The sequence below is a fragment of the Pimephales promelas genome, chromosome 15 (genome assembly GCF_988280905.1).
Source record: "Pimephales promelas chromosome 15, fPimPro1.hap1.1, whole genome shotgun sequence".
Lineage (NCBI taxonomy): Eukaryota > Metazoa > Chordata > Actinopteri > Cypriniformes > Leuciscidae > Pimephales > Pimephales promelas.
The window spans coordinates 16,493,272-16,700,673 of NC_142783.1; the positions used below are offsets into that span (position 1 = coordinate 16,493,272).

At 38.1% G+C, this 207,402-nt stretch overlaps 4 protein-coding genes and 1 non-coding gene across 16 annotated transcripts; 1 reads left to right on the top strand and 4 right to left on the bottom strand.

Moving 5' to 3' along the window:
• Positions 1-72,301: 72,301 nt before the first annotated feature.
• hmbox1a (homeobox containing 1a) lies at positions 72,302-83,707 on the bottom strand. Of its 11 annotated transcripts, none has more exons than XM_089120239.1 (9): positions 83,457-83,707; positions 79,092-79,637; positions 77,198-77,283; positions 76,586-76,696; positions 75,674-75,830; positions 74,478-74,560; positions 74,276-74,371; positions 73,906-74,024; positions 72,302-73,609 (listed from the first exon to the last, which is right to left on the bottom strand). In XM_089120239.1, the coding sequence occupies exons 2-9, from the start codon at positions 79,634-79,636 to the stop codon at positions 73,517-73,519; spliced, it is 1,290 nt and encodes a 429-aa protein (XP_088976365.1). In that variant the 5' UTR covers position 79,637; positions 83,457-83,707; the 3' UTR covers positions 72,302-73,516. The 11 variants fall into 11 exon arrangements, with proteins under 11 accessions (XP_088976365.1, XP_039527331.1, XP_039527330.1 ...); XM_039671397.2 differs by having other exon boundaries at positions 72,302-73,597; positions 73,906-74,027; XM_039671396.2 differs by having other exon boundaries at positions 73,906-74,027.
• Positions 83,708-88,861: 5,154 nt separating this feature from the next.
• kcnk13a (potassium channel, subfamily K, member 13a) lies at positions 88,862-92,931 on the bottom strand. Its single transcript, XM_039671367.2, has 2 exons — positions 92,151-92,931; positions 88,862-90,512 (listed from the first exon to the last, which is right to left on the bottom strand). The coding sequence occupies exons 1-2, from the start codon at positions 92,479-92,481 to the stop codon at positions 89,611-89,613; spliced, it is 1,233 nt and encodes a 410-aa protein (XP_039527301.2). The 5' UTR covers positions 92,482-92,931; the 3' UTR covers positions 88,862-89,610.
• Positions 92,932-95,418: 2,487 nt separating this feature from the next.
• tdp1 (tyrosyl-DNA phosphodiesterase 1) lies at positions 95,419-137,776 on the bottom strand. 2 transcript variants are annotated; one of them, XM_089120246.1, is made up of 16 exons: positions 137,576-137,776; positions 134,212-134,783; positions 133,956-133,999; positions 133,798-133,853; positions 133,593-133,689; positions 132,250-132,284; positions 131,232-131,324; positions 123,894-124,064; positions 122,222-122,300; positions 118,362-118,547; positions 117,077-117,125; positions 116,909-116,975; positions 116,208-116,315; positions 113,050-113,152; positions 108,012-108,117; positions 95,419-96,512 (listed from the first exon to the last, which is right to left on the bottom strand). In XM_089120246.1, exons 2-16 carry the CDS (start codon positions 134,771-134,773, stop codon positions 96,439-96,441), a joined length of 1,830 nt encoding a protein of 609 aa, XP_088976372.1. In that variant the 5' UTR covers positions 134,774-134,783; positions 137,576-137,776; the 3' UTR covers positions 95,419-96,438. The 2 variants fall into 2 exon arrangements, with proteins under 2 accessions (XP_088976372.1, XP_039527291.2); XM_039671357.2 differs by lacking the exon at positions 137,576-137,776 and adding an exon at positions 135,021-135,243.
• On the top strand, positions 135,513-196,054 carry efcab11 (EF-hand calcium binding domain 11). Its single transcript, XM_089120247.1, is given in 7 exon segments — positions 135,513-135,695; positions 138,726-138,821; positions 139,663-139,711; positions 144,626-144,727; positions 150,444-150,534; positions 194,805-194,878; positions 194,881-196,054. Coding segments are annotated over 7 exon segments (519 nt in total). The 5' UTR covers positions 135,513-135,617; the 3' UTR covers positions 194,910-196,054.
• Positions 136,020-136,092, bottom strand: trnak-uuu (transfer RNA lysine (anticodon UUU)). Its single transcript has one exon. It is a non-coding gene; the product is annotated as a tRNA-Lys (tRNA).
• Positions 196,055-207,402: the final 11,348 nt, after the last annotated feature.

Genomic DNA, 207,402 nt, shown 5'->3' on the forward strand with positions numbered 1-207,402 from the left:
CTGGATTATGATAGAGGGCTGTGAGACTTTGACCTGAGTGCAAAAATGGAGGCTCTAGACCCTTCCAGAGCTGAGATATCAAAATTCAAAATTTCGACCCGAAAAAAAAAAACGACAGTGTTACCCCTTTCGTTTTTTTTCATTTTCGGGCGAAAAATTAAGTTTCTCCAATCTTCTCAAAACTCTGGATTATGATAGAGGGCTGTGAGACTTTGACCTGAGTGCAAAAATGGAGGCTCTAGACCCTTCCAGAGCTGAGATATCAAAATTCAAAATTTCGACCCGAAAAAAAACGACAGTGTTACCCCTTTCGTTTTATTTCATTTTCGGGCGAAAAATTAAGTTTCTCCAATCTTCTCAAAACTCTGGATTATGATAGAGGGCTGTGAGACTTTGACCTGAGTGCAAAAATGGAGGCTCTAGACCTTTCCAGAGCTGAGATATCAAAATTCAAAATTTCGACCCGAAAAAAAAAACGACAGTGTTACCCCTTTCGTTTTTTTTCATTTTCGGGCGAAAAATTAAGTTTCTCCAATCTTCTCAAAACTCTGGATTATGATAGAGGGCTGCGAGACTTTGACCTGAGTGCAAAAATGGAGGCTCTAGACCCTTCCAGAGCTGAGATATCAAAATTCAAAATTTCGACCCGAAAAAAAAAAACGACAGTGTTACCCCTTTGGTTTTTTTTCATTTTCGGGCGAAAAATTAAGTTTCTCCAATCTTCTCAAAACTCTGGATTATGATAGAGGGCTGTGAGACTTTGACCTGAGTGCAAAAATTGAGGCTCTAGACTCTTCCAGAGCTGAGATATCAAAATTCTAAATTTCGACCCGAAAAAAAAAACGACAGTGTTACCCCTTTCGTTTTTTTTCATTTTCGGGCGAAAAATTAAGTTTCTCCAATCTTCTCAAAACTCTGGATTATAATAGAGGGCTGTGAGACTTTGACCTGAGTGCAAAAATGGAGGCTCTAGACCCTTCCAGAGCTGAGATATCAAAGTTCAAAATTTTGACCCGAAAAAAAAACGACAGTGTTACCCCTTTCGTTTTTTTCAGTTTTTGGGCGAAAAATTAAGTTTCTCCAATCTTCTCAAAACTCTGGATTATGATAGAGGGCTGTGAGACTTTGACCTGAGTGCAAAAATTGAGGCTCTAGACCCTTCCAGAGCTGAGATATCAAAATTCAAAATTTCGACCCGAAAAAAAAACGACAGTGTTACCCCTTTCGTTTTTTTTTCATTTTCGGGCGAAAAATTAAGTTTCTCCAATCTTCTCAAAACTCTGGATTATGATAGAGGGCTGTGAGACTTTGACCTGAGTGCAAAAATGGAGGCTCTAGACCCTTCCAGAGCTGAGATATCAAAGTTTAAAATTTTGACCCGAAAAAAAAACGACAGTGTTACCCCTTTCGTTTTTTTCAGTTTTTGGGCGAAAAATTAAGTTTCTCCAATCTTCTCAAAACTCTGGATTATGATAGAGGGCTGTGAGACTTTGACCTGAGTGCAAAAATGGAGGCTCTAGACCCTTCCAGAGCTGAGATATCAAAATTCAAAATTTCGACCCGAAAAAAAAAACGACAGTGTTACCCCTTTCGTTTTTTTTCATTTTCGGGCGAAAAATTAAGTTTCTCCAATCTTCTCAAAACTCTGGATTATGATGGAGGTCTGTGAGACTTTGACCTGAGTGCAAAAATTGAGGCTCTAGACCCTTCCAGAGCTGAGATATCAAAATTCAAAATTTCGACCCGAAAAAAAAAACGACAGTGTTACCCCTTTCGTTTTTTTTTCATTTTCGGGCAAAAATTAAGTTTCTCCAATCTTCTCAAAACTCTGGATTATGATAGAGGGCCACGAGACGTTGACCTGAGTGCAAAAATGGAGGCTCTAGACCCTTCCAGAGCTGAGATATCAAAATTCAAAATTTCGACCCGAAAAAAAAAAACGACAGTGTTACCCCTTTCGTTTTTTTTCATTTTCGGGCGAAAAATTAAGTTTCTCCAATCTTCTCAAAACTCTGGATTATGATAGAGGGCTGTGAGACTTTGACCTGAGTGCAAAAATGGAGGCTCTAGACCCTTCCAGAGCTGAGATATCAAAATTCAAAATTTCGACCCGAAAAAAAAAACGACAGTGTTACCCCTTTCGTTTTTTTTCATTTTCGGGCGAAAAATTAAGTTTCTCCAATCTTCTCAAAACTCTGGATTATGATAGAGGGCTGTGAGACTTTGACCTGAGTGCAAAAATGGAGGCTCTAGACCCTGCCAGAGCTGAGATATCAAAATTCAAAATATTTCGACCCGAAAAAAAAAAAACGACAGTGTTACCCCTTTGGTTTTTTTTCATTTTCGGGCGAAAAATTAAGTTTCTCCAATCTTCTCAAAACTCTGGATTATGATAGAGGGCTGTGAGACTTTGACCTGAGTGCAAAAATTGAGGCTCTAGACCCTTCCAGAGCTGAGATATCAAAATTCAAAATTTCGACCCGAAAAAAAAAACGACAGTGTTACCCCTTTCGTTTTATTTCATTTTCGGGCGAAAAATTAAGTTTCTCCAATCTTCTCAAAACTCTGGATTATGATAGAGGGCTGTGAGACTTTGACCTGAGTGCAAAAATGGAGGCTCTAGACCCTTCCAGAGCTGAGATATCAAAATTCAAAATTTCGACCCGAAAAAAAAAACGACAGTGTTACCCCTTTCGTTTTTTTTCATTTTCGGGCGAAAAATTAAGTTTCTCCAATCTTCTCAAAACTCTGGATTATGATAGAGGGCTGTGAGACTTTGACCTGAGTGCAAAAATGGAGGCTCTAGACCCTTCCAGAGCTGAGATATCAAAGTTCAAAATTTTGACCCGAAAAAAAAACGACAGTGTTACCCCTTTCGTTTTTTTCAGTTTTTGGGCGAAAAATTAAGTTTCTCCAATCTTCTCAAAACTCTGGATTATGATAGAGGGCTGTGAGACTTTGACCTGAGTGCAAAAATGGAGGCTCTAGACCCTTCCAGAGCTGAGATATCAAAATTCAAAATTTCGACCCGAAAAAAAAACGACAGTGTTACCCCTTTCGTTTTTTTTCATTTTCGGGCGAAAAATTAAGTTTCTCCAATCTTCTCAAAACTCTGGATTATGATAGAGGGCTGTGAGACTTTGACCTGAGTGCAAAAATGGAGGCTCTAGACCCTGCCAGAGCTGAGATATCAAAATTCAAAATTTCGACCCGAAAAAAAAAACGACAGTGTTACCCCTTTCGTTTTTTTTCGTTTTCGGGCGAAAAATTAAGTTTCTCCAATCTTCTCAAAACTCTGGATTATGATAGAGGGCCATGAGACTTTGACCTGAGTGCAAAAATGGAGGCTCTAGACCCTTCCAGAGCTGAGATATCAAAATTCTAAATTTCGACCCGAAAAAAAAACGACAGTGTTACCCCTTTCGTTTTTTTCTGTTTTTGGGCGAAAAATTAAGTTTCTCCAATCTTCTCAAAACTCTGGATTATGATAGAGGGCCACGAGACTTTGACCTGGGTGCAAAAATGGAGGCTCTAGACCCTTCCAGAGCTGAGATATCAAAATTCAAAATTTCGACCCGAAAAAAAAACGACAGTGTTACCCCTTTCGTTTTTTTTTCATTTTCGGGGCGAAAAACTAAGTTTCTCCAATCTTCTCAAAACTCTGGATTATGATAGAGGGCTGTGAGACTTTGACCTGAGTGCAAAAATGGAGGCTCTAGACCCTTCCAGAGCTGAGATATCAAAATTCAAAATTTCGACCTGAAAAAAAATCCCGACAGTGTTACCCCTTTCGTTTTTTTTCGTTTTTGGGCGAAAAATTAAGTTTCTCCAATCTTCTCAAAACTCTGGATTATGATAGAGGGCTGTGAGACTTTGACCTGAGTGCAAAAATGGAGGCTCTAGACCCTTCCAGAGCTGAGATATCAAAATTCAAAATTTCGACCCGAAAAAAAAAACGACAGTGTTACCCCTTTCGTTTTATTTCATTTTCGGGCGAAAAATTAAGTTTCTCCAATCTTCTCAAAACTCTGGATTATGATAGAGGGCTGTGAGACTTTGACCTGAGTGCAAAAATGGAGGCTCTAGACCCTTCCAGAGCTGAGATATCAAAATTCAAAATTTCGACCCGAAAAAAAAAACGACAGTGTTACCCCTTTCGTTTTTTTTCATTTTCGGGCGAAAAATTAAGTTTCTCCAATCTTCTCAAAACTCTGGATTATGATAGAGGGCTGCGAGACTTTGACCTGAGTGCAAAAATGGAGGCTCTAGACCCTTCCAGAGCTGAGATATCAAAATTCAAAATTTCGACCCGAAAAAAAAAAACGACAGTGTTACCCCTTTGGTTTTTTTTCATTTTCGGGCGAAAAATTAAGTTTCTCCAATCTTCTCAAAACTCTGGATTATGATAGAGGGCTGTGAGACTTTGACCTGAGTGCAAAAATTGAGGCTCTAGACCCTTCCAGAGCTGAGATATCAAAATTCTAAATTTCGACCCAAAAAAAAAAAAACGACAGTGTTACCCCTTTCGTTTTTTTTCATTTTCGGGCGAAAAATTAAGTTTCTCCAATGGATTATGATAGAGGGCTGTGCGACTTTGACCTGAGTGCAAAAATGGAGGCTCTAGACCCTTCCAGAGCTGAGATATCAAAGTTCAAAATTTTGACCCGAAAAAAAAACGACAGTGTTACCCCTTTCGTTTTTTTCAGTTTTTGGGCGAAAAATTAAGTTTCTCCAATCTTCTCAAAACTCTAGATTATGATAGAGGGCTGTGAGACTTTGACCTGAGTGCAAAAATGGAGGCTCTAGACCCTTCCAGAGCTGAGATATCAAAATTCAAAATTTCGACCCGAAAAAAAAACGACAGTGTTACCCCTTTCGTTTTTTTTTCATTTTCGGGCGAAAAATTAAGTTTCTCCAATCTTCTCAAAACTCTGGATTATGATAGAGGGCTGTGAGACTTTGACCTGAGTGCAAAAATGGAGGCTCTAGACCCTTCCAGAGGTGAGATATCAAAGTTTAAAATTTTGACCCGAAAAAAAAACGACAGTGTTACCCCTTTCGTTTTTTTCAGTTTTTGGGCGAAAAATTAAGTTTCTCCAATCTTCTCAAAACTCTGGATTATGATAGAGGGCTGTGAGACTTTGACCTGAGTGCAAAAATGGAGGCTCTAGACCCTTCCAGAGCTGAGATATCAAAATTCAAAATTTCGACCCGAAAAAAAAAACGACAGTGTTACCCCTTTCGTTTTTTTTCATTTCCGGGCGAAAAATTAAGTTTCTCCAATCTTCTCAAAACTCTGGATTATGATGGAGGTCTGTGAGACTTTGACCTGAGTGCAAAAATTGAGGCTCTAGACCCTTCCAGAGCTGAGATATCAAAATTCTAAATTTCGACCCGAAAAAAAAAACGACAGTGTTACCCCTTTCGTTTTTTTTCATTTTCGGGCAAAAATTAAGTTTCTCCAATCTTCTCAAAACTCTGGATTATGATAGAGGGCCACGAGACGTTGACCTGAGTGCAAAAATGGAGGCTCTAGACCCTTCCAGAGCTGAGATATCAAAATTCAAAATTTCGACCCGAAAAAAAAACGACAGTGTTACCCCTTTCGTTTTTTTTCGTTTTCGGGCGAAAAATTAAGTTTCTCCAATCTTCTCAAAACTCTGGATTATGATAGAGGGCCATGAGACTTTGACCTGAGTGCAAAAATGGAGGCTCTAGACCCTTCCAGAGCTGAGATATCAAAATTCAAAATTTCGACCCGAAAAAAAAACGACAGTGTTACCCCTTTCGTTTTTTTCTGTTTTTGGGCGAAAAATTAAGTTTTTCCAATCTTCTCAAAACTCTGGATTATGATAGAGGGCCACGAGACGTTGACCTGAGTGCAAAAATGGAGGCTCTAGACCCTTCCAGAGCTGAGATATCAAAATTCAAAATTTCGACCCGAAAAAAAAACGACAGTGTTACCCCTTTCGTTTTTTTTCGTTTTCGGGCGAAAAATTAAGTTTCTCCAATCTTCTCAAAACTCTGGATTATGATAGAGGGCCATGAGACTTTGACCTGAGTGCAAAAATGGAGGCTCTAGACCCTTCCAGAGCTGAGATATCAAAATTCAAAATTTCGACCCGAAAAAAAAACGACAGTGTTACCCCTTTCGTTTTTTTCTGTTTTTGGGCGAAAAATTAAGTTTCTCCAATCTTCTCAAAACTCTGGATTATGATAGAGGGCCACGAGACTTTGACCTGGGTGCAAAAATGGAGGCTCTAGACCCTTCCAGAGCTGAGATATCAAAATTCAAAATTTCGACCCGAAAAAAAAACGACAGTGTTACCCCTTTCGTTTTTTTTTCATTTTCGGGGCGAAAAATTAAGTTTCTCCAATCTTCTCAAAACTCTGGATTATGATAGAGGGCTGTGAGACTTTGACCTGAGTGCAAAAATGGAGGCTCTAGACCCTTCCAGAGCTGAGATATCAAAATTCAAAATTTTGACCTGAAAAAAAACCCCGACAGTGTTACCCCTTTGGTTTTTTTTCGTTTTTGGGCGAAAAATTAAGTTTCTCCAATCTTCTCAAAACTCTGGATTATGATAGAGGGCTGTGAGACTTTGACCTGAGTGCAAAAATGGAGGCTCTAGACCCTTCCAGAGCTGAGATATCAAAATTCAAAATTTCGACCCGAAAAAAAAAACGACAGTGTTACCCCTTTCGTTTTTTTTCATTTTCGGGCGAAAAATTAAGTTTCTCCAATCTTCTCAAAACTCTGGATTATGATAGAGGGCTGTGAGACTTTGACCTGAGTGCAAAAATGGAGGCTCTAGACCCTTCCAGAGCTGAGATATCAAAATTCAAAATTTCGACCCGAAAAAAAAAACGACAGTGTTACCCCTTTCGTTTTATTTCATTTTCGGGCGAAAAATTAAGTTTCTCCAATCTTCTCAAAACTCTGGATTATGATAGAGGGCTGTGAGACTTTGACCTGAGTGCAAAAATGGAGGCTCTAGACCTTTCCAGAGCTGAGATATCAAAATTCAAAATTTCGACCCGAAAAAAAAAACGACAGTGTTACCCCTTTCGTTTTTTTTCATTTTCGGGCGAAAAATTAAGTTTCTCCAATCTTCTCAAAACTCTGGATTATGATAGAGGGCTGCGAGACTTTGACCTGAGTGCAAAAATGGAGGCTCTAGACCCTTCCAGAGCTGAGATATCAAAATTCAAAATTTCGACCCGAAAAAAAAAACGACAGTGTTACCCCTTTGGTTTTTTTTCATTTTCGGGCGAAAAATTAAGTTTCTCCAATCTTCTCAAAACTCTGGATTATGATAGAGGGCTGTGAGACTTTGACCTGAGTGCAAAAATTGAGGCTCTAGACTCTTCCAGAGCTGAGATATCAAAATTCTAAATTTCGACCCGAAAAAAAAAAAAAAACGACAGTGTTACCCCTTTCGTTTTTTTTCATTTTCGGGCGAAAAATTAAGTTTCTCCAATCTTCTCAAAACTCTGGATTATGATAGAGGGCTGTGAGACTTTGACCTGAGTGCAAAAATGGAGGCTCTAGACCCTTCCAGAGCTGAGATATCAAAGTTCAAAATTTTGACCCGAAAAAAAAACGACAGTGTTACCCCTTTCGTTTTTTTCAGTTTTTGGGCGAAAAATTAAGTTTCTCCAATCTTCTCAAAACTCTGGATTATGATAGAGGGCTGTGAGACTTTGACCTGAGTGCAAAAATGGAGGCTCTAGACCCTTCCAGAGCTGAGATATCAAAGTTTAAAATTTTGACCCGAAAAAAAAACCGACAGTGTTACCCCTTTCGTTTTTTTCAGTTTTTGGGCGAAAAATTAAGTTTCTCCAATCTTCTCAAAACTCTGGATTATGATAGAGGGCTGTGAGACTTTGACCTGAGTGCAAAAATGGAGGCTCTAGACCCTTCCAGAGCTGAGATATCAAAATTCAAAATTTCGACCCGAAAAAAAAAACGACAGTGTTACCCCTTTCGTTTTTTTTCATTTTCGGGCGAAAAATTAAGTTTCTCCAATCTTCTCAAAACTCTGGATTATGATGGAGGTCTGTGAGACTTTGACCTGAGTGCAAAAATTGAGGCTCTAGACCCTTCCAGAGCTGAGATATCAAAATTCAAAATTTCGACCCGAAAAAAAAAACGACAGTGTTACCCCTTTCGTTTTTTTTCATTTTCGGGCAAAAATTAAGTTTCTCCAATCTTCTCAAAACTCTGGATTATGATAGAGGGCCACGAGACGTTGACCTGAGTGCAAAAATGGAGGCTCTAGACCCTTCCAGAGCTGAGATATCAAAATTCAAAATTTCGACCCGAAAAAAAAAAACGACAGTGTTACCCCTTTCGTTTTTTTTCATTTTCGGGCGAAAAATTAAGTTTCTCCAATCTTCTCAAAACTCTGGATTATGATAGAGGGCCACGAGACTTTGACCTGAGTGCAAAAATGGAGGCTCTAGACCCTTCCAGAGCTGAGATATCAAAATTCAAAATTTCGACCCGAAAAAAAAACGACAGTGTTACCCCTTTCGTTTTTTTCTGTTTTTGGGCGAAAAATTAAGTTTCTCCAATCTTCTCAAAACTCTGGATTATGATAGAGGGCCACGAGACTTTGACCTGGGTGCAAAAATGGAGGCTCTAGACCCTTCCAGAGCTGAGATATCAAAGTTCAAAATTTCGACCCGAAAAAAAAACGACAGTGTTACCCCTTTCGTTTTTTTTCATTTTCGGGCGAAAAATTAAGTTTCTCCAATCTTCTCAAAACTCTGGATTATGATAGAGGGCCACGAGACTTTGACCTGAGTGCACAAATGGAGGCTCTAGACCCTTCCAGAGCTGAGATATCAAAATTCAAAATTTCGACCCGAAAAAAAAACGACAGTGTTACCCCTTTCGTTTTTTTCTGTTTTTGGGCGAAAAATTAAGTTTCTCCAATCTTCTCAAAACTCTGGATTATGATAGAGGGCTGTGAGACTTTGACCTGAGTGCAAAAATGGAGGCTCTAGACCCTTCCAGAGCTGAGATATCAAAATTCAAAATTTCGACCCGAAAAAAAAAACGACAGTGTTACCCCTTTCGTTTTTTTTCATTTTCGGGCAAAAATTAAGTTTCTCCAATCTTCTCAAAACTCTGGATTATGATAGAGGGCCACGAGACGTTGACCTGAGTGCAAAAATGGAGGCTCTAGACCCTTCCAGAGCTGAGATATCAAAATTCAAAATTTCGACCCGAAAAAAAAACGACAGTGTTACCCCTTTCGTTTTTTTCGTTTTCGGGCGAAAAATTAAGTTTCTCCAATCTTCTCAAAACTCTGGATTATGATAGAGGGCCATGAGACTTTGACCTGAGTGCAAAAATGGAGGCTCTAGACCCTTCCAGAGCTGAGATATCAAAATTCAAAATTTCGACCCGAAAAAAAAAACGACAGTGTTACCCCTTTCGTTTTTTTCTGTTTTTGGGCGAAAAATTAAGTTTCTCCAATCTTCTCAAAACTCTGGATTATGATAGAGGGCCACGAGACTTTGACCTGGGTGCAAAAATGGAGGCTCTAGACCCTTCCAGAGCTGAGATATCAAAATTCAAAATTTCGACCCGAAAAAAAAACGACAGTGTTACCCCTTTCGTTTTTTTTTCATTTTCGGGGCGAAAAATTAAGTTTCTCCAATCTTCTCAAAACTCTGGATTATGATAGAGGGCTGTGAGACTTTGACCTGAGTGCAAAAATGGAGGCTCTAGACCCTTCCAGAGCTGAGATATCAAAATTCAAAATTTCGACCTGAAAAAAAACCCTGACAGTGTTACCCCTTTTGTTTTTTTTCGTTTTTGGGCGAAAAATTAAGTTTCTCCAATCTTCTCAAAACTCTGGATTATGATAGAGGGCTGTGAGAATTTGACCTGAGTGCAAAAATGGAGGCTCTAGACCCTTCCAGAGCTGAGATATCAAAATTCAAAATTTCGACCCGAAAAAAAAAACGACAGTGTTACCCCTTTCGTTTTTTTTCATTTTCGGGCGAAAAATTAAGTTTCTCCAATCTTCTCAAAACTCTGGATTATGATGGAGGTCTGTGAGACTTTGACCTGAGTGCAAAAATTGAGGCTCTAGACCCTTCCAGAGCTGAGATATCAAAATTCAAAATTTCGACCCGAAAAAAAACCGACAGTGTTACCCCTTTCGTTTTTTTTATATTCGGGCGAAAAATTAAGTTTCTCCAATCTTCTCAAAACTCTGGATTATGATAGAGGGCCACGAGACTTTGACCTGAGTGCACAAATGGAGGCTCTAGACCCTTCCAGAGCTGAGATATCAAAATTCAAAATTTCGACCCGAAAAAAAAAAACGACAGTGTTACCCCTTTGGTTTTTTTTCATTTTCGGGCGAAAAATTAAGTTTCTCCAATCTTCTCAAAACTCTGGATTATGATAGAGGGCTGTGAGACTTTGACCTGAGTGCAAAAATTGAGGCTCTAGACCCTTCCAGAGCTGAGATATCAAAATTCTAAATTTCGACCCGAAAAAAAAAAACGACAGTGTTACCCCTTTCGTTTTTTTTCATTTTCGGGCGAAAAATTAAGTTTCTCCAATCTTCTCAAAACTCTGGATTATGATAGAGGGCCACGAGACTTTGACCTGAGTGCACAAATGGAGGCTCTAGACCCTTCCAGAGCTGAGATATCAAAATTCAAAATTTCGACCCGAAAAAAAAACGACAGTGTTACCCCTTTCGTTTTTTTCTGTTTTTGGGCGAAAAATTAAGTTTCTCCAATCTTCTCAAAACTCTGGATTATGATAGAGGGCTGTGAGACTTTGACCTGAGTGCAAAAATGGAGGCTCTAGACCCTTCCAGAGCTGAGATATCAAAGTTCAAAATTTTGACCCGAAAAAAAAACGACAGTGTTACCCCTTTCGTTTTTTTCAGTTTTTGGGCGAAAAATTAAGTTTCTCCAATCTTCTCAAAACTCTGGATTATGATAGAGGGCTGTGAGACTTTGACCTGAGTGCAAAAATGGAGGCTCTAGACCCTTCCAGAGCTGAGATATCAAAATTCAAAATTTTGACCCGAAAAATAAAACGACAGTGTTACCCCTTTCGTTTTTTTTCATTTTCGGGCGAAAAATTAAGTTTCTCCAATCTTCTCAAAACTCTGGATTATGATGGAGGTCTGTGAGACTTTGACCTGAGTGCAAAAATTGAGGCTCTAGACCCTTCCAGAGCTGAGATATCAAAATTCAAAATTTCGACCCGAAAAAAAAACGACAGTGTTACCCCTTTCGTTTTTTTTCATTTTCGGGCGAAAAATTAAGTTTCTCCAATCTTCTCAAAACTCTGGATTATGATAGAGGGCCACGAGACTTTGACCTGAGTGCACAAATGGAGGCTCTAGACCCTTCCAGAGCTGAGATATCAAAATTCAAAATTTCGACCCGAAAAAAAAAAACGACAGTGTTACCCCTTTGGTTTTTTTTCATTTTCGGGCGAAAAATTAAGTTTCTCCAATCTTCTCAAAACTCTGGATTATGATAGAGGGCTGTGAGACTTTGACCTGAGTGCAAAAATTGAGGCTCTAGACCCTTCCAGAGCTGAGATATCAAAATTCTAAATTTCGACCCGAAAAAAAAAACGACAGTGTTACCCCTTTGGTTTTTTTTCATTTTCGGGCGAAAAATTAAGTTTCTCCAATCTTCTCAAAACTCTGGATTATGATAGAGGGCTGTGAGACTTTGACCTGAGTGCAAAAATGGAGGCTCTAGACCCTTCCAGAGCTGAGATATCAAAATTCAAAATTTCGACCCGAAAAAAAAACGACAGTGTTACCCCTTTCGTTTTTTTTCATTTTCGGGCGAAAAATTAAGTTTCTCCAATCTTCTCAAAACTCTGGATTATGATAGAGGGCTGTGAGACTTTGACCTGAGTGCAAAAATGGAGGCTCTAGACCCTTCCAGAGCTGAGATATCAAAGTTTAAAATTTTGACCCGAAAAAAAAACGACAGTGTTACCCCTTTCGTTTTTTTCAGTTTTTGGGCGAAAAATTAAGTTTCTCCAATCTTCTCAAAACTCTGGATTATGATAGAGGGCTGTGAGACTTTGACCTGAGTGCAAAAATGGAGGCTCTAGACCCTTCCAGAGCTGAGATATCAAAATTCAAAATTTCGACCCGAAAAAAAAACCGACAGTGTTACCCCTTTCGTTTTTTTTCATTTTCGGGCGAAAAATTAAGTTTCTCCAATCTTCTCAAAACTCTGGATTATGATGGAGGTCTGTGAGACTTTGACCTGAGTGCAAAAATTGAGGCTCTAGACCCTTCCAGAGCTGAGATATCAAAATTCAAAATTTCGACCCGAAAAAAAAAAACGACAGTGTTACCCCTTTCGTTTTTTTTCATTTTCGGGCAAAAATTAAGTTTCTCCAATCTTCTCAAAACTCTGGATTATGATAGAGGGCCACGAGACGTTGACCTGAGTGCAAAAATGGAGGCTCTAGACCCTTCCAGAGCTGAGATATCAAAATTCAAAATTTCGACCCGAAAAAAAAAAAACGACAGTGTTACCCCTTTCGTTTTTTTTCATTTTCGGGCGAAAAATTAAGTTTCTCCAATCTTCTCAAAACTCTGGATTATGATAGAGGGCCACGAGACTTTGACCTGAGTGCAAAAATGGAGGCTCTAGACCCTTCCAGAGCTGAGATATCAAAATTCAAAATTTCGACCCGAAAAAAAAACGACAGTGTTACCCCTTTCGTTTTTTTCTGTTTTTGGGCGAAAAATTAAGTTTCTCCAATCTTCTCAAAACTCTGGATTATGATAGAGGGCCACGAGACTTTGACCTGGGTGCAAAAATGGAGGCTCTAGACCCTTCCAGAGCTGAGATATCAAAGTTCAAAATTTCGACCCGAAAAAAAAACGACAGTGTTACCCCTTTCGTTTTTTTTCATTTTCGGGCGAAAAAGTAAGTTTCTCCAATCTTCTCAAAACTCTGGATTATGATAGAGGGCTGTGAGACTTTGACCTGAGTGCAAAAATGGAGGCTCTAGACCCTTCCAGAGCTGAGATATCAAAGTTCAAAATTTTGACCCGAAAAAAAAACGACAGTGTTACCCCTTTCGTTTTTTTCAGTTTTTGGGCGAAAAATTAAGTTTCTCCAATCTTCTCAAAACTCTGGATTATGATAGAGGGCTGTGAGACTTTGACCTGAGTGCAAAAATGGAGGCTCTAGACCCTTCCAGAGCTGAGATATCAAAGTTCAAAATTTTGACCCAAAAAAAAAACGACAGTGTTACCCCTTTCGTTTTTTTCAGTTTTTGGGCGAAAAATTAAGTTTCTCCAATCTTCTCAAAACTCTGGATTATGATAGAGGGCTGTGAGACTTTGACCTGAGTGCAAAAATGGAGGCTCTAGACCCTTCCAGAGCTGAGATATCAAAATTCAAAATTTTGACCCGAAAAAAAAAACGACAGTGTTACCCCTTTCGTTTTTTTTCATTTTCGGGCGAAAAATTAAGTTTCTCCAATCTTCTCAAAACTCTGGATTATGATGGAGGTCTGTGAGACTTTGACCTGAGTGTAAAAATTGAGGCTCTAGACCCTTCCAGAGCTGAGATATCAAAATTCAAAATTTCGACCCGAAAAAAAAACGACAGTGTTACCCCTTTCGTTTTTTTTCATTTTCGGGCGAAAAATTAAGTTTCTCCAATCTTCTCAAAACTCTGGATTATGATAGAGGGCCACGAGACTTTGACCTGAGTGCACAAATGGAGGCTCTAGACCCTTCCAGAGCTGAGATATCAAAATTCAAAATTTCGACCCGAAAAAAAAAAACGACAGTGTTACCCCTTTGGTTTTTTTTCATTTTCGGGCGAAAAATTAAGTTTCTCCAATCTTCTCAAAACTCTGGATTATGATAGAGGGCTGTGAGACTTTGACCTGAGTGCAAAAATTGAGGCTCTAGACCCTTCCAGAGCTGAGATATCAAAATTCTAAATTTCGACCCGAAAAAAAAAAAAACGACAGTGTTACCCCTTTCGTTTTTTTTCATTTTCGGGCGAAAAATTAAGTTTCTCCAATCTTCTCAAAACTCTGGATTATGATAGAGGGCTGTGAGACTTTGACCTGAGTGCAAAAATGGAGGCTCTAGACCCTTCCAGAGCTGAGATATCAAAGTTCAAAATTTTGACCCGAAAAAAAAACGACAGTGTTACCCCTTTCGTTTTTTTCAGTTTTTGGGCGAAAAATTAAGTTTCTCCAATCTTCTCAAAACTCTGGATTATGATAGAGGGCTGTGAGACTTTGACCTGAGTGCAAAAATGGAGGCTCTAGACCCTTCCAGAGCTGAGATATCAAAATTCAAAATTTCGACCCGAAAAAAAAACGACAGTGTTACCCCTTTCGTTTTTTTTCATTTTCGGGCGAAAAATTAAGTTTCTCCAATCTTCTCAAAACTCTGGATTATGATAGAGGGCTGTGAGACTTTGACCTGAGTACAAAAATGGAGGCTCTAGACCCTTCCAGAGCTGAGATATCAAAATTCAAAATTTCGACACGAAAAAAAAAACGACAGTGTTACCCCTTTCGTTTTTTTCTGTTTTTGGGCGAAAAATTAAGTTTCTCCAATCTTCTCAAAACTCTGGATTATGATAGAGGGCTGTGAGACTTTGACCTGGGTGCAAAAATGGAGGCTCTAGACCCTTCCAGAGCTGAGATATCAAAGTTCAAAATTTCGACCCGAAAAAAAAAAACGACAGTGTTACCCCTTTCGTTTTTTCCGTTTTTAGGCGAAAAATTAAGTTTCTCCAATCTTCTCAAAACTCTGGATTATGATAGAGGGCTGTGAGACTTTGACCTGAGTGCAAAAATGGAGGCTCTAGACCCTTCCAGAGCTGAGATATCAAAATTCAAAATTTCGACCCGAAAAAAAAAACGACAGTGTTACCCCTTTCGTTTTTTTTCATTTTCGGGCGAAAAATTAAGTTTCTCCAATCTTCTCAAAACTCTGGATTATGATAGAGGGCTGTGAGACTTTGACCTGAGTGCAAAAATGGAGGCTCTAGACCCTTCCAGAGCTGAGATATCAAAATTCAAAATTTCGACCCGAAAAAAAAAAAACGACAGTGTTACCCCTTTCGTTTTATTTCATTTTCGGGCGAAAAATTAAGTTTCTCCAATCTTCTCAAAACTCTGGATTATGATAGAGGGCTGTGAGACTTTGACCTGAGTGCAAAAATGGAGGCTCTAGACCCTTCCAGAGCTGAGATATCAAAATTCAAAATTTCGACCCGAAAAAAAAAACGACAGTGTTACCCCTTTCGTTTTTTTTCATTTTCGGGCGAAAAATTAAGTTTCTCCAATCTTCTCAAAACTCTGGATTATGATAGAGGGCTGTGAGACTTTGACCTGAGTGCAAAAATGGAGGCTCTAGACCCTTCCAGAGCTGAGATATCAAAATTCAAAATTTCGACCCGAAAAAAAAACGACAGTGTTACCCCTTTCGTTTTTTTTCATTTTCGGGCGAAAAATTAAGTTTCTCCAATCTTCTCAAAACTCTGGATTATGATAGAGGGCCACAAGACTTTGACCTGAGTGCAAAAATGGAGGCTCTAGACCCTTCCAGAGCTGAGATATCAAAAATCAAAATTTCGACCCGAAAAAAAAAACGACAGTGTTACCCCTTTCGTTTTTTTTCATTTTCGGGCGAAAAAATTAAGTTTCTCCAATCTTCTCAAAACTCTGGATTATGATAGAGGGCCACGAGACTTTGACCTGAGTGCAAAAATGGAGGCTCTAGACCCTTCCAGAGCTGAGATATCAAAATTAAAAATTTCGACCCGAAAAAAAAACGACAGTGTTACCCCTTTCGTTTTTTTTCATTTTCGGGCGAAAAATTAAGTTTCTCCAATCTTCTCAAAACTCTGGATTATGATAGAGGGCCACGAGACGTTGACCTGAGTGCAAAAATGGAGAATCTAGACCCTTCCAGAGCTGAGATATCAAAATTCAAAATTTCGACCCGAAAAAAAAACCGACAGTGTTACCCCTTTGGTTTTTTTTCATTTTCGGGCGAAAAATTAAGTTTCTCCAATCTTCTCAAAACTCTGGATTATGATAGAGGGCTGTGAGACTTTGACCTTAGTGCAAAAATGGAGGCTCTAGATCCTTCCAGAGCTGAGATATCAAAATTCAAAATTTCGACCCGAAAAAAAAAACGACAGTGTTACCCCTTTCGTTTTTTTTCATTTTCGGGCAAAAATTAAGTTTCTCCAATCTTCTCAAAACTCTGGATTATGATAGAGGGCCACGAGACGTTGACCTGAGTGCAAAAATGGAGGCTCTAGACCCTTCCAGAGCTGAGATATCAAAATTCAAAATTTCGACCCGAAAGAAAAAAACGACAGTGTTACCCCTTTCGTTTTTTTTCATTTTCGGGCGAAAAATTAAGTTTCTCCAATCTTCTCAAAACTCTGGATTATGATAGAGGGCTGTGAGACTTTGACCTGAGTGCAAAAATGGAGGCTCTAGACCCTTCCAGAGCTGAGATATCAAAATTCAAAATTTTGACCCGAAAAAAAAAAAACGACAGTGTTACCCCTTTCGTTTTTTTTCATTTTCGGGCGAAAAATTAAGTTTCTCCAATCTTCTCAAAACTCTGGATTATGATAGAGGGCTGTGAGACTTTGACCTGAGTGCAAAAATGGAGGCTCTAGACCCTTCCAGAGCTGAGATATCAAAGTTCAAAATTTCGACCCGAAAAAAAAAACGACAGTGTTACCCCTCTCGTTTTTTTTCATTTTCGGGCGAAAAATTAAGTTTCTCCAATCTTCTCAAAACTCTGGATTATGATAGAGGGCCACAAGACTTTGACCTGAGTGCAAAAATGGAGGCTCTAGACCCTTCCAGAGCTGAGATATCAAAATTCAAAATTTCGACCCGAAAAAAAAACCGACAGTGTTACCCCTTTCGTTTTTTTTCATTTTCAGGCGAAAAAATTAAGTTTCTCCAATCTTCTCAAAACTCTGGATTATGATAGAGGGCCACGAGACTTTGACCTGAGTGCAAAAATGGAGGCTCTAGACCCTTCCAGAGCTGAGATATCAAAATTAAAAATTTCGACCCGAAAAAAAAAACGACAGTGTTACCCCTTTCGTTTTTTTTCATTTTCGAGCGAAAAATTAAGTTTCTCCAATCTTCTCAAAACTCTGGATTATGATAGAGGGCCACGAGACTTTGACCTGAGTGCAAAAATGGAGGCTCTAGACCTTTCCAGAGCTGAGATATCAAAATTCAAAATTTCGACCCGAAAAAAAAAACGACAGTGTTACCCCTTTCTTTTTTTTTCATTTTCGGGCGAAAAATTAAGTTTCTCCAATCTTCTCAAAACTCTGGATTATGATAGAGGGCCGTGAGACTTTCACCTGAGTGCAAAAATGGAGGCTCTAGACCCTTCCAGAGCTGAGATATCAAAATTCAAAATTTCGACCCGAAAAACAAACCGACAGTGTTACCCCTTTCGTTTTTTTTCATTTTCGGGCAAAAATTAAGTTTCTCCAATCTTCACAAAACTCTGGATTATGATAGAGGGCCACGAGACGTTGACCTGAGTGCAAAAATGGAGGCTCTAGACCCTTCCAGAGCTGAGATATCAAAATTCAAAATTTCGACCCGAAAAAAAAACGACAGTGTTACCCCTTTCGTTTTTTTTCATTTTCGGGCGAAAAATTAAGTTTCTCCAATCTTCTCAAAACTCTGGATTATGATAGAGGGCTGTGAGACTTTGACCTTAGTGCAAAAATGGAGGCTCTAGACCCTTCCAGAGCTGAGATATCAAAGTTCAAAATTTTGACCCGAAAAAAAAAACGACAGTGTTACCCCTTTCGTTTTTTTCTGTTTTTGGGCGAAAAATTAAGTTTCTCCAATCTTCTCAAAACTCTGGATTATGATAGAGGGCCACGAGACTTTGACCTGGGTGCAAAAATGGAGGCTCTAGACCCTTCCAGAGCTGAGATATCAAAGTTCAAAATTTCGACCCGAAAAAAAAACGACAGTGTTACCCCTTTCGTTTTTTTTCATTTTCGGGCGAAAAATTAAGTTTCTCCAATCTTCTCAAAACTCTGGATTATGATAGAGGGCTGTGAGACTTTGACCTGAGTGCAAAAATGGAGGCTCTAGACCCTTCCAGAGCTGAGATATCAAAATTCAAAATTTCGACCCGAAAAAAAAAAACGACAGTGTTACCCCTTTCGTTTTTTTTCATTTTCGGGCGAAAAATTAAGTTTCTCCAATCTTCTCAAAACTCTGGATTATGATAGAGGGCTGTGAGACTTTGACCTGAGTGCAAAAATGGAGGCTCTAGACCCTTCCAGAGCTGAGATATCAAAGTTCAAAATTTTGACCCGAAAAAAAAAACGACAGTGTTACCCCTTTCGTTTTTTTCAGTTTTTGGGCGAAAAATTAAGTTTCTCCAATCTTCTCAAAACTCTGGATTATGATAGAGGGCTGTGAGACTTTGACCTGAGTGCAAAAATGGAGGCTCTAGACCCTTCCAGAGCTGAGATATCAAAATTCAAAATTTCGACCCGAAAAAAAAAAACGACAGTGTTACCCCTTTCGTTTTTTTTCATTTTCGGGCGAAAAATTAAGTTTCTCCAATCTTCTCAAAACTCTGGATTATGATAGAGGGCTGTGAGACTTTGACCTGAGTGCAAAAATGGAGGCTCTAGACCCTTCCAGAGCTGAGATATCAAAGTTCAAAATTTTGACCCGAAAAAAAAACGACAGTGTTACCCCTTTCGTTTTTTTCAGTTTTTGGGCGAAAAATTAAGTTTCTCCAATCTTCTCAAAACTCTGGATTATGATAGAGGGCTGTGAGACTTTGACCTGAGTGCAAAAATGGAGGCTCTAGACCCTTCCAGAGCTGAGATATCAAAATTCAAAATTTCGACCCGAAAAAAAAAACGACAGTGTTACCCCTTTCGTTTTTTTTCATTTTCGGGCGAAAAATTAAGTTTCTCCAATCTTCTCAAAACTCTGGATTATGATGGAGGTCTGTGAGACTTTGACCTGAGTGCAAAAATGGAGGCTCTAGACCCTTCCAGAGCTGAGATATCAAAATTCAAAATTTCGACCCGAAAAAAAAAATGACAGTGTTACCCCTTTCGTTTTTTTTCATTTTCGGGCAAAAATTAAGTTTCTCCAATCTTCTCAAAACTCTGAATTATGATAGAGGGCCACGAGACGTTGACCTGAGTGCAAAAATGGAGGCTCTAGACCCTTCCAGAGCTGAGATATCAAAATTCAAAATTTCGACCCGAAAAAAAAAACGACAGTGTTACCCCTTTCGTTTTTTTTCATTTTCGGGCGAAGAATTAAGTTTCTCCAATCTTCTCAAAACTCTGGATTATGATAGAGGGCCACGAGACTTTGACCTGAGTGCAAAAATGGAGGCTCTAGACCCTTCCAGAGCTGAGATATCAAAATTCAAAATTTCGACCCGAAAAAAAAACCACAGTGTTACCCCTTTCGTTTTTTTCTGTTTTTGGGCGAAAAATTAAGTTTCTCCAATCTTCTCAAAACTCTGGATTATGATAGAGGGCCACGAGACTTTGACCTGGGTGCAAAAATGGAGGCTCTAGACCCTTCCAGAGCTGAGATATCAAAGTTCAAAATTTCGACCCGAAAAAAAAACGACAGTGTTACCCCTTTCGTTTTTTTTCATTTTCGGGCGAAAAATTAAGTTTCTCCAATCTTCTCAAAACTCTGGATTATGATGGAGGTCTGTGAGACTTTGACCTGAGTGCAAAAATTGAGGCTCTAGACCCTTCCAAAGCTGAGATATCAAAATTCAAAAATTCGACCCGAAAAAAAAACGACAGTGTTACCCCTTTCGTTTTTTTTCATTTTCGGGCGAAAAATTAAGTTTCTCCAGTCTTCTCAAAACTCTGGATTATGATAGAGGGCCACGAGACTTTGACCTGAGTGCACAAATGGAGGCTCTAGACCCTTCCAGAGCTGAGATATCAAAATTCAAAATTTCGACCCGAAAAAAAAAAACGACAGTGTTACCCCTTTCGTTTTTTTTCATTTTCGGGCGAAAAATTAAGTTTCTCCAATCTTCTCAAAACTCTGGATTATGATAGAGGGCTGTGAGACTTTGACCTGAGTGCAAAAATGGAGGCTCTAGACCCTTCCAGAGCTGAGATATCAAAGTTCAAAATTTTGACCCGAAAAAAACCGACAGTGTTACCCCTTTCGTTTTTTTCAGTTTTTGGGCGAAAAATTAAGTTTCTCCAATCTTCTCAAAACTCTGGATTATGATAGAGGGCTGTGAGACTTTGACCTGAGTGCAAAAATGGAGGCTCTAGACCCTTCCAGAGCTGAGATATCAAAATTCAAAATTTCGACCCGAAAAAAAAAACGACAGTGTTACCCCTTTTGTTTTTTTTTCATTTTCGGGCGAAAAATTAAGTTTCTCCAATCTTCTCAAAACTCTGGATTATGATAGAGGGCTGTGAGACTTTGACCTTAGTGCAAAAATGGAGGCTCTAGACCCTTCCAGAGCTGAGATATCAAAGTTCAAAATTTTGACCCGAAAAAAAAAACGACAGTGTTACCCCTTTCGTTTTTTTCAGTTTTTGGGCGAAAAATTAAGTTTCTCCAATCTTCTCAAAACTCTGGATTATGATAGAGGGCTGTGAGACTTTGACCTGAGTGCAAAAATGGAGGCTCTAGACCCTTCCAGAGCTGAGATATCAAAATTCAAAATTTCGACCCGAAAAAAAAAAACGACAGTGTTACCCCTTTCGTTTTTTTTCATTTTCGGGCGAAAAATTAAGTTTCTCCAATCTTCTCAAAACTCTGGATTATGATGGAGGTCTGTGAGACTTTGACCTGAGTGCAAAAATGGAGGCTCTAGACCCTTCCAGAGCTGAGATATCAAAATTCAAAATTTCGACCCGAAAAAAAAAACGACAGTGTTACCCCTTTCGTTTTTTTCTGTTTTTGGGCGAAAAATTAAGTTTCTCCAATCTTCTCAAAACTCTGGATTATGATAGAGGGCCACGAGACTTTGACCTGGGTGCAAAAATGGAGGCTCTAGACCCTTCCAGAGCTGAGATATCAAAGTTCAAAATTTCGACCCGAAAAAAAAACGACAGTGTTACCCCTTTTGTTTTTTTCATTTTCGGGCGAAAAATTAAGTTTCTCCAATCTTCTCAAAACTCTGGATTATGATAGAGGGCTGTGAGACTTTGACCTGAGTGCAAAAATGGAGGCTCTAGACCCTTCCAGAGCTGAGATATCAAAGTTCAAAATTTTGACCCGAAAAAAAAACGACAGTGTTACCCCTTTCGTTTTTTTCAGTTTTTGGGCGAAAAATTAAGTTTCTCCAATCTTCTCAAAACTCTGGATTATGATAGAGGGCTGTGAGACTTTGACCTGAGTGCAAAAATGGAGGCTCTAGACCCTTCCAGAGCTGAGATATCAAAATTCAAAATTTCGACCCGAAAAAAAACGACAGTGTTACCCCTTTCGTTTTTTTTTCATTTTCGGGTGAAAAATTAAGTTTCTCCAATCTTCTCAAAACTCTGGATTATGATAGAGGGCTGTGAGACTTTGACCTGAGTGCAAAAATGGAGGCTCTAGACCCTTCCAAAGCTGAGATATCAAAATTCAAAAATTCGACCCGAAAAAAAAACGACAGTGTTACCCCTTTCGTTTTTTTTCATTTTCGGGCGAAAAATTAAGTTTCTCCAGTCTTCTCAAAACTCTGGATTATGATAGAGGGCCACGAGACTTTGACCTGAGTGCACAAATGGAGGCTCTAGACCCTTCCAGAGCTGAGATATCAAAATTCAAAATTTCGACCCGAAAAAAAAAAACGACAGTGTTACCCCTTTCGTTTTTTTTCATTTTCGGGCGAAAAATTAAGTTTCTCCAATCTTCTCAAAACTCTGGATTATGATAGAGGGCTGTGAGACTTTGACCTGAGTGCAAAAATGGAGGCTCTAGACCCTTCCAGAGCTGAGATATCAAAGTTCAAAATTTTGACCCGAAAAAAACCGACAGTGTTACCCCTTTCGTTTTTTTCAGTTTTTGGGCGAAAAATTAAGTTTCTCCAATCTTCTCAAAACTCTGGATTATGATAGAGGGCTGTGAGACTTTGACCTGAGTGCAAAAATGGAGGCTCTAGACCCTTCCAGAGCTGAGATATCAAAATTCAAAATTTCGACCCGAAAAAAAAAACGACAGTGTTACCCCTTTTGTTTTTTTTTCATTTTCGGGCGAAAAATTAAGTTTCTCCAATCTTCTCAAAACTCTGGATTATGATAGAGGGCTGTGAGACTTTGACCTTAGTGCAAAAATGGAGGCTCTAGACCCTTCCAGAGCTGAGATATCAAAGTTCAAAATTTTGACCCGAAAAAAAAAACGACAGTGTTACCCCTTTCGTTTTTTTCAGTTTTTGGGCGAAAAATTAAGTTTCTCCAATCTTCTCAAAACTCTGGATTATGATAGAGGGCTGTGAGACTTTGACCTGAGTGCAAAAATGGAGGCTCTAGACCCTTCCAGAGCTGAGATATCAAAATTCAAAATTTCGACCCGAAAAAAAAAAACGACAGTGTTACCCCTTTCGTTTTTTTTCATTTTCGGGCGAAAAATTAAGTTTCTCCAATCTTCTCAAAACTCTGGATTATGATGGAGGTCTGTGAGACTTTGACCTGAGTGCAAAAATGGAGGCTCTAGACCCTTCCAGAGCTGAGATATCAAAATTCAAAATTTCGACCCGAAAAAAAAAACGACAGTGTTACCCCTTTCGTTTTTTTCTGTTTTTGGGCGAAAAATTAAGTTTCTCCAATCTTCTCAAAACTCTGGATTATGATAGAGGGCCACGAGACTTTGACCTGGGTGCAAAAATGGAGGCTCTAGACCCTTCCAGAGCTGAGATATCAAAGTTCAAAATTTCGACCCGAAAAAAAAACGACAGTGTTACCCCTTTTGTTTTTTTCATTTTCGGGCGAAAAATTAAGTTTCTCCAATCTTCTCAAAACTCTGGATTATGATAGAGGGCTGTGAGACTTTGACCTGAGTGCAAAAATGGAGGCTCTAGACCCTTCCAGAGCTGAGATATCAAAGTTCAAAATTTTGACCCGAAAAAAAAACGACAGTGTTACCCCTTTCGTTTTTTTCAGTTTTTGGGTGAAAAATTAAGTTTCTCCAATCTTCTCAAAACTCTGGATTATGATAGAGGGCTGTGAGACTTTGACCTGAGTGCAAAAATGGAGGCTCTAGACCCTTCCAGAGCTGAGATATCAAAATTCAAAATTTCGACACGAAAAAAAACGACAGTGTTACCCCTTTCGTTTTTTTTCATTTTCGGGTGAAAAATTAAGTTTCTCCAATCTTCTCAAAACTCTGGATTATGATAGAGGGCTGTGAGACTTTGACCTGAGTGCAAAAATGGAGGCTCTAGACCCTTCCAGAGTTGAGATATCAAAGTTCAAAATTTTGACCCGAAAAAAAAAAAGACAGTGTTACCCCTTTCGTTTTTTTCAGTTTTTGGGCGAAAAATTAAGTTTCTCCAATCTTCTCAAAACTCTGGATTATGATAGAGGGCTGTGAGACTTTGACCTGAGTGCAAAAATGGAGGCTCTAGACCCTTCCAGAGCTGAGATATCAAAATTCAAAATTTCGACCCGAAAAAAAAAAACGACAGTGTTACCCCTTTCGTTTTTTTTCATTTTCGGGCGAAAAATTAAGTTTCTCCAATCTTCTCAAAACTCTGGATTATGATAGAGGGCTGTGAGACTTTGACCTGAGTGCAAAAATGGAGGCTCTAGACCCTTCCAGAGCTGAGATATCAAAGTTCAAAATTTTGACCCGAAAAAAAAACGACAGTGTTACCCCTTTCGTTTTTTTCAGTTTTTGGGCGAAAAATTAAGTTTCTCCAATCTTCTCAAAACTCTGGATTATGATAGAGGGCTGTGAGACTTTGACCTGAGTGCAAAAATGGAGGCTCTAGACCCTTCCAGAGCTGAGATATCAAAATTCAAAATTTCGACCCGAAAAAAAAAACGACAGTGTTACCCCTTTCGTTTTTTTTCATTTTCGGGCGAAAAATTAAGTTTCTCCAATCTTCTCAAAACTCTGGATTATGATGGAGGTCTGTGAGACTTTGACCTGAGTGCAAAAATTGAGGCTCTAGACCCTTCCAGAGCTGAGATATCAAAATTCAAAATTTCGACCCGAAAAAAAAAAACGACAGTGTTACCCCTTTCGTTTTTTTTCATTTTCGGGCAAAAATTACGTTTCTCCAATCTTCTCAAAACTCTGAATTATGATAGAGGGCCACGAGACGTTGACCTGAGTGCAAAAATGGAGGCTCTAGACCCTTCCAGAGCTGAGATATCAAAATTCAAAATTTCAACCCGAAAAAAAAAACGACAGTGTTACCCCTTTCGTTTTTTTTCATTTTCGGGCGAAAAATTAAGTTTCTCCAATCTTCTCAAAACTCTGGATTATGATAGAGGGCCACGAGACTTTGACCTGAGTGCAAAAATGGAGGCTCTAGACCCTTCCAGAGCTGAGATATCAAAATTCAAAATTTCGACCCGAAAAAAAAAACGACAGTGTTACCCCTTTCGTTTTTTTCTGTTTTTGGGCGAAAAATTAAGTTTCTCCAATCTTCTCAAAACTCTGGATTATGATAGAGGGCCACGAGACTTGACCTGGGTGCAAAAATGGAGGCTCTAGACCCTTCCAGAGCTGAGATATCAAAGTTCAAAATTTCGACCCGAAAAAAAAAACGACAGTGTTACCCCTTTCGTTTTTTTTTCATTTTCGGGCGAAAAATTAAGTTTCTCCAATCTTCTCAAAACTCTGGATTATGATAGAGGGCAACGAGACTTTGACCTGAGTGCAAAAATGGAGGCTCTAGACCCTTCCAGAGCTGAGATATCAAAATTCAAAATTTCGACCCGAAAAAAAAAACGACAGTGTTACCCCTTTCGTTTTTTTCTGTTTTTGGGCGAAAAATTAAGTTTCTCCAATCTTCTCAAAACTCTGGATTATGATAGAGGGCTGTGAGACTTTGACCTGAGTGCAAAAATGGAGGCTCTAGACCCTTCCAGAGCTGAGATATCAAAGTTCAAAATTTTGACCCGAAAAAAAAAACGACAGTGTTACCCCTTTCGTTTTTTTCAGTTTTTGGGCGAAAAATTAAGTTTCTCCAATCTTCTCAAAACTCTGGATTATGATAGAGGGCTGTGAGACTTTGACCTGAGTGCAAAAATGGAGGCTCTAGACCCTTCCAGAGCTGAGATATCAAAATTCAAAATTTCGACCCGAAAAAAAAAAACGACAGTGTTACCCCTTTCGTTTTTTTTCATTTTCGGGCGAAAAATTAAGTTTCTCCAATCTTCTCAAAACTCTGGATTATGATGGAGGTCTGTGAGACTTTGACCTGAGTGCAAAAATTGAGGCTCTAGACCCTTCCAAAGCTGAGATATCAAAATTCAAAATTTCAACCCGAAAAAAAAACGACAGTGTTACCCCTTTCGTTTTTTTTCATTTTCGGGCGAAAAATTAAGTTTCTCCAATCTTCTCAAAACTCTGGATTATGATAGAGGGCCACGAGACTTTAACCTGAGTGCACAAATGGAGGCTCTAGACCCTTCCAGAGCTGAGATATCAAAATTCAAAATTTCGACCCGAAAAAAAAAAACGACAGTGTTACCCCTTTCGTTTTTTTTCATTTTCGGGCAAAAATTAAGTCTCTCCAATCTTCTCAAAACTCTGGATTATGATAGAGGGCCACGAGACGTTGACCTGAGTGCAAAAATGGAGGCTCTAGACGCTTCCAGAGCTGAGATATCAAAATTCAAAATTTCGACCCGAAAAAAAAAACGACAGTGTTACCCCTTTCGTTTTTTTTCATTTTCGGGCGAAAAATTAAGTTTCTCCAATCTTCTCAAAACTCTGGATTATGATAGAGGGCCATGAGACTTTGACCTGAGTGCAAAAATGGAGGCTCTAGACCCTTCCAGAGCTGAGATATCAAAATTCAAAATTTCGACACGAAAATTTCGTTTTTTTCAGTTTTTGGGCGAAAAATTAAGTTTCTCCAATCTTCTCAAAACTCTGGATTATGATAGAGGGCTGTGAGACTTTGACCTGAGTGCAAAAATGGAGGCTCTAGACCCTTCCAGAGCTGAGATATCAAAATTCAAAATTTCTACCCGAAAAAAAAAAACGACAGTGTTACCCCTTTCGTTTTTTTTCATTTTCGGGCGAAAAATTAAGTTTCTCCAATCTTCTCAAAACTCTGGATTATGATAGAGGCCTGTGAGACTTTGACCTGAGTGCAAAAATGGAGGCTCTAGACCCTTCCAGAGCTGAGATATCAAAGTTCAAAATTTTGACCCGAAAAAAAAAACGACAGTGTTACCCCTTTCGTTTTTTTCAGTTTTTGGGCGAAAAATTAAGTTTCTCCAATCTTCTCAAAACTCTGGATTATGATAGAGGGCTGTGAGACTTTGACCTGAGTGCAAAAATGGAGGCTCTAGACCCTTCCAGAGCTAAGATATCAAAATTCAAAATTTCGACCCGAAAAAAAAAAACGACAGTGTTACCCCTTTCGTTTTTTTTCATTTTCGGGCGAAAAATTAAGTTTCTCCAATCTTCTCAAAACTCTGGATTATGATAGAGGGCTGTGAGACTTTGACCTGAGTGCAAAAATGGAGGCTCTAGACCCTTCCAGAGCTGAGATATCAAAGTTCAAAATTTTGACCCGAAAAAAAAAACGACAGTGTTACCCCTTTCGTTTTTTTCAGTTTTTGGGCGAAAAATTAAGTTTCTCCAATCTTCTCAAAACTCTGGATTATGATAGAGGGCTGTGAGACTTTGACCTGAGTGCAAAAATGGAGGCTCTAGACCCTTCCAGAGCTGAGATATCAAAATTCAAAATTTCGACCCGAAAAAAAAAACGACAGTGTTACCCCTTTCGTTTTTTTTTCATTTTCGGGCGAAAAATTAAGTTTCTCCAATCTTCTCAAAACTCTGGATTATGATAGAGGGCTGTGAGACTTTGACCTGAGTGCAAAAATGGAGGCTCTAGACCCTTCCAGAGCTGAGATATCAAAGTTCAAAATTTTGACCCGAAAAAAAAACGACAGTGTTACCCCTTTCGTTTTTTTCAGTTTTTGGGCGAAAAATTAAGTTTCTCCAATCTTCTCAAAACTCTGGATTATGATAGAGGGCTGTGAGACTTTGAACTGAGTGCAAAAATGGAGGCTCTAGACCCTTCCAGAGCTGAGATATCAAAATTCAAAATTTCGACCCGAAAAAAAAACGACAGTGTTACCCCTTTCGTTTTTTTTCATTTTCGGGCGAAAAATTAAGTTTCTCCAATCTTCTCAAAACTCTGGATTATGATGGAGGTCTATGAGACTTTGACCTGAGTGCAAAAATTGAGGCTCTAGACCCTTCCAGAGCTGAGATATCAAAATTCAAAATTTCGACCCGAAAAAAAAAACGACAGTGTTACCCCTTTCGTTTTTTTTCATTTTCGAGCGAAAAATTAAGTTTCTCCAATCTTCTCAAAACTCTGGATTATGATAGAGGGCCACGAGACTTTGACCTGAGTGCAAAAATGGAGGCTCTAGACCCTTCCAGAGCTGAGATATCAAAATTCAAAATTTCGACCCGAAAAAAAAAACGACAGTGTTACCCCTTTCGTTTTTTTCTGTTTTTGGGCGAAAAATTAAGTTTCTCCAATCTTCTCAAAACTCTGGATTATGATAGAGGGCCACGAGACTTTGACCTGGGTGCAAAAATGGAGGCTCTAGACCCTTCCAGAGCTGAGATATCAAAGTTCAAAATTTCGACCCGAAAAAAAAACGACAGTGTTACCCCTTTCGTTTTTTTTCATTTTCGGGCGAAAAATTAAGTTTCTCCAATCTTCTCAAAACTCTGGATTATGATGGAGGTCTGTGAGACTTTGACCTGAGTGCAAAAATTGAGGCTCTAGACCCTTCCAAAGCTGAGATATCAAAATTCAAAAATTCGACCCGAAAAAAAAACGACAGTGTTACCCCTTTCGTTTTTTTTCATTTTCGGACGAAAAATTAAGTTTCTCCAATCTTCTCAAAACTCTGGATTATGATAGAGGGCCACGAGACTTTGACCTGAGTGCACAAATGGAGGCTCTAGACCCTTCCAGAGCTGAGATATCAAAATTCAAAATTTCGACCCGAAAAAAAAAAACGACAGTGTTACCCCTTTCGTTTTTTTTCATTTTCGGGCGAAAAATTAAGTTTCTCCAATCTTCTCAAAACTCTGGATTATGATAGAGGGCTGTGAGACTTTGACCTGAGTGCAAAAATGGAGGCTCTAGACCCTTCCAGAGCTGAGATATCAAAATTCAAAATTTCGACCCGAAAAAAAAACGACAGTGTTACCCCTTTCGTTTTTTTTCATTTTCGGGCGAAAAATTAAGTTTCTCCAATCTTCTCAAAACTCTGGATTATGATAGAGGGCTGTGAGACTTTGACCTTAGTGCAAAAATGGAGGCTCTAGACCCTTCCAGAGCTGAGATATCAAAGTTCAAAATTTTGACCCGAAAAAAAAAAACGACAGTGTTACCCCTTTCGTTTTTTTCAGTTTTTGGGCGAAAAATTAAGTTTCTCCAATCTTCTCAAAACTCTGGATTATGATAGAGGGCTGTGAGACTTTGACCTGAGTGCAAAAATGGAGGCTCTAGACCCTTCCAGAGCTGAGATATCAAAATTCAAAATTTCGACCCGAAAAAAAAAACGACAGTGTTACCCCTTTCGTTTTTTTTCATTTTCGGGCGAAAAATTAAGTTTCTCCAATCTTCTCAAAACTCTGGATTATGGTGGAGGTCTGTGAGACTTTGACCTGAGTGCAAAAATGGAGGCTCTAGACCCTTCCAGAGCTGAGATATCAAAATTCAAAATTTCGACCCGAAAAAAAAAACGACAGTGTTACCCCTTTCGTTTTTTTCTGTTTTTGGGCGAAAAATTAAGTTTCTCCAATCTTCTCAAAACTCTGGATTATGATAGAGGGCCACGAGACTTTGACCTGGGTGCAAAAATGGAGGCTCTAGACCCTTCCAGAGCTGAGATATCAAAGTTCAAAATTTCGACCCGAAAAAAAAACGACAGTGTTACCCCTTTTGTTTTTTTTCATTTTCGGGCGAAAAATTAAGTTTCTCCAATCTTCTCAAAACTCTGGATTATGATAGAGGGCTGTGAGACTTTGACCTGAGTGCAAAAATGGAGGCTCTAGACCCTTCCAGAGCTGAGATATCAAAGTTCAAAATTTTGACCCGAAAAAAAAAACGACAGTGTTACCCCTTTCGTTTTTTTCAGTTTTTGGGCGAAAAATTAAGTTTCTCCAATCTTCTCAAAACTCTGGATTATGTTTGAGGGCTGTGAGACTTTGACCTGAGTGCAAAAATGGAGGCTCTAGACCCTTCCAGAGCTGAGATATCAAAATTCAAAATTTCGACCCGAAAAAAAAACGACAGTGTTACCCCTTTCGTTTTTTTTCATTTTCGGGTGAAAAATTAAGTTTCTCCAATCTTCTCAAAACTCTGGATTATGATAGAGGGCTGTGAGACTTTGACCTGAGTGCAAAAATGGAGGCTCTAGACCCTTCCAGAGCTGAGATATCAAAGTTCAAAATTTTGACCCGAAAAAAAAAACGACAGTGTTACCCCTTTCGTTTTTTTCAGTTTTTGGGCGAAAAATTAAGTTTCTCCAATCTTCTCAAAACTCTGGATTATGATAGAGGGCTGTGAGACTTTGACCTGAGTGCAAAAATGGAGGCTCTAGACCCTTCCAGAGCTGAGATATCAAAATTCAAAATTTCGACCCGAAAAAAAAAAACGACAGTGTTACCCCTTTCGTTTTTTTTCATTTTCGGGCGAAAAATTAAGTTTCTCCAATCTTCTCAAAACTCTGGATTATGATAGAGGGCTGTGAGACTTTGACCTGAGTGCAAAAATGGAGGCTCTAGACCCTTCCAGAGCTGAGATATCAAAGTTCAAAATTTTGACCCGAAAAAAAAACGACAGTGTTACCCCTTTCGTTTTTTTCAGTTTTTGGGCGAAAAATTAAGTTTCTCCAATCTTCTCAAAACTCTGGATTATGATAGAGGGCTGTGAGACTTTGACCTGAGTGCAAAAATGGAGGCTCTAGACCCTTCCAGAGCTGAGATATCAAAATTCAAAATTTCGACCCGAAAAAAAAAACGACAGTGTTACCCCTTTCGTTTTTTTTCATTTTCGGGCGAAAAATTAAGTTTCTCCAATCTTCTCAAAACTCTGGATTATGATGGAGGTCTGTGAGACTTTGACCTGAGTGCAAAAATTGAGGCTCTAGACCCTTCCAGAGCTGAGATATCAAAATTCAAAATTTCGACCCGAAAAAAAAAACGACAGTGTTACCCCTTTCGTTTTTTTTCATTTTCGGGCAAAAATTACGTTTCTCCAATCTTCTCAAAACTCTGAATTATGATAGAGGGCCACGAGACGTTGACCTGAGTGCAAAAATGGAGGCTCTAGACCCTTCCAGAGCTGAGATATCAAAATTCAAAATTTCAACCCGAAAAAAAAAACGACAGTGTTACCCCTTTCGTTTTTTTTCATTTTCGGGCGAAAAATTAAGTTTCTCCAATCTTCTCAAAACTCTGGATTATGATAGAGGGCCACGAGACTTTGACCTGAGTGCAAAAATGGAGGCTCTAGACCCTTCCAGAGCTGAGATATCAAAATTTCGACCCGAAAAAAAAAACGACAGTGTTACCCCTTTCGTTTTTTTCTGTTTTTGGGCGAAAAATTAAGTTTCTCCAATCTTCTCAAAACTCTGGATTATGATAGAGGGCCACGAGACTTTGACCTGGGTGCAAAAATGGAGGCTCTAGACCCTTCCAGAGCTGAGATATCAAAGTTCAAAATTTCGACCCGAAAAAAAAACGACAGTGTTACCCCTTTCGTTTTTTTTCATTTTCGGGCGAAAAATTAAGTTTCTCCAATCTTCTCAAAACTCTGGATTATGATAGAGGGCCACGAGACTTTGACCTGAGTGCAAAAATGGAGGCTCTAGACCCTTCCAGAGCTGAGATATCAAAATTCAAAATTTCGACCCGAAAAAAAAAAACGACAGTGTTACCCCTTTCGTTTTTTTCTGTTTTTGGGCGAAAAATTAAGTTTCTCCAATCTTCTCAAAACTCTGGATTATGATAGAGGGCCACGAGACTTTGACCTGGGTGCAAAAATGGAGGCTCTAGACCCTTCCAGAGCTGAGATATCAAAGTTCAAAATTTCAACCCGAAAAAAAAACGACAGTGTTACCCCTTTCGTTTTTTTTCATTTTCGGGCGAAAAATTAAGTTTCTCCAATCTTCTCAAAACTCTGGATTATGATAGAGGGCCACGAGACTTTGACCGGAGTGCACAAATGGAGGCTCTAGACCCTTCCAGAGCTGAGATATCAAAATTCAAAATTTCGACCCGAAAAAAAAACGACAGTGTTACCCCTTTCGTTTTTTTCTGTTTTTGGGCGAAAAATTAAGTTTCTCCAATCTTCTCAAAACTCTGGATTATGATAGAGGGCTGTGAGACTTTGACCTGAGTGCAAAAATGGAGGCTCTAGACCCTTCCAGAGCTGAGATATCAAAATTCAAAATTTCGACCCGAAAAAAAAAAAACGACAGTGTTACCCCTTTCGTTTTATTTCATTTTCGGGCGAAAAATTAAGTTTCTCCAATCTTCTCAAAACTCTGGATTATGATAGAGGGCTGTGAGACTTTGACCTGAGTGCAAAAATGGAGGCTCTAGACCCTTCCAGAGCTGAGATATCAAAATTCAAAATTTCGACCCGAAAAAAAAAACGACAGTGTTACCCCTTTCGTTTTTTTTCATTTTCGGGCGAAAAATTAAGTTTCTCCAATCTTCTCAAAACTCTGGATTATGATAGAGGGCTGTGAGACTTTGACCTGAGTGCAAAAATGGAGGCTCTAGACCCTTCCAGAGCTGAGATATCAAAATTCAAAATTTCGACCCGAAAAAAAAACGACAGTGTTACCCCTTTCGTTTTTTTTCATTTTCGGGCGAAAAATTAAGTTTCTCCAATCTTCTCAAAACTCTGGATTATGATAGAGGGCCACAAGACTTTGACCTGAGTGCAAAAATGGAGGCTCTAGACCCTTCCAGAGCTGAGATATCAAAAATCAAAATTTCGACCCGAAAAAAAAAACGACAGTGTTACCCCTTTCGTTTTTTTTCATTTTCGGGCGAAAAAATTAAGTTTCTCCAATCTTCTCAAAACTCTGGATTATGATAGAGGGCCACGAGACTTTGACCTGAGTGCAAAAATGGAGGCTCTAGACCCTTCCAGAGCTGAGATATCAAAATTAAAAATTTCGACCCGAAAAAAAAACGACAGTGTTACCCCTTTCGTTTTTTTTCATTTTCGGGCGAAAAATTAAGTTTCTCCAATCTTCTCAAAACTCTGGATTATGATAGAGGGCCACGAGACGTTGACCTGAGTGCAAAAATGGAGAATCTAGACCCTTCCAGAGCTGAGATATCAAAATTCAAAATTTCGACCCGAAAAAAAAACCGACAGTGTTACCCCTTTGGTTTTTTTTCATTTTCGGGCGAAAAATTAAGTTTCTCCAATCTTCTCAAAACTCTGGATTATGATAGAGGGCTGTGAGACTTTGACCTTAGTGCAAAAATGGAGGCTCTAGATCCTTCCAGAGCTGAGATATCAAAATTCAAAATTTCGACCCGAAAAAAAAAACGACAGTGTTACCCCTTTCGTTTTTTTTCATTTTCGGGCAAAAATTAAGTTTCTCCAATCTTCTCAAAACTCTGGATTATGATAGAGGGCCACGAGACGTTGACCTGAGTGCAAAAATGGAGGCTCTAGACCCTTCCAGAGCTGAGATATCAAAATTCAAAATTTCGACCCGAAAGAAAAAAACGACAGTGTTACCCCTTTCGTTTTTTTTCATTTTCGGGCGAAAAATTAAGTTTCTCCAATCTTCTCAAAACTCTGGATTATGATAGAGGGCTGTGAGACTTTGACCTGAGTGCAAAAATGGAGGCTCTAGACCCTTCCAGAGCTGAGATATCAAAATTCAAAATTTTGACCCGAAAAAAAAAAAACGACAGTGTTACCCCTTTCGTTTTTTTTCATTTTCGGGCGAAAAATTAAGTTTCTCCAATCTTCTCAAAACTCTGGATTATGATAGAGGGCTGTGAGACTTTGACCTGAGTGCAAAAATGGAGGCTCTAGACCCTTCCAGAGCTGAGATATCAAAGTTCAAAATTTCGACCCGAAAAAAAAAACGACAGTGTTACCCCTCTCGTTTTTTTTCATTTTCGGGCGAAAAATTAAGTTTCTCCAATCTTCTCAAAACTCTGGATTATGATAGAGGGCCACAAGACTTTGACCTGAGTGCAAAAATGGAGGCTCTAGACCCTTCCAGAGCTGAGATATCAAAATTCAAAATTTCGACCCGAAAAAAAAACCGACAGTGTTACCCCTTTCGTTTTTTTTCATTTTCAGGCGAAAAAATTAAGTTTCTCCAATCTTCTCAAAACTCTGGATTATGATAGAGGGCCACGAGACTTTGACCTGAGTGCAAAAATGGAGGCTCTAGACCCTTCCAGAGCTGAGATATCAAAATTAAAAATTTCGACCCGAAAAAAAAAACGACAGTGTTACCCCTTTCGTTTTTTTTCATTTTCGAGCGAAAAATTAAGTTTCTCCAATCTTCTCAAAACTCTGGATTATGATAGAGGGCCACGAGACTTTGACCTGAGTGCAAAAATGGAGGCTCTAGACCTTTCCAGAGCTGAGATATCAAAATTCAAAATTTCGACCCGAAAAAAAAAACGACAGTGTTACCCCTTTCTTTTTTTTTCATTTTCGGGCGAAAAATTAAGTTTCTCCAATCTTCTCAAAACTCTGGATTATGATAGAGGGCCGTGAGACTTTCACCTGAGTGCAAAAATGGAGGCTCTAGACCCTTCCAGAGCTGAGATATCAAAATTCAAAATTTCGACCCGAAAAACAAACCGACAGTGTTACCCCTTTCGTTTTTTTTCATTTTCGGGCAAAAATTAAGTTTCTCCAATCTTCACAAAACTCTGGATTATGATAGAGGGCCACGAGACGTTGACCTGAGTGCAAAAATGGAGGCTCTAGACCCTTCCAGAGCTGAGATATCAAAATTCAAAATTTCGACCCGAAAAAAAAACGACAGTGTTACCCCTTTCGTTTTTTTTCATTTTCGGGCGAAAAATTAAGTTTCTCCAATCTTCTCAAAACTCTGGATTATGATAGAGGGCTGTGAGACTTTGACCTTAGTGCAAAAATGGAGGCTCTAGACCCTTCCAGAGCTGAGATATCAAAGTTCAAAATTTTGACCCGAAAAAAAAAACGACAGTGTTACCCCTTTCGTTTTTTTCTGTTTTTGGGCGAAAAATTAAGTTTCTCCAATCTTCTCAAAACTCTGGATTATGATAGAGGGCCACGAGACTTTGACCTGGGTGCAAAAATGGAGGCTCTAGACCCTTCCAGAGCTGAGATATCAAAGTTCAAAATTTCGACCCGAAAAAAAAACGACAGTGTTACCCCTTTCGTTTTTTTTCATTTTCGGGCGAAAAATTAAGTTTCTCCAATCTTCTCAAAACTCTGGATTATGATAGAGGGCTGTGAGACTTTGACCTGAGTGCAAAAATGGAGGCTCTAGACCCTTCCAGAGCTGAGATATCAAAATTCAAAATTTCGACCCGAAAAAAAAAAACGACAGTGTTACCCCTTTCGTTTTTTTTCATTTTCGGGCGAAAAATTAAGTTTCTCCAATCTTCTCAAAACTCTGGATTATGATAGAGGGCTGTGAGACTTTGACCTGAGTGCAAAAATGGAGGCTCTAGACCCTTCCAGAGCTGAGATATCAAAGTTCAAAATTTTGACCCGAAAAAAAAAACGACAGTGTTACCCCTTTCGTTTTTTTCAGTTTTTGGGCGAAAAATTAAGTTTCTCCAATCTTCTCAAAACTCTGGATTATGATAGAGGGCTGTGAGACTTTGACCTGAGTGCAAAAATGGAGGCTCTAGACCCTTCCAGAGCTGAGATATCAAAATTCAAAATTTCGACCCGAAAAAAAAAAACGACAGTGTTACCCCTTTCGTTTTTTTTCATTTTCGGGCGAAAAATTAAGTTTCTCCAATCTTCTCAAAACTCTGGATTATGATAGAGGGCTGTGAGACTTTGACCTGAGTGCAAAAATGGAGGCTCTAGACCCTTCCAGAGCTGAGATATCAAAGTTCAAAATTTTGACCCGAAAAAAAAACGACAGTGTTACCCCTTTCGTTTTTTTCAGTTTTTGGGCGAAAAATTAAGTTTCTCCAATCTTCTCAAAACTCTGGATTATGATAGAGGGCTGTGAGACTTTGACCTGAGTGCAAAAATGGAGGCTCTAGACCCTTCCAGAGCTGAGATATCAAAATTCAAAATTTCGACCCGAAAAAAAAAACGACAGTGTTACCCCTTTCGTTTTTTTTCATTTTCGGGCGAAAAATTAAGTTTCTCCAATCTTCTCAAAACTCTGGATTATGATGGAGGTCTGTGAGACTTTGACCTGAGTGCAAAAATGGAGGCTCTAGACCCTTCCAGAGCTGAGATATCAAAATTCAAAATTTCGACCCGAAAAAAAAAATGACAGTGTTACCCCTTTCGTTTTTTTTCATTTTCGGGCAAAAATTAAGTTTCTCCAATCTTCTCAAAACTCTGAATTATGATAGAGGGCCACGAGACGTTGACCTGAGTGCAAAAATGGAGGCTCTAGACCCTTCCAGAGCTGAGATATCAAAATTCAAAATTTCGACCCGAAAAAAAAAACGACAGTGTTACCCCTTTCGTTTTTTTTCATTTTCGGGCGAAGAATTAAGTTTCTCCAATCTTCTCAAAACTCTGGATTATGATAGAGGGCCACGAGACTTTGACCTGAGTGCAAAAATGGAGGCTCTAGACCCTTCCAGAGCTGAGATATCAAAATTCAAAATTTCGACCCGAAAAAAAAACCACAGTGTTACCCCTTTCGTTTTTTTCTGTTTTTGGGCGAAAAATTAAGTTTCTCCAATCTTCTCAAAACTCTGGATTATGATAGAGGGCCACGAGACTTTGACCTGGGTGCAAAAATGGAGGCTCTAGACCCTTCCAGAGCTGAGATATCAAAGTTCAAAATTTCGACCCGAAAAAAAAACGACAGTGTTACCCCTTTCGTTTTTTTTCATTTTCGGGCGAAAAATTAAGTTTCTCCAATCTTCTCAAAACTCTGGATTATGATGGAGGTCTGTGAGACTTTGACCTGAGTGCAAAAATTGAGGCTCTAGACCCTTCCAAAGCTGAGATATCAAAATTCAAAAATTCGACCCGAAAAAAAAACGACAGTGTTACCCCTTTCGTTTTTTTTCATTTTCGGGCGAAAAATTAAGTTTCTCCAGTCTTCTCAAAACTCTGGATTATGATAGAGGGCCACGAGACTTTGACCTGAGTGCACAAATGGAGGCTCTAGACCCTTCCAGAGCTGAGATATCAAAATTCAAAATTTCGACCCGAAAAAAAAAAACGACAGTGTTACCCCTTTCGTTTTTTTTCATTTTCGGGCGAAAAATTAAGTTTCTCCAATCTTCTCAAAACTCTGGATTATGATAGAGGGCTGTGAGACTTTGACCTGAGTGCAAAAATGGAGGCTCTAGACCCTTCCAGAGCTGAGATATCAAAGTTCAAAATTTTGACCCGAAAAAAACCGACAGTGTTACCCCTTTCGTTTTTTTCAGTTTTTGGGCGAAAAATTAAGTTTCTCCAATCTTCTCAAAACTCTGGATTATGATAGAGGGCTGTGAGACTTTGACCTGAGTGCAAAAATGGAGGCTCTAGACCCTTCCAGAGCTGAGATATCAAAATTCAAAATTTCGACCCGAAAAAAAAAACGACAGTGTTACCCCTTTTGTTTTTTTTTCATTTTCGGGCGAAAAATTAAGTTTCTCCAATCTTCTCAAAACTCTGGATTATGATAGAGGGCTGTGAGACTTTGACCTTAGTGCAAAAATGGAGGCTCTAGACCCTTCCAGAGCTGAGATATCAAAGTTCAAAATTTTGACCCGAAAAAAAAAACGACAGTGTTACCCCTTTCGTTTTTTTCAGTTTTTGGGCGAAAAATTAAGTTTCTCCAATCTTCTCAAAACTCTGGATTATGATAGAGGGCTGTGAGACTTTGACCTGAGTGCAAAAATGGAGGCTCTAGACCCTTCCAGAGCTGAGATATCAAAATTCAAAATTTCGACCCGAAAAAAAAAAACGACAGTGTTACCCCTTTCGTTTTTTTTCATTTTCGGGCGAAAAATTAAGTTTCTCCAATCTTCTCAAAACTCTGGATTATGATGGAGGTCTGTGAGACTTTGACCTGAGTGCAAAAATGGAGGCTCTAGACCCTTCCAGAGCTGAGATATCAAAATTCAAAATTTCGACCCGAAAAAAAAAACGACAGTGTTACCCCTTTCGTTTTTTTCTGTTTTTGGGCGAAAAATTAAGTTTCTCCAATCTTCTCAAAACTCTGGATTATGATAGAGGGCCACGAGACTTTGACCTGGGTGCAAAAATGGAGGCTCTAGACCCTTCCAGAGCTGAGATATCAAAGTTCAAAATTTCGACCCGAAAAAAAAACGACAGTGTTACCCCTTTTGTTTTTTTCATTTTCGGGCGAAAAATTAAGTTTCTCCAATCTTCTCAAAACTCTGGATTATGATAGAGGGCTGTGAGACTTTGACCTGAGTGCAAAAATGGAGGCTCTAGACCCTTCCAGAGCTGAGATATCAAAGTTCAAAATTTTGACCCGAAAAAAAAACGACAGTGTTACCCCTTTCGTTTTTTTCAGTTTTTGGGCGAAAAATTAAGTTTCTCCAATCTTCTCAAAACTCTGGATTATGATAGAGGGCTGTGAGACTTTGACCTGAGTGCAAAAATGGAGGCTCTAGACCCTTCCAGAGCTGAGATATCAAAATTCAAAATTTCGACCCGAAAAAAAACGACAGTGTTACCCCTTTCGTTTTTTTTTCATTTTCGGGTGAAAAATTAAGTTTCTCCAATCTTCTCAAAACTCTGGATTATGATAGAGGGCTGTGAGACTTTGACCTGAGTGCAAAAATGGAGGCTCTAGACCCTTCCAAAGCTGAGATATCAAAATTCAAAAATTCGACCCGAAAAAAAAACGACAGTGTTACCCCTTTCGTTTTTTTTCATTTTCGGGCGAAAAATTAAGTTTCTCCAGTCTTCTCAAAACTCTGGATTATGATAGAGGGCCACGAGACTTTGACCTGAGTGCACAAATGGAGGCTCTAGACCCTTCCAGAGCTGAGATATCAAAATTCAAAATTTCGACCCGAAAAAAAAAAACGACAGTGTTACCCCTTTCGTTTTTTTTCATTTTCGGGCGAAAAATTAAGTTTCTCCAATCTTCTCAAAACTCTGGATTATGATAGAGGGCTGTGAGACTTTGACCTGAGTGCAAAAATGGAGGCTCTAGACCCTTCCAGAGCTGAGATATCAAAGTTCAAAATTTTGACCCGAAAAAAACCGACAGTGTTACCCCTTTCGTTTTTTTCAGTTTTTGGGCGAAAAATTAAGTTTCTCCAATCTTCTCAAAACTCTGGATTATGATAGAGGGCTGTGAGACTTTGACCTGAGTGCAAAAATGGAGGCTCTAGACCCTTCCAGAGCTGAGATATCAAAATTCAAAATTTCGACCCGAAAAAAAAAACGACAGTGTTACCCCTTTTGTTTTTTTTTCATTTTCGGGCGAAAAATTAAGTTTCTCCAATCTTCTCAAAACTCTGGATTATGATAGAGGGCTGTGAGACTTTGACCTTAGTGCAAAAATGGAGGCTCTAGACCCTTCCAGAGCTGAGATATCAAAGTTCAAAATTTTGACCCGAAAAAAAAAACGACAGTGTTACCCCTTTCGTTTTTTTCAGTTTTTGGGCGAAAAATTAAGTTTCTCCAATCTTCTCAAAACTCTGGATTATGATAGAGGGCTGTGAGACTTTGACCTGAGTGCAAAAATGGAGGCTCTAGACCCTTCCAGAGCTGAGATATCAAAATTCAAAATTTCGACCCGAAAAAAAAAAACGACAGTGTTACCCCTTTCGTTTTTTTTCATTTTCGGGCGAAAAATTAAGTTTCTCCAATCTTCTCAAAACTCTGGATTATGATGGAGGTCTGTGAGACTTTGACCTGAGTGCAAAAATGGAGGCTCTAGACCCTTCCAGAGCTGAGATATCAAAATTCAAAATTTCGACCCGAAAAAAAAAACGACAGTGTTACCCCTTTCGTTTTTTTCTGTTTTTGGGCGAAAAATTAAGTTTCTCCAATCTTCTCAAAACTCTGGATTATGATAGAGGGCCACGAGACTTTGACCTGGGTGCAAAAATGGAGGCTCTAGACCCTTCCAGAGCTGAGATATCAAAGTTCAAAATTTCGACCCGAAAAAAAAACGACAGTGTTACCCCTTTTGTTTTTTTCATTTTCGGGCGAAAAATTAAGTTTCTCCAATCTTCTCAAAACTCTGGATTATGATAGAGGGCTGTGAGACTTTGACCTGAGTGCAAAAATGGAGGCTCTAGACCCTTCCAGAGCTGAGATATCAAAGTTCAAAATTTTGACCCGAAAAAAAAACGACAGTGTTACCCCTTTCGTTTTTTTCAGTTTTTGGGTGAAAAATTAAGTTTCTCCAATCTTCTCAAAACTCTGGATTATGATAGAGGGCTGTGAGACTTTGACCTGAGTGCAAAAATGGAGGCTCTAGACCCTTCCAGAGCTGAGATATCAAAATTCAAAATTTCGACACGAAAAAAAACGACAGTGTTACCCCTTTCGTTTTTTTTCATTTTCGGGTGAAAAATTAAGTTTCTCCAATCTTCTCAAAACTCTGGATTATGATAGAGGGCTGTGAGACTTTGACCTGAGTGCAAAAATGGAGGCTCTAGACCCTTCCAGAGTTGAGATATCAAAGTTCAAAATTTTGACCCGAAAAAAAAAAAGACAGTGTTACCCCTTTCGTTTTTTTCAGTTTTTGGGCGAAAAATTAAGTTTCTCCAATCTTCTCAAAACTCTGGATTATGATAGAGGGCTGTGAGACTTTGACCTGAGTGCAAAAATGGAGGCTCTAGACCCTTCCAGAGCTGAGATATCAAAATTCAAAATTTCGACCCGAAAAAAAAAAACGACAGTGTTACCCCTTTCGTTTTTTTTCATTTTCGGGCGAAAAATTAAGTTTCTCCAATCTTCTCAAAACTCTGGATTATGATAGAGGGCTGTGAGACTTTGACCTGAGTGCAAAAATGGAGGCTCTAGACCCTTCCAGAGCTGAGATATCAAAGTTCAAAATTTTGACCCGAAAAAAAAACGACAGTGTTACCCCTTTCGTTTTTTTCAGTTTTTGGGCGAAAAATTAAGTTTCTCCAATCTTCTCAAAACTCTGGATTATGATAGAGGGCTGTGAGACTTTGACCTGAGTGCAAAAATGGAGGCTCTAGACCCTTCCAGAGCTGAGATATCAAAATTCAAAATTTCGACCCGAAAAAAAAAACGACAGTGTTACCCCTTTCGTTTTTTTTCATTTTCGGGCGAAAAATTAAGTTTCTCCAATCTTCTCAAAACTCTGGATTATGATGGAGGTCTGTGAGACTTTGACCTGAGTGCAAAAATTGAGGCTCTAGACCCTTCCAGAGCTGAGATATCAAAATTCAAAATTTCGACCCGAAAAAAAAAAACGACAGTGTTACCCCTTTCGTTTTTTTTCATTTTCGGGCAAAAATTACGTTTCTCCAATCTTCTCAAAACTCTGAATTATGATAGAGGGCCACGAGACGTTGACCTGAGTGCAAAAATGGAGGCTCTAGACCCTTCCAGAGCTGAGATATCAAAATTCAAAATTTCAACCCGAAAAAAAAAACGACAGTGTTACCCCTTTCGTTTTTTTTCATTTTCGGGCGAAAAATTAAGTTTCTCCAATCTTCTCAAAACTCTGGATTATGATAGAGGGCCACGAGACTTTGACCTGAGTGCAAAAATGGAGGCTCTAGACCCTTCCAGAGCTGAGATATCAAAATTCAAAATTTCGACCCGAAAAAAAAAACGACAGTGTTACCCCTTTCGTTTTTTTCTGTTTTTGGGCGAAAAATTAAGTTTCTCCAATCTTCTCAAAACTCTGGATTATGATAGAGGGCCACGAGACTTGACCTGGGTGCAAAAATGGAGGCTCTAGACCCTTCCAGAGCTGAGATATCAAAGTTCAAAATTTCGACCCGAAAAAAAAAACGACAGTGTTACCCCTTTCGTTTTTTTTTCATTTTCGGGCGAAAAATTAAGTTTCTCCAATCTTCTCAAAACTCTGGATTATGATAGAGGGCAACGAGACTTTGACCTGAGTGCAAAAATGGAGGCTCTAGACCCTTCCAGAGCTGAGATATCAAAATTCAAAATTTCGACCCGAAAAAAAAAACGACAGTGTTACCCCTTTCGTTTTTTTCTGTTTTTGGGCGAAAAATTAAGTTTCTCCAATCTTCTCAAAACTCTGGATTATGATAGAGGGCTGTGAGACTTTGACCTGAGTGCAAAAATGGAGGCTCTAGACCCTTCCAGAGCTGAGATATCAAAGTTCAAAATTTTGACCCGAAAAAAAAAACGACAGTGTTACCCCTTTCGTTTTTTTCAGTTTTTGGGCGAAAAATTAAGTTTCTCCAATCTTCTCAAAACTCTGGATTATGATAGAGGGCTGTGAGACTTTGACCTGAGTGCAAAAATGGAGGCTCTAGACCCTTCCAGAGCTGAGATATCAAAATTCAAAATTTCGACCCGAAAAAAAAAAACGACAGTGTTACCCCTTTCGTTTTTTTTCATTTTCGGGCGAAAAATTAAGTTTCTCCAATCTTCTCAAAACTCTGGATTATGATGGAGGTCTGTGAGACTTTGACCTGAGTGCAAAAATTGAGGCTCTAGACCCTTCCAAAGCTGAGATATCAAAATTCAAAATTTCAACCCGAAAAAAAAACGACAGTGTTACCCCTTTCGTTTTTTTTCATTTTCGGGCGAAAAATTAAGTTTCTCCAATCTTCTCAAAACTCTGGATTATGATAGAGGGCCACGAGACTTTAACCTGAGTGCACAAATGGAGGCTCTAGACCCTTCCAGAGCTGAGATATCAAAATTCAAAATTTCGACCCGAAAAAAAAAAACGACAGTGTTACCCCTTTCGTTTTTTTTCATTTTCGGGCAAAAATTAAGTCTCTCCAATCTTCTCAAAACTCTGGATTATGATAGAGGGCCACGAGACGTTGACCTGAGTGCAAAAATGGAGGCTCTAGACGCTTCCAGAGCTGAGATATCAAAATTCAAAATTTCGACCCGAAAAAAAAAACGACAGTGTTACCCCTTTCGTTTTTTTTCATTTTCGGGCGAAAAATTAAGTTTCTCCAATCTTCTCAAAACTCTGGATTATGATAGAGGGCCATGAGACTTTGACCTGAGTGCAAAAATGGAGGCTCTAGACCCTTCCAGAGCTGAGATATCAAAATTCAAAATTTCGACACGAAAATTTCGTTTTTTTCAGTTTTTGGGCGAAAAATTAAGTTTCTCCAATCTTCTCAAAACTCTGGATTATGATAGAGGGCTGTGAGACTTTGACCTGAGTGCAAAAATGGAGGCTCTAGACCCTTCCAGAGCTGAGATATCAAAATTCAAAATTTCTACCCGAAAAAAAAAAACGACAGTGTTACCCCTTTCGTTTTTTTTCATTTTCGGGCGAAAAATTAAGTTTCTCCAATCTTCTCAAAACTCTGGATTATGATAGAGGCCTGTGAGACTTTGACCTGAGTGCAAAAATGGAGGCTCTAGACCCTTCCAGAGCTGAGATATCAAAGTTCAAAATTTTGACCCGAAAAAAAAAACGACAGTGTTACCCCTTTCGTTTTTTTCAGTTTTTGGGCGAAAAATTAAGTTTCTCCAATCTTCTCAAAACTCTGGATTATGATAGAGGGCTGTGAGACTTTGACCTGAGTGCAAAAATGGAGGCTCTAGACCCTTCCAGAGCTAAGATATCAAAATTCAAAATTTCGACCCGAAAAAAAAAAACGACAGTGTTACCCCTTTCGTTTTTTTTCATTTTCGGGCGAAAAATTAAGTTTCTCCAATCTTCTCAAAACTCTGGATTATGATAGAGGGCTGTGAGACTTTGACCTGAGTGCAAAAATGGAGGCTCTAGACCCTTCCAGAGCTGAGATATCAAAGTTCAAAATTTTGACCCGAAAAAAAAAACGACAGTGTTACCCCTTTCGTTTTTTTCAGTTTTTGGGCGAAAAATTAAGTTTCTCCAATCTTCTCAAAACTCTGGATTATGATAGAGGGCTGTGAGACTTTGACCTGAGTGCAAAAATGGAGGCTCTAGACCCTTCCAGAGCTGAGATATCAAAATTCAAAATTTCGACCCGAAAAAAAAAACGACAGTGTTACCCCTTTCGTTTTTTTTTCATTTTCGGGCGAAAAATTAAGTTTCTCCAATCTTCTCAAAACTCTGGATTATGATAGAGGGCTGTGAGACTTTGACCTGAGTGCAAAAATGGAGGCTCTAGACCCTTCCAGAGCTGAGATATCAAAGTTCAAAATTTTGACCCGAAAAAAAAACGACAGTGTTACCCCTTTCGTTTTTTTCAGTTTTTGGGCGAAAAATTAAGTTTCTCCAATCTTCTCAAAACTCTGGATTATGATAGAGGGCTGTGAGACTTTGAACTGAGTGCAAAAATGGAGGCTCTAGACCCTTCCAGAGCTGAGATATCAAAATTCAAAATTTCGACCCGAAAAAAAAACGACAGTGTTACCCCTTTCGTTTTTTTTCATTTTCGGGCGAAAAATTAAGTTTCTCCAATCTTCTCAAAACTCTGGATTATGATGGAGGTCTATGAGACTTTGACCTGAGTGCAAAAATTGAGGCTCTAGACCCTTCCAGAGCTGAGATATCAAAATTCAAAATTTCGACCCGAAAAAAAAAACGACAGTGTTACCCCTTTCGTTTTTTTTCATTTTCGAGCGAAAAATTAAGTTTCTCCAATCTTCTCAAAACTCTGGATTATGATAGAGGGCCACGAGACTTTGACCTGAGTGCAAAAATGGAGGCTCTAGACCCTTCCAGAGCTGAGATATCAAAATTCAAAATTTCGACCCGAAAAAAAAAACGACAGTGTTACCCCTTTCGTTTTTTTCTGTTTTTGGGCGAAAAATTAAGTTTCTCCAATCTTCTCAAAACTCTGGATTATGATAGAGGGCCACGAGACTTTGACCTGGGTGCAAAAATGGAGGCTCTAGACCCTTCCAGAGCTGAGATATCAAAGTTCAAAATTTCGACCCGAAAAAAAAACGACAGTGTTACCCCTTTCGTTTTTTTTCATTTTCGGGCGAAAAATTAAGTTTCTCCAATCTTCTCAAAACTCTGGATTATGATGGAGGTCTGTGAGACTTTGACCTGAGTGCAAAAATTGAGGCTCTAGACCCTTCCAAAGCTGAGATATCAAAATTCAAAAATTCGACCCGAAAAAAAAACGACAGTGTTACCCCTTTCGTTTTTTTTCATTTTCGGACGAAAAATTAAGTTTCTCCAATCTTCTCAAAACTCTGGATTATGATAGAGGGCCACGAGACTTTGACCTGAGTGCACAAATGGAGGCTCTAGACCCTTCCAGAGCTGAGATATCAAAATTCAAAATTTCGACCCGAAAAAAAAAAACGACAGTGTTACCCCTTTCGTTTTTTTTCATTTTCGGGCGAAAAATTAAGTTTCTCCAATCTTCTCAAAACTCTGGATTATGATAGAGGGCTGTGAGACTTTGACCTGAGTGCAAAAATGGAGGCTCTAGACCCTTCCAGAGCTGAGATATCAAAATTCAAAATTTCGACCCGAAAAAAAAACGACAGTGTTACCCCTTTCGTTTTTTTTCATTTTCGGGCGAAAAATTAAGTTTCTCCAATCTTCTCAAAACTCTGGATTATGATAGAGGGCTGTGAGACTTTGACCTTAGTGCAAAAATGGAGGCTCTAGACCCTTCCAGAGCTGAGATATCAAAGTTCAAAATTTTGACCCGAAAAAAAAAAACGACAGTGTTACCCCTTTCGTTTTTTTCAGTTTTTGGGCGAAAAATTAAGTTTCTCCAATCTTCTCAAAACTCTGGATTATGATAGAGGGCTGTGAGACTTTGACCTGAGTGCAAAAATGGAGGCTCTAGACCCTTCCAGAGCTGAGATATCAAAATTCAAAATTTCGACCCGAAAAAAAAAACGACAGTGTTACCCCTTTCGTTTTTTTTCATTTTCGGGCGAAAAATTAAGTTTCTCCAATCTTCTCAAAACTCTGGATTATGGTGGAGGTCTGTGAGACTTTGACCTGAGTGCAAAAATGGAGGCTCTAGACCCTTCCAGAGCTGAGATATCAAAATTCAAAATTTCGACCCGAAAAAAAAAACGACAGTGTTACCCCTTTCGTTTTTTTCTGTTTTTGGGCGAAAAATTAAGTTTCTCCAATCTTCTCAAAACTCTGGATTATGATAGAGGGCCACGAGACTTTGACCTGGGTGCAAAAATGGAGGCTCTAGACCCTTCCAGAGCTGAGATATCAAAGTTCAAAATTTCGACCCGAAAAAAAAACGACAGTGTTACCCCTTTTGTTTTTTTTCATTTTCGGGCGAAAAATTAAGTTTCTCCAATCTTCTCAAAACTCTGGATTATGATAGAGGGCTGTGAGACTTTGACCTGAGTGCAAAAATGGAGGCTCTAGACCCTTCCAGAGCTGAGATATCAAAGTTCAAAATTTTGACCCGAAAAAAAAAAACGACAGTGTTACCCCTTTCGTTTTTTTCAGTTTTTGGGCGAAAAATTAAGTTTCTCCAATCTTCTCAAAACTCTGGATTATGTTTGAGGGCTGTGAGACTTTGACCTGAGTGCAAAAATGGAGGCTCTAGACCCTTCCAGAGCTGAGATATCAAAATTCAAAATTTCGACCCGAAAAAAAAACGACAGTGTTACCCCTTTCGTTTTTTTTCATTTTCGGGTGAAAAATTAAGTTTCTCCAATCTTCTCAAAACTCTGGATTATGATAGAGGGCTGTGAGACTTTGACCTGAGTGCAAAAATGGAGGCTCTAGACCCTTCCAGAGCTGAGATATCAAAGTTCAAAATTTTGACCCGAAAAAAAAAAACGACAGTGTTACCCCTTTCGTTTTTTTCAGTTTTTGGGCGAAAAATTAAGTTTCTCCAATCTTCTCAAAACTCTGGATTATGATAGAGGGCTGTGAGACTTTGACCTGAGTGCAAAAATGGAGGCTCTAGACCCTTCCAGAGCTGAGATATCAAAATTCAAAATTTCGACCCGAAAAAAAAAAACGACAGTGTTACCCCTTTCGTTTTTTTTCATTTTCGGGCGAAAAATTAAGTTTCTCCAATCTTCTCAAAACTCTGGATTATGATAGAGGGCTGTGAGACTTTGACCTGAGTGCAAAAATGGAGGCTCTAGACCCTTCCAGAGCTGAGATATCAAAGTTCAAAATTTTGACCCGAAAAAAAAACGACAGTGTTACCCCTTTCGTTTTTTTCAGTTTTTGGGCGAAAAATTAAGTTTCTCCAATCTTCTCAAAACTCTGGATTATGATAGAGGGCTGTGAGACTTTGACCTGAGTGCAAAAATGGAGGCTCTAGACCCTTCCAGAGCTGAGATATCAAAATTCAAAATTTCGACCCGAAAAAAAAAACGACAGTGTTACCCCTTTCGTTTTTTTTCATTTTCGGGCGAAAAATTAAGTTTCTCCAATCTTCTCAAAACTCTGGATTATGATGGAGGTCTGTGAGACTTTGACCTGAGTGCAAAAATTGAGGCTCTAGACCCTTCCAGAGCTGAGATATCAAAATTCAAAATTTCGACCCGAAAAAAAAAACGACAGTGTTACCCCTTTCGTTTTTTTTCATTTTCGGGCAAAAATTACGTTTCTCCAATCTTCTCAAAACTCTGAATTATGATAGAGGGCCACGAGACGTTGACCTGAGTGCAAAAATGGAGGCTCTAGACCCTTCCAGAGCTGAGATATCAAAATTCAAAATTTCAACCCGAAAAAAAAAACGACAGTGTTACCCCTTTCGTTTTTTTTCATTTTCGGGCGAAAAATTAAGTTTCTCCAATCTTCTCAAAACTCTGGATTATGATAGAGGGCCACGAGACTTTGACCTGAGTGCAAAAATGGAGGCTCTAGACCCTTCCAGAGCTGAGATATCAAAATTTCGACCCGAAAAAAAAAACGACAGTGTTACCCCTTTCGTTTTTTTCTGTTTTTGGGCGAAAAATTAAGTTTCTCCAATCTTCTCAAAACTCTGGATTATGATAGAGGGCCACGAGACTTTGACCTGGGTGCAAAAATGGAGGCTCTAGACCCTTCCAGAGCTGAGATATCAAAGTTCAAAATTTCGACCCGAAAAAAAAACGACAGTGTTACCCCTTTCGTTTTTTTTCATTTTCGGGCGAAAAATTAAGTTTCTCCAATCTTCTCAAAACTCTGGATTATGATAGAGGGCCACGAGACTTTGACCTGAGTGCAAAAATGGAGGCTCTAGACCCTTCCAGAGCTGAGATATCAAAATTCAAAATTTCGACCCGAAAAAAAAAAACGACAGTGTTACCCCTTTCGTTTTTTTCTGTTTTTGGGCGAAAAATTAAGTTTCTCCAATCTTCTCAAAACTCTGGATTATGATAGAGGGCCACGAGACTTTGACCTGGGTGCAAAAATGGAGGCTCTAGACCCTTCCAGAGCTGAGATATCAAAGTTCAAAATTTCAACCCGAAAAAAAAACGACAGTGTTACCCCTTTCGTTTTTTTTCATTTTCGGGCGAAAAATTAAGTTTCTCCAATCTTCTCAAAACTCTGGATTATGATAGAGGGCCACGAGACTTTGACCGGAGTGCACAAATGGAGGCTCTAGACCCTTCCAGAGCTGAGATATCAAAATTCAAAATTTCGACCCGAAAAAAAAACGACAGTGTTACCCCTTTCGTTTTTTTCTGTTTTTGGGCGAAAAATTAAGTTTCTCCAATCTTCTCAAAACTCTGGATTATGATAGAGGGCTGTGAGACTTTGACCTGAGTGCAAAAATGGAGGCTCTAGACCCTTCCAGAGCTGAGATATCAAAGTTCAAAATTTTGACCCGAAAAAAAAACGACAGTGTTACCCCTTTCGTTTTTTTCAGTTTTTGGGCGAAAAATTAAGTTTCTCCAATCTTCTCAAAACTCTGGATTATGATAGAGGGCCACGAGACTTTGACCTGAGTGCAAAAATGGAGGCTCTAGACCCTTCCAGAGCTGAGATATCAAAATTCAAAATTTCGACACGAAAATTTCGTTTTTTTCTGTTTTTGGGCGAAAAATTAAGTTTCTCCAATCTTCTCAAAACTCCGGATTATGATAGAAGGCTGTGAGACTTTGACCTGAGTGCAAAAATGGAGGCTCTAGACCCTTCCAGAGCTGAGATATCAAAATTCAAAATTTCGACCCGAAAAAAAAAACGACAGTGTTACCCCTTTCGTTTTTTTTCATTTTCGGGCGAAAAATTAAGTTTCTCCAATCTTCTCAAAACTCTGGATTATGATAGAGGGCTCTGAGACTTTGACCTGAGTGCAAAAATGGAGGCTCTAGACCCTTCCAGAGCTGAGATATCAAAATTCAAAATTTCGACCCGAAAAAAAAAACGACAGTGTTACCCCTTTGGTTTTTTTTCATTTTCGGGCGAAAAATTAAGTTTCTCCAATCTTCTCAAAACTCTGGATTATGATAGAGGGCTGTGAGACTTTGACCTGAGTGCAAAAATTGAGGCTCTAGACCCTTCCAGAGCTGAGATATCAAAATTCTAAATTTCGACCCGAAAAAAAAAACGACAGTGTTACCCCTTTCGTTTTTTTTCATTTTCGGGCGAAAAATTAAGTTTCTCCAATCTTCTCAAAACTCTGGATTATGATAGAGGGCTGTGAGACTTTGACCTTAGTGCAAAAATGGAGGCTCTAGACCCTTCCAGAGCTGAGATATCAAAATTCAAAATTTCGACCCGAAAAAAAAAACGACAGTGTTACCCCTTTCGTTTTTTTTCATTTTCGGGCAAAAATTAAGTTTCTCCAATCTTCTCAAAACTCTGGATTATGATAGAGGGCTGTGAGACTTTGACCTGGGTGCAAAAATGGAGGCTCTAGACCCTTCCAGAGCTGAGATATCAAAGTTAAAAATTTCGACCCGAAAAAAAAAACGACAGTGTTACCCCTTTCGTTTTTTCCGTTTTTAGGCGAAAAATTAAGTTTCTCCAATCTTCTCAAAACTCTGGATTATGATAGAGGGCTGTGAGACTTTGACCTGAGTGCAAAAATGGAGGCTCTAGACCCTTCCAGAGCTGAGATATCAAAATTCAAAATTTCGACCCGAAAAAAAAACGACAGTGTTACCCCTTTCGTTTTTTTTCATTTTCGGGCGAAAAATTAAGTTTCTCCAATCTTCTCAAAACTCTGGATTATGATAGAGGGCTGTGAGATTTTGACCTGAGTGCAAAAATGGAGGCTCTAGACCCTTCCAGAGCTGAGATATCAAAGTTCAAAATTTCGACCCGAAAAAAAAAACGACAGTGTTACCCCTTTCGTTTTTTCCGTTTTTAGGCGAAAAATTAAGTTTCTCCAATCTTCTCAAAACTCTGGATTATGATAGAGGGCTGTGAGACTTTGACCTGAGTGCAAAAATGGAGGCTCTAGACCCTTCCAGAGCTGAGATATCAAAATTCAAAATTTCGACCCGAAAAAAAAACGACAGTGTTACCCCTTTCGTTTTTTTTTCATTTTCGGGCGAAAAATTAAGTTTCTCCAATCTTCTCAAAACTCTGGATTATGATAGAGGGCTGTGAGACTTTGACCTGAGTGCAAAAATGGAGGCTCTAGACCCTTCCAGAGCTGAGATATCAAAATTCAAAATTTTGACCTGAAAAAAAAAACGACAGTGTTACCCCTTTCGTTTTTTTTCATTTTCGGAAGAAAAATTAAGTTTCTCCAATCTTCTCAAAACTCTGGATTATGATAGAGGGCTGTGAGACTTTGACCTGAGTGCAAAAATGGAGGCTCTAGACCCTTCCAGAGCTGAGATATCAAAGTTCAAAATTTCGACCCGAAAAAAAAAAACGACAGTGTTACCCCTTTCGTTTTTTTTCATTTTCGGGCGAAAAATTAAGTTTCTCCAATCTTCTCAAAACTCTGGATTATGATAGAGGGCCACGAGACTTTGACCTGAGTGCAAAAATGGAGGCTCTAGACCCTTCCAAAGCTGAGATATCAAAATTCAAAATTTCGACCCGAAAAAAAACCCGACAGTGTTACCCCATTCGTTTTTTTTCATTTTCAGGCGAAAAAATTAAGTTTCTCCAATCTTCTCAAAACTCTGGATTATGATAGAGGGCCACGAGACTTTGACCTGAGTGCAAAAATGGAGGCTCTAGACCCTTCCAGAGCTGAGATATCAAAATTAAAAATTTCGACCCGAAAAAAAAAACGACAGTGTTACCCCTTTCGTTTTTTTTCATTTTCGGGAGAAAAATTAAGTTTCTCCAATCTTCTCAAAACTCTGGATTATGATAGAGGGCCACGAGACTTTGACCTGAGTGCAAAAATGGAGGCTCTAGACCCTTCCAGAGCTGAGATATCAAAATTCAAAATTTCGACCCGAAAAAAAAAAACGACAGTGTTACCCCTTTCGTTTTTTTTCATTTTCGGGCGAAAAATTAAGTTTCTCCAATCTTCTCAAAACTCTGGATTATGATAGAGGGCTGTGAGACTTTGACCTGAGTGCAAAAATGGAGGCTCTAGACCCTTCCAGAGCTGAGATATCAAAGTTCAAAATTTTGACCCGAAAAAAAAAAACGACAGTGTTACCCCTTTCGTTTTTTTTCATTTTCGGGAGAAAAATTAAGTTTCTCCAATCTTCTCAAAACTCTGGATTATGATAGAGGGCCACGAGACTTTGACCTGAGTGCAAAAATGGAGGCTCTAGACCCTTCCAGAGCTGAGATATCAAAATTCAAAATTTCGACCCGAAAAAAAAAAACGACAGTGTTACCCCTTTCGTTTTTTTTCATTTTCGGGCGAAAAATTAAGTTTCTCCAATCTTCTCAAAACTCTGGATTATGATAGAGGGCTGTGAGACTTTGACCTGAGTGCAAAAATGGAGGCTCTAGACCCTTCCAGAGCTGAGATATCAAAGTTCAAAATTTTGACCCGAAAAAAAAACCGACAGTGTTACCCCTTTCGTTTTTTTCAGTTTTCGGGCGAAAAATTAAGTTTCTCCAATCTTCTCAAAACTCTGGATTATGATAGAGGGCCGTGAGACTTTGACCTGAGTGCAAAAATGGAGGCTCTAGACCCTTCCAGAGCTGAGATATCAAAATTCAAAATTTCGACCCGAAAAAAAAAAACGACAGTGTTACCCCTTTCGTTTTTTTTCATTTTCGGGCGAAAAATTAAGTTTCTCCAATCTTCTCAAAACTCTGGATTATGATAGAGGGCTGTGAGACTTTGACCTGAGTGCAAAAATGGAGGCTCTAGACCCTTCCAGAGCTGAGATATCAAAGTTCAAAATTTCGACCCGAAAAAAAAAACGACAGTGTTACCCCTTTCGTTTTTTTTCATTTTCGGGCGAAAAATTAAGTTTCTCCAATCTTCTCAAAACTCTGGATTATGATAGAGGGCCACGAGATTTGACCTGAGTGCAAAAATTGAGGCTCTAGACCCTTCCAGAGCTGAGATATCAAAATTCAAAATTTTGACCCGAAAAAAAAAAAAAACGACAGTGTTACCCCTTTCGTTTTTTTTCATTTTCGGGCGAAAAATTAAGTTTCTCCAATCTTCTCAAAACTCTGGATTATGATAGAGGGCCACGAGACTTTGACCTGAGTGCAAAAATGGAGGCTCTAGACCCTTCCAGAGCTGAGATATCAAAATTCAAAATTTCGACCCGAAAAAAAAAACGACAGTGTTACCCCTTTCGTTTTTTTTCATTTTCGGGCGAAAAATTAAGTTTCTCCAATCTTCTCAAAACTCTGGATTATGATGGAGGTCTGTGAGACTTTGACCTGAGTGCAAAAATTGAGGCTCTAGACCCTTCCAGAGCTGAGATATCAAAATTCAAAATTTCGACCCGAAAAAAAAACCGACAGTGTTACCCCTTTCGTTTTTTTTTCATTTTCGGGCAAAAATTAAGTTTCTCCAATCTTCACAAAACTCTGGATTATGATAGAGGGCTGTGAGACTTTGACCTGGGTGCAAAAATGGAGGCTCTAGACCCTTCCAGAGCTGAGATATCAAAGTTCAAAATTTCGACCCGAAAAAAAAAACGACAGTGTTACCCCTTTCGTTTTTTTTCATTTTCGGGCAAAAATTAAGTTTCTCCAATCTTCTCAAAACTCTGGATTATGATAGAGGGCTGTGAGACTTTGACCTGGGTGCAAAAATGGAGGCTCTAGACCCTTCCAGAGCTGAGATATCAAAGTTAAAAATTTCGACCCGAAAAAAAAAACGACAGTGTTACCCCTTTCGTTTTTTCCGTTTTTAGGCGAAAAATTAAGTTTCTCCAATCTTCTCAAAACTCTGGATTATGATAGAGGGCTGTGAGACTTTGACCTGAGTGCAAAAATGGAGGCTCTAGACCCTTCCAGAGCTGAGATATCAAAATTCAAAATTTCGACCCGAAAAAAAAACGACAGTGTTACCCCTTTCGTTTTTTTTCATTTTCGGGCGAAAAATTAAGTTTCTCCAATCTTCTCAAAACTCTGGATTATGATAGAGGGCTGTGAGATTTTGACCTGAGTGCAAAAATGGAGGCTCTAGACCCTTCCAGAGCTGAGATATCAAAGTTCAAAATTTCGACCCGAAAAAAAAAACGACAGTGTTACCCCTTTCGTTTTTTCCGTTTTTAGGCGAAAAATTAAGTTTCTCCAATCTTCTCAAAACTCCGGATTATGATAGAGGGCTGTGAGACTTTGACCTGAGTGCAAAAATGGAGGCTCTAGACCCTTCCAGAGCTGAGATATCAAAATTCAAAATTTCGACCCGAAAAAAAAACGACAGTGTTACCCCTTTCGTTTTTTTTCATTTTCGGGCGAAAAATTAAGTTTCTCCAATCTTCTCAAAACTCTGGATTATGATAGAGGGCTGTGAGACTTTGACCTGAGTGCAAAAATGGAGGCTCTAGACCCTTCCAGAGCTGAGATATCAAAATTCAAAATTTTGACCTGAAAAAAAAAACGACAGTGTTACCCCTTTCGTTTTTTTTCATTTTCGGAAGAAAAATTAAGTTTCTCCAATCTTCTCAAAACTCTGGATTATGATAGAGGGCTGTGAGACTTTGACCTGAGTGCAAAAATGGAGGCTCTAGACCCTTCCAGAGCTGAGATATCAAAGTTCAAAATTTCGACCCGAAAAAAAAAAACGACAGTGTTACCCCTTTCGTTTTTTTTCATTTTCGGGCGAAAAATTAAGTTTCTCCAATCTTCTCAAAACTCTGGATTATGATAGAGGGCCACGAGACTTTGACCTGAGTGCAAAAATGGAGGCTCTAGACCCTTCCAAAGCTGAGATATCAAAATTCAAAATTTCGACCCGAAAAAAAACCCGACAGTGTTACCCCTTTCGTTTTTTTTCATTTTCAGGCGAAAAAATTAAGTTTCTCCAATCTTCTCAAAACTCTGGATTATGATAGAGGGCCACGAGACTTTGACCTGAGTGCAAAAATGGAGGCTCTAGACCCTTCCAGAGCTGAGATATCAAAATTAAAAATTTCGACCCGAAAAAAAAAACGACAGTGTTACCCCTTTCGTTTTTTTTCATTTTCGGGAGAAAAATTAAGTTTCTCCAATCTTCTCAAAACTCTGGATTATGATAGAGGGCCACGAGACTTTGACCTGAGTGCAAAAATGGAGGCTCTAGACCCTTCCAGAGCTGAGATATCAAAATTCAAAATTTCGACCCGAAAAAAAAAAACGACAGTGTTACCCCTTTCGTTTTTTTTCATTTTCGGGCGAAAAATTAAGTTTCTCCAATCTTCTCAAAACTCTGGATTATGATAGAGGGCTGTGAGACTTTGACCTGAGTGCAAAAATGGAGGCTCTAGACCCTTCCAGAGCTGAGATATCAAAATTCAAAATTTCGACCCGAAAAAAAAACGACAGTGTTACCCCTTTTTGTTTTTTTTCATTTTCGGGCGAAAAATTAAGTTTCTCCAATCTTCTCAAAACTCTGGATTATGATAGAGGGCCGTGAGACTTTGACCTGAGTGCAAAAATGGAGGCTCTAGACCCTTCCAGAGCTGAGATATCAAAATTCAAAATTTCGACCCGAAAAAAAAAAACGACAGTGTTACCCCTTTCGTTTTTTTTCATTTTCGGGCGAAAAATTAAGTTTCTCCAATCTTCTCAAAACTCTGGATTATGATAGAGGGCTGTGAGACTTTGACCTGAGTGCAAAAATGGAGGCTCTAGACCCTTCCAGAGCTGAGATATCAAAGTTCAAAATTTCGACCCGAAAAAAAAAACGACAGTGTTACCCCTTTCGTTTTTTTTCATTTTCGGGCGAAAAATTAAGTTTCTCCAATCTTCTCAAAACTCTGGATTATGATAGAGGGCCACGAGATTTGACCTGAGTGCAAAAATGGAGGCTCTAGACCCTTCCAGAGCTGAGATATCAAAATTCAAAATTTCGACCCGAAAAAAAAAACGACAGTGTTACCCCTTTCGTTTTTTTTCATTTTCGGGCGAAAAATTAAGTTTCTCCAATCTTTTCAAAACTCTGGATTATGATAGAGGGCTGTGAGACTTTGACCTGGGTGCAAAAATGGAGGCTCTAGACCCTTCCAGAGCTGAGATATCAAAGTTCAAAATTTCGACCCGAAAAAAAAAAACGACAGTGTTACCCCTTTCGTTTTTTCCGTTTTTAGGCGAAAAATTAAGTTTCTCCAATCTTCTCAAAACTCTGGATTATGATAGAGGGCTGTGAGACTTTGACCTGAGTGCAAAAATGGAGGCTCTAGACCCTTCCAGAGCTGAGATATCAAAATTCAAAATTTCGACCTGAAAAAAAACCGACAGTGTTACCCCTTTCGTTTTTTTTCATTTTCGGGCGAAAAATTAAGTTTCTCCAATCTTCTCAAAACTCTGGATTATGATAGAGGGCTGTGAGACTTTGACCTGAGTGCAAAAATGGAGGCTCTAGACCCTTCCAGAGCTGAGATATCAAAGTTCAAAATTTCGACCCGAAAAAAAAAAACGACAGTGTTACCCCTTTCGTTTTTTTTCATTTTCGGGCGAAAAATTAAGTTTCTCCAATCTTCTCAAAACTCTGGATTATGATAGAGGGCCACGAGATTTGACCTGAGTGCAAAAATGGAGGCTCTAGACCCTTCCAGAGCTGAGATATCAAAATTCAAAATTTCGACCCGAAAAAAAAAACGACAGTGTTACCCCTTTCGTTTTTTTTCATTTTCGGGCGAAAAATTAAGTTTCTCCAATCTTCTCAAAACTCTGGATTATGATAGAGGGCTGTGAGACTTTGACCTGGGTGCAAAAATGGAGGCTCTAGACCCTTCCAGAGCTGAGATATCAAAGTTCAAAATTTCGACCCGAAAAAAAAAACGACAGTGTTACCCCTTTCGTTTTTTCCGTTTTTAGGCGAAAAATTAAGTTTCTCCAATCTTCTCAAAACTCTGGATTATGATAGAGGGCTGTGAGACTTTGACCTGAGTGCAAAAATGGAGGCTCTAGACCCTTCCAGAGCTGAGATATCAAAATTCAAAATTTCGACCCGAAAAAAAAAACCGACAGTGTTACCCCTTTCGTTTTTTTTCATTTTCGGGCGAAAAATTAAGTTTCTCCAATCTTCTCAAAACTCTGGATTATGATAGAGGGCTGTGAGACTTTGACCTGAGTGCAAAAATGGAGGCTCTAGACCCTTCCAGAGCTGAGATATCAAAATTCAAAATTTCGACCCGAAAAAAAAAACGACAGTGTTACCCCTTTCGTTTTTTTTCATTTTCGGGCGAAAAATTAAGTTTCTCCAATCTTCTCAAAACTCTGGATTATGATAGAGGGCCTTGAGACTTTGACCTGAGTGCAAAAATGGAGGCTCTAGACCCTTCCAGAGCTGAGATATCAAAATTCAAAATTTCGACCCGAAAAAAAAACCGACAGTGTTACCCCTTTCGTTTTTTTTTCATTTTCGGGCAAAAATTAAGTTTCTCCAATCTTCACAAAACTCTGGATTATGATAGAGGGCCACGAGACGTTGACCTGAGTGCAAAAATGGAGGCTCTAGACCCTTCCAGAGCTGAGATATCAACATTCAAAATTTCGACCCGAAAAAAAAAACGACAGTGTTACCCCTTTCGTTTTTTTTCATTTTCGGGCGAAAAATTAAGTTTCTCCAATCTTCTCAAAACTCTGGATTATGATAGAGGGCTGTGAGACTTTGACCTGAGTGCAAAAATGGAGGCTCTAGACCCTTCCAGAGCTGAGATATCAAAGTTCAAAATTTTGACCCGAAAAAAAAACGACAGTGTTACCCCTTTCGTTTTTTTTCATTTTCGGGCGAAAAATTAAGTTTCTCCAATCTTCTCAAAACTCTGGATTATGATAGAGGGCTGTGAGACTTTGACCTGAGTGCAAAAATGGAGGCTCTAGACCCTTCCAGAGCTGAGATATCAAAATTCAAAATTTCGACCCGAAAAAAAAAAACGACAGTGTTACCCCTTTCGTTTTTTTTTTCATTTTCGGGCGAAAAATTAAGTTTCTCCAATCTTCTCAAAACTCTGGATTATGATGGAGGTCTGTGAGACTTTGACCAGAGTGCAAAAATGGAGGCTCTAGACCCTTCCAGAGCTGAGATATCAAAATTCAAAATTTCGACCCGAAAAAAAAACGACAGTGTTACCCCTTTCGTTTTTTTCTGTTTTTGGGCGAAAAATTAAGTTTCTCCAATCTTCTCAAAACTCTGGATTATGATAGAGGGCCACGAGACTTTGAACTGGGTGCAAAAATGGAGGCTCTAGACCCTTCCAGAGCTGAGATATCAAAGTTCAAAATTTCGACCCGAAAAAAAACCGACATTGTTACCCCTTTCGTTTTTTTTCAGTTTTTGGGCGAAAAATTAAGTTTCTCCAATCTTCTCAAAACTCTGGATTATGATAGAGGGCTGTGAGACTTTGACCTGAGTGCAAAAATGGAGGCTCTAGACCCTTCCAGAGCTGAGATATCAAAATTCAAAATTTCGACCCGAAAAAAAAAACGACAGTGTTACCCCTTTCGTTTTTTTTCATTTTCGGGCGAAAAATTAAGTTTCTCCAATCTTCTCAAAACTCTGGATTATGATGGAGGTCTGTGAGACTTTGACCTGAGTGCAAAAATTGAGGCTCTAGACCCTTCCAGAGCTGAGATATCAAAATTCAAAATTTCGACCCGAAAAAAAAAACGACAGTGTTACCCCTTTCGTTTTTTTTCATTTTCGGGCAAAAATTAAGTTTCTCCAATCTTCTCAAAACTCTGGATTATGATAGAGGGCCACGAGACGTTGACCTGAGTGCAAAAATGGAGGCTCTAGACCCTTCCAGAGCTGAGATATCAAAATTCAAAATTTCGACCCGAAAAAGAAAAACGACAGTGTTACCCCTTTCGTTTTTTTTCATTTTCGGGCGAAAAATTAAGTTTCTCCAATCTTCTCAAAACTCTGGATTATGATAGAGGGCCACGAGACTTTGACCTGAGTGCAAAAATGGAGGCTCTAGACCCTTCCAGAGCTGAGATATGAAAATTCAAAATTTCGACCCGAAAAAAAAACGACAGTGTTACCCCTTTCGTTTTTTTCTGTTTTTGGGCGAAAAATTAAGTTTCTCCAATCTTCTCAAAACTCTGGATTATGATAGAGGGCCACGAGACTTTGACCTGGGTGCAAAAATGGAGGCTCTAGACCCTTCCAGAGCTGAGATATCAAAGTTCAAAATTTCGACCCGAAAAAAAAACGACAGTGTTACCCCTTTCGTTTTTTTCATTTTCGGGCGAAAAATTAAGTTTCTCCAATCTTCTCAAAACTCTGGATTATGATAGAGGGCCACGAGACTTTGACCTGAGTGCACAAATGGAGGCTCTAGACCCTTCCAGAGCTGAGATATCAAAATTCAAAATTTCGACCCGAAAAAAAAAAGACAGTGTTACCCCTTTCGTTTTTTTCTGTTTTTGGGCGAAAAATTAAGTTTCTCCAATCTTCTCAAAACTCTGGATTATGATGGAGGTCTGTGAGACTTTGACCTGAGTGCAAAAATTGAGGCTCTAGACCCTTCCAGAGCTGAGATATCAAAATTCAAAATTTCGACCCGAAAAAAAAAACGACAGTGTTACCCCTTTCGTTTTTTTTCATTTTCGGGCGAAAAATTAAGTTTCTCCAATCTTCTCAAAACTCTGGATTATGATAGAGGGCCATGAGACTTTGACCTGAGTGCACAAATGGAGGCTCTAGACCCTTCCAGAGCTGAGATATCAAAATTCAAAATTTCGACCCGAAAAAAAAAACGACAGTGTTACCCCTTTCGTTTTTTTTTCATTTTCGGGCAAAAATTAAGTTTCTCCAATCTTCTCAAAACTCTGGATTATGATAGAGGGCCACGAGACGTTGACCTGAGTGCAAAAATGGAGGCTCTAGACGCTTCCAGAGCTGAGATATCAAAATTCAAAATTTCGACCCGAAAAAAAAAACGACAGTGTTACCCCTTTCGTTTTTTTTCATTTTCGGGCGAAAAATTAAGTTTCTCCAATCTTCTCAAAACTCTGGATTATGATAGAGGGCCACGAGACTTTGACCTGAGTGCAAAAATGGAGGCTCTAGACCCTTCCAGAGCTGAGATATCAAAATTCAAAATTTCGACCCGAAAAAAAAAACGACAGTGTTACCCCTTTCGTTTTTTTTCATTTTCGGGCGAAAAATTAAGTTTCTCCAATCTTCTCAAAACTCTGGATTATGATAGAGGGCCTTGAGACTTTGACCTGAGTGCAAAAATGGAGGCTCTAGACCCTTCCAGAGCTGAGATATCAAAATTCAAAATTTCGACCCGAAAAAAAAACCGACAGTGTTACCCCTTTCGTTTTTTTTTCATTTTCGGGCAAAAATTAAGTTTCTCCAATCTTCACAAAACTCTGGATTATGATAGAGGGCCACGAGACGTTGACCTGAGTGCAAAAATGGAGGCTCTAGACCCTTCCAGAGCTGAGATATCAACATTCAAAATTTCGACCCGAAAAAAAAAACGACAGTGTTACCCCTTTCGTTTTTTTTCATTTTCGGGCGAAAAATTAAGTTTCTCCAATCTTCTCAAAACTCTGGATTATGATAGAGGGCTGTGAGACTTTGACCTGAGTGCAAAAATGGAGGCTCTAGACCCTTCCAGAGCTGAGATATCAAAGTTCAAAATTTTGACCCGAAAAAAAAACGACAGTGTTACCCCTTTCGTTTTTTTTCATTTTCGGGCGAAAAATTAAGTTTCTCCAATCTTCTCAAAACTCTGGATTATGATAGAGGGCTGTGAGACTTTGACCTGAGTGCAAAAATGGAGGCTCTAGACCCTTCCAGAGCTGAGATATCAAAATTCAAAATTTCGACCCGAAAAAAAAAAACGACAGTGTTACCCCTTTCGTTTTTTTTTTCATTTTCGGGCGAAAAATTAAGTTTCTCCAATCTTCTCAAAACTCTGGATTATGATGGAGGTCTGTGAGACTTTGACCAGAGTGCAAAAATGGAGGCTCTAGACCCTTCCAGAGCTGAGATATCAAAATTCAAAATTTCGACCCGAAAAAAAAACGACAGTGTTACCCCTTTCGTTTTTTTCTGTTTTTGGGCGAAAAATTAAGTTTCTCCAATCTTCTCAAAACTCTGGATTATGATAGAGGGCCACGAGACTTTGAACTGGGTGCAAAAATGGAGGCTCTAGACCCTTCCAGAGCTGAGATATCAAAGTTCAAAATTTCGACCCGAAAAAAAACCGACATTGTTACCCCTTTCGTTTTTTTTCAGTTTTTGGGCGAAAAATTAAGTTTCTCCAATCTTCTCAAAACTCTGGATTATGATAGAGGGCTGTGAGACTTTGACCTGAGTGCAAAAATGGAGGCTCTAGACCCTTCCAGAGCTGAGATATCAAAATTCAAAATTTCGACCCGAAAAAAAAAACGACAGTGTTACCCCTTTCGTTTTTTTTCATTTTCGGGCGAAAAATTAAGTTTCTCCAATCTTCTCAAAACTCTGGATTATGATGGAGGTCTGTGAGACTTTGACCTGAGTGCAAAAATTGAGGCTCTAGACCCTTCCAGAGCTGAGATATCAAAATTCAAAATTTCGACCCGAAAAAAAAAACGACAGTGTTACCCCTTTCGTTTTTTTTCATTTTCGGGCAAAAATTAAGTTTCTCCAATCTTCTCAAAACTCTGGATTATGATAGAGGGCCACGAGACGTTGACCTGAGTGCAAAAATGGAGGCTCTAGACCCTTCCAGAGCTGAGATATCAAAATTCAAAATTTCGACCCGAAAAAGAAAAACGACAGTGTTACCCCTTTCGTTTTTTTTCATTTTCGGGCGAAAAATTAAGTTTCTCCAATCTTCTCAAAACTCTGGATTATGATAGAGGGCCACGAGACTTTGACCTGAGTGCAAAAATGGAGGCTCTAGACCCTTCCAGAGCTGAGATATGAAAATTCAAAATTTCGACCCGAAAAAAAAACGACAGTGTTACCCCTTTCGTTTTTTTCTGTTTTTGGGCGAAAAATTAAGTTTCTCCAATCTTCTCAAAACTCTGGATTATGATAGAGGGCCACGAGACTTTGACCTGGGTGCAAAAATGGAGGCTCTAGACCCTTCCAGAGCTGAGATATCAAAGTTCAAAATTTCGACCCGAAAAAAAAACGACAGTGTTACCCCTTTCGTTTTTTTCATTTTCGGGCGAAAAATTAAGTTTCTCCAATCTTCTCAAAACTCTGGATTATGATAGAGGGCCACGAGACTTTGACCTGAGTGCACAAATGGAGGCTCTAGACCCTTCCAGAGCTGAGATATCAAAATTCAAAATTTCGACCCGAAAAAAAAAAGACAGTGTTACCCCTTTCGTTTTTTTCTGTTTTTGGGCGAAAAATTAAGTTTCTCCAATCTTCTCAAAACTCTGGATTATGATGGAGGTCTGTGAGACTTTGACCTGAGTGCAAAAATTGAGGCTCTAGACCCTTCCAGAGCTGAGATATCAAAATTCAAAATTTCGACCCGAAAAAAAAAACGACAGTGTTACCCCTTTCGTTTTTTTTCATTTTCGGGCGAAAAATTAAGTTTCTCCAATCTTCTCAAAACTCTGGATTATGATAGAGGGCCATGAGACTTTGACCTGAGTGCACAAATGGAGGCTCTAGACCCTTCCAGAGCTGAGATATCAAAATTCAAAATTTCGACCCGAAAAAAAAAACGACAGTGTTACCCCTTTCGTTTTTTTTTCATTTTCGGGCAAAAATTAAGTTTCTCCAATCTTCTCAAAACTCTGGATTATGATAGAGGGCCACGAGACGTTGACCTGAGTGCAAAAATGGAGGCTCTAGACGCTTCCAGAGCTGAGATATCAAAATTCAAAATTTCGACCCGAAAAAAAAAACGACAGTGTTACCCCTTTCGTTTTTTTTCATTTTCGGGCGAAAAATTAAGTTTCTCCAATCTTCTCAAAACTCTGGATTATGATAGAGGGCCACGAGACTTTGACCTGAGTGCAAAAATGGAGGCTCTAGACCCTTCCAGAGCTGAGATATCAAAATTCAAAATTTCGACCCGAAAAAAAAACCGACAGTGTTACCCCTTTCGTTTTTTTTCATTTTCGGGCGAAAAATTAAGTTTCTCCAATCTTCTCAAAACTCTGGATTATGATAGAGGGCCGTGAGACTTTGACCTGAGTGCAAAAATGGAGGCTCTAGACCCTTCCAGAGCTGAGATATCCAAATTCAAAATTTCGACCCGAAAAAAAAAAAACGACAGTGTTACCCCTTTCGTTTTTTTTCATTTTCGGGCAAAAATTAAGTTTCTCCAATCTTCTCAAAACTCTGGATTATGATAGAGGGCCACGAGACGTTGACCTGAGTGCAAAAATGGAGGCTCTAGACCCTTCCAGAGCTGAGATATCAAAATTCAAAATTTCGACCCGAAAAAAAAACGACAGTGTTACCCCTTTCGTTTTTTTTCATTTTCGGGCGAAAAATTAAGTTTCTCCAATCTTCTCAAAACTCTGGATTATGATAGAGGGCCACGAGACGTTGACCTGAGTGCAAAAATGGAGGCTCTAGACCCTTCCAGAGCTGAGATATCAAAATTCAAAATTTCGACCCGAAAAAAAAACGACAGTGTTACCCCTTTCGTTTTTTTCTGTTTTTGGGCGAAAAATTAAGTTTCTCCAATCTTCTCAAAACTCTGGATTATGATAGAGGGCCACGAGACTTTGACCTGGGTGCAAAAATGGAGGCTCTAGACCCTTCCAGAGCTGAGATATCAAAGTTCAAAATTTCGACCCGAAAAAACCCGACAGTGTTACCCCTTTCGTTTTTTTTTCATTTTCGGGCGAAAAATTAAGTTTCTCCAATCTTCTCAAAACTCTGGATTATGATAGAGGGCCACGAGACTTTGACCTGAGTGCACAAATGGAGGCTCTAGACCCTTCCAGAGCTGAGATATCAAAATTCAAAATTTCGACCCGAAAAAAAAAACGACAGTGTTACCCCTTTCGTTTTTTTCTGTTTTTGGGCGAAAAATTAAGTTTCTCCAATCTTCTCAAAACTCTGGATTATGATAGAGGGCTGTGAGACTTTGACCTGAGTGCAAAAATGGAGGCTCTAGACCCTTCCAGAGCTGAGATATCAAAGTTCAAAATTTTGACCCGAAAAAAAAAAACGACAGTGTAACCCCTTTCGTTTTTTTCAGTTTTTGGGCGAAAAATTAAGTTTCTCCAATCTTCTCAAAACTCTGGATTATGATAGAGGGCTGTGAGACTTTGACCTGAGTGCAAAAATGGAGGCTCTAGACCCTTCCAGAGCTGAGATATCAAAATTCAAAATTTCGACCCGAAAAAAAAAAAGACAGTGTTACCCCTTTCGTTTTTTTTCATTTTCGGGCGAAAAATTAAGTTTCTCCAATCTTCTCAAAACTCTGGATTATGATGGAGGTCTGTGAGACTTTGACCTGAGTGCAAAAATTGAGGCTCTAGACCCTTCCAGAGCTGAGATATCAAAATTCAAAATTTCGACCCGAAAAAAAAACGACAGTGTTACCCCTTTCGTTTTTTTTCATTTTCGGGCGAAAAATTAAGTTTCTCCAATCTTCTCAAAACTCTGGATGATGATAGAGGGCCACGAGACTTTGACCTGAGTGCACAAATGGAGGCTCTAGACCCTTCCAGGGCTGAGATATCAAAATTCAAAATTTCGACCCGAAAAAAAAAAACGACAGTGTTACCCCTTTCGTTTTTTTTCATTTTCGGGCGAAAAATTAAGTTTCTCCAATCTTCTCAAAACTCTGGATTATGATAGAGGGCTGTGAGACTTTGACCTGAGTGCAAAAATGGAGGCTCTAGACCCTTCCAGAGCTGAGATATCAAAGTTCAAAATTTTGACCCGAAAAAAAAAACGACAGTGTTACCCCTTTCGTTTTTTTCAGTTTTTGGGCGAAAAATTAAGTTTCTCCAATCTTCTCAAAACTCTGGATTATGATAGAGGGCTGTGAGACTTTGACCTGAGTGCAAAAATGGAGGCTCTAGACCCTTCCAGAGCTGAGATATCAAAATTCAAAATTTCGACCCGAAAAAAAAAAAAAACGACAGTGTTACCCCTTTCATTTTTTTTCATTTTCGGGCGAAAAATTAAGTTTCTCCAATCTTCTCAAAACTCTGGATTATGATAGAGGGCCACGAGACTTTGACCTGAGTGCAAAAATGGAGGCTCTAGACCCTTCCAGAGCTGAGATATCAGAATTCAAAATTTCGACCCGAAAAAAAAACGACAGTGTTACCCCTTTCGTTTTTTTTTCATTTTCGGGCGAAAAATTAAGTTTCTCCAATCTTCTCAAAACTCTGGATTATGATAGAGGGCTGTGAGACTTTGACCTGAGTGCAAAAATGGAGGATCTAGACCCTTCCAGAGCTGAGATATCACATTTCAAAATTTTGACCCGAAAAAAAAAAAAAACGACAGTGTTACCCCTTTCGTTTTTTTTCGTTTTCGGGCGAAAAATTAAGTTTCTCCAATCTTCTCAAAACTCTGGATTCTGATAGAGGGCCACGAGACTTTGATCTGAGTGCAAAAATGGAGGCTCTAGACCCTTCCAGAGCTGAGATATCAAAATTCAAAATTTCGACCCGAAAAAAAAAACGACAGTGTTACCCCTTTCGTTTTTTTTCATTTTCGAGCGAAAAATTATGTTTCTCCAATCTTCTCAAAACTCTGGATTATGATAGAGGGCCACGAGACTTTGACCTGAGTGCAAAAATGGAGGCTCTAGACCCTTCCAGAGCTGAGATATCAAAATTCAAAATTTCGACCCAAAAAAAAAAACGACAGTGTTACCCCTTTCGTTTTTTCCGTTTTTAGGCGAAAAATTAAGTTTCTCCAATCTTCTCAAAACTCTGGATTATGATAGAGGGCCACAAGACTTTGACCTGAGTGCAAAAATGGAGGCTCTAGACCCTTCCAGAGCTGAGATATCAAAATTTCGACCCGAAAAAAAAAACGACAGTGTTACCCCTTTCGTTTTTTTTTCATTTTCGGGCGAAAAATTAAGTTTCTCCAATCTTCTCAAAACTCTGGATTATGATAGAGGGCTGTGAGACTTTGACCTGAGTGCAAAAATGGAGGCTCTAGACCCTTCCAGAGCTGAGATATCAAAATTCAAAATTTCGACCCGAAAAAAAAAACGACAGTGTTACCCCTTTCGTTTTTTTCATTTTCGGGCAAAAATTAAGTTTCTCCAATCTTCTCAAAACTCTGGATTATGATAGAGGGCCACGAGACGTTGACCTGAGTGCAAAAATGGAGGCTCTAGACCCTTCCAGAGCTGAGATATCAAAATTCAAAATTTCGACCCGAAAAAAAACCCGACAGTGTTACCCCTTTCGTTTTTTTTTTCATTTTCGGGCGAAAAATTAAGTTTCTCCAATCTTCTCAAAACTCTGGATTATGATAGAGGGCCACGAGACTTTGACCTGAGTGCAAAAATGGAGGCTCTAGACCCTTCCAGAGCTGAGATATCAAAATTCAAAATTTCGACCCGAAAAAAAAACGACAGTGTTACCCCTTTCGTTTTTTTCTGTTTTTGGGCGAAAAATTAAGTTTCTCCAATCTTCTCAAAACTCTGGATTATGATAGAGGGCCACGAGACTTTGACCTGGGTGCAAAAATGGAGGCTCTAGACCCTTCCAGAGCTGAGATATCAAAGTTCAAAATTTCGACCCGAAAAAAAAAACGACAGTGTTACCCCTTTCGTTTTTTCCGTTTTTAGGCGAAAAATTAAGTTTCTCCAATCTTCTCAAAACTCTGGATTATGATAGAGGGCTGTGAGACTTTGACCTGAGTGCAAAAATGGAGGCTCTAGACCCTTCCAGAGCTGAGATATCAAAATTCAAAATTTCGACCCGAAAAAAAACCCGACAGTGTTACCCCTTTCGTTTTTTTCCGTTTTCGGACGAAAAATTAAGTTTCTCCAATCTTCTCAAAACTCTGGATTCTGATAGAGGGCCACTTCACTTTCACCTGAGTGCAACAATGGAGGCTCTAGACCCTTCCAGAGCTGAGATATCAAAATTTCGACCCGAAAAAAAAACAAAAAAAAAACGACAGTGACAAAAAAACGACAAAATAAAAAACCACAAAAAAACCCTTTTGTTTTTTTTCATTTTCGGGCGAAAAATTAAGTTTCTCCAATCTTCTCAAAACTCTGGATTCTGATAGAGGGCCATGGGACTTAGACCTGAGTGCAAAAATGGAGGCTCTAGACACTTCCAGAGCTGAGATTTTGAGATCCCACGTAGCATTTATGCCATTATAAACATCTTAATATCTCAGCTCTGGAAGGTTCTAGAGCCTCCATTTTTGCACTCAGGTCTAAGTCCCATGGCCCTCTATCAGAATCCGGAGTTTCAAGAAGATTGGAGAAACTTATTTTTTTGCACAAAAAAAAAAAAAACGACATAGGTAAGCTGAGATATTGAGATCCCACGTAGCATTTATGCCATTATAAATATCTTAATATCTCAGCTCCCAAGTCCCATGGCCCTGTATCAGAATCCAGAGTTTCAAGAAGATCAGAGAAACTCAAAATTTCGAACCAAAAAAAAAACAAAACAAAAAACGACAGTGTTACCCCTGACGTTTTTTTTTTTTTTTTTTTTTGCGAAAAAACCTGAACTGAACTTCACCTGAACTTCACCGGTCACAACAATCGTGGCAGTGTCGACGAAGAAAATTAAGAAAGTGCGGTCGGAAGAGTCAAGGAAAAGATATGATAATAGTATTTACTACAGTAACGCCAAATACAAGTACTCCACGCCGACTCTAGGGTTCGCTGTTTGACAAAAACGTAAACTCCAAGAGATTTTTTTCTCCTGCTCCAAATTAATCAAATGAATCGATTATAAATGTATGCGCACACATTCTGACATAACACCTCATATTACTTCAAACAATCCAGTTACAACTTCAGACTATTGATGAATATAAATAATATTTTGCACAATTCAAATATAAAGTACAATTAGCCAGTGTATTTCAGCTCATTAAGTCTTTATTCTCTAGAAGGTACAGTTCTAAAATAAAAACAACTTAAAAACAAAGTTTGAAAACAAACCAAAAATAAGTGTCAAAACAAAACTTAAAAAAGTAACAAAGCATATGCATTTTATACTACATATTAATTACAGAACAGTCTACTGTCCAAAAAAGGCACTAAATTCTGTAATAAGAGATACATGATCCGACTATTTCAAGTTAATACAACAGTGATATATTTTTATTTTTTATACTCATAGAATATATTTATATATTTTTAATATATTCACATATTGAACATGGACAGATTAAAAACACAGTCAAAGTGTTCCCTCGTTCTTTCACGGCAGACTTCTGTTCCAAACACATTCCAATACTAGCTTAATAAAGACTTCTGGGTAAGTCACAGGGCACAAGTCCATCACATTGTGCCTCAATACTGTTTCTAAGAAAGCGTTTAATGAGGGACTCTGTAAGAAAGATTGGGCTGACTGTGTCCTTTAATAAAATATACAAGACTACATGACTGCTGTGTAATCTCATGATATTTCACACTAAAATTTAGGTTGGCAAAGACTTTTTCAGGGACAATTCTAAACCTTTTTTTTTTTAGCTGAATGGATGATTGGGCAGTCTGCAAAACTGTTCATTGTCTCACTATTATAGCATCTAATATTGTGATGGAGGTTCAGTGAACTGCAAGAAAGTTAAAGAACTTGAGACCAGGGTGAGTTGTCACACAGGGAAGTTATCACAACGACATTTTGAGTCAAACTTGCACAATTGCTACAGTGATGTTCCCTGCCAGATTCAAACCATCCAACCATTTCATCACATTTTTTTCAAACAGCCGCTAAACAATAAAACAACATTTGAAAGCCGATTTAAAGGTAAACTATGTAACTTTTTTTGTTAAAAATTTCAAAATTCATTGATTCACTATGGTAAGCCTATTTTTACTTTTTTGTAGTTTTTTTGTTTTTATTTTAGATCTGATGGGTCTACAAATACAAACAATATTGTTTACGGCAGGAAAATGCATTAATACGTCACTTGCCAATGCTTGTCTCATAATATCCGTAAATATGAAAGAGGTGTGTTCGACTTGAGCGAACGTCTCTGCTCTTTAATCGCTCTCGCGGTACTTTGGTGTCTTACTCCGATCAGTCTGCACAGTGCCGCACCGCATCAAGTCGGACATACCTTAAATCTGCTTGACGTGTATATGGTGTGGGAGTGGCATGGGTTAGATGTCACAACGAGAGAAAAAGGTTGACATGGAGCACGCTGAATATCGAATCACCAGTTTTAAAAAAACGATGAACAGAGGAGAGTCTGCTGAGGGAGCTCGTAATAAAACAAGAATCAACATTGGCGAGGCTTTTCGGAGATGGCGAGTATTTGAAATACTGTAAAAGCAATGCGGAGATGGCATTTTATTACTCAATAGGGGAGCAAGGCATTTTATTGAACAGATAAATTGCCATATGTGAGCCTCATTATAACCAAGGGTTATTTCATTATGGTGGTTGTAATGAGGCGTTTGAATTTATTTTAAAGTACCCATGCCTATTAATGTGTTTAGCTACAGTAACGTCATCCGCAAAAAAAAAAAATATGCAGACGTGTCTTAAAAAATGACAGTGTACCTTCAGAATTTAGATTGGGGCAAGTTGTCACGAGATTTATAGGTTGGAAGTCATTACCAAAACAATTTGACTTTTTACAGATTTTTTATTTTTATGAAAAGCCTTTAAACTTAAAGGGGTGGTAAAATGCCATTTTCACAAGATGTAAAATAAATCTAAAGAGTAAAGAGTGTGTGTGCGAAGTTTTAGCACAAAATACCCCACAGATATTTTTATATAGTTTATATGTTGTTGTCACTTTTTGAGGGTTTGCAAAAACGCACTGTTTTGTGCCTGGCCCTTTAAATGCAAATGAGCTGCTGCAGAGGGCGGGGTTTCAAGAGCTTGTGTGCGTTAGCAGCTGAGATTTCCTCACGCAGACACACTAATATGACAGAAACTGTTCTCTTTTAATGTTAATACGGAGTCAGTCAAAGATGGAGAGACTCAAGAAGAAGTGACAACAGGTAGAATGCAACAGAATGGTTAGTTAATGAATTTATGATGCTGATGTGTTAACTATCTTCAATTACGATATTCTGTCATGTCATCTATAAATTACTCATATAGGAACTGTTGTGAGACGTTTGACCATTGTAACTTTGATCAGGGCCAGCCCGTGGCATAGGCGGTATAGGCAAATGCTAAGGGCGCAACCACTCAAGGGGCGCCAAAATGAGTGAACGAGTGAATTATTATTTGTTTTTTACTAATACTATTTTAAAACCATTAATTCGAAATACTACAAAATTTCAAGCAAAACTCCACAAAAACGCAACTAAATCCCCCAGCGAGTGCTTGAAGTGCACCAGAAACAAAGCGCACGATCAGTTTACTGTTGGTAATTTGTTGTTTAGCGCCGCCCCTCGCTGCATCCAATGTAGACAACATTGCTTTCGTTTGAGGGCGCTTACACTCTTTGATAATGTTGTTTAAGCTCAAACAGCAACATTTCACACTAACTAAAGTTAGAAAAGTGAAATCATACTTTACCACCCCTTTAATAATATAATACTTGCTCTAATATAAACAAAATATGCTGTGGTAGTTATAATACACAGCAGGTTGCCACTGTGACAACTTACCCCATATAGTGTTTGTCTGCAAGGTCCATGCAGAAATTACCTTTCAACAATAATTTCACGCTGACAAATATTCACTGTAGTAAAAAGTGTGTCAACTAGCCCCGGTCACCCCTATAAAGGAAAACATAGTAACATATCAACCAATTTACAAGACATAGAACTAGAATAACAGTCTCATTTGATGAGTTTTTTTTCTGCTTGGCAGTATTATCGTAAGAAAGAAATTTAATTTCCAATTAATATTCTCTCCTAACATACAACATTTTTTGATACATATTTTAGCAAATAGACTTGGTACATTTATGATAAGCTTATGTAGATTTATGGAATTAATGCATTTAGGAACTTTAAATTAAACGACATCACCCACCGTTAGTTTTCACAGAAATTACATGTTGACATATTTTACATATTCTGTAATTTAAGTGCTTAGAAATACTTGCATCAAGGCCGAAACCCAATTTCAGTGTTCAAAATTCATGTTCGGCTGCAACTGACGTTTAAATTACGAGTTAGCTAGTGGCAATCTCATCGACATAAATCTGTAGTCCTTACGCTCAATAGAAACAAAGGTGGGTTTATGAGTTGAAATGGTTTTTCAGACATTCTGAGAGAACTTTTGAAGCAGCTGATACTTTTCACAGGTTTGTCATCTGATAGCTATTTAAAGTCTTAAAAAAGCTTATTTGTGACTGCAATGATATGCATTACACACAGAAAGCAGCTTCCTAAAAGGCAAAGAAGAAAGACAGTAAAAGGAAGGAAAGGGCCTGTGGTTAGTATCTCCTTTCCTTTTTTTTTTTTTTTAAACAAGCACCATAATTCTGAAGCACAAATGAAAATAACCTGAAGTAGTCCATCCCTCTTATCTTTCTTTGAAACAGTACCAGATAAAAGGGGGGGGGGGAAATGTATGTTGGGGGTAAAGAACCCAAAGCACCGTAACCCTCCCCCTTAAAGTGACATTTTATGATTATTAAAAAAGAAAAACAAGCAATTACATGGGATTTTTATTAGAGTGGTCAAATCCACTTTCATTTCGGGAACTAACTCTTATCAATCCCCATGGAGAGGAGTAATCATCACTTTCCAGAGAAACCCCATATTTGGACACGGGGGCAAACACCAACAGGTTTTTGTGTTGGAACGTTGTCATCCTGATTGTCAAGTGTTTTCCCATTCGCTGAGACAAAAAAAATTCCCAATGCTACAACATTTTCCAGCCGTGCGCCGCTGAAACGTTTGCACAGTTATTGGCCGAGTAGAACACTTTGAGGTTATATACGTTCAAATAAACGGCTGTTGTCTGATTGCTTTTAGAGAGGCCTGCAGAAGAGCCCAACTGATTTTCTAGTCTGCTAATGCTGAAATATAAATGGCACAATCTTCACGAGAAGGCTTCAGTTTCCAGGCGGCCCTCGATGCCTCCCTGCAGAGATGCACAGTTGTGTAGCGGCAGAAACATAAACAAGCTGCCGCCAGTAATTAAAAGTGCAATACATAATCGCTGAAGCCAGCAGGCCGGTTATGGTATGCAACTATAGCCTACAGTCCTATGCAGTTTCTAATGTGACAACCAGGGTCCAGAATTAACGTTTCGCCAAATTTCATGGAAATAAATATTTAATTCTGAATTCTCAGTTATAGTTCAATAATTTAGTTCTTTTTCTGCATATTAGTGACAAACAGCGCGCAAATAGCAACAGAAAAATAGTCGTTGACCGAAAAAGCTTAACGCTTAGCACTTAAGACATGTAATATGTTTAGATATGAGTTTTGTTTGTTTGTTTGTTTTGTTTTTGTACATTATATTTGATGTTACAGACATGTGATGTACATTGTTGTGTAAGTGTTCAAGAAAATGCAATAAAAACAATATTTCAATGTTTAGATATGAGTTACGATTAATCGTCCGACAACTGATTTTTAAGTATGTTTTTATAATTATTTTGCTTGTAGTTTAGATCATAGATATCTATATAAAGGCTAGATGTCTCACGGCGGAGTATTTATCGTCATAACCGGCGGCCATCTTGTCACAGACAGGCTTTCTGGCGGGCTCTGTGGTATCTGATGTAAGAAATACTCTTATCTCGTTGAAATCTTGACGGATGTACAAACGGTTTGGTTTCTTACAAACGTTATTAACGCGGCTATAATTCTGGATGATTATTTATTTATACACTTATTATTCGTAAGTATGCAGTATCATAACTACATCTCTGCCGTTTATAGCAAACCAGACCGTTTGAAAATCGGTAGAAAATTGAGCAAGTTACGGTGATTTAAAAAGTACATGCACCATTAAAACAATGTTACCAGTGAGTGAGCTGCCTGTGACAAGATGGCCGCCAGGTGCTGACGTCGACCTCCACTGGCCAGCAGCGCGGACGAGATATCTAGCTTTTATATAGATATCTTTGGTTTAGATATTGTAGTGATGATGCTTCAATTAGCATGCTACACTTTGGCTGTAAGACATTTTGTATGATGAAACCTTTTCCAGAGAAGTTGCGTATTTAAATTCATCTTGTTTAAACACGATCACTACAATGGCAATATAAATATTCAGAAAGACATCTTTGGCTGATGCACTGTGTATCACACTGTTTGTTTGTTTTTTGTAGCATTTTAGCCATTATTAAGATGATGTATGGAGTTAAAATAACTTTTAAAATAATGTTATTTCAATTTCAAAACTTTTAAAACACTTAGAAAAACCGCATCTTAAGATCCCTTGTGTTCTATACAATTGTATTGCGCTTCATCTAGAGCTGATTTAGAATTTTTTACATTTTGCAGGCCACACATTCAGCCTATTCATTCAGAACTTGTGTTGAGGTGAAGAGCTAGTAGTCGAGAATGAGCAGAGAAAACCTACAAATAAAGATCATTTTAGATGTTTAATTGCTATTTGGACCATCGGGATCAATAGACTAGACTAGACTACTTAATGAACTAATTTTTGTGAAAACCACAAATTCAACCAAAATGTACATATTTCACTTGTTTAGCCAGTAGCTCGTAATTAGCCTTCCAACTCATTTTGCCAGGACGGGTCACACATGTAATTTTAATCATCTCCAAACTATGTTACAGTTCTGAACAACTGCCCAGTAAGTTTGTTCTATTTACTTGGCAAAGCCGCTGGTACGCATTTGGTAGTCGGCGAGTATTAATTTTGGACCCTGGTGACAAGTGAACAAGTTGAAAATGCAACTTCACCAATCTGGACTGCACGTAGATAAAGAAATAAGTTAAGAAGTGAGAGAGAATATGCTTCCCAACACACTTTCCCTGGAGAGGCTGAGGCAGTGAACATTTATGATACTGACCTCTTATATCCTGCAAAGAAGACTTCCTGAAAGAAGGAAAACTGAGAGACGAAATTCACTATCCAAGTATGGGATATGGCAGGGTGATATGTCACATGAAGTTCCACCTACAGTTTAAACGCAGGGCCTCCCCGACCTGCCGCGCGTAGGAAAACGGTATTAACGAAAAGACTATTGAGGCGTCACATGTAGGAGGGAGGTGGAAGGAGGGAATGTTGGGTTAACAGTCTCCGCATTCACTTTGGTCATCCACGACCTGGCCATATTCCTCAATCACAGTTCACGCACCAACTTTGTGGCTTTACTTTCGTAACCCCACATTTCTCCTTCGGCTTCCCTCCCGCGCTCCACGACGAAGGGAAGATTCTCACTCGTCATCCAGCACCTCTGTCTTGATGTCACTGGCAGCTCCTCCCTGCCTCGCCAGAGCCAGGATGCTGTGATTGACAGCGGCCATCTCCACTGCCAGAGCTATGGGGTCCTGGTGTTCTATTGGGCCGGCGTTGTCGTCCTATAAGGGAGTAGAGAACCAGAGATTGGTCTGAAGCCCTCTGATTTTCCCCCGAAAACCTGTTTGAATGACTTTGTGTCATTAAAAGACAAAGGAGCATGAAATTGTTCATACAAACCACAGTATATTGGCAACATATTTGTAACATCGGTTGTTAGAGATTAAACGCTGATAACTTAATAAAACTTCAGAAATGTAATCTTCAATGTAATCTTCAGCAAATCTCAAAAGTGATAACATGACAATAATTATTAACAGGTATTGGCCATTTTAATTCAATTAAAAAAAGCCAATTTGTTATTCAAATGTAGGCCATTCTAGCTACATCATGTTGGGATGGTTGATATATTTGAAAAAACTCCCTTACCATTCCCAAAACTTGGTCGGCAGCTACTTGCTCACCGTAGTCATTTCCATCGATCTCATCGCTGTTGGAATGTCCTCCTGGGCTTTGGACATCAATCCCATGACTCTCCAGGATTGCTGCTTCTTAGAAAAAAACAGACCTTGCCATAACATATCTGCGCCCATTAGGATGTACCCAACATGATGGAACGGCGTTTTCTGAGAGGCGATTTTTTTTGTAAATTCAATATTTCTGATGATTGCACATTTTGAATGAGACAGCTGCAGCATGGTGATAGCAATGCAATGGAAATAATTACATTGTCCATATTCAAAATGCATCGTTGCGTGTAATTTGAGCTTTGTCTGTCCCCAGAGGGCTTCAACATTACCTATGTTGGCTCTTCTCTTAATTTCCTTCCGTCTGTTGGCAAACCAGTTGTAAACTTTCAGAGACGTGACCCTCTCAAGATCTGAAAGCTTCTTCCCTTAATCAAATCACAGCAGAGCTCATCAATAATGTCTGGGGCCTCGATAACAAGCATATGCACATGCATTCATCTTCTTTATGGGGGCTGTGTTTAAACATCCTACCTGGTTTTTGAATTACTGCATTGCAGGCGTTGGCAATTTCCTCTCGTTTGGCTTCATCGGGGTACTGGTTGTCGTTGAAATAACTTATGCAAATATATAAGACAGCAAAGGCAGATAAGATGAAATTATCATGCAATTGACACATTATATGGCTTTAAATATAAGCTTGCATTATGTCTCTTTAAACTAGATTAGATAACCTACTTTTAGATTTAGGTTGACTACGTTTTACGTTTGTCACAATATCAACATTTCAGTAGTCAATACCAATTCCTGTGAAATTTCACATTTCTTGATACTAGTAAAGAAAACATACTATATGTACAACATGCTGTGTTTTATTTAACAAGTTAATTATTAGTAAAAGATTAACTAATTGAAATAAAAAAAGTTCATTAACCTTAGTGCACTGGGTATCATGGAACTAGCAATGAACAATACTTTAAAATGAATGTAAATTTATATATATATATATATATATATATATATTAACATTTCAAATGGTAAAAATTTACATTTGCTAACTATAAACAAACAAATTAACAATCATATACAATAGTGTGTTTATAAATTTATTAAATTTAATTTCTGTACAAATTGTTTGTTGTTTAATCCTGTTACCACCTTTTTCATAGTAAACAACGTGTGAACAATAAATTCTGACAAGGGAATATTTGTAGAAATTACCTTTCAATTAATTTGTTAAGAATTTTCATGACCTTTTGTAAAAAAAAAATGGTAATGTCTAACTGGACTGTTATATGCTAAAACAAAAAAAAAAAAATATGGTAACACAACAATAAGTTTCCATTAGTTAATATTAATTAATGAAAATTAACTGAAAATTAAATTAACAATAAGCAAATTTATTTGTTACAGCATTTATTAATCTTTGAATGAAAAGGACAACTGTTTATTGTAAGTTCATGTTAGCTCAAGTCCATTGAATAATATTAAATCAATAGAACTTTTCATTTTTTAACAGTATATGAGTAGATCAGTATGTTGAACAGATGCTTTGGAAATAGTTTTCATTGTTAGGTCATGTTAACTAATGTAGTTAACTAATGTTAACAAATGGAACCTTACTGTAACCTTATAAGTGCCACAAAATAAAACCTACAAAAATGTTCTTTCATGGGACAACCCACTATAATCTGTCCTGACCATTCACACAATTTACCAAATCCTCTCACCTCTCCATTACCGCCAGACACTCTTTCCTCCAGGTGAAGCGGCTTCCGCGCCGCAGACGGAAGCTGCCCTGGGTGCTGCTAATGGGAGGGGGTGTTTGACGCCACTCCACAATGTCCTCCAGGGCCATCGGGGTGGGTCGCATCGCTAGTGTTGCACCTGGGGCACAAACATGACATGTAATCTCAGATGAAGTGTCATAAGGGAAACAGTCTGTGCTTCTGAGGACAGACTTTCTGGTAGACTAAAGCCTGTGGCTGAAGGCAACTGATAAAAAGAAAAGGGTGTTTTTGTGTTTTTATTAGTGTTTTTAATGATTATTTTTAGATGACCATTCGATGATGGCTACGGACAGTATATACATGTTGCAATTCTGACTTTTTTTCTATTTTTGCGTGTTATAAAGTTTATATCACATGCCAAATAAAGTCAGTCTTTCTTTCCATGGAATTGGACTTTATTGCATGCAATTGTGTCAAAAAAGTCTGAATTGTGAAGAAACAAAGTCTGAATTGCGAAGATAAATACTCGTAATAGCAAGAAAATAGTCAGAATTGCGAGATATAAACTCGCAATTGTGAAAAAAGTCAGAACTCTGAGATGTAAGGTCGCAATTACTAGAAAAAAGTCAGAATTGCAAGATAAAAAAAAAAACAATTACATTAAAAAAATAATCTTATCTGTGATGGAAACAAGCTTCCATATGAGAGGTAATGTAAATAGAGAAGATTAACATGCACACAATCAATTCATTAAACTAAACATATCTCAAATAGGATATGTTCCTGGAACATTTTTATTACCCAATATATATATTTTTAATTTTGGGGGTATGTTTAGAGTTAAAGTTAAAATGAATGACAGAAATGTTCAAATGAATGATAGAAATGTTAGACAGACATTGGGCATATTACCAGGTGTAGTTTTCTCTAGTTGGTACCAGCGGTAGAAGGCCCTTTTCTTCTGCTCGCTGAGGTCTGAGCCCTGCTGGAGCAGCCAATGAGAGATCCGGCTCTGACTGATACCTGCAGAGAAAGACACACAGCATGGAAGGGCACAATCTGACTTGCATATGTCTCTCCTAAGGCCAGACTTGACAAATCCCACAACCATAAAGGGATAGTTAACCCCCAAAAAATTGCTGTTGGAAATGTTGGTTACCAGACAGTTGTCGGTAGCTATTGAGTGCTGTCAACTGTCTGGTTACAACATTCTTCAAATTCAAAATATCTTCTTTTTTAGTTCAACACAACAAAAGAAAGAAGCTCATACAGGTTTGGAACAACAAAAGGGTGAGTAATAGAGTTTTCATTTTTGGGAGAACTAACCCCCTTTAAAAAAAAAAGAAAAAGGCAGTCATACGATATACTTAACATTTCTTCATAACAAAAAATGTCATGGTGTGCTTTAAATGCTCTCAAAAGCGCTCTTCATTACACAAAGTAACAAATCCAATGCAAGTCATACAATAAATCACAAAATATTAGTTTTTCAATTTGGACAACAAAAAGGCAAAACACACTAACCTGTAACTTGGGCAACTACGGCCTGTGATATTCGCCGATTTCCCAAGAATGCTTTAATCTCTTCTTTAATTATAGCACTGTCCATTCTACAATAAAAGAGAGAGAGAGAGAGACAGAGACACTGAGACTAAAAAATGACACACTGAGTCTGAGACTTTTCAAATGAAAAACCACAATACTATTGGTAATGCTATGGTAAAATTTTGAAACCACCATTTATTACAACAAAAATGTCCCAAATGTGTATCAAAGTCACCATGAACTTTCACATTTTTATGGAATATTTCAGTATTTACTATTGTAATCTATTCATAATTATTCTCTCAATTGAATCACTTCTCTGTTTATTGGGGCGAGGACAGTCACGCAGCGCAGGGACAATTTTGTCACTCACATTAGATCTCAGTAATAGCAAATCACATGATCCAATCCGATTACCGTTAGGCATAATAAAGTCCCGCCCTACATTTTTTCTTGTTCAAGAAGCCGTTTCACTCAAATATACGATCACTGAATACAGAAGAAAAGGTTTATCGCAACTTCTGTTTCATGCCGACTTTAACTATGTTGTCATTTGAACAACCCGTCAGTATTAATAAAACTAATTCAAGTCTTACAAACCACAAATAATACAGTTTCAGTTCAGATATGAGCTAAGTTAATGAGTGAGTCAGATTCAGTATTGGTCATTTTAGCCTGATAAGTTCACTTGTGATTCATGTAAAATTACCATACATTAGTCAACTGTTCATAATTTGGACTACACTGCTTTCTTCTTCTTCTTCTTTTTTTACTGTGTATTATGTTGCACTATTCAGTTTTTCTTTTTCAAGATTAACATTTTTAAATGACAACAGGTTCTGAATAAGGGCTTTCGCACCGGAGGAACTTTTCATAGTTTCTAGAACTATTGGCGGATGAACCTGGATTTTGACTTATTCGCACCGCAGGAAACTAGGAACGATTTTAGTTCTAGGAACTACTTTTGAAGGAACTAATTTAACTCCTACTTCAGAGTAGGGTCTAAACCAGCACTATAGAAACTACCAGTGATATTAGTGTACGCTGATTGATCACACGTACATTAAAAACAACAGCATCCGGCATTTAAAAAAAGCTGTGTAAACAAAACTAACTCTACGAACATGGAAAACAGTGATAGAGGAACCACTTAACCTATATGCTAAGGAGAAAATCCAACGCAACTTTGAGGGGACCAAGAGAAAAATGCTTATGTATTTCTGCTCAGCTAACAACACTGGACGTTAAAGGAGAACTCCGGCGCAAAATGAACCTTTGTTTGGTCTAATAAAACATTGGTACCTAGTCAACCGTTCTCTGAGATTTGTTTTCATGATAATCGAATATAAAGAGTTTTATCTCAAAAAACTGTTTAGCGTATAACGCTAGTAAATGGGGCATAGAATAAGTAAAAAGAAATCACCAGTTAATACCACTAACAAGGCTCAAAATAGTCTTTACATTCGATTATCATGAAAACAAATACCAGAAAACGATTGACTAGGTAGGTACCGATGTTTTATTAGACCAAAGGTTCATTTTGCGCCAGAGTTCTCCTTTAACCACACGGCATACGCTGATACCTTTTCATATACTGTCTACTTTCTATGTCTTAACGTAGTAGACAGGACTGTTAAACAGATGAACACAGAGAATGCGAGCACTGTGTGCTTATGCTCTGGTGTTCTCAGCGCCACCAAAATAAAGGTCCACCACAAAGTCACGTCAACAAGGGCGACTTATCTGAATGCAACCAGAAAAAATGTTCCTAAGGGAATTAATAATTCTCATAAGAACCAGCACTCGTTTCTAAATCTTGACCTCACTTTCCACCTCATGAGTCTATGACCTATCCAGAGAGTATCCCACTGACCTCATGAGCTCCTCGACTCTGTCATCGATGTCCACTTCTTCATCCGGATGCTCGAACGCAAAGGCTCTCGAGGAGGTGTTGCTGACAGTGAAGCGGGGCGGGGAGAGCTTCCCGTTAGGCATAGCGGCAAGGCCGTCCCGTCCATTTTGGACCACGGGTGCTACTACCGGCATGGGGGTGGGGACCGTCGGGGGCGGGGAAGTGTTATAGCTGTTGCTAGGAGATGGTGAGAGGCCATTGCCACGGTAACCGGTCTGTGTGGCCGTAGAGGTCGTTGAAGAAGAGGCTGTGAGGTTGTTAGTGGAGGTAGTGCAGGGGTTGGAAGAGGTGGTGGCGTTGCTGCTGTTGCCGTGGTTGACTATGGCCGTCGCGCTTCCGCCATGGGCGTGCCGGTAGCCGAACTTCTCCACGTGCTCGCGGTCCAGCCGGTCAAGGGTTTCCAGGGCGTGCAAGATCTCTTGCTTTGTCATGCCGCTTCGACGTAGCCGCTGCAGCAAGTCGATCTGCTCAATGGTAAAACGAGGCTCATCTGTATAATGGGACATTCTGCCAAGAGAAAGAGAGAGCTGCGGCATTAGAGAATTGATGTCGGAGGAAAGGATAAAACACAACACATGGCTGCCTGCACAGTGAATAAAAGTCATAATAATACAGCCTAGACTAAAAAAAAACAATGCTTTCGTCTAAGAAATGCAGCGGAGGTGGTGTAGCAGGGGCCGCATGCGCATGAGCTCTAACTAAAGTGCTATTTTTCCAAGAAAATGTCAAAGTCACCACACCTTTATCGACCAATCATTGCAACAGAAGTGCGGAGCCTGTCTGAGGTCAAGGCAAAGACACTGCATGCATTACCACAGAATTTTTAATAGACTTTAAACAGCAGAAAGCTGGAACACGTGAGGAGGGGGAAGGAGGTTAACTTTAGGGAAAACTGCCAAGAAAAATTCCATCTGAGGCGGCCAACCTACTTTCAGTAAAAAACGCTGAGGATGAATCTCCATAAAGGCATTTGTCTGAGAATAGTCCTCTCAATGCCAGGCTGACTGACACACACACATGCTTTGCTGAATTGTAATCCCGTAACACATTGTATTTCAATTCATTTGGTCATTGTCTGAGTTTTGAAAGGAAGCTACAACTTATGACGCTGCAAATGCAAAACTCGTGCCAATGCAATATGCATTCCATATGGCTCAGTATAATGCAATCAAGTCAACGAGAAAACGGTGAGGCTCCTTTTAACAAAATGAAGATTTCAACTTCCCTGCGACATGTTCTTCAAGAATAAATTCTGCTGATGAGTACGACTGTCTCCTGGTGTCTGCGCTGCATAAAATGAATAAAAAAAAGATTTCTGCTCACCCAAGCACCCTTTAAAAAGCTTCAAACGCTTTAATTATCCAGAGGCATCAGATACAGCAAATCAGCAAAAACAACAATACATCCATCCAGGAGTTGTTGAGGATTCATTCGGTATTAGATCAGTCCAATTTTAATGCATCTCCAAAAGAACAATACATTAACCCTGTAACAAAGTGGTAGAAGCCGAACAACGTAAAAGTCATAAAATGGTCTCTTATTGTTCCATTAATGTGCACTGTAAAAATGAATATGCTTTATCTAATCAATAGAATTGTGGCAACAGATTACAAGTAATATTATTCATTAAATTTAACAAATTAGAATTGAGCAATTATTAATCAAATTATTCCTTAAAAGATAACTATTTAAAGTGAGTAAACTTTACACCAAAAAATTTAACAAAAACATCTCACTAACAGACAGACGTCAAAGATGAATTAAGAACTCTTTATTTTTTATTGCCAACATTGAAGACACCTGATGTTAACAAGCAGAATCACTGAAGGAGAAAACCGTCATTTTAAAACAAACAAACACTGATCACCATAATGGTGACTTAAATTTATGTTTTTTGGTGGTTGTTGTACGTTTTACTCATTTTAAATGGTTAACTTTTAAGGAATTAATTTGAATAATTATTACTCAATTCTAATTTGTTAAATTTAATTAATAATATTGCTTGTAATCTGTTGCCACATTTTGTTTTGATTAGATAAAGCATATTCATTTTTACAGTGTGTGTGCAGTGTATATATATTTTCAGGATGACAAAATGTCTTATGGGAATTCAAAAAAACATCCCAAATGTAAAGGTTTCACCTTGCACATCAAATCTAGTTTAGTAATCTCTGCCAAGCTATAGGCGATAAACCACAATGATAGAGGAAACAGAATCGCCCATATGGAGACGTGTCCAACCCCAGGCACGCACAACCACTTCTACTGAGATTAAACTGTCACTTGATGACAAACCAACTCAGTTAACTGGCCTGCACACGTGCAGTTGTGTAGAAAAAAGAACAAATAAATATTTAATAATGAAAAATGCATCACTACACTACAATAACAATCAAGAAAGATGCAATCTTGATATCAAGCATTAAATGCAAGGCTACTGGTGTGCATGCAATTTTAATGTTTTAATGCTCTCGGAAGTTTGTTTCTTTTATTTGCATATACATGTTCTAATCTGGCATGAAAGCATAAAAGTGTCTATAGATTTGGGTTACACTGTCTGTGTTACAGTGTAATTATGCATTAAGTACTGAGTTATATTAATTAACAACATGTACTTACTATAGGATTAGGGTTAGCTGTGTGTAATTATGCATAATAATTTATAGTTATTACTAGAGTAACTACATGTAAGATGTGTAACAAGGACACTGTAAAATAAAGTGTTACCGATTATAGTTATGAAACTATAGTGCGGAGGCAAACTCATCTGTTTTGCAGCAGCTCAAGATCAAAGTTGATTTAGTCCATATGCATTGGTTTCTATATCAGAACGGCATCCAAAATATCCCAAATCTCGCTTTACGTCTCCACAATATTAAACACTTTTTACAGCCCATTTGTTTCACATGTAACTTGTGGTTATAGTAACTATTAGATGCCCACTGATCAATGAAAATACAGCCCATCCAGAGACTGAAGTACCCGATGCCCACTGGTTCAACAATTAAAATTATATTTATAAACATATGAATATGAATAAGCATCTACAGAAGAAATTAGATGAAAATTTAAGTCACACAAAACTTGAACTGCATATAATAAAGCTGTCTGAGTTGTCATTCAATGTTTTCCAGTTTCAGCTGCGTAAATATTTTGTTAAATAAAAAAAAAATATAATCTGTAATTATAATCCATAAACATGTTGTCAGGTGGGCTTATAATGTGCACTAATATAACCCCTATTCTATGCTATACTATGCAAATTAAACCTCATATAAACTTATTTTATAAACTTTACCCCACATTATTTGCATTGTGAGGCCAAATTGGGCACTCTGAGAAAATAAAGTTATATGCCATAAAAAGGGGTGTCTCACAAGCAAGCTGCACGTACTAAAAAAGAAATATGGAGTTGATGGGTCCATGAGTCCAGAAAGATGCTCAGCCAGAGAAAATGCAAACTGTCCGGAAGTAAGATATAAGAACGGTGAATGGACCACAGTAAGACTAGAGTATCATCCACACTGACTTTGCTTATTGTTAAATGGATGCTGAAGTTTCAAATACTAAAACCATATTCCATATTTTAACTTGATCTGCAGTTGTAGTATGTTGGGTTGGTAAATAAAAAAAAAATAATCCAAGTTGATGTAATGTATAATGTATTGTGAAGCCTTTACAATAAATTACTTTGGATTATTTTTTAGCAAATAAATTAAGCTATTTAATTTCGAGACAAAAATAACAATTACGAGTGTTTTGGATTAATTGTATATTGCATACACACAGAAAAGATATACATTTATTCACATACAGTAATCTATAAGAAAACATTGGCCAACTTTGAATTTGTGAGGTCTAAAGAGTGTCACTTAATTAAAAACCACTGCAATTAAAAAAATGAATAAAAAAATCACTGCATGAACTATCGAACCATTCGTAGCCTATCCTAAACCCAACATGCACCTAATGATAAGATCCTGGCAACACCTTGTTAAACCACAAAATATAATAACAACAACAATTATAATAATATGCAATACATAAATATATAATAATAGTCATGATTTATTAAACGAGGCAAGCATCAACACAACACACCAATGTCAACACAGTGTCAGTTGTTGCACAGTTGCAAGCATATCTTTTCTAAACCCCTATCCCACCACAGAATGAGAGCAGATGTGACTTCGGATGCGATGCGGACCAGCGGTCGAACCGAACTCGTTTACCCCCGGGTGTCATTTGCACGTCAATGCATGTTTCATGTCTGCAGACAGATGTAACAAATGACGCCTTTCTTATAATTTGGCATCTCAGACTTACCTGATTGTGCGCGTGCGGGGCCTCCGTGCACCACAGCATTTATTCAACTCAACTGACAGTGTTTCCGTCCCTTGTAATCCTCGTCGCCAGACATGAACCAGCCAAATAGGACGATGTCCGACTCTCCCGCTACCTTTCCCTAATTTGATTTCATTTCAAGGCAAAAACTGATTCGCCTTTGTCTGACTGACAGAAGCCATATTGATATTAACAGAAACGCTGCGGTGGTTTCATGGGAGTTGTAGTTCATCTCGGCGGGCGGGAAAGTGACATTCAGTGGGATTTTGCCGAGCGCCGGACTACAAATCCAGTGGAATATGGTACAGTTTTATCCTCGATCATTTTTCACCAATGCTGCATGCATGAACAACAACGCTATTTCTGACTTTTTTATTCAATAAACCCATGACGACAGAATGTGGGATTTACTGCTTATAATTTTCCATTCTATTTTCTGAAATATGTTTTTTGTAAATTAGGTAATCGTTTTTCAAAAATATGCATCCTCTGGAGTCTAAATTAATTGTTCCATGTGGTATATGGTATATATATCTGATGGAATTTACGTGAGTGTTTCTTTTTTTTTTCATATATATATAAAATTTTGGGAGAATATGTCCTATAAACAAAATAAACTAAAATATAAAAATTTAGGCTATCCTATGTTTGATTGTAGGCTACTTGAAATCACTTTTTTTTTTTCACCTGCAAAAAGGATCTTATGGTTTTTTTTAACATCATGGCGTCCTCTAGTGGGCATTTACAGCAATCACCATGAATTGACCTACCACAGTTATTGGCACTTGAAAATAATAATACGATGAACGATGTAATAATAGGCTACGATGTATACGACATGAGATTTTTCTCGAGCACTGTATACATCTTTTAAAATATCTATTTCATTTTTATAGTAATAAAAAACAACAACAAATAGTTATGGTGGAAACTATAGGCCTAACTTTCTGTATGCGATTTACGCCATAGGGGACAGCGGGGCTAGTTGTCACAAAAAATATCCCAGTTTAAAGTCTAGTTAGTCAAATGAGTGTTTTCATATTTTGGATTCAAAAAATTAGTTCAGTAAATTTTGTAAATGATGTCGGGATAATGCACAACTAAATGTACAATATCGTCTTATTTTAGTAGGCTACATTTGGGTAAAATGTATGTTTTATTAAAAAAAAAAATCATTCAGGGCAGATTTTTGTTGGGGCAAGTTGTCACATTGTTGTTAATTTTAATACAATTTTATATATTAAGAAGAGAAAACATTTACGGTTAGCTATAAGGCTATGGCAGTGAGTTTGTTTAATAAATGGTAGCCTATATTCATTGAAAAAAGCGTATTTGGAGCTTGGACTTTATGTATGTGCCTGTTTTAAAATCAAATAATAGAATAACAAATGAGTCGATCATACTTGTGCAAACACATGTCACTAAGATATGTAGGCATAGGTGTAAGCAGGACTGTTAGGCTGATTTAGCTGATTGCTACTGAGCAGTGGGTCCATTAAAACTCATTCAATCATCAATTTGCTTTCCCCAATTTATTGTACTTAACCAACCCGGTATCACGACAAGACGTGAAATAATCACGTTGGTCCACTTTGGAAAACGTGTAGATGTCACGGTTTAACCTCCTCAAACGTGAAACTTATACGTTTAGGTCAACATATATGACTGGGATGTGTTAACGTAAGTTTCACGTTTGAGGGGGTTAAACCGTGACATCTACACGTTTTTCAAAGTGGACCAACGTGATTATTTCACGTCTTGTCGTGACTGAAGTAATCATTCTATTTTGTCATAATCGGATCACTGTTTAATAGGCTGATCAAATGAATCGTGCAGATCAGTTGCAGAGTATTTAGTCAGAATTTCTATATAGGGAATATGATACGTTTTCAATCTGACTTGATTGATTTTAACATTTGGGAAATGAATTAGCCTTCACACACATAGCTACTAATCATCACAAATATTCAATACTCAAAATGGCATGGCAAAATGGCCATAATTTAGACCATTTCACAAGATGTAAACAACACTGGTCCAGAAGCACTTCCTGTTTCAGTTTTTTAACACTACATAAAAGCTGGGATAAAAAACAACCAACAGAACATTTAAAATTGAATCAAAAAGTTAAACAAGCAAAGATGTTTTCTTTACATGTGAAATAAAGAAAACAGTTACAAACTGAAACAGGAAGTGTTTCTGGACCAGTGTTTTTTACATCTTGTGAAATGGTCTATAGAATTATTCAATGGAATTGTATTTGATTACAAAACCTCTTAGCATCATTTTGGAATGATCTGATGCTTTTTGATATGTAAAAGCAGATTGTGCCATTTAAAGGTTCAAAGAGTCTGTTTTAGCTCTCTGTCTTATTAAAAGTTAGCCTATTTAGCCTTAACTTTCACCCTGTAAAATAATAAGATATAGAAAATATAGTATAATATATACAGTATATATATAATATATATATATATACAAAAAATGGCAAAACTGGCCCCTTTGTCTCAATCATCTCATGCTTTCCCTTGTGAATGTCTGGAGAGTCGGTTAAGTGCCTAAAGTTGACAATGTGTTGGCTTGTAATATGGCTTTCCTTGATGCAATCGTCCATGGAGGAGTAGCAGCCATACGCTCAGACTTGCTGGTGCCACAATGAGAGAGAGAGTGCCTTGTTTTATGGTTTTGTGGAATTCTGCTTCTTGCTCAGTTTTGATCGTGTCATCACTGCCTGATTTAATCTAATGTCCAACCAACCTAAAGAAATGGGTCTTCACGTAGGCCAGGCTGCAGCTCAGTCACAGGGTGAAAGAAACTCAAGTCTTCATTATGACTTATTGATTTGCTCAACATAAGCCTATTCATCTCACTTTCTTGCTCATACATCCAACAGACGGTATAAGCATTGTCAATCACAAAATAAATAAATACATGGACATGAAAAATCGGTCTGTGTTGAAATGATTAGATTTATTTTTTTTTTTGTATGTATATTTTCTTAATCCTTCTGTTAAGTAAAAATAGCCCCTACAATGTACAAAACAACCGGTCTACAAAATAAACACCACAACAATATTTCAGTAAAATTATTAATAAAGATGAGGTACAGTCTCAGGTACAGTCAATAACTGAGATACAAGATGGGGTATGTGACGAGACAGAGAGAGCGAGGCGAGAGAGCAGTGCCAGTTTCAGTTATGCGATGGGGGACTGAGTATGGCAATCCGTTTTAACTTTTATTCATTTCCAGGATATGAATTCTTGATATCAACAATTCAATTCTTGATGTCAACAATTACTTTTTTTTAATATCAATAATTTAATTGCTGATATCTGTAATTGTATTTTCACTAGTGAAATGTCACCATAGGATGCCATTCAAAATATATTGTTGTTATCAAGAATTTTTACTAGAAATATAATTTTTGATATCAATAATTACATTGTTACTAGTAAAAATGTGAATTCCTGATATCAATAATTAAATTGCCACTAGTTGAAATGTCTATTCTTGATATCAACAATTCAATTGGTACTAAAAATTACTGAACATTTATTTCTGATATCAATATTAATTTAGATATCTAAAATGGCTTTCTTACTAGTAATAATCACATTCATGTTATCAGAAATTAACATTGTCATTAGTAAAAAAAGTGAATTATTGATATCAAAAATGAAGATTGTTACTAGTAGCAAGAATAGACATTTCAACTAGTAACAATTGGATTCTTGATATCAAAAATAAAGGTTTTTACTAGTAATAATTGTATGATATGTTATATGTGAAATTGGAATTTCAACTAGTAAGAAATCAATTCTTGATATCAACAATTGGTTTTGAATGACAGCCTATGGTGACATTTCACCAGTGAAAATACAATTGTTGATATCAAGAATTCAGTTTTGATATCAAGAATTAAATTTTTGATATCAACAATTGAATTCTTGATATCAAAAAATGTAATTCTTGATATCAAGAATTCGTATCCTGGAAATGAATAAAAGTTAAAACGGCTTGCCATAGACTGAGGGACGAGTTGCCACAGGTAATGTGAACGCTGAATGTCATATATAACAACCGGAATTATTTCCAAATAATTACAAGGAGAAATACAATTAAGGCTAAATAAAAAAATTAAACACACACACATGTACAAGGTTTCCCAGCAAAACTGGCAATATTTTATTATAATTTCTCATGCATTACACCTTTACAGTCATTCATCTCAATATAAAGTGAGCAGGTTTCAAAGTTCAAGATACAAAGTGCTGGAGAAAATGATCTGATGTCCTGCATCATACCCATTTCGGCATTGCACATATTCATGAACAATTCAAAACGACATTGTTGGGTTCATTCAGTGCACTTCTGATACATTTCAGTTGATCTGAAATACCTGATAAGCAATTCAAGCAATCAATAGTCTTCTGAGTCATGAATTTTTTACAGCTGTTAGACACTCACTCTGAAGTATCTGCAGTAGTCTACAACATCATGAAGCAGATGGCATGCGAACTGTCTGGCTCTCATAATCGCACCTTATTCCTCATGCCTGATCCATCTGCATATCTGCACAGTGAAGAGGACAGTAAGCTACTGGTGGATGAATGTAATTTGCATCACCTTATCACTTGGTTTATTTACCCTAAAAGAAATGCTCCATCCAGAAGCTAAAAAAAAGTCTGAGACCACACTAAAAATATATTTTATACACTGTTAAAAAAAAGGAAAAAAAATTATGACAACATACGTTTTTACATTGCTTTAACTCCTAAATAAGTTAAGCAATTTTCTACTTCTACTCTATTTTTCTATAACTTACACAAGATTCAACTTTTTGTTTAAAAGTCAGTTTGATGTAATTTAAGTTTAAACGACTTAGACAAGTTTATTAAGTATGACTTTTCTTTTTACAGTGTATATACTGTATACAACATGGTCATTAAGATTTTCACTTATGCTCAACGGCTGCATTTATTTCATTTAAAAAAAAAAAAAAAACAGTAATATTGTTAAAGAATTTTCAGCATCATTACTCCAGTCTTTGGTGTCACATGATCCTTCAGAAATCATTTTAATATACTGATTTGTAGTGTAAGAAACATTTCTTATTATTATCAATGTTGAAAACTATATTTTAGGATTCTTTGATAAGAAAAAAAAGTCGAAAAGAACCTTTTTAGTTCATGAAGATTAAAAAAAAAAAGAAATATTGTTATAACATACATTTCTTTACTGTTAGTTTTGATGAACTGAATGCATCCATGCTGAATAAAGTATTAACTTCTCTCCATAATAATAATAATAATAAAAAAATGATTGACACCAAACTTATGAAGGGTATGTGTAATACAATTAATACTTAAGATTCAGGACAATTTCTGTCACTAATCAAATTAGTAAATTTGTGACACTGATCATGTGACTGCACAGAACAGATAGTCAGATGTTAACAAAATGCTCTAATGCTCATAATTTAATATGTATTTATTTATGAAAAATAATCCAAAATATTCACCCTATAGTGGTCTCAGACTTTATTGATTAGACGTTGTAGACTCCACTGTAGATCTACCAGCATGGCATATGTGCATTTTTATTTTTACGGTATATAGGCACAAAGTGTTAGTTTGGAAAAAAAATAAATAAAAATAAGTAAAAAAACAAACAGATTAAACTTTACAAAAAAAAGTGTTAACACTTTATTTATTGTCCTTGTTACATGTATAATAACTATAAATTATGCATAATTACACGCTAACCCTAAACCGACCTCTGTTCCAAACCCCAAACCCTATATTAAGTACATGTACTCGTTTAATATTACTCAGCACTTAAATGTATAATTACACAGTAACACGGACACCTTAAAATAAAGTTTAACCAAAAAATTTTGAGTAAAAATATGGTGCAGCAAAGCCTCTCCCAGCACCTCAATCAGACCTGAGCTTCAGTTCTACATCTTCTTTACCTTAAAGAGCAGCAATGGATATTTCAGCTACAGCATTCAACACGTATTAGAGACTGTACAAGCCTACATCTGTGTTATGAAAGTAACAATATAGCTAAACTATGGGCAGTGCAATCTGGCTTTTTCATGAAGCCATTGTGATAGTTTGTACGTAAAAGTAATATTTATCTGTCCGCGCTGGTTTCTGCAAGCCTATTATTCATTATGCCCAGGGCTCCGACCCCACCAGAGAATCCATTGTGCCTGTTTGTTGAGCCGCATGGCCGCGGATGGCCGTTGGCCGTCTCAGAGAGTTGTTTCTGCATGATGGCCAAGTTCACCTTATTAGCCGCCAGGAAGTCTCTCATGGAGATCATCTCTCCTGACATCCTGCGTCCATCCGTCTCGCTATCATTCACCGCATCCGTGTCTATGGATATGTTGCGAACACGTGTTCGGAGGTGGCCCGGCATGACCACGTTCCTACGGGGCCGGAGAGGCCTCCAGGGGCAGTGACGGCAATGTATCTTAAGCTTTTTCAGGAGCCAGTTGAGCACCTGTTTGATAACAATGGAGATGACGTTGAACAGCGAGTAAATGCAGCAAACGCCCATTAGAATAAAGAGAAAATTGGCGATTCGGTAGACGCTCTGGTTCTCGTATCTTGCTCGCTGACTGCTGACCATATCCCCGAAACCAATGGTGCTGAACGCCACAAAGCAGAAGTACAGCGAATCCAAGTATCCCCATCCCTCGATTGAGGAGTACATGGCTGAAGCGCAACATGAAATGATCATTGCTGCCACGCAAAGAATCAACATCACACAATACACCGAGGGCTTCCATCCTGCAAGACTGTCTTCACGATCTAGCCCCGCGTTGCTCGAGTCTCGCCTGCCGTCGTGAGGTAAAACTCCTTTGCGTCGCCGTTGGACTTCATAGCAGGACTTGAGCACAAAAGCCAACACGGTTATTATTCTTTCCAAGAACAGATTGAAAAATAAAATGGTGGCTGCGCAGCCGATGAGGCCATAAAAGATCAGGAAGATTTTACCTCCGACTGTGGCTGGTGTGGTCATTCCAAACCCTGTGGGAAATACAAGAGGAAGAAATGTTAAGTTATACCCACACTGTATAACTGAAGAAACCACATCTGCCACTGGCTGTTTATTGAGCTGAATCGCCACCAACTATTTTCTTTGTCCTCAAGAAAGTGTTGCTATTGGTGACAGATCTCGAAACATCTCCCACCTTTCCCATGTCACGATGATTGAAATGCAAAAAACAAGTGGATTGCATTATTATTCTCATAAATGCCTCCTCCCCCACCTCACATAAAAGCCACCATTAAGGAGGACATTGTGAAGACAAGCACATTCACATCCTCAGCTCAAGGTGCTTCATGAGAAAGCAAATTAAACCAAACTAAACAGCAACAATTAGATAAACACAATGTGTCCAATAGCAAGACAATACAAAGGTCTTCATCGTTTGGAAATTGTGAGGTTGTGGATTCCCTTTTGGAAATTTTTCTTGGAATTAGTTAGGAATCCAGGCAAGGGAAACTGGGAAATCTGTGTAAAGACATCTTTTATTACATCGCCTGTAGTGTTCAATGCAGATAAACAGAATTAAAAGTTAGGAAAGATAATGTCAATATTTTCCAACTTGGAATTGTAAGTTGTATAGAAAAAGAAGGAGGAAATATTTTCGACTGACTTCATGTAACAATCATTTATAAATCTCAGTTCTTGTGGGGTCAGGTCTGATACTTTACCATGCAGGAGCAAGGGTTTTAAAAGCTGCAAAATTTCAGGCTCAGCCCAACATATTCACTTCAAAATCTGTTATAATATCAACTAGCCTGTAGTCTAAGCAATAACTTTACATTAATAGCTAGCATTAGCATTAACTGCATCAATAGTCTAACATCTCTCCTGCTGCTCAAGGTAACAGTTTGCAACACTTTATATTAGTGTTCATGCATGTTTCAAATATATTTAAACTACATTTAATGAATTGTATTTTTTAATAATAAAAAATATAATTGTAATCACAAGTATCTCCACAAATAAATAAACATAAATAAAACACAACAACATAACACTAATGTAAACTGTAACCACCATTTATGTGGCTGACTTGTAAATAATAAATTATACATTTATCTTTTTTGTGTTTGTGGATTCACTGACATACTATTCATTCATTCATTCATTCATGGACAGCTAAAAACAGATTTTGGACATAAGGTCACCATGTCCTCAAACTATATGGAAGAGTTCAGATGCAAAAGCCTTTAAGTGCCATTTGAAATTTTCTTCTAGAATGATAATTTTTATTTATTTTATTTATTTGTATATGTAAGTTCAGTAATTTCACTTAAATTACAAATAATAGGTAGGCTAATCTTCATTGCCATTTAAGTGAATTTATAGTGATATTATAAAGCTTGATAAAAATGATCTTTCTAGAAGAAAATTTCAAATGGCACTTATATTATGGCGGGGGGGGGGGGGGACGACGACTTTAGACTATAAGAAATGTTCAACATATTAAAATGTATGACAACACACACACACACACACACAGAGTAAATACATTGTTAATATAAACCATTATTGTGAAGCTAGGCTATATACAATATATCTAAAATAACCTAAATTTACGAATAGCCTACATATACTGAAGTCATGATATATGTTTATGCTTTAATCATTCTTACCGATGGTGGAAACGACAGTACCGACAAAATAAAAGGCTCCAGTAAAATCCCAGCGTGGTCTGAGGGTGTCCACCCGTATTCCAGCAATGTTCGCCTCTTCATAATGTCTCAAGAACTTCTCCAGATCACTTTTGTTAAGATTGTACTTTTGGCTGAAAAGCTCAAACCTCTGAGCCCACCTTTCCTTCGCCTGTTTCTCCTTGGGATGCTCCAGGGCGGAAAACACCGCGGCTCCGCACAGGAGGTAGAGGATGATGAGGAGCAGCAACATTAAGAACCTGGCATTATCTTCATTAGCAGGACCACAACAGCACGCGCCTCTACATGCCATTATGTGATACTGCTGGACAGGACTGATAATAAAGTCTCCACATCTTACACTTTACGTTGGTGTACATGCAACTGTAAGAAACTTCGTCTTCCATTATTCTTGGGCTGCATGTACAATAAATGTGCTGCATAAGCGCAATGATGGTGAGAGATGCTCATTCCATCCTCTGACAATGGAAGCAGTGGCAGAAATCCTGATAGCTAGATGAGATTGTGGGTGGATCTGGTAGTTCAGCTCATCTCATGTGATGCATCTCATTGGGTCTCATAGAAAACGATGTTTCGTATCTTGTTTCAATCCACTTCAGTCACTGTCCATCAAGTGGTTGCATGCGTGAGTTATGAAATATATTTTAAAATAAATGTTTACAAGTAGCCTACATTATTTTTTGCATAAGCTTAACCTACTTTAGTAATTGCTTCTGGCTCAATTTAAACCTCACAAGAAGTAGTACACGTTCCCTGATTGCACGAAACTATCGGAGCCTCGACGCATACGGCAAGCCATTTGAACACGGCCACAACGGTCATTTTGACCATTTTGAATTTTATATCTACAATAACTTTGTTGAAAAAAATAATAAAATCCTGCTGGTACCTGACTTTTCCTAAAATTGTCTGTATTTTCATTTAAAATGCTTTTCATATTAGTTACGTAAACGTAAGGCAAAAAAAAAAAAAAAAAAAAGAACATATTTACCTATTTCGGCCATATTGACCGCACTGAATTTTGCGGTATTTTTTTGTTAAATGTCCCGCGGGTGATCGTGTTCTCTCCTGTTTTTGCTGCTTGTTTTTTGCTACAAGTTGAAGAATCATCTGTAATAAATTGTTCATTCAAATGCTACCTACAACGTTCAAGGATATTTCTATCATCCTACAAAGATAAAATGTATTTGTACAATGCAACTATGTAATGTAACTTGTAGTAGATAAATTACAATTACCTGCTATAAGGCTAAGGGGGTTTCGTGTCCCCATAAGAAAATGATGTGCATTTTAATGTTTAATTCATTTTTAAATCAAATTTCTTCAATCTGGTGCAATTCAGTGTGCAAATTGAACCAAGAAAATTTCAAACCTCTTTTAGTTACAGTGTCTGTCTAAATTACACTATATATATTGTAAAACAAATGCAATGCAAAATAAAATAAACCTTCATAATTCGTTTTGAACAAATTTCTATAAGTAAGCTATATTTGGAAGCAACTCAGCGCCTCCAATATTGCAAAACAAAACATATGGGCTGCCGATGTTTTGTGGGCCGTTAAGACAAAAAATAAATAAAAGTACGCTATGTATTGGCCCAAAAAGCACGTCAGTCACTGGGAATCTCAAGTACGCTGGCTGAGATGGCTCACGCTCTGCAATGTTTGGACACGCTCTGCAATTCGGCACTGTAGGAAAGTCACGTCACAGATTGCTTAAAATCAAACAGCTTTATCGTATTAAACATGAAAAAGATTGTCAGTGTCCCGCCGTTTCATCAGAAGTACATCTTTATTTTCTACTATAAAGCAGCTCTCCAGTGTTTTTGTTTTCATGGATGTCTGATCTCGACTGACTGAACAGGCCAAATGAACAAGAAAAGATTTCTATGAGGAAAAAAGGCGGAGCCTCAGTGCACAATACGAACATGTAACCGCCACAGACCAATGGTCGTACAAAGGTGTTCACCAGCAGGAGCGAAATCTTTGCTTTGGCAAGCTGTTTCGAACTCCCAACCCCCCCGAAGTTCGTCTGAGCCTGATTTTGTTCGAGATGAAGTCACATCAGTTCGTTCTTCAATTTTGCTTGATGTATATCGGGGTCTTAAGCTCTAGAAAAGATCGACTTATCGTATACTCAGACGAACGTTCGTTTATACGTCGTCTTACACTCCAATTTCCATCCTTTTTTGATTATTCCAGTAAAAAAATTACTCCTCTGTCTTCTAACGCAGAAACATTCGTTCATCTTGCGTCACAGGCAAACCAGATGCTTGAAAATCGAACAGACGCTCAAGAAAGTTTTAAACGACCCACAAATTCGCTCAAATGTCTTTTAATGATCACATTAAACCCCGAAGAGTGGACATAAAACAATTTGGGAGAGAAGTTAAAATGTATTTCTAGAAACTTGAAATGAGTGAATCAACCCTAATATGCAACACTTCTACAGTATGATACTGAATTACGAATGAAATGGGTTGAAAACAGGAAAAAAAAAAAATGCTGTATACTTAGACATTCTACAGTTAGAAATGACAGTTTTACAAAAGCAAATCTGGACTAAAAAATAAGAATTTGAATAGTCTCGTAAAAATTGAATTGGTGCAAGTGACAACTGTAATACACTCAAGTCGGAGCGGTACGTAAATCTAGACACTGGTAAGTTTCAAAGAATAAAAGTAAAAACAGCTTGCCACATAATGCCTTCAAGTCTATACAAACCTCACACATGCACGATTCACAAAACATCTGTAGCCTGATTGTGCAACTTCATCAGTGACCACTACATGAAAAATGTAAAATGCTCCAGTGAAGTGTAAAATGTTGGAATATGTCCATAATTCATTTAATAAACTTAATCTGTGTTTAACCCAGCTAAGATGACAAATGTGTGAACTTGAGGAGAACTGTATTCATATTTACACTAAATTCACCTGTGGAACAGTCCTAGATAGAAAACCTATACTATGCGTTTAACAACATGTGGACAATTATCAGTAATAGAAGGATCTTAATTGGAATAGTTAACAGTCACTCCATTAACAGTTAATAGTCACTCTTTCGAATAATAAACATCTAATGATCCACCTCAGTCAGATAGGTATGTTAGGTACATTATTAATCGAATGATCCGAGATCAATACTAAAATACCTTTTTAGAATGGAGAGCTCTCTAATATTTATCTGATGTGAAATGTCACAGATGGCCGTGAAGGAGATATACATAATTCAGTTCCACCCAAAATTGAAGATTTTATTGTCATTACAATGTACGATACGTGACATTCTAGCTGTAACTTTTCTATACAGAAGTGCTGGAGGCAAAAGTCCAAGTTAACATTAAAATAACGCAGAATCACAATATTTGTTGATTATAGGATAGAGAAAAATGAAGGGGGGCCACAGGGAATTCCTGTATCAATGTGGTGCTAAATTCCAATGTTGCTAGGCAACATGACAATTTCAGGATAAGCAAGGAACAGCACCGATTGTTCTTTATTTTGAACACATTCAATTCATCAGTGATGCCGGGGGAGCACAATCCTCCTAAACATATTCCTGCTCGACTGTAGCCGGGAATGAACAAAATCTATCCGCCCTTGGCACTCACCCAGAATTCATTTCAGAGAAATCAAACTTTTTTTAAAAGGCCAATTTAAGATGTTTTCAGCAATTATTTTACCGTAGTTCTCTTTATATCTGAACTCAACCTACAACCTAGCTGTTTGAAAATGGATTTAAAAAATTGCTTTTTTATTTTTATAATAAAAATAAACCCCAATAAAATTTCATGTTCCTGAATTGAGGTGTAAATATGATTGGGTCAAAGCAATTGATGGTGGTTATTTCACTGAATAAAACATTACTGGATTGCAATTTTCAACATACATTACTGGCTTTTAAGAAAAGCAAAAGCTCTTTCTGACAGTGCAACTGAAAAATGTACAACACAGTTCAAAGATTTCTGGATGTAAAATGAAATTTATTTGGCATTTTTACAAATTATTTATGATAAATGCATAACTAAACATACAGTGTCTATAACAACAAAAGACTAAAACACAGAATTTAGGGTGCACACTATTAAGGCGTACTGTATACCTACCATTGCTGTTAAGGATTAAAGGATGTCATTAAGGTGGCTAAACAGGGGTGAACTGTTCAGACACAGAGCAGATTGAGACGCTGGTGTTCTGATTTCCATAATAATTCTGTCTTTTGCAGATGATCCCAGCGGCTTGAACTCCTCAAGAAGGTACCCATACATTTCCATGAGTGTCTGGGGCTTGAGTGTATGGAATATTCCAGATCCAAGGCTTATCTGCAAGAAGAAAACACAACTGAAATGCAACAGCATACGATACTGGACACCTGCTCAATGTAGAGTTCATGATACAGAAATACAGAAATACATATTTACTCAGAGCAAACAAAGATTCCCGGCATGGAAGAGAAGGTTCTGACCTCTTCCTCAAGGTGATCTCCCTTGACATATTCTTACGTGTGGCATAACTACTATATGAAGGATCATGCACACACTGTGTGGTTTACTTAGTAATGAATTATAGGATATAGACTTCTAGAAAAGACGGTAGAGCAGCAGTATCCATGGAAACCAGCTGACACAACTGGATTCAATCACAAAAACACAGCAGTTAAAACACCTCTAAAAAGCTCATGAAACAAAATAATGTGGCAAATTAGTCAAAGAGGGTTATTGTTAAACAGCTTAGATAAAATACCTATGATAGGAGAACTTTAGACGTTTATGACTTGCATAATAAAATGTAACTGAGTCAATTATCTCAAAGGAGTTCTCACAGATAATTGTGTGAAATGCAGGGGCATACAAGAGTCAATCTTCTAAGATTGTATATCAAATATATGAAATGTTGGGTGCTACATCACACATTTATTCATATGCATATATATATATAAACAGTCAACTTCACATCAAAGTTGAACACTTGAGGTTAGTGATTTGAACAAACCCCTAACTTCAATTATGATTATGAGCAATAGTAGTGATGCACTGTAAAAAATTTCTTGTCAAATTAACAGTAACTTACTGGCAACAATTATCCAGTACTTGCTGTATTTCATTTAACAGTAAAATTACCGTAACACTAACAACAGTACTGTTAAGCATACTGTAAATTAAATAACATTATTTTACTGTAATTTCTTACCATATTAAAGTACAGAATTACACTGTTAATTTTTAATAATACTGTGTAGTATGAAATGTTATTGTATTTATTTTATAGTGCTACTGTGTAACCTGTAGAAAATCCGTAGAAATATTATTTAAACTGTTAATGGGAAATAGAAAAAAGAACAATTGAAGCTTTAACTGCACAAGGTTTATTGTGTATTTTCAAACACATTAGCGCATTTATAATATACATTTAAATACATTAATACAATTAAATACATTAATAATAAAAATGTAATATAATACAATAAAAATCATGCATGACAATCATGAACAATTATGCATAAATACATGCAAAAAAAAAATATCAGGTAAAATAGAAAAGATTAAAGGGGTGCTATCTGATCAATCTATTAGAAAGATAGTTCATAACAACTCATCCACCCACTCCCTGCTGGGGTAAAACAGCTTAAACTAGTCTAAGATTGTCTATTGGTTTGAGATAGACTGTCTAACTGGTCAGTTGCTGATTTTAAAGGGTTTTTGGCTGCTTTCTATCTAAGGGACCAGATTTGCAGGGCTGCGAGACACATATAAACTTATAAACTATAAAAGCTTTGACAAGTAAACCACCAATCCAGATGAGTATTACAAAATGACAAGTTATCCAGTGTCCTTTAAAAAAAAAAAAACTAAACACAAAACAACCTCATCATGCACATGTGCCATGAAAAACTTGCATTATGGTATTGATAATCATTTATATGTAGACTTATGTTCTAACTTTTGCAATAGGAAGTTTTCTATCCAAGCTTTTATGCAATTTAACCTTAAACTGTACAACAACGTTTATTTTCACACAACAATTCTTAACAACTTGCAGATAGACAAAATTCACAGATGGATAATAATCTGTTTAAAATGTTCTCAGTGGGTCAGTGCTGGACCAAGGTATAGTAGTAGTAGTTAGATAAATAGAATAATTAAATTAGATTAGATTTACAATTCATCGGTCGTCAAGATGGATAGGGGTCTTCTTAACATGCACAGCTCACACCTGTGGAAAAGGAGAACAGACAAGACAGTTAAAATACAGTACGTTTTTGTTGTTGTTGTTTTGGCTAAACAGCAAAAACAGACAAAATTATGTCTAAAGTGTAATTCACTTAATACTAAAATCTTGTTTGTTGGACTGTTGTTTAAAATCAATTGTTAAAGTATGTTCATTATGTCCTCAGTTGTATGCTGTGTAATATAATGCAATGCTATACTGTTCAGTGTTGTGCATATGTTTATGCCACAAGAGGGCACTAAAGTATAGGCTATGGAGGATGCGTTTGTATTATTATTATGTTTGTCCAAGTTGATTTACCGTAGTTAAGAGGATCATATTACTGAGAGAATCTTCATTAGAGACTGATGTGTCAGTGTCAACAGCTGAAATAAATATGCCAAGAACGGCTAAAGATAACTCATCTCTATCGTAAGCTGAAACATAACTCAACATCAATTCATTTACGATCACGTGAAAACGTAGGTTAAATCTTGCTTGTGTGATGCATGACTTAATATTTTGGACAAAAATACACCTGGGCGCTTTCCGTGGTCCATCAGTTATCACTGAGGTAACGTTAACGTTAAATGGCAGAACGCCAGGTCAGGATTTACACGAAAAAAAAGCGTGAAAAAATCAATAAGAGGAATTGACACTTTAATTTTATAACAATAAATCCGAATCCTAACCTTGGATATCCGATTTCAGGATATCGATTTTCAATTCCTAACCCCTATAAGTTATAAAATAATGAACGTGCAGGCGCTTTCACCGACTTAACGTGGTAAATAACAAAATGATTAGACCATTTTGACCTTATAAGAGGTTACATATGAAATATATGTTAATAAAATCACATATTTAATCAAGTAAGTTAGGCTATCAAGATGAAAGAAATCCGCGTCTGACTTATGCTAGGCTTATAACATTCCGCGGCCAGTTCTTTCTAACGTTAATCTGTTAACGTACGTAACTCATATGGTTTGCATAAAAATATGAATTACTAACCAGATATGTATGGCGAAAACGTTGCCGACAGCGACGCGATGCACGGCCTGCGCGTTCTTACAGAGAGAAGGGAACTGAAGAGTTCTTCATAAAATGGCAGCTGGTTGTGGTTATTTTTCGCGGTCATTTCGTACTAATGTATTTGAATTTACAGTAACATGCCCCAAATGGCTACATTGAAGAGTAGCCTATCATATACATATTATATTAAAATGTCTAGAATAGATTAAATTGAATGTAGAAATCGTGGTCAGCTATTCTAAAAAACTTTAAAGTTATTAGCTAGAATCCGTATACACATTATAAGAATTATTACTTACCAGATGAAGAAGTTGCAGGTCGGCAGAAAAGACAGCAGCACCACTGACACGACAGAGAAACTCTTCCAAAGTCAAATATGCTTTCATGCACACCCCACTGACATAAATTATGTCATAAATTATGACTGTTAATGGTCAACCAGTGCTACATTTTTATTTTAAATGTAAGAATAACATTAGTAGGCTAGCAATTTTTCCGTGGAACTGTGTGTGGTGTTTTTCGCGGTCAATTTGCACTGTATTTAGATTAACAGTAACTGATAATTTCCCAGAATGCATTAAAAATTCTACAGTAACATACTGTCAACTGTGTGCACAGTACATAACTGTTGAAAAAACAATTTAATACTGTGAAAACAACTAAATCTACTGTAACTTACTGTACATAGATTATACAGTAAGAAACTGTTGAGAAAAACAGTATAATCCTGTGAAAACAACAGAAATCATTTACAGTGTGATTTAAGTAAGTTTTTTTTTTTTTTTGCTTCTAACAGCAGGGACACAGCAGTAATGCCATACAAACATTCACATCAAGGCTTAATTGTTGCCTGGAATGGCACCAATTTGCATGAAGAGGAAGTGAGGCAAAACTAATCGGAACCAACTATGATTATCTTTTCAGAAAAATTAGGTGGAAAGAAATGGCATGCGATTTACCGAAATGATCATCAGTGAAATTATAGACGACAAGCTTTTGAACTGTTATGACCTTACACAGATTTAACACACACACACACACACACACACACATATATATATATATATATATATATATATATAAAGTGTTAATAAAGAACAACCTCATATTTTTGGAAGAAATATAAAAATAGCATAGCATAAACTAAACATAACAGCTCTGGGGTCTCATTTATAAAACTGTGCGTATAGGATCCTTACTAAAAGTGTATGTGCAGCTGAAAAACAAAAATGGCATGTGGCAATTTTTTTTTTTTGATTTATAAAACTGTTCGTACGCCAGAATCTGCGCTGAATTCAAATCCCAGTCAGCCGAAGATTGTGCGCACATGCGTCTCCTCCCCGAAATAACCATATATGGAACTGTGACGCCTTGTTTGAATATGCATATCCTCATCTACATATCATTTGCATATGATTTTTCATCAACGTGATACCATGTTAAGGTACAAGACGTTAGGAAAATATAATACACATGTGCCGTGTCACAATAAATTATTATTATTTTTTTTTTTTAGTAAATTTTTTTTTAGTAAATAAATCAAATAGTGTAAAATGCATTTCAGAGAAATATTTTCTCAAACTTTTCCACAGGCCAAATAGTATTTTTAATTAATTTATATTTTTAATGGAAACAGATAGACATGGTTGTGCATTATTTGCATGGAACTATTTTCTCAGACAATCTGCTATTTTCATGATTAGCAATTATCTCTAGTTAAAACATTAAAACACAGCATGCCAGAGGGAACGTGTTCAAAAGCATTGCATCCACAACAAATATCTATTTCTATTTACTTAATATCACTTTTTAGCAACTTCTCAGTAATGATTTCATGTAGTTTAAGTGTTTAACTCCATTGATGAGAATGGCATATTTAATCTAAATGTTTATATCAGAAGTAAAACATAGTTTAAATAATTTTTCATTGAAGATTTACGGTTTTACTTCATGTGCTGTTAGATTATAGGCTATAGCCTATGCGTCAGTTTCACTAAACGGCCCAACGTGCTTGCTGGTGAGGACATTTAAGAAGTGATGGATATTTTATCTTTCTGTAGCCTATAGGCTATAATTGTCTTTAAATTTTCGGTCTAAAAGTGACCAAAAAGAAATTTAACTCCAGCTCACCATCAGTGTCGCCAATTCCCTTTGTCTCCAGAATGTGCGTACGCACGGCTTTTTAATGCAGAATCGGCAAACGGCAAAGTTTGCTTAAAAAATGCGCACATTCTCCCGTCAAGTTTGTTTTTTATAGATCACAAACAACCTTTGCATGGAAACTTGCATATGTACGTTTCCAGCCCCGTTTTGTGCGTGTACGCACGCTTTATAAATGAGACCCGAGGTCATCATTCACAATATGACAATTTGCAGCTTGCACATTCTGCTCTAAATTTCTGCCAAATTCAATCTAAAACATGAGGGTAAGTGGATTTTCATTTTTGGTGGAACTATTCCTATAATGAACATGAGAGGATCTGAAGCAGCACTCTCCTCACTGAATTAAAGAAGTAGACTCGAGTAGCGAGTGTGCAGAGGTCCATTCTTCTTCACAATGGCTTCACATGTACTTTGCTCTTCAGTTGTGAGCTGAGAGTGAGTCGGTTTAAAAAGCAGATGGAGATGAGGATTTCTGAGATGATTAGCAGAAAAATCTTTTTCTCATCTCTGTGCAGAAGCAGCAGCAGCAGAAACGTATCAAGTTTGTCTTTCAATATAGAGGTATTTTTAGAGGTGTAAGTTTAGTTGTGTCAGGGGGTTCAGTCTGGCAGGGGCTGGGATTAAATGCAAGAAAGAGCATTAAAGAAACATATCACCTGCAACCAACAGTATAAGAGAAGTCATAGTTTAAAAACTTATTTTAGACAGGAACTTCTTATAATTAGCACTTATAATTAAGAAATTTACCCATCATTTAAAATGGCACATTTCACTCAAAAAACAAGAACAAACCCAAAAACTAATAGGTTACACTTTGAATAATGAAAATGCCCATTTTTCAGATTTCATGACAATGTTTTCCTCCCAAATCCTCATTACTATAATGTATAATAAAATAAAACTTAATGCGATACAAATAATGTTTTACAAAAAAATTGTTTTATTTAAATCAGCATAAATTAAACTATACTAGGATGTACAATTTATATATATATATATATATATATATATATATATATAAACAATATTGCATTACAATAATGACAAAACAATACTTTCATAACTGTTATGAAAAAAAAAAACAAAAAAACTATTAACGGTTCTAAGCAAACTATATTCTCTCATTTATTTATTTAGGTACATGACAAATAGCTCTTGAATGTTAAAAAATAAAATTAAAAATAAAAAAGGGATTAGATTTCACATTCAAACAGATTCATTACAAATGACTATTAATTCAACCCCATGCGCGTGACCTGGAAAATGCAGAAGAACGGAAATAACTAAAACAGAATCAAGTGCAAAATAAAATCACTTTACCTCAGTTAAAAATTTTCATGTATTTCCATTTGTCTGAAGAACGCCAGGTGTGGAAGAGCTGTTGCCATGGTGCATGCAGGAAAGTTTGCAATTGCACATTTGCTTTGTAAAGCCAAGGGTTATCTGTCTGTTTCCTAAAAGCTTTAATTATAGGTCTTAAATGGCCTTCTGGGTATTACGTAGTCTGCTGTACAGTGTGTGTGTGTGTGTGTGTGTGTGTGTGTGTGGGGGGGGGGTTAACGCTTTGGGAGACTTGAAGAGGCAGAAACGCTTGTGTGACTCCATTCCAGTTCACTGTTACAGACACAGTTATGTAAACCAAATGACATTGGAACAGATCCAGTGAAAAACTGGATATTATACAAATCAGTATCAACAAGGACAATGACGAGCAATCATTAGAAGGAAATGAAATGCCTCTATTAAGAGCAGAGGCGAGTTGCTGCGAATGGCCTTGGTGGATGTAACTTTCATCCGAGTACTGTTTGTCCTGCCCGTGACTGGACAACCCATAGGTACAGATAAATCCTCCACCTGTACCCATTTCAGAACACTAAAACACGCTTATTTTTATTTTTTTTTTATTAAATAAAAAAGTTAATTCAGACAGGAATACAATAAAAAGTAGGGTAGGTGATTTGTTCCAGAAACATTTTTTTTCTATGCGGGTTGAATTTTTTCTATGCGGGTCTCTTTACATCCTGATAGCAATCACAAAGGTCTAAATGTATATATATATATATGTAATATAATGACACAATGTCCTACCTGCCTGCCAACGTATGTATTGTCATACCATCAGCATGTTTCAGTTAGACAGAGTCACACTGTAAAAAGTAATCAGCTGACTTAACTTAAAAAAAGTGAGGAAACCCATTGCCTTAAAATAAAGTAAATAAACTTCATGTAATTGAAAAAGTTAAGGTGTTAACTTATTTTTTTCAATTACGCATGAAAGTTATTTACTTTATAATTTTAAGGCAAAGGATTTCCTCACCTTTTTTAAGTTAAGTCAGCTGATCCCTTTTTACAGTGCACCGAGCACCGCAACCCAAACAGCAGCCATAGTTCCTCCTTAACCAAAACAACAACTATATGCTGCATTCATGGAAACCAGTGATGTTTCACTCTGAGCAGTTCGTGAGTCGAATTTATGAATTTCAATGGAAACACTATCAATGCTGAAATAAATCTGCAGCAGTCAGGTGATACAGGTCAGTGATCTTTAGGTTGTTTGTTTATTATTATTATAATGTTATGTGCTTTGAGACATGAGGTATTTTAAAGCCCAACTCTTGTGATGCTTTTGTTTGCTCCATGCTTTGGGCGTTCATGTGTTTTGAAGGAGGCATGGCTTTGGAGACGCTCTGAAGGGAGGGTGGGATCTTATGCTTTCCGAGCTAACTTGCTATTACTGGCCTCTCCAACAATTACCTACCCTATACCTTTAACAAAATTTTGACATCCCAGCTGAACAAAACAGCTATAAACCAGTGGTTTGCTGCTCTTAGCTGCTCTCTGAACCTGGTCTGTTCGTTAGTTTCAAAGAGGTCCTGTGAAGATTTCAATTGGTTAAGCTGGGAGACCAGATCAGCTGCCTGTCAAGCTAAACTAGCAAAACACCTGCTTAGCCAAACTGGGAGACAAACCTTCTAAGATCAGGCTGGGGTAAGCGGGATTAATTACCTACCAAATTTTGTATACATATGTTTGGGAGCATGATAAAACATCCAGTTTCAATTTCATCTTTTATGAAAATAATGAGTCGAATTAATTTTTTGAATATAATAAATATATGTATATCCAATTCATGCAGAATCTATGGTAGTTTAATATTCTAAAAATAGCCTAAAAAAGATGAACTGAAGCGTTAAATTTAAAGTGCCAACACACTTTTTACTGCTAATAAAAACCATCACAACCGCACTGACACATCATAATCAGTGCAGAAAAATCCACCCACTTTATCTTGATCTGCAGGCCACGCCCACTCCTTCCACTTTATGGCTGAAGCCTCAGTTATCAAAAGACCTATGCTGCCATGGAAACCGCTTCTGCCTCAGTTCATAAACTGATGACACCAATGGTTTCAATAGTACCATCGATTGTTGCCTCCATTTCCATGATTAAAGGTCGTCAAACTGACGTGTCAGGGGCAGGGCCCATAGTACTCTTATTTTCATTTACTAAAGAATATAGCACTGATTATCGGTGGATTTTCTCTGCAATTATAGGGATGAACAATCAAACGGTATTTGACAGTCTGACATGAGAACTAGTGGTTCCTGACGGAATCACATTTGCCCCGCAAGTCTTGCTTAAATATCATGGCACTTCCAACAAAGGAATGCCATTTCTTGCACCTTTTCCTAATAGCTTGGGTAAAAAATAAAAAATAAAATAAATAAAAAATAAAAATAAAGGATATACTGTATTGGATATGGACTGAAATATATTTTTCATTACACAATGATTAAATTAATATAAGTCCTGATAAATAATTATGCTGAAAAACAAAATTTAACAATTTTAAAACAAGATTCACTGTATTTTCACACCAATGTTAATATTACATTTCTTTCTTTTGACAGCAGCACAAAGCTGCATGCGTTAAATGAAGAAATTGTGAAATTTCCCTTCAAGCTTCCTGCCTCTGAATCAGTGTCCTTGCACAGTAGTCTCAGCCACAAAACACTTAATTACACAGCAGATGATAATGAGTTCATTTAGTGTCATCGGCATGTCCTGCAGGCTATAGTTTGTGTTCGTCTGCAATTATGCTGTCTTTCAAAACAATGTACAGTTTTACTGAAGTGCCAAAATTCACTCACAACCAAAATGCTTATTTACATTAAATGCATTTATAACTAAAACTATAACATTAAAACTTGGGAAATTTGGTAGAGAAAGGCCACCATCAAATGTGCAATTCTGAAGTACTTTTAGCTCAACTCTAGGTGTCTTACCATTCCACAGAAATTGAGATATAACTTAAACGATGCTTTTGAAAAAAAACCTTTAGATAAAAATATAGGTAGGGACTGGAACAGAAACAAGAATTTTGTGAAGATATTCATTTTAACCACGTTAATTCTACCAATCAAGAAAAGGGGGAGGGAACCCCATCTTTGGAAATCAGCTTTAATATCAGTCAATAGGGAAGAACATTTTGCAGCATAAAGAAATTTGTAGGACCTGGCCACATGAACCAGATACTTAAATTACACTCAGTCTGAAGGGAATATCAGATTGAGAGAGCTGCATTGCTATAATAAAAATATTAATTCGTTACATTCATATAGCGCTTTTTCTGGGACCTCAAAGCGCTTCACATATGGAAGGGAGAATCTCCTCAACCACTACCAATGAGCAGCATCCACCACAACGGCAGCCATATTGAGCCAGAACGCCCACAACACACCAGCTTACTGGTGGAGAGGAGACAGAGTGATGAAGCCAATCAGTATACATGGGGATAATTAGGAGGCCATGATGGACAGGGGCCAAGGAGCAAATTTGGCCAGGACGCCGGGGTTACACCCCCACTCTTTTTCGAAGGACATCCTGGGATTTTGAATGACCACAGAGAGTCAAGACCTCGGTTTAACGTCTCATCCGAAGGACGGTGCTCTTTGACAGTGTAGTGTCCCATCACTATACTGGGGTGAGCCCCCTGCTGGCCTCACTAACACCTCTTCCAGCAGCAACCTGGTTCTCTCAAAAGGTCTCCCATCCAGGTACTAACCAGGCTCAGCCCTGCTTAGCTTCAGAGGGCAACCAATCTCTTGGGCTACAGGGTGATATGGCTGCTGGGGCATTGACACGGTAACATTCGCTCTTCGAGACATTGATCTTGTATCCCGAAAAAAATCTAAATCTAAAAAAAATCTATGAAAAAAAGAAAGAATAGCAGGGCCCGCCCCAAAAGGATTTGTGACAAACAGTAGCAGATCGTCAGCATATAAAGAAAGTTTGAATTCGACACAGGAACGCGTAATGCCGTTAAAAATTAGGAAAGACCTCAAATAAATGGGCAAAGGTTCTATTGCAAGAGCAAAGAGGAAGGGAGACAAAGGACAACCTTGTCTACAGCCACAATTTAAGGAAAATAACTAGACTGACCATTATTAGTTGTGATGCTGAGTCTGACGCAAGGTGATATAAAGAGAACGCGTGTCCATGATATAAAAACATTACCAAAACCACATTTCATCAAAACTGCAAACCAGTAACTCCATTAAACACTGTGTAAGTGGAACGCCTTTTCTGCGTCAACAGACATTACAACTTCTGGAATGGCAACTTCTGGAATACTGAAAAGTCATGATTGAAGTCTGTCAGCTGTCCATATCCAAAATTTTATCTTTTATTTTTATCTTTTATATTTTTTAAATAAATGAGAACATGACAGAACTTGGTGGCCACTAAATGACGTTTTCTCATTATCAATCCTATTTGATGGCTCAGAGGACAGCACCGTGCAGCAAATGAAATGTCGATTAATTGAGTCATGCAAACCCTTTGTGCTTCACGGCTGTCAGAAATTAAAATGAGCACTTTGCCATTGTTCGTAGATGTCTTTTAAACCCCTCGCTCATCACACACAGTGATGCATGTAAAGATACACACTTTTGTGCGAAGGACTGCCGTAATTAAGCAGAATGTAAGTGAGCTTGCATCTGAGTGAAAGAGCAAACTAAGACACTTGTATCAAAATAATTTATTTCTTTAGCTTGGATACTGGCCTGCCCAGACAGCAACCTTTCATTTGCTGTTTTGCGTTGTGCAATTAATACCTACCGAGTGTTTCCTGAGCAATCATTTGAACTCTGGATTTCAAAGTAAAGGTTATCCTTTCGTCAAGCGATGATTCAGAGAACTTCGCATTAAGCAAACCTTTAAACCTTGATGCAAATGCCTCTGATGTGTTAAGGTGTCATTCTAAGTAAATTAGAGTTCTAAAGATGTTCTAAAAAGAGTTCTTTATATGTTCTATGAAACATAAATCTATGATTCTATTCCATTGAAAGTTAAAACTAAAACGAATCTTATTTGATTTACTTGTTTTGGGGAATTAATTACACAACATTCAGTCTCACCTTTGTTTGAGTAACGCTGAGGTGGGAGATCAAAGGGCACAGGGAAGCCCTTGGAGGAGCTGGAGGCTGGAAACACATCCTTCTCAATAGGAAACGTGCTCATGTTCTATAGACAAAGAGAAATGAATTAATGCAAATAGGGATGTGCTAATCTATGTATGTTCAAAATCAACCAGTTGTGTGTATAATTTCATCTAAATGGAGATATTAATGAGAGATTAATAACAGAAATATGGTATCTTGGAATTAATTTTTAAAGCACAGCTGAAAAAGTTATAATTATTATTCATAAAGTATGGTTTTCAGAAAAGTACATTTATAATAAAATAAAAAGTATTTTAAATCAGGGGTGTCCAATCCTGCTCCTGGAGGGCCACTGTCTTGCAGAGTTCAGCTACAACCCCAATTGAACATACCTGAACCAGCTAATTAAGGTCTTACTAGGCCTACTAGAAACTTCCAGGCAGGGGTGTTGAGGCAAACTAGAGCTAACCTCTGCAGGACAGTGGTCCTCCAAGACAGAGTTAAGACACCCCTGCTTTAAATAGTTACTAATTGGCTCTATGCACGGCAGTATTTCCGAAATTGGATTTTATACTCTATGGTTATAAAGAAACGTTAGTCACAAAAACAGAAACCCCTTGTTGTGTTTATGCTTCTTTTAAAAATTATATTAAATAAACATAACTATATATAAAATTACATCTAAACGTAAGTTTCATTTCAAAGACGGGAGGACTGTAAATTTGGAAGACTCCATAATCCCGTTTTCCTCAGCTTTAAATCTCCCCAACCGGAAACTGAAGAGCATCCTTGCGTCAAATGCGGAACTTATGCGTGCATATAGCCCATTGACCCGTTGGTTGTCAAACTAGCTGATCAATCATCCTGCCTTTCCCTAATGCCTAAAGATATAGTCAAGAATTATCTAGCATGCTCCAAAACATTCACTAAAAGAATAATAATAATTCTGCAGTAATATGGCAATAACACAACTCTCCTAGGAAACCAGGGCATTATGGACATTGTCTAACACACACACACAGGCTGCTGAAAAAAAAAGAAAGAAAAAAAAGCCCAAACCTTCTGAAAGTCCCATTTATTTTAACCCCATCTGAATAGACCTTAAGATATGCCATGACACCCATAAACTCATATGATGCAGATAACATATCACAAAAGTGAGAATGAGAATGTGTGCATTTACTCGTTCTGTTTTTTTGTGGAAAAAGTCAGAGGGGAGAAGGGCTGTTGTGAGGGAAGCTTAACTCTCATTTGTGTGGTGGTGGGTATGAAGATAGAGGGGGATAGATTTAAAGGGCAGTGGGGAATATATCACCCAGACTCGACAGCTAAAGCTTTGGCAAAGCCCAAAGAGATGCAGTAGGATCAGGCAGAACTGTCCTGCTATTTGTGAACAAAAACAGGAAGCGACCTAGAACCTCACTGTAAAAAGTGGGATACATGTAATTCTGAATATGGAAAGCATCCGAGGAAGGTTGGCAAGCTTTTTACAACTTTTAGGACTGTTAAACACCGAGACGAATTAGCGTTGAGCGATACTCCCCATACTCAAATCGTCAGCATGTGAGATTGCACGTACATGATATTATCGTGGGGGTCTTTTTTAACTTATCATTTATTTGATCATTAATTTACTTGTTTATTTAGCCATTTATTTAATTATTTACTTACTCAGATTATCACAGGTAATGACATGACTGAAATGTATATCGTTGTATATCATTTTGCGAGCAATGATGGAGAAAAATATTAAGCTGCAATATTTGCAAATATTTTAAATTTAAAACCATGAAGGCGAGCCAGTGGATAACACACAAGCAATCTAGAGTTATGACGGTCAAGAAGTCGACTCACATAGATTTTAGACGCTGCGAGTGTAAAGGACTTCTTGACCGTCATAACTCTAGATTACATGGCTTCACAAAATGGCTTTATGACTTCAACAAGCCTGTCAAACACCAACACCTGTTCCAAGAATGTGATGACATTATAAAGTCCATTATAAGTGTCAAAGACTGTCTTTATGAGCGATATGCTCAATAGCAAAGACTTTTTTATTGAAATGGACTGAAACAAGGATGCTGTTTTTACTTAAAACAACAGCTTATAAGACAACTTGTAAATGCATTGACTAAGGCTGTCATGGGAAATCACCTTAACTGTTAAAAGGACAAACGCGAAGATATCGCTTTCCTCAGCAGACATTCAAACTGATTTTGTGATTATGAATATAAGATTGACCTAAAGAATATGAATGCAGATAATGGACTTGCTTAGTCGATTTCTCTCTCATAATTCTGAAGTGAGAGAGAGATTCATTTCACTTAAAAATGGCTTTCCTTTAAATTCCCTCTTTCTAAATACCTAATATCAAGACTAATATAATATCAGCATAGATAAACTCAAACAAAACTATTAAACTCAATGCATTAAAATCAACCGCACTACACTTTGAAAAAGAAAAATCAAACATGAAGCAAATTTTATTTAGGAGCAAAATATTAGGAGCTATTTTTAAAAGTTCAACGCATCCAACAGTTTGTAAAAGCAAACAAAACAAAATTGAATCGAAAGAACACTAAACCGAACATAGCTTCTCTTGGAGATATATACACGTGTATATACATGTGAAAAACAATTTCTACACTTAAACCTTCTAGAAGCTTTTTAAAATCGTTAACTTCATATCATGCTTCACTTTGAGTTATTTCAATTGTTAGTTCATGCAAGTGCATCTCAATCTTAGTTCATGCTACACTGCCTTGACTGCTTGAATGAACTATATTAATGCAGCAATATATAACATGAATACTAACTATGAAATCGTGTATCTAGGACAGCATGACTCATCAACTGCATCCCCACTTCAGCAACATACTTTATTAACTCAAAAAGTTTGGTTCACTAATAATCACTGGTTCTGATATGTGTATGTCAACACAGCATAACTAAAGAGACAACGTGATGGTGTACTGAGAAAATGTACTTAATGTCAAAGGTGTTTCGTCAAAATACCAACAAAAAAAAATTGTACTTTCATGTTCTTATACAGTCTGATCTAATTAAAACTTTAATTTAAGCACCATACTGCTGCAAAGAAAAAAACGTGACTCACTATGACAATTGAGCATGACCTCCACAGTTGGAAAAATAACTTCAACAGTCAACATGCAGCCTAATTTGCAACTTAAGCAGGAAACCAATTAAGATCATGTGTATTAAATGCAATTTTTTTTGGACAAACTAGAAAAAAAGCTAATAATGAGTCCATTATAATGTAACAACACTTGCTTAGTGCTTGTGAGTTACTCAAAAAAGACCTCTAGCAAGAACTAACCATGACATAAAGCGGTTCAACTAAAACAACGAGGCTTCAGGCCACATAAAAAAAAGACATCCCTTCTGAATAAGAGAGCACAACCTTTCGCTATCCTCTTTCAAACTCATGCCCCCCCCTCCCCTCCCCTCCCTCTTTTTTCCACAGCAAGAGAACTGAACCATACTGTTGCTAAGCAACTTTTGAAGTAATTCTAAGACCTACCCTGACAACAAGGACAAATTACCCTGCGAGTATGTGAGCGCTACACAAAAGCTACAGTATATCTCTACATACGGAGAAATGGGAGATGTACTCCAGACAATATCTACAGTATTTACACACATTGTAATTTAGAAGTAGCCTATGTTCAGAGCCTGTACAGATGTCTCTTTGTCTCCATTGTGCATTAATGGAGTTCATTCTCTTGGGGGTTTTACTAGAGATCCTCATTTCTCATATAAACAATCACCCAACTTGAAAAAAGGTTGATGTGATCTACTCGTCCACCAGTAGTGAATAATTTGCAACATCACTAGAAGGTAACACTCATTCTGGTTAGAGTTAACATGGTTCCCATGACTCTCCGTGTTTGAACTCGTTCATCAAAATGAACAAATCTTTTTTCGAGTCATTTCGTTCATGAACCAAATGACTCAAAAAAAGATTTGTTCATTTTGATGAACGAGTTCGAACAGGAGAGTCACAAACTACATGGAACTATTTCTATATGGAGAAAAATCCTGTAATGTTTTCATCAAAAACATGAATTTCTTTTCGACAGAAGAAAGAAAGACATGGACATCTTGGATGACATGGGGGTACGTTTAAAAAAAAAAAAAAAAAAAGTGAACTAATCCTTTAGAAACTGAACGTCGATGAGTGTTACCAGTGGCGTAACTTTTCTTTAAAAAGTGGGTGGGACAGGATTGTGTGTTGGGGGAGTTACTAATACAATCCTATATCAGATATGTACATTAATAATTGCAGAAAATTACGATGTCCAGAAATAAATTTCAATAGTATATTGAGTTTAATGTATCAATGTTTAATATGATAGTTTCATTCTTTCATCTACTGTAATACAATATATATTAGTCCAGAGGTTCTTCACGTCAGTGAATAGATTCGCAATATTCGCATATTCCCCAATGGTGTGGTGGTAGAACTTAACCAATATCAGAGGTACTGGGTTCTATTTTTTCTATTAAAATCAAAGATGTTCATCAGTGATTGTATATAAAGAGTAGGCCAACAAGAGAACATTCCGCCACTGATAACAGTGGCACGAGCATCAAGCATGATTTCAAAATCAACACATTCCAGCGCCAGATCATCTCTTATTTAACACAAACGAACGTCAAATGGATAGGTTTCATTTGCATCAGGTACAGCCGTGCAGTTAAATGTTTTGAAAAAGTGGTACAATATCGACCCTGGCAAATGTGGTGAGGACGTGTCCCACCCGCAAATTACACCTATGGTTCCATCTTGTCAGTTGTGGCTTACCCAGGTGGTTTAACAAGGCTGATTGAGATACTCTGATAGGCCAAACCATAGGCACCACCATCAATCACATAAAATAACTTTAGACTATCTTCGACAAATCAGAGAAAATTCAGCCAGGGTTGAACCAGAAACAACGCAACAGCATGAAGATCTCAGTTGTCATGTACTGACTCGATTCACAATACTCACAAAGGCTGAAGGTAGGTAGAGGACTCCTAGTTCATAGGAGCGAACCATCATCTGAGTGTTGTTCTTCTCCAAGGCGCCCCAGGCAGCTTTTGATAAATTGGCACTGTGGAGGACACCAGCAGACAAAGTTTACCCCTTGCATGCTTCAAGCATAACATGCAGAACATATAAATGTCACCTAAACTAGAAATTATAGCATTAAACATGTCAAAGCTAAAGGATTTTATTTGATTACCTCTTTTCAGACTGCCGTTACTGAATAATTAATTAATTTTGGACTTTGCGAATGACAGGCTATTCCTGAAGGCTTTGCATCCACTGTAGGCATTCATCTTCATAAAAAGGCCTGGAACAGCTCTTCGCTGTACCCGACACGACTGACCCAGAGACACTGCTCACAATCCCCCTCAATCTCCCTGTGCATTTCAACCATGATTAAAGCCATCGCTTTGAGAAATGCCGCAGGAATAGTGGCCATTCATGCTGGCTCAAGATGTAAATCGTGGGCTTCAATGCAGCACCCACAGGAACATCATGTTGAAAGATTTGAATAAAGAACGTTTGTGTGCTGGTTTAACAGAAATGGATCTTCTTCAAATATGGATATAAAAACAGAATCTCTATTCCATTACTTGTCTTCTAGGGCACAATATACAAAATACAAGCTTTCAAAGGCTGAACTTAACATGCTATTCCTGGATCTAATTTGAAAGATAAATCAAAAAGAGTGTTCTTTTGCCACGTCGCCACGTTTTATAACCCACCTGGCGCTCGTCCACTCCACTTCACCACCAAGAAAAGTCTTTACCACTTCAATTGACCAATTGCACTAAAGGACTTTGATTATCTGTAAAAGCATTGTCATGTGAGCAGTTCAAGGAAACTTGTTAATGGTTCAGAGTCCATGGTGCTAACTAATGAACATACAGCCTCCCAGACTGAAGAAACAGGAAAGCGGTTATGATTTTGTAGATAAGAAACGACCAATGAAACAGGATGGCATAATCTTAAATAAACAAACATATCAGGGTTATGTTGAGTAAATATACATTTACAGGGCCTAAGGGACTTCTTTGAGTGGAACACTATCAATGCAGCACAGAAGACACAAATCTGCCAGGAATCAAAGAAAAACAAGTCTCCTTCTGCCAAGAGTGTTATTTTGGCAGCTATGAGTAACTCTCTGAAGAACAAAAGAGCAGAAATGATGCTAATCTCATCCGGCTCAGCATTAACATGACATATTCAAGACAATAAAGAAATGTTTTGGTGTTTGTTTTAAAAGACTAACACAATCACATACACTGTATGCATAATTAAAAAAAAAAAAACTGATTTCAATGCAATTATGTCTAAAATTGTGTATTTCATTTTCCTTCTAGACTGCTCCTAGATTTAGAATGGATGTGCAAATTGGTGATGACTGAAAAAATTGCGATTTGTACTGATAAGGCAAATTCACAATGCAACGACAGACCAACGTCGACAGTCACCAGACTGCAACACGTCACTTCTCAGACATTGTAAATCCAATTCAGCATGTTTAATAGGCAAAAACAAGCTCCCACAGACACCAAAAGTCAGCACGGTGATAAACATTTCTCACTGTTAAAGCTGCAGTCGCCATTTCTTTTCGAAATTACAGCCATTTGCGGAATTATCAACTTTGAGAAGTAGTTCGACAACGCACAGAGCGGATTAACACAATGTTTGAGGAGAGTGCGAGGTTCTCAGTCACGGCGCCGGTGTGGCTACTGGCATTCAGAATCACAGATTATTATTTTTGGAAGTATGACCAACATAAGAATTTTCACTGTGAAATGTCATCTGAACAAGTAAGTAACATACACTTTTGTTCTGGTTCTGACTTTGCCTACTAGCCGGGACTCTTTATGTGTACAGATGTGACGTAATGACGCAAAGACATGCTCGAATCTCCCACGAAATCCTAGCCTGGTAACACCAAACTCAGCTACTTCAGTTAGACAGAGTTTTCTTTCTCACGCATGCTTGCCTGAAGTATAAAATCATTGGTTACCCGTAAGCCAATCACATAACGTTTGGTTATGACGTGTGTTATTTTGCCAGCTCAGCCGCATCAAACTTGCACTCTAAACACATGTATGATGCGAAAACGAAACCATCGAGCGAAATACCGTGCACATGGCTGATCGAGTTTTGCTGCCACCTCAACCTGATCCTCCATGAGTGCAACCAAGGGGGACACAATCACAACTATCGCCTTGCCGACCTTTGGCCTCCCCAGTTTCTTGCTGACGATCGGTAAAATTTGATCATTTAAAATTTTACCAAAACCGGGAGTAGGGCCACGACATCAGCTCCATTCATAATGTTTACCAAACCTTCTTCTTGTTCAGCCTTCAGTTTGGAAACGCCAGGAATATTCTCCAAAACAGAGCGAATTGCATCCTGTGTCTCCTTATCTGTGGTCGTTTTTTCGATTTCCCCAATCTTAAACTCGATGCTTAGCGTCTAAGTTATGACTCTCAGCCAGCCCTCTGTTCGTTGATTGGTCAGCTGTTTTCAGGCCGGAGGAAAACTGAGAGACATGTCGATGTCTCAGTCTGAGTACAGAAGCGAACTGAAATAGAGCAGAAGTACGAAGTCTGGTACGAAGACGTACCACTGGAATTTAAAACATTATTACAAGCTTACCGTTTTGAATCGAGGTACGGCAAGCAGACAGTGTGGAACACTGGCTGGTTATTCATTTTCTCAAATATGTATTTTGGATAATTTTTAACACCCAAAAAAGCTACGGACTGCAGCTTTAAAGCTGCTTGAAACAACAAAAAGGAAAAAAAAAATGTTCAAGAGATGATCAAAAACTACAAATTAGCAAGTGATATATATTATGCTGCCTATTTATTTAAAAGTGCATTGTGTTATTTCAGAATTGCAATCTGTGTTTGCAAGCATTATTATTGTTTAATAAATCCAACATATTGTTCTTGTACAAACATCCCCTCTCCCCACCTCCAAACTCTAGAGCTTTTAAGTTGCATTCAACAAATTTGGCAACATATCTCCTTCAACCTGTTGTGACCTGGGTAGCTATATAATTTCTAACTGATCAGATGAGGCCTGTCAAACAGGCAAAAGTTAATTTACCATGCAAAATACTTGATAATTCTAACCTTGTGACAAGGAACCAGGCCAGCTGTGTGAAGTCTGGTGAAACTCTCATGTAGGTTTTAATGTGGGGCATCGCATTGCTCCTACCAGTAACATCAGCATGCCAGCCACTGTTTAGGGGAGAGAGATTGAGAAAGAAAGGGAAGGAGAGAAAGGAAATGGAAAAAGACCAGCTGATATATCTTTGCACTGCAGGAATACCGAAAAAAGCATTTCACACCATTTCCAGGTGAAGAGAGATGATGTTTTAGGGCATACTGTGCAGACAAAGAGGAGAGCTTTCTGTCTGATTGCTGTCAGCGTTCAAGCATGAATTCAGAAGTCTATATCATGGACTCATTTGAATATACTGAGTAGAAGTGTAGTGTGCACTCCAGACGGGGACTGAGATTGAATCTAAATCGCAATAGGCCCATCTCTGATCACTTAGAAAAATTGAGGCCACTAGTAAAATAGCTTATTTATGGTGATAATGTGTTAAAATGTTGGAAGAGATGGGATAAGAACCCAATTGAAATTTCTAAGGAGCAATGTAAGGGTCAGACAACTCTTGCTGTTTGGATCACAAGGTCTAGAGCATTGCTGAGGAGCCTTTTCAGGAGAATATTTATGGTAACATTTAAAAAGGGACATTTTAGGCTGAATACTGATGAGTATATTGTCAAAATGTGTTTTTACATCCCACAGAGGAAAGAGTACTTACTGGAAGTACGAGTGAAGCCAGAGCTGTTTTTGTGCCGTTTGTATACTGTAGGGTAAAGATCCCCCAGCTGCAGGGATAAGAACAAAACAAGTCTGTTGTTATATAATGACTGTGAAGGTATGAGGAATTATTCTTCTCAGATTTCAGAATAAAAAAAACAAATGATACCTGGGTACCCCTCCAAACTGGTTCTCACATTTTCCACAGACGGGTAAACCTAGAAATGACACTGTTTTAAGGACTCTTAAAATTAATTTAAAATTTGACAGTTTATTCAACCTATATTATTGATAAATGAATCTATATATTCGAAACTACTGTTGAAAAAATGTAGGTTAACTAAGATTTGTTTTTCTTAAACGAAATTAATAATTTTATTCAGCAAGGATAGATTCAATTGATCAAAAGTGACGGTAAAAAATACATTGTTAAAAAATGTCTATTTCAAGTAATTGCTGTTCTTTTTAACCTTTTTATTAATAAAAAAAATATATAATAGTTTCTGAAAATAAATAAATAAAATTAAGCAACACAACGGTTTTCAGTATTGATAATAATAAGAAATGTTTCTTGAGTAGCATATCAGGATATGTGACATGTGACACTGAAGACTGAAGTAATGATGCTGAAAATTCAGCTTTGCCATCACAGGAATAACATTTTAAAACATGTTATTATTATTAGTTATTATACATTGTAATCATTTTTCCCAATATTACAAATAAAGTGGTGAGCATAAGACATCTATCCATCAATCCACCCATCCATCCACCCATCCTGACCTATAAAACACTATCGAGATCACATTTGTATTGTATGACTAATATAGACCAGTTCTTTAGAAGAGTAGCTTTGTGCGTATGTGTCCTTTATATGTCTACATTCGTATCATCTAGTTTACAATAATTTCACGCCTACATAACAGAAATGGAAATGAACTGAAGAGCCTTAGGTCTTTAGAGATGACAGACACAGTGCCATTTAAGGCCTAATGGTACTATCTGACGTCTTTCTCTGTGCTGAAGACTCTTTGTGTGGTGCCTTGACTTTTCAACTGACATTTAACAATAGATGGAAAAAAGAAGATTGATTTGAGCAGTTATTGTAATGCAAATAAAAGGATGGATGAGAATAATTCTTCTTGTAACTGCATGTGGCAACAGCTTGTGGCAAGAGAGTTTACAAAATGTTTCCCTTTTTGTAAAATTGGAATTCAAGCATAGCAAATGAGAACACGCTATGAATATTAATTGCTAATTAAACACATGGGATGCCATCAAATTCTGTAGCTCAGAAAAATTATACACTGAAAGCAGTTGCTTGTGTGTTCAGGCACATGCAGAAAAAGGCCGACGCACATGTGCGCTGCGGCATCCCTCCTTGATTCTAACCTAATTACAATGGAAACACAATTGAGGGCTCATTTATCCTGATACTGTATATAAACACTCACCAAGAGCATCTGCGTTTCTGGACTGACAAAGGATTTCCCTGCTTTCCCCAGCGTGGTCAGAGTACGCTGAAACTCAGATGCCAACCATTTAGTCTTATCAAGACCCATGGAGCCGATACTGGAGAACTGGCCAATCACGTGCCATCGCTCTTCGTTCTGTACAGGCTGTGTATGCTCGCTGAGCAACTGAGAGAAACAAAAACAGTGAGTGCATGTCAAACTATATCAATATTTGCATCAGCATTTTGAGGGTTAAAATGAAAAAAAAAAAAAAAAATCCTGAGCCTGAACTTTTTTTGTGTGTGGGAGACTGCACAGATGGACTTATCTTCAATAGAGCGCCGAAGTTATGACGTCACTTTGTAGGACAACTCGGACACTAGCATCGCATGGGTTCCCTCGATCGAAAAGCTCTGTATTTTCCCCATAGACTTTTGGAAAAAACGCAAAAAATAAGATCTGTGTTCAACAACTTTAGTTGTGACCCTTACACGTTTTGACTATCAAGGCAATCTTTACAAGTTAATCCAAAATGTATACATTTTGAAGCCTATACAAAGTTTTTAAAAAACACAAGCAGACACAATAAAGTTTAAAAAAAACACAAGCAGGTTATAACTGGTGTGTTCTACATCATAGATCAAAACTTGAAAATATTTAGAGGCTTTGTTAACCACAGACCTTATTTCAGACAAGTTAGCAAAAACCCATTCAAAAAACCTAGATTTTAGGGCAAGGGAACCGGAAGTGCTAAAATGCAAACTCACTTCTGCGTTTTGGCCTACAAAGTAACATAATTCCGGCACTCTATGGCACCATTTATTTTCAAGTATTACAACTGTATATTAAAGGTCCCATTCGTTCTTCATGTTTTTTTGAAGCTTTGATTTTGTTTACAGTGTGGAATATAACGTGTTCATGTTTCATGTGTAAAAAAAAACACTGTATTTTTCACACAATTTACTTATCTGTATACCGCTGTTTTCATTGTCCAAAAAACGCAGTAGCACCTCAATGCAGTACACGAGATCCAGGGGGCGGAGTTGGGTCCAGATTTAAGGGGTGGAGATGGGTAGGATTAGGGGTGGGGTTAGGGATCAGGAGGTGGAGATGAGTAAGATTAGGGGTGGGGTTAGGGGTCAGGGGGCGGAGATGGGTAGGTTTAGTTATACGGAAGGTGGGAGGAGTTGGATCTGGATCCAGTTGAGTAAAAAGATCCTTTTTGCTTCAATTTGATTAACATAAAAGGAATAACAACCACCTGTTGTAATTTCGCATTACGAATGAATAAGCATTAATAAAAATAAAAACTTTATATAATTCATTCAAGTTTTTAAAGAATAACCTATTTTCATTTCACAGTAATTTAAGATGCAGAACCCATAATGAAGGAGCAATGGTTTACATTGTAATTTCTTTCCAATCAACAATTGCCTTGATTCCCACAAAAAAGGCCCTTTTGCCCTCTTTCCGTGCTTTGTCGATCGAAGGCCAACAAAGTACATCTTGTTCGAAGTACATCTTGTTCTTCTTAATAAAGTCATTTCCCTTTGCTCCTTTCCATGTGAGGTCCCTCGCTGTTCTGGAAGTGAATCTTATAATCACTGGCTTTGGTTTCTTATCCTTGCCGCTGTCTGAGATGGGTCTTCCAACTATATGTGAGCAAGGTCCACATTGTTGCAACGAAATTACTATCTTCTACGACAACCAGCGCTCTGCAGATTTCCATTACCCAAGTCTTGACATATCCTCTGCACGTTCGGTCAGCCCCTCCAATCGAAGATTCCATCTCCAACAGTACCGATCCTGATCATTTATTCTCTCCTCATTTTAGAGATGTGCTTCAGGTTCTCCTCGTTTTTCAAATCTTCGAAATTTCAGAGTACACCACTTCTAACGCGTCTTTCAACAGATTGATGGTGTTAGAATTCACTTTTCCTATGTTTTTTTATTTCCTCAGATGATTGTCCAATTATTTGAATGATGCTTTGCTGTACCTGACTCAACGTTAGTTCAAGCGTAGAAGTGAGTTTCGCTAATAAGTCTTTTTTTCCATCATTCTTTGAAGTTCAATATCCATCACCTCAGGGGCTGACAGGACTTCTTAAAACTCTCTATTAGAATAAGAAACCTTGTAACTAGTATTAATTAACTAACTTTTTTATAAGAATCTCAATATCACTCAAAGTGTGACTTGTTTATCAGATCAAGCGCTAGAACGTGCGTCTAGTCAAGCTGCCATCTTGGCCCGCTCCCAACTTGCACTCCATGCTTTCACCAACGACACTAACAGTTGAGATCTATTGATGTAGCATGAGTCATATGAAGCTGCTAAAGGGGTCATTTAATGCCATTTTCATACAAGCTATTTTGATTTATTTAGGGTCTAAATGAAAAGTTTGTAATATACTTTAATTAAAAATTCTGATTAGTATTGTAAGAAAACACTTATTAGAAAACACAATTTTCTTATTAGAAAAAACACTTATTAGAAAACACAATTTTATCTGGTTAAAAAACAGCTCTGTTTTCAGCACACCGTTTCAGTGCATATGCCTTTAAATGATGAGCTTCACTAACACCGTCCCTTTGTTCTGTGGGCGTTTTGACACAACACACGTGGAGTGTTGCCTTGACCACAGTTGAGGGTATATTTTGGAGAAAGAACAAGAGCGGGAGTCTCTGAGGACACATCTGTGCAATCGTATCAGTTTGAACCGGAGTCGGACCCGGTTCAATAAGATGACAGCCGCAAAGTAGTTCGACAATTAAGGCTCGAACAGGACGTTTCTGAATGGCTGGTTAACATATCACTTTGATCTATCTTTGTATGTACTGGCAGGGTAACGTTAGAGTAACTTAGTGAGATGTATGAATGCTATGTGTTTACTGATGTATACATACTCAGTTTGTAATAACACAATAACCATAATGCGTTGTTCATTATAAACGTGGGATTATGAATTATATTGAGAACGTCGTACATAGAAAACATGCCGTAATGTAATGTAAAGGGTTTTTTTTTTTTAGGAGCAGCTTCTTAGCAAAACCAGCTTTATACTGACCCTTGTTTATAAAGCAGTCTGGAAAGATTCACGAATCATGCAAACATGAACGCATTGACGTTGCTCATTGGGGATATTCCCTTCGAAAACAAAACTCAGACACTGCGTCTTCTGGGGTTCGGATTTAGGAACATTAAAATGACATTACACCCAAGAACTGAACACCACAATCGCTTAGATGCCATTGTGCTCCAGTGTATCAACAATGGCGGACTCAATGACCGCTTGCTCAGGGCGGGTCTGTGTTGAAACGCTGCTGTCAATCAACAATCGTGGGAGGTCGAACAGTCGAACGGCTCGATTTGAGACGGGGAAAAACATATAAGGAGATTAAAACAAAAACAATGGATAGATTTGTATCATTATATGATGGTTGTATACAGGCACTGTCAACACACATTTAAGTTCAATCAACTTAAAGTGCAAGTACCATTATATGACCCCTTTAAGTGTCTGCTCTGTGAGTCAGCCATTCATATCAAAGCAGCATTTACAAAATCAAGGATGAGTTCAGTCTGACTTAACTTCAGACGAAATACAGAAACTCATTTCTCCCAGCTCAGTTTCTGAATCTTGCCAAGGCCAATCCAACACCTGGCTCTGCCTGTTATCTGAATTCCCTCAATAAATAATTGAAAGTACATTTCAAAGGCATCCAGTAAGCATACAATGCCTTTTCATGAGCATCATTCTTATGTCTAGGGCAGAGAGGAACTATTGAGGGAAAAACAATCAGACAAACAAATGTGTAATCACACACACACAAACAAAAAAACAAACAAAAAAAAACATTACTTTTCGCAATCGTAGATGGCCCCACTTCTCCATGGCAGGTCCTTGATATCTTCCTGGAGTTGAACCAATGAGATATACTCTATACAAGACAACATACATAAGACATTATGTGTATTTATTTTAAAATCAACCCTTAAATGATGTGGCAGGTGGGATTTGTGTCTGCAATTTTCACACAACCAATCAGAATATTAAGCATGTCATATTAGTGGAAACAAACTTTGACTACACAGTTCTTATAATTTATCTAGTTTATTTGCTTTTTAATGTCTAAAAAACTCTGCATATTTGTCAGAGTCATGTCTGTGAAAAAAACAATTACATTTGGATGGACAGATATTCTTATAAAGTCTAAACACATTTCTTATTTATTTACAATTTCTTTTGGGTGTTTTAACTTGTCCTCAACCATTAATAATATTGGGGTGAGTATTATTATTTTTTTTTTTTTCTTTTATTCAGGAGTTACAGCAGTGGCGAGTGGTGACTTCTTTAACCTGGGATGCTGGGTGGTGCGTCATGTCAAAAATGGACCTGGTGCAGATACATGTGTTTAATAAGCGAGATGCTCGCGTTCGCTACACAGTTGCTTACTATGATGACACATAGCAACAGAGCTAAAAGTATTCCTAATATGCATGACCTTTTATTAAAAGTAGCCTACATTTACCTGTTGAGACATGCCTTTACAAGCAACAGTAAAAGCTGCTGAGTTGTGTTTGAGTTGAGTCTAATGTGAAAGGGGTGTTTGCAAAATATGCTGTATTTTTGTAATTCTGCTAGGTGGCACTAATGTCGCAGAAACAACATACTTCACCTTTAAAGTACACTTTGTCACTCTATTGTCTTATGTCACTTATTGTCTTATTTTGTCACTGAACTTCTTATCGTCATATGGCAATCATTTGGTAATTTCTGTATTTGTTTTGTTAATATAGAAGTGAGGTTTATTGTATTTGGTCCGTCTATAGTCTGTGGAGTAGCATTCAAGTAAGTTTTTCGCTGTACTTGGTAACTTGTACACATGACAATAATAAATGACTTGACTAGCAGTAGGGCATCGGCTGAAGACAAATCTGATTAATAAGAAACACCATGGTGGGTGTCAATTTAAATGTATGCTAATTTAAGTGTTTAAGAAAATAAATTTTAAACATTAGTACCCTATTATTATAAATAAAGTATAAGTAAAATATAATGAAAATAAACGCAAGTATAATAAAAATAAGTATTGTTTTAAAAATAAACTGAAATAATGCAAATTGATGACTAATAAATGCATCGTGACTATCGATTAACAGCCTCTGATAATTACAGTTGGTCTTCTTATAGATCTGTCTTTAATAGTTTATAAGTTTTCATTAAAAATCCATTTCCCTATGGAGCAAATTAAATACTAGAAAACAGTTTCAGACTTTCAGTCATAGCTGAAACTATTTTCAAAGTTTTTTCACTTGTTTTAGTCAAGTTAGTTTTGTATCAAATACAATTCTACAAAAAAAAATATTTTTGATGACTTACATGTCAGCCAGATGGTCTCTAAATGAATGGTGGCTGCCCGAGCAAGCATCATTGTGGATACTTTTAGCAATCTGTCAAGTCTCCATGCAAGCCTGATATCACACAATCTTTCTAAATAAAATATGTCTCCTTCATTTGTAAAGAATCTCACCTGGTTTCTGACAGATCATGCTGTTTGATGCGGTCAATCCACTCGGCAAGCTCTGGTGCCCGGTATGTTTCCAGGTAATCCAGCAGGTCTCTTTTGAAGTTGGTGGGAGACTCCCCCGCTGTTCCCGGACTTCCCTCCGGTAACCTGGGGTAAAGAGGACTCATCCACATCCTGTCATAGAGAAACATGCAGCATATTTTACTAATGAAGCCAATGGAAAGGACGTGAATCATTAAAAAGTAATAAAGTTAATGCACAAGAATGTCAGATCCTGTGCTAGTGACTAAGGTATGTCATTAATTGGTTTGCTTGTGTTACGTGATATACATACCCTGTCCAAAGTCAAAATGGCTTTAATCCCAATGGGTAATTATAACAAAGTTCGAGAAAAACTAAAGTTGATGCACAAACTTGCTTCATGTTGATAGACATCACTGATAACTTGCATTTCGGTAAGTGAGTCCGATGTTAAGTAATCGCTTTGACATTCTGTTCAGAAGGATTTGTCAGACTAATTTCAACATTTTCAAACTATTCATTAAAATAATTTGTTCACAGGAGTCATTTGTTTTGAAATCAGACTATGCAGGTTTGTTTCTGTACGCATCATGCAAGGACAACTCAATAACAAGCTATTATATTATTTTGTATCTTTTTTTTTTTTTACTTCACATTCAATAGAGACTGGAAACTCACATTTAAAATCATGGTTAAACTTAACAAAAGCATCGCAACAAGCAATGCTGTAAATGCATAAATAAGTCACTCCATACAATTTACAGTGAACAAAAAGACAAAGAAAACATGGATTGTGAAAATTATGTTCTCTTATGAGAGGTTCTCTCATACTGCGTAATATCTTATGCTAGGAGAAAACAGAGAATGTCTAATTGAAGAGAATTGGCACTGGCTGGTTACTTCCGGGTTCTGGACTGGCTGCAGTAACACGTCTCTGTCCATGCGGGGGCGCTCCCATTCATTCTGTCGAGTGCAGAATGAATGGAAGTCAATGGGGTTTCACCCCCATAAATCCACTTTTCTCAGGATATAATTTTTTGTCAAGTAATTTGAAATTTGTATTCAAAAGGGAGGGCTAAGATAATACACTCAGCTGAAAATTGCATTTTTAAGTTCACTTATCTGTTCTAAAAATCCGTTTAAAAATGTGATGACATCACACAATAGCAGAATGCTATTAAATCTATGTTAATTTAACGACAAGCAGGTGAAAGAGACACTTTTAGCCGTTTACCCCCAAAGACTCCCATTCATTCTGCTCTCGCCCGCGATCACCTCCAGTGGAATTCTAATGGAACTGCAACCAGGATGATACACAACGGGGCTAATAGGAAGTGCCAAGGCTCTCCATTAGACGGGCTCTGGAGAAAACCTCTTGTCCATGAGATATCTTTTCAAACAGAAAAAGCATAATGGCAGAATGCAGACATAGGGAAGATGGCTCACGTGCCTATTGGCTGTCCCGCAGCAACTGCAGCAGCCTATTGTGAGAGGCCCTAGGTGACGTCAGATCCAATGGGGATGCTTCGCGCCAACTACGTCACCTCCAGCCAAAGTGGGCATGGCCTGAGCCTATAAATATAGCTCGATGGGCTCTTACGTCATCAGCGTCACTGAACGTGGTTTGACAACAGAACCGAAAGACAATACAATACTGAATAAAGTCGTAGTTTTTGTTATTTATTTTTGGACCAAAAATAACTAACCCACTGATGTCACATGGACTACTTTGATGATGTCTTTATTTCCTTTCTGGAAAAGGACAGTATATCCTACATTCATTTTCAAAGGAGGGACAGAATGGTCTCGGACTAAATCTAAAATATCTTAAACTGTGTTCCGAAGATGTGTTCTGAACAGAGGTCTTACGGGCTTGGAACAACATGAGGGTGAGTCATTAATGACATAATTTTCTAACCCTTTAAGGGAGCTAAGAGGCTGAATCCTCTCAGACCCCCCTCAGTCCCCATGTGTGACCTTCCCACGGAAGCCATGAAAGGTGACCCGTTCGAGCCAATCCATTTGTCAGACATGAAACTTCTGTCATTCAAGACAGTGTTTCTTATGGCTCTTGCTTCAGTGAAGCATAGAGGATTTACAAGCGCTCATAGTATGTGCGATGTGTATGGAATTTGGGCCAAATTACTCGAAAGTCATCCTCAAACCAAGACACGGATACGTGCCTAAATCCCTCAACACACCTTTCAGGGCTCAGGTTATTTCCCTGTCTGCCCTGCTGGTTTTACGCGAGCTTCCTTTGCCCAGTCAGGGCATCGCTCGCTTGTCTGTTTTCAGACAGACTGAGCAGCTCTTCGTTTCTTGCAGCGGATGTGCTAAGGGACTAGCCGCATTGAAACAGAACCTATCTAGATGGATAGTTGATGCCATAGCACTAGCATAAAGGAACGAGTACTGCATATTTTTGCCGTCCCTGCAACACGCTCTGATTCGCTTCGGCAATGAAAAAAAAAAACAGATTATATCAGCCCACTGAGCTACACTCACCTAAAGAATTTTTTAGAAACACCCGTTCAATTTCTCATTAATGCAATTATCTAATCAACCAATCATATGGCAGTTGCTTCAATGCATTTAGGGGTGTGGTCCTGGTCAAGACAATCTCCTGAACTCCAAACTGAATGTCAGAATGGGAAAGAAAATTCATTTAAGCAATTTTGAGCGTGGCATGTTTGTTGGTGCCAGACAGGCCGGTCTGACTATTTCACGATCTGCTCAGTTACTGAGATTTTCACGCACAACCATTTCTAGGGTTTACAAAGAATGGTGTGAAAAGGGAAAAACATCCAGTATGCGGCAGTCCTGTGGGCGAAAATGCCTTGTTGATGCCAGAGGTCAGAGGAGAATGGGCCGACTGATTCAAGCTGATGACAACAGCAGAAGACCCCACCGGGTAACACTCATCTCCACTACAAATAGGGAAAAGAGGCTACAATTTGCAAGAGCTCACCAAAATTAGACAGACTGGAAAAATGTTGCCTGGTCTGATCAGTCTTGATTTCTGTTGAGACATTCAGATGGTAGAATCAGAATTTGGGGTAAACAGAATGAGAACATGGATCCATCATGTCTTGTTACCACTGTGCAGGCTGGTGGTGGTGGTGTAATGGTGTGGGGGATGTTTTCTTGACACACTTTAGTGCCACGGCCTACCTAAGCATTGTTTCTGACCATGTCCATCCCTTTATGGCCACCATGTACACATCCTCTGATGGCTACTTCCAGCAGGATAGTGCACCATGTCACAAAGCTTGAATCATTTCAAATTGGTTTCTTGAACATGACAATAAGTTCACTGTACTAAAATGGCCCCCCACAGTCACCAGATCTCAACCCAATAGAGCATCTTTGGGATGTGGTGGAATGGGAGCTTCATGCTAGTGTTGGGCGATATGCTCCATTTTCATATCGTCCTATCGTCAGCCTGTGAGATCGGCGATACACGATATTATCGTGAGGGGGCGGGGCTAACTTATTTGATTATTAACTTGATTATTGAGCCTACTCATTAATTTGCTTGTTTTATTAGCCTACTTCGTTTTATATACGAGAATCTTTTTCTATTTTGCTAGCAAAGGTGGAGTGTTTATTAATAGGATCAGGTTATTTCCTGGTATAGTGAGGTAAAAAAAAGAGATCCTAATCCTTCTGTTTGTCAACGGGAAATTTACGGACACATTAGCCTATCCTCATGCCGTTACATGCAGCATTTTGACTAGGGTCTATTTCTGCACGAGATGAAAACACGTTTTAATAATTTCTTGGGTCAGAAAAAGTCGGAGTTTGCGATATGTGCCCCCCTACCAGTGCGCTATCTGCGCACTTCACATGCGCACAGTAAGCACGAAGTACGCGGGTTAATGTGTTTTAAATGCCGATAGAAACAAGAGCAAGGGCCAAACGTCTAGCTGAGTCGATCGGTTTATACTTATACTTATGACTTGACTCTGATAAAGGAAACGTTTACATGACCACATGCATTGTCAAGTTTATTCAACATAATCAGGTTAAGAACGTCGTCGCATGTAAACGCGCTCAATCTCTGAAAGTGAAAGTAAAAACGGACTGCTTTCGGCATCTGCATTAACGCCGCGTTCCCTCAGAGACGACGATGATAACGGTAACTATAATACTATTTTAGTGATATTATTATTAATACTATTTAGTAATTGTATTGTTTTTAGTGTTAGTGTCATTAAACGTTTTGTTAATGTGTTACGGAAACAAATACTGACGAACAACGATGCCGTTTTCATCTTGGATCTGTAGGAAATTGAATTTTGCGTCTGTTAAAACGAGCACACTTGATAATTTGTGAATGGATCGCCTTGCAATTAAATTTTGATGTGGGATGTTTTTTAGTCTGTTTTAAAAACATTCTCTTAGAGGAGTCCTCATTAGTGCGACGTGCGTGTGTTGTTGCAATTGTTATGAGATGATGTCGTTGTAAATTTAGGCAAGGCAAATTAATTGTAGTTCCTAATATTCATTTAATAACAATACTAGCTTTATAATAATAATAATAATAATAGGCCTAATAATAATAATTTAATACAATATGGTAAAACGAGCCAATTATCGTATTGATATCGTCAAAGGCATCTGCCATCGGCGATATGTCAGACTATCGTCGATACACGATACTATCGTCTATCGGCACAACCCTACTTCATGCCCTGGATGTGCATCACACAAATCTCCATCAACTGCATGATGCTATCCTTTTAATATGGGCCAACATTTCTAAAGAATGCTTTCAGCACCTTGTTGAATCAATGCTACTTAGAATTATGGCAGTTCTGAAGGCGAAAGGGGGCCAAACACAGTTTGGTGATCCTAATAATCCTTTAGGCGAGTGTATATTTACAGGTCCATGCCATACCCGCTTTGGCAGGACACATACGTCAGCCTGAAAAAGACCTCAACATTCTAGACCTCTCTTAGAGAAATTCAATATCTCATGATTGGAGGAGTGTGGAGACTTGTCTTGACAGACTGGTTATAGCATATTCCCCTGAGATAAATCAAAAGAGAACAAATCAATACAGATTCAAATTGGAGCCATTCCAATAAAAAAAAGAGACTTGAGAGGAAGATACGTACGTCTGTGTGAATAATAAGAATGTGGCTTGGGCAATATCTAAGAAATACCTGGGATCAGACAGATGAGGAGACCAGTAATGATATTCTTTGTGCTTTGAAGCAGACTGAAGCTGATGCTTGAAGGAGAACACTGAAGAAAAACTCTGGTTTTCATGTAACTGCATCCAGCATTTACCCAGCCAATTCAAACAGCTGAGCTATGGAAATTATTGTTGCTGTTAGAAGCTTTGCAATTTTCATGAGCCGATCAGATCTCTCAACCATATTTTTTGACCGCCCACTACCACCTGCAACAAAAGTAAAATCGCTTCCGCAAGATTTGCGATCCCATTATGGGATAACATTATGGGCTAGAATTATTATTTTTTAATCGTTTTGTGCTCAGTGCCAATACATTTTCAACTATGGCCTATAATGTCTAACTCTAATTGATCTATATACTGCCGGCAAAATTTTCCAATCACAAAAATAGGTGCACATGGAATTTTTGATGGAAAATACAACAACAACAACAATGGTTCAACTGTGAGTAAAGTAAATATGAACTGTTTGTCAAATCATTTTACACTACCAAATTAATAGTCTGGGCTCAGCAATTTTATTTTGTAAAAAAAAATAAAAATTTATTCAGCAAGGATGCCTTTTTTAATTAATTAAATGTGACCGTACTGTTCACAATAATACAAAAACACATTGAGAAAGTCAATAGTGGTAATTTTTATTTAGTGCTAACTGAACAATCAAATTACAACCATAGAACAGATTCTTTCAAATTTAGAAAATGTGGACATTTTCTCAACTCTTCTAACCTGCCAAAGATTTCCACATCACTTTATTTTTCCTACTTTTATTTTTAGAGTCTCTGAGGAGAAGAAATGATGAATAGAATAGGTGGAAGCGGTATTGAACTTTTTTTTTTTAATTTCTGGGGTTCTCAGAAGCGGAAGTCTTCATAGTTGTGTAAGCTTCTGTGTAGTGGTGAATGGGAGATAACAGCAAAAACTATTTTTTGTATTCCCATTTGTTCAATAGCAAAAAAAAAAATAAATAAATTTGCAATTACGCAACTTTACAAATGAGGTAAACAATATTGTGAGATTACAGCAGTCAGAAGAGAAAATGAGGCAAAATTTGCCGTCATTCCATCAGCTGTTAAATACCCTCGCAGCAAATTTGTTTTTGTAATTCACTGCCAAGGTAATATAACACAAATACAGTGTTATAAATCTATATTACATGTTTTAAAACAGTCTGTTAAGGGTCCACTAGGAAACGTCAGCTGGATTGACATCGTCTCTATAAACCCCACAGTACAGCGTGGCACAACATGTGTACTATCCACTAGGCCATGGTTCCAACACTTATTAATGCCTCAATCTTAATCTTGCAGTACAGGTTCAGTACATGTGATAATATACTTTGCCACATTGCCTGAATATATGCATGCCAGAAGGTTTAAATATTAATTGCTCAATTTAGATATTTCATTTGCTTCTCACTAATCCACACAGCCTAGTGTGGGTGATAACCTAACTGCCAGCTTTACAATAGGACTCTCAAGCTTTTGTCTCCTTAATGGTATTCTGTTCTTGATACACCGCTAATAAAACCGAGCCCAATAACTAAAAGCAATTGCTAATTCATTGGGCATCGCTCTGACCTGCCGTAGAATGAATATGACACCATGGAAAACACATGTATTAATGGATAGCTTTCATAAAACGCTACTTAATTTAAACAAATATTCCATGTAGCTAATTTAAACAGACCATTTCAGGTCTGAGATGAGTCTATAACAACACGATTGGTTTATTCAGATTTGTAGTGCTCAACGCTCCAATTTAGAATAGATCAGCTTAATTTCAATTTACTCTAAGTGTCTGCACAGTGTGTTGTCATAGCAACAGACAAACGCATCATTAGTGGATGCATAACTTCCATTTCAGAAATGAAACAAATGTTGTTGCACTCGGAAAATGAGCAACTTCAACAAAAAAAAAAAGAAAGAAAACAGCACAACAAACAGCTGTTCCCAATTGCATAAACATAGCCATTATGTCAAGACAGTGTCTTAAGAACTAGTATGACCAACTAGCAATTAATTAGGGGTAATCAGTCTTACTGTTCGGTATCAAATTATAAACATGTATTGATGAGCCTGGAAAGATCTTGTGCGATTGTGCATTTAGCTCGTCTTACCCTTGTGTCTTCTGGTACCAATCGGCTCGGATGAGATTTGAGGTAAGAATGATGACTCTGAATCCCTCCTCGTACCAAAGCAGCATCATTTTCCTGCAAAAATCAACAAGAACTTAAATACAATTGAATGCCATAGTGTATGAAATGTGCTATATAAATAAACTTGCCTCGCCTTTATTTTATTTGTGTCCTTCAAAACACTGCCATTGAACCTTAAGGCACATTTACCAAAGACTCAATATTACTTCTCTGCATATAACATGCCTTTTAGTGTCAAGCGGTATGAAAGATTAGCTTTCAAAATGAGGGGTCATTTACCAAGCCTTCAGCTTTTGTTTTTTATTAATTATAAAAAGAACCCCACATTTTGGAATATAATATCAATTCTGTGCTGTTCTTTGGGTGGAAAATGTATTAATTTATTTAATAAAATAAGAAAAAAAAAGCTCTTTATGTTTTTCAGAGAGGGATCTTTAAAACTCATTTGAAGAAAAATTAGAAAATGAAGACCTGACAAAGGTGTTTGAACAGGATTATTCTGCCAGTCTTTATGTTCTTTTACTGCCTTTTTGGTGACAAGCCTTTTAATTCATTCATCTGGAGTCAAAAATAATCAATCCTGTTACGTTGGCCTCTGTTGAATAAAACATGAAAGATTGGAGAGAAAACAGCACTACTCAATACTGCTCCTGCTAAACATCTAATTTCAACTCATCACAACAGATGCTCATCTGATAATATGGGCATTGGCATGGATTGCGAAGAATTCAATACTCTCTAGAGTAGTTTGAGGAGCGCTACAGTACCTCCCATATGCAGGATGCTACTGACTGCTCAGAAATACTTCACCTGATTAAAGTATTTTAATAAAAAGTAAATAAGCTACAACAGTACCACTGTTGACTTGTCACTCAAAACCACTGCTTTATGGATTTTTACAAGAAACCAAGCTTAAGTCAAATTTTTTTTGCTCAGTCTCACTAAAATTATACAGAGAAATAAAATGTCCAACACTCACGTATGATGTGTGCCAAATGCAATGTCCAGTTTGGCCTGTAAAAAACCATAAAGAGAGTTCAATTCAACAATAAACATTTAGTATTTCTTTTAAAATGAAATGGTATGTATTAACAACAAAAGGCTCTTTTTTGTCAGCAATGTCACAATTTTCCCACTATACACAGACATTGAGAAACAAATTGTTTAGAGCAGTGGCTCTCAACTGCTCTGGCCACGGGAACCACATTTTCCAATGGTCATTAAGTGGCGACCCAATTTTTTTGGAATTTGACCTAATTCCTAAAAAATATAGATAACATAAATTTACTTTTAAGAACCAAGAAAAAGTATTTCACAATAATGGTTGACATACACACAGTCACACATACACAATTGCCAACCCAACTAATACTGATGAATAAGTATAAGATATTGCTATTAAATAGCGGTCCCCTAGTTAAACCCAAACAGATCCACGTCTACCTATAGGAATATGACGCCTATCACTGTGTGTGTGTGTGTGTGTATATACACACACACACACACACACACACACACACACACACACACACACACACACACACACAGTATATATAAGCTCATTCAGTATTATCAGCAGCTATCATGTTTCTCAGGAGCTTATTATTACTCTCCTCCATCCCCAGCTCCTCCTCTCGTCCAGTCAGGATTTGGCATTAAATTCTCAAATAATGCTGTAATTTAAAGTCTTGAATTTATGATATCTGCATACATTCATGTTGGTTCTGTTCGGTTTACCCTAAGGGGGGGTTATTGCTGCTCTCGTCCATGTTAGGCTGCATGGATGCACAGGGAGTTGTCGCCCAGAACCAAACCATACTGCTTAATTTGCAATTCAAATGTAAGAGTTCAAAATAAAAATATCCAAGTTCTGCTTGCTTAACCCTCAAACTGTATTCACTTTATAGCCCTTAATCCTGTAATTGTGGACAAATGTGGGCTATACCACTATACCATAGCACAAACCAATCCAACGTTAGAATGACAGTGATACATAGCCTGACAACATCTTATCAGAACGCAGATAACACATTTTTATTCTCACGCACGCTTTACTTTAACTTTATCACACAGAAGAGTCAACAGCTTTCTCAAATCTCTTTCAAAATAAAATGATCGCATCAGAAAAATATTTAGAATTATGTTTTTTGTTGTTGTTGTTGATGTTTCTTTGACTCCACACTCTGAGGCCCACTCAAAACATCGACCCACCAGTTGAGAGAGACTGGTTTAGAGGACCTCAGACTACTATAAAGTTTAATGCTTCCCTCTAGTGGAACAAGTAGCTTAATGCAAATCAAGAAAACCATAAAAACCACAGACCTGGCAGAAACGAATATTTGGATATGGTTTGGCTTGCTCAATTAACCGAGCCTTGGACTCTCTCTTTTCTCCGTGAACGAGTATGACCGGTTTGTCCCTAAAAAACAAACAGCATACGCACTTATTGGCATGTAGTGCCATTTCATTCGATGTAGTGAAATTATGTTTTCAATTTATGCAGCTGCAATACCACAACAAATCTTACCTAAATTCTGGCGGATACTGCTCCACCATCCATGGAATGTCAAAACAGTAATTAAACTATAAAAGAAGAAAGATGTGAATCAGGACAAAAACATTACAAACTTTTGTTCGTGGTTGTTGTAAACACCTTAGGTGCAACTTCATCCATTCATACAATACCTGCACAGACTCTTTCAGCATTCCAAACATCGGAGAAAGTATTTCTGATTATTGGAGAGGGAGAGGAAAAGAAAACAGGAAGACTTTTAAAAATATACAACATCATATCATAACTTTATTATACTATAATATTTAGAATTAATATTTATTCTATATTATGTGTGTGTATGTATGTATGTATGTATATATATATATATATATATATATATATATACACACATAGAATTGTTTTTAAAAGTTCAAACCCTTTAAATACCTCTGATATGCAGTGCTCCAGTGTTGAACTTTTTTGGTATCCCAGTAACTTTGTTTAAATAAAAACGATACATGTCATTCGTAGATAATAAGTTGGTCTCAAAGAAATCAGTTGGCTCTTCTTTATAATAACTAGTGCCGTGAGGGCTCGGGGGACGTTTGACTTCCGTCTTCTTCCTCTTAGGACTTGGCTTTTTGGGTTCATTTTTCATGACATGTGGAGGAGCTTCATCATCACTGCTGGAGAGGTTCCAGCCCCCCTCCTCTGTTTCTCTCTTTCTCTTTACAGCAGATGAAGAGATGCTTTCATAGTTTACAGGGTTGGTTTGATTCACATGTGCAGCTTTTCTGGCTTCGGATCCCATGGAAGGAGAGTTTTCAGCTTTCTCATTGCGTTTTGGACTCAGTTTGGGCTCTTGCTTGAAGACCTTATGTGGTTTTATTTCTAAATCAGGTTTAATACTTGGTTTGTTTAAACCCTTTTGAGGTGTTGGAGGGATAATGTTGTCCTCGTCTTCACTATCTGATATGGTCCACTTGCCATGCTGACTGTCCTGGGACATTTTTGTTTAGCTGTGGATCACAACAAGTTTTAGATTATCTTTTTTTAATGCATGCTGTAACATACACTGTAAAACGAGCATACTATTCTGTACAGTTCCTTAATATTGTCATTTGACAAATGCATTGAAAAACAAATGTACAAATGGAGCCTAAAACAAGAAATAAATGCTCGCATTGCGTTACATGAACAACGGATAGACTGATGAGCTCAAGCACAATGTAACTTTTAAATGAACGTAAACTTACAAAGAGGCGGGAAGGTGAAAAGTAACAGGCTAAGTTACAGGTCAATAATTGAAATGTTACGGTTTAAAGAAAGCTAAATACGTGATGCATATATACAGCTGCGGAACTAGTTGACCGTTGTCCATTTAAAACTCATTTCATTAACAGGGACACAACAGTTTGTTGTGTTTTGATTCGGCACACACGCTATGTACATTCCACATGTAGGCTAGTAGTAACAGAAGAGAAAAGCCACAATGTTCTTCAAAATAAAAGTCTCTGTGATAGACGATAATGAACAAAGCTCAATGATTTCTAATTTAATCTCATAATTACGACTTGTATGACTTTTTCTTAGGAAGTGGACTTTTTTCATTACAATAATGAGAAAGGGGGTGGTTAATTGCCATACAAACACTTCCATAATGCAAAAGCCCTAATATTAACGTTTCATTATAAAAACTTTTAATTTGAAAATAACTGACTTCATCATTGTACTGCGTGCTTAACCTCAACAAATCAGCACACAGCAACCAGTCCCTTACATCCATACGGTTTCTATGTAAACATCTACAACTTTCCAGAAGTCTTGAGATATTTCTATCTAAGTTGTCCCAAATGCAAACAGTCACCACTGGAAGAAGCTTTAGGAATGAGAGACAAATAAACGATGCCGAAAGGAAAAAAATTGAGTTGGTAAGATTTGAGTCTTGTTGATTTTGAACGATGTCATGACGTGTGAAACAGAGATGCTGGTACGAATGTTAAGATGGCATACATTTACAAAAATATGATAATATATGGATAAGGTAGACCGTTTTCAAGTTATACGACTGACTGAACATGTCACGCTTTTGTGAAACGTTACTTAAGTTAATGGGTATGGAATGTATCTGGGCTTCATTATTTAAAAAGCTAGCTTGGTCTGACATTTAGATAATACGTTAGTAACAGGATAGAAATTCAATTTGAGGTTTCTCAAAAGACATGTTTCTACCCAAAGTAGGGAAAAGAATTATCCGCCCGAACAGGGACTTGAACCCTGGACCCTCAGATTAAAAGTCTGATGCTCTACCGACTGAGCTATCCGGGCTCTGAAACGAATTTTTTGGAGGGTTTTCTAAATAGCCAACTGTATTTTGTAACTTACGTCTCTACGTTCATTATTGCACGGCCCCATAAATCATTACAAAGTAGTAACCTACATAATATTGTGTGGGGCCCACTGCCCAAAGTATAATACCAGTAACATAATAACAGTATAACAACTAATAACCGTAGTTGTGCCGAGATATTGTGACTTATTATGGAAATAGTAGCGTGCGCTGCGCTGTTGAGTTCTTCAGAGAAATAGTTGCGTCGAATTCGGTGCTGTAAAACATTATTATTTATTTCAAGAAATGCTGTAAATTGTCAATTAACATAATCATGTGTTTTTGTTTGTTTGTTTTCAGCAAAGCTGCTTTGTTATTATACTTTTTGCACTGTAATGTTCACCAAATTGCCCTTAATTTCTAATATTGTTTCATCTAGCTGCCCGTTTTCATTTACATTTCAACTCCAAAACAGCAGTCTTTTGCAAACTCGTTTAATTTCAGTATTGTGTACAACAACAAATAAAAAACAACAACAACAACAACAACAACAACAGTTTGATCATTTAGTAGCATTGCCTCACTTCAGAGTCTCCAAAGCCACGCCTCCTTCAAAACATGAGCGCGCAAAGCAAGGACCAACCAAAGATTACGGTCTATGCCAAAGATGGGCGTCTAACTACTACATCATGTCTCAAAGCACATGAACAAATAAACCTAATGATCACTAACCTGTATAACCTGACTTAACGTTACCTGCTGCAGATTAATTTCTGCATTGATAGTGTTGCCATTGAAATGCATAAATTCTTCGGAGTCGTATCGGAGAGGAATTCAACTGCCAGTGTGAAGGCGGCTGCAGTTTATGTTGCAATGCTAAGTGACTGACTTCTGTCTGCATAGCATGATGACTTGTGATGGGTGCGCAGAGGTATGAAAAAAGCTACATAATTTTAAAGGCAGGTAGGACGTCATATTATTGCATTCTGACCTAATGCAATGATTGGACGCACATTTCAACCCCCCCTCCCCCCACCCCCCACCAAATCTCTCTCAGACACACACACACACACACACACACACACACACACACACACACACACACACACTTATGCCACCTACAGGGACTATGTGTAGGAACTGCTGCCATCTAGCGGCGAAACTGTATTTTGCATTCAGACGAATCTCTAGGCCTTGCTTTTTGAAATGCGCGTTGCAGCCACGGTAATGTACCAAAAAGCTATGACAGGATTAGCACTTCGTCGAGTGTTCCTTCAGGACAGGTGAACAGATGTGTTATTTCCAACAAACAGTAACCTGACACAACGAATGAACCAATATTACAATATGAATTACTGACTGTGAAAAACATGAACTATTGTAATAAGTAGTTAAGCCTTCTGTTAATCTTGTCTATATAATAAAGTACACAAGCAAACGATGAAAAAAAAGCTTGTAATTCAGACTGTAACATTGACTTACCTGTCGAGAAGAAAGCAGGACTTCAGCGTCTCTTTTGAACTCTTTCTCCTGCATTTAGGTCTATCACCTGGACAAAGTTATCCCGATATTAACTCGTGTTTTTTGTAATCTCCAGTCACGTTTCCTTTTACGATCTTTTTTTTTTCTTTTTACTTTTCTGGCGACGAGGATTTGCAATGCAGCCTATTAAACTTGCCGGGCCGTGAAGCGTCTCTCACCGCTGTGCTCCGCCGCTTCTGCTGCTTTCAGTCACGTCACGCTGGCTCTGAACGAAAACACGATGTGGAAACGCGTTGGCCTTATTATGGAAAGCCTTTAGGGCCAAAAACACGCAAATTTTAACGCGTATTTCTCGCATTCTTCACGCATATTTCACGCGTGAAATACGCGTTAAAAATCATTATGAACGGTCGGTGTCATTGGCTGCTGAAGACTTGGGTCTAACCATTTCTGTGAGCTTAGAGGGGTGTACCTTTCATAGACTAGGCCACCACCAGTTTACATTCTATAGATCAGCTTATTCAGTTTTTTTTTGTATAACCTATATGAATAATCTATTTAAATAGGAGTTTTATGACAATTTAGATAAAAATAAAATTAACTTGTTTTTCTCCACTCATGCCTTTTTGTAAATAAACACATTAGTGACATTCTAGCTTTAACATCAAAGCATTAACATGTGTGGGGAAATATACAGTGGAGGTAACCAATGCAAGTTTATGATCACTGCAGGTTTAAGATACAGACCACTGTAATCAATATCTGTCTTTAGAAAACAATTTTTGTAGAGCTTTTGTTGTGCTTACATTTCATTTTTTTTTTTTGCTCAAAGACTCAAAGTCAGCGAATGAAGCCTTAGGATGGGAATAAAAGCACATTTTATTGGTTATAAATTCTTAGGATGAAAATGCAAATGCACCATATAAATGTAAATAAAAAACAGTGGAAAAAAATTAGTGCCATTAAACTGTGTTCCAAAGATAAACAGAGGTCTTACGGGCTTGGGACGACATGAGGGTGAATCATTAATGGCATAATTTTAATTTTTGGGTGAAAAAAAAAAAAAAAAACTGCCACTAGGGGGTTATACATATTAATTACGATTACAGATTAACTCTGACTGTAATGTCTATGTTTATGTATTCTTTAGGTTTTCCATCAGTGTGATGTGGGTAAGAAAGGTTATTTGTCCAGAGAAGATCTTAAGATAGCAGTTATAATGCTTTGTGGATACAAGCCATCAAAGGTAGGCCTACAGAAAATCAGAACCACTTGACATTCTCTAAATTATACATTTACTGTCATATTAAAGGGATAGTTTACCTAAAATTCTGCCATCATTTACTCACCCTCAAGTTGTTCCAAACCTGTGTGAATTTCTTTCTGCTGTTGAACATAAAAGAAGATATTTTGAAAAATGTTGGTAACCAAACAGTTGATGATGTTCATAGTATGGAACCCATATTCTTCAAAGTATATTTTATGTTCAGCAGAAATAAAGAAATTCATAAAGTTTTGGAAAAACTTGAGGGTGAGTAAATGATGACAGAATTTTTATTTTTGGGTGAATTAGCCTATCCATTTAACTAACATAATATGCATATGGTGTACTTCTATCTTTTTAATATGCACACACACAGCATATACAGTAAGTATGCACTGCTTTACATATTTATGCTTACATTGATTATATGTCCTGAAACATTTGTTTAAAAAAGACCAACATATAGATCTAGCTATGACTACCTTTTATGTAACGTATGGATGCTATTAAATACTTAATTATAACGCAGACCCACTGGGATATTCTGAAATTCTATTTTGGGATACTAACTAGCAATATTTGATTCTTTCTCAAATCGTTCTTTTGAGTTAGATTTTATCAATTAATTGTTAAACCGATTCATACAAATGGCCTGATCAATGAACGAATCAGAATCAAGAGTCAACAACTCATGACAACTGTAATTTTGTAACATTAATGGAATACAATTTTTAATCTGACAGGGCTAGGAGCATTTAAAAAAAAAGATTTTTTTTGTATATGTCTAATCATATTTTAAGTCATTTTGTATGTTCTCTTGCAGTCAGAGACAAATATCTTGATGGAGAATGGCACTAATAAGGATTGTCCAGGTAAAGGCAAAATATAGTACCCGTCATATTGGATTAATCCATCACAGTTTTCTGTACAGTTTTAGACATACCATTTCTGTATATTTTAGTGTATTTCACCTTCAGCAGACACTCAAGCCACATTGATGTGCACTCCAAGATTATATGCACAATTTCTCTCCTGATTTATTTTTCGACATGGAAAACGAAATTTTATACCACTCAGGCAAAGTGAAAGGAAAAGGAGCTTGACGTAGCTAGCTACTGTATAATCTTTTTACACATTGCCAGTAATGAAATCCTGACAAACCACGGTAAATAATGTTGCCGTGAAATGCATAGAGGATTTCTACAGGCCCTTTTGACAGACAGAAACACTGAGGAAAATGGGGGTTTTGGCAGGACAGCATTTTGAAGGAGACATTAAATGGTTGAAGACCTAGATTAGTAAGTAATTTGTTTCTTGTTTTATCCCACAAGCAAATTGCTTTTGTATGCTGCCCTGTGGGAAAGCATAAGATAATCTAGTTAAAGTGGCATGCTTTGTGTGATGAAATATTCCACCATTAAATCTTGCTCAGAGCAAATGGTGAATTAAATTGCCCCTCTTTTGAATTTCATGTGATTACTAAATTAGTGATGGTCGGGAGGAGAGGGTTGCTGGTGGTGATGTGGGAGGCTTGACTAGACTCAGTAGTGAAATGCTTTGGCAGGCTCATTGCACAGAAAAGAGGCCACTTGAGGCTTCAGTGCTACACAGCGTTCACAATACTACTACCACTTGTTTAGCCTACTCAACCCCTTTTTTCTTTATCTCACTCTCTTTCTTCTTTTTACACTATAAGCGAGAAATGGTGAAAAGGTCACATCTCCTAATTGCTATTTCTCGTGCCTCTATTTTTTATCACAAAGGAATGAAAGCTTCAGAATTAAGATTTTGTTGATTCAGAAAGGCCTCGACAATGGATAATTGAAAGATATTTAAATAACAGATGTTTATTTATGCCATTTTTATTGTTAGGGATATGATTCAACATAGATTCAAACTTGCATTATTTGCATGAGCGCAAAGCCCTACAGAGGATTATGAGGACAGCTGAGAAGCTCATCGGGGTCTCTCTTCCCACCATCAAAGACAATTACATAAAACGCTGAATTTGCAAAACAACCAGCACTATGGATGACCCCACACACTCCTCACATAAACTCTTCAACCTCCTGCCATCTGGCAAGAGGGTACTGTAGCATTCAGGTCCTTGTGGCCAGACTGTGTAACAGCTTCTTCCCCCAAGCCATCAGACTCTTTAATACACAGAGACTGGTCTAACACACACACACACATTTGTGTGTCTCCATCTTTTGCACATGTTCAGAGTTGCCCTTTAATTCATTTTCACTCTATACCGGGCTGCTACCTCAGTATGTCCACAGAAAACTATTCATAGTATTCTATTCATAATATGTTTACATTTGGCATTTTTTTTTAGAAAGTATCATCTCTTTGCACTACTCAATCATAACTGTACTGTGCTGCACTGTCTTTTACTGTGCCTGTTTTCTGTTTACTTATTAATTATTGTATTGTACTATCCTGTACTTTTGCACACGTTTGCACGTGCACTTTTGGAGACTCATTTGTCTCATTTTGTAGTATACTGGCATCGCACTGCTCTCTCACGGCCCTCGGCCCAGACTCTCAAAGCCCAGACAAATGCTTGACTAACCAGAATGGTACATTAGATTAGATCTGAAGCTTTAGATTTAGTCTTTTAATCTCCAAAAAAAAAAAAAAAAACGTCCTATGTTGTTAATGCAACATTCATTCAGCATCCATGTAATGTTTGTATTCTGGCTTCCAACCTGGTCTGGAATGGCTCAGGGACAGTCTGAAGTGATAAGGGAGGAAGCACATCAAATCAGAGCTGTCCATGATTTTAAACAGGAGCTCTGGGCGAGAACACTTTTGCACTTTTTCCTGTGTGTGTGGTATAAGTCAGGCAGCTACCTGTTTGCGAAGTCATTTGCGGTCATTGCGAAGCTTTAGTGCATCATTGGTTGATTGCTCACGAAGAAACGTCAGATCTAACTAAGCAATAGAGAGTTTGCTACAGGATCAGGCAGATCAACTGGAAAGTTATTTTTAGTATTGAAAAGAATAAATTAGGCAACATCTATGTACAGTATGCATTTACATTTTAATAATGGCAAGTGACCATTCCAGGGGCTATTTAATGTGTTGTGTTGCTGGCATCCGCGGGGCACAGATTGAGTAGCTCAAAGTTCCAAAAGTTTTTCTTTCCCCTTGCTGCGATGTAAAAAGTTCATGCAACGTTCATTTTTTTAAAACAAGAAACTCATTTTTACGACAATTCCGAGAGCACGTTAAGGCTATGTTAACTTATTAGACTGTAAAAAATTGCTCAACTTTAAGCGAGGACGGTTAATAGATTATCAACTCTAGAAACAATACCAAAATGTGTTACCAAAAGTGAATGAAAATGACTGACACATTTCAATTTGAACGGTTATCTCTGAAAAATATTCTTACCGTTGTTTATCTCTGGTTGTCTCTAAACGAGCTGCCATCTTGCCAACAACATCTCATTCATCCAACTTCAAGTTACACCCCTCTCTTGCAGCCGCAGACAGTCCCATTTCGATTATGCTGCATTTCCAGGATGTGAAATTTTGAATTTTCGGTCAAATTTTCTACCACTGAATTTGTAAAGCAAAATAGAATGGACCGGAAATTTCCTGTAGAATATTATAGGTTGTACTTTTAAACAGAATTAATATTTTGGATGTGAAATCTGAAAGGTGAAATATAGATTATTAATTTTTTTTATTAATGAAAATATATGTGAATGTTTTGAATTGAAATATTCATAGCTTAAATGTACAACCATGTTGAATTTCAGCCCATAAAAATGCAAGAAGGGTCAATGCAATGCATATTATTTTAAGTAGTGCAGTTCAACAAGTTTTTTGGTTCAAAAACATTTGTCATTATTTTATTTCCATACGACAGGTGCAAAAGGAAACATCTGTCATTATATGGTTCTGCATTAGTGCTGTCACGAACTGCTCTGAGGCTTGTAGATGAGATCCAAACGCAGCTTTATTTGAGGGCAATCCAGAGGCGTAATCCAATGTACAGGCAAGGGTCATAAATAGATAGGCAGTCCAAAACAGATAAACAAAGAAACAAACAAAACAGGCAGGGGCCAGAGGCAAGAGAGTAATCCAGGGAACAGGGCAAGATATCCAAAACCAAGAGACCAGAAAACCATAAGAATGCTCAGAATTGCAGTGAAACACTTAAACAAGACTTCGCGGTGAGTGACTGAATGAACATGGTATATATAGCCAGACTAACAAGATGAGACAGGTGAATGCAATAGTGAATGAGGTACAGGTGAATGTGATCAGTGATGATGAGTCCAGGCAGTGAGTTCTGGGAACTGTAGTTTGTGTGAAACATAGTCTTATCTGGAGTGCCCTCTGGTGGCTCAATAGGGCACTCCAGCTGGTAACCGTTACAAGTGCAAACGGCAGACTTGTCTTGCATTTTCTAGGATTGTGCAGAGACCTATCCACCTTATTTTGCTCTAAACAATGCGCCTGTTTGTTAAAATTTACGGTGACCACAGATCAATAAAACGATTATCGGTTTATAACGATCACAGCACCCTTATTTATTCCATTATTTATTTTCCTATTACATTTATCCATTTATTTATGCATGTTTGGTCCATGCTGTGTGGCATACATGCTGAAGTTTTCTCTCTTTTTTTGATTGTAAGAATTAGGATAATATAATTGGAGAGCAAAATGTGTGTCTATAAAAATACTTCATAATTTAATTCAAATTCCTATGAATTTTCATGGCCATCTGATGACAACTGAAGCAAATGTCACTTTTGTGGTGTTTAAAATCTCTGTAGCCTAAAGTTGTCCTAATTCTATCAAAATTTGGCAGAACACATTCAAGTCTGCAATAAAATTTCCCCCTGTCGGTTGTCTGCATGTTATTGATCTTATTGTAAATGATTTATTACCCTATTTTTTCCTTTTCGGATAATCCATTTTTACTTAGATATGTGTGTCAAAATACAAAAGAAAATGTATTTTGTTACTTCTGTTACATAGCAACATTTTCTTATGTAATTGTGACTTTTAATTCATTTTTTTGTTATTTTATAAAACATTGGTGTGTATCTTGTCCATCGCCATTTGTGCTGTATATGTATAGTCATACTTCAATTCATGCTGCTTGATGAGAGGTGTACTATTACTTTTCTAAGCAATCAGATGTATTATTTCATGACAAAAATGAGGGAGGGAAACCCTATCTAGGGACCAGAATATTATAGAAACTTGATAGTGAGACTTTTTTTTTTTTGAACATGCAAATCAAGCTCCACAATCATTTTCTTTAGAAAAAACTACACTTCTGCTTACTAACTTGTTTTTGAAAAAGCAATCCTTTCTGTGTTCACATAGTACTCTTTTCACTTGTCCGTTAGGTGTGAGATTCTCAAAGGACGCATTACAGCTTATGTTTTGGCATGATTTAAAGTGCAATGGAGCCATCACGTCTGTCCTTGGATCTCTTAATTAATTTGAGCTTTTCCCAATAGAGGTTTATCCCCCAGTTTCTCAGCCATCACTTGTCAGCATGGCCCACCCAGATCCCCACGCCAAACTCCTTCTGTATATTTGCTGTTTCGTGAGAATTCTATCTAGAACTCCCCAGCCTACCCTTTTCATCTCAATAACAGCACTCAGAGAAAAAAAGACTACCCTGCAGGCAAGAGAGAAAGATATTACTCCTTTAAACACAGTGCTTTCAGATGACTGCCATGTAAAGGAAGAACCTGCACTTCAGACGAGAGCCTTGTAATAGACCCAGCCTTCTTTCTCTCTCTCCTAAAGGGGTCCCACTGGAGCAGTTTGTGCCTCTCATGGGGAGGAAGATGTCATCAGAAGATCCATATGAGAAGACGAGGCAGATCTTCACTGCATTTGATGTACATTGTAGGTGCATCCACTCTTTGCATTCTGCATGTTTAACCCTCTGGTGCTCTCAGCGTGGTGATTTTCTTTTTTCCTTTTTTTTAAAATCAATTCAATGAAAGGAATGTACTATATTTTAGTTTGATAATGTTTTTTTTTATTTAATAATTTGTATTTTTAGCGGATTTTATGGTACTACATTTATATTTGCAGTAGTTATAATCAATTTATTCATATTTTGAGCATAGACCCGAAAATTGAATTTCCAACTTAAACTATTGTAAATTTTGAATGCTTTGGAGCAAAGACTTAAGTTTAATATTTTTTTAAGAGGACACATGGCAAAATATTGCTGAAGTGAAACATTTTTATAAAAGAGAACTTAGTTACAGAATTTTATGGTTATTGTTATGAAAAATGCACAAAAAATATTTTTTCAATTTTTATATGAAATCAACGGCAAAGTTGTGTTCCAAATTTTAGCTTAATATCTAAAAAAAATTGCTTTCAGTATAAGAATTTATTTGGCCGCAGTGCCAAAAGAGTTAAATTAGTCTAGAAATTAGTCTCCCATTCATTTCCAATGCGGTCATTTTTGACCCAGAGGAGCACAAGTGTGTTTCAGGATTTTTTTTTAGGACCATGTAACCTTTTCAAATTATGTCCATGATTTTTTTGCAGGTGTCAAAACCTTTACCAAGTTTGTACCATACCAATGAAGTAAAAAAAAATAAACAAAATAAAACATGTAAGCATTTTCGGTTTAAAATGATAGAATACCAGGGGTCATGACATGGATTTTTACAATTAGTTTAATATGTTCCATGAGGCACTTATAGTGTTTTTTAAAGTTGTTTTTTTTTCCCCACAAACTAACAAATATATACACTCACCTAAGAATTATTAGGAACACCATACTAATAGTGTGTTTGACCCCCGTTCGCCTTCAGAACTGCCCTAATTCTACGTGGCATTGATTCAACAAGGTGCTGAAAGCATTTTTTTTTTTTTTTTTTAGAAATGTTGGCCCATATTGATAGGATAGCATCTTGCAGTTGATGGAGATTTGTGGGATGTACATCCAGGGCACGAAGCTCCAGTTCCAGCACATTCCAAAGATGCTCTATTGGGTTGAGATCTGGTGACTGTGGGGGCCATTTTAGTACAGTGAACTCATTGTCATGTTCAAGAAATCAATTTGAAATGATTCGAGTTTTGTGACATGGTGCATTATCCTGCTGGAAGAAGCCATCAGAGGATGGGTACATGATGGCTATAAAGGGATGGACATGGTCAGAAACAATGCTCAGGTAGGTCGTGGCATTTAAACGATGCCCAATTGGCGATAAGGGGCCTAAAGTGTGTCAGGAAGCCATTCTCCACACCATTACACCACCACCACCAGCCTGCACAGTGGTAACAAGGCATGATGGATCCATGTTCTCATTCTATTTACCCCAAATTCTGATTCTACCATCTAAATGTCTCAACAGAAATTGAGACTCAGACCAGGCAACATTTTTCCAGTCAGTTCAACGGTCCAATTTTGGTGAGCTCTTGCAAATTGTAGCCTCTTTTTCCTATTTGGAGATGAGTGGTACCCAGTGGGGTCTTCTGCTGTTGTAGCCCATCCGCCTCAAGGTTGTGCGTATGGCTTCACAAATGCTTTGCTGCATACCTTGGTTGTAACGAGTGGTTATTTCAGTCAAAGTTGCTTTTCTATCAGCTTGAATCAGTCGGCCCATTCTCCTTTGACCTCATCAACAAGGCATTTTCACCCACAGGACTGCCGCATACTGGATGTTTTTCCATCCAAAATTGCTTAAATCACCTTTCTTTCCCATTCTGACATTCAGTTTGGAGTTCAGGAGAATGTCTTGACCAGGACCACACCCCTAATTGCATTGAAGCCACTGCCATTTGCTTGGTTGATTAGATAATTGCATCAATGAGAAATTGAACAGTTGTTCCTAATAATCTTTTAGGTGAGTGTATAGTGCAATTGTAGTGAGAATGTCTGCAGTATGAGGTCCATTTGGTGTTGGGCAGAAACAATTAATTTTTTTTTCTTTTTAATATTCTTTTGTAAACAATGGCCGATGCCTGTGCTATCTGTTAAATTTTAGTCCTGATTAGGTATAGTTTGCCTACACATAATGATGGTGAAACTAATCCTAATAACTGTGTTTATGATAGCATTTTAACACACCTGTTCTTTTCATATTATTACAGTAGAGGGCGCCATGTGTCCTTTTCTTTGGTCCACTGTTACTATCATGCAGTGCAGTGTTGTGCACAGACCTCTGCTGGGGCAGGGGCTAAAGTGCGTTCCCTGGGGGTTAGGGAGGGTGGGAAAGTCTTGGTTGCTTCATCCTGCAAAGCCAGGCCATTGTGCGAATCCTTAACTGAAAAACTGATTTTTAAACAGTTAATGCCTTACAAGCTAGAAAGCCAAATGCAAAGATTCCCCCATTTTTAGCTGTAGTTTTGCCCTAAATTAAGTCATTCTGTGAAATGAAGCATCTGAACCAATATTTGAGTTTTCAAGGTTGGGTAGAAAACACAGTAAAATGGGCCTTGCGGTCTCTCTGGATTGTTTCAGCCTCCATGGAACTGTTTGTAGGATATTCCAAAGGGAGGCAAATGTATAATTAACTAATTAATTTTGTAACAGAAATTATTTTTACAAAGTTAGGAGTGACCACAGAAGGAGGATATCTGCTGACCTTGATGGAATCTGCTCAGAATGGCTGAGGGATCTTATTTCATTAACCCTGCTGACCTGCCATTAAAGAGGAAAACCGGTGTATTTGAGCAGGATATTTATTCATGTGAAAACGCCTCTTCAGCAGACATACGATGGACCTATTTTTGCCTGAAGCTCTCTCTCTCTTGTTCACTTTCTGTTTATCTCTCTTGTATCTCGTTTGATTTCTCAGTCGTCTTTGAAATATCACTGACTTCCTGTGAGCCACCCGATCAGGCTATAGAGCATTTCTACATCTTTCCAGACCTAAAATTGTCTACAGCAATAAGTACTAGGCATTAAAAAATTACAGTTGGCTTTTAATTAGAATTGTGAATGGTAATGAACCATCAAATTCATTTTGAGGACCAAATTGCTGTGAGCGAGTTCACTCAACCCTTGTACGAATTCAGGGCAACCTGAAAATTAGCTAATTTTAGAACTAGATTGGAATTCTGAATCTAACTTATTCTTTACTAACCCAACTTATTGTGATTCTGGTCTTCACTGTATATCAGCACTGACAAATGATAGTGCTACGAGATGCACTTTGTATCAGATTGGGATCTTTTTAAAAGTTCAATTGGCTTCCCTTTGAACAGTTGTCAATGAACATGCGCAGCTGAAGACTTGAAGGACAACTGTCAGGCAGGTGTTCTCCAGCAGAGCTTACATGCTAGAAAATTGTTTAAATAATTTCAGCAGTTCCCAGATTGAATGTCTTTGTTCCTCTGCCAGCTAAGCTTAAACCCTCTGTCCTGGCTTTCTCTGCCTGATGTTCCTGTCAGCCTGCCAACAGAGGCAAGTCCTCTCCTAACTGCGGCTGAACAGTTTGCTCTGGATGAGATGTATGACCGTTTCATCTGCACCGTCACCCCCATCCTCATCTTCAATGGGGATGCGTTGGAAGCTAAAGCACGCTGAAGTGCGTCTCTCCCATTCAGAGCTGAAGTGGCAGCCTGCCCTGTGATAGAGCATGCTCGGTGCAGTTGGAAACTCTCCCGTTCTCACCCGGTGTGAAAGTGAGCCGTGCTCCCTGCCGGTTGCTGCTCGTGCTTTGTCTTTAATTTCTTCTGCATTCAGCTAATAAATCCATTATACACCCTTTTAACACTTCAAATCTATTCACAGGCGAGATGTGTAATTTTCGAGTTTTGAACAGGCCTATTGTCATGGCTGTGGAGGGCAGTGTTTGGTTACGGTTGGTGTTGCTTGGTCTGGCGTGTTGACATGCATGTCACAGTGCTGCCGCCCGCCGCTGTGCCTCTCATCAATTCAGCAGACACGCTAAACAGATTCCACTCTCAGCTCTGACTTTGGATGTGAGCGCTCTAAACTTCCTCAGGGGAGCCATTTCCTGCAAATCAAAGTCCTGCGTGCCAGTCGCCGAGAAGAGGGCAAAAAGAAGCTGTTCCTCTGAGATTTCTGAAAGAGACTCCTGTAGACACTGAGATCTCAGCTGGTCTTACTCCTTGCTTTCACAATCTCAGTCAAAAAGCTGCAAGTGGACTTAAAGGGTCATGAAACCACAAAACACATTTTTTTTGATGTTAACAGATAGTCAAACGAAAATTTATTCAGACACCTTCAACATTTCTCACATTATCACAGTTAATTCGCTATAGTTGAGTTTCTATATAAATGGCAATAAATTGACAAGAATTCAGAGTTGGTTCACTGGTTTTGGCCATCCTTCTGTTAGACTGTCCAACCCGATCTCACAACCAAGTCGTACGAATTCGACGAATGATTAAAAAGTGGCTAATTCGTAACAATTCATACGACCTCACTCGTACGAATTAATACGATTTTGCTAAATCGTCCATATTTTACGAATTGGCTAATTCGTATGAATTCGTACGAATGACCTACCCCTTACCCCGCCCCTAAACCTAACCATCACGTGGGTTTAGACAAATCGTACAAATTCGTACGAGTGAGATCGTACGAATTAGTACGAATTAGCCACTTTTTAATCATGCGTCGAATTCGTACGAATTGGTCGTGAGATAGTGTTGGACTGTCACACAAATGAATTAGGCTGAATAGCTGTCAGCTTTCAGCTGTTACCAGTTTTGGTCAACCAGTTACCAAGCAATGCTTAATTTTGTTCAGTCTGTGGTGTTTAAAGGTTGCATTAGCAATTAAAGAAAAACATTTTAAAGGGATCATCGGTTGCAAACTTCACTTTTATATAGTGTTTGCATATAAATGTGTCTTTGCAGTGTGTGGACACAACCACCATACAATGAAAAAAATCCATTCACTACTTTTTTTTAATCTTCAAAAAGTCGAAACACTCTCAAAAATCAGGCCGTTTGGTTTTTCTGAGCACTATGATGTCATAATACAGACTGTCCTGTATTATGTTTCTGCCCTCAGCCATTCGACACCCCCCATGGAAGCGAGGGGTGGAGTGTGCAAGTTGCTCATTATCATTTAAAGAGACATGCACCGAAATGGGTCACTGTGAACAAAGCTGTTTTGGAGGAGGTAAAAAGGGTGTTGTTTTACACGACCATTAAGCAATGGCTTAAGGTTGTCAATGTCAGCATTGTGACAACGCTGTAACAACATTCACCACACAACTTAGTTACAATAACCTTTTGGCCATGTTGTTAAAACGTTGTTAAGAGGTTGGGAACATTGTGCCAACGTTCTGTGTTTGCTGGGCCACTGCTTTGACACAAAAACGGGTCTGCACGTGGCCGGTGTCCACAAATATCAGTGGATTTACTGATCATGACAATTTCATCAGGCAGAGCAGAACGCGGACAAGGGAGGTATACTTTCAGCTTTAGCCAGCAACCTTTTATGGGGTGGAATGAGCAGAGAAAGCTAAGAGAAAATAATGAGCAAACTCATTTTCTTTGCCCGATCTCATACGAACGTGGCATTCTAATAACACACCCGATCCGGCAATAAAGGACTTTATGATGTTTTAAATTATTAGTCTTATTAACTCTTGCTCTTGGTTTGTACTGTCTCCAGGTCGTGGCTTCTTAAAGATGGATGACTTCAAAAGTGCCTTCAAGCGAGTTGCCCCTCGTCTGCCGGAGAGAACTGTGCTGGAGGCTTTCCGGTAAGAGTTTGAGCCCCCGGCCTCTCTGTAAATGCACGATTCAGTCTGTTATCCGATCTTCCTCTCAATCTCTCATCTTTCCATCATCCTTCTCCTTGATTTCCCTTTCCAAAGTAGATTACAAAGGCAGCTGGATGTAATTACGCTTTGAATGTGTTGAGTCAGAAAGTGATTTTTGTGCCCATCGCTCAGAGCAGGCCTCCCACCTCAACCATGGGAACAAGCTCTCCGTTTGGCCGGCACTTTGTTACTCGAACTCCTCCAGTGTGAGTGAAAGTGTTTGATACAGTCCCATGTGAGAGTAGAACAGGTTTGGAGATTTTGGAGGCTTGCTGTTTTGAGATCTGGCTGCTCATTAGGGTGAGAACAGTGCCATGCTCCCTGTGGAGTTTCTCAGCCCCTTTCCAGCTCCATTCAGGCGCCATGGCTGCTCCTCGTGTCTCTGCACATCTCATCCGCTCAAAAACGCTCCGAATAGGTGGGGTCCCGAGCCTTCACGTGCTGTGCGTTCACACTCATTTCAAACAGTTATCACTAGACCCAGAGCTATCGCCAGATCCCAAAGCCAATATGACATTCGACAATCTCCCACCAAGATCTCCGCATTACTTTCGTACTATGATGTATCTAGAGGTTTCAGCTTGTCCCTGCGTTTGCAGTTATAGTGACACATTATTATCAGCCCTCAGCTGAGTCTCTCTTCTCAGTTTCTTATCCCTTTAAAGAGGTGATGTGCATACTCAATGCAGTTCTGAGATGGGGCAATTAATCTCTTTCATCCTGTGTTTAGGGGCTCAAAAAGAAATGCGACACGTGTCTCATTGAGCGCTTATGTGCGCATTTGTTTTTTTTGGACAGATTTAGTTCATTGTTTGTGACTCATCCTCTGCAGTTCGCCACTGCTGCAATTGTAGCTATTGCCGGCCAGTTGTCCTGCAAGGCTGATTAAAATATGTGAACGCCCTCTCACACTGCAGAAACCCTGATCACTGACAGTGTAGATACTGTGTCCTTCTGACCTTAAGCTCAGCTGACGTACTAGAAGCTGATAACCTCAGAACCTTTGTGAGTCATTGTGTTGCTATGATTGCAATGACATGCCAACACAGCATTGGCAGAGTGACTTATGAGTTCAGGAGGCACTGTGGCATTTGTTTTTAATTAAATGTCGCAGTCTAGTCAGAACCGAAGCGCTAAGGGCTAATGCCACTAGAAAGCATGTAGCATGACTTTAGACACTTTAGAATGTGTATCCAGTGACTTCTCGGCATTAGGGCTGTAGCTAATGACTAGTTTGATTAAAAAAAACCTAATATAATGATCTGATTTGACAATCTCAAAATTCTTAAAATCGATACTCTATTGGCCATTGCGTTCATGCGTTTAATGTTGGCTACAATGACCAACGCTTCAAAAACACGTACATAGAAACCTTTGACGCTCTTCGCTCAGCATTTACACACATACACACAGAAGTGCCTTATTCATGTTTGATCATGACGTCACATCCCGTTTTTATAGCATTAAAAAATAACTAAAACCAAACTAATTGGAAAATTAGTGTCTGTGTGATAAGAACTACCTAAATGACAGAAACGATCTTTAGAAAAAAAAAGTAAAGTTTTTTAAAGTTTTTTGTTTGTTTGTTTGGATCGCATCCCATTCTATTATATGCGGAGGGCGGGGTTTATGACCTAAACTGCAGCAAGCCACCAGGGGGAGATCGAAATGCTTCGAATTTGAGTCTGTTGCCCACAAATGCACACAAATAAAATTGATTGCTTTTTTATGTTCTTTGTGTATTTTATGATTCTATTTCAGTCACAATATAGGACTATATTGAAAAAACACCTTTTGTGTCCCACGGCATATAAAATAAATATTACATGATAAATAATGGTTAAACGATTACAGAAATGCGATTATTTTTAAGGTTTTAAAGTGTCAATATATTACGTTTTAGTGCTGTCAATAGGTTAATATCCAGCCCGTTCTCATCCTTTAGCGTCACATAGAACGCTATATGACAAATCGGCGCTATACTACGCACATGGCACCCTTTATCGTTAATATTCACGCGAACCCAAGGCGTCATAAATCCTTTCGTGTAATATAAGTAAAAGTTGGCTACATGTGGTAGAACCACTTTGCGTAAAAACACATATGAATACTCATGAGCTCATTTTAGTTTAGGATTTAGCCTCTATGTTATGTGCTTTTGTCATTTTAATTAGTGTTCACAATCAAATATTTACATTTTAATTCTATTATAACAATGATTATTGAACAATGAACAATAACAAGGTCAATCAACTGTTTAAAACAGGAAAACAAACAAATTCAGTTAATGCCGACTACACATTTTAGCCCTGTTTGGCTCAGCCAATTGCTGGTGATTCCCTTCCACCCTCTCAGGTGTTGACCTTCACCAGTTGATCCAGATCTCCCTCCATATAGCCATGTAGATGTTTGACTTGAGCAAGAGTAGAGAAGCACCTGGAACAAACAGGAACACTCAGAGCAATCCGTGTGTGTATTTGTGTCTTTGCTTGTCAAAGTGTGTGCGCTCTGGTCCCCAGCTAGCGCACGTTCAAAGTCATAACCTTCACGCCGCTGTGCCATCTTGTTTTCCTCTCTCCACCTCCTCCGGTTCTCCTCCGCCCCGTCATCCTGCCACTGCTGACAGAGTGTGGCAGCAAACGGACCAAATGGAAAAAAATGGAATTCCGAGAAAGAAGTGAAGGAAGAGAGAGAGAGAGAGAGCTCACCTTGAATGCTGTGTTTGGAGTTTATCTGCACACCCAGGGCTGTGTTTAGAAAAGATTATCACAACAAAGTGATAAGCGGGATTGTCCGCCTTTGGTGTCTCTTTCAAAAGAGTGCACGGGGTGCCCCGTGTGCCCGCAATGTGTGTGCGTGTGCATGTTGTCAGGTTTGCTCTTCTTTTATACCTTGGGATGAACTGAAGCCTCTGTTTTGAATCTGTTTGTGTTGGGACCCCTTTGTGAAGAAAAGAGCAACACCCTTTTCCTGTCCTTTTTGGCATAATTATAGCAGAACAATAGAGCGCCCTGCAGGCTTCACACTATTAGCAGACGTGCTGTTGCCTCTTTATGTGCTAGAGATTGATGGACACGTGCTGCCTCTCTGAATGAATGTTAACACCGCCATTTCTCCCCGCCGCTTGTTGCCATGGTGACGTGGTACGCAGAGCTGGTGCCATCACACCTTGAGCGCTGCCTGCAGTTGTTTTTTCCTTTTTTTTCTCCCTTCTTCCACTACTCTCTGCTTTTCTCTTTTGTTGTCGCCGTTTCCAGAGCAACTATCTGCCATCACCTTTCCATAAATACCTGCTGCACACACATTCTTACAGGTCTTGAGTTACAAGAATGCAGCGTTTTTTCCTTCTCATCCACTTTATCCTTCTCTCCCTCCACATCGCTCTCGTTCTCTCGCTCGCTGAGGAATCTCAGGTTTCTTATTGTTCTCCTCTCTGACTTTACAGAATTGTCCTTACTAATAAGTCCAAAGTAAAAGCCCATTTTGCACAATACATCCTTTCATTCTCTTTTAGTGGAGCTTTTTATGTGCATTTGTCGACTGAACTATACTACATTCATTAAACTTGATCAATTTGCATGTACAGTATCTTCGAATTTCGGGACAAACGGAAGTCAGAGAATTGAGCTCTTGGAGCAGTTAGGTGCTAAATGTTTTGTTGGTTGCTAAAACAGATATCTTTTGGGTTATTCGCCTCCAGTCAGGAATCTGAACCAGCAAGCTTCTTGCATACGTTTAAGGATCTGCCACTGTCTCATAACCAGCTGGTAATTTATTTAGAGAATTGTTATTGGTTGCCCTGTATGTATTTGATAAAAAAATAAAATAATAAATAAATAAATAAACACTTTTTGTCATTTGTTAATTAAAGGGATAGTTCACTTTGAACTTAATTTTTGATATGTTTTAGCTTACCTCAAGGGAATCCAAGATGCAGGTGTCTTTGTTTCCACAGTATTTTCAATTTTGATATTTTTAGGTTGAACAGTACTTGTCTGTTAGTTATATAATGGAGGTATGTGGGGTCCACCTGAAAAAACATGCACAGAGAGGTCGAAATTAAACATGATTTAATGACTCGTAAATTTGAATTTTGATTTGAATGAGTGACGTACATGCGCGAGAGATCACTTCCTGCACTTTCCGGCGCATGCGCAGACCGAAGCACCCGTGCCTTCAGATCACTTGGACGTGGCTGTGGTTACAAGTTACATTTAACTCACACAAACCGCTCGTTTCGTGTCTTAGGCCATCAATGTGTACTTACATTTACGAGTCTTTAAATCATGTTTAATTTGGACTTCTCTGTGCATGCTTTTTGAGGTGAACCCCATAAAACTCCATTATGACTGACAGACAAGAACGGTTCGACCCTTTCCCTTGAGGAAAGCTGAAACATATGAAAAAATAATTTCAAAGTAAACTGTCCCTTTAATCAGACACAGTTACATTGATGAAAATCACTGTCTTACTGTATCAAAACAATAATGGCGACATTTTATTACAAATGCGTTATGAAAGTTTTACTTTGAAATTGAGTTAAACAAAGAGAAAAGCCTTGAGAGTAATAAAACCACTTGCCCTTATCAATGAAAAATGTAATTGCATCTCTGTCTCTCAATTGCAGAGATGAGTGGCGGTTTACTCATACTCTCCAAAAACCTTGTGTTCTCTGCTTCTGTCTTCAGAGCCTCCCTAATCTGAAATGGAGGCTAATGAAAAAGTGAATTAATTAGCATTCTTAAATTAAACTTCTCTAGGAGTTTCGTCTTATTAACCATTGAGGGCTTTTTATGTGCCTTTAAAAAATATTAATGCAAATTACCCCACAATGTGAATGCCTAAGGCCATGCAAGAGGTTATGGTGAGTATCTCTCTCTCTCTTTCAAAAAAGAGGATTTTACCTATGTTTTTTAAATATGCATGTTGCATGCTAATGCTGTCCTGTTCAGGCGTTTTCAGAGCTGAGGAGATCATGTAGCCTGGTATAGGGTCACGGCTCCTTCATGCTATTTTTCCCCCTGAGAGTGGCGAAGAGAGAGAGAGAGAGAGAGAGAGAAATGGGTGGTGGGGATAGAAATGAGGAAAAACTCCTACAGATCAGTAGCAAATTAGCCCTGCCTGGTCTCAGCGTGAGTGCATTTACTGCATATTGAGAGTTTGCCCTTTCCCTTTGCCACCATATCAAGGTAATTACATTTCCTTTGTAGTGCTCTGAAAGGAGGAATTGCTGGCCTGGAGTTTCACTGCCCGCCCATGGAAGCACAGAGTGCATAAATCCCTTAAAATAGCCATTTTCTCTCCTCTTCCTGCTGACACAATAAGCTTAATGAAGGCACAATAACACAGTTGATTCAGCTCTGTACTGGACACTCAGAAAGCTGCTAATGTTGATCTGAAGAGTGGCTTTTGGGAAAAACAAAACAAAAAACATTATTCCTTCGCACTCTCTCTCACGACTGTTGGATAGTGGACCTAATTTTGTGGGAAGTGGAATTGATTAATCTAATTTCAGCCAACTTCCACAGTCTCTTGTTTTCCCCCCTTCTTTTCGTCATCTCATAGAAATAATAAATTGCGGAAAAGGGCAAAGCCTGCACCAGGGCTTGCCTTAATTTCCCGAGAACTTCGTCACCCATTCACAGATGCAGAATGACGATTAGGAGCGAGACAAAGAAAATGCTTAGATGAATCTTTTTATTTTCGATTTTCCTTTGTGGACCCTTTATCCGCTCTTTCTTGTTCCCTTTCTGTCTGTTTCTCAGTCTTTAGGCAAGCGAGCCGGTTATAGGCAGACTCCAAATTCAAGCAGGGTTGCCAGAGGGTAATGCAGTAATCACATTGGTTCCCCTTAGAGTGGGCGAATGGGTGAGGAGAGCGGTGCCCTCTGCTTGTGGCTGTTCCTCCAGCCTCTGCATCAGTCTGGCTGGCTTCACTTGCAGAGGGAGGCTAAACATACACCCTGTGTAAATGCAGAAAATCCATTTCTTTTTGTATTGTTCCATGTCTGCCTTAAAGATGTGCTCTTTTAGCCCATTTAATTGTTGTATACATAGCTTTTCTCTATATCATTTCAATTTGACAGCCATTTATAATTGATTTTTGTCTGGAACCTGATGGTCTTAGTTTTTCTACCAGTTGTGAAATTATTCAGAGCTTGTCAGATTTCCAAACCCGAAATTTCTTCGACTTCTTTTTAAACCAATGGCTTTTATGGAAAGGGGGAAGGGGAAAATCAGAGTAATTCCATCGGGATCTTTGTACATTGTGTAGTTGCCATGACAATTACATTAGTCTCCACTGGCAATCATCCACCTTGTTGGAATTCTAATGAGGAAGTTTTTTCCCCCCTCCTACTTTTTTTTTTCTGTTTGGGCGTGTGTGCGGCTATCAAGGATCTCCTGCCATAGTGGAAAACTGCGTTCCTTGAAGCGAAAATATAAGTGCCTTTTAAATAGGGCCACGGAGGGGGCCGTGGTCTGCTGTCTGAGAGAGATAGCAATAGGCTGCTGGGCTGTGCCCATTACTCTCTCTCCTGGGGTCTAGGCTAATAAAGATGGCTTGATACATCCGTCAGAACATCTGAGAGAGCGAGAGGCGTTGTTCCAGGAGTGAGGCAACATTGGTGGCGCTCCTCAAAGATGAACGATAAACATGGCAAAAATCGCTTTAAAAACGCCACTTTAGTCAGAAGCAAACACACGTGACTTTTTTTCTCTCCTTTTTAATGGCACCTTTCTGTGTTTAATTTGCTTTTGAATGTTATTCATTTAATTTCCACCTGAAGGCATATCTGTTTCTGCGCATAATACACTAAATTTCACGCGTTTAATATGTACCGGTGAGATCATAATCTGCGGGGTGATTTAAGGAGCTTCTGGGGCGCTGAATACATCAATGAATTAATTAAGGCTATCAAAGAAAATGATCTCTCTTCTTTCGACGTTATGTTCCAACCAAGCTCAAATCACACAATCTATCGAGGTTTATTTCCTGATACAAACACAAGGTCACTGAAGCCTTTTACCCTGATTGATGTTGTCTCTGCTCTTTTTTTAGTGACACGTTATCACGTTTTCTTACTCTGTATGGTGTGATTTTTGCTTGAAAATGCTTCTCTGGCAATTTTGCTTGTCCATATTCCTATTCCTATTGGAAGAGTCCATTCGGTCTCAATATTGTGTGCTGCTCTTTATTGATGCTTATGGTTCTCTTGGGACTAAATCAAGAAGTTGAATTGAGTTGAAGCCACAGGACAAGCATCTAGGATGAGAGGATACAGGAAGTGCCCAAGCTCTGAGCCATTCTGAGCCAGGGGCGTTAAAGGAAAATTCTGGCCGTTTACTGTGTGTTTGATGCTGATGGAATGGGATTGCAGGGATGGAAGTAGGCTCACTGCAGCACTTGTGTTGGTCCCATTCTCCTCCCATAAGAACCTTATATAACCCCTGTTCATGTTCCTTTTATGTTGTACTCTGCTCATGTTATGTTGTTTCTGTCTTATCAGACAAAATCTTTTCTCTTATACACAGACAGCCATTTCAGAACTGCTTTCAGAAGGGCATTGGCCACCTAAATGCCAATATAAAGATATTGACAGGGACCCCTTTATATGTGGTATAAAATGATCTACAATATCTACAGTATCATCTTAACATACTTACTTTATAATGCTTCCATCAGTGTATATCTACTATTTAAATACATTAATGTGTATTTTCAACACTATCTCACGACCAATTCGTACGAATGTGACGCATGATTAAAAAGTGTCTAATTCGTACTAATTCGTACGACCTCACTCGTACTAATTCCTACGATTTGTCTAAACCCACGTGATGGTTAGGTTTAGGGGCGGGGGCAGGGGTAGGTCATTCGTACGAATTGGCCAATTCGTAAAATATGTACGATCTAGCAAAATCGTATTAATTCGTACGTGTGAGGTCGTATGAATTGTTACGAATTAGCCACTTTTTAATCATTCGTCGAATTCGTACGACTTGGTCGTGAGATCGGGTTGGTATTTTATATACACACATACACATGCATACTACTGTATATACTGTATGTATGAAGTAACACTCTTTTTGAGCCTGGAAAAACCCAATGTTCTTTTAAACTTTTCCCACAAAAAATTACATCAAGGACTCCTTGCAGTACTACCATGGACCCTCTTGTTGAAGACCCCTGCGCTGTTGTAATGAATATCTTACTCTGTGAAACAACGTGGGTAGAGGCAACAGAGCTGTTCTTTAGAAAATATCAGGAAAAGCAGCAGCCTGCTATGTTGGCAATCATATTATTGTATTGGACAACATTTCTCTTCATATGCATCATTATGAAGTTCACTGCAGGCTTAAAATTGTTGGTTCTCCAATATGTTTTACGTCAAAGATAACAGAGCTCATTTTAATAGAATTATATAATAGAATTAAGCCGTCATAATGCATTTACATATTGTCAGAGTGATGATACAGCAATTATGGATTTGCAAATGGACTTAAAAAAAACAACAACCCTATAAACTTCCACTGTATTAAAGCATTCCCACACTAGACTTGGCTGGTTTAAAGTGATCTTAAAAGAGCTTTTTTAAAATTAGAATTGATGTTCGTCATGTTGTTGTTTTTTTTTAAAGGAGCTATTATAGGATATGCTATGTTGTAATAATTGTAAGGAACAGTATTTGTATCAGCACTTAGAGTGAACGGCTGCCTTGAAAGCTCTTAAAGTGAATGTCAAGTAGGTCTTTTTTCAGTTAGAGAAAATAGGCATACAGTATTTCTATAATATAAGAACTCTTTGTTTAGGGCTTATTCTATATACGAGTTTTCTCGAACTTCTCTCAGATGTCTTAGATCTCATTATGTTTAATAGAGGCATGTATACAGGCTTCAGTTGATATGGTCCATTATTCTTATTTGAATGAATCGTTTCTTTGATCTATTGGGAGTGTAGAGGCAGTAAGCATATAAGAACTGTCTCTCAAAATCGAGCAGCCTTCTAAAAGAAAAACCTACATTAAGTCCTGGTATAAATAAGAAAGAAGCCATTTTTTTTGTTTCTTGAAGCTTAAAAGGATATTTCACCCTAAAACTGTTATTTACTGACCATCATGTCATTCCAAACATGACTTTCTTTATTTTGTGTGACGCAAAAGTAGAAATACATTTGTCCATTGTTATGGAAATTTTTGTACCTAGATCTTAAAAAATAATTAAAGTACAATGAAGATCTCGAAAGTCATAAGTACACATGTTTATTTCTTGCAAGAAAGGCAGTTCCCACACAGACAGGGTCTGATATGAGAAGGGCAAAGAGCTTCCCATTTTACAGAGTTTATATACAAAATATCACCCTCCAAGATGTACCCCCTCCTCTTCGTACACAGTTTCAATTCCCCTTAATCACACATTTCTCGCTCTTTGTCTTGTGCCTAACGCACCCTAAGTTAGTTATTGTCACCGGGCAGAATCTTATGTCCTTTTTACCTGGCCTGGCTGTCCTATTTGCAATTTCCCCGACACAACATTTACTGAAAATGCACATCTATTGTATAAATCATCTCTGTCTAAAATAAGAAAACATCTATGCTTATAAAACACACAAGCATATGTTCAAAAAGAAAAGATACATAAAAAATAAGATGCAATGAAAGATAATATGATTGGTTCTTCACTTACTGCCTCTTCTGTTACTAGGTAGAGGAAACTTTCTTTAAATGATTACTTCATAGATGTCAGGTTCGAACTTAGTCATCTGTCTGGTTCCATTTCTCATATTTGTTATTTATACACACAATCAGGTGTTTGACACACACACATTCATCTGAAGTACAGAATGCCTTAGTACATTGTCTCAGATACTCAGCTGTTTAAATGAGGTCAAATGTCAAAAAATGGTTAGCTTAATATTCAGTTTAAAATTTCCCTTACACCATACTCGACAATGAAAGTCAACTTGGTTCGAACTGCAATGTTCTTCAAAATATCTTCATTTGTTTTCCACAGAAGAAAGTTAGTCATACATATTTGAAATGACTGGATGATGAGTAATGATAGAATTTACATTTAGCCTGACTTAGCTATCCCTTTAAAGTCATAGCGGTATTCCTTTCACTTTAGCTAAGGGGCCAACCCCTAAAAAACAACCCTACACCATAATCCCTCCTCCACCAAACTTCACACTTGGCTCAATGTAGTCTGGGAAGTACCATTCTCCTTGCAACCACCAAAACCAGACTCGTCCATCGGGTTGGCAGACAGAGAAGCTTGATTCTTCATTCCAGAGAACACGCCTCCACTGCTCTAGAGTCCAGTGGCGACATGCTTTACACCATACCATCCGATGCTTTGCATTGCACTTGGTGATGTAAGGCTTGGATGCAGCTGCTCGGCCATGGGAACCCATTCCATGAAGCTCTACACACTGTTGAGCCAATCTCAAGACAACACTCACATGGTACCACTCTTGAATTCACTGAGCTCCTTGAGTGATCCATTCTTTCATAAGTTTGTAGAAGCAGTCTGCATGCCTATGTTCTTGATTTTAACATGGAAGTGATTGGAACACCCAAATTCAATGATTTGGAGGGGTGTCCCAATACGTTTGGCAGTAAAAAAATCTTTTTCTACTTTGAAAAACAAAAAACAAATCTTTTTTTCGAGTCATTTCTTTCATTGAATTAACCAAATGACTCGAAAAAAGATTCATTCATTTTGATGAACGAGTTTGAAACTCGAGTCACAAACTCGCATAACAGAACAGAGCAAGGTGAGCATTTTTGCTTGTAAAGCTTAAAGCTACACTGTGTTACTCTTTTAGTTTATTCTTAGCTAAAAACACTTAGTTCTTTCAAAAATATATGTGCTCATTAATGTATACTTCATTCAATAAAGTATTCTCGTGAGTGTATAATATGCCATTGAAAATAAATACGGGTAAGGGGTTCTAATGTCTGTCGCCATGTTGCCCCTCCGAATTGAAAGTACATTAGCCAAAGAGGGACATACCCGTTAATTAAAGCTTCGCCTTTCGCGTTTACGTATAAGTTAACAATCATGGACGAGGTCGAACTGGAAGCCATGTTAATCTTGGACTACATTGGCCACCGTAGGAGTTAAAACGAAATCGGAATTGAGAAGAACAGAAACTAATATTCACTGGATGGTCATATACCTTTTCACCTCTAGATGGGGGAAAAAAATCACACAGTGTAGCTAAGCTTTTTTATCTATTTTTGAAATGACCAATCATTTCGCTAGATAAGACCCTTATTCATCGTCTGGTGTTGTTTAAAGCTCTTTGAAGCTGCACTGAAACTCTCATTTGGACCTTGAACCGTTTGGTGCCCTGTGAAGTCCATTAGCCTATATGGAGAGAAATCCTGGAATGTTTTCATCAAAAACCAAGCAAATTAACTTACTTAACTTAAGTAAATTATCACCAAAAGGTACATCTGATACATCTGTTTTGTAAAAAGTGCTATATAAATAATGGTGTCTTGACTACTGATCAGAGGACACAGATCAACTTATGCTTGGTTTTTGAGACATGAATTCACTGTCCTGAAGAATGTAGCTGTAGCCTGTTCACTCAAACAGCCTGTTAGTTTAGAGAACTGGAAGCATGTCTGTGCCCTAAGCTGTGAGCCTTGTGATTGGCTGTCAGAGATTCTAAACTGAGGCTCATGGGAATAGTGAGATTGTCTCTTGCTCTGTTTCTCCACAGCCTTTCCACTGTCATGTTTTTATTATTAAACAACCACCGCATGGAAGGTCTGTCTTCAAAGGCGCAGGCCATTAAAGTTTTTGCAGCCGGGATTTGAGGCAGCATGTTTGTGTGACACACATTACGTAAGTCTTGTCTGACTTACTGTGTAGATTGAAAAGCAAAGCTGTGGATTCTATTTGTGTCTGTCAGTGGAGTTCGATGAAGACTTACTCCAGATAATGCTTGTTTGTTGTTTTGGCAAAAAACATCTCTGGGACGTTGGTCAGGGACAGCTGCACTGCAATACAGATACATAATAAATAATAATAATAATTTGTTACATTTATATAGTGCTTTTCTCTGGTATACTCAAAGCACTTTACAGGGAAAGGGGAATCTCCTCAACTACCACCAATGTGCAGCATCCTCCTGGATAATACGAGGGCAGCCATTTTGCGCCAAAACGCCCACCACACACCAGATACATGACAGTCATGGGTCAAATGGATGTTTTCTGTCCAGAATTACTTCCCATCCAGTTTTGGCTGAGGTGTCTCTTGCGAAAAAGAGATGATTAACTCTCTGCCTGATAATAATTGAGTGGGTCTTTCCTACATTACATGAGTAAAAAATGGTTGCAACTCTTGTTACGGTCAGCCCACAGACTGATTAAGGAAATATTTAGATATAAAAATGACTTTGATCATATCTCTGTTCATTGGGTCAGATTGATGTCAGTAAATTAAAGATAGGATTTTTTGGTTCTACATGCCACCCAAGTTTTCTACCAGGGAGAGATTGTTTGGTGACATCTGAGTTTAGGTACTTCCTGTGTCTCTCTAAAAGCCTGCAGTCAGATTCAGATTATACGCGGCCCCCCGAGCTGCCACACTGATGTCTCTCTCCTTGTCGGCAAGTGTAGCATGAGAGAGCGTATGCTTTGGAGATGAAGATGACAGCCCAAAAGTGCTTTTCTCCCACTGATCAAAGAGGATAACTGGAAGGATTGTCCCATGAATAAAGCTATCAGACACCTGCAGGTATAATTACCTTGTTCAGACGTGAGCAGAAGGAGAGAGCAGGGTTGTTCAGACCTGAGAGCACAGAGCACATTAGAGACTCAAAACAGGCATCCTATTGGAGATGGTGCTGTTTACTGTCACACAAAAGATTTTTTTATTTGTTCTGTTAACTAGCTGCAAACAAAAAATAAAACTACAAAATAAAATGTAAAATAAATTAAATTAAATTCAAACACATATAGTTTTATAGAAAAATATCTTATTTATTCCCAAGTGTTTTTCTTTGTCCTTGCATTACAGAGATGTTCAGGAATAGTTTGGATTTTTTATTAATTTTTTATTTTTTTAACTTGAGTGATCCTCCTCATCATTAACTCCTTTAGCTTGCTTACTGGGGTTTGTAAGGAGTAAAGGTGTTGTCACATTAGGGAAAATATGGCTGCATTTTTGCTGAAAAAAAGTCCACTGTTCATTATTGCCACTATAGTGTGTATGCTATGAATCACAGCTATGGGATCAAAATACTGCCAAATACATTGTGGCCACGAATCAAAAAATAATAAGCATGATTCAAAAATATAAAAGCATATGTTCATGCTTTTTGCTCTTCTTTCCATCCGAAGCAGAATTAATTTACCAAAAACATGAACATAAATTTAAGTTTCGTGCAAAATATTTTTGAATGTGTTTAAAGTTTTTATTCATGCTTGTTCTTTTTTGATTCACGCTTATTATATTTTGATCCGTGACCACATTCTTTGCTTTTCTGATAATTTTGTGCAATATATTTTTACATTTTTGAATCACACTTATTATTTTTTGATCCATGGCCGCAATATCGGGATTTTGATCCCATACACAGCTCACATCAAAAAAACACCGTTTCCAAGCTATATGTTGGTTAACTGACGGATCTGTGTGATACTAACTTGATCCCATTGCGAATATTTTTACCTTTTCCTTTTTAATTTCACTCTTGCAAAATTCTTGATTGCGTGGATTCCTGAGAAGGGATTTTGCTGCACAAAAATTCACAATCAATATACCTTGGGCGGCACCATTAATCGAAATTAAACTGTACGCGATTTGGCAAAGATTTGCATGATTTTATGTGCAGCTTGTCAGTGAATCACGGCTCTGTGATCAATAGTAAATTCTGTTCCATCTGAAATCCAGAGGGCGCTCTCACGCAGAAACTCCAAATATGCCCCGCAGAAGTACCGGTAACGTACATCATTCCAGGAAATCCCTGAAGTGAAGATTGGAATGCTTTGATTGATTAAACATGACTAATAAACACACAATGACAATATATGGTTTGTCTGAGTTCTACCAGCCGTCTTGGGTATATTGATGATAATAAAGTATATGTATACCTCAGTGCTATTCGACATAGCCGTTAGAATACTATGGAATAAAATGTTGTGTGCCTTATTCTGTGTAAGAAGCCACGTCATCTCACAGAAGGATGTTTTCAAACATTGAACTGATGTTATGAAGTAAGTTTGGAGTAAAAACACGTTACTAAATGTTGTCTTTTGTTGGACATGAGATTCATAAATACTTATCATGGTTGGCAATATGATTTACCTGTGTTGCTTTTTTCAAATCCACTTTATAAGCAACTCAAACTCGCAGTGCTTTCAGATAGAGCAGCATTTACTACTGATCACAAAGCCTTGTTTTACAGACAAACTCTACATAAAAATAATAATCACAGCCTTTGCGATTTCGGGTTAATTGCACTTAATTGTGCAACCTTTGTCCACACCTTTATGTTTTGTTTCTCAACCCTAAGTATAAAACTTAATATTCATGTGTTAATATTCATGCATCATATGTGATATGGACACATTTATGTTTGATTGCTCTAATTGTGTTAAGGCAGTTAATTGTTTAGGAGAGACATGTTCATGTTTTGAGGGGAGGGGGAGGGGGGTCTCCTTTGCCACCACCCAGAACACCCTAGCGACCCGATAGTAACATCCTTAGCAATGTGATGCCGTGTTTTGTACAGACGAGCACCACTTTCTTTATATATAAAATGTGATTTTTTTTCAACATGTGCTGCTTTTGTTTATTTTTAACATTATATATCCATATGTACTTGTTTAAGTGTTTCTGATGGGTACCCCGGCTCATATAAAGGTGTAGCCCTTACTGTAATGCCTTCAAAGGAAGTCAAAGTAGAAATTATTCATAGTGAGCTCTCTTGCATGTGCTCTGTGGGCATTCTTAGCTGTTGTCTTGGAAACAGACCTCCAGCCATTTATTGGTATGACATTCCACTGCTGTGCTTATTTTGGGGAGATTTTTATTTAGCACATCAATGAATGAGATTTAGGAGTAGAAGAGGAGGTGTATGAGAGAAAGAGTGTACCTTGGGGCCAAGGTGCCCTTATGCAGTGCACATTTTATGGGTGCGTCCCACTCTGGGCCATGGCGCAGCATGTCCCCTCTCACGCCAATTAAAGACGGTACATAGCTGGTTAGAACAGGCCCACCTCCTCCACACAAGTCCTGTGCCTCCTGGACAGGGGGAAATAAACACATTAAATGGTGTGATTAATCCATCTTGCAGAGCCATGGAAACAGTAAGCTGCCGGGCTGTGATAATAAAGACAGGGGTCCCAGTGGAAACGGTGTGTGTGTGTGTGTGTGTGTCTTTGTGAACAGGAGGGGGAGGCAAGTGAGTTGTAGAGGGTTCAGTGAGAGGACTGGTTTACAAGACACACACCAGGAACTGTGCGCCTCCAGCACCAAAACTTCAATGTGAGTCCTCCTCAGCTGTAATGGGTTTAGCGCTCTCCTGGTACAGATGGCTCACTCACTACCTTCACCGGAGAGGTTGCACGGAACCGAAGTTTGTTTTCTCGCTTGAGGACGAAAGGAAGAGAGGAAATAGAACAAGTTCACCAGTTCAAAAACGGTAGCTTGTACATGGAGTCATTTGGCCTTCATATAAATAGTCCTTCATAGTGGAGCAAGATGTATTTTTATCCAAGAAAAAGAAGAAAGGTACACCTTCGGGGGTGAGAGCATTTAGTATTCACAATGTTCACATACTTGAGCTTGAAGTGGACTTGCTTTCATATGTGTGTGTGTATGTATACATATATACACTCCTGGGCAAAAAAAAAGGCATAATATTTAGTGGTCTTTTAATGGTCTCACCCATTTTAAATCACTGTTCAGGAAATTAGCAAGAATTCCACAAATGCTCTAGATAAAGTAACTTAGCACGGAAAAGCCTTGCACAACTTGTAGACAGCTTTTTACAGGAAGAAGAGTCAGTGTTGTTTCACTCAATGTCAATTTCTTCAAACAAATCTGGACTCTGATCAGGCTAAAACACAAGCCTGATGGACTTGTTCCCTTCTTGGTTGTCCTTGCAATTTGGACAGAAGTGTTGTTTTGTTGAAAAATAACATCTAATCATTCCTCAGATAACAACTTTTAATTTATGGGAATGTGTGGTATTGTGTAAAAAATAAAATTAATAAATAAAAAGTAAAAAAAAAATACAACTAAGGAAAAAAATACAACTCTCAAACTTACTAAGACAAGTAAACAGTCAGATATAAAATTAGAACAAAGAAACCAATCACAAGCAATAGGACAACAAACTACAATAAAACAAAAACACTAAACACACATAAACTAAAACAATAAATAATACATCAATTATATAATCAAATATGTAAAAAACTGCTCCGTCACTGCATAATTTACACTTCACCGTGTACATTAAATATACATGTATTCTTACAAAAGGGATTCACTCAAGAGCAGTGAGAGAGTTTCTGCTGTTTGATTAACAAACACAGCAGCATGCAGCAGGTTTATTTGGTTGCTGTCACTATAAGACCACATGCACCCATATTATCCAATATACTGTTACACATGCGTTTTCTTTCTCAACTGTTTATGTTCATTTAAGACATAAATTACTGTGTTTATGAGGATACTTGCAAAAAGGGTGTTTTTACACCCAATTATGTTTATTTAAAGTCGGCATGAAATCAAATTTGAAAAATCTTCTTTTTATATGTAATACTGTAGTGTTTATTATAAATGATTTATCTGTGCACTTCATTATTTTTTTTTAAAATTCATGTACCCATAATCTTTAATCAAAGACATTACCCTTCCCTCCCCCATCGAAACGACCTCTCTTCTATTTCGGTCACGTGGAATGGCGAAAGGGTGCGGTCAGATCTAATGAGGGTGCGGCTATCGGTGCCCCGCTTCTCAGAGAATCACATTCAAATCTGCCTCCAGTTTGTATGCAATGCCCAAACTTCAACGATCCAATCAATTCCCGAAGGACGGAATCAAACCCTGTCCTACATTTTTTCTAATTTCAAAAGCCGTTTCACTCGGATATACATCACGACAAGTACAAAATGACAATCTCAACTTCTGTTTCATGCCGACTTTAACTGTTTAAGCCCAATTACGTAAAGCCCAAAGCAAATCCAGAAGTGCCTTCCACCCTGTTATGACTTAATGAACCACTGAAACGATTTTGAAAACATTATTTTAAGGTAAAAAATCATACTTAGTGTTGCTTTAAATGCACTATAGCCGAAATCAATAGTCAATATCAATACATTGGTTTCTTGCAGAGTTGTAACTAAACTGACTTGGAGTATAGACCTTATGCACCAGAGAAACGTGGGCGCCGTCATCTTTAGAATATTGTCTTTGAACTTCCGTTTTTGCGGTCGCTCTGTATATTTCTATGGCATCGCTGTCGAGGAGTAATTCGCTGGTGAAGTGGATTTACTTATTGTAGAGTTAACAAAAGTTATCATGAGCATTGTAATGTTTATCATAAGCATTGTAAAGCAGATGTCTTAACAAATCGAGACCGGGACATTTTTTTTACGAGCAGTTTATTCTTACCTATGCAAGGTCGCTGTGAAAATACAGACCGGAAGTCAAAAGACAACGAGCGCAATGCTGAAAAGGGGTGGGGCTACATAAGGTCTATAGAAAATCATTGTCTAGTTTTAAAAGTATGTGCTCCTATAATGAGGAGTGTCATCACGCCCATATATTGTACTGGCCCCCACAGATGGCGGTCCCTACACCTCAAACTTGGAGAGGAGATAACACAAGTTTTTCTGTCTTTTCGTGACCAGAATGAATGTTGTAATCAATGTTGTCTTATCAATGTTGTCAACTTTTATTGATGCACTTTGGCATGAGGGTGCATTTTGACATTTTGCTCAAATAGTTGAGAAAGATACTGCTTATGTATCTGCACATTAGGTTTCGGACTTAAATTGACAGCAGCCTAATAAACCTGCTGCCATCTGTATCATTAATGGTAATCAAACAACAAAAGGCAAAGATAAAATTACTCACTGCTCTTGTCTGAATTACTTTTGTAACTTTAAGTGTGACACAATTGATCTATTAGGCACTTTTTTATTTTTATTGCTTGATGTTTTTCAGGTATGTGTCTACAATTGTGTCTTTCCTATTGTAGTTTTTTTTTTGTCCTATCGTTTGTAATTAGTTTCTTTGTTCTTTTTCTTACTTAGGCTAGTATCAGTTTTTGTGACATTTAAATTCGTGACAAATGATTAAATTATACTACCATAACTAATTATATAACTACAGGTGAAATGTCAGATGTTTGATACATTGCCTACAACTATGAATAATTTCACCTTCAAGGAAAGAAAAGTGTGAATCGTTTATTCCTGTCAAGTTTTTTTGCCGTGGATTTCATCCATCTGAGCACAGTACTATTTACAGTGGCCTTTAAGATAAGGGATCCTGTCTGAGGTAAACATCTCTGTCACTTAGAGGCAGCAAAAGAGACATGTGTAACCTTCAAGATACTCTTAAGAGCAAACCGTTCCCCCTCAGACTGCCACAGAGCGTGTCGGTGTCTGTGGATGTCTATGGAAAGCCCTGACACACCTGAAGCAAAACTATGGCCGTCCCTCGGATCTTTTCCTCATCCACATTGGACTTTTATGTCGTAACACCCTTCGAATAATCCATTTTTCATCATATAGGCTGTTGAGATCAAAATTGAAGCAGGAGCCATCAAGGAATGCCGGTTGTTTTTTTTTTTTTTCTTCCTAGGCCCTCCACAGGTTCCTCACATGTTGAGATGGAGTGGTCACGCAGGCCTTCCTATCAAACAGGCAGACTTCAGTCAGGAGATCAGAGACAGATTATACAGCGAGGGAGCCTTGAACAGGGCCACTGGTTATCACAGAGAAGGGATGAGCTCGTTTTCCATTCTCATGGCGTCTGCCTGACTGGCATATTTTGTGCATTGCCTGCGACACAGAAAGAGAGCTTCACCATACGCTACATGTTTAAAGCCAGCAGGACCTAACCTAAACAATAGCTGGAGTTTTTTTTTTTTTTTTTTCAATCTAAATTATCTTTATTCCATCTCAGGTAAACCAGTAAGAAATGCTCCTTGTTGGGGTTGACATTTGAGTTAGCTCCCTCCCTGCTTTGTGTGGTGGGGAGTGGGATGGAAAGACCTGGTGTGCTCTGTCTCCCTCTTACTGTCTTTCGTCTCTGAGCGGAAACCGAGCCTGCTTCTCTTCAGACATCTCTTTGAACATGAGGGTGGAGACAGGATTCCTCTCGTGCTGTGCTGTGTGGGCTGACTGCCAAATCGATGTTGGTGTAAGCTGATGTGTGGTGGTAGGCGCATTAAGGAGAGTGACAGGATGATGGGCCTGTCTAAAAACATCAGTAACCCTTTGAGCCCTGCATATCCCCTATCCTGGTGGCAAATGGCCAATGGGGGCTCAATTGGCTCAATCCTGCCCCCAGACACGAGTCCCTGCACTCACTTCTCAACCTTTTGCATGGATGCTGGGGGAACTAGGCTCTAAATTCAGGGTGGTTAGAGCCACAGTGAGCAAAACGTAAGTGCTGCTTGCTAGGGTAGGGTTGCACCAGCCATTTGTACGGTCTTAAATTTGGAGGTCGTGTTGACGCCAAGGCCTGAACTACTAGTTAGTTTATAACTTCATTCATAAATTCAGTCGCACCATTTGTTCTTAAGGCAAGACTTGGATAGTTGGTTGTAACTTGTCCATATGATGCTAGTCACAGAATATGATGTTTGCATTTGATCCAATAAGAGTCTTTAAATTTGTAAACACAAGTAATTGTGAAAAGCTGCGGATTTCACTTCATGTGGTTACAGCTGATGTTGCGAACTTGTTAACCTCACATTAAATTAAAATCAGGAACAATATCTGAATGTACAATATTTAAATACTAAAACAGAAAACTGAGAATGAATGTAAATGTCTGCAACATGTCTAAGTTTGTCAGGTAAAACATGAGCTCACTGATACAATCCAATTTGAATTAAAGCCATGGGATTTAATCAATATTTAGTGTCTGTTTTTTATTTTTATTTTGGGTTAGTCAAGATAAAACAATTATTGTGCGCATTCTGTTTCACAGTGGTGCACTTTCGCCCCTCTTTAAAAGCCAAATCTTAACGCCCAAATCAGTCAAATCACGAGTGTGGTCCACTTCAGGACATGTTTGATATTAAAAAGAATTATTAAAAGCACATTAAGCTGCGAAAAAAGAAGGTAACTTTCTGTGTGTGCTCTCTGAAATGGATCAGAACTTGGCCACCACAAGTATAATTTGGGTTTGAGTGTCAAATACACACTAACATGTGTCAAAATGGTGGGCTTGCATGCTATAACTTTAAACAAAGTTGTTTGCGTAAAGTGAATGTAAACAGTTGGTAAAGAAATCTGGTATTGAAATTGGTATCAAGAACTGTAAAATTGTGTTGGTAGTTTTGAAATTACAGCAATCTTATTACCAGCAAAATATATTTGATGTATTAAAAAAACGTCATTAATAAGATGTTGGTGATATTGCCACCAGGACCCGACTCCTTCTGTGTTCACTACTTTTCTGATGTTAAAAGAGAAAGGGAGTGTTTGTGTGTTTTTCACAGATCTTCTCTCCCCTATTGTGTCATTGTACACAAGGACAGATGGCTCTCAGTGCAAAGGGCTTCGTTTCCACCCTGTCATTGGGAGTTGATGGCACAGTGAGTCATAGAGAGAGATGCAATGCACTAACTTACACTTGCAGTCTGTTTCATCATGACTTGATGTACTGTATATATACACATCAAGTCCCTCTTATGTTTCTTAGAAATGTTTGTTTTTGGAGCAGAAATGATGAAGAAGACTTCTTGTTTTTTGTGGTTTTCAGGTTTAAATTGTTTTCCCCCCTCCTGGTAATGAATTCTATAATAGGAAACACTGGAGAGCTGTAGAAATCAGGCAGCTCTGTGTTCTGAGAGGATTAAATGATTACAATCTCTCAGTGCTCCTGATCTTATAATCATGTCCAGGATGCCACTAGATACCTCTACTGAAGTGATTAGAGCTTTGTTACAGATGTGGCGGCTTAATGGAGCCGGTAAACCCCTTTGGGCACAGTGTACTGGGGAAATTGTCATTGGTGCTGGAAGCTGTTCAGCAGGGTCAAGGTCAGTGATGCTCAAGGGCTCTCAAGCCTAGCCGAATTGTGCGTTAGCAATATTAACAATGATATTGATGCCGCTGATGTCAGCTCGATCAAATTTCAGGACACTTCACTGCACACACACTTTCTTTGGCTCCTTGCTGAGCACTTTTCAGTGTCCGTTGTCAGTAAGCCAGGGATAGACCTAGCATAATTTTCCCTTCATTTGTTTTCCAGTACAAAAACTCCCTGAACAGTAGAGTCAGAAAAGCTATTTTCTCTGACGTTGTGTGTTTTGTGATTGAGTTAAAGTAATATGATCTAAAAATGTAGTGACTTATTTTTGAATTTCATGCTATTACGTGTTTTGGGTAATATTGTTCAAATTACTCAGATTAAGGCATTTTGTTTTAAGCAGTTAATAGAGTATTTAGGTCTAGACTGTCTCTTCAGTTCAAAATGCATTGCTTCGTCTTTCCTTTCCATATCAGCAGAAGTGTTTCTATCGTTAAAGAGAAATGGTCTCATCAGTTAAATGGTAATCAAAGCCTTTGAAAACTGAATTTGCCTGAGGGCAGTATGTTTTACAACTTGAATGCATTACGCATTTTGCCTGTGGACTGCATTGCCTGTGTCACAATTATTTGAAGTAAACACCTGAACCATTTAAGGGGCTCTCAAGTTATCTGCAGAGGTCACTGTTTTTTTTTTTTTTTTGTTGTTTTTTTTTTTTTGCACTCACACTATTATTCAGGTTACCAATATGATTTTAAGAGCACAACAGTGGGAAAACAATTATTACTTATACTCTAAAAAAAAAAAAAAAAAAAAACAGGTTCCAAGTACTAGGGCTTTTAGATTCTAGGGCTTTACCGTCAACCGATGATGTCCAGTCAGAGACATTTAATATCCATGGAACATTTCCATTGCACAATGGGTTCTTTATAGTGGTTCTTTAGATTATTAAAATGTTCCCCATAAGAGAAAAAATAGTTCTTCACTGAAAGGGGATGGGGCACGGTCATGGAAGGCCGTTTCTTCAGAGGTCATTGGGTCCACCTCAGGGTCTATCACATTCTGGTCAGAAAGGACCACACGTCGGTGGTCTCCTATTTAAATCACCAGGAGTGTTTGAGGTCGCCACCCTCTTTGCAGACTGGCGTACCAGATCCTCCTGTGGTCCTTAGACCTCTTTGAGCAAAACATCCCCAGGGACCAAAGTTTGAGAGTAGACATCCTGTCGAGGCCCGGGGAATGGAGACTCTACCCCGAGGTGGTGGAGCTGAAATGGGAGAGATTCAACCCGGCGGAAGTGGATCGATTTGCGCCTTGAGAGACGACTCATCGCATGCTGTGGTTCTTCTCTCATGCTTTCAGCCTTGCTGGTGTTGGATGCAATGGAACAGGCATGGCCGAGGCAGCACTTCTACGCCTTTTTCCTGATTGCTCTGCTCCCTGCAGTTCTATGCCCTGACATTTCTGCTTTCTTCAGTTGCTTATAAACATAATTAACGGAAAAAAGTGTCATTGGACTCTATTTAGCACACTTCCATAATATGTGAGCAACATGTATGTACATGTTTGTATTTTTGAGAGAAAAATAAATTAAAAATTAAAGTTTCTGAAATAAGTCCACAAAACACAAACTATGTGTCCACAAGACTTGATTAATGGATGTTGTCGCCTAGAGTTTTTGCTTCGAAATAATCTGAAAATCATCCTGCCTAATCATTCACATAAAACAAATTGATTTAAATTTTGTAAGACACTTTTTGTTTGGAAAGCCAATATGGGAGGGGGCGCGAATGATCATGAATAATGTCCACACGTGAGAAGACAATGACCCGCATAATGAGCCAAAAAACAAAACAAACAAACATTATATATAGTGTGTGTATATATATATTTACGGGTGTATATACACTACAGAAATGATTCATAGTTGGAAACATTTTGACATTTTTTTCCACAAATGTTGTATTCATGCAAATTGTATAGTATCCAAGGTAAACATTTCTAGTAATTGGGCAGTTAATTCTCATGCTGTATTTTCTGAAAGTTTTGGAATATGTATCCTGTCCCCGAATTTGCCACTAAGAATACACAATAAAAATAATTTAATGAGAAGGCTTATATTGACTGATTTAGATATAAATATAAATATAAATATAATGAAAATATATTTTTTTTTGCTTTTTTTATTAAAAAGGTTAAAATTACAATAATTACAATGTTAACAATATTTCAAGTGTAATCTTTTTTTGCAAAAATACATTTTATCATACGTATTTCAAAGTTAAAGGAGAACTCCAGCGCAAAATGAACCTTTTGTCTAATAACACATTACTCGACTATTCTCTGAGATTTGTTTTCATGAAAAGAGTTTCATCTCATTATGTTACTGTGTTAGAGTGGGGCTATTTTGAGCGTTGTTAGTGGTATTAATTTTAATACTTTAATAATTTTAATAATTAACTTACTTTGACCTCTTAGAAGTTAACTCTGTTGTGTGCCTGCGTCCTTTTGTAGCTTCCGCATCGGTGTCACATGCTACATCAAGTTTCACACGTGCTTCGGACACATTCATAATGAAGGTGTTCCCCAAAGTGTTATCATTCGACGCAGCGTCTTGTTCCCTTCTCAGCTGCTCCACAGTTCATATAGTTTATATATAGTATATATATATATGAAGTTAATTTATATTACCCTCACAAAGAAAACAGTTAAGTAATAACAAAGAATAAAGCCCCACAATTTAAGTAGTATTTAAATGCTTTCATAATCATTGCTTGTCAGCAGAATTGTGATGATGTTCAGCGAAGCACCAGCCACACTCACACCGAGTACTAATCACATTCTGTCAAGTTTTCAGAGCCAATTTGTTAGCAAATATTACCACATCATACCGCAATAAACTCTGATAAATGTGGATGAGAGTGGTAGTGTAGCAGATCACGTAAGAGATATGTATAGGCAGCACGTCACCAAATGATGCAGTTAATGGATTTGTGCAGTCTGTCTCTGACAAGGCAGTGGGTTTTTATGGGTATTTTAATTTGTGAATGGATGCAATTATCATGCTAATGAATGAATTGCAATGCAGGATTCCTCAGCTTTTGCTCTGTGAAGCGACAGACTTGTGAGCAACCTGTACCTTCTGACTGGTCTTCCTGTTATAGTTGATGTATAAAACCTGTAATCAAATCAGACAAGGGCTCAATCACCCCTGTTTTTCTCTAGCAGGGGCTGTTTACCCCTCAGCGCAATATCTGGATTTCCATTTGTGCACAAAATGTAAATACTTTTGAGAAAAAGGCTGTGGTTGAGTAAACACAGGGTGAGTGGTTCGCTTGGCATGTTCGACAGATCTATGATCAACCCGAGCATCTGTTGGTCTTAATCCTGTCTGTGAAACAAGAAGTCAAAGTTTTTATCTCTCTTTTTAAATGAGATTTGATGTGACATCTACTGTCTACAGCAGTGGTTTTCAGGGACTCTGTATGGGCCTGCTCACATATTGCGTCTTTTGCACGCACAAATTCGTTTTTTTAAATGTAGACACGCGGTATATGCATGCTCATAATGGAAGCGACGTGGTGGCTGGGTCCCACTAAAGGATTTTTAAAACATGACAAATAAGACCACAAACATGATGATAAAAAAAAAAAAATCATGAAAGACTGTGAAACAACAATCAGAAAATCTCGCGAAATCTCTCAGAGTCTTTGGAGTAAACAAACATGGCGGAAGACAGGCAAGAAGAAATGGCGATAATAGTGTTTGGAGTGCTTTTTACAGAAAATTTCTCAGAAAAAAGAAAAAGAAAATTCCATGTTATAATAAAAAATAATAATTCATTGCATTTATGTAGCGTTTTTCTTGGCACTCGAAGCGCTTTACATAGAAGGCTAGATACATACCACCAATATGCAGCATCCCCCTACGCCAGAATGCCCACCACACACCGGCTTACTGGTGGAGAGGAGACGAAGCCAATCTATATGGGTATTAATAGGAGGCCAATTGGCAAATTTGGCCTGGATGCCAGGGTTAAACCTTTTCTCTTTTTTCAAAGGACATCCTGTGTTATCTTAATATCTTATATATACAGTATATATCTTATAATATCTTATATCTTAAACTGTGTTCTGAAGATGAACGGAGGTCTTATGGGCGACATGAGGTTGAGTCATTAATGACATAATTTTCATTTTTGGGTGAACCAACCCTTTAACACATATCACACCACAGGAAAATCTGATAAAATCTGTCGATTCATCAAGATATTCTGGACTTGATAACCAGAACGGGAGAATTAGGCCCAAAATTGGCCTGATTATCTTGTGGTTTGTGGGTGTACGGAGCAGTGGGTCTCCGATCAGGGTTGAAAATTAAATTAAAGTTAAATTGGGACCTTTTACCATTGAGATGACTGCAGTACCTGTTGGATTAGGGTAAGGTGTATCTGAAACCAGACTAATTATGTAAGACTTCCTTATGTCTAATTAGTTGACTTGTTCAGATGACCCACTGAAAATGTGTAGTTTTGCACATCACTGAATGATTCACAGATGCATTTTGAGGACTTCATTTGATGAAGTGATGACTCACATTCTGACATCTGTTTGACACAGCGTAGCTTAGCTATCGTTGCTTTGCATCTCAATATTCATGCAATCAGACACAATGTGGAATCTATCCTATCACTCAATGCCATATGCACAAACTCAGTCTTCTATCTCTACCGGACCACTGTCAGGACCAACCGAATGTTCCTCTTTACAGAAAAACACAATAGCTCTTTTTTTTCCACCCAAGTGTGCAGTTGATTTTATATCCTACGAGTCTCACAGTGAAGCTGGCTGCTAGGAAGTCAGCATAAAATGATAGAAACCTCTAACAACCTGTAACTCTAGTCGTCCATCATAGTCAGTCAGTTCCCCGAGTCATAGCATTTTTGAGAGCTCATTCATTAGAAATGCTTGTCATTGCTCTTATCTGTGTTTGATGTATGATAAGGCAACCTCAAGTAGAAGTGATTACATTGTCCCTAAGAAAAATTCAATCTAGCGAGATCCAACAGGCCAGCTGTGAACAGGTAACATTCAGGTAGAGATCATGAACGAATTAAGTGTTAACCTCTGGGGCACTAATGCATAGACACATTTATTTTCCCTGCAGTCACATTTTCTCTTCATCCATTCTTTCCATCATTGTCTTACTCAGTTAAACTGGTGAAACTTAACTTTAGCTTCTCAAGAAGAACTCTGATGGGAACAAATCATAGCTCATTAATGATGTATGATGTATTCTCATAATGTAGTTGGCCATCTCTATGCTGATACATTCACCATAATGTTATGATTTTGAACAGATGTTCATTTCATACAAACTCATTTTTATTTTCTTTACGGACCTCTGTTTAAAGATTTTGTTTCTCCAAACTTTTAATTCCTCTGGCTTTGCCCAGCTGAAGTAGTGTTTCATTCTGGAGAGTCATTTAAATACGTTTTAACATACTCTCTTGCCAATATATCTGATTTGCAAAATCCAGCACTTTTGGACTGTTATTCCTCGCTTGTCACATTGTATGTTCTTTCTAGATACAGAGCAACAACGTTATTAGCAATAAAATCTAGAATTGTGTATCTGCTTGACTGTTCAATCATTTTGAGCTGGACAAAACGGTTGGGTGTCATTTTTTTAAACCCTTTTATATCAATTTACATGTTATGAAAAAATGTTTTATATGAACAATAACTTAAATAATGTTATAGTAAATTGGTATGCTCCTTATAATATTTTAGATGTTGGTTATTTAAACTGTTCAGCAATGTTTCTTTTAGGCTGATTATTATATGTTCACAGATATCTGCATATAATGTATAGTACTATATAGTTTTCGACATGCAGATTGTTTGAAGTATAATTAACAATATTTATATAATTCACTAAATAATTGCCAGAATCATCAATTCTCCAAGTAATTTAGGTGCAGCCCTTGTATTGTATTTTTTTAGTTCTATTATTATTATTTTTTTTTTCTCATCAAAAGCCGCCAGAGCTAACTCAAGATGCTTAAAGACTGTAAACAAATTAGAGGAAGAGCATTGCTCTGATATACTGTGGCTCTGCTTGCAACCTAATTTCAACTAATTACCATCAGTCACCCAGCACAATGAGTTCTCAAAGCTGAGTATATGCAACAAAAAATATGCGGTTTCCTACAGTTTTTCATTTTGAAGCAGCAAGTGTTTATTTATATATTTATTCATTTTTTTAAAGTTTTATCTCTCTGATATGTCTTGTTTTTACTTCACTCTTGGTTGCCATAAACATTTTTTTTTGTCTTTGGCCTCATTTAAAATGCATAGAAATGGCTCTTATTTGATTAAATATGTATTCTTCATTAGGATAAGTCATTAATGCTTTGATATTATTGCCTGCTTGGTTTATCATATTTTGATCTAATTCTTTGTATCCTCTTATAGTGGCTTTACAGCTGTCTGTGCTTTACAGTACACCCCTCAGGTCCATGTCGAGAAGCCCTAGGGTGTATAAGCGTCTATATATCTGAGCCACTGATCACTGGCTTTCCTCCTTGACCAACCCCCACTCACATTGCTGATCTCAAAGGCTTACATTGTTCCTGACATTTGCTGCAGTGCTCCACATTTGAATTTCCTCCTAAGCATGTCTTGACTTTTTGAGAGGGGTTGAGTAAGAGATATCAGATAAACATCAAACAAATGAGTGTGTACAGACAATAGCATGAATTATGAGTGTAGCCGTCCTGAGGGGCAAAACATCCCGCAAATGATGCTACCACGATTTGCCATTGTGCACATCCCACAGGGGTCTTCTTATCACTATGATGCCACTCTCTGTGGCCTCAGTGGGTTGTCCATAATAAGAGTTGCAAAGGACATTCCACAACTTGGGCTTCATTTTTGCTGTCAGTACAGACAAAAACGTCAAAAATCGGTGTTGCCTACACCGTGTTATCGTCTTTTTAAAATTCTCACCCTGTTGACTTCAATGGGGCAAGTTCTTAACCTGCTTTTAGCCTCTTAGCATCCTTGATTTGTCATTACAAGTGCACAGCCATTTGAGTGGTGTTATTAAGAGTGACAACGGTCAATCTGACTGCAGTAGATGTGAAAGCATAACACGGTGTAGGCAACACCGATTTTTGTCGTTTTTGTCTGTTGTGACTGCACTCCAAATGTAAAAAAAAAAAAAAAAAAATGAGCTCAATGTTAAAATTAACCACATTTCTGTGCCATGCATGTTTGTGTCAACCCCGGCATGATAAAGCATGGCATATATCTCTGTAGAGGGTGAAGAAATGCTACAACTGTACAGTCTTAGCAGCAGCGTCTAGACAGAAAAGAGACATTTGAATTAAGAACACAAATTCCCAACAGCATGCAGCATTTCCACTGATTTTGACAAAGTCGTCTGTGACGTGTCTCGGTGGGCCCCCCACCACTTCCAAAAAGATAAAGGTCTTTTATTCAGTTGCATCTGACAAAAGAACATCGCGACTTGGTACAGAAGCAGCAGAGGCATATTTTAAGACACAAAGAAAGCACTCTCTTTTTCGGTCACAAAGCACAGAGGAACATCCAAGAAGAACACAAGAGCACAAGAAGATTGGGGGATCAGTGCATTTTCTTCAGCTGGAGAGTACTGTGAAGCGTTTGATCTGAATATGTAACCGGAGCACTGTTGGAGAGTGTGTATCTGGAGTTCCAACCACAGAATGTGTGTGTGGGGGATAAACTGTACATGGGCGAGTGAAGGAGTTTGACGGTGCATGTTTTGTCTGCTCAGAGATTGTCTCTCGTCTCTGCTCTTTATATTTTGATTTCATATTTCAGCTCCCCTCAGGTGAGCGAGATGAAATGTTAATGGAGAAGATGAAGAACCCTAGTGATCTCCCATCAGTCCGCAGGCCCGGCTCAGGCAGGAGAGCATCAGTCCTACTAATCAGCAGAGAGAGGAATGCGCATGGAAAGCTGCCATCCTTACCTCCTCAATACTAGGGTCATTTCATCCCCAGCAGGGTTTCCCCATATGGAACCTCATTTCTCCTCTGGATTTCTCATCTGTACCTGATTGTGCCCAGATACTCCATGCCCACTCTCTCCGCTGAGCTTTAAAGTCCTGCTGTATAACCCAAAAATGTTACACTTGATTTGTAATCGTGTCTCCTTCTGTAGACATGAGCAAAAATTGACTTTTGATATTATGGTAATCTAATAGCTTGAGTTCTGCTTTTTGTTTTATAGAGTGCAATCGCACTGCTTTTCCACTGTAAGGGCATGCTGGTATTGATGCCGAAGCCAGTGAACTGGACCCTTCTATGTGAATGCAGTTTGGCAAAATGGATTCAAAACTAGATCGGTCCCAAAGTAATCAACAATCAGTAGTCTCCTTTTTCTAATAATGAATTTGAATTGAATTGACCCCACCACAGGAAGCAAAATTCAAATGATAGGAAGAGGAATTTGCTGAACTGCATTTAAAAGAAATTCAATGCAGGTAATGCATTGAAATATGTCATTTCTAGGTGACATTCCATCCATCCATCCATCTTGCGACATTCCTTAATACCCACCCATAGTATATTGAGAATTTGTTTTAGATTTCATTTTACATTAAAATTAATTTTAATTATTACATTCAAATTTCAATGCGGCATCCTTTTTTGCTACCTCTGTTAAAAAGTAATTTATTTAGTTCTCAATTTAATTCTGATTGGTGCAAAGCTACTGTATTTAGACTGCAAACACCCGATGCGGAAAACAATGTGTGTTAAACTAACCAACATTCAGATTTTATGTAGAGAATGTAAGTGTTACACAGTGTTTCCATCCAATTAGTTTTTCCCCTTATTCACATAAAGGCACTGAATTACTTTGGATGTTAATGTATGCTTTCAAGCACATTTTTGTTCAGGTTTTGAAGTAACACAAGTCGCTTTTCCACCAATGGCCCAAACGGTTCTAAGAACGATAATGAACGATTCCAGTTATTTTACACTCGAGCTTGGTTCGCTATGGCATGGCACGGTTACAAACTGTTCTCGGCCCAGTAAAATGTGTGCAATGTCGCCTCTCAGGATTGGTCACTTGTCTGTTGCCTGAACGCCAGTCTCTCTGTAGCTGGCCAAAAGTGCTATTTGAGCAAGCTAACGCAAGCTAATCATAAAATTTAAATAAAATCGGATCATCCTAAATAACGCAGTTTCCATTTGCATCTTACTTCGTCTGTAAACTCACGGATTACCAAGCAAACGACTGACACATTTGTATCATGTTCCAAATAGTTCCGTTATTGCAGATTATTGCAGATGTTGAAGAACAACAATGAACAATATTTATATAATCCACAAAATAAAAATGACAGACTGGGCTGGATTGGCACGGAATGGAACGGTTAAGCAATGAGAACTGTTTGGCCCGACGGTGGAAAAGCAGCTATTGTCAGTTATATCGTTATTCAACCTTTCAGGGGTGCGTTTCCAGCTCGTTGATTTTTCCAACGATGCATCGTACTATGGTAGTGAATCAGCGAACTACGTCATTGTACGGGAAACGCACCCCAGGTTAGTTCTGAGAGACCTCCTCCAGCACAAGAACCAGCACCATGCCTGATACCCAGGCTGGCCTAAACAGGAGGTGTTGTCTGCTCAAGTCTCTCCAGGGACATAGACATGGATTGATTACCCAATGAGTCTGTGTTTTGCTTGCTTTTCTGTCCTATGTGGTTTGTGCTCCAAGCTTGACAATGCGAACAATACTGGCAGCCATTCAAAGGATTTATTTGTAGCAGAGCAGGTTGCACGTTCGGCAGCCTTGTTCATTTTGTTTTCCTGAATGCGTCTTCACTTGTCTGAAAACGCTGGTCTCTCTGAGTCACATTCCATTAAGAGGCTTTTCTGTAAAAGCTTATGAAGTGCTGAGAGAAGTAAAGCAGCAAAAGTGTTTGAATGGACCAGAAGAGTCAATAGATGTCTGAATAGACTGAGACCGTCTCTCATTACACTGCCTGATTGAACAACTAGGAAATTTTCACGATGAATCAGGCTTATGGTAAAGACCCTCCAGTGCCTTCTCTCTTTTCCTTTCTCACTCTCTGAGCAGTCTTTTAAAGTGGGATAAATTGTGGAGTAATATAAACAGAGGATTGGTCTCTCCTGGTGCAGACGATGATTGAATATGAGAGCCCCTGCGTCGGGAAGTTGGTTAAGTCAAGGAGTTATTAAGAAGACGGCTGTAAATGACAGCGATGCCAAATGGAGCCAGTGGCTTGGGACGGGTTTGAAGCCAGGATGAGTTTTCAGGATAAGAGCTGGATTTAAATAAATTGACTTTCCCTTCCCGTGACTAAAACGGATTGTTGCTGAGAGTATCGGGGCCAAAGCGAGCGGTAAACATTTATTAGAAATCCATAGCCTTGGAACAAACAACACGGCTCCTCTCGTTTTCCTCGGCATGCTCCACAAAGCCCCGTCGTCGTGACTTTCAATCCCAGTTACGTAATCCATTTACCACCTGTAAAGCTCGCCCGGGAAATTGCCCACTCAACCAATTGGTCAACAAGCTTTTTAAGGATGTCACATCGACATCTCTTTTAATTCTGTTTAAAAAGCTGATGCACCCAGGATGAGTGCAGATTTGGAAAGTCACAGTGATGCCCTATTAACTAAGTGAGCGAGTCACAAGATGCACACTACGTAGTCATCAATCTCTCCTCCCGGTAAGCACATTGTAATTTACAGCCTCAAGCTGTGGCTTTATAGCCTAGTTTCGCCTCTTTGTGCTGAAAACGTGTCAGCATTCTAAGCATGGCATGAATCAAACTTTGGCATTCTCCTTTAGATATTTTAGTGTTTTATGTCCTAATGTCGAATGCACGAGATGTGATTGGTTTTGTGTGTGTGTGTAATTGTGTCATGTTGTGTCCATTAAGTGTTTGTGAAATAAACTGCCTGTAAGTGTTGTTTGGCATACACTCGCGTATGGGACTACTGGAACAACAGCTTAATTTTCAGTGCACTCCTGTTGGATGGTTAAGAATAGACTGTCCCTGCTAGCACTGCTCTTCCCTGGTGTCTACGGACCACCTGTGCTGTAGAGGGACAAAAACAGAGAAATTCACATGGAAATATAGCTGTTATGCTGTATTGCAACACTATCTCACGACCAATTCGTACGAATTCGACGCATGATTAAAAAGTGGCTAATTCGTACTAATTCGTACGACCTCACTCGTACTAATTCGTACGATTTGTCTAAACCCACGTGATGGTTAGGTTTAGGGGCGGGGTAAGGGGTAGGTCATTCGTACGAATTCATACGAATTGGCCAATTCGTAAAATATGTACGATTTAGCAAAATCGTATTAATTCGTACGAGTGAGGTCGTATGAATTGTTACGAATTAGCCACTTTTTAATCATTCGTCGAATTCGTACGACTTGGTCGTGAGATCGGGTTGTGTATTGAGTGTTTTCTGTGCAACCATTCTCAACAGCAATAATTTTGTCTGCTTTTCGTGTCAATATAAACCAATTGTTTATGTTTGCAAGGCATAAAAATACATATCTAATTCTATATATATATTTTTTTTTTCAAAAAAAGTAGAGTTGGCCTTAAAGAGCGAGCTGCGTACACTTCCATCAACTGGTTTGAAACATTATCATACTGGCCCTGGGTCAGCAGGCCATCCTTTTAGTTGAGTCCTGGTACAGATAAAATAGGTTTTCTTCTCCCTATCTTTACAGGTCATGGCTTGTCATTTTACACACTCAATACTGTAACTCAAGCACCTCATTAGAGATGCACTGGTTGACCAGCCATGAATCAGTTTTAGTTTAATTTTTGACAATCTCTATTCTGGACTTGCACACAAACTGCATTGCAATCCTTTCCCAAAATGTTAATTGTGTGGAAATATTATGAAGTTTGTAAACAGGATGTTAACAAAGTCCACTTTGCCAAAAGAGCAAATACAGCAGACAAAACAATCACTGTTTGTATTGCTAGAACTATAGGATGAAATATATAAATATTAAATTGGGTGTTTATGTGAATGAAGGGGATTGACGGTCTTCAGAAAAGATTCAATGACATTTTCTTCTCTTCTTAGCTTTGTGTACCCAAAATTACCCTGCGGTTCCATAAGCGCCACCTACTATCAGAAAGGGAATTTTCATTTCTTTCAGTATGCCTGCTGTTTTTGTTTTGTGCAGGTGTCTTATGTAGCATCATTTCACAAATATAAAGTCAGACCATTCTGTTTTTGCTTTCAATTCGAAATTATACAATCTAATTCCAATCAACATCAACTGCTCATGCTACATGTGATCAAAATGCTGTTGTTGCCACTAATTTCAAATGGCTACATTTTTGTTTTGTTTAAGGCCAGTTTACCTGTTATAGAGCAAATAAACAACAAACAAATTTGCTTAAAATCATATGTATTGTCTGCAAAATTATTGCTAGGTACATCCATCGGCTTTCCTCATGCTTAAGCAGCTTGGGGGATTATGTGTGTATGCATGGGGACGAGATGTGTAGATTCTTGTTGTATGCTGCCAGAATTAACCCGCATCTTGTTTGTAGGCTCGACAGGTAGCTGTGGAGCTGGAAGCCAGCCGCCCCTGACAGCGGCATCAATATCACGTCTGGGGGCCACAGGCGGGGAAGAAATTTCTGCTGCACATTTCACAACACCCATTGATACTTTCAGTGGTTGCCATGACAGCAAGTTGCTGGTTTTAATGGAAGTGGTTTTGTTAATAAAAAATTTAGCCGTGGCCATAACATCTCTCCCATGGCGCAGCAGGTCTCCATTGATCAGAGGTTAGAATGCAGTGCTCCACCCCTTTTTTGTGCATTCTTATCAGGGCAAAAGAAGAGCAAATTAAATTATAAGCAGTTGTAAGATTCATGATAAGACACAATCAGAGCACATCTCAGTAGTGCTGTGGCTCTTTCCCTACCCACCAGCATGAAAGAGCAGAAGGTTTTCTGTTTTACGATGGCATGCTTCTTTGATTGATTGTTAGGCTCATGTGCCATATGCATATCCAGAGATCTGTCACTTTGTTTATTTGAAGTAGAACCTGATTATGTCGAAGTTTTTTTTTTCCTTTTTAGACAATGTGATAGAGAAGATGACAGTTCATCTAACTGTCTCATAAGCCCCTTTTGCACCAAAGCATTTTGAGAGCCGGTTCGGAGCCGGGAACCAGTTCTTTGTGTTTCGACAGCAAAAGAACCGGTTCGCGGCCGGGAAAACTGGTTCCAAAGCGGCACCAACTCTTTGCTGGACTAGAACCGTTCTTTTAGCACGTCATGTTTACGTCGGGGGCTGGGGCGGGTTTAGATGTGTTCTAAACATATTTTCTGACCACCGCAAAGCCAGGAGAAACTGCAGAAACACGCAAGCGTTTTTATTTTTTTATTTTTTTATTTGAAACATAAGCAAAGAAGAAAACAGTCACGATATAGAACAAATAAATGGAAATAAAAAAAGACACAAGACAGGGGTACATAACTTATCAGAAAAGATTACATAGCAAACGAAAAGATTAAAAGACTTACATATTTCAATTGTTTTTAAAGTTTTCTTGATACACGAGTTAGAGATTATCCCAAAGCAATGTACTTGCAAGCGTTTCTAGCGACGTGGACAGTGACGTAACGACGTCGTTCCCTGGGCGCTCTAGTGAGTGGAAAAACAAACGGGTTCTGAACGGGTTCACAAGTTGAACCAACTCCGAACCAAATTTGAACCAGCACCAGTTCCGAACCAGTTCTTTTTTCGGTGGAAAAGGGGTTATTGTGCAGGCGGTTTCAAACTGAATGACCAGGGCCCCTCATTGTTTAACAAAATATATTTTAGGGGTGTCAAATGTATGTTAACTTAACATATCCATAATTTCATTTTTCATTGTTTATTGACCTAGTTTTGAACCATAAGAAATAACCAAATCCACACTACAAGCTGATTATATGCTATACAAATCAACTTGAAATGAAGTTGGTATTGGGGTCTTTGACATCAACGTTTGAAAACCCCTTTCATAGCACTTTTAAATATATATATATTTAGTCTTAGAATAAAAACTGTGCTGGTGTAGAGAAAAGTTAGCCAACGTATAGCTTTTAGCTTTTCTTCAAGTTTATGGAGTTTCAGTACATGAGCAAACTTTGCTCAGCAAAGTGTGCATTTTCTTGACAGTGACAGAGTAGCGCTTGCAGTCTGCAATGCTTCTCCTCCCCATCTCCCCTCATTCAAATGTAATAAATAAGGGGGGGGGGGGGGGTATCTGAACACCAATCAGAAGAATACACCTGTTCCCTGTGGGCCACGCTGATGATGTCATCACTCGCCTCTTTCCATCTCTCGGGAAGGCTGCAGTGTCTTCCACAGGGAATCCTGGCATGGAGGTGTGAGACAATGAATCGTCCAGGCAATATTTATCTCACTTATGGCCGTCCAACACATTGCTGCCGAGTAAATCTTGCCCACTCTCTCACAATTCCATGCTGATTTCTGTCCCAACACAAATCCTGTGTGACTAAGAAGACTGGCTCGTCTCGCTCACTACTGTCAGGTTCCATCTCGCCTCTCTGTGGTACTTTATCAGAAGCTGCACAGATCACACAGTGAGTGTTTTGTTGAGTCATGGCTTGGGTGGATGACTTGGCAGACTCTCAGTTGAGTTGATTAGCTGAGTGTTCACAGATACAGCTGCCACACTGCGTGGTAATAAGAACAACATCCCCGAGCCATGCGGCAATATTCTGATTACGACGGTATTCTAGCTATCACAATGTGGTAATTAGAGGATCTGCATGCTTCAATGAGTCTTCACCACCACTCAGCCCCCAAGATATTCCTCATCTCTGGCTGAAGGCTAATAAGCACTGAAGTAGTTAAGAGCCTGAGGAGAAAGGCACTTGTGCTCATGGAAGGACAGGCCCATTTAGGGACCAATTTAGCCCTTCTTTAGGGAAGTTGGCTATCTTCTGGCACAAAGTAAAAACTGAAAAGATCAGCTATGTAATCTTAAAGGGATAGTTTCAGCCAAAAATAATAACTGTTACAATGTACTTGTCATGGAACAGAAGAATGCAGACAAAGGTAGAATCTGAATAGAGTTCATTGCATAACACACAGGAAGTTAGCAGGTGTGTCTCTGGATTCCAGAACTTGACATGTGAATGAGAAGTCATGTGTAGCAGATAGAGATGAGAATTGGCTGGTGGACTGAAGACGATGATACACAGAAGATGAAGGACAGGATGTAGGGGAGCGCTGGGCACAACCTAACGTGGGGTTAAATGTAACACGGACCGTTTACATAGTTCGTCAGGATCAAGCAGGTTGTGTTTACGATATTTTTCTCTCGCTGCCAGAAGACGGTCTCCCGCGAATTTGCGGAAAGTTTTGATAATATTTCGTGAAGATACTGGACAAAGAGTGTTTTGACACCATGAAAGTAAATTTTTTCATCAAAAGTTGTTTTTCAGTTTCTGAGTTGGGTGTATATGCTTCCAAATCTAACTTTATATTGTTACACACAAGTGTTACAACTAACCCCTCTCTCTGTTACAACCAACCCCGTAAGTTGTAACATTTGCACTTCTGTCACTTTCAGAGCCACTGTACGAAAATGGTAAGTCCTAGAAAAAAACTTTAAGTGTTCATTTGTAGCAGAGATGTGTATGTTGCTTGTGTAAAAAACAAAACAAAAAAAAACTTATTCTAACCAAATTATTTTTTAATTAATTGACCCAAAACCAAAATGCGTTAGGTTGTGCTCATGGTACGTGTTCAGGGTAGAATGACGAGACCAGACCACGATGTGTGTGTATGGTGCTGGCATTTATGGAGGAACTGATGAGGCTGATGGCAGACAGGTGTGGTGATTGATGAGTGTGAACAGGTGATAGCCAGAGATGATGATAGGAAACTAATGCTGCGTCCCAATTCACTTACTTATACTATGCCCTAAAAGTATGTACTCTTTTTGTGAGGAAAAAGTACATACTTTTGAGTGTGTAGCAAAAGAGTAGGCAAGCTTTGGGACGTACTATCACGTCATCTTTAACGGACAGCTCTGTCGCGTGCTGCGTGCATCCCATCACCGTAAACTGCCCTGTCAATCATCTTGTCACAGTTAAAATCCTCCATTAAATCTAATTTGATTTCCTACCGTTTCGGAGAGCACGTTCATCTGCCAGTTGTGGGTCTTTCATGCTCTCCTCGTGTTTGCAATTTGAATATAATGATGCATTTAAAACGTAATGGCTAAACGTGTCTTTACAAAAGTTCACAATCCTGCTGCAAATGCAATATAATGTGGACAACATTCAATAAATTCATTTTCGTCAGTTTAGATACTGATAATTAATCACTCAAAGCTCTTTATTTAAACCTCTCTACACAACCGCGGGGACTCCGTATCGACTATGTGTCTGTATTTTTTTAACACTTTTTACTCGTGTTTGTAGTTCTAACCGAATCCTCGTCCAACGCGCAATGGGTTGTGGGCAATATCAGCCGGTAGAGTGTGCATCGATCTACACTTCGGATTCTGACCAGAAAAAGTAGACCATCCGGGTATCTTTGGAACACTCATTTCAACATACTACGATTTGGGACGTACTAATTCTATTTTCGAATACTATTTAGGACGGAGAGTATGCGAATTGGGACGCAGCATAAGCCCTTGTCCACACGGACACAGGTAATTTTTATAACCGAGTTTTTCCTCCTGCGTTTAAAAAAAAAATTCCTGTCCACATGAAAACTCAAAAACACACTATCAAGCACTGTCAAGAGCATGCCACACCAGCAGGCAGCAATATAACGCTAACCGTAAAGCCACTACAGGTTCCGTTAGGTGGATAACGGCGCATCGCGGGCGCACACTCTGACGTCGCAAGGCAAAAAACTCGGTTTTACTGTCTACACGACAACACTGGAACCCTCGTCACCCTGGCAGGGGTTTTCATAAAATTTTGGTTTCAGTGTCCTGATACTGCTTTTCCGTGTGGATGAACGTTCGAACCGCGTAAAAAAACGTCACGGTTGTAAAAATACCCGTGTCCGTGTGGACAAGGCCTTAGTGTGCTGAGATGACTGGTCTGGTGATTGAGAATTGTGACAGTACTCTCGCTTGTGTCATTTATTTCTTCTCTAGAGCATAGAGAAGAATGATTTGAAGAATGTTGTTAACCAAATAGTTTTGGAGAAAATCAAAACAACACACAATATTTCTTAACAGTAATACAAGTGTAAAACAACAATATAAGCAGCTCTAACTGTACCTTCATTAAACAATGGACTGTTTATTAGGGGTGTAACGGTACACAAAAATCACGGTTCGGTAAGTACCTCGGTTTTAAAGTCACGGTTCGGTACGTTTTCGATACAGCAAAAAGAAAGACATGCCATAGAAATTTCCTATTTGTTTAAAGAAAAAATATTTTTAAATAAGTGTGAGTTTTCCTAGATCTTGAAACTTTCAGGTTTATAAATAGGGGTCATCTTTGAAGGATGAACAAATAATGTTTTGGTCATCACATTAAAAATAACATTTAAATATATATTTAGCCTATTATATAATATTTGAATTTTGAAGTGCTGGAAAAAGATGTGTGAAGTACTTGAAAGCATTTCACCATTCCAGCCAAACTGGTTACAGTTAGTGTTACTATATTAAATCCATGGTGAATGTTGCTGGTCTGTGGACGTAAAGTATTACTAGTTCATTCACGGCACAATGTTTCTCCTGGTTTCCATGACAGCGCTGTCTGATCTTATAGAGATCTACGGTTAATAACGTAGAAATGTGAATGCATCTCACTAGATCTCGCAGCGATGTTATTACCTCAGTGGCGAATTCAAATGTTTTCTTTACCGGATCTCTTAGCGCGGTGTGGTAACATTGTTGCTTGATCGAGATCGGCTCGCGCTGCACAGATGTTGCTGGTCCGAACTGATAAACGATCCGTGAAGCACATAACGAGGAGCGCAGTTTCATTCTGCTTTCGTTACCCTTGCCATTTGGATGTTGCGCAACGTTGTGTTGGCCGCGTCAGCACGAATTTTGCCGGCAAGAAAAATGGTCCAAGCAATCGTTCGGTTTGTATGCGTACCGAACCGGAAGCCTCGAACCGAAACGGTTCAATACGAATACATGTACCGTTACACCCCTACTGTTTATGGTGACTGCACTGACAGGGCTTTGCAACACAGACCTGTTTTGACTGACAGTGCTGTGTTAACAGAGTATGAAAGAAGGGACAGCTTAAGTATCACTCTTCTCGCTGAGATAAAGACCACGAAGTCTATACAGTCCCTAAATGTCCACCACTGTGCTCTCATTTGACAACTTGTCAGTCTTTTCGATACAAAGCCTAAGTTCTAATATCACATCACTCAATCAAACATGGCAATGCAGGGATCGGTCTGCTTTGCTACGTAAATTAGATTGTCAGTCCACGCAATCCTCTTCACACATGATTATGCTCAACCTTGTCAGACTTTAATTGCAACCTCTTGATTGCAGGCTAGAGAGATGTGCTACAGTACCTTATTCGTTTAATCAGTGGAAGTAGCACAGGTGTTCAAACGCTGTCCGTAAAGTTTCAGGCTGCCTTCCTTGCTCGTTGCCATCTTTCTTTATGTTGAAAGCTTTAGAGAGGTGCAAAAGGCTCAGGAGAGGGGCATGCTTGATATCTCAATGGCCCTCCTCCATGGGGAGGACTTCATTAGAATCTAATTAGATGTGTGCTACACTTCCATTTGAATGGGAGTCACCGGCATGGAAAAGGGAAGTGTGATTTTCCAGTTGCTGGATGCTTAATGTTGTTTTAATTCTCCTCCCTGTTGCTACCAAATTTCCCTCACATCTGCTGTGTTTGCAATCGATCAGTCTGCTGTTGAGAGTAATAGAGAAATCATCCCAGTGAGAGAGAGAGGCAGGAAAATTCTAGCTCTCCCTTTGTATCTCTTCCCTTATGTTAGCGCTTCCTCATCTGCAATTGGAGGAGCAGTTTTCCTGTGGCGGTTTTTATCCGCATTAATCTCGGTCTTGGTAAAAAACATCCACTTAATGAGTTTTACATGATTGCAATCTGATTCTCTGCTTGCGTGATACACTGTAGACGATAAACAGCTGAACCACGGATGGCCAAAAAGTAGGAAATAAAGATCTCTATCCAGCAGAATGGTTGTTTTAATTTCATCTCTGACACAGGAAGTAAGCACTGAGAGGAAGTCTGTAATGTCCTGTAATGTCCTCCTCTGCTCCTCAGACACGATTCAGTTTGGTCAAATCGTCTTTACCTAATTGTTATGTCACAAATGACTCATTCGCCAATGTGAAATGTGCTTGCTTTGCTCTCAGCAGCTAGAGGTGTGTGATAGATCTGGATAAGTCACTTGGTTGCGGCATCAAACCAAGACTGAATACACAGTCAGTGGACATTGACACTTAAAGATAAATGTCTGTGAGCCTATAACTATTTGATATGTTGTATTCTGCTACATTGTCTTCATTGTCTGCTTTTACTTTTAGTATTAAGACATTTTTGGTAACCCTTTCCAGCTGGAAAAGCTCATTCCATTTCTAAATTGGAACTTATATGGAAATACGAAATTTGGCTTTGGCATAAAAACTTAAGTTAGAGTCAAGGATCCTCTTCCTGTCACATGACTTTTCCCTCAGGTCCGATAAAAGACTCAGTCAGCTGTAAATGAGAATCACACATTCACATCCACCACCCGTCCAGGGAACGAACACCACCAGGAAGTAAAACAAGTCAGGCGTTTGACTTGCTCGAGACAATCAGACAGCACTTACTTGCAAGGTTGGAGTGAACATCAGCCACGTTCACATGAGAGCATATATACCACTTCTATGTTGGCCCACAAAGCAAGACGACACTTGACTACACCTGCTAAACCAGAAAATGTCCCTGCAACCCATTTTTTCATCACATTTGTGGATTATCATATTGTATCAATAGCATTAGTGCATTTCAAACCGAATGTTATTGCAGGCCATGTTAGTGATGAAGCGCCTAGGATATAGATCAAAGAAACGATGCCATGTCCAATTTGAGTAAGAGAGCTGAAGCATTGTATATTACTTGCTCTCCTGCTATTCAGTTTAAGTTTATATCAGATACTGACAGAAACTCAATAGTGTGTTCTGAGTTCTGGCTTAATATTACAGAACACTTTGCTCTCATGTCTTTTCTTTTCTATGAAAGATAAACTGATTTTAAATGTACAAACTAATCATGTTTTGTGTATTTATAGGATGTCATTTGAATCCTAATTGGATTGAAAAACAAGTTGTAGGGTAAGATGGAGTAAGATACCCTCGGGAATAAGATGCCCACATCACCTTTAATTGGGCACTTGACCATAGATGTCAAAATGGTTATATTAAATACATTATATATTACCAACCACATTTACATTTTTACTTTTAATCGGAACATTTTAACCATTTTTGAGGTTGCGTGATCTCATTTTTTACAACTCCAAATTAGAAAAAGTTGGGACATTTTTTTTAAATGCAATACAATTCAGAATCTGTTATTTGACAAAAGTAGCCTACAAAGAAAAGTTTTCCAATGTTTTCACTGAATACATAATTGTATTTTGTAAATATGAACAAATTTCGATTTTGATGGCTGCAACACACCCCAAAAAAGTTGGGACAGAGACATGTTTACCACTGTGTCACGTCACCTTTCCTTTTAATTACACTTTTTGATCATTATGGAGTTGAGGATACTAATTGTTGGAGCTTTGCTAGTGGAATATTTGTCCAATCTTGTTTGATATGAGACAGCCGCTCAACAGTCTGTGGTCATCATTGCCTGATTCTCCTTTTCATGATGGATCATACATTTTCCATAAGAGACATATCTGGACTGCAGTAAACAGGCAGGCACATCCCTTCTATGGTGTAGAGTGTCTAGAAACCACTCGCACGTGCAGAATGAGGCCTGGCATTGTCTTGCTTCCTTGGAAAGATGTAATTTTGTTGGCAGTTTATGTCTCTGTACAATTCAAATATATGCCTCCATGTCAATGCAATGAGGCAAATTACCCACACCGTTTGCAATGATGCACCTCAATACCAGGACACCTGTCGCTGGTGAAAGTTTCGTCTTTTGGACTGAAAATTCGATTCCATTTTTTCCCCAAAACAAGCTGAAACATGGATTCATCTGATTTCCACTTTCTTCTAGACCATCTGAGATGAGCTCAGGCCCAGAGAACTCGCCAGCATCTCCACATAGAACTGATGTAAAGCTTTCTCCTTGTGTAACAGAGATTCAAGTGGCATTTCTTGATGCAACGTCAGACTGTGTCCAGTGAAAATGGTTTTCCAAATGACTCCTGAGCACATGTGGCTGTATTTGACAGAGTAGCATGATGGTATTTTGTGCAATGAGGACTCAAAGGTCACGCAGATTCAACAGAGGTCTCCTGCCTTACCCAACACAGGCTGAGATTTCTCTGGATTCTCTGATAATATTTTGAATGGAAGACGATGAAGCATAAATGCTTTGCAATCTTGCATTGAGAAATGTATTTTTTTTATTTTTTATTATTGTTTGACAAATCTCTCAACATATTTGGCACAAAGTGATGAGCCATAACTCATCTTTGCTTAAAAAGACTGAGAAGCACTTTTACAACCAAACATGATACCCTCAACTATTACCAATTCACCGGCTCATTGTGGACTGTTTCAAAATAGTTGGATAATCTAATTTGGCTAATCTTTTCACTTTTATTTGGTCTCTGTCCCAACTTTTTTGGGGTGTGTTGCAACCATCAAAATCAAAATTTGTTCATATTTACAAAATACAATTAATCAGTTGGTCAGTGAAAACATTGGAAAACGTTTATTTGTATTTTTGTCAGCAAAAAGTTAACAACTAAAATATATTATTATTATTATTATTTTATTTTTTTTTTAAGTGAAAAGTTTAAGTTAGACCCTTGAGGTCCCCAATTGACATGCTGTTGTTGGTGTTTTTACAGTTTAATTCAACAGATATTTGTAACACTTTACAATAAATAAATTACTAAAATTACTTCACTGCATTATAGATAATACTAACAATGAACAATACTTTTACAGCATATTAATCTTAATGTTAATCTCAACGTTTGCTATACATTTTATATGAACAAAAGTTGTATCTGTTAACATTATAGTTAATGCAATGTGAACAACAGCAACATGAACATTGTATTAACATTAACAAAAGTTAATAAATTCTTAACAAATATATTGCTTATTTTTAGTTCATGTTAGTAGATTCATTGTTTACAAATGAGACAGTATTGTAAGTAGTTACCCAATTATTATAATTCATGTCATTATTTAATAATCACATGCATTAGATGTACATTTCAAACAACTCCATAAGTCAATAAAATTGAATATTTTTTTTTCTCAATTCATTGTCTATAACTAATATGCATACTTTTAATTAGAAATATAGGATTTTATTTAACTCATTGATTTATTAGTGTAATTCAGATGACTGGAATTCTGTTATTGAATTTGTCAGTTGTTCATTTATTTAACCATACAGTGAAACATTCATCATCAATTCAGATTCAATATTTTGTTTTATTTAATAACACCACTTTCAATATATAAATAGATAAATATGTAAAACGATCAGATGTATATGTAAGATTAGAGGCAGGGCATCATCATACCCCAGAGTAGTGGTCTAATTTTCTAGTTTTACTAAACAGTTTTAGGTTTGACTAAATAAAGAAATTTAGCAGTAAATGCACATTATTCTTAAAGAGGGCATCTTCCTCCATTTTACCCAACTTATTCTATCTGATTTTATTGGTTTATACATGAACATTAAGACATTTTTTTGTTTGTTAAATTTTACAGGCATGCTGATCACGATTCTGATGGCCATATCAGCTTCAAGGACTTTGAAAATGTCATCAGCTATGGTTTGGCGAACACTGCAGCTCTACAGGAGCCACAAAATAATAGTTTCTGATTTTTTCTGAATACATACAACTAGATTCACCCTAAAACAACATGTATTCTCAACCCAGTGAGTTTTTATTCCCTACTTTTTGTTTTTAATTTAAAGCTTTGGCAGTCAGGTGTTCACACGGACACAATAGATAACTGTTAGCAATTTAGAGAACACCGTTTGGCCTTGCTTCTTGAAAGGAAGAGTAACTTAAGATTCTTGACACTTGGGTTTGATGATGAGTTTTGATGTTGTATCGATCCAGTTGGACCGAGGCTGCACCGTGTGATATAGAAGCACACATTTCTATTGCACAGTTGACTTACAAACCACATTAAATTTAACCCAACCTCTCAGGGCCTACTTCCCTGTATCTGGGAACAATATTCCCTTCCCAGGCTTCTGATATTTTGCACTCTGTGCCTCTTAAAATCACCTCTGTGACTTCTGTAAATCTATGTTATGGCACGTAGAGAGTCGGATCTTTAAAATTCTCCTCCATTGTTCAATTTTCACCTGCAAAATAAACAGATTGCTGTAAAATTGAATATTAACTATCACATTCAGGTTCTGTTTTTTTTTGCAAAACTTACTGCTAGAGACATATTTAAAAGCCCAAGCGCACTCGTTCAAGGAGGATTTTATGCAAGTCTTCTTGTTGTTACAAGCGATTATGGAACTGTAAATACTTATTTGTGTTTCGAGAGATTTGCTGCACTCCCATCTGAATAAAGATTAATTTGTTTTTGTAATCAGTCCTGAGTCTTCATCTGTATGACATGACGCTCACTCTATCCACAATCCATCAGGGGGCTCAGGAGGCATCATGTAAGGAAATGGCCTTGGAGAAAAATAATAAAATACAGTTTTAATCAAATACGTGCTTAATCCACTCATAGGTTCATTTTCGGGAAAGGCCCGCTGTTCAAATATAAACAGAGAGGCGCTAGTTTAATCTTCACCTTCCAATTTGAAACTCGATTAAATGAATCCCCCAGTTTAGTTGTCATATTGTGCCATGGAAGAGAGCGTGTGACACCGTGAGCCAAACCCGTGTGAGAAAAGGTAGCACTGTTTTTGCGACGTGGCTTCGATCTAAGCCTTGCCATCAATGCTAAGAACCGTAGATTAACACATTGTGTGCCTGTTGTTTATGCCAGCCGTTTGAGGGAATAGACCATGTTCCTTTGTATTCTCTGTAGCTTTTCTGTCTGCAGATGAGCACAGCTTTCCCTTTTCTCATGGTTTTTCATGCCATGGAGCTGCTATGAGCTGATAATGAGAAAAATAATTCAACAATTGACAGTTGTGGACAAGACCAAGCAAATATGAAATGCACCATCCACTTACCCAGGGAGGAAATGCATAATAAAAGGATTTAACTGTGTGGAGAAAACACAAATGAACTGAAAGAGGGTTTTTCCTGTAATTCAGTGCTGGTTATTAAAGCTGCAGTCCGGCGTTTTCCGTCTTTGTTGCCATCTCTGTTAGAAATCTGTAATTGCAGTCATTCGCGGAATTATCAACTTTACGTGAGTTGTACTTCAACACCCTCGACACGGCACAGCGTGGATGAACACAATGTTTGAGGAGACTGTGAGGCTGTCAGTCACCGCTCCGGTGTGGACACTGGCATTCAGAATCATAGATTATTATTTTTGGAAGTATGACCAACATAAGAATTTCACCAAAAAATGTCATCTGAACTAGTAAGAAACATCCACTTTTTTTTTCTGGTTCTGACATTGCACTAAATCACGCTGATTAAATCTAACAATCGCTTATCATATCACGCAAAACCATGCAAATTATACGTTGTTCTCAAATTGTTAATGAGAACAACGGAAGCAAGCATTGCGTGAGTACATGTAATGTCCTTTCGATATTAAGACATGCTCGAACCTCCTACGGAAATCCACCAGTACCACTGGAACTAAAAACATTATTACAAGCTTACCGCTTTGAATTGAGCTGAGGCAAGCGGATAGTTTTGAACACTGGCTGGTTATGTATTCTCTAAAATATGTATTTTGGATCATTTTTAACCCCCCAAAAAAGCTACGGACTGCAAGTTTAAGTTCAGAAATGCAGCAATGATCAAACAATCTTTCAATCGATCAAAGTTGTAAGTCAATTGTTGTAAGTGCTACAAGTGAATTTAAGCATTACAACATTATAATGTACAGTATGAAAAAATAATATTTTTGGCATTTGCTATATATAATTTAATTATTAGTATTTTGAAAGATTAGTTGTACTTGAGCATTTGATGACAGGAAAGACAAACCAAATGTCAAAAAAGGATTTGTTTATATCAATGAAAACAGATTAAATAAAGTCTCTAATATTGACCAATAACAACAGCTTCAAAACGCAATGGCCGTTTTCCACAAAATGCAGTGCCATCACTGATCAGGATTTCAACATGGCACCTTTGCACTATATTAATTAGAATTAAAAAAACACCATAAGACCATCAAATCTTAGTCAGTGAACAAAATGACGTGCAATCACGCTGATAATTTTACTATTGTGAAGTGAGACGAATGTAGAACGCTTCTCTCACTCATGCGCGGATACGCTGAGTAGGCTACTGCTGGAAAAAGTGAACTGGGCATTTCACAGAAACTTAATTCGTAGTTGAGTGTTGTTCAACAATGTCAAACAAATACAGACTAATCTTTTTTTTTTTTTTTTTTTTTTTGTTAATGCAGAGAGATTTGAACATGTCTCCTGCAGTTTTTTGTAAATAGCCTATCATGGTTGTCATCAATACCTGTATATTGCTATACCCCTAGTCAGCTGTACATAGACTTCTGTTGTCAAAACGCCACAAATTACCTGTTTTTTTTTTTATTGATTAGTGGTTCTAATTGACTTGACATGAAAAGTCACTGCACTGATTTGTCATGTCATCATGTTTTCCTTATAGAAGCATGACTGAGATGTGCAATTACTTGACCTTTATTAGTTCTCTTAGCCTCGTCCAATTTGATGCGCACATGTGAGTCGCACCATTCTACAGTCTATGGTCGCACCCTCTGTCTGTAAGTCTCAATAAGACCTGTTTTTTTTCCAGTACAATGTGTCTGTATTGAAATGAGCCTGAGAGAGAAACAAGGAGAGCAAGTTGGGGGGAGAAAAAAAAACAAAAAAAAAACAAGCAAACATGGTAAGGATGAAATATCATTAATCAGGACTGGCAGTTACAAATGAGGGACCTTGCTCCCTGCTCAGCCTGCTAGCAGAAAGAGAGTGTTGCCACAGACTGTTCTATCTCTGGAAGACGAGAACCTCTGTTTCAGTCCATCAGTGCCATCTTTGTGGTGTTCTTGTGTACTTCGGTGTGAGTAGACCTGTCACAGCAGCTTGTTCATGCTGTTGTCACCGCTGTTACCGAAAGTCAAATCATTATTAGCATGATGGTCTCTTAAAACAAAGTCTGCAGAGAAAATTTATGTGCACCGTGTTTGAATAAAAGACTGCACAGATGGCCTTAAAATTCAATGTGACTGGTATTTTTCCAATTTAGCACACACATATTCACATTATAATCCATCTTGTCACTTTTTTACTCAACCTATTTCCCACCTTCTTCAGTGGGGTTTATTTTTCTCTACAATAGAAAATAAAGGACATGTTTTATAACAATAAAAGGCAAAAAGGAACAAGACAAAACGTCTCAGATTACTCATGTAACCATGGTTCCCTGAAAAGGGGAATGAGACACTGCATCCCCTATAAGGAATGCCTCTGGCAAGACTGGTCTAAACATGACAATGAACTTGACATTTGCAGGTGGTCACTACTGGTGCAACCATGAGTTAAGTACATAAAAGGGCACCTGTCAATTTGCATCCACTTCTTGTTTGAAGGAGATGTGTACATGAATACTAGCCTGGTTAAAACCAGACCATTCTCAGTTGTAACTGAGTTGTGGTCTGGCAAAGCTTCATAGACAAATCATTTCCAAAGGGGCGTCATCAACGGACGTCGCTCAAATGCCTCTGAGCATTTAAGCACACATTTCCTTGTTTTTCCAAAATATTAGAAAAAGTTATATACAAAAGGATCTTATTCAATCTTTATTCTAATTTAATTCTTTACAAACATCCATATGGTTTTTAAGAAAAGTCATTCCATATATATGGCCTTGCTTCATTTGATTTTCCTCTGCATTAGAAAATAATGAATTCACCTATAGTATATTTGTTGAACTCTCAAAAGCTTTTGAGACAGTCAACCATCATATTTCATCGAAAAAAAATCCTAAAATATGGTTTACATGATGTTACGTTTAAATGGTTTAAAAGAACTGTTTCAAACAGACAACAGTTTGTCTGTATTAATGGTTGCTATTCCAACAAAGCCAGACTACCAGAGTCCCACAGGGATCCATTCTTGGACCATTAATATTTCTTGTTTATATTAATGATTTATGAAATGTGTCAAATATTGTTTTTCCAATGATGTTTGTAGATGACACAACTTTAGTTTATTTTATATTACTAAATCTGGCCCCAAATCTGTTCCTCAAGGAAATCTTGGTCAACAAGCGAGAGGTAAGGACACCAATTATGCATTGCTTTCTAATTTGAGATGAGGTACTTTAATATGCTATGTTTTTATGTAATCTTAACAGTACGGATGGTAACTAACCAAAGAGAAGATCGAGAATTTAACCCAATTTCACCCAAAAGTTAAAATCATGTCATTATTTACTCAGTTTCAAACTACTTGAGGGCAAGTAAAGGATGACAGAAATTTCATATTTGGGTGAAGTATCCCTTTAAGATTAAAAGAGAAAACAGATAGCCAAATGATTAATTCTCAATAAATTCCCTTTGGTTGGTTACCATCTGTAGTGAGGTTATGCGTACAAAAATATCTACTCTGAGCTAGTTTTTGTAAAGGCTGACGGTCACTGATGAAAGGCACATTCCAAGGCGCTATGAGCATATTGATTTCCTTATGGGGGGCCTATTAAATATGATTTATTGATACTTTCCTCCTTTTCTTTCCCTTAAGCTGTGTTTAGCCACACAAAAGCCCAAATGTAATGGAGAGAATGGGTGAAAAATGACGGGTGATTTACTCAAGTCTGATGAACTGATGAAACAGACGAAACGTCTCCCCACGGTAACCTTGAACACTCATCACGTTTAAAAATTAAAGATGTGTTCTTCGTTTATTTGCATATTAGCTTAATGAGGCATTAAACAGCTATGTGGATGGAATGAGTCCAATTTACATCTTCGGTTTGAAGGGTTGTTTCAATTGATGTTTTCCCCTTATTTTATGTGCCACTCCAAGAGACTTTTTATAGGTTCAGGGAATCAGATTAGAATAAACAAATAAAATGACCCAGATAAATAATTTACTTGCTTTGCCACTGTTGTTACCAAATGAAATTGCAACAAAATGACAAATATGTTTTCTAACAGGTTTCTTGGAGTTGGTTCAGACGGATGGTTCCACCCTAAATTCGCACCATTGGTTGAGCTAATGTTGCTTTTAAAAGTAGTGCGGCAACAGGATAGTGAGGTTTCCAAGATAAAATACACAATCCATCAGGTGCGGGGTGTAGAAGTGAATAATTCTGCCTTATGTACGTAGAGAAATGGCACATGCATCATCAGTAAATTAGAAATTTACCGCTGATTAGTCTTTGAAGTCACATTAATGATGCAATTACTCTCTGAAGACCTTTTAATGAAGTCACTTAATGTAATATAGTAATATATTAATTGAGAATATTGTCTTTTTATGCCGTAGAAAGATCTTGATCTCTCTGATTTTATAAATTCAAGTCACTTTTCTGTGAACCTGATAGCGTAAATACTGCACTGCATATTACGTTGAGTGCAACAAATGTGGCCTTCATGCACACCACAAGAATCATTTTACTTTATTCCTTGGTGGCCGGGCTCAAAGTCTCTGAACTCTAATTATATGTGCAAACAGAGCTGAAGCCCATATTACTGTATCACAGAGGGTTTGGCTCAATTAGCTTGTGTAAATATCACACTGGCAGCCACTGAAGAGCCTCTTATCACCATATTATGTTTAAAGGTGCTGTTCTGTTTCACTGGCTTTGATCCATTATTGCACAAACATTAAATAATGATGTTATATTATGTTAAACGAGCCTTCTCTGTTTCTACGCTAATGAATTAAATCTCAAAACATTTAATATCTGAATATGATTTATTCGCGTTGCTCGTTTATTGATTTATCCATGAATTTTCTCAGCATCACAGACAAATGGCTCACACAAAACCGAAGCGTGTGATACTATTTCATGGAGTTCGCTGAAAGATCCACATTTATAATCAGATTTCTCAGATTCATACAGAATTGCAGCCCACGGTTCCCATATGCTGGATTTGAACTTTATGGTGGCTGACAAACTATTTAGTCGTTAATAAAATTATCATTTTGTTTGTGTTCAAACAAACAAGACATGCTCATCCACCAATAAATGAAAGCGTCAGCATCTGCGAACTCAAACATGTGTAAGTACCGGTCTTTACACCTCAAGTATTAGACACCATTGGATAGATGAGAAGGTAATTGATGAAGCAATTGAGTCTTCCTGGCAGAACTTAACGCTAAAGCTTCCATTTCTCCATTTGTGTCATTATAGCAAAAGAAACCTGCTTTCTTTGGCCGAATGAATCATTATAAGATAACACTGATATGCTCTAATAATAAGCCACACTGCATGTTAGTTCTTCAACGTATTGTCTGTTTCCTTCAACAGGTCGCATATGCCTCAACAGGCCAATGCGAATAGAACAAACAGACCAGATGCATCTCATCAATTCTCTCTGCTTGTCCCCGTGCGATCTGTCCACTAGTTTGGGATTCATAGCACATGGGCCTACTAATGACCAACATCAGCGCTCAAGCCAAGCTGGAAGATTAACCAGCTCATGACTTATTATTGACATTGATAAAATGGGGACACAGACAAATACACAGACTATTTAGGAAGAGTAGACAGCCAGTCAGTTGGAATAAGGTCATGTTTATTTATGGCACAGCTACATAGAGTGATAATAACTACATGTATTCTCAATTGTTGAAATTAAAATGGGAATTGGTGGCTCTTTGTCGGTTATCCATATACCATGTCCTGCCCCTTTCCTTGCCCCACCAGCTTCAATACAGAAAAGGGGTTAAGGTTTGTGTGATTAGCGTGGTTGTAGCCATGCCGCATTTGCAATATTTAAAATTAGCCGTGCAATCTGAATTTATATATTTAGTTTATACTTTATTAGTATTGGGTATTAGTAATAAATACAAATGTTATATTAGTATTATTAGTTAATATTATTTAATATTATAGACCTCCTTCCCTCCATCAGTTTTGTAATGAATAACATTTTTTTCAGTTATTGGAAATATCATATTCAAGATCGAAATGCTAAAGAAACTCTCAAAAGAATGAAATAGAGTTCATTCATTTGAGATAAGTTATTAATCATATGCACCAGGAAGAAATCCCTATAATAAATGACCACGAAGGTTCATAGAGGGCAATCAGACTGTCACCACATTGATCCTACACATGCAGTACTCTTGACATCAGTCCACAGTTAGCGGGCACCTTTATGCGAATAAGCTGCACATTGCAATGTCTCATTCGTCTCATCAACCAGCAATCAAATTAGCCACTCAATATTTCAAACCTGAGGAATAAGCACTCGTGTTCACTGATCTAAGGGGCAATTACCTGGAGCTGAGTTCTTACCTTAAAGGGTTTCACAGATGCGATGGAAATGAGCAGCACTCCATGGCTTTTATAAACAGATCCGAAAATCTTATGTGGCAAGGGCAGCATACAGGGTGACACTGAGAAAACAAAAATGAGGGGAGCGGGAGTAGGAAAAGTGGTACATAAAGTCGATCAATACCGAGAGATCAATGCTTCTGCGAGGACTCAAACGGACCCTTGGGAGTTCTGGATGCGGAGAACATGGCGGAGTATTGTGCCTGTAATCTCCTTCGCTCTTTCTATGTTTTCAGAAAGGGCTCTATTTGGAGAGCGGCATCACACTGGCCCCACGCTTCTGGCCCACTTTTAAAGAAACTACTTCCTTTGCCTTTGCCTCCGGCATAAATGAATCATAAATTTGAGGGAGCTGGAGAAAAGAGAAGGTAGAGTCCTGGTAATGTCGTGCTGACTAATATGATGTGACAGGATACAGAAAATACATATCTTAAAGCAAATCTGATGAGAAATCCTCAGAGGAAAAAAAGAAAATATGCATGCTTTTCGATATACTGGGGTAAGCTGCAATTCTTTTGTGTTGCTTGTTTATTGGTCACTCTGATTCATTTGAACCTACAAACTTTTAGTTGCCTTGGTCACAATTCTATACACTATGTTTGTTACACATAAACACATACAGTATATCTCTCTGTCTGCCTAAATCTGTTCCTATGTTATCTACGGTATCTTTCCCCCTGTTTATTCAACATGTGCCTATCTCTCTCTGTCTCTGTCTATCTCATATCACCCTTTAGCCCAAGACTGGTTGCCCACTGAAGCTAAACTGGGTTGAGCCTGGTCAGTACCTGGATGGGAGACCTCCTGGGAAAACTTTGCTCACCGTGAGGTCTGCGTGGGTCCTAGCACCCTTGTCTAGTAATAAGGACACCATAACGAGAACCATCCTTCAGATGAGATGTTAAAACGAGGTCATTAAAAATCCCAGGATGTTTTTTGGGAAAAAGAGTAGGGGGTTTAAACCCAGCATTCTGGCCAAATTTGCCCCTTGGCCTCTGTCCATCATCATGGCCTCCTAATCATCCCTATGTATGCCGGTTGGCTTCATCACACCTTCACACCAATAAGCCGGTGGATCATCCAGGTGGATGCTCCACATTGGTGGTGGTGGAGGAGATTCCCCCTTCCATGTAAAGTCCTTTGAGTACCCAGAAAAGCGCTATAATATAAATGTAGCAAATTATTATATACTGTATAGATTATACATTTCCTGTCTCTCTCTCTCTCTGTTTGTTTGACTGTCTGTATATAGTTATCTACAGTAGATGAAAACAAGTATTTATTTTACCAATGTGAATTAAAAACTACTGTGCTCACCAAAGTACTCACCAAAATCACTAAGTTGCTCCACAGATTTTATTAATAGTGTACAGTCGTAGTGAATAAAGTACTGTATAAAGTACCTTTTAGCAGTGTTGTTGACAAAATTTTTCTGTCATTTTATTTAATTACTTTATTTCCATTCTTGACGCAGTAGCAATAACAGCAGTAGGCTAACTATTTAATTTTGTGGAAAACTATGATTACCATGGTAACTCTTGTATGGATTTACACAGAAACAGTGCTTTTAGAAACAGTTTCTACTGCACATCTCAACAGGCTTGAGCTCAAATGAGTAAATTTACCGGAATGTTTCAGTAATAATATAAAATTATGTCTTGGTAATATTATAATCAGGGTGAGAGGCAAACATTGTAAATGTTGTGCGTTCCTCTCATTAATGTTTTATCAGGGAACACGCGGCGAAGTGTGTCAAAGCGAATCCCACATGACATATGCGCACACAGATTCAATTAGATTTTCAATTTTGTGCAGATATGTATTAAATGACTCTGATTTTTCATCGCATTTTATTTTCCACCTGTGGCTAATGTATAATGTATGTGCTGTCAACCTTTGACGTTTAAATTCTGGTACTCTCACAAGGTTTAAATACATGCAAACACCTGATAATTATTTTTCATCCATTGCATTTAAATTGCTCCTAAAGGTTTGATTACTGCCATTTGTAGTCATGCAGATCTGATGAAGAAAAGCAAATCCACTCAGTGATATATGAGGGGCCTTCAGTATGTTGAGTTCACCTTTTTCTGATCTCAAAATAGTTTTATTTAATGTTTGTACAGTTTTAAAATAGTTTAACAGTGCTATTTGTATTTTCGGTAGCATCATATTATTCATGTTTAAACCGTAGTTATTCAACATCATGTCAAATGTAACTAGTTTTTTTGTAAACCAAACATATACAATGTTCTGTTTTAAAACTCTAGATGACGCAGGCTAAAAGATCCTTAACTGCTTGCTATCATATCATTCTCCATAGGGCACAGCTGATTCCTGGTTCCTGCTGTATGAGTTGCCAATGAGCTAGCTGCTAAGGTTTCAAATACTTGGTTAGCATTTTCTGCAGCAGGGCAGCTGCGTCCCCAGCTCCACCTGTAAAAATATCTGTATATTTATCTATGCTATATTGTACAGCAGCATGTTTTACTTGATCACAGCATTTCGTTATGTATATATTTTGTCAGTAGCAAGTCCTGTACTTGTTTAGCAGCAGCGTAGCAGATCTATTCCGCCAAGTCCAAGCATCTCAAAATTAAAATGGGAAGAACATTACCATGCCAAATACAAAATTGTATTTATGTTGAAAAATATTAGCCTAAATAGATTTAGAATGAATTTACTGCAATAGTGCCACAATACAATAATTTAAAAAGTGTAGTACAACCATGGTAAAAAGTGGTATGGGAAATTTTGTATATCATTTTAATTTGTTTCAAATGTGTGATTCGTACATAAATGCTGACAGCCACGCTGTCAATAAAACAAATGAATAGTCTAGATTCCATTCAGTTGTTACCAACTATAAAATCTCTGCTATGCTTCACAAATTTTAATGTACTGCATTAATTCAAACCCACCATGTCCTTGATCCAACTGCCTATGGCAGGCTGTTGGCGCTGTCGTACAATAGGTGAGTGTAGGTTGTGTGTGAGGATTGAGTGGACAAAAGGCCCAATATTTCTCTGTGTAAATGACCCACTTGGGCTTTAGGCCATTAGCTGGGTGAGGATCTCAACAAATTATGCCATCTGCACTGTGTGTGTCCCCTGGATGAGGAATGAAAAAAAAAAAAAAAAAACAATGGATGGATTACTTTGCCTCGCATGGTAGCTTTAGGATGTGCCTGGTAGGATACTTAGACAGGAACTGGTTTCATGTCCTAAACCTAGAAATTGTAACAAGGCAATGTCACAATATTAAGCATAGTATTCTATAGGGCCAATTCAATCCTAACAGCAGTTAACATGCCAGCAGTATGTTTGTTGGTTCCATCCACAAGTGCTTTTCCCTGAGACAGACGGATGGATGGAGGGATGGTGACATTAGTTTCCTGTTCATGCTGCGTTTGTTGTGTGAAAAGTGCCTTCTTTTATTGAAAAAGAATTGCACTCCGTTTTTATTGTTTGCATATCACATTAAAGCTGCGTTTCATTCTGCGGGAGAATCGTTGCGGAAGCGCCAGCCATTACTGTGATTGATTTTTCGGTCGGCAGGCGCGTGGCTGTGCTAGATCCATCACACGTTCTCCCTGCTCTTTGCTCACACTCTCGCAGAGAGTGAAAAACAATCACCCTCGTTTCTCCCCAGCAGCGAGGCAGTGCCGCCTCTTTCTGTTTTGGGTGTCTATTAGCTTCCCAGACTTCAATAGATTATAATAATGGTTATTGTCCCTTGTGTCATATTACAGATATGAGTTGATGCTGCATCCTCCGTGAAAGAACATTTCAGCTCATAGTGTGAGACTAGTTACCCATCCTTGAATCTCACTGGGAGGATTCTAAGCTAACGGATTTCACCACTTATTTCAATTATGGGAGGCCAACTCTTATACGCACTCTCTTGAGTTATTTTCTGCCACTGAGTGCAGAGAAAACAGTGCCGTAGTTAAAAATGTGCAGATCCACCTCTGCTGTGTAAATGATGTTTATTGAGTATTGTCGACGGGAATCGCTTGAGTGGTTTAAGTAGTATAGTTTGCATTATATCCTATTACACCCCTGGATCACATTCATGCTTATAGTTAAAGAGCACTGTTCCATTTCTTGCATCCCTTGTGTACAGGTCATTTGCACTCAGGTTTGACTCAGATAATGCAGGATGAATGCAGAATTTAGTATGTACTTGCCTTCATTTTAATTTATTTATTTTTTTTTTTTGACTGAAGACATCTTGGATGACATGGGGGTGAGTAAATTATCAGCAAAAGTTTTTTTTTTTTTTTAAAGTGAACTAATCCTGACCACTTGGTGAGTGAAGCATATCAGTGAACACCCCAGACCACTCGGTGAGTTTCTCATCTTTGTAAACTAAAGTTTAATGCGTTTTATGAATGATTGTTCCAGTGCACATATACAACCATTGTGTATGTGTGGGGGTGAAAACACAGAAACCTAAGGCCACGTTTACACAAAGCCGGGTATTTAGCAAAACAAATATTTTCCCCCTCTCCGTTTTCAAAAATAACATCGTTTTACACAGCCGCATAAATATGCCGTCGAGCCCCATCATAACTATGCCAAACCTATTGGCGACAGTGTAGGGGTTAAGGATAAAGCCATGCGAGCCAATCAGAATGCTGGAATCGCAGCCCATTCTCACTCCCAAGGCGTCACCTAACTGACGCCTTGGGAAGCATTTGGACATGC

Coding starts and splice junctions, on each gene's coding strand:
- hmbox1a (XM_039671375.2), bottom strand. CDS start 79,636: ATGTCCCATTATACAGATGAGCCTCGTTTTACCATTGAGCAGATCGAC. Junction 77,284..79,091: donor AGAGTCGAGGAGCTCATGAG/GTCAGTGGGATA, acceptor CTTTTATTGTAG/AATGGACAGTGCTATAATTA. Junction 73,539..73,905: donor CCGACCAAGTTTTGGGAATG/GTAAGGGAGTTT, acceptor ACTCCCTTATAG/GACGACAACGCCGGCCCAAT.
- kcnk13a (XM_039671367.2), bottom strand. CDS start 92,481: ATGGCATGTAGAGGCGCGTGCTGTTGTGGTCCTGCTAATGAAGATAAT. Junction 90,513..92,150: donor TACTGTCGTTTCCACCATCG/GTAAGAATGATT, acceptor TATTTCCCACAG/GGTTTGGAATGACCACACCA.
- tdp1 (XM_089120246.1), bottom strand. CDS start 134,773: ATGTCCCAGGACAGTCAGCATGGCAAGTGGACCATATCAGATAGTGAA. Junction 134,000..134,211: donor TGGAGCACTGCATATCAGAG/GTATTTAAAGGG, acceptor TCCAATAATCAG/AAATACTTTCTCCGATGTTT. Junction 131,325..132,249: donor GCATTTGGCACACATCATAC/GTGAGTGTTGGA, acceptor TGATTTTTGCAG/GAAAATGATGCTGCTTTGGT.